The following is a 288,358-nucleotide window of genomic DNA, read 5'->3' on the forward strand; positions in this document are numbered from 1 at the left end:
AGTCAAGTTGACACAAACCCTTAACCGTCACGCATGTGGTATATATGGCTTTTAAGCCATCAGCACTGATGTTTGCTGACTGCCCACCCTGTGCTCAGCTCCCTGTGAGGCACTGGAAAAGATTTCAACAAAGCAAAGCATATTGTATCTGCCCTGGAGGGATTAGAGAAGACAGGGCTGATCTTACCATCAAGAGGAAATGTCCTTTGGGCCTCTAGAGCACTACTGTCTGTTAGAAATAGAGGGTAAGCCACGAATATGAACCACATGTGTAGTTTTAGACTTTCTAGTAGCCCCATTTAAAAAAGCAAAGTTGCCCACCTGGGCGTGTCTCAGCCGTTGCACATCGACCTAGGGCCCAGGAGATCGGGGTTCGATTCCTGGTCAGGGCACATGCCTGGGTTGCGGGCTCGATCCCCAGTCAGGGGCGTGTAGGAGGCAGCCGATCAATGACTCATCATTGATGTTTCTGTCCCTCTCTCTTCCTCTCTCTTCCTCTCTCTCAAATCAATAAAGATATATTAAAAAAGAAAAAAGCAAAGTTTAATAACATATTTTACCCTGTATTCCAAAATGTTATAATATGTAAGCGACATAAAAATTATTATTGAGCTACTTTCCACTCTGTTTTTGTCCCTCTGTCCCTGAACAGTGTGTGCTCTGCAGCTGCAGCACATCTCGGTTCAGACCAGCCCCTGTGCGCACGCTCCCCGGCCCGCCTGCCGGTGGCTGCCGATGGCAGTGCAGCAGCCACAGGGCCCGCTGTGGGCACCCCGTCTGACGTGTCCTTGTGTGATGGCTCTTAGACCAAGTGACCAAGGGTTTAGGGGAAAAAGCATGTGTCTTTATATGGCTTTTGCATGTCTTTTCTATAGTTTATTCATGTGTATTTTTTAAATTCTGTTGCTGCTATAAAGGAAAGCTGTTAATATTTGTATTTTTGTATTACATTCAGTTTCCCTACTGGTAGTTTTATCCTTTGAATTTTCTAGGTAGATATTATATCAGAGTATAAAATATAATTATGCCTTTTCCTTTCCAATATTTATAGTTTTCTTGTTTTTTCCTTATTGCCTTGGCCAAAACTTCCACTATAATGGCAAATAATTATAAATGCCATCTTCCTCGTTATGTTCTTGACTTTAATAGGATTGCTGCATTCTTTTAAACACTAAGTTTGTTTGCTGAAACCTTGGAGTCATTCTCGGTTCCTTTCTTTCTTACGCACCAAGCATCCTTCTGTCTCCAGTCCCTTAGACTTGATATTTCCTTCTTCGTGGGCTGTTCTACACCCAAATATTCCTGTGCCTCTTCCTCACTTTATATAGATCTGTGCTCAGATGCCTCCTTAGAGAAGTATTTTCTGACCTTATCTGCAATAGCATCTCATTCATTGATCTTTGTGATCTTCTATTCACGTTTTGCCTTCCTAACAATTAAAAGTACTTGACATTACATTATAATTTGTTTGTTTATCATTTCTACCATAAGGATATAAGCTCTTTGAAAGTCTGTCTTTATTATGCTTGTTGCTTCATCCTCAATGATTATGAGAGTGCCTGGGACATTCATTTTAGGATGAATGAATGAATGACTTCAATACTTGCCCAGTGCCCCTCATGAAAAGTCACACTTACATTGGCATTTTAAGCACTCTGAGAACTCTGGTAATTCTGTTAAACCTGTCTCAGGCTTTCATGTTTCCCATAATCAACTGAGCATGATAAACTCTTTCCCCCAAGACATCACTATTAAGAGTTTATACAATATTGCTCTGTTAAACCTGGGCTTGGGAACCACACTCCTTCTCTTTCTCTGTTTTTGTGATGTCCTTGTCAGATTTTAGGAGGAGGGTCTATATAGTTTTAAATTTAAGTGGATTTTAAAGCTTATACTTATGATCTAATAGTAATTAAATTTAAGTATTTTTTCTGGAAAATCACTCACATGAATTATCTAGTTTAGGTGGTATAATTTTTATATATTTATTCTCATATTTTTTAGAAAAGCCTTTGTATTCATGCTTTTTTGGTACTTTTCACATTCACAAACATGTACCTATATTTTTTATTATGTATCTATGTTTTGGTCCTTTGGCAAACATGCCAGAGTTTGTTTATAGTATCAGTTTCTATTATTTGATTTCATTTGTTAATTCAACTATTTATTTCTTTTGGTGGTAAGGAGATTTGTTCTAATTCATTTTATTCTAATTTATTTGAATTATAGCAAAAACTAAGAGGCTCTCAGAGTCTGTTTCAGAATATATTAAGATTCCCACACAATAGAGCAGACTCTATTTTGTAAATGTTCATTTTGTTAATGTCCCAGAGAGTTTATAGAACACAAGTTTTATTTATATTTGTAATCAAGCCAGGTAATTGTATTATCAATGTCCTCTTCAATTTTAAGGGCATTTTAAATTATTAAAACAACCAACTGCATTGATTGTTCCTGTATTTCTACTAATTTTTTATTTATAGATCCTTATGCTATGTTAACTGAAGTGTAAAGCTTTATTGCTATTACCACAACTTTGTGAGTTATATTTGCATCTGTGGTCGTGACTGAAGCTGTCCTGTATTTGTATTCTTTTTGTCTGCCTTTATTAAATTTTGGTAACAGGTTATGCCAGTCTCATAAAAGAAGGAGGAGTGAGAGAGAGGTTTATCATCTTTTCTTTATTCTATGTAAGACTTTGTGTAGAATTAGATTTTAAAAAATATCTTTGACAGCTTTCTGGGGAAGGCATCTGCACCTGTATTTTTTTATTTTTTATTTTTGTGGGGAGGTTTTATTGGATTCAATAAGTGGGTTCCATTTAATTTCTAATTATGCTATCTTGAAGAAATATTTATACTTATTTCTAACTTACAATACTGCTATTGAGAAGTCAGTCTGTGTTGCTCCTATGAATTAAATCTATTTCTCTCTCAGCTGTATTTAAGATTTGCTTGTTACCTTTTATTTTCTGGAGCTTTGCTATGATGTAGCCAGGCATGGATTTGTTTTCACTCATTTTGTAAGAGCTGTATTAGGCCTATTGGGTAGGTTCTGTTTTCTATCATTAATCTAAATTCAAATGTCAGTTTCTGGAAACATTACTTCTGCCTCATTTGTCTTTTTTCATTGCCTGGAACTCACACTGATGTATGGTAGATGCCTTTTAATGTCTCTTGTTCTGTTCAATGTATGTCCCATATTTTTGTCTCTCCACCCTTTATTCCAGCTGGGTTCTTCTGTTCTATCTTCTAGTTTATTAATTTTCTCTTTCATGGTATTAAACCTATCTATTGAGGTCTTAATATCATTATTGTATTTTTCAGTTTTATAACTAGGTATTTTTCAGTCTTCAGTGCCACATTTTATTTTTTATTTATTTATTTTTAAATATATTTTTATTGATTTCAGAGGGAGGAAAGGAGAGAGAGAGAGAGAGAGAGAGAAACATCAATGATGAGAGAGTCACTGACCGAGCCTTAGTCGATGCTCAACCGCTGAGCCACGCCTGGCGGGGCGTTGTGTCACATTTTATTTTTTTCATTTGCTTATTGAGCCTATATCTCATTGATGAGAGTACCTATAACTACATTACTTTCTATATCTGAAAATTCATGAATATGGATTTTGTTTCTGTTGTCTATGGTTTATATTAATTTTGACTATTGTCTTTTATGTCATATAGTCTCCTATTATTTGCTGTAACATTTATTTGGAAAACTAGTTTTGAGAAATAGTTTGAGATTTAGACTATATCTTCTACCAGAGAGGAATTTTGTTTCCTAATAACAGGTACCTAAGAGTGAAAGAAGTCCAGGATCAAGAGTTGATGTTTTTCTGAGATACCTAGATGACCTGCCAAAGTACCTCAGATTAAGAGTGCCGCCCCTAAGTGTCCCTAGCACAGGTAGAGCTGAGCCGTATTCGACTTCGACCATTCTGGGCATTAAAGTCAGACCCATCCTTTCAGCTCCTGAAATGCCCATGAAAGATCTGCTTGGCTTTAAACCCTTTTCCCAAGAACAGACAGATCTGTGTGAAAGAGACGCCAGGAAAGGGGGAATATTCTTCAGCATGTTTACCTGGTGTCTTCAGTGTCCTAAACCTGCCCCTTCTCAGTTTAAGAAACTGTACCTCTCAGGCGCTTCACCTCTACAGGCAAGTATCCCTGAAAAGGGGGGCTCTGTGTGTTTGTCCGCTCAGCAAGAAGTTCCCTAATATCTTGCTGGGTCTTTGATGCTAAGTACGATGTTTCCTGGCTCTTTCGCCACGGGTTGCAGCGGTCTTCCACAAAGAGTTGGTGCAGATCGCCCAGGATGCCTCGCTGCCCGTGAAAGCCGTGTGTGCGCGCGTGTGTACAATAACCAGGTTTCTTTTCAAAACTCGTTTCTAGTACAATTCTATTTCAGTACAAGCTGTTTCTTCTGGTTATGCAACTTACTAATCTTCTTTTAAATTGTGTATTTTCATCATATGTCTGATGATTCTTTTTCGTTGCCCACTCATTGAAAAAAGACTAGATAGTTCGGTGCTCATAACTGATGAATCTCTATGTGTAGTCCTGTTGACCTTCATCACTATAAGGATGGAAATCTTTCTGGTGTATTGGATGAAAATAGACAAGCAGGTGTGCCCCGTCACGAGAGAGGGTATTCACCACGTGGATTTATGGATGAGATTCACCTCCAGGCTCCGGGCAGTTGCACTAGCAATGGGCAAAGAGATGGACGTTTTTATGTTTAGCACTAACTGGCATTACAAGAGATGAGTTGGTGTTTCCTTAGATATCACTTTCAAATTTATGGTTTCCAAAGACATTTGAAGAATGTTATGAGTGTGGACAATGAAGCCACACTACCTTAGTTGAAATTACTGTTCTGCACTTATTCGTTGTGTAATCTGGGGCAAGTAATTTATTCTCTCTATATTTCAGTCTCCTAATCTAGTAAGTGGGGATAAAAGTACTGACCTAGTTGAGTTATTATGAGGAGTAAATGAATTAATATATTAAAACATTTAGAGTAATATGTAGCACATAATTCTTAATAAATGTTAGCTATTATGTCCACATATATTTAAACACATATATTTAAAACTTCTCTTTATCAGTGTCTAAAATAAAACAAAATATTTTTACCTCCTCAGAGTATTAGAATAACCTGAGAACCACAATTCTAGTTCTTTCTATATAACAAAAAAATTTCCATTTTTATCTATATTTTTATGTCACATTATTATACTCTAAAATACTCTCTTCAAATTAAAAAAAAAAAAGAAAAGATTTTTACAGAGAGAGAAAGGGGGAGGGAGAGAGAAACACTGATGCAAGAACAAAACATCAATCAGCTGCCTCCTACACGCCCTTTACCAGGGATCTAGCCTGAAACAGGGGCATGTACCCTGACTGGACTCGAACCAGTAACCTTTTGGTGCTCCGGGTGACAACCAACCAACTGAGCCACAGCAGCCAGGGCTCTCTTCAAATTTTTTATTGTTGGCTTTTGTTAATAAAGTTACATTTAATAAATTTAGATAGCTGGCACTTGAAACTTTTTCTGTTCCACAGAAATGATCTCATTTTGGCATCTAAAACAAAGAGCAATCTTTTTCTTTTGGTGGTGAGCATGTTGAAGCTTGGGACATTTTTAATCACTGATTCAGTTATATGAAGATTAATATGTTAAAAGCTCTAGTCAAAAAGATAGACACCACCCATTATTAGATGGGTAATTTCAGCAGAGAAGGAAATTATAAGAATAGTCAAACGGAAATGCTAGAAATTACATAAAGATGTAATTAAAGTTAAATGAGGTCATAAGGGTAGGGACCTGGATTCAATAGGATTAGTGTCTTTATAAGAGATACCAGAGAGCTTGCTCTCTCTATCTCCACATGCCTGCACCAAGGCGAGGGCACAGTGAGAGGCAATTGTCCACCAGCCAGGGGAGAGCAGCACCAGGAGCTGAATTGGCCGACACATGATCTGGGACTTCTAACCTCCAGAACGGTGAGAAAATAATTTTCTGTTGTTTAAGCCACCCAGTCATGTTGTCCGTTATTTCTTTGTTTGTTTTTTGGCTAAGGCAGCTGGAGCAGACTCAGACACTTGGATGAGAGATACAGGCAATCCCAATTTAGGGGAGAAACCTAAACAAACACGTGAAAGAAAGAATGTGTGGCCTCTTAGGGTGTATCCAAGTGGATTAATATTGCTGGCATATGAAAAACAGGACTGTGATAAATGAGGGAAAGTGGCAATAAAAATAATGATAAATGAGGCCCTTTCATAGAGGTCCTTAAATGTCATACTAAGGAACCTGTATTTGATCCTTAAAAAAGTAGGTGAGAATTAAGTAGTGAATTCACAAAGTGATGTCTGTGAGGGTTTCTTAACTATTAATTTATTGGACGATTACAGGCTATGTGAATGATGAACTTGTGGGCATGAACTGAGGTTGCGGAGGTCAGTAGGAAGCTGCTTCAGTCTCTCAGTAAAGACAAAAAGAGATGAAATGGATCGAAACGCTATTGTGTAGTTAAAATAGCAACTCGGTGTCCTCTTTGAAATGAAATTTCAGAGAAATCTCCTTGCAGGTGGAGATGGATCCCAATTTTTAAGAGCCTGAAGCATACAATATGGAAAATAATACAAAACTATAAAATAAAAATTTGCTAGGCCACACCCAACTTGGCTTTATGATAAATGCACCTCCGCTGGCATGTTTCATGTTTGAATGTGAGGGGAGATCGTGTGCCCCCAACCCAGCTAACAGCGACAGAGAAAGGGCAAAACTAGGGAGAAAGATTGTGGGCTTAGTTTTGGATGTCCTCATGCAGGCATCGGAGAAGCAGGCAGAGACCTTTGAAAGGGCGCTTAGTATAATAGTCTGAAGTCTTTGAGATCTGAATTTCAAAAATAAATATATTGATTTAGGGGTCATAGGAGAATAAGTAGAAGTTGAAACCAAGAAAAATGATTAGATCATCCAGAGAAGATGTGAAGACTGATAAAAGGAGAAGAGTGAGAATGCAACACTGAAGGAAACTAACATTTTAGTGTAAGCACACTCAGTGCAGGAACAGGTCACATCGTAGTCCAGTGACCTCAGTATCAATGGCCTGAGCAACAGTCGTAGCAAAGGGAATTGAGAGGAGTGTTGCTTCAGAAATTTTAGGTGACCAGTAAGACTAGAAGAACAATTTAATGATGGAGGATTAAAATTTAAAAAGTGAAATAAAAATGATAAGTTTCTAGTGCTTGGGCAAGTCGAGTTGGAGAAATTGTCATTTACTAATATGGAAAGTCAGACAGGACAGGCTTAGGAAGAAAATGTTAATTTGAAGTGCTTCTAGAATATCATCATAGAAATGTCTATTAGTAGCTGGAAATAAAGCCAGCAATTGTTGAATCTGAGCTAGATATTATCTTTGTCTTCATTTTTCAATGTAAAGAAAAGAAGTTCCAAAATGTTATATCACTTGTCTAGTGTTGCATAGTTACTGGTGCTCCTACAGATGGTGAGCTCGGAATCATCAGCCAATTAGTGGTATTCTAAGCTTTAAGAGTGGGGGCAGTTGCTGGAAAAATATTCAGAAGATACCACAGGCAGAATCCTGGAGAATATTAAACACCAGGAGAGTAGAGGGTGAAGAGCCAACCTATAAGCAATTGCTCTTCATTTCCCCTTCCCTCACTCCTTAACAGTCACCAATTTGCTTTCTGTCTCTCTGGATTTACCTATTCTGAAGAGTTCATACAAATGACATTATATGTTTTAGGGCCTTTTGAGTATAGCTTCTTTTTCTTAGCAAAATGGTGTTTTTTTTAGGTTTATCTAAATTTTACTATGTTTCAGTACTTCATTCCTTTTTATGGCTGAATAATATTTTGTTCTGTGTATATACTATAATTTACCTGTTCATCCATTGATGAACATTTGGGTTGTTTCCACCTTATTTATTTATTTATTTATTTATTTATTTATTTATTTATTTATTTATTTATTTATTTATTTATTTTATTGACTTCAGGAAGAGAAAAGGAGAGGGAGAGAGAGAGATACATCAATAATGAGAGAGTCATTGATTGGCCGCCTCCTACACAACCCCTACTGGGGATCAAGCCTGCAACCCCGGGCATGTGCCCTGACCAGGAATCGAACCTCTATCTCCTGGATCATAGGCTGGTGCTCAACCACTGAAACACGCCAGCCCAGGCTGTTTCCACCTTTTTAGCTATTACAAATAGTGCTGCTGTGAACATGTACATATATTTTTTTGAATACCTCTTTTTGATTATTTTGAGTTTATACCTAGGAGAATTGTTGGTTCATATGGTAATTCTATGTTTGACTGTTTGAAGATTCACCAAACTGTTTTCCACAGCAAGTGAAATAATTTTATATTCCCACCAGTCATGTATAAGGCTTCTAATTTATTCACATCCTTGCCAACATTATTTTTGTGTGTGTGTGATAGCAACCCTTGTGGGTATAAAGTGGTATCTCATTGTGGTTTTGATTTGCATTTCCCTAATGATTAATGGTGCCAAGCATCTTTTCATGTGCTTGTCAGCCATTTGTATATCTTCTTTGAAGAAATTTCTATTTAAGACCTTTGTTCAATTTTTATTGGGTTGTCTTTTTGCTATTTAGTGTACATGTTCTTTATATTCTGGAAACTAAACCCTTGTCTGATATGCTATTTGGAAATATTTTAAGCCAATCTGTAGGTTGCCTTTTCGGTTTCTTGTTAATGACCTTTGATGCACAAAAATTTTAAATTGATGAAGTCCAAATTATCTATCTTTTTAAAATTTTCTTGCCCGGCTGGGCATGGCTCAGCAGTTGAGTGTTGACCTAGGATCCAGGCGATCAGGGTTTGATTCCTGGTCAGGGCACATGCCCAGGTTGCGGGCTGCAGCTGATCAATGACTCTCTCATCATTGGTGGTGTTTCTATCTCTCTCTCTCCCTCTCCCTTCCTCTCTCTGAAATCAATAAAGATATAATAAATAAATAAATAAATAAATAAATAAATAAATAAATAAATAAATAAATTAAATAAAAATAAAATTTTCTTGCATGTGCTTTTGGTGTCATATCTAAGAATCTATTGACAAATCTAGATTGTGAAGATTTACTCCTATATTTTTTTCTACAAATTCTATGGTTTTAGCTCTTTATTTAGGTCACTGATCTACTTTTAGTTAATTTTTAATATGGTATAGAGTAGAGGTCAAACTTCATTCTTTTGTATGTGGATATGCAGTTATCCCAGTACCATTTGTTAAAAAGATTAATCTTTCCCACTGAATGGTCTTGGCACCCTTGTTGAAAATCAATTGGTCATGGAGGTATGGGTTTATTTGTAGGCTCTCAATTTTGTTTCATTGGTCTGTATGTCTATCCTTATAACAGTACCACACTTTTGATTACTGTATCTTTGTCATAAGTTTTGAAATCAGAAGTGAGCCCCTCAACTTTGTTCTTCTTTTTCAAGATTATTTTGACTACTTAATCAGTTTCAAGATTTTTGGCTTGCAATTGCATATGACTTTAAGAATCAGTTTTTCCCACTCAAGCTCATCAACAGACTGAATTCTATTCCCAAATCCTCTGGAGGCATAAGGATCCCAGGTTAAAATCCCTTGTTTAAAAAACACTGCTCAAAGCCATTGGGTGAATTTTTTCTTGATATTAAAGGAAGGAGAATGGGCAATCTTATATAGCCCTACAACAAGTCATCTCCAGCCTGGAGAGGAGACGTTTCCTCTTGTGGCATGGCCCAAACTGGAATCAATGCGAGCTCATCCTGGTGTCCTGGCGGAAGGGAAAGACTGAATCTCTTGCCTGTGCTACTGATGTCATTGCTTATGCTTAGCATATAGCTTTGGGGACAAAGCCTTAGACATTTCATAAGACTAGAAAAGAAAGTCTCATTTCTGAGGCTTAATTAGTATTTGTGAAGTCCCAAGAGGTTTCAGTAGAAATAGCCTTGGGTAAGAGCAAATTAGTGTTTTTAATTATTATCATTAAAAATGAATATTTACAGGAAATTGGGCTGAAGGCCATCTGGTCCAAGCACATTCTTAAGGGAGGCCATAAAGCACTAAAAAGGTGTAGGGGGGTGAGCATGGTGCAGAATGAATGGAACTGTTTATAGCTTCTCAAGGTTCTAGTATAGATCATCAACTAGAAAGAGCATTTAAAAGTTAAAGTCAGCCTAGAGTGACTCAATAGGAAGAAGTAGTGAGTATTTTTTGTTTTCTTAATTTTAAAAACATTTCATACTTTGACATTAAAATGTGGTGATATATATTTCTTTCTTTCCCCCTTTGCATACGATCTTTATTATATTTTTAATTGACAGATATAAAACATTTTACATTTTAAACATTATACCATTTACATGTGGCCTTGGTGCAGGTCATTTTAGTTCAGTGGCTCTCTGTGAATAGTATTTCTCCTTAGCTACATTCTTGGTGTTATGTTGATATAAGAGTTACTATTGGTGGAGTTGTATAGTATTTGGATTCTTTTTAAACATAAATAATTCATTTTTTCAGTAATACAAAACAATGTTATAAATACAGGGTTGAATTTTAAGGTGTTAACTTTATTAGTCAGGTCATTTCTTTTATCTACATTTCTTAATTATTACAAAATATTATTTACTGATGAAAGCAAATCAGAAAAAGAACAATCATATGTTATTATTTACCACTCATAAAAGATTGACAAAAGAATACTGTTAAGACATAGTGATAGTGAGAGTTTGGTGGGAGGACTCTCCTACTTTGCTCTTGGGGAAGTAAAGTGATATAACACTTTCAGGAAGTAACTTACAATTTATCTCATGAACCTTGAAATAGTCATACTATTAGACTTCATAATTCCTCTTGAGCATGTTTCCAAAAAAAAAAAAAAAAATACAGAAAAATCTTTCTGTGCAAATATATCACAGGACTACTTATGAAATTAAAAAGTGAAATAATCTTTATATTACATAGTAGAGGTTGGGTATATAAGGATGTAATGTTTATTTGGTCATTAAAATAATATGTATTAAGTGTTCGTAATAATATGGAAAATGTTCAAGTAATTGTGCAGCATGTAACAAATAAGGCTTGTTTGCATAGTGGTGACACCATCAGCTCTTAACTATGTACTTGGCCGAGTTGCTTAAACTCCCTGTGCCTCAGTTTCCTTATACATATGTAAAATGGGAGTTATAAACTGTAAAATGACAGTAACTCCTTTGTATAGTGACCATGAAGATTAGGAGTTAGTATTGCTTCACAGGACCTGGCAAAGAATAAGTGCCAGCTGCCAGCTGCTGTTCATATCATCATGACTGTAGGCTCGACACTGTAGACTCAGGGAAAGAAGCCAGTAGACACCAGCAAAGAATACAAGTTCTTTAATGTCAGCAAAGGATCCATCTTATTGCGCAGAGATAGTTCAAGACAGGGAAGTATTCACAGTCAAAGGATCAAGCTTCCCTTGCCGCCGCCTCCACAGAGGCCAGCGCCCGGCCCGCCGGCTCACCGGCTGCAGGCCGTGATAGCGATCCTGGGCACTCCTAAGTGATCGCCAGGGGATCAAAAGTTGAATTTGGGGCAGTTTCTTAGGCATATCTTGCCTCTAGCAGGCCCAGGCTTTAGGATTATGAAACTTATATTTGAACTTATATATTAAGTGAATAAACCAGGATGAAAAAAAATGATGATATAAAAAAAAAATCATCAAAAATATTCTATAAGAAATAATCCTGAACACAAACCAAGAATCAAATTAAAGAAACTGAAATGTACCCAGAAGTTGTTCTTAAGTAGTAAGACCATGGGTCGATTATTTTGTCTTTTTCAAATGTTCTGTTTTCCAAAATTCTGTAATTTGAATGTGCCCTGTATAAACTAAAATGTGCCATATAAAAATTAAAGGAATGGCAGTGGCTAAGTTCTTTATAGTGTGTAATACCTCTCTTTGGTGGACTCACTTGAAGTATAGACTGTTTCTCATGAGGAATTTCTAGAATAGGTTGGCAAGAATATAGCCAGGCCACATTTGATCAGTATCAGTATAAATTAGAATGCTTTCATTTGAAAGTGTCAAATATTGATCAAAACTGAATAACAAATAGAGGGGATTTATTAGTAATCAATCCAGAGGGTAAAGGTTAATTTAATGGCTTAATAATATCATCAAGAATCCCATTCCTCTCCCCCACCCCCTTGGAGGGACACAGACATCCAACCTATAGCAGCATTTCACGTAATTCTCACCAACTTCAGAAAATATTTATCTAGCACGTATTTGCTCACTTAACTCTCTTAAATTTCATGGTGCCGTTCGTTGTCCAGCACTGTTTACATGACTGCTTTGGACGGCAGCAGTGCCCCTCCCAATGGGGTCACAAGAGATCTTTGTTCAGTTTCCTTTACCTGGTAATGTGAAAAAAGAAAATACAACTAAAAGGTAAATTTCTCATTTTTAGTGATGATTCACAATGGTAAAAACTTTTCAAAAGGCAAAATTTTAGTTTCTTTGATTTGTGTTTTTGTTTGTTTTTATTTACTTTGTTTTCAAACTGGAATCAAAGGACTATTCTTGAGAGTTCTTATATGATCATGTAACTAAATTCTCTAATAAGCATCTTCTACCAGAAACTATTCTTACTGATTCCTAGAGTTTGAATCACAGCTTCATTGTTTTTTCACTCTATAATCTTGGATATTTATTTAACCTCTCAGTTTCCTCTTCTGTAAAGTGGACATGATAAATCCTGTCTCCATGTAAGGAGAAAATTATGTAAAACCTCCTTTCTGCCCTTTGGCAGTGTGCCCTCCTGTGTTTACACACTAACATAAAAGGGAAAGAGAAGGAGGGAGGGCGAGACAGAGTAGCCACCATAATGCACAGAAGCCACAGTGCTCCTGTGACAGCACCGCAGGTGACAAATGAAGAGCCTGAGCTAACACAGGCCGAGTTTCAGTGATGATTCTGTGGGAGAGCAGCTGGGCGGTGCAGAAGTGAGTTTCATTTCTTTCCTCTATTGAAAAAAAAAGTTTTAAAACACAGTAGAATGAGGACCAGAAAAAAACTAAAAGTGCTACTTTAATAATCAACATTTGCACAATATGCCATTTTCTTAGAAACTCATTTTCCAGGGGGACTGTACAGTTCTTCCCACTAAAACTACTCCAAAGGTTAGTTTTTTTTCAAATGACCATTTGCTAAACTGTATTCAGAGAAAACTGGGAAATTATGAACAGAGAGATATGCAGCTGTGACTATATTATACATGGATATTTCACAAATTAATAAGTTACGAAAGGGTTGGCATATGCAAATGGGCAGGTAAAATGACACTTACCTGTTTAATAGTGTGCAGGGGGAAGTAGAGGGCTAATGACATACGTGAGACAAGAGTCTATGCTCATTGCCTGTGGCCTGGGTCAACCAAGATGCTCTGATTTTAAAGCAAAACTCATTTCCCTTCCCCTGATGGTAAACATGTGCCAGGAAATGAGGGACGGCACTATATAAGCTCCAATATATTGTAATATTTGATTTGCTCATCCATCAAAGTCTATTCTCCTTTGCAGTCATGTGCAGCTCCCTGCCTCACACAAGTTTGGGAACAGGGGAACTTTCTGACTGGAGAATCTGCTTTTCTTATAAATTTGGGAAATCACTGGCTGAAAAAAGGTCACATTGACATTAAGCCTAAGTGGACTTTATTTAAAGTGACCTTTTTGTCTCTGAATCAGTGCATTTTTCAAAATGTTAAGCACTGGTAAATTTCCTCCTAAAAAGATATTGGCACTGACTAGAAATGACTTTGCCCAGACGTATTTGTGGTTATTGAAGTAAGAGGTAAACATGTAAATAAAGTGCCCTTTTATTTACTGCATCATTTATGGTAGAGAAAGATACTCTTTGGATTCCAAAAATTAAAGTGACTCTATTAGCAATGACTGATTTATAAAATAAGCACCTCAACAGTTTAATAGCCATTGACCATGAATGTGGAATCTATACAACGGGAGGCGGCTTTTGGCCAGCACCCCTTGGCACCTCTCCTTCATTTATAGTTGGATGAAAATTTTTTTTCTCTTAAAAAGCCTACTTTCACTCTTTTTTTGGCAGACTCTCTCTCTCCTGGAAAATCATTCTCACATCATCTCTATCTTCTTTGTGCCTTGCATTGATGTGAAGATTTTTTTCTTTTACTGTTTTGTTTTATCAAGATTCAGAGTCACACATTCAGAATACCTAGCCAGGGCCAAATATTTACTAGGTGCTTAGTTTATTACTGCTGTAACTAATGGGGTATTTCCTCATGGATTAGGAATGAACCTTCGGTTTCATTTTCAATGCATTTGACTTGGATTTCCAAGTTTTTGCTCTGCAATTTATTAGGTTGATACGTTGAGCCAGTTACAATTTCCCTGAGCCTCAGTTCCTGGTCTATAAATGAGAAAAGTCGTACCCCTCACAGTGCTCTGATGTTTAATGAGATGAAGGCAGTGATGCATTGGATTCTGTGAACACAATACACATGGCATTAGCATTGAGAGGCAGAGAGATCCAAACCTCACAATGAATTATTCCCTGTGTTATCTATTCCTATTTATATCAGTGAATCCAGGATATTCCTCTAGAGAGTGGAGAGAATGAATGGAAAGAAAGATCTTAGGAGCCCACTGTGGAAATAGAAGTAGCTGAGAAGTCTCCCTGGCTTTCTCAGGCCCTTGGTGAGTAGGACATTGAAATGCTAATGAATGGGGGGGGGGGGGGCTGCCCCAGCTCTCTCCTTGCTTCTTGGCTGGAGTCTCTGGCAGAGTCTTTCCCCTCTTCCTGCTTCTGGCTCTTTGAACAGGCTGTCCAGGCATTTTTAAGTTTGGCAACCAATGCGATGAATTGCTCCTTCTTAAAATAACTCAAATAGTTTGATTTGGCTGGCCACTAAGCCTTTCCTGCCTTGATTCATTCTGTAGCAATAGACGAGGAAAGTGAGAATGTCCACATGGACCCTGCCTAATTCCATCTTCTGTTCAGTATAAACCCCCATATGGTCAAGAACCCAAGTGTTGCCCTTTTCCAGAACAGCTGACCCTGTCCACAACTCTTAGCACTAATGCCCGAGGCCTTCTAAGGATCGCATGGAACCCCTGGAAAATTTATATTTGCAGAGGTATGTAAGCTATCCTCTATGCTCATGTAAATTCTTGTAAGGGTTAAGCCCTAATGATTGAGGAAGTTATAAAATGGAAAAATTAGATATAACTGGAGAGGATTGCACTTGACATAATATCCTAGCAACCTCCTAGTTTTCAAGGCAATGTTGATTTCATGTGGTGCTATTCAAAGCAATGCCTTTAACATTATTGCCACTTAACATGACTAATTTTCTCAGTAATGTATGTAGCTCAAGGAAAATTTCAGATAAGACTGAAGAACCCAAGTTATCAGTAATGCAAAGTGCCTGGTTAATTATATTTTTGAGTTAGAAACATGTCTTTTTCTGATTTGCTATATGGCTATTATGTTTCTAAGCTCCCCTGCCTCTCTGGAATCTTGTTTTGGTCTCTGTAGAAAAGAAGATACTTGCCTGGGTTGTTGTTATATATCTCCTTTGTTTTTGTTCATTTGGCTTCCGCTTACATGGCTCCTGTAGTTAGCTCCATCATTCAAACATTTATTCTGAAATAAATAGAACTTCAGTTTTCCTTTTGCTGGGACACTGAATGTTGTCAATTCCTTTAAATTAAAGTAGACCTTCTCATTCCCAAGGGGACCTTCCCAAGGCCTGCAACAATCCTCAACTGATTAATTCCCAGGAACATTTCATTTCCCCTCTCCACAAAACAGTCAGCAATAGCTGAAAATTTTAACTGAACTCAGACCCTTAACAATTCTAGATATATGAGCTTAAGTCATTTTTATGTATATAGCTCTTGAAGACACACACTAAAATAAGCCCAATCCAATATTATTTATAACCTTTTTCTAGTAGCCTAAATCAGCAAAACTGCAACAGTGATGGTAAAATGTGCTGACGTGTACACAAGGGTGAAGATGAAGATGAAACGTACTACACAGGAGCGTGAAGTAGGTCACAGCAGCTCGGGAAGGTGACCTTGAGTTTTGGGCTGTATCTGCAAGATATTAGAGTTGATCTGTCCTCAGACTCTTTGTCCTCCAGATTTCTTCTTCCTTCTTGGATACGCACATTTGCAAAAGGCATCTTTATTTAATATATGTCCATTTTCTCTCTTCAACTCTGAAGGCATGTTTTTGCAGCTCAGTGGCCCTCTCCTATTAATTTTACAACATGGAACATTTCCAAAAACACTTCCTAAGATTTACTCATGGAAAAGCTCAGTCCAGTAGTCTTACTAGTTGTTTCACAGAAATATTTGCACAGGCTTTTGGCTTCTTGCAACATCACCGTTCAGTTAAAAGGCTTGGGATTTTTTTTAACATAAGCAGATAACTACTCATTCAATTTTGTTGGAAATTTTATCTCCTTTGATAAACAGCTTTTGCACAGGGTGTAAGCGCTTGCTGAAATGGTCTCATGGATCACTTTTTCTACAGTATTTACATAGTTGTGCCTGTTGTATAGATATGAGCCACCTTCTAATAAATCTGTTAAATTAGTATACTTTATTTTTAGGGCAGCTTTATGTTTATGGAAAAACTGAGCAGAAGGTAGAGTTCCTACGTACCCCCTCCTCTCTTCCCCTGCACACATTGGTGAGGTACATTTGTTACAATTGAGGAATTTGTATAAATGCATTATTATTAATTAAAGTCCATACTTTACATTATTCACTTTTTGTGTAATACAGTTCTATAGCTTTTGACAAACAGGTAATGTCATATATCCACCATTACAGTATCATATAGAATATCTTCAGTGCTCTAAAAATGCCCCGTTCTCTACCTGTTCATCTCTTGCCCTTCTGCCCCACCTACCACCCCCAGCAATTCCTGGAAACCACTGATGTTTTCACTATTTCAATGGTGTTGCCTTGTTTAATACAATAACCCCTCGATTTTTCAGACCTTGATTTAATGGACTTAGGATTTAACAGACAAAATTTCCTGTCCGTTTGTCATATGTGAAAATTAACACCCAGTTAATTTTAAAATGCTTTTAATCAAGATTTACTTGTAATTAAATTAACAGGTTATTTTTTGTTATTAATTCACTGTTATTTTTAACAAATTTTAGTGAATAGGCCATAAGTTGGAAAAAACACTGTAGTAATTTTGCTGACATAAATTAATATTATGTATCTACAAGTATAGTCCACATATTTAAATCCAAGAGTCACTGTCATTGTTGTGCTCAAACCTGTTTCGATTTGAAATAACCTGTTTCTGACTTTGATTCTTCCTGGAATTTTACGTTCATATCTGACACCACCCCTCCCCATCTTCGGCCTTACCCGTGCTATGGTGGCGGTGGCCGGTCTGAAGGGCCCTGCCCCTCCACAGTGCGCCACAGCAAGCCTTAGAGGGAGCGGGGATTTTGGAGATTGGTCTCCTTGTTAAAGCCATTTTTCAGTGCTTAATAGGGGCGCAGGGAGATAAAGCACCTCGCAGAGTCGAGGCGAGTGGTGGTATCAGTGTGGAGCTGAAGTATTGAGAGAAGCGGGCCCAGTGTCAGAGAGCTGAAGGGATGGCCAAGAACAGGGAGAAACGCCACTAGGAATGAAAGTGGCTTCCACATAGTTATTACACTCATTTCCACAACACTCACGCATTCTTTCCCGTGTACCCCACCATGTCCAGACCTCCGTGTACAATACTGAGGCTTCGGGGTTGTGTTCAGAAATCCCTGTTCCCTCCCATAGGTGACCTGCCAAGGACAGGGAAATAAATATACCAAGGGCCACCTTCACGCGCAAGGCTGCGATCTGGGTGGGAAGACAGCCAAGTGCGCCGGCCCCTTCCACATCAGCTTCCTGCCACACTGTCCCCAGGGGGTGGGCGCCCTGGCCCTTCATCGCGTGGGCACCCTGGGCTCCTGGCAGGCAGCTTTCCGAGGGAGGCGCAGGCACTGCTCGGGGCATCTCCACCCGCCTCAGACCCGGCCTTCGGCGCCGCCCTTCTAGCAGCATTTTGCTACTTGCCTCAAAGTCGAGGAAATTCATAGTTGAAATGAACTCTCATATATAGCAATTTACAGTACACTCCGAAGCTCAGAGAGAGAAAGGGGAATCTTTTTATACCCAAAAATACATTTAAAGCTGAGGTGGGTTGCGGGGTGGAAAGGCATTGTTTTATAAGAAAATCTCTACTCTTTTGCCATGATTATTATAGCTCTTGTTCATTATAAATAAATATTTATACATTCAGGGAAAAGCCTGAGTTAAGTTGCAGTCAGCTGAAACAAAATGTATATTTTGCTTTTATTTCGTGCTTCTAAAGCAAACCCTATAAAATCTAATGTTTTCTCTTTTACTCAGTGTTCCATCGTCAAACCAAAGGGCCATTATTTTTTCTCTGTTTTAAAAGAAATTTAAGCCACAGATGCTTTGCACCGTCCCATCTGCTGTCTCCCTCTGGAATAGTTTTACATGCTAATTGTGACACATGTCTTCTCATAGGAACTGTCCGTCTTTTTCCTGGTTATTAGTCAAAGGAAGGGGTCAAGCGTTCCCACGGACGCAGGCCTGAGGGAGCCCCCCGTTTCCACCGCAGCCTGTTTTCCTCCATGGAGCTCACGGAGATGGTGGAGAAAAGGTTCAACAATGATACTCCATTGTCTTCTTAAATGGAAATTTTTAATACAAAAGTAGAGACAGATTCCCAATTTCTGTGCACCCCAAAGATGAAGGAGTAAGCATTAAAGAGAAAAAGGTTCAAGGGCAGTATTGTCATTTCCTTCATCTTTATTTCTCTATCATGTCGACAAGATGCCATAGGAACTTAACTCCTGTTTGTATCAGTTACCCTGTGGAAAAATCAGTTTTGTTATATGTTGTTTTGCTTAAAGTCATAGAACCTATTGGTGCCATTAAACGGGGACTTACTGTATGGAATGGGAGAACTTCCTAGTGTGAAATGAGATCAGGGCTTTATTTTCCCACCACTTCTTTTCAACTATCCCTGTCCTTCCTTGGACCTGAATGATATCTCAGACAGACCCCAGAACTTTTCTAAGTACTATAAAGTATTAGATCAGTGAGGGTCAAAATAAAACAAAACATAACAACTCAGTCCAATTTAAATAGTAAGTTATAAAGTATTCATCCAGTTCCAAGCCCCCCCCCCCCCCCCCCGAGATCTGGCCCAGCCAGTGATTCCATAGCTAGGTTTGGAAGCCAGGAACACAGTTTCTTCCTTTCTATGCTGGATGCATCTCCTTTCCTGCTCTAGAGAAGGTGTAAGGTGGAGATAGTGACAGATAAAGGAACAGAGGTTTTGGGGGGTTTTAGCTTACGCTCTCTCAGTTATCTTAGCTGTCAAATATCCTCTGCCATGTCAAGCATTGAAATGCTGGCTTTTTCATGAGGTTCACTAGAGGGCACAACCCTCCACAGGGTCCCCCCACATACACAAGTCCCTGATGAGGTGAGAGAGTCTCCAGCGGAACCTTCAGGATCCTTCCCCAGCTCCGTTCCCAGGTGGCGCATCTTTATAGTCCCCACACCTTTACATGGAGTAGTCCTTCCCACACACCTTGAGCCTAGTTACCTTCTGTACCCTTGAACTGATTGCTGGGAAACTATAGAAGTGCAGTCTTCCCCCATGGTTGTCCTTTCTTCACGTTATATATTGAGGGTTGTCTCAAATATTTTTCCTGGTGAGGAGTCTTATTTTCATGTGCTCCCAAACTCCAAGACCACTGAGCTCTGCCAAGAATTCTGTTATGCAGTATGGGGCAGGCACAACTGTTTCTACAGCTAAAGAATTATGGTGCAGGATGGATGATGAAGGAGATGAAAGTCTCCTCTGCTGAAAAACCAGTCCTTTTTATGAGTAGCTCTCTTGGCCTCCCCTCACTTAATCTGTGGCAGGGAATTGAAAGCACGGGAGAGAAAGGTAAATGCCACAACCTTGTCAACTATGAAAGATCCTTTTTGAAGTTTCTTCTCCGTAACAGATGTCCGACCTCCTCTTACATCAGCTCTTAGGAGTGATTGTCATTAGATATTTTACAAAGGTTTGTAGAGAAGTATCTAGCTTCTCTTTTCATAATATGATAGAATTTATTACCCAGTTTGCTCAGCTTAAAAGCTTTAAGTGAAATTCTAAAACAATGGGAAGTCACATTCCAAATCCTGCTACAATAAAACCCACAATTAAGCTGCAAATAACAGGAAGACTTAACAGTTTGAATTTCCCATGTTGGGGCTATATTTTGAAATTAGTTTATTTGTGGAACCCACTGTAGTAAGAAGAGTTACTTAACCAAAGAATGACAGAATGTTGGTGCTTGAAGGGACTTTAAAATGTTCTTATTCTACTCACTCACTTTGCAGTTGACATGACTGAAATTCAGAGATGTTAAGTAGCTTAATTGAAGACAAATAACATTATTAGGATTTTTTTAAATGTCAAAGTCTTGGAATTGTTTTTTAATGAAACTTCAGTTATAAACCAGGATTTTAAAAAAAAGAAAAAGTAATCTCTAAGTTCTAATTGGAGACTAAATTTTCAGAACTTGATGGAGACTTAAATTGCATGTAGTCATATCCACTTTTTTATACTAATTAGTATCTTTACTAATTAGGGTTATAAATCAGATATGTTGATTCCCAGTCCTCTTTTCATTGGACTTCAGGATTTATTGTATATGGGTGTGAGTGCAAGTGCACATGGACACACACATACACACACACACAAATTTGATTTCAGGACCTCAGAGTAGCAGAATACTTTTATAGACACCAGAAGCTGCAGTTAAGCATGTGAGAGAGCCTGAGAGTGAGAGAGATTGGTCTAAAGAGAACCTTTGTGATCTTATGCAATCCTCCTGTGTTATTTCTTTGAGAGATTGAGTCTACTTGACATTTGGATGGTAATGTGCTTACACACATTAAAAGAATAAAATTATTATGGTTTTTTAAGTGAGTCCATGCTCCGACTGGACAATGAAGAGCCCAGCTTACATTATGGTTACCTAATTATAACACTACCATCATCAGTAAGTCTCCTCATTAGAAAGCTGCAAAGCTTAGTGGTTGAGAGCATTGACTCTGGACTCACACTTCCTGGGTTTAACCCTGAATTTGCTTCTAACCAGCTATAAAATGTCAGCAGACTTGCCAGAGTTGTTTGTTTTTTACCTATCAATTAGAAATAGTAGGAGTACCTATCTCATTTTGATACCATCATAAACATAAATACTGCATCCGCCTTGAATTGGTATTAAAGTTCAACAACTTAAGTTTAAAATTTTAAAGTTAACAAAACTAAAAGTTAGCTTGGTAAGCAAAATGTTTATTTTATTTATTTTGTCATAGACAGTAACAAAAATAATGTAAATAATTGCATTAATTTCATAGACATTTTTTCACATTCACTGTACAATATTTTGTAATTAGTTTTTTCTGTCTAAATACAACAGAAAACACATTGAGCTTAGAGAATAAGTATCATGAAAAAAACATATCTATAGATGTGATGAGTTAATCAGTGTGACTTGAAAGCACTGTGTTCTATAAAGCCATATAAAATATAGATGATAATAATTATTATATATTATATTATATTATTATATATTATAAACCCAATCTTGCTAGAATTCAAATTAACAGGTTAAGTAACAGGTATGAGTATGAGCTAAAATGCAATGTATGAAAATGATTGCTAATTTGATAACCTTTTTGTCAACTTCATTAAAGAATAACTTTTGTTAATGATGTATGTTTCACATCCTATACCAAGTTCTATACAATCCAAAGTAAGTAATATTGTCATAGGCAGAATAATGTTCCCCCAAGGTGTTCATGTCCTAATCCTTGGAACACGTGACTTTATATGGAAAAGAAGGGTCTTTGCAAATGTGATTGAAGTTAAACATCTTGAGATATGGAGGATATTCTGGATTATCCAGGTAGGCCTAAACCTAACCACCTGAGTCCTTACAAGTGAAGAATCTTTATTGCTGTGGTCAGAGTGAGTGCAGATGGGATTATGGGGGAAGGGCCAGAAAGATGCAGTGCTGCTGGCTTTGAAGTTGGAGGAAGAGAGCCAGGGCTCAGCAATATAGGTGGCCTCTAGAAGCTGGAAAAGGGAAAGAAACAGATTCTCCCCTAAAACATCCAGAGAGGAACATAGCCTTGTTTTAGCCCAGAGAAAGCCATGTTGGGCTTCTATAGTTTCTCAACTACAGAACTATACTATAATAGATTTGTTTTAAGCCACTAAATTTATGATAATTTGTTACAGAAATAGATGAGTACAGATTTCAGTACCTGGAAGTGGGATGCTCCTGAAATGTGGAAGTGGCTTTGGAGTCGGGCAGTAGGCAGAGGCTGGAAGAATTTTGAGAAGCATGATAGAAAAACCCTAGATTGTCTTGAACAGGCTCTTAGTAAGAATATGGATGTTGATCACTGGGCTAGTGAGGACTCAGAAGTGAGGAACATGATAGAGAAAACATATATTGTCTTAGAGAATACTTGTGAACATACTATTGTAGAATTATGGGCATGGAAGGCACTACTGGTGAAAGCTCTGAAGGAAATGAACTTTTATAAGAAACTGAAGAATGGGGGATCCTTGCTAAATGGCAGTAGAAAACCTTAGCAGAATTGTCCTACAGTAAAGTAGATTTTGTCATAATAACTTGGCTATTTCAGAAGTTTCCAAATAAAGTCTTAAAGATGTAGCCTGTTTTTTGTTTTTTTGTTTTTTCTTCTTGCTAATGGTAGCAAAATGGAAGGAGAAAGAAATTGAAGGGATAAAAAGAACCAAGATGTGATGATTTGGGAAATTTTCAGCCTATACAGTTATCAAAAGGTGCTAAAATGAAGAGATTCCCTGTCAGGAAAGCATACTGTAACATATAAGCCAACGGTATTGCTTAAAAGAAAAAAGCCTTTTTGCTAATACCTCATAAAATATTCAGATTAAGAGATACCCCCAATCAAACCAGGAGCATCTAGAAAGCTCAAGGGCATTTGATGCTCAGCCATCTCAGCAAAATCCAAGAACAGAGATGGGATTATCTGGGGAGACCCACACACAGCCTCTGGTCTAATGGGTGACATAACTGTGACATACATGGGCATCCTTGGGCCACCTGAACGCCACAGTGCCCCAAAGCAGAAAAAAGAGAAGCAGAACTCATGTGGGTATGCGTCTGCGCCTGGGTCCAGGTGTCCCTTTCCTCACTAGAATTGCCACCCCAGCTGGTCCTGTGCATCCAAGGGAAGGAGGCGTGTGGAAAATTCCCAGGACCACTGCTGGTTTCTGGAGTCCACATGAGTCTTAAGCAGTACTTAAGTGGGGTGTGGAATAAACACTATTATTTTTTTCAGAAAATGCATGAATTCTCAGTAACAGTGGGGCTAAAACAAGATTATAAGTAACTTCAATTCTGGCTTAGCCATGAAAAACACTTTCAGCTTTCAGGATTTTGAAGATTTCAGAATTTCAGAGAGAGAGAGAATAGAAAGAAAGAGATGAATATCAAGACAGACTGAGAAGATGAGGGAATACTTTGGGGGGAAGAGTTAATGCCTGGAGAGTCTGAACTAGACCCGAAATGGTGGGTAGAGTTTTACAGAGAGACATGGGAGGTGAGGGAACATTCCAGGTAAACGAAGCAACATGGACAAAGTGGCTAACAACCGAAAGTGAAAGGGAGGTACAGTCTGAGGGCAGGGAGAGGATGATGTGACTGCACCATGAGTTCTCAGGGAAGAATGACAGGAGAGGGACCTTCTGCCAAATAGGAAGGCAAAACTGTGAGCTTTTTGTTCTACATGACCCTCCAGAGGCTTCCAGGCAGGGAGTGCTGTGGCCGTATCTGCCTGTGGCCATGTGTGAGAGCGGGCGCATCTAGACAACTGTGCTTCTCAACAGTTGCTCTGAAAGCTCATGAGAGGCCGAATCTTGCCACACGGTGGTTAGAATTCCCTTGATGCCTTCATGGCCAGGTTCAGCTCTCCTCCTGCATCTGGTTGCCTTCACAGCCTTCTGACCACACTAGGCATTCAATAAAGGATTTTTATGAAGGTTTCCTTTTAAAATAAGTTACATTTTTCTCAATCTATGGTGTATTCCAAGCCCTTGGCCCTGTCCTTGCCTTTCTGTTTGGCAAGTTTCCTGGCAGCTTAGAGGTCATTTCTTCCTGAGACATACCAGATTCAGCAACAGTCGACTCTGGCTGGGAACATAGAGAAGATGCTGCTTTCAACTAAAGGAAAATACTACAGAAGGGGGCGCTCCTCCTCTTTCATCTCTTTCACCAAATGTTGTTAAAAGCAGACATTAAAAGGGACAAGAGCAAATAAAACATACACACACAGGAGAGGGACGAAAGCAGGGAAAAAATGAAATCAATGTGTTTGCTGTCAATAAAAAGCCACATTTGCACAAATGAAAACAATTCTTGGTTTTGATACTGTGAGACTTAGACAAAGGATCCCAGCACTCACCATACAAGACAAATTGTGACCAGTCAATTGAAACAAAGTTGTGGTGGTTATTGAAGCATCATTGGTTTTAATTTTCTCATCTTGCTCACTTGAAACAGATGTTTGAAAGCTGGTCTAGCTTCAGGTTGGTGTATGTGGGAGCCGAGTCCCACAGATCCCAGAATCAAGCTGTCCTTCTGGAATGTCCTTCACTTCACAATGGGATTCGAGTAAACGTGTTTGGTGCGGTGCTTTTTGATCTTTTAACACAGCTGCCATAATTACATTGCTTCAAAGCACAGACTAAAGTCACAAGTCTATCCTGAAAAAAAATTAATTCTCTCTGATTTGATTTCAACCAGGTATATTGTAAGAACTTAGGAATAACTGGCCAAAACACAAACAAACAAAATTGTATGGGGCACAGGGGCTTGGAATTAGATAAGTTATTGAAATCCAGATCAAACTAAATTTGTAGAATCAAAGGGGCAATTTTCCATACTGGCAGTGAGTTGGTCATCATTGTCATTTGAATTGTCTCAATACGTTCTATCTCTTTCTGTGCTGCGACTTCTTTTGGACCAAAATTGAGGCAGAATTTGGGCAAAGATGTCTGTGTTATTTATTTCCAAAGGGAAAGTTTAGCTTGTTTAATTTTATAAGTCAAAGAGGTAGATAAAAATATAAGGACATTGATCATTGCACGTCACACTGCCAGCCCTAGGATAGCAAATGCTACAGGACAATCACCAGCAGTCCTTTGAGGTGGCTAAAAACGTGTGTATTTCTGTCTCATACAGACCTTAATTACATTCCCACAGCCCTATCCTCAGCTCATGTCTGCCCTCACCATTCCTTTCTTAGGATGTTCCAATAGCTTCTTTCTGTCTATATTTGTGTCTCTATATATTTTTTACCTGTAAAAATATTACCAGCTAAATGTTCTTGCTGTAGACTAAATATCCCTTCTGACTTTCTTCCTCATGGGTACTGATAATATCTACCCATCCTCGAATGTCCTTAGCACATTACACCCATCTGCTAATGCAGAATGCCCAGGCCCCACCAAGTCCAGCTCCCTCAAGAACCTGGAATGCCCAGAAGGTTTCTTTCCCATATCTTCTGTTTGCTCAGCCCCCACCCGCTGCCACTTCTCTGCCGGGGGTGGTGTGGCCCTGCTGCTGCTCTGTCTTGCTCATTAGGGTGCCATCGTTTCTCCTGCTGCTCTGCTGGGCATAGTCTTTCTCTGTAGGCAGCAACCCCGAACCCCTCTGTGAGCACCGCCCTCTGCAGGCGTTTGCAGCAGAGAAGGGAAAACTGTGTCTGTCCCACGTGGATACTGTTCTCTTAGATGGATCCCAAGGCCCCAGTGTGTTACAAAGTGTGTTCAAATAACCATTCAATTACTAGTACATCTCAGCCTCCTATTAGGAACCTGGCATTTACCTAGTTGCCTACAGTAGAAGTGAATTCTATATGAGCTATAAAGCTGATCCTGTACTCAGAATCCTCTGCCCTCTCGACTAAGGAGTGGTCATTGTGTCAGGCTTATCGTGCCAGGTCAGCCAGTTCATGGGGTGAGTTCTGTCCCAAGGTACGCCTTATCCACACCGCCCCCGTCAGACGCGCGCGCGCGCGCGCACACACACACACACTTCTAATGGCGTGCTCCACACGTTTTCCATTTTTGCACCCAGACCATTTTTGAACTCCCAGCAATTCCCAGGCTTAAGCTAGGTATTCATTATATTTTGAAGTTGGATTATGTCATCCACATATTTTAAAGTCTTTCCATTATATACAACATGACAGAGCTCCTAGAATGGCCCCAATGGCCCTACAGATAATTCTCTCTTTTTTTGCCTCATTTCCTGTCACCTTTAAGCATCCCATCCTCTAGATAACAGTCTACTTGGATCTTTGTCAACACATATGATTCTCACACCTCCAAACACCTACATGGGTTGTCCCCTTTCCGGGAGCAAACTCTCCTCAGTCTATGTGACACATGCCATCAAGGTGAAGTTCAGAAGTCAGGCCATCAAGGCGAAGTTCAGAAGTCACTTCTTTGGGAAGCATCCTTTAATGGCTGTAGTTACTTCCTCTTCTGATTCTGCGGGCACTCGTCCTAACTAGAGGAATTGGTTCTTGTGTGGTAATCACTCATGAGCAGGATCTCTCTCACCTTAAACCATACTTCCCTGTCTGACAGGAGGACCTTGACTTACTCAATTTTATATCTCATTTGACTGCAGAGAACATTAGCAGCTGCTCAATGTTTATACACGATGGCAAAGTGTGAAAATAACTAATGATTCTACATACATCCTATTTACAAAACAGACCTACCTTATCACCATGAATTAACACCCACCCCATTCCCTGCTTCTCTAGTGGGTTATTTGCTCTCCTCAGTCACTGGCTGAAGAGCTGCAGAGCCAGCAGGTAGCTAGCTCAATGGCTGTGCCCTAGTGGTTGAAAGGACCGTCCAGTTCCTGAGTGTAAGCTGATAATAAACATGACAGAATTCCGAGGCATGGAAGAAAAGCTAAAGGTTGGCTTAGAAGGAAGAAAATGGAAATGAAAAATGAATGACAGAGGGTTTGAGAGGGAAAAGGGCTAGAGAAATTCAGTTTGGAAATGTGGCTGAGCTGGAAGTGGAAGACCTGGGGGCCACAGGATAGGGGTGCTGAGTGATGGAGGTTGAGCTGCTCTGTGAAAGTCCCGTTTACTCCTTCCAGCCTGAAGAAGGCAGTGCGGCGTGGGATCAGGCCCATTCAGCAATGAATCGGCCACGTGAAGGCCAAGAAGACATGCTGGTATTTTATCAATATTAAGAAAACATAGAGTCACAGAAGCCTCATTAATTTGAATTCTATTAATGTACAATTTGTGGTATTTTAAGGGGATGTGACAAAATGTAGCTTTATGCTCTATGCAGAGTTTACTATGCAAATTTATAGTAAAAATAATTAATCTACTTAAGAAAATCAACTGCTTTCAAGCACCCTCAAGTACCTCAGATGCGCTGATTACATCAAAACAATGATGAATTTTCTTCTTCAAGTGACCAAGTATCTTCTCTGTAAACATCTATTAGGCTATGCTCGGTTAACATATTTTAAATTATAAATGTCGGTAAAAACAGAACTGCATTTCTTTTTTCTCTTTTTTTAAAAATCCTCACCAGAGGATATTTTTTCCATTGCTTTTCAGAGAGTGGAAGGAGAGAGAGAAACATTGATGTGAGAGAGAAACATTGACTGGTTGCCTCCCACATGCACCTCTGCAATCGAGGTACATGCCCTTGACCGGAATCAAACCCCAAACCCTCCAGTCCCTGGGCCAGTGCTCTAACCACTGAGAAAACCAGCTAGGGCCAGAACTGCATTTCTTGAGAAGTATTCCCTTTTTTTCCAGTGCAGGATGATCCGCTTAGATAATACCCATTGGTAGGTTTCGCCCCTTCCTTGTTTGAATGTATATTGAACATCTCAATTCCAGAGTTTGTGCTCCCCAGCTGGGACTACACTGGAAAACCAAGCTCAAATCTATTCACAAGTTGCTAAGAGTTTAGTTGGGAGTTTTAATGTATGCAAAAATGTCTGCAATACGAAAACTGAAAACCTAAAATTTCCACAAGCAAGAGGTATGCATTAGTTCTTTGGGAGCTCAGAGGAGATAAAGACTGTATTAATTATTCCATTTGTTTATCTTTTTAATTCCAGGATTTTGAATTTCAGGGGCTATGCAGATTAAAAGTACAAATATTCTCTACCCTCAGGAGTTTATAGTCTGGAGCAGGGTTGAGTAGAAGAGACTGAGAGCATGTGACAGAGACAGACTGATAGTGAATTAGTGGGACAAGTGGATGGCCTACTGTATGAGCTTGGTGTCTCCCCAGCAGCAGCAAGCTGTGACTTGCGGGACAGATGGCTTATTAGACAATGGAGAAAAATTCTCCTCTGCTTTCTTCAGCCCCTGCAAGGAACAAGAACCAAGTGACAGGAAATAGCGTAGAAGACTCCAGAATAATTTAGGAGTTAGTACAGGGCAAATGAAGAGAGTGGTGATTTGACAGGCAAAGCTGAAAGGGGACTATGAAATGGCTTAATTGTCGTGATGAGGACGGTGTAGTTTGTTTTGGTTGTTATTCAACATGGTCTGAGGAGAGTGAGATCGAGGTGGTCCTGGGCTCCTGACCAGCTACCCCAGAGTGACGGGACTATCTGTACCCAGCCAGCCGTGAGGGTGTAAGTAGCATTGGTATAATGTCTTGTTCAATAATTTATCCCTGCTACCTAGTACAGGGGATGCACATAAATTTTGGAATGAATGAATGAATATCTAGAGTTGGTGACAAGATGAGAATGTGGAGAAGAGGAAACCCTTGTGCACTATTGGTGGGGATGTAAACTGGTGTAGCCACTACCGAAAGCAGTGGAAAGTTTCCTCAGAAACTAAAAGTAGAACTACCATATGATCCAGCAAGCCAATTCTGTTTTTTTGGTGGTGTTGTGTGTTTTTTTTAAAGATATCTTTATTGCCTGGCCAAACATGGCTCAGCAGTTGAGTGTTGAACTAAGATCCAGGAGATCGGGGTTCGATTCCCGGTCAGGGCACATGTCCGGGTTGCGGGCTCGATCCCCAGTTGGGGGCGTGCAGGAGGCAGCCGATCAATGACTCTTTCATCACTGATGTTTCTATCTCTCTCTCTCCCTCTCCTTTCCTCTCTCTGAAATCAATCAAGATATATTTAAAAAAAAAAGATATCTTGATTGATTTCAGAGAGAAGAAGGGGGGAGAGAGAGAGAGAGAAACAGCAATGATGAGAGTCATTGATCAGCTGCCTCCTGCACGCCCCCTACTGTGGATCAAGCCCTCAACCCGGGCATGAGCCCTGTGCGGGAATCCAACCGAGATCTCCTGGATCCTAGGTCGACGCTCAACCGCTGAGCCACACCAGCCGGGCCCAATTCTGGTTATTTATCTGAAGAAAACAAAAACTGTAATTAGAAAAGATATGCACACCCCCATGTTCATTGCAGCATTATTTACGATAGCCAAGATATGGAAACCACCTAAGTATTCACTGATAAATGATGGATAAAGAAATTATATATATACACAATGGAATATTATTCAGCCATAAAAAGAATGAAATCTTGCCATTTGCAACAGCACAGATGGACCTTGAGGGCATTATGCTAAGTGAAATAAGAGAAAGACACATACTGTGTGATCTCTCTTATACATGTAATTTAAAAATCAAACAATCAAACAAAACCCAAGCTCATAGATAAAGAGAACAGATTGGTGGTTGTAAGAGTTGACGAGTGGGAGAAATGGATGAAGTGGTTTTTAGTTTAAATAAATTGAATAACTTAAAATAAATAAAACATATAAAGTAATAATTAACTTGTCATTAGGAATGGTGAGAAGATTGAACCAGAATTAGCAGATTACTTCCTAATTAAGGTGTGAGGTATTGTACTAAGAGCTTTAATATAGTAGGAGATTTGTGAATGGAGAGAGGATTGCATATATGAACCATTTATTCATAATTGACTGCACTGGTTGACAGCCCTATATAAGAGGCTAAAAAGGATCATATCGATTAAAAATCTAAGTTCTCTGTCCCAAATGACTAGGATAAAATTAGGATCATTCAAGGAAACTGGGAAGGGGAGCCAGCCTGTAGAGAAAAAATAATAGGTTCAATTTCACTTGTGTATAGTTGGTGCAATTATAAATAGAAGATTGAAGTCAAGCTGGTCACAATAACATTTTTATGTGCAAGGGGACTTTTTATGTACAGCAAGTAGTACCTGAATTTAAAATTAATATTAAACTTATTAAATTAAAAAAAATTTTAATGGAGTTTTCCTTAATCTTTAATATAAACTTATACATATCATTTTTATTTATAAACCTAGAAGATCATATAAAATAAGAAGAATTATTTTCAAGGGATCCTTTGAATAATTTTTAATAAATTCAAATTTATAAAATTAGAGAGTGTGAACCTTATTAAATAATTTGTTGTATTTTATACCTTAATTAAATCCCCTTACACATTATATTGCATTTATACATTTAATAGAATTAATTTATATTTTAAATACTTCCCGTGCCTGATCTGGAGCATTTAGAATCCTCACATGCAAATTTTTCCAAATATGAATGTGTAATTTCTGATAAATCTAATAAAATTTATAGATATAAAATATTACACTATACTATATTACATTATAATTTTTATGCATTTGTATAAATATATATTTTATTAAATATATATGATGTAATTTATAATTATATATAATTTCAAGTCCTTTATACATATCAATAATTTTAATGGACTTAAATTTTATTATAACGTCCAACTTAAAATCACAAGTCTAAAATTATTTTTATATTTGAAACAGAATTTCAAGTTTAACCTCAGATATTTTAACATTTCTAAATTTTCTTACGCTTTACAAGCATTTAAAAAAGGGAAATACACAAATTATCTTGCTGTTCACACTAAAGCACTTATATAATGAACTTATTTCATTTCTATATTTAATTATGAACTTTCCCAAAGGTAAACATTACCTACTCATTAGGAGAGTAATATGATCCATGTGAATGATAGAAGGTTGATTATTCACCAGTGATGTCTGAACAGGACACAGGTTCTGAGAGCCAAGTGTTTTCATTACAATTTCGTTGTGTGGCTGATAGATACATTGTGTACTTTTCATGGTCAATATGACCACTGGGACTCAGAGTCGTCCTCCAGCTAAATCAGCTTTCTCCTGGATTAAAATCCCCCTTCTGTACATCTGCTTTGCCACAGAGGTTGCAACAAACATCCTTCACTACTAGGTTGGATTCTGCCTGGTTTTAGCTTTCAGAACACTTGAAGGCCACTTAATGTTTCTTCTTTGTATAAGGAAGCCTGCACGTCTCGCATAGCAGTGAAGTGCCTCACAAACCTCCTCAGATACCTTGTGAACTCTCTGTTCTTTCCTTATTTTCCACACCAGTTTGTCTGGCCCGACTCTAAGCGTCGGAGCGTCACCCACTCAGTTGTGCATACCTCATGTGCCATATCTGACTCAGCAGGCACCTGAAGAGCCAGGCCGCTAACAAACCTAGAGAGAGATTTGGGGTGGTCTTCATAAAATGTGGGTGAAATTAGTGTGTGCACTCTTGGTGGTGATGTAAATTGGCACAGCCACTATGGAAAACAATATGGAGGTTTCTCAAAAAATAAAAAATAAGCCCGGCCAGGCGTGGCTCAGAGGTTGAGCATCGACCTAGGATCCAGGAGATCACGGTTGGATTGCCGGTCAGGGCACAGGCCCGGGTTGCAGGCTCAGTCCCCAGTAGGGGGCCTGCAGGAGGCAGCTGGTCAATGACTCATCATTGGTGTTTCTATCTCTCTCTCCCTCTCTTTTCCTCTCTCTGAAATCAATAAAGACATATTTAATAAAAATAAAATAATATAAAAATCTTCATTTAAAAAAAACAGAACTACCATGTGACCTAGCACTTCTACTTCTGAGTACATACCTGAAGGAAATAAAATCATTATGCTGAAGAGATATCTGTGCTCCCATGTTCATTACATCATTGCTTACAATAGTCAAAGAGCCAAGATACGGAAACAACCTAAATTTCCACCCACAAATGAATGGATAAAGAAAATGTGACCATATATTCAGATAGATAAAGACGAGTACTGTATGATCTCACTTATACATGAAGTCTAAAAAAAATGAACTCATAAAAACAGAGATTAGATTTGTGGTTGGCAGAAGCAGGGGATAGCCGGGAGGAAAATAGGTGGAAGAGTCAAAAGGTACCAACTTCCAGTTATAAAATAACTAAGTTCTGGGATGTAACATACAATGTGGGGACCATAGTTATCAATACTGTACTGCATATTTGAGTTGCTAAGAGAGTAGATTTTAAAAGTTCTCATCAAGGAAAAATGTAACTATATAACGTAATGGATGCTGATGGAACTTATGGTGGCAATTGTTTTGCAATATATGTACATGTATCAAATGTCATTAGATTGTACACCTTAAACTTATACAATGTTATATGCCAATTATATTTTAATAAAACTAGAAAAAAAGAAAGAAATGAATGCATGTAGAAATGAGTGGATGAAATGATAGAACCTTAAGTGCGGCTCAAATTCAAGAATCAAGAGAAGGAAAAAGCCAAAGAAACAGAGTGTAGTTAGAAATATGGGAGAAGATCCAGGATCCTGTGGAGTCATGAAAACTAAGAAGGGAAAGAGCTTCAAGAAATGGAGGCTGATGGGTAGTTTCAAAGAACCAAGAGGTTGTGTGGAATTAGGGATGAGAAAAACTTCTCAGATTTGACTGGAAAGAATCTAGTTGAAAAGGTCTTGATTCAAGTCGTGTTCCTGATGTTACTGCCAAGTTACTCTCTCAAAAACTAAATGATGAGAATGATTGTAAGTTGATCCCTTGAAGACAGTCTAAAGTAACTGATTGATACTGTTCAAGGCTGAAACAGGGCCATAATTGCATTTAAGTAAATGAATAAGAATAGGTTGTTCACCATGCTTTGCAAAGTGCTTAATGACAGCAAATATGTTTAAAGCACGCACATACAGGAAATAATCATTAAATACAGAGAAGAACATCTTGAGAGCTACTGGATTATCTGACCTTAGATATCTTCAAGAAGACCACAGGAAATCATTACAAATGTATGTATGTATCATCTTTTAGGAAAGCAGAAAAGTGAGCTCTCTAGGTCCTTTTTAAAGCCTTGTTATGAATTCTTACTTGTAAAGGAATTGAATAATGTATCTGAAATGCCAACCAGAATTCCTAGAACATAAAGAGTATTCAAATAACATTTATTAGACATCTTGTCACCAACTCTAGATATTCATTCATTCATTCCAAAATTTATGTGCATCCCCTGTACTAGGTAGTAGGGATAAGTTATTGAACAAGACATTATACCAATGCTACTTACACCCTCGTGGGGGAGACATATTAAAAAGTAAACAAACATATGAATAATATAATTTATTTGTTGTTATGAAGAACCTAAATAAAGGACAGAAGTGCACAACACCTAGGGGCCCTGGAGAAGGCTACTTCACAAAGATCTTTACGAATGCCTTTAAGAGTGTTATGACCTACCTTTGGATGTTTTGCAAAAACACTTTGTCTTCTGCATGGTGAATAGATTGGGGAAGGGCAAGAGTAAAAGCAAGGGGTCTAATTAACAGGTTGCTTTTGTGATCAAGAGGAGAGGATGGCTACCAGAACAAAGATACAGAGACGAGATAGAGTTTGGAGACACTATTGATAGGACCTGCTGAAATATTGGATACGATGAAGGAGGGAGTTGAGGAAAAGAGAATTATGCCATGGGCAACTGGGTACCACAAACTGGGATGGGAAATCAAGTGGTAGAAAATGTCTAAGAGAGGTGTGGGGTGAGTAACTGAGTCAGTATTTGAACTCACTGAGATAGAGGTGCCTAGAATACATTCAAGTTGTGATACCGAAGTAGAAGGGTGCCCTGTGGAGTTAGAGAAAAGAACACACAGTAATGAATATAGTCATGAAACAATTGCCCTTATTTATAGAATAATGTGTCGACATATGAAAAAGTAGGTATAGCTTATCTAAGTTCCAAGGGGACACAGTTAACCTTTCCTGGAACGAAGCAGGAAAGGTTCCTTATCTTACATGCTCTATGGCAGTATAGCTAGTGGCTCCTTTGAACAAATATACAGAATTTGGGAATGTAGCCAGACCTCCCCTTATTGCCATAACAAGGTTTGCTGATGTGTGATATTTTCAAGTTGCTCTTGGTGAATGACCACAGTCAATAACAGTATTTTCATCCAGGAAAAAAAGTAGGCACATTTGGCTAGTGCTGAATTTTAACAGGCAGAGCCCAGCATGAATTCCTAGCTTCAGTTCAACTGGATTTTTCTTTCTGGGATAAATGAGCTTACATGTTAAAATTTTTGTTTAACATTTGGCATGCCTTCAGTCATTAGACAGAAAAATTAAGGCTGCAAGTCTGATTTGCACCTTTGATAAAGCCAGTCACTGGGAATAAAACATTTGCTGTATTGAATTTGTACCAGGTAGAGAATCTGGTTATGTTTTCATTTTTCTCAAAGGCTTTCAAGTCATTTCCTTGAAAAAAGAAAATCAACCAGCTATGCACTTTGAGTACCTTGGCAGGATTTTTTATGAGTAGATTTTTTTTAAGGTCCATTAAGCCAACATTGTACTTTTCCTTCTGTATTTTAAGTTGCGCGTTCCTTTTATTTTTCATCCACATTTTAGCAGGTGAACACAAATACTCAAGTTCTGTTTCCACCAGAAATCCTAATACTGAAAACTAGTTGAAGCTAAAAATGACTTCTGTGAATTAGTAATAAGCACAGGGAAATGATGGCAAAGTCAACCTAAGCTGTCACTGATCACTTCTAAGTAAGCATCCATATCTAGGGACAAGGAAAGGTCCTTCGGTACCTTAAGTGATACCAAACATGGGCCATTCTCACGACATTCCAGAAAGGTAGGCCCTGTCATCACTTCACAGACTAAAGTATTGAAATTTAGAAGTATTAAGTAATCTGACAAGAAAATGGGTGGAGCAGGAATTAAATCCAGATCTTCCTTCCTCTATGGCTTTTTCAGCTACTCTACATCGCCACACAGAGAGGTTAGGCACCAGCCCCAGCCCATAGAATTAGATATAGCCCACGGGGAGAATGAAGAATAGTAAAAACTACAGTTACAGCTTTGGAAAATCCAGCATTATTTCTGGGTTTGGGATTTTCTTGTGGGAGAGGTGAAATGTTCTTGTCCCCAGCCCTTGTTGGTGACCCCAGTAGCCTCGAATAGTAATTCCACTGGAGGTGAAGGTGAGGAGGAGAGATGGCTAATGAGTTAAGAGACATCTGTTGATTTCCAGTGAACCTTTTCTTAAAAGTTACTGAAAAAGGTATTCCAGCAATATGAGGGAGAAAACCCAGAAAGAGGAAAAGAATGAGTTTCAGGAAATAAGGAGAGTCTCGTTGGCCCTGGGCTGGCCATTCAAGGACCTGGGGACTTATGGAGTCAGTCTTTGGTGACAGCCTGTGCTGTTCTTTTGTGCACAGGCCCCTTGGCCTTTTCAGACATGGTAACCGCACTGGTGATTCTTCTTTTCTGCCCAACCCAGGTAAGGATGGTCATCACAAGGCTCCCTAAGCAACAGTACTTGGTGTGGTTTCTCATAGCCACCTACCCCACCCACTCTTGCTGAGGTCTTGCTGCCCCCAGCACCATTTTGGAGAAGGCCAATCAGAAAACCTGTGACTCAGGCCTTCCTCCCAGTTGTTGTTTTGGGTTAGTCCCAACCTCTGCATCCTTGCCAAATAATACAGTTTCATGGTCCTGGCCCCAAGTTGCAAACTTGTGGTGTTAAACAAACTCTGACTTCTGCCTTTGTGTTTGAAAAATTTTTAAAGCTACAAATACTTAAAAATTAGAAGAGTTAACAGAAAATGTTGGATTTCATGCTTCTCTTAAAAACACAGGAAATCTGGCAACATTGGCCCCACAGACCTCGGTGGCAACAGCTAGCTCAAGATGAACTGGGTAACTTTCCTTCAGGTGGGGCAGATACTTGCCAGTTACCACAACTCCTACCACTCCCTATTGTCTTATACCCTAAGTACTTTACTAATTTATTTCAGACAAGTGCCCTGGAGGCAGTTGAGTCTGCAACCTCTCCCTAGACCATCACACCACAAAGCCCAATTTATTAGTCTCTCCCTGCAGAGTAAAGAGAGTCCCAGTTTGGGATGCAAAGTTGTAGATTCCTCTTGAAAAGAGTGAGAAAGGAAGGAAAACAAAACAAGTTAATTTTTTACCCATTCTGCCACCTACAACAAAAGAAACTTTGCTTAGAAAAGATGAAACACTTGCCTATGGATACATAATTCTAACCAGCATTTGAATTGAGAACTTTCTGCCTTCAAAGTCCAAATGTTTTCCAATTCATAATGAAGAAAAAAAAAAGCATTATGAAATAGAACAAAAGTTTAATATTTTTCCCAAAAAGGAGAGTTTATTGATTCCATCCCCAAATATTTAACTTCACCTATGAAAAGAGAAATTCAAGTGATCACTTGTCAAAAGTGAGCAGATTGTCATTACTTAATTGTGCTCTATGTATGTTTTCCCAACCTCCCACTTGACGACCAAATTACAATATATTGTACAAATATTTTCATTATTTGTAGCCAATTGATTATATGCCAAACAACTATGATTTGAGGATTGCTAATGTGTGTGTGTATATATATGCACACATATATATATATAATATAATATGTATCACACACATACATTGACACACAAACACATATTTCCCATAGTTGATGTTGCTTTCCCAAGCAGGTGTCTTTCATTAAAATGATCAATAATGAAAGTATTATATAAATTTCTATAAAAATATGTCATTACTCATAAAAAAACTAATGACAAAGGTTTATAGGCTTTTCTATTCTTAGGTTTACTTTTATGGTCAAATTATAGAAGTTTTAAGAACACTTAGTGTTTTCAGTCTTACTTGATAATGCCACAAACCTGCTATTGGTTTAAAATAAGATATAAAACAGAAACTAACAAGTTTACATAATATGTATTTTTTAGGTTCTATCCCCAGAATGGTGCTTTTCCAATCCTTCTAATCACTTAATCAAATAGCATATTAAAATGTCTCCTTAGACAAGGTACTGTGGGGAGGGTCATAAAAAGCAAGTTAAATTGACATATCCCTTAGAGCATACATTTTAAACGCATCAGTGAATTAAAACAGATATACAGAATATCAAGAATTACAGAATTTGCCCGGCTGGCATGGCTCAGTGGTTGAGCATCCATCCTTGAACCAGAAGGTCACGGTTTGATTTCAGGTCTGGGCACTTGGGTTTCGGGCTTGATCTCCAGTAGGGGGCGTGCAGTAGGCAGCCGATCAATGACTCTCTCTCGTCTTTGATGTTTCTATCTCCCTCTCCTTTCCTCTTTCTGAAATCAATAAAAGAATGACAGAACTTGTTTAATCTCATACAAACCATGTAGTGTATGTGGGGGGGGCATTGAATATTATTATTTAGGGAATGTAGATGAAAGATTCCCTCCAGAAAGATTTCTTCACAGTTAATAGTCAAACCGATACATGTAACCTATGAGTAGGCATTCCACAGTAAAGCTTTGACAAACCCAACTACACTGATTTCTTGGAAAGCTAGAATTATTTGTGGAAAATCAATATTCTAAGATAAAGGTTACATAGCTAGAATATTTATTTTAATAATTTTTGAGACAATTCTTTTAAAATGAGATATATTTCTCTGTTTTATTAAAATAGACTCTGGTGTATATAATTTAAAGTTTTCTTGGTCACTCAGGATTACCATCGGTGACAGGAAATTTTGCATGTCAACTCTCAAAATATTTGGTCAAACATTATTCTGGATGTGTCTGTGAGAGTGTTTGTTGATTAAATTCACATTTGAATTGGAAGACTGAGTAAAGCAGATCACCCTCCCAGCCTAATGTGGGTGGGCCCATCAGTGAAAGACTGGAGTAGAACTAGAAGCCTGAGGCAGAAGGAACTCGAGCCTGACTGCCTTCAGCTGGTACATACATTCGTCTTTTCCTGCCTTCAGGCTTGAATTGAAATATTGTCCCTTCCTGGGTCTCCAATCTGCTGATCGTGGAAACTTACCCAGTTGGCTCCCCTGGTTCTCAAGCCTTAGGACTCAGACTGGAATTATACCATTTGATCTCCTGGATCTCCAGCTTGCCAATTGCTGATCTTAGGACTTCTTAGCCTTCCCAATTGTGTGAGCCAATTACTTATAATAAATCATGTGAACATGAATGGGAGCTGAGTGAAGACTAAATAGAACTCTATATCATTTTTCATTAATCTAAGATTATTTCAAAATATAAAGTTTAAAAAACATAATGAGAACTCTTCAGGAGAGAGTTTCAAACTTAAGGAATGATTTTCAAATTTTAATAATTTAATAAAGTGACTTAAAATAATGTGTAGAGTAACACATTAGCATTCTAGAAGATTAAATGGAAGTTGTATCTCAAAACACAGGCAAAAATACAAAGAAATGGAAATCCTGAGTGAAAAAAAAAAAGATTTAGAAGACATATCTAGGACAAAAAATATACAAATTATTTATATTCTAGAAAAAGGAAAAATGCATAACCCATGGACACAAACAATAGTGTGATGAAGGCCTGGGGCGGGGAGTTAGTGTGGGTTGGAAGGGTCAATGGGGAAAAAAGGGGACATCTGTAATATTTTCAACAATAAAGATACATTTTTTTAAAAATGAAAAAAAAAAAGAATCTGGATGGAAATACATCAAAATATATATTTTTAAATACAAAAAAGAGTTGAAGAATAAATAATAAAAAATATAGAAGAAAAATACCCTGAGCTGAACGAAGAAAAGAGCTGTTAGACTGACTCATCAAGTCTGTAGAATTTATGGGAAAAAATCCCAAACACCCAGATACTGAAATATACCCTAACAAAAGTTTCTGAACTCCAAGAATATAGAGAAAATATTACAAGCTTCATCTTAGAGACCAAAGTTTATTTTCATTTGAAAGGAAATCAAACCATCATCTGAATTACCAATAGCAACACTACAAGATAAAATATAATGGAATAACATATGTAGGGTACTCAGAGGAAATGAATCCATTCTAAGAACCCTATAACCAGATATACTAAGATATTATTCATCTGACAATACAAGGACATCTAAGACATAAGGATTCTCAGACTATATTCCACTAAATTGAAAGTGAATTAAAACATTGTTGAGATAGGGAATCATGAAGAATATAAGAAATTGTGGTAAGCAATGAGTCATATTCATATATGATATATATACACACATACATCAAAATTTATTAGAGTGGTGATAAGAACATGAATGGGAATTGTATTATGAATGTTTCAAACTTCTCTAAGTCCTATGATGTGGGAAGGTATCAATGAGCAAATAAAGTTAGAGGAGAAAAATACTTTAATATATATTAAATTAAGAATTACAAAATTCCTCACAAATATTATTTAGAAACATTTAATTGGCAATGATTATAATCTTGAAAAGTCTATTTATTTATTTGCTACAGGAGATATTGCATGTGGCCTTATTATTTTTAGCTCCCTGAACTATCAGTTTTACCTGCTTTATTTTCTTTAAAACTTTCTTTAAATTGGGTATTTTTTCGTTTGTTTTATTAAAAGCAAGTGGGGTGTGTTTTTTGCCCATAGTTCTTTAGCATGGATTATTACAAAAATATTTATCTTTTATACTTGCTGTCCACATAAAATAAATGCATAAGGTTTTTAACGCTATAGAAAAACTGTTGCCACATAAGCATGACCACCTCCATCTCCCTCTCAACCAGTGATAGATGAAATAGTTCCAGAGAGTTAACTGGAATTTACTATTTATAGCAAAGTTCAGGAAATTGTTACTTTATTTCACCTAATGCCCAAAAGGTCATTTACCTCCTAAAGTTAAATAGGTACTTTATTGGTAACACTGGGCCCAACTTGTGGTTCATCTCTAGATTTGCTCTTACCTGTGTAAAAATCCGATACATAGAATCTGATTCTCATAGCTCTTGCCCATATGATTCCAATCATTTCCATTTTGAAAAAAAACACACAAAACTTCATTGGAGGCCTAATTAATTCTGGGATGGCAATTAGCATCTGGACTTCAAGGGCAAGAAACAGAGAATATTTAATAATCTTGACAAAAGACCACAGTACGGTTCCATTTCCATAAAGCAAAAAAAAAAAGTAAGTTCATATCTATGAGTTCAGTAATTTACTCAATACATCGTAAAGAAAGAAATAGACTTTGATTCTCAGAAGTTTGTATAGCCTCTAGATTTTTCATTTTGCCTAAAGCAACTTCTTATTTATGAATTTAACTTTAATTCAACATTAATTCAGCGAACACCTATTGCACGCCTCCCTCATATCTGATGCCAGTGGGGATGAGGCAGCATTGGTTACAATGCTGGGAAATACAGAACTGGGCACGTAAGAAACCAGGAAAGGGCTCAGCGTACGTTCACAGGCCTGAGTTTTAGGGTTTTTTCTTTCTCCCTTTTATTGTATTTTTAAAATGTGTTTATTGTATAAGTCTCACCCCACCAGCAACACCTAAAGGCTATCCTTCATGCCCACAGCCACAGCCACTCCTCAGTACTTACCATTGTCATCCTGATCGTTTCCTTCCTATGAATTTATACATAGAAGCACATAATTTTTATATGTGGAATCATGCTGTATGAATAGTTCTGTCACTTGGTTTAACAATGATAAATGTTGGTCATTCCAATTCTTTGTATAGTAGTCCTAATCATCCTTTTAAAGATTATTGTAGGATGCTTTTTAATGGGCATTTATTTTATTCTGGTGTGTGGGGGGTTTTTTTGTGTGTTTTTTCTGTAATGTATCATGCTACAGTGAACATCATTATAAATATATCTGTGCATATGTGCAAATATTTTTAAAGAGTAGATTTCTATTAGTGGACTCGTTAAATGAAAAGTTGTACATTTAACGTTTTGATGGGTGTTGCCAAATTGGTTTTCAAATAGGCTTTACCGATTGATACTCCTGTGGGTGGTGACTGAGAAAGCTGGTCTCTTGCACCCTCACCAGTGCATTATGTAGTATTATCACTCAATGTACTAGAAAAAACATTGTTTCAGTTTGCATTTCCTTGATCATTCCAGGTCTTCTTTGACCATTTGCATTTCATCTTTTTGAATTGCTTGTTTGTAGCCTTTTATTATTTCTCCCTCCTGTTTTTTTTCAATTTTACTCTAATTTCTTAAACTTAAAAAAAAAAAATCATGTTCTTGATATTAATCCTTTGTCTGTTAACTATAACACTCATCTTTTTGTTTTTGGTCCCTGTGGATGTTTTGCCATACTATTAGATTAAATCAGCTGTCTTTTCCTTGATGTCCATTGGATTTGGTCAATTACTTAGAAAAACCTCCATTTTAAGATCATACAACTATATCTCTTTTACATTCTTCTATACTCCTGTAGTTTTGCTTCTTACATTTAGTGAATTGTATTTTTAAGGATCAGTCAGAGCAGCTACATGAAGAAGGCTTAGAAAGGTTTCTAAACATTTATTTGAGGCAATTTTCCAAGTTTTTAGAAACTGAATGAGAAAGAAACAAAGTGCCTTGTCCTTTGAACCTGTGTTATAATCGTCGATATATTCAAGTGTGAACCCGTGTTTCTTCTGCTTGTCTATTCCTTCCTCCAGTCTGCGGACAGGTGGGCTCTCTCCAGGTAGTTCTCCAGAAGACTTCAGCCTTCCTTCATCCCCTGCCCTGCCCTGAAGACTGTGTCACCAAGACCCTCCTTAAACCTGGGAGAATGAAGGAGGCTGCTTCCTAGGACAGTCCAGAGAGTCCCCTCAAGGAAAAAAAAAAAAGTAAATAGATCATAAGGGTCTCCTAAGGACTATAAACCTGAGACATATCAACATAAGGTACTTTCTGTGCTACTTGTTAAAGAGAGGGACACAAGAAAAGTGAAAGGTCCCTTCGGCCCTTGTCTTGTGTGAACCCACGCGGGGCCAACTTCTCTCTGTGTGTGGAGCTCCGACACACGAGGTCAGCACGCAGGCCTGCAAGGGGACAGCAGTCCTCCATCAGTTAAGTCCATTTCTACCAGTTGTAGCGACAGCCCAGCTTCAAGATTGTTCTCCAAAGCCCTGATCTAGGGATAAGCAAAATACAAACACCTAGAACAGGAAACCTAAGAGTCCTTTATCTTGGAATGCAGCTTAATAACTGAGAAAAGACCTTTTGATTAATCTTATTTCAGTGGCTTGGTATATGTCACATAATTTATCTTCCAGAACAAATTGTTCTATTTCTGTGTCTTTCTTCCATTGTTTATAGGACCGCTAAAATATTGTAAAAACAAAAAAGGGTTTTTTTTGTTGGTTTTTTTTTTTACTCTTAGCAAAGTACTTAATACATTTAAACAAAAACATGGCCTTTATCTTGGCTAAAAACAAACAAAAATCTCCATGAGCAACTTAGTTCATTGTGTAAGAATGGGAAACGGTCAGGAATTCTGCTTTCCCCTGATATAGTACCTTCCCTCCTCCACGCCTTCTTAGACAAACATCCGCCAGAGGGCTTGGAGCTGTAGGCTCGGCTTTCTTAAGAGGACCTCTGACTCCCCTGGTCTCTCTTTTGAAGTGAGCACTGGCATGAGTGTGCTCCTGGTGCTACAGTCACTTGTCAATATCAGATAAGTCCCCTGACACCTACCGGGGCCTGCCTTGTGCTGAATCCTTTCAGATGCCTGCTGCAGGCTGGGTGTGGGGTGCACTCCGGCTGCCAGCCCTCGAGAATGAGAGCATACACGCACCTCTCAAATTGCCTCCAGGAACCTCTTTAAAAAGGTTCAGTCTCACTGGTGAGAGAGCTAAGATATTCAGAGAAAATTAATGGCCATGAGTGACCATTCCCAGTCATCTTCAGAGAATGATTTGCTAATATTTTCTCCCACTCTAGAGATTGTCTTTTCACTCTCCTGCTGGTGTCTTTTGATACATAAAAGTTTTAATTTTGATGAAGTCCAATGTAGCTATTTTCTTTTCTTTTGTAACTTAACGTTTTTAGTGTTATATCTAAGAAAGTATTGCCTAATCCAAAGTCACCACTCACATAGAAGCTTTTTAAGAAAGTTTTACAGTGTTTTTGTTTTGTTTGTTTGTTTTTACATTTTGTTTGTTAATCCATTTTGAATTAATTTTTGTGCTTGGTGTAGGTAAGGGGTCCAAGTTAGTTTTTTACATGTGGATATCCAGTTTTTCTAGCACCATTGTTGAAAAGGCTAGCCTATCTTCATTGAAATATCTTGGCACCAGTGTCAAAAATCAATTGACTATAAATGTAAAAACTTACTTCTAGACTCTCAATTCTGTTCCATTGATTTATATATCTACTTTTTCCCCCATTACATACTTTTTTAAAATGTAGAAATATGCTTTTATTGTAACGCCTGTAGCATAGACATGGGTAAAATTGACACTTATCAAGTAATCTGCCACAATGCAAGGGTTTTAGACAACCTCACCTTTCATTTTAAAGCATCTGACAAACATGCTGAGATCAAGCAGCTTGTATATTCAAGAGCTAGGATGGCTTTCAGAAAAAAATCAATAAATATTGATTATGAGTATACTATTCATGAGGCATGTATTCATTTCTTTCAATTATTAAGCACCCGCTATGTACCTGGCATTCTTCTAATTGCTGGGGTTACATTGCCCTGAAAGCATTATGCCCTCTAAGACATCTCACAATCCAGGCTCTTATGAGCTCTGCCATTACTCACTATCTTGATTACTGTAGCTTTGTAGTAAGCTTTTATTCAACAAATGTGAGTCCTTCAACTTTGTTTCTCTTTTTCAAGGTCGTTTTTGCTATTCTGGGCTGCTTCCATGTGAATTTTAGGATCAGTTTGTTAATTTCTTAAAAAAACCTCTAGGATTTTGATAAGGATTTGACTAAATCGGTAGATCAATTTGGGGAATATTGATATCTTAATCATTAAATCTTCTAATTCATGAACATAGGATGTCTTTCCACTTATTTAGGACTTCTTTAGTTTCTTTCAACAATATTTTTTAGTTTATGCAAAAGTTTCATATTTTTGTTGATACATTTCTAAATATTTTTATTGTATTGCACATTAAATTGTTTTTCTATTTCATTTTTAAGTTACTCATTGCTAGTGTAGAGAAATAGAGTTGATTTTTTAATATTAATCTTATATCCAGAAATCTGAACTTATTAGTTCTAATATTTTAGTGGGTTACTTAGGCTTTTTCTATGTACAAAATCATGTCATCTGTGAAAAGAGATAGTTTTACTTCTTTCTATCCATCTGGATGCCTTTTATTTATTTTGCTTGCCCAGTGAAAGAACAGGTATTGTCTTATTTCTGATCTTAGGAGGGAAGCATTTAGCCTTTCACCAGTAACTATGATATTAGCAGTGAATTTTTCATAGTTTGTTGACTGTTTATCATAAAAGGGTTTTGAATTTTGTCAGAGGTATTTTTTGTGGCTTTCAAGATGATTATATGGTTTTGTGTTTTGTTCTGTTGACATGTTGTATTACACGAATTGATTTTTTAGATGTTAAATTAACCTTACATTCCTTTGATAAACCCCGCTTGGTCATAGTGTGTGTGTGTGTGTGTGTGTGTGTGTGTGTGTGTGTGTGTGTGTGTATATATATATATATATATAAATAATACTTTTTATATGTTGATGTATTTAGTTTGATTATATTTTCTTGAGGATTTTTGCATCTACATTCACAAATTGTATCAGCCTGTGGTTTTCTTGTGATGTCCTCAAGGTCAATGATTTGTTTTCCTGCCAGCTCAAATCAATTAAGCCCTTCTAGTGAATTCTTCTTTTGGTTATTGTACTTTTCAACTGCAGAATTTCCATTTGATTCTTTTAAATAATTTCTATCTCTTTATCAACATTCTTCGTTTGATGAGCCATTCCCATTAGACCTCCCTTCAACCATTCTTTAAGTCTGGTTCAGGACTGAATATGTTAACCTCTCTAGTTCAATAGATGTGTCCAGAGAGTTGTTTGGCATGTTGGGACCAGATGATCTGCTCCTCTCTGAATGATGGGGGGGGGAGGTTGTGCCTATGAAACCTAGAACTGCCTCAGCCATTTTTCTTACCTTAAGGTAAAATTTCGTGAGGATTAAGCCAGTATATATGAAGGAGTGCAATGACAGGACAAGATCTGAGGAAAGTGCTGGAACGCTGATGGCGTCTTAATGTCTGAATCAATCAGCATCGAAGTCTTCCCTAATTATATTTTCAGTCATATGAGCCTAGAAATACCCTTTGTTAAGAGAACTTGACTTGTGAATGAAAGTACCTAATAGTTTAAACTAATTTAAAACATTTTAGTACTCATGGCATGCAGCAAGTGTGAAACCCATGTCAAATAGTGAGCTTTGTCATGATATTTGTCTAATATATATCTTTTGTGGGGGGTTTTCCTGATATGCTATATCATTAGTATCATTTTGTATCTTATAATTATTGAATATTAGTAATATTAGTCATTAAAACAGTACAGAAAAAGTGCTACTGAAAAAAAGTGCTATTTTACAGTCGTAAAATACAACAGCAACAACACTGAATAAAAGTCCTTTTTAAGAAAAACCTGGTATAGTAGGTGTAAAATATGCAAACATTGTTAGCATTTAGAGGGTTTTGTTGTTGATGACATTGTTATGTTTAAACTTAGAAAATTGTGGGGTTTTTCTTGTTATATGAGTGGACACCAACTTTCCTCACCCTAAGGCAATTACTTGAGGATGGGAATTTAAAAATAGTTTCAAATAGGGAGAAAATAATATAAAGATAAACAAAGAGAGGCAGGTTTCTGGAGCCTGTTTGGCAAGAGGTGGAAAAGGAAAACAGAGAATTGAAGAATAACACATAGGAACAGAATTAACAGGGAAAGAGAAAAAAAAAGAATGAATGTTGTGCCCTAATCCTAAGAGAGGAGAAAGCAATGCTGGGAAAATACATTGGATTTCAGGGGGAAATAAAGCTTCGGGAACGCTTGTAGCATCATTATATTTCAGTACTGAGCCACCATGGGACTTTGGGGATCACCAAGTGGTAGATTTGACCTCATTGTTTAGGGGGGTTTGGCATATCTTTGGCCCCACTCTGGTCACCACGTCGCCCCGTGGTGAGCCGCGGGGCCTCTCTCCCTGTGTGGCTCACAGCCCGGCTTCCTTCCCGGGCCCGTGCGGAGACACAGCGAGGACAGCGCGGCCCAGCACAGAGAGGCCGGGAGGCAGGCTGGACCCCCGCAGGACCCCCGCAGGACCCCCGCAGGACTGCAGGCGAGCTCCTCTCAGCCCCAGGGCAGGGAGCTGAGTCTGTCCCTTCCCGTTATATAAAAAGGCAAAACGGACATTGCGAGTGTCAGTAAGTACACTTCATTGGCCTTCAGCTTGTACTATGGATCTGGGCGAAAATAGGAACGTCTAAGCTGCCAGCAAAGTAGACAGAAAACTGTGTGAATAGACCAGGGTATGTTGGGTTTTTTTTTTTTAATTCTTTTTAATTAAGCACCTTGACCTGCATGATTACATTCCTGCCATTCCATCCACACTTATACTAGATCTTTATAAATTAGTCTACTGACCAAATGAAGTCCACAAGAGGACAATAGTCACTGATCGCAGAGCAGAATCCCAACCAAGCCAGTGAGAAAATGTCAGCGAGGCAATTCAAACACCGTGCATGGTAATTATAAGTTACTGTGGTCCATTCCCGGCCATCAGTGAAGTACAAGCCCGTGTGAGTCGACAGAGTCAACAGGCCGCTCTTCTAGGGAGGAAAGGCTGGGAGACCGGCAGGCGGGCTCAGCGGCAGAATCAGGGGCCGTGTGTGAAGCCGGCTGTGCCCTGCTGCTCGCTGGCTGTGAGGGGGGGCAGCCCCGCCCTGCGTCTCAAGCATCGCCCTCACCTGTGAAACCTTTCCTACCTTCCAGCAGGCTTCTTAATGAGATTCAAATAAAAGAACACATGAGAAACTGCCTCATAAACTACAATGTGCTGTCCACCTAGGTGTTTTTATGACTTTCTAGATTGGATGTGTGTTTCTAAGTGCCAAGGGATATTTGTTTGTGAAATCCACAGACTATTTTTAAAAGACATCATAGTCAATAATTCGAACCTATTCACCTATTTAATTACATAACAGTTCAATTCTACTATTGCAAAACTAGTACGGTTTTTTTTCTTTTTTTTCCTGGCACTGCTGAGACTTTTCTGGATACTCTAGTTAGTTGAGAAATGATAGGAGACAAGAATGAGAGTCGTAGATAAATTTTGGAAAGTTAATTAAAGTAGTGAATAGGCCCCTACATGATCATTAGTCCCTGAATAATAGTGGCGTTGCTAAAAATTAACAAGACTATCATCAGTAATCTTACTCGGGTCTTGATACTTTCTAATCATAATGCAGAAGTATAAAGAATACATATAATAACTATTCTAATGTTTTCTTTAAATGTCGTAAATTTTGTATGAAGCTAGGACAATAAGTGGTTTAAGGATAACTGGTTTTGTGACCTTTGAATTGCTGTTTCAGGGAACTGAGCTAAGAAAACAGCTGTTAGTACCCTGGTTCTCATTGGCATTTACTGCTAAGCCAACCAAGTCCAGAGAGGCTGGATCTTATCACAACCTCTGTGTTTGGCACCACCAAATAATTCACTCACCAGGGCAAAGAAAAATCTCAGAAAAACATTTATTTGTAGGTAAAAGTTTTCCTCACCACACGGTGTGGGAAACAGATGCCCTAGACCCCTGCCCTTGGCTGGGTCTGGCTGCTCTGGCTGCCCTTGGATATACTGTAGGTCGGAAACATCCAAATTCAAGAGTCCTGCTTTTTAAGGAACAACAAAGAGAGACAACACAAACAAATAACCTATGAAAAGGAGAATTATAAATTATGGCATAATATTAATCTGAATAAAATAAGGAACTGGAGTGCAAACAACCAGAAGCTTTTCCGCCAAGTCCCTGTGATCTGGGGAAATTCTTCTTCTAAGACTGCTAAGTGTGTGTGTATGTGTGTGTGTGTGTGTGGGGGGGTGTTGTTATTTGTATTTGAATATTCACAAGCTTCAAATATAACAAATATGGGAAAGCAGTTAATTATTCTAGTATATAAGGAAAAGAACAGGCCATTTTTACAAAAGAATTATACTGGTGGAAATAAAGGTATTTAATTGATTAGTTTGGAAATGCATTTCATGGATGAGTAGGACCTCTGCTGTTAAACTAGAGAAAGTCAAGCACTTATATATCTCACTGGCAGAAAGTGAAGCAAAGGTAATTTTGCAAAAGCTTATCTTTGGAGGTTGTAGGCTGTTGTATTGTGACTTTTCTTTCAACCTTTCTTCATTACCTCCCTCTCTCCTTCCCTCCACACTCTCACAAATATAAATGAGTATGCACTATGTGCAAGGCACTTTCCACATGGAAGAAGATTGTCTTTGTTGCTCTGATTGCTTAACTTTACATGTCACATATATCTCTAGAATCCTACATAGGGAAAATCCCCCCAAATTACCATATGCATATTTTAAATGTTTATGTATTAGCTTAAAATTCATTTGTTAGTTTTATAAAGAAAATAATTATGAAAATAAGAACCTCTCAAATGTGCCCATGTCATAACCCAGTAATAAGTACTGTATAAGGTGCCCCAAACAATAAAGTCAGGAGTATTCAGACAAAAAAATGAAACATAAAACTGTTGGGGCATCTTGTGATTTTTCATCATCATACTAATTAGAAGGTTTCATACTCTCCAAAGGCAGACATTTATTAGCAAGATTATTTTTTGAGTGTGTGTGATCAGATGATTCCTTAAAACAGAAAGATGATAAATATCTGATGAACTTTTCTCTCCCTCCAATCTCAGCAGGTTTCACTTATTATATTGCTTCATGAACTTTTTCAAAATATTGACTAGGTGGAAGCATTGTCAATCTGAGTTTTGATGTTCTGACAGTTCCTCAAACTGAGGTGCAAATTTCTTTCTTTCTTCTCTTGTGCGTTGCATCATTCCCCCGAGGCCCCTTTGTGAGCACTGGGAACTCCACACATCACTGCCATAAATCTCAGTAGACACTTTGTTTCTCCACGATTAACAGCATTGCACCTAATCCCACCCTAAGGCACAGATACATGGAAAACAATACAATATTTTCCCCTGTTATTTTGTTTGTGGAAACTCTATTGAAAACCTTGGCTTTGCTAATTGAGAAAGTCAGTTTGACACAGAGGTGCCACCATTACTTTTCTTAAGATATTTTGTTAACTCTAGAACCTTATATCTAAATTAATACTGGTAACAATTATTGTATACTTGGAGGTGGTGGTCTATGTGATTTTTCATCTACATTTATGAAAAGCTAATTAATTTTCATGATAACACTTCTTTGAAGTATTTTGATTTGTAAGGATGAATCAAACTTCCTCACTCAATCAGCCTCATAGAGCAACCAGAAGGCAATTGTATAATTTGTGATAAAGAGAAAATAAAGGTGATGAATTTTGTGTTTGAGCTGGGTTTTTGTCTCACACCAGGTGAATAACTTTTAATTTGGAAGTGTTCATTGTAATTCCAAATTACTCATTAGAATTTTTAATAGTCATTCTCACCACACAATTCATGCCATGTCTACTCAGCCACCCCAAAGATTCAGTAAGTTTGATCATTTCAAACATGTTTTATTAAACTGCCAAAAAATCCTAGTAGATTATAAAACAATAAAGCGCTGTCTCCAATTTGTAGCCATTCAAATTTTATTCTTGACCAAGACTATTGAGAAATGCAAGTTCTGACGGTAGTCATTATGTCCAGTTGAGGACTATGGAACAGAAAGCAACCCTCTCCCTTTTTTCTTCTGGATGCGTTTACTTGCACTTACAAAAAAATTAAAATTGTTTAAGCCATGCCCAAAAGGATATCCTAAAATGAATTATTCGCTTCATGGCCTTGAAAACACATACTTGGAGCTGGTACCTGGTAAGCAACTTTAAGGCAGCTGCCGAGTAGAATATCAGGAAATTGGATCCAGCTGAGAATTCCAGTTACCTAATGAGGGAGATCTTCTTTCTTTTTTCTTGGTGTATCTAATTCATTATCATCTCTATCATAAAAATCGTGCTTTAAAATCACAATTAAAAACGGAAACAAATATTCAAGTGGCCGATTTCTTTCATTTTGTGGGGAGACTGAAATTTCAATTTACAAACAAATACAAACGATTAAGGCTTAAGATGGAGAAGCAACAAAGAATCCTCGAGAGGGTCCGCCGCTGCCTGGCGCTGGTCCATTGTTTAAGGGCAGGGCACAGCTCAGGAAATCTGTGAAGCACAAAATGCATTTTTTTATTGGTTTATTGGGGAGTCGAATTATTATTACACCCGATTAGCACAAATCCAGCGGTGTCCTCGGCAGCTCTATTCGGCCCGAGTTATTGTTAGAAATTTCTCGGCCAGGCTATGCCCACGGGTGCAGCAGCCGGCAGGCCCCGCGCCCGCCGCAGTCGGGGCGCGCAGAGCCGCTCGGTTCGCGCGTCCGCGAGCCGCTTCGCTTTGTGTCTGTGCTGCAGGTGGGGAGGCAGAGGAACCGAGGCGGAGCCGGCGGCGGGCGGCCGCGGAGCGACCCCCAGACCCTCGAGCAAGCCCGAGGAGCCCGCGGACCTACCCACCGGGGCGGCCAGAGGGCCTGAGCGCCGGAGCCCGAGACCCGGCGGCCGGGGCGCCGGCCCCTCATGTTCCGCAGGAGGCGCAAATGTGAGCAGCCAGCAGCGGGGAAAGCCCTCCGCCCCCGCCAGGGGGACCCGGGAAGCCCGCGCGGGCTCCCCCTGCGGACTGCGGGGATCCCCCTCTCCGGCCCCGCCCCCACCCTCCCCCGGTCCGGCTGGCCCAGGCGGTTAACCCTACCCGCGCCGCAGCGCACTAGGCGGGAGTTCCGCGCAGCCAATCCCGACTCCGCGAGGCTGGAGCGGAGCGGCGGGGAAGATCCGGGCTGCAGCCCGCTCTGATTTTAAGGCCAAACCTAGGCTCAGGCCCCAGGGTTCCCCCCGAGCCCTGTTGCACTCGTGTAGCCAATTGCCAAACTTTTTCTCTCCAAAGCTGCCCCCCCGCCCCCGGTTATTTGGCTGGACAGACGGCTGCCCACACTCCGCGGGACGATTAGGGAGAGGTGGGCGTGGGGTGATGGGCGGCTGCTCTGCAGCCCTTTGAGCGTGCACGGCGGCGGAGTGGCGGGGTTCCGCACTGTCCCTGCGCCTGGCCCGCTGCTGGGTGACCCAGCGCGCTGCAGTACCCGGCACAGGTGATGCTGACTGCAGGTCCGGCAGGAGTTAGGTGGGGGCGGCGCGGCAGGGAGGAACACCTCTTTCTTTTCTCCTACCCCCGCAGCCTGCTGCGCTGCCTGGGGGCTCCGCATGCTGAGTGGTGCTCACAGGCGCTCCCAATAGGCAGGTGGAACCCTCGCCCTCACCTTGTCCTGCGCACCCTTGGGTTTTCAACCTGCAGGTCCCCGCCCTAGCTTTCCCTCTCTCACACCCTCTCCCCTAAGCCGCGCGCCCCGCAAACTCGGTCTCGGTCCCCGCAGGTGATGTCATGCCCATTGTTTTGGTGCGCCCAACCAATCGGACTCGCCGCCTGGATTCTACCGGAGCCGGCATGGGCCCTTCCTCGCACCAGCAGCAGGAGTCCCCGCTCCCGACCATAACGCATTGCGCAGGGTGCACCACCGCCTGGTCTCCCTGCAGCTTTAACAGCCCCGACATGGAAACCCCATTGCAGTTTCAGCGCGGCTTCTTCTCGGAGCCGCCGCCGCCGCCGCGCTCCTCACACCTGCATTGCCAGCAGCAGCAGCAGAGCCAGGACAAGCCGTGCCCGCCCTTCGCGCCCCTCCCGCACGCACACCACCCCCCGCACCTCGCGCACCAGCAGCCGGGCAGCGGCGGCAGCAGCCCATGCCTCCGGTGCAACAGCTGCGCCTCCTCCGGCGCCCCCGGGGCGGGGGCGGGGGATAACCTGTCCCTGCTGCTCCGCACCTCCTCGCCCGGCGGCGCCTTCCGGACCCGCACCTCCTCGCCGCTGTCCGGCTCGTCCTGCTGCTGCTGCTGCTGCTCGTCGCGCCGGGGCAGCCAGCTCAATGTGAGCGAGCTGACTCCGTCCAGCCATGCCAGTGCGCTCCGGCAGCAGTCCGCGCAGCAGCCCGCGTCCGCCTCCCAGTACCACCAGTGCCACAGCCTGCAGCCCGCCGCCAGCCCCACGGGCAGCCTCGGCAGCCTGGGCTCGGGGCCCCCGCTCTCGCACCACCACCACCACCACCACCCCCACCCGGCGCACCACCAGCACCACCAGCCCCAGGCGCGCCGCGAGAGCAACCCCTTCACCGAAATAGCCATGAGCAGCTGCAGGTACAACGGGGGCGTCATGCGGCCGCTGAGCAACTTGAGCGCGTCCCGCCGGAACCTGCACGAGATGGACTCAGAGGCACAGCCGCTCCAGCCCGCGGCGCCCGTCGGAGGAGGTGGCGGCGCGTCCTCGCCGTCCGCAGCCGCCGCGGGCGCTTCGCCCTCGGCCCCCGAAATCGTGGTGTCGAAGCCCGAGCACAACAACTCCAACAACCTGGCGCTCTATGGAACCGGCGGCGGAGGCAGCACGGGAGGCGGCGGCAGCGGCAGCGGGCACGGCAGCAGCAGTGGCACCAAGTCCAGCAAAAAGAAGAACCAGAATATCGGCTACAAGCTGGGCCACCGGCGTGCCCTGTTCGAGAAGCGCAAGCGTCTCAGCGACTACGCGCTCATCTTCGGCATGTTCGGCATCGTGGTGATGGTCATCGAGACCGAGCTGTCGTGGGGCGCCTACGACAAGGTAGGCGCTCGAACCCTGCCCGCCCCTCTGGGGCCGCAGAGCGGGAGGCCAGGTGGTTGGGATTGGCACCGGTGGGAACTCCCTGCCTGACGGTTGCGAGCTTTCCCGGGACACTTGGAGGTGCCCGCTGGGACAGCGAGCGTGTCCCAGAAGCGCACGCATCGTCCGAAAGGCAACTCCGGAGCGGAAGCCTTTCCGTGCGCAAAGTTCTGGAGGCAGTGAGCGCCCAGCGCTTTTGTGTAGATTAAATAAGCGGTTTCGGGAGTGTGTGGGGAAGGCATGCGCTATTCCATTCCTGGTGCTCGGGATTTAGGAGGCGCCTTTCAACCCGGAGAGCTGAAACTCAGGAATAACTTCATCTCCGGTTTCCAGAGCTGGGAGCTGCGCTTGGGTCTGCGACGGCGAGAACGCGCTGCCTGGCCGCCTGGTCACCCGCCTTCCGGGCTCTCCCCTCCTCTCGCTTCCCCTTGAGGAGAAGCGATATGAAAGATCACCCGGCCAAGACAGCCACCTCCAAACCCCTCTGGGGGTTCAGGCCCACTTGCTGGGGGGCTAACTGACCCTCCCAGCCACCCACCACTCAGAGGCCTAGGTGGTTAAAAGTGCTTCTTTCTTAAAAGTGCTTCTGTCTGACTTTGTTGCAGGCGTCGCTGTATTCCTTAGCTCTGAAATGCCTTATCAGTCTCTCCACGATCATTCTGCTCGGTCTGATCATCGTGTACCACGCCAGGGAAATACAGGTAACGTAGGCTCTGCTGTTTATGAATGACCCAGAGTCATGCCACCAGCCTGGAGAAGCTCAAGGCAGCAGAGCTTTTTTTCAAATCCTCATGTCCTTGCTTGAGGTTACAAAAGACACATGCTGTGTTCTTACATTAGCACCTGAGCTGTTCTTTCAAGAAGTTAAAAACATAACAGCGCAGCATGTAAACATGCAGTCATTTCTGGGATGTATTTATTAAGCCCTTCAGATTTCCCCCTAGCGTCTCTCAGGTGATCCACTTAGGCACTTATTTTCCTTAAGGCCAGTTATGCACTCGCCTTACTCTGTAGGGTAAACGTGTATTCTTGTTGATACCACCTCTTCCTAGTGGGTGCCTCATTATGGAAGATTGTATCCATCTGTATCATCTTCTATAATGTAGCTTAGGGAAGAAAATAGGCTGGTGATATTCCTAGCTGATGCATATAAATAAGACATGAGAAATCTCTAACCCTTTCTCTATCCCCCCATCATTAAAAAAATAATTGTTGTAAGTTTTGAATATAAGTTTTGTATATATTGTATTTGGTAGATTCTTAGCTACAATCATTTCATCATTTTTAAAAAATGTCAGTCAAGAGCAAAGGCTACTGCCCTTGTGAGAGGTCTTGTTAGGAAAATGTTTTAAATGCAGCCAGGAGCTCTATTGTTAGATTTGGCTGTTACTGACAATTTCAGAATCCTCTGTACAAAATTCATGGGTCGTATTTTGAGTTGTTTACTTTGCTGTAGCCTCAGTCAAAGGTATATTAAGATTTGTGAATTAAAATTGCTAGAGTTTTCAAAAATTAAGAGTGATTGGAATTTTCCAGTGTAGAATTTACACTAATAGGTTTTTTCTGATATTTTTGGAGCAGTTGTGAGACATTTGGTGGAACCATTAAACTCAAATTTAACCTACTTTCCTTCAGGGGTGGCCTTCGGATTTAAGAAACTTTGCATTAATTAGAAATTAAATTAGTTTTAAGTTAGTAATTAGCAAATACATACTAAATATGGAAGAAACCAATTCTAACTATTGCCCAAACAAAATAAAAATGCACATGACCCCACATGAGGGAGGGAGAAATTACTTCATCTTGCTTTCAAATTTGCAAAAACTTTGGAAAGTGTGATTTTGAAGGAATGAGATTGGAGAATGAGAATTAGAAAGAGAGGGAATATTTCGAGGTAAGTAATAAAACTGCACTGGCAAAACCAGACAAACACACATTTGAACCCTTTAAAATTTAATAATTTATATAAGTCTGTCTTTAATTAGGTACTAATGATCATGCGCTTTTGAGATTCAAACATTTTAAAGTGATACTAAAATGTAACTTAAGCATTATAAGTGTATCTTTTCATTTTGACTTGAAGAGTAGGCAGAGCTGGAAGGAACAAAGTAGGCCTAAGGATTCTTTGGCTCAATTTGCAGATGAGGAACCTAAAGTCAGAAGAGGTGAGTAGCTTGTATCATGTAGCTAGACAGCCTTCGTATTATTGCCTGTTCCTTCTGAAAAACACACAGCTACACAAACATTCATGAGGGAGGACATTTGATGGTATTAATATAAAAAACAAAGTGTCTCCCTAAAAATACTGACTTTTTAAGAATTATTGAGATATTTTTAAAATAACTTATAGAAGTCTGAGAGGAGCTGCCAAATGTTAATTACGTGTTGTAAACAATATTTGATACCACGTTAGAACTCTTCAAACTTACAGAAACTAATAAAATATAGAAAATCATATTTTTATAGATTGTCACACTTGAAAGAATTTCATTCATTGGCTAATTTTGAGGACAATTTCTGTTACAAAGATGCATAGATATATTGGTTATGTGTAACATGGGTGAGAAAAATGAAGATATGGATTGCCTCTCTAAAGCCAAGAAGCACAGTGAACTTCTCTGCTGTTGGGGTAATATAAATGTTACAAAATGTTAGATTTTTAAAAATTGGGTTTATTTTATATGATACATGGTTTCGGTTCAACTAATCACACTTAATATAATTTTGGAATACATGCTTGGTTAATATCATTTAGTTGTTTTGGCTGTAGATTTTACACTTAGTATTTTATCTAAAGCAGCAATTTTCAACATTTTTCACCTCATGGCACACATAAGCTAATTACTAAAAGTCTGTGGCACACCAAATATATATTTTTGCCAATCTGACAAAAAATAGGTATAAGTTTGATTAATTCACACCAGATGGCTGCAGTTGTGTTGGCTGTTCTTATTTTTTAATTTGGCAATCTAAGGGAAAAGAGACCAGTGCCCCTGACTAAACAGTTAGGTATTGCAATTTCAAAAATTCTTGCAGCACATGGGTTGAATATCTCTGATCTAGAGGGATTTCTTCCTCAAGCTGAAGCTCTAAATTCTTACCTGAAATGCTCTTTAAAGAAATATAAAATGGGAAAAGGCCAAATGAATGTGGAGACTGTGAGCTAGAAGGCAAGAACCAGAAAAAGATAGGAATGTTCTAATTGATCCAGAGAATAGTCAGTGGTATTGCCGAAATACTTCACTCTGAAGCTCAATGAGAAGCCAAGTGCACAGACTTTTTTACTTATGGATGTCACTGCTATAACTTTTATAAGTCTTAAGCAAATAGGCAATCTCAGTTTACTAGTAAGAATTCCAAATATATTACCTTTTAATTAAGGAACTAACTGCAGGGGTTATGTTGCCATTCAGAGCATGTCCTTGGAGGTAGCATGTAGTTTAAAACGACACTTTTTTCTTTTTAGCATATCAGTATGATGATTGTTAGTGAGAGCTAGCTAGTGTAGGTTTCTGGTGCATGGTATCATTTCCTACTGCACTCAGGAAAAGTAAGTGTTCTAGCCAACATTCTGGCTCTGTATACCAGAATTGATTAAGCATGGGGAGACCCTGACATTTTCAAGGAGAACCTTGGAAAGCAAGTCACTGTGACCTTTTGTAAAATGTTTATACACACACTGGCAAAATAAGATGGTTCAGGTGAGTCACGGATGGAAGTGCATGAATTAATATACTGTAATGAAGAACGGAGCTCAGTACACTTCAGTTTGGTGTCATTTTTCAGTACCACAGACAGCTCAGTGAACCAGGCTGTAGCTTGTTCATTTAACTCACTAGTTAGTTGTATGCCCTTCCAGTAAAAAATGAAATCACTATTTTTATTTTTTTTGTCAGAATGCTTATATAAAATCAGATTTAGTGGGCAAAGTTTTTCAGCTAAGAAGATATTAGACTTTTCCAAATAGACATTTGGCCTTACTTTGTATATTCACCAGTAAAGCAAAACAAACAAACAAAAAGGTGTATAAATAAAACAATCTAGGTAAATGCCTGTGTATCACAACCTTCCGACAAAGAAAAAGTACTATAAAAGGGATTTCTTTTATACAGTTTGGAAAATTAGTTACTATCACTTGACACTAACTAATTAATCCCCCTTAAGTCTTGGGTCAAATAATAGGGAAAAAAAACACAAACGACCAGAGGCATGATTTCCCATGACTTTTCTTTTTGTTTCCTGCCCCCCTCCCTTTCTGTGGGGTTGGACGTGTTTCTTTGGTGGAATAAGTATAAAAGAAAGTTCACATAGCCTTTAAGATTTTCAGCATGAAGAAATTTGTAGATTTCACTTCATCTTTTCAACTTTAACATGCCCTAATTTAGGGAAGCAGTTTTAGTTGAAAGAGTTGTTTAGTATGCTGAGCGAGGCAAACACAAAATTCTAGATTGGGAGAGAAAGCCCCTTGGAGCCTGATCTTTCTTGTTCTCATGGGATTTGGGGAAACCGAGGGCACTACACTTTAAAGTTGGAAACATTTTTGTTTGATTTTGGTTTTGTAATAATGCAATTACATAATAGCATTAGAGGAAACACCGATTTTTCTTTGGTATCTTTTGCAGTGGAATAACTCTATTTATTCTCTTTTCAGAGATGGACAATATAGGTCTTAAACTGGAAGATCAGAAATTCGTATTTCTCTTTGCTCATGCATCTAGGCCACACAAAGGGGGAGAGAGTGAGTGAGAGCATGGGCCTTAGCAGCCTCTGAAGGTGCTAGCCTGGCTCCGGAAGCTTGGCCAAGCACCCACTTAATAGGTACCGTGGCTTGCCGTGTGGGGGCTGGCAAAGGGTGCTTTCTTTCCCAGCCCTACAGAGAGCAAGTAGATGCTTCCAGGCAATGCAGAGTATACTGTATATAGTCATTATCCTTATTAGTGAAATAATAATAAATACACATGGTAAAAATAACTTAAACAGTACAGAAGAGTTTAAAGTAAATGTGGTAGTTACATTCTCTATATTCTCAGTCCTGTTTCTCAGAGACAACCCCTTTACATTTTTCATATATGCTTCCAGAATTCTCAAGAATGAACACTTAGGTGTGTTGAGATAGGCACATGCTTTTATTTTCGTAGTATATCTTGGAGGTTTTCCTCGTCAGCACATAGAAATCTGCCTAACTCTTTTGTAGCAGCATCATATTATCCTATTATGGATGTACTGTGGTTTACTGATGGGCGCTTTGAGTTTTCTAGGTGTTTGCTATTATAAGCAATGCTAAAAATGAACACTGTGGTATCCTTATTTTACTCTACTGATTAGAGTCTATACATATGGTAAGTATCCAGTAGTCAGGTTGCAGAATCAAAGGGAGTTGCATTTTAAATGGAAAGGTGTTGCCCACCAGCCCTTTAGAAAAGGTTCTCAGGGTTGATATTCCCTGCTTCTTACACATATTCCTCCATAGCATGGTTAACACTGGATATTATAAAACAGAATTTTAAGTGTCTTTGGCTTTTAAAGTATAAAATGTTTACTACCTTCCTGAAAAAATTTTTGGAGAAAAATTATTTAGGGACAAAGTTCCTAGCCTCTTAGGCTTATTTGCAACATTTTGTAATATCTAGTGGTGCATTGTCTAATCTGATTAACTGGATAATCCTTGTAAAGCTGCCATCAGAATAAAATATTTGCCAAATTTTATTTTATCTTTTACTTAAAACAATTTGGAGGAGGTCAGTGAAGATGAAGGAGGCTAAAAAAGTAGAAGAAATGATCTTAGATTGGTCCTTAGGTCTCTGCTATGTCTGTGAGGTAGAGGAGAATTACTGGGGGACTGTTAGATTCCAGCAGATAGAGAGGTGGAAAACTTGCCTGCATTGCTTTTTGTGTGGTGGTCAGCTCCACCACTGATGTCTGCATCGCCAGCAGCTTCTACATCAGTTGTAATGAGACTCAGTCCCTTTGACTTCGTGTAGACACTGTCGTAACGAAATCACTCAGGACTAATTTTCTCCGCCTGCCTGTGTAAAGATCTCTGCATTATTAATGGGTGTGCCGCTAAATAAAACGATCCTGGTGTGTTTACAGAGCAGCATCACAAATGAATGAAGAGTGGAACGTTAGGTTTACCGCAAGTGGGTTTGCTTGATCTGCCAGCTTGTTTTTGGGCCACACTTCGTGCAGCTTGGAAAGAAGGGCACCGTGGGCTGCGGTATTCCCAAACCACACCTGGCAGGGCTCGCAGAGGGAGCCTGCACTGGTTCGACTGCGGGCGAGTTGCGTTTCATCAGGGTAGAAGGTTGTTTAATGGGGCCATTTTAGAGAGAATTTTTGCTCATGAGGAAATAATATGATGTTTGCTACTTTAAAAGTATATTCTTAATCTGAAATTCCCTAAGCATTCTATTTATAACACTGGAAAGTGCGTGGAGGGGCCCTGAATTGTTATCTGGCCCACTCTGCCACCCAGCACGGGGGCTCCCTTTATATCAACTTTGGTAAAAGCGGTCGCCCACTTTCTGCTTGAGCTCTCTTCCCATGATTGTCCATTCACATGTACAGGGCTGTCCCATTGCCAGACAGCTCTTATTTTTAGGAAGATTTGTCTTGTGTTGGGGCAGAGTCTTAAAAGTTGTTGATCCTCAAGTACAATGGGGTTAAGGTGGTAAAATCCTTTCCCTCTTGCAACGGACATTCCAAGCAGGTGGAGTTAAGGAGAGAGACAAAAATTAAGTAAGGAAACAAACTCCTTGGAAGTTGTGATGGGTGCCATGAAGGAGGTATAAGGGCTGAGACAGAAAATAATGGGGGCGCAAGGCTGAGGATCAGAGGCGCACTCTTAAGGAAGTGACTTTTAAACTGGGACATAAAGGAAAAGAAGTAGCCAATTTGGCAGAATCTGTGGGAACAACCTGTGCAAAGGCCTGGTGTCTGAAATTACTGCACCCAAGCACAAGAGAGCAAGCCAGGGGGGTCCACACTGGGAGAATGGTACTGGATGGGGTGGGGGGGTCCAGGCTTCTGATAGTGAAGGGTCTTAGGGCACGGTAAGGATTTTTGGATTTGTTTTCAACATACATTTGGGAAGTCGTCCAAACATGGGAAGCGTGGGAGAGTCATGATCCAACATGTTTAAGCAGACCTTTTGTTGGTGTTCTGAGGAGGCTGGTCTGGAGACCATTAGGAGGCCCTTGGCAAGTCATGTCATTGTGAAAGATGATGATCCCCTGGCTCAGGTAGCAGCAGTGGAGGTGAGGAGAAGTGGTCTGATTTGAGATCTATATTGGAGTTAGAATGAAGTTCCTAGTGGATTGGATGTGACAGGCGAGGGCAAGGGGCTATGTAAAGATGATTCCCAGGGTTCTGGCTGGAGCAACCTAGTGCATAGTGCTGGGAGGGGAAGACTTGAATTGAAGGGTAGGACATAGAATAAGAAATATATTTTGGCATAGTACATTTGAAATGCTTCTAACTATACAAGAGAATCTAGAGTTCAGAGGAAAGCCAATAGTGGAAATTTAAATTTGGGAGTAATCAGCACAGAGACTGTTTAAACCCACAGGACTGAATAGAATCCTTGAGAGAGAATAGAAAGATGAGAAGGTTGACAGTCAATCAGCCTCTGACATCTAGCGGGTGAGTAAAGGAAGAACTAGGAAAGAGAGATAAGAGCGAGTTGTCCCCGAGGTGGAGGCGGGAGTGCTGTGGGGAGGCCCGGGGCTGTGTATAGAATGCAGTGGCATCTGTTCTATGGGGCAGAGAAGTGCTTTTTGAAGTTGGCAAGTTGAAGGTCATTGCTGACCTTGATGAGATGTTTCAGCCGAGCGGTAGAGACAGAAGACAGACTGTAATTTCCAGTATAAAAGAAAAAATTGGTTTCCCTTTCACAGAATCACAGAGCAAACATTTACACATTGGGTCAGTCCTTTTAAATGTCCTCCTAATGAAATAGTCCCAGTTCCTTTGAATATTCCCGATCAGACTTAGAATGCCCCTGATCACATTTTTCTGGGCTTACTCTGTTTTGTTGAATTCCCTCTTTAAAGAAGGTCAGAAATGTACCCAGTACTTTCAGATGCCAGTGGGGTTCTTACCTCCTTTCATCAGAAATGCTACCTGATATTGACTGTTATTAGTCTAGAATGGTCATTGCTTCCCAGGAACTGTTGCCAAGTAACGCTTGTAAAATTATAATTGAACTGAATGTTTGTTTTACAATTATTAACCTTGTTAAATAGCACCTTGGTTTCAGACTGGCGTTTCATCCTGTCAGAATTATTCAAATCCTAATTTTGATGTTTATCGGACAAACACTTTTTGGTTTTGGAAAGTGCTATGTATGGACTGGCCAGGGAATTGGCAAGACCCAAGGTTTCAAATCAGTGTTAAATTCTGTTCCAGAAATATAGGCAACATTAGTGTCTGTTACCTGCTTTGCACACCTGCCATCGACACATTTAACTCTTCTTCCTAGCTTTACATTAGCTATGAGGTTGGAAAGTGCACCTTGGGGCCCATGCTGATGGGGTGCGTGAGCCACGTGCAGAGCTCAGAAGCAGGGCTTCGTTGTTGCCGTCTGCTCATCCATGATACTTGGTGCAGCCTTTTCAGTAATAACAACTCAGTGAGCCCTGACTATCAGCCAGCCCACATTTCTCAGGAGAGCTTCGTGAGGACTGTCAGATCCTTTGCTGAAATCCACATATTCTCCAGGAAAGGCAATCTCATGATCTATTAATGCTATCCAAGAAGGAAACGAGACGGATAAACGTAGGCTTCATGACCAAATGCCTTTCCTCTTAAAAATTTTGTCTTTCTCTCCAGATTATCAATTTCATAACTATTGAAGTTAGAAAATTTATAAAACATAGAAAACATGAAAAAGAATGTTAATCGCACCACCTAGAGATAATGATTATTTATGTTATAATGTTTTATATAAAGTAGATGGTCATAGTATTTGCTGTATATCTGTATAATAAATTTGGTATTCTTTTCACAATACTTTCTATTAATTTCCCCATGGCATTAAAAATTCTCAGTAGCCCCCATATTTCCGCATCATTTAGATGTAATCAGATTAATCCTTTCTCTTATTTTTGGACCCTTAACAAAAATTAGAATCTATTTAAAATTACTTTTATAATGAATACTATTCCAGATGAACCTTTGTGAGCATTTCTGATAATCCTAAGGATAAGTTGCCAAGCAAGAATTTACTGAGTTAAAGAGTATTACTTGAGACAAATTGATAGTTTATCAAATCGTCCTCCCAAAAGTTTATGTTACTCCTTTCATTTTTAAAGTACTTACAGACTAGTTTGTTAAATAACTGATGTGGTCATTTTCTGGAGTGTCTAGGTCCAGTTTACAGGTTAGTATTTTGAGTACTTTGTAAATCTGAGGATTTGCTGCTCCATAGTCTTCCCTGCCTTTCTGTTTCTATATGATCCTGGTTTCTCAGTATTGGCTGACTGGGATGGTAAAAGAATATCTATTCCTTTTTAATAGTTACAGTTTATGTAGAAACAGTGCAAAAGCAGTTTTGGAAGATAACTTTGTCCCCAAATGTTCCCAATCCTTTTTATTATGGAGACTGTAAAAACTATAATTTCTGACATGTTTCTCTGAAACTTTCCTGCTGAGCAGAGCAATCAGACTCTCCTTTGAGTTGTTTAAGGGTTTTTTGCAGCATAGCCTCATGGCTTTGTGCATTGCCTCTGGAGCCAGTCTGGGCACATTCCCAGTTCTGCCATTAATTAGCTGTGTGACCTTGGGCAAGTTACTTAATCTCTCTGTACTTCAGTTTCCTTGCCTATAAAATGGGGAATATAGAAAACCTCTCTTGTTGGGTTGCTATGAGGAATGTGTGTGTGTGTGTATACACATATATATACATATATACACTCTCAATACATGTATGTACATATATAGATGAAAGTGTATATATACACTAATATATGTATACACATTATACACACACATACATATGTGTGTGTGTGTGTGTGTGTAATGTACCTAGAATGGCCCCTGGCCTGTGGTGTGTTTTAGCTATTTTGGGGTTTGTTGGGGTGGAAGGGGAGGAATTGGAGCCCATCCTCTCTGGGCTTTGGGAAACAGCGATGATTTTTTCTTTTTACAAGCCTTATGAGAGGGGATAGGAAAAAAAGGTGGGCATTTGAACAATGTTCATTAGTTTATTAACACTTAATCTAGACTGTGTTCGTGTGTGTGTTCACAAAAATAAACGCTTTGGTCTTTATTAAGGGCAGCCCAGTTTTTTAAGTGGGTTCAGATTCCCCCTTAGGCACGTTGGCTATCTGAGGACATAGATGTTCACTCTGGGTGTTGGAGGTCTGTAAACGAGTGTTAAAGCACTCGAATGTTACGGCTAACAGTTATTACCGAAATAGCCATTTCCCCTGTAAACCTGCCCTGGGTGTGGCTTCCCGCTGGCAGTGAGGCTTCAGGCGTCCAGGGCACAGCTGACAGCATCTCCTCGTCACTAATGAGGACCCTGGTGACTTACAGGAGCTGCGTGAGGCACTCTGAGATGTAAGCAGCGGGGACGCTATGGATCATTAATGGAAACTTCTGGTATTCAACCTCTGCTGAAAGGCTAAGAGGTAGTAAACAGCCAAAGACATATATGGAAAGGCGTTACTGACAGCATTTCTGTTGGTCTTCATTATAGGTCTGTAGGATAGTTAAATACAAATCGTTATTTTTTTTTCTTGTTCTGACTGGGTTTATGTCTGGTGGGAGTTTTGTTTCATGTGCCACCCCACCCTCACCCCCAACCACAGTGCTTGAAGTACAAGGTCTGAAAGAATTGAGAAGAATTTTTTGTGTAAACATGACAAGTAGCATCTCAAAGTATTCTTGGATGAGTGGATATTTTATAGAGAGCTTGCATCTTCTCTTTTGTTTCATTTCAAATGATCACTAGTTGAGTCTGCATTATGCCAGTCTCTCTTTTTGAACAATGTGTTACTGCTGTGTGAGGTTTGGACTTGGCTTTTTGAATTTATAAAATGCATTGGGATTCGGACATTACAAACTTTGAGCTGAACCATGGAGACTAGTTTTAATAGCCAGTAGTCTACATCAATAATTTGTCCTTTGCACCCTTGAATATTCTGAGCGTTTTTACCCAATTATGTACTTATCTATAATGGTTATCCAACAGGTGTTATGATGGGGTTGTTTCCAAGTAATCCGACTTTTGAAATTTGGATATATAACCGTTATTGTTTGGTCACTGAGGTGGTCTTCTTTCTACCAGAAAGTTTTGGTCTTCCAAGGAAATTCTGTGCAGTATTTAGAGATTAGTTTTGACAGAAACATGCTGAATTTGGGGGAGCAAGCGTTAAGCACTCTTATGCTTACCTTCACTGTGACCTTGGATAGTGCTTTTCTGAGAATAGTGTCTACTCTCATGAGGGTTAAAAAAATATGGTACTAACTTTTAAACTGCTTAATTTTCTGCTGAGTTGCTAAAGGAAATGATCTCTTAGTATTAGATTTAATTTTAAGGTCATGGATTATTTAAAATGTTAAAAATAAGAATTAGGTTGAATATTTATTGAAGTTGCATGCATATAATGTGACATAAAAGTGATGGCTGTGCAATTTATAATAGTCATGTCATGCTTTTTCAAAGGTATATCTAGTATTTCTAGACATATATGCAGTCAAAGCTATTGACAATAGCAATTCAATATATGTGGGTTTATTTTACACTGAGTATTGACTTTAGAAACTTGCCATAGGTCAGTATTCATATTGGTGAGTCCTTCCATATGTGGAAAATGTTCTTATATCTGTCCTTGGGAGTAAGAATAGCTTAAGATATATTTATTTAGTTAAATATGCTATTAGTTTACTTTGGTTTGCTGCCTAAACCTGTGGGTAATATTGCAAATTTTAATGCTGTTTTTGAAAAGAATTATTTTGAATAGGATTGTACTTTTTCCATTAGTATTTTAGTCAAGAACCTCACTATTTGTTCCTATTTGTCAATGTCAGAGGGGAAACTTAATGAAAATGCATTGGTCAGATTTTCAAAAATTAAGCAGTAGTGATATAAAAAGAAATATCCAATATGCTTGTTTGGAGGGGAAAAAGCAGCAGCACTGTATTTAGGGATGAAAACTATTTTTTAAATTTCCTTGATTTGGAATTCATTGGCACGTATAGATTTTTTTATATCATTTAAAAAAAATCACCCCTCAATCTGTGTTCTTTTCTTCCTTCAGTATATTTATCTTACTGAATTTTTTATCCTTTTGGACAACTATTCCTAATTTTTAGTTTGCGTTTTGACCGTGTTGTGTTCACACCTTGGAACATGTCCCTGGGGTGTTCCTTCCACTGGGGGATGGAGATCCAGCCCACGCATTGTCATGTTCGCTTTCTCGCTTACCCTGATACTGTGTACACAGGTTGCTTCAGTGGCAGCTGTTTTGAAATAAGTTATCCATGAAGTGCATCTCATTGCATTTCTATACAACTGGCCACAGAAGGAAGGCAGACGTGTTAAGGACTTAGTTCTACAAGCCCCTGTCAGAACTAAGGGGCCCGCGTGGAGCCCACACAGCAAAATCAGTGGGTGAGCATTTGCTCTGACCATTTGCCCGGCGACAAGAGGTCTCTGCACCATTGCGCAGGAACGCACGTGGCAAGGTGATCTGTGGGATGGAGGGTGGGATGAAGGCTCATCTTCAAGCCCTGAATCATGACACGCTGCCACATGGGAACCTATTCACCAAATGCAAGTGAATAGGATGGGAGGCTGGAGGGTTAAGGTGATGAGCTCAGATGCCAAGGTGATATGTGTTCTAGCTGCATTCCCAGGCCCAATACGAATTTTCATTAACTTGCTCTCATTTCTCCTCTATTGGTATAAAGATAACCTGTACCTTTACAGTGGGATCAAAACAGTTGATTTTTACCATTTTTTCTTAAACACATGGGGGAGATTACAGTGAAGTGCTACAAATCTGGTCCTCTTTATCAGGAAGATAAGAGCAGGATTTCAAAATCATCTCATTGACTTTGTTTTAAAATTTCCTATTGGATCCTTTCTTCTAAGGAGGCCCCTCTCTACCCAGCAATCTCTGAGGCCCCTCCAGGGTGTATTTACACAGCCCATCGCTCTCAGTGCCCTCAGCCTTGTTTTCATTTGGGAATATCCTGGGGAAGCACATGCTGTGTTCTGAGGATTTCCAGCCATGTCAGGATTCCCTAGCTGACTCTGATCCTAAGGGACAAGCTGACGGTACATGCAGCTCTCTAATACCCTCGGGTGCTTCACCGTTGGAGGGAAGACAAAGGCATAAACATAACATTTTCTGGTCGTGGTGGCTGGTATTTGGCACTTGTATTTGTGTTGAATGTTAAAACTTTGTGAAAAGTGGAAGAGCCACAGCCAGGAGGCAGTGGATGCCATCTGGAGGGGCCTGTCACCATCCAGCAGGGTAGGACGAGTGGTTGGACAGACACACCTTCTGTCTGGACAGCCACATGTGCTTCTGGGAAGCAGCCAGGGGACAGTTAAGAACTCTCGCTCTGGATCCAGACCGATTGGGGTTAGAACCGAGCTTCACCCAGGGGACTCTAAGAAGAAAATTGTATCCCTCTCAGCCTCATTTTCTTTATCAGTACAATAGAGATGAAAATTATACCTATCTCATTAGATTGTTTTGAGGATTCTGTGCGACAATGTTTATGAAGATTTTAGCATGAAATCTGGCACATTAGAAAAGGCGCATCCAGTAAATGTTAACTCCTATTATTATTCTTTCATCACCATTATTAATACGTAAATACTGTAGCCCTAGCAGGGAAGCAGAGCCTAGAGTCTAGGAGCATCTCATGGTAGGGAGGTAAAGGGTAGCAAAGCACTGTATTTCAAGGTAGCTGAGCCAAATTCTGGAGAGAGGGAAATTGGCCAGAAAAGGCTAATACTTGATTTATTAGAGCAAAGGGGTGGCACACTGGTGCCCATGGGCTATATTTGGTGTCCTGGGCAAATCTAACCTGCCTGTTTGATACAAATAAAGTTTTACTGGAACCCTGCCATGCTGTTTGTTTATATATTGTCTATTACTGCTTTTCGCATTACTATAGCAGAGCTGAGTAGTTGCATCAGAGACCATGTGGCCTGCAGTCTAAAGTGTCTACTCTGTTCCTTTACCAAAAAGTTTGCTGACCCTTGAGTTAGGGATGTGGATCGCCCAGAAATGCAGGGAAAAACATGCACAAAAGTGTTTCTTCTGCCCTTGCCTGAAGAGTTATTTCATTCTGTGCTCCGATTTTAATCTTATTAAGGTATGTGGTGTGTGGAGGGTCAGGCAGACGTGCTCGCCACCTGGGAAATGCAGATTTCTGTAGGTGCAAGCTCTCTGCTATGACCCAGATCCTCAGTCTCCCTGTAGGAGCTTGCACTTCTGGGTCTGAGGTGAAATGGCCTATTGGAATTAGACTGACATCATCACAAGGGAGTAGAATGGCTGTTGTAGGAACTACTTTCATTGGGAGTCTAAGCAGGAACCTCGGGACTCAGAGTCTTGTCTGGTAAAGGCCAGTGATGAGAGCCCGAGCCCGTCTGACCCTCGGTGTTCTGTAACAGTCTCGGGAAGATTAATCTGGGGGTGGCTTACAGTCTCACGACACTGTTGATGTGGCTGCCCTCAGTCAGGAAAGGAGGCTCACTTGTTTCATATTTTGAAGAAAATGTTTTATCGCTGACTGTTCTCTAATTCTATAACTTATCATAAAAAATCACAAATTAAGTTGGGAAGTAGTAAAGAGTGCTGGTTTCATTCTTTAGGTCTGGAATTCTGGCTGCATATATAATTTATTAATTTGCTTATTTCTGTTCCCTAGTGGTTAAAGTTACATCTTCTCCACTCACTCTCAGCTGCCTTCTGGACAGCTCCCCCTGGAAGTCCCCCAGGCCCTCACCTACCCCAGGCCTCCTCCTCGCCCTCTGTCACGTGCTCTCTTAGCCCAGGGCTCCTGCTCCACTCCACCCAGGGCCCCACTGAGGAAGCTCGTTCCTTTCTCCTCACCCTCTCCTCTCCCCTCCTCACTCCTCAACCCTCATCTGCAGCAGAGTCACCGGGTCCACAGGTGATCCCTGTCTTATGCATTGCTTCTGCTTCCTGGTCACATTCTCAAATGCCTTAGTTCTATGTTTCTGAACTTTGACATTTCCCAGGTCCTTCTACAATCTATACTATTTTTACATTTAATTAATATTTTATATTTATAATATATCATATGATATACTATATTGTATATTGTGATAATATAATATGTAATTTGTAATGTCATTACGTATACATATATTGTATATTTTATATATTGATACTTGTATAATATATACTTATGTATTATATTTTAACAATATATTGCATATACACTATTATAGTACATTATAATATGTATTATGTAATATAACTATATATTATATTATACAATATATTTGATATATTATATAAAATATATATTTATATATAATTTATTTTAAATATGTTAAAATGTTAGTATCATATGTTATAACATGTTACATTTTATTTATAGTTTAATATTTATATTATTTTATTTTTATACTATATTTAGTATTTTTTCTTTAAATCAACTCTCTTTTTTAACCTCATTTTAAATAATAATACCTATGATATATTATGGATTTTAGTATAATTGCTTATCTTTTCTAATACACAATAAATTTAAACCGTAAGTGATCAACATTCCTTCTAGAATGACCTGAGGAACAGGCAAAGCCCCCTTTGGGAATTTCTGCCTTGGTTTTTACCCTGGTCATTTTTAATGTGTTATGAATGTGTTCTCCCTGCTTCCAGTTTGACAACTCGCCTTTGCCCCTACTTCTCTCTGGTGATCCAGCCTCCCACTCTGCAAGAATGTCTGCCCCAAACATAAATCTGACCCTGTGACATCATGTCTGAAGTGACTCCATGGCCCTCTGTTGTTGTCAGCGTGCCCTTCTTTAATGTAGGTGCTTCCCAACACACCTCTCATGATCTGGCCCCTGTCTACCTGTGTGCCCCTCTCAGACCTGTTCTTATCCCCCCAATATGCCACTTCTGCTCCAGCAATACTGAAATACTTGCAGTTCCCCAAGGATATCACACTGTTCCTTGTATCTGTGCCTAGAATACCTTTCCTCCTTTATTTGCCCAAACCCTGCTGCTGCATGAGAATTCAACCCCAGCATCATCTATGCCAGACGGCCTTCCCTGCCTGCCCACCTCACTCAGTTTGACTTAACTGCCCTCCTTTTTTTTCCTGGCTGCCCAGCAGTTTCCCATAGTGATAAAGAGCCCTGACATGAAGTGGAATTTGACTCAAACCTACATTTTCCTAACTTCCTACCAATGACTTCTGACAACCTATTCACAGCTCAGAACTTCAGTTTCTCATCTGTAAAATGGGGAGAATTGGGCCTATCTCATGCGGTGATTGTGAGTATTATACTGAGATTATATGCTTAGCCCAGTGCTGGGTGCAAGCAGTCACACAAATGGTGGCATTAGTATTGTTTTTATTGCATCGATCATTATTAATTGTGACCTCTGTGATCCTCAGCTTCTAACATGTAACTCGGGATAAGACATCCTGGGGTTTTGTTAGGATTGCATGATGGGTTTGGGGAGCAGTCATGGTGGGAGAGGATGGTGATGTGCCCGGTACAGCATGTGGCCTTTGGGGTCCATTATGACAATAACATTGCTTAGGCTCTGACTCCCACCTCAGTTTTCAGCTCCCTGAGGGCAGGTAACGTGTCCAGTCCTACTGTCCACCCCCAGGGCTGAGCAGTCAGTGAACAAACCTGAAGTGATGCATCTGGGGTTCATACATCTTGCTGCCATTCATCTCAGTGACAGTAAACTGGAGTAGTCACCTTAACAGTCCCCACGTCTTCATCTGTGAAGTGGGGACAGCCATTGCTATTCTGCTTCTCAGTTTACTGAAAGGTAACTGACCGTGTGTGTAAAATAACCTGTCTTAGGGCAGGTGGTATGGCAATCTAATACTGATGATAGTTTAATTAATGTGCCTTATCTTAGCATGAGCTCTTTCCACTGTTGTATTTTTCTATTATAATCCTATAGCACTGAAGACATGTAGCTTTCACTATTTATAATTCAGCCTGACTTTGAATTATTAAAACTAGATGTTAAAACGAGTGAAAATACAGTTAAATATCTTCTGTTGTAGTTGTAGTGGTGCATTTGTTTCTGTTCTCATTAGCTCTTTCAAAAGAGACAAATTTTGTAGATTTAGCTGAAAATAATGTGAAAATCAATCTATCCAGATACAACAGTGGTATTTAATGTGGCACTGATCACTGTAGGAGGGATCGTTATAGGAGGGGTTGTGATGCAGGGGCCTCTGACAGGTGATAGGTTGGCTTCCGACACTTCTGCTTGACGGCAGAGCCTCTGCTTTGAGCCCCCCTTTGTTTCCTGCAAGGCGATGGAAATGGCATCTCCCCTTCGATTGTCCTCATCTACTTCTTGGTCCCTAGAAGGTCCTCTCTGACTTTTTCAGCTAATCTCAACCACCAGCTTCTCCTTGAAGCTCATCCGATTACTTCAGACACTTAATCTCTGCCTTTCCCGATTCATGCTCGTGTTTTTATTGCCGTCCTGTATGATGAGGCGAGCCTCCGTGAGCTCCTCCCTGTGGGCGCGCTCTGCCCTCTCAGGGCAGTTTCGCATCTTTTTGCCCCCGGGCCGCTGTATGCTGCCCTCCGTGGCTCCCACGGAATTAAACCAGGCGAGGGGCCGAGGCAGGGGCTGGGCCTCTTCTGTCCGTATTCCCTTTCAGCTCGTGCCAGGCACTGGGGTTGGGGTGGGCGCCTTACCTGTTGATTGTACAGATTCCTCCTTAACCTGGAAGAATATGATAATATTCACGGATCTGGGTAACTGCGCCTGTAGAGAATGATGGATTAGCATCCTATTAATAGGTGAGCCAGGAGTTTAGTGTCCGCTCATGTACGTAACTTTTCCCATGTTTTAATCATGGTTCAGAAATAGGCTGAAAATGGTTGCACAGTTGGTAGCAACTTAGAAGGCCATGGCGCAGGTTTCTCTTTGTTTTACGTTTCTTATAACCTGCAGCCCTTGCCTTCCGTGGCTGTTGAAGCGGGTTTCCTAGCTTTTCAGTTAGTCCTAACAGGCGACGGTCCCTGGCCCCCGTGATATCTCCAGGCCGGCTGGCGCCGCCGACCCTGCCTCTGATGCGCGGCCATCCCCGAGGTTCAGCAGCGAAGTGAGTTGTTGCTGGCGGTGCTATTCGCCAGCCTGAACCCGAGTCACGGGGGCTCGGCGCGCAGGCGTCTGCGTGAGATTATTGCTGCCTCCGGGGGAAATAGTAAACCTCTATCTGTGTTTATTCACATGTTGGCGTTTATGTTCTCTGTGTCCAGGTGATAACATTAGGAGACTTGAGTTGGTCTATTTTGGGACACTTGACTTAGACACCTCTTTCTCTGCGTGTTAGAGACAGAAAAAGAAAGCGGAGAAGAGCCACCTGGGAGAGAATTCCCCTCCCTCCAGGACTCAGGTGTTCCCTTGTCTGATGAGAGATGTTTATTCCCCTTGCCCATTTGTGCAGCTTTCAGTCATAAACAAACAGATCAAATCTGCTCTCACAGCTCTGGTCATATGTCCATCCCTGGACTTTAGCCACTCCCAGGATTAGCAGCTCACTTCTGTTAAACCCATGTGGTGGGACCTAGTCATGTTCAGAACTTCTCTCTGGACTGTTTGTACTTAATGTCATGTCCTCGGCTTACAGACTGTTTGAGTGAACTTTTTGAGAATGTGTGAACCTTCTTGAGTATAGACGATGAAGTTAATAGGAACGAATGAGCCTCTTACAAAAGTGTTTTCTAATTTGCCCAGGTGTTCAGCTGTAATAACCAGTCTGTGACCATTATGGGAGCAACTGTTTAGTTAGGCTTTGTGCAAGTTTCAGGAGACTTTGGACAGGTTTTTATTAGTCTAAATCTCCTGTTCCTGAATTCCAGTCTCTGGGCTACAATGGGGTCTGTATGTGTCTACCCTGTATTTTCTTATCACTCTCCCACTCATATGCTATTTAGTGATTACCTAAAAATTAGTTGTGGTGACAAAGGTAATGATGAGATGAAAGTGATAGTTCTTAGGGAATATGCTAAAACATTGGCTGCCTGGGGATAATTGTGGTCTTAAAAGGAAAGATGAGGCAAAGAGGACATATTGGAAGACCTAATAAGCACCACTTAATGCTTTTCAGTGGGTGTGGGAAAGGAATGGAAGACCAGCAACATGACTGATGTGGAAAATTGTTGAGCAGTGTAAAAGGGAAGTCAGGGTTTGTTAGCCACCTGCTTTATTCTTTGGAAAGGTAAAATAACTAATATGTACCAAAATAACCAATATGCATCATGTATCTACTGTGAGCAGGCAGTGTGCTAAGTATATTTACACACATTGTCTCATTTATTCTAGATTATAATTCTTATTCCACTAGTGAATAGCAAAGCTGAGAGTCATATTCAGATCTGTGACCTCAGGGTTCTTTTCTTTTTGCAACATGGCTCTTACTGTTAGGTATAATTTTATCTGGAATAGCCCAGAAAAGTACCATTTTCCATGTCAGTTATAACTATAAAATAAAAGAACTTCTTGAAAACTTATGATGTTCAAACATTTGGTTTACTTTAATATAAATGAAGGAGATGGTTTTCTCTGAATTTTACATTATATTACCTTTAATTCACCACCATTGATTCAAGGTGACTGTGGTAGAACAATCTTTATCCATAGTTAATCTTTCTGTAAAATATGTCTTTAGTTTTCCTTGTGTCTCTAGAGGTTGTTCAGAAAAAGCCACAGTGAAGGCATAGAAGCCAATACTCAGTTATCCATGAGAGGGAAGTACAGGATGGGAAAGAACTCTAATGGCTATAATAAAGTCTGGATGGTGTCTGAGCCTGTGCCATAACTGTGCTCCACTCTGGAGTTCCCATCTTAATACCCTCATTCATGTTTGACAATTTTTTCTTTCACGTATTTCCCTAGTGTAGCAACATACTCAACCAAAACAGGTGGCATGGTAGTCCAAGGAAAGATTTCTTATGAAGGAGACTTGTATTATTCTGGTTGGATATGGCGAAGAGGTCTCCTCTCACACATCAAGCTTATGAGTTGATTGTAACTGACTGTAGCATAGCATTGAGAATGATGCCTTAAACCACAGAAGGGCTGTACTGGTGAGGACCTTGATTCATTAATCATATCTACCGTGAGTGTAGGAGGGAGAAATGAGTGACAGCCTGTGTGACACATGTTTGCCATCCCTTTTCTGTTACCTTAAATATATAATTTATGTTTACTTCTCTATGCAGATAAATTATGAATCCTTGAGTAAAAAAGCTACTCAATTTCAAAAATAATCATTTTTTGTTATGTTATTTTTGTTATCTACATGTAGAGATTTGTCCCTTTCTTAGGAAGTTTATTTTAATTAACATGGAATGAATTGGGTGTGGTGAAATGCTTTACCTTCTAACAGTAAAGGTTTGCAGAGATGTGGACCCCTTCCTTGTTGAAGTTGGTAAGTCTGAGGATTTCATGAGCTGTCAGGCCATCAGTCTCCTCTCTCTCCTGCCTGCCTGCCTCTGTTTGTTTCCTTCCTCTTGTTTTTCTTTGCTACATTCCTTCCCTCTCCTTTTTCTCTCTCTCCCTTTCTTCATAACGTTGACTATAAGTTAGACCCTGGGCACTAAAACCTTAAATTGTTTTCTTATACTGTTTCATATTTAAAATTTCAAAATTCCTATTTGTTTTAATGTATATAACTGATGTCATCCATTAGGATCACCATCAATGCACATAGTGAATATTGTTGAAGAAAAGCCAGATCCGTCCTTGGGACTTACAAGGTTGTTTGGGATCTGATCTTTCCCATCCCTTTAACCTCATTAATCATAAATAGCACCCCCTCCCCGGACACACACGCACACACACATCATTGGAACCACCCTAAACCATTTGGAGAGCCAAAGCTGTCATTCTCTCAGCTCTCTGCGCCTCTGTATGTGCTGCACCTGTTACCTGGAATATATACACTTTCATCCATCTGCCTTTGGACCCTGCTCAGGTTTCCCTCTCTGGCATGCTTTTCCTGATCCCACAGGCTGACTTATTTGGCTTCCTCCTTTATTAGCATCTTGTACTAATATGATACTGTCATAAGTGATGATGGTGGTGCACGTGGGTAATATTTGTTCAGCCCTCTCTGTGTGCCAGGGATTGTGCCAAGGGCCATGCTTGGATTATCTTGTAATCATAAATAACTTAGTGTAGTAGGTGTTTTCATGTTATTGAGGAAGGTGAAGTAGGGAGAAGTTAAGTGACTTGCCCAAGATCACAATGCTTGATGGTAGTGGAGCCTTTTCAGTGGAATTCCAACTATTGATTTGTACAGATTTTTCTCCCCTGAGTTGTGAGGTCCATGACATCTTTGATTGTTTCTCCACTAAAGGCTGGCCTGTGGTGTAGGCTCAAAATGTTTGTTCCATTAAATTTGATTGAAATCTTATTTGTAATAGACTATCCAGTCTTTCTATCACCTCTCCAAATTTTGGAATGCAACAACATAGACTCGACTGATTTTATTTACTTTCCCTCAGATTTTTGTGTATTTTCTACCAATTTTACAATCATGTATCTTCAGTATCACGTTTTGGCAGCAGTCTGAGTTTTTAATTTAATATGTTCAAAAGAAATATGGCACTTTAAAATTACTGCCGTCCGAAAGTTAGAGGGAGATTTCTTTCTCTCCTTCTAAATCTCCGTGTTGCTGACATACCTAACATAACATAAATAAAAGGGACAGGTGATGCTGTGTATAAAGTAAAGAACTCGGTGGCTAAAATGACAGCAAATACATTCTTTCTGCCTCTCAGAATTCCTTTGCCACAGAAAGGTTCCACTCCTCATTTACCACCACAAGGTTGGTGGTTCTTTTTGATGGAGAACCTTCTTTAAGAAGTACGTGGAGTTTTACTTTCTACTTTCCTATTTTTAAATTTCTTTTTTATTTTGAAATTACAGTGACATACAGCATTATATTAGTTTCACATGTACAGCATAGTGGTTAGACGTTTATATAGCTTACAAAGTGATCCCCCGAGTAAGTCTAGTACCCATTTGACACCATACACAGTTATTACAATATTATCGACTATATTCCCTATGCTGTACTTTACATCCCGTGACTGTTTTTAACATGGGCAATTTGTACTTCTTAATCCCTTCACCTTTTTCACCCAGCCTTCAGTCCCCCGCCCCCCCAAATCTGGCAAATAAATGAACATACTGTACTTTCTACCTTCCTTATTCCCGCGTCCTACCTTTAGGATACGGTGGTTTTATGTTAAGCCATTGTCGATCATGGAATACTTCCTGGATATGTCATTTCCCATAACATTAGGGTAGAAAAACAGACCTAACATGGGTTCTAGAGAAAAACAAACTTGATTGTGGCCCCTCTGATTATTTCTTCTTTAGTGGAACAGTGAGAAAGGCTATTTGTCTAATTTTAATTCAAAGAATGTAAATTGATAAGTTTCATTAAAAGTCACCAATACCACCTCTCCAAAGACCAGCTCTGGCTGACTGGTCTCACCATGTGGGTGTTCAGAGCTAGTCCTTATGATTAGGACTTCACTACAGTTAATTCAGGCATGGCTAGTTGTGACAGACATGCACCTTATGTCTATTACGTCATGTTGTTCTTTCAATCAGAAAAGTAACTATTAATATAGCAACTCATGGCAACCATGACATAGTCAGGTAAAATGTTTTGTTTTTTAAATTTATCTTTATTGTTGAAAGTATTACAGATGTCTCCCTTTCTTCCCCCATTGATTCCCTCCATCTAGCATCCGCCCCCCCCCCCCAGGCCTTCACCACACTATTGTCCGTGTCCACAGTTTATGCATTTATGCGTAAAAGTTCTTTAATTTCTCCCCACTCCACTCCCCCACCCCCACCTTCCCTCTGAGACCCCTCAGTCCATTCCATGCTTCTGTGTCTCTGGATCTGTTTTGTTCTTTGTTTATTTTGTTCATTAGATTCTATATATGAGTGAGATCATGTGGTACTTGTCTTTCTCTGACTGGCTTATTTCACTTAGCATAAAATGTTTTTAAAAGGAAGTTAGTGCGTTTTTGCTTAACCTTGACTGTCATCAGACTGGGTTTAGCATGTTTGATAATGCTCTATTCTCACTAACGTTGAAGGCTTAGCTTAGAAAAATAAAAAATTTAAAAAAACATTAAAAGAACTCAATTTTCTTCCTGTGGTTTGTACTTAGACTTCAGGATCTTGTATCACATGCTTCTGGGACGTGTTCCCAGTTGCCAGGACTCTGAGCAGTTGAGCTTAAGGAGTCATTCTGGTGACTTTCTTCTTTCACAGCTTCCTCATTGGGTTCAGCTCCAACAGAGCTTTTTGTTTCCCATGAGAAAGGAAAGAAGAAAGTCCCCCAGCCCAGCCCTGCGAGGGAGACTCTGAGACAAGATTCCATGACATTTCACAAGTATTTGTTCCCAAGGCTCTCCAGCTTCTTGCCTGTCAGTGGTAGAGGTTTTTTGTTTCTTCCCTCCCCAGATTTTATTTATCGTAGGTGGAAAAGCACATTACAGCCAAAGTTGAAATACTCTTCATTTTCCTCCAAGTCTCATTTTCTCCTTCTGTCTGCAGAGGCCCCTGCCGTTCAGAAATGTGTGTACGTCCTTCCAGTTCATGCTTCTATGTGCTCACTAAATGTAAATGCATTTATAAACAATCTATAGTATGGGCACTTCTTTAAATTTCTCATAGATGCTCTGCTATATCTGTTATTTTTACAGCTTGCGTTTTTTTTACTCTATGTTATATTTTGGATGTATGGTCTAGCTCATTTGCATTAATTACAGCAACAGTTCTTTTTATACCTGTTTCTGACATTTATTATGAGTTTATAGTGTTTTTTCACTGCTTCTATCTTTCTCTTTTCTTTCCTTATGTTGGATGATGCGAGGATTTTTTAAAAGTTACTTTTTTTCCCCCCTCTAACACCTTAGAAGCTATACAATTTGTTTTCATTTTTTAGTGGTTACTCTTAAATTTTTACCGAATTTGTATATTTGACGGTGTCTGAAGTTAATTAGAAATTCTGTCATTCTTCCAAACACTGTAACACCCTCGGAGGCCTTCATTTAATCTCCTCCCTCCCTTCATCTATGCTGGTGTGTCTGGCGTTTTATCACATCTTGCTTTGCTCATCCAAGTGAGCTGTTGTGACGAGGTTGACAATTATAATTACTGACAGCCACTTTTTTCTTAGACTTTCTAGCATGCTTACTTGTTCCTTTGTTCCTCCCACTCCCTCCTTCTGGGTTCTGTTTCTTTCTAGCTTGTAGCATGTCCTTAAACAGCCACTTCCACATAGCCGTGACCAGGTAGCTCAGTTGGTTAGAGTGTCCCGATATGACAAGGCTGTGGGTTCGATCTCCAGTCAGGGCACATACAAGAAGCAACCAGTGAACCCACAACTAAGTGGAACAACAAATTGACAAGTCAATGTTTCTCTCTATCTCTCTTTCTCTTTCTCTCCCTCTCTTCTCCCCTCCCCTCTTCCTTCCTTTCTCTCTCTAAAAAAATAAAATAAAATTTTTTAAAGAGCCACTTCCACGCTTCACTTTGTGTCTGAAAATGTCTTGTACCTTTTTGCCCCTGAAAGATATTATATCTGTGTATAGACTTCTAGACTGACCCTTAGAACTTTGAAGATTATAGTCCATCATTCTACATCAGTTTTTATTTTAACAATCTAGATAGAAATATTTCTAAAATCTAGACATAGACATAATGAAGGCTATCTACCATTGCCTTCAAAAGGAGAGTTAGTTAAACCTCACAGAGCCTTTGTTAAAGTCAGCACCATTGCTGGGAAATGGAGATTTTCCCTTGTGCTGTAATACCGCGATGTCCTTTTAGTGATTGACGTGTATAGATTGTTCAGCCTTTCATTAAATGAGTTAAGACTGTTGGGCCTTTTCAGACCTGTCTGCTTTATAGAGAGTGTATGTGGTTATGTGTTGTGTGTCTTTCCTCGTGCCAGTGGTAGGAAGTACAACTGATTTACTGGATGCACTGTTCTCTTCCTTCAGTTTGCTGTTTTCTTTCCCACTGCTGAATGCTAGGGCTCTAGACAGCCAAACTCGTCAGTAATTCATAGGTTCATTTGCTATTGTTGCTAGCATTGTCTCTGTTTTCTTCCTAAGATTGTTTTATATCTGGCTAAGTATTGATGGGCAGAAGTAAACTTATTAGAGTCACAGGTTCTAAAGCTGGATTGCTTGGGTTTATATCTAACTAACCCCATACTTTAGTACCATATAGCACTGGATCATTTCTTAACCCCTAAGCCTCAGCATCCTGGTTCCTAAGACAGGGGAGAAAATAGTATCTACCTTCCTGAGTGGCTGTGTGTTTTACCTGAAATCATACACAGAGCCGGTTAGAGCAGTGGCTGGCCCTATTAACATGTGGTGAGTTAAACACACTTTAAAACGCCATTCAGTTTTTATCTCAAGTACCATATGAAACTCTATACAACCAAAGTTTTACAAACAGTATTCAGGATGAAGAATATCTAACTTGGAGAAAGCCTAAACTAGGAACTAGTCTATTTCTGTTACCAAAGGACGTTAATGCAAATGTACAAATTTATTTAAGTATTTGCTTCTGCCAGAGAAGCAGGAGGTCCAAGGTGCTACTGTCATCTACGATCATCAAGATGTGACATTTTGGACATAATAATGTAAGTGACTGGATAAGTGGTTATTTGCTTTATAAATATTTGATTTACATCCAACATTTCACTTCAACCTGATGCCCCCATCAAACATTGTGAATGCTAGAAGACCTGAACTTTAGCTTCAGGCCTTTCAGTAACTCACAGTGTGACCATAACAAAACTCTTTCAATTGCCTCTGCTTTCACTGGAATGTTAGAAGGGCAAATGAGATAAAAATTTGCACTGCCTTTTAGCTAGCTTTTTAAAAATTATATTTTTCAATTACAGTTGACATTGAATATTATTTTATATTAGTTTCAGTTGTATAGCACAGTCGTTAGTTATACAATTTACAAAGTAATCCCCCCAATAATTCAAGTACCTACCTGACACCCTACATAGTTATTACAATATTATTGTCTATATTCCTTATATTATATTTTATATCCCAGTGACTGTTTTGTAACTACCAATTTGTACTTCTTAGTCCCTTCACCTTTTCAGTCATCTTTCCATGCCCCCTCCCATCTGACAACCATTAGTTTATTTTCTGCATCTATGAGCCTGTCCATTTTGTTTTTATTTTGTTCTTTAGATTCCACATATAAGTGAAATCATATGGCATTCGTCTTTGTCTGACTTATTTCACTTAGCATAGTACCCTCTAGGTCCATCCGTATTGTCTCAAATGGTAAGATTTCATTTGTTTCTATGGCTCAGTAATAGTCCATTGCATATATGTATCACAGCATCTTTATCCACTCATCTATTGGTGCACACTTGGGTTGCTTCCATATCTTGGCTATTATAATAATGTTGCAGTAAACACAGGGGTACATATATCTTTTTGAATTCATGTTTTGGGTTTCTTTGGATATATACCCAGAAGTGAGATTGCTGGGTCATAAGGCAGTTCTATTTTTAATTTTTTGAGGAACTTCCATACTGTTTTAAATAGTGTCTGCACCAATTTGCATTTCCACCAACAGTGCATCTCAAGGGAAATGCTTTTAGCTTTTCCCTATTGAGTATAATGTTAACTGTGGGTTTTTCATATATGGATGGTTTTTATATACAAGAGTTCCCTTTTCTCTACATCCTTACCAACACTTGTTGCTTTTTGATTTATTGATGATGGTCATTCTGACAGGTGTGAGGTGATATCTCATTATAGTTTTAATTTGCATTTCTCTGATGCTTAGTGATGTTGAGCTTTTTTCATATGTCTGTTGGCCATCTGTATTCCTCTTTGGAGAAGTGTCCATTCAGGTCCTCTGCCCATTTTTAAATTGGATTGTTTATTAGATGTTGGGTTGTATGAGTTCTTTATAAATTTTGGATACTGACCCCTTATTGGATGTATCATTGGCAAATATATTCTTTCATTTAGTAGGTTTTCTTTTCATTTTGTTGACGTTTTCCTTTGCTGTGCAAAAACCTTTTAAGTGTGATGTAGTACTATTTGTTTTTCTTTTGTTTCCCTTTCCTGAGGAGATATATCAGAAAAAAATATTATTAAGAGAAATATCTTAATATGTTTTCTTCTAGGAATTTTATGGCTTCAAGCCTTATATTTTTAAGTATTTAATGCATTTTTAGTTTCTTTTTGTATATGGTATAAAAAGATGGTCTAATTTCATTTTTTTCATGCATCTGTTCAGTTTTCCCAACACCATTTACTGAATAGACTGTCTTTACTCCATTGTATGTTCTTGCAACCTTTGTCATATTAATCGATCATATAGATCTGGGTCTAATTTTGGGCTTTCTGTTCTGTTGATCTGTGTGTCTGTTTTTATGCTAGCATGGTGTGGTTTTGATTACTGTAGCCTTGTAGTATCAGATAGTGTGATACCTCCAACCTTGATCTTCTTGCTCAAGATTGCTGTTGCTGTTCAGGATCTTTTGTGGTTCTATATAAATTTTCGGATTATTTGCTTTAGTTTTGTGAAAATGCCATTACTCTTTTGATAGGGATTGCATTGAATGTATGGATTGCTTTAGGTAGTATGGACATTTTAAGGATGTTAATTCTTCCTAGCCATGAGCACAGTACATGCTTCCACTTATTTGTATCTGCTTCAATTTTTTTCTTCAGTGTCTTATAATTTTTTTAGTATAGGTCTTTTACCTCCTTGATTAAATTTATTCCTAAGTATTTTATTTTTTTGATGCAGTTGTAAATGGGATTGCTTTCCCATTTCTCTTTCTGATAGTTTATTCTTGTATAAAAATGCAACCAACTTCTAACTAATTATTTTGTATCCTGCCACTTTACTGAATTCACTTATTACTTCTAGTAGTTTTTCTGTAGATTCTTTAGGGTTCTCTATATACAGTATCATGTCATCTGCAAATAATGACAGTATTACATTATTCATTTCCAATTTTGATGCCTTTTATTTCTTTTTCTTGTCTCATTGTTGTCGCTAGGCCTTTCAACAATATGTTGAAAAAGAGTGGTGAAAGAAGACATGGCCTTTTAGTTTTCCCCCATTGAGTATAATGTTAAGTGAGGTTTTGTCATATGTGGTCTTTATTATGTTGAGATATGTTCTTTCTATTCCTATCATGCTGAGAGTTTTTTAAATCATAAATGGGTGCTAGATTTTGTCAAAAGCTTTTTCTGTATCTATTGATATGCTCATGTGATTTTTACCCTTCATTTTGCTTATGTGTTATATCATGTTAATTGATTTGTGGATATTGATCCAACCTTGCATCCAAGGGATAAATCCCACTTGATCATGGTGTATGATCTTTTTAATGTATTGCTGAATTCAGTTTGCTAGTATTTCATTGAGGGTTTTTGTATGTATGTTCATCAGGGATATTGGCCTATAATTTTAAATTTTATTTTGTAATGTCTTTATCTGGTTTTTGAATCAGGATAATGCTGGCCTCAAAAAATGAGCTTGGGAGCCTTCCCTCCTCTTGAAATTTTTTTGGAATATCTTGAGAAGGATAGGTGTTCTTCATATGTTTGGTAAAATCCACCTGTGAATTCATCTGGCCCAGGACTTTTGTTTGTGGGAGGTTTTTTTGTATTACTGATTCAGTTCTGTTGGTTGTTACCTGTCTGTTCAGATTTTCTGTTTCTTCTTGATTTAGTCTTGGAAGATTGTATATTTCTAGGAATTTATCCAATTCTTCCCCAAAATTATTTGAGGATGCTTACCAAAAAATCATTAAAATCAGCGTGTCAGTGAAAAGTTGGTAAAAAACTGACCATGGAGGAATTTTGTTTTTTTCTCATTTCTTTTGGTCTTGATTTTTGTCCTTTCTAGTAGCTACAGTCGGTGATGTTAGAATCTTCATCCATCTCTATTCTGCCTTCAGTTCATTAAGAGTACATTCATTGGAAGCCCACTGTTGACACAGTACTATATTATTACAAAAGAAACTAGCATTTGTTGAGCACTATCTCATTCAGTTGTCTTTCAGCCCTGTGAGAGAAATGCTCTAATCAGACCTTAACAAATGATTAAACTGAGACTTAGAAAGGTTAATCTTTCTGAAGTCACAGAATTAGTCTGTGGTAGATGTCAGAGTGGAATCTAGACCTGCCTGATCTCGATTCTAAAGCACAAGCTCTTAAGCCACGCACCATATTGCTTTAGATGATATCACTTCTGTTGAGAGAACCTAAAGGGGAAAAAAATTATTCTGTCCTTCTGGAGAAGTTCAAAAGTAATTTTTAAAGACAATTTATATAAATTCCAATGCAATGTGAGAATAATTAACTGATAACACATTAGTATGTATAAAGTGCCTGAGTGGGACAGCAAGAATGTGTGGGCCCACTTGTGACAAGCCACATGAAAGGGAGTTAAGATTCTAAGTAAATTTTAGGATAGCAGGGCATGCATTTATGATAACCTTACCTAGAATTCGACAACTCTAGGATTTTTATCTATAGATAAAGCTCTTGTGTAAGTCTCAAGAAGAGTATTCCAGAAAAATCATAGTTTTCAGCAAATGATTAGAATTCTTTCAAAAATAGGTACAGTCAAAGTTTCTAGAACTTTTTAAAATTCTGACTTTGCTCTAATTTGTCTTTCCTTACCAATTTCCCTTCCTCCTCTTCTATGACTAATTTTCCCATTTTCACATCACAAGTTGATATTTAATTCATGGACTTGCCCCTCCTGAGGATCCATGAAATATTATTACTTATTCATGGAGTCATTTTTACTAGGGTCAACAGAGTGAGTGGTTGCCTTATAATAATCATACAAGGTTGACGTTATTTTAATGTCTTTGTAGATGACAAACTGATGCTTAGAGGGATTAAGTATATGGCCCCAAACCACTTAGCTAGTAAGTGGTCAAGCCAAAAATTAAATCCAAGCTTCTCTGGCTCCAAAGCGCGTATGTGTTTCCTATGAGTCATACTGCATTATATTCTGAGCAGGTGGTTGATATTTAAAAGGGATGAACAAACACCACCCACCCAGAAATAACTCCACCACTCAATAGTTATTGTGCTTTAAATTATTTGAGATGCATCCCTTTTGGATTGTTCCCTTGTTGGCTATTCTTTCCTTGACGTGTTTAAGTTAATAATTAGTCTTTATTTTTTATAGACCTTGACACAGCACTTTAATGTATATTAAATTAAATATAGGAATACTTTTAGCTGCTCAAATAACAGAAAACCCAACTGACAGGGGCTTAAAAATAGGGTAAGTGGTTGTTGCTGGCTCAGTGACTTAAGATATCATGCTGGAATTACTGTGATTCTTTTGGACTTTTTCTCATGGTCACAAGATAGCTAGCTGCTGCCGACTCAGGCATCGCCTCTGTTTAGGCTTGGAGCAAGGGGGGGAAGAGGGCTATGCTAGCCAGATGTCATTTTTTTAATCCAAAAAAGCAAAGATATTCTAATTAGTTCTCCAACAACCTTTTGCTTGTTACTTCCAGTCTGAAGTGAAGTACATGGCTGCATATACCTGCAAAAGAGTCTTGGAAAGTGGATATTTCTGTAATGGAGATGGGCAAGAGAGATGAGGGATGGGAATGGCATTGGGTTAGCTAGTTAACAGTGTTGTCCACAACATCTGGTATGTGTTCATCATTATAATTACTTTCAGAGACAGCAAAAATCGTCTCCATTTTCTAAATGATGGAAATAAGGTCCATGAAGTTTAAATGACCTCCCAAGGTCACATAACAAGCTAGACTATCTGGAATCTGATCCTCGGTTTTCTGCATTCCAGGCCAGGGAAAGGGGTCGGGGAGGCTACATCACGGAGTAGTACATGGTGCCTTCCCTTTATTTTCCCTTTTATTTATTAACAGTTTTATTTATTCACATGGTTCTAAAATTAAAAAGCATTAGAGGTTATATAATTAAAATTCCCCTTTTCATTTCTGATCCCTAGCCACAGTTCCCCTCCCTTAAGCAGCACTTATCATCAATTTATAGAATATTCTTCCAGAGATATTTTATGCACATTCAAATACAAATGTATGTCTCCCTCTTATTAAAACTACACAAGTAGTGGCATACAGTTTTTTGTGTGTGTTTTCTTTTTAATTTTAACTTACTAGCCCACTTTCTTTAATAGTACCTAATAATTTTCCTCATCTCTTTCTAATGGTCATTTTGTGATGCCCCTGATTTGTTTAACCCCTTTCCCTGTTCGTGGGTGTTTAGATTCCTTCGCCCAGGGGACAGCTAGCTGCCCAGTGACGAGTCCTTTACTGCATCGGTTTTGAAATCCTCCTCGGGCACAGAAAACTCTCAGGACAGCCTGCGCGCACAGGGCTGCTGGGACGGGCAGGAGGCTCCAAGAGCCAGGAGGCCTCCAGGATGTGTGGTGAGGGGGTGACAACCGGCCGGCTTTGCTTTTGCCACTCCCAGTTTTGCTCAGAACTGGACAGTCAATATGAATTCTGAACATAACCTTCCTGTGTCCCCTTATAGTTCTGGGGTGATGGTCTTGGAGGAAATCTGTGAGACCACTGAAAAGCCTTCTCTCTTCCCCTGGTTGTCCTTTCCCCTAGTCTGTGACAGGCCTCTCGGTCTAACTTCTTTGTTCATTGAGTCTTGGCAATGCCTTGATTAAAAAAAAACAAAACACCTCATTATTTTGCTGGCCTCTTTAGTGGCTTTTTCACTCTGTTTCATCCAAAAGCTGATTTCTAATTCTAAGGAAAGGGCCTCTGTTTTGGATGAACACATTTCTGCGCATTTTCTTTGAGACCATTATTCTCCAAATATCCTGGAACTCAACTTGGAAGTTTGTATTCCTGAGTTATATGGGGAGTCCAGGCAACCACGGTGGAAGGAAGGGGTGGGCACCACGTACCGTCCTATGGTGTCGCCTTCCCCACCCTTTCTCTGTATTTCCTCAGCATCTTCACTTCTCTGTTACAGCAGTTTCCACAGGCACTGGAATCATGCATTTATATTTATCTTCTTCATCAAACACCGAGAGGTTTTTTTTAATGTTTGTATCCACAGAACCTTACAAATTGAAACATTCAACCACTAAATGAAAAAAAGAGCTCTATTTTATTGAATATTGGGTTTAAAGGTTAACCAAGAAATTATATTTATTTTTGTTCATTGTGTTGAAACAGTTATATAATATAATGGTTCAAGGTTTTGCTTTTTAGTAAGCAGAATATTTTAGGTATAATTTGGATTCAGTGTGTTTGGTCCTATAGGTTGTCTTTATGAATGTCAGTTATTACTTTCTAGTTTTGCAGTTTTGTGAATCACATATGTTCACTATTACACATGCAGTTATATCAATAAGACAATTTCATGTAAGGGAGTGGAACTGCATGGTCAAAGAAGATACGCATTTATAACCTGATAATTTGCCCTACTCCTGATAAATTGTGCCGATTTACACTTCTACATACAATATACGAGAGTGCATGTTTCCCCATATCTTCACTAGTATAGTGTGTTATAAAACTTTAAGGTCTTGTTCAATACGACAGGTCAAAAACATGGATCTCATTTTTTTCATGGTTGAGGAAGAGCTTTATTTAAGAGCCATTTTTAGTTCCTTTTTCATTAACTGCTGTTTGTGTCCTTTGTTCATTTTTCTGGTAGACTGCTCATCTTCTTCTTAAGGATTTGTAGGAACTTTGATCTATTTGGGAAATTAGTCCTCTGTGATAATAGTCGTGAACACTTCCTCCAAGGTTTGGTGTTTGTCTTTTTTACTCTCTTTACTATAGTTTTGCCCAGCTACAGAAAACAAAAGTTTGATATAGTCAAATGTATCACTGATTTCTTTTAAGACCCTGGGGTTGTATGTGTGTTTTTTTCAGAGTTAAAAGGCCTTCCTTTTTTGTAAACTTACAAAATAATTCTTACACGATTTCTCCTAATATGTTGGTTGCTTCATTTTCAGATCTAAATCTTTTGTTCACCTAAGATTTTTCTTGATATATTGGTATGAGACATCACTTCAACTTGATATTTTTTCCAGATGGCTTAGTTGTTTCCAAGTTATTTTTCAATAAATTATATTTTTCCCACTGATTTGATTGTCTACCTTTAAAACACTATGAAATTCCCAGCGTATTTGATCTATTTTGGACTTTCTACTCTGGCCTCTCTATTATTTTATGTGCCAGTACACATGGTTTTAATTATTAATTTGTCAGGGCTGTTTCTTCCTTACCACTCTTCCTTTTTGGAGTTTTCCTAGCTATTCTACCTATGCTTGCTTTCTTAATCAATTATTTTATTTAGTATGTATTTTTTCAACTACAGTTTACATTGAATATTATTTTATATTGCTTTCAGGTGTACAGTATAATGGTTAGACGTGTATATAATTTAGGAACTGATCCCCCAATAAGTCTTAGTACCCTCCTGGCACCAGACATAGTTATTACAATATTATTAACTATATTTCCTATGCTGCACTTTACATTCTGTGACTATTTTGTAACTACTAATTCGTACTTCTTAACCCCCGCATCTTTTTCACCTAGCACCTCCAAACCCTCCCATCTGAAAAGCATCAGATTGCTGTCTGCCTCTATGGGTTTCTTTATGTTTTGTTTGTTTATTTTATTCTTTAGATTCCGCATATAAGTGAAATCACACAGTATTTGTCTTTCTCTGTCTGACATTACACTTAACACAATATCCTCTAGGTCCATCCATGCTATCACAAATGGAAGATTTCATTATTATTTTTTTATGGCTGAATTATATTCCATTATCTACATGCGCCACATCTTCTTTAACCTTGATGGGCACTTCGGTTGCTTCCATATCTTAACTATTATAAATAATGCTGCAATGAACATAGGGGTGCATATATCTGTTCAAATTACTGTTTTGGGTTTCTTCAGATAAATACCCCAAAGTGGAATTGCTGGGTCATAAATTAGTTTTATTTTTAATCTTTTGCGGAACCTCCATACTGTTTCCCATAGTGGCTGCAATTTGCAATCCCACCAACAGTGCACGAGGGCTCCCTTTTCTGCACATCCTCACTAACACTTACTGTTGCTGATTTATTGATGATAGCCATTCTGACAGGTGTGAGGACATATTTCATTGTGGTTTCAATTTTTATTTCTCTGATGATTAGTGACATTGAGCGTCTTTTCTATTGGCCATATATATGCTGTTCCATATGTATTTTTTAAGCACCACTTTTGTGCTGAGCCTGCCCTAGATTCTACTAGAAAGGAAAACCAGTATGTATAAGACATTGTTTCAGATCAGACCACAGAGCTTGCAGCCTCACTGAGGAGGAAAAGCACATGCGGAAGGCGGCTGGGGGCTTCTGCAGCTGAGCTCCTCGCTCTCCCAAGCTGGCTGAGCAGAGGTCTCCACGCCAGCAGGTGACCTGACCATGTGGCTGTGCTCTCCCACTAAACTCCAGACCCTCTCCTGCTGATCTCTTTCACTGACCATTCATCTTGGACAGTGAGCTTGAAGCCCGTTTTGGGTATCTGAGCAAATATCAAACAGCTGCGATGAAAAGTTCAAGTTGTGATGGGATATATTCTGAGGGCACAGTACGTGTCAGGCCTGCAAGTTACTTTAGTCCTTTGGCAAAGACCATTAACCATAGCTCTAGAATTAAAGTAACTTAAACACACTGTCATGCTTTCATTCTAAAATCTCTCTTCTCTTAGCCACATCAAAGTGAGAAGTGAATATAGAGATGAGTTAATATCTGTCATTCTGATTATTCTACCCCCCCAAGTGAGCTTAAAACAGATCATATATATTATATTGATCATGTAGAATATAATGGGAATGTTTTTATAGTTAGGTTTTAATACCTGACTTGGAGTCAGTTTTGAATAACTGTGATGGTCAAAATGTTTCCATTTTCTATATAGAATATCAAGTGTGTTAACATATCTCTAAATCTAGTAAATATTATTTTATAGTTTGAGTTGACAGCCCTCACTCTTGACTCTTAGGACATTTTGTTTTTTTCTTCCTTCACAGACTGGCTTGACCTTCCCTCTGCCCTCCACGTTTGGGGTTCCTCAAGACTTGGCCATTTGTTTTTTGGATTTCATAAAACTACCTAAAAACTGATGCCTTCCAAATTTATTTCAATAGTTGAGACTTCTCCTCTGAATACTGGCATATAGTGCTGCCTACTTGGCATCTGTACTCAGATGACAGAAGCCAAAATGGGACCTTCCCCCCCCCCCCCAACTCATTGTATTCAGGAAATGGCACAGCCATCCACTGTGTTTTTCAGAGTAGAAACTCAGCTTTATATGGTTCTTTTCTTTTTGTTTTTTAATCACTTCCACATTCAGCCCATCAGAAGGTTCTAGCAAGATCTCCAAACTGTATCTCTAGTACACCCACTATTTCTTTTTCTGTGGCAACCCCCACCCCCTGGTCCAGGTCAGGTGGATGCTAAGGGCAATTGATCAGATGCCATAGAACTTCCTAATTTATATTATTCCCTGTGCACTCTTGTTTTCCCATAGCAGTAAGGATAAGCCCTGTAGGCTATAAGTCAGATGATGTGATTTCTCTGCCTGATAACCAGTGGGCTCCTTCTGCATGTGGAATGAAATCCAGTCTTGATCCCATTGCCAACAAGGCCCTGAACGTCTTGACCCTATTTGTCTCTTCAGGCTCATCTCCTTTCACTTTGCCCCTTGATGATTAAGTTTCTGGTGTTTCTTCATTTTCTTAGCACGTAAGCTTTTATAATGCCCATGGCCTTTACACGTGCTAACTCTTCTACCTAAAATGTTCTCCTGGTTCTTTATCTGACTGGCTTTTCTCATGAGACCACATCTACTGTCACCTCTAATTTATTCTTCTCCATTTCATCTTTTGTTTGTTTCCTTCATAGCAGTGTCCACAGACATAAGCTCTTTATTAAGTTGCTTGAAGTCTGTTCTCCTGACTTTGTCTTCTCTCCTGGTGAAACTCAGTGTCATGAGGTCAACCCTTCATTGGCTGTAAATCCTGTTGTATGCCTAGTACAAAGCGCAGTGCTTGGCACAGTGACTATTCAGGATGTTTAGTAAATAAATGAATAAACAAAGGAATAGCAGCAGTTAAGAGTGGAGAGCAGAAGAAAATATCTCTTCCTTAACTTTAGCATTGAAATATGTATATGCTGTGGTAAAACAAACCCAAAAGTTAAATTATTTTAGGTGTTGATTAAATCCCTGATAGTATAAAGCAATTATGTAATAGAAAATATTCTTCGGGGGGGGTATTGAGGAAGAATGCTATCTGGACTTCCTGTGGAATTGCAAAATTATGCTGCTGCAGTGACTTAGCATTTAGTAGGATGTGTTCCCTACAGATTTGAAAAATGTCATAGATTTATTTCACTTGTGTTATGCTTTAGTATTCTTTTCTTCCATGAGCATTTTTATTGCTTGCTTGATCTGACAGAGAGAGAAAGAGAAACATCGATTTGTTGTTCCACTTATTAATGCATTTATTGGTTGGTTCTTATCTGTGCCCTGACCAGGGATGGACTCCTCAACCTTGGTCTATCAAGACAACCAACTGAGCTACCCAGCCAGAGCTTTCCATTAGCATATTTAATTAACATCAGGACCTATGCAGTGGTTAGGATAGTCAATATTAAATGAGAAAAACAAGGGCAGTTTGTTTAACAAACATTTACCTCTACTAGGTAGGCATGTTTCCTGTCCTCAAGGAGCCTCACAGTCAAGTAGGGGTGACAGATTACAAAGAAATCCTTACTGTCCTCTGTGCCAGAATCTATGAGAGGTACATATGGGGATCTTGGGAGAACAAAGGAGGGAGTTTTCAGACTTGACTGTGGCATGGACAGTGTCCTAAAGGAGGCGACTGTGGAGTTTTGTTTTAAAGAAGTAAGAATTCGTTAGGTAGAAAGAGGTTCCAGTCCATAGGACCGGATGTACAAAGACATAGAAGCATCATTAGGTGGTGTGTTCCAGAATCTGCAACCAGAGGGAACTGCCAGAGGAGTAATAAGCAATGAGACAAAAGAGGCAGCACAACTGGATTGTGGAATGGGAGCCTTCGAATGGTGTTCATCTCGACAGCAATGGGATTATGTAATCCCCATTTGAAAAGGTCACTATGGGCTGAGTACAGCTTCCAGGAGGAGGAGTATGGTAGAGGGTAGGAGGCAGGGAGGGATCACGCAGGAAAGTACAGAGAGAACAGTCAGAGATGGACCTCAGCAGAGCAGGGGCCCTTAGTTGGGGATGAGGAACATGGTTTTTAGAGAAAGTGAGATGGATCCTTCAGAGTGGCAGCAAATAAAAAAAGCAATATGTCACACGAGCCAAGAGAAGAGATCTTTTTAGGAAGGAAGGAGTGATTAATGTCAGGTCAACTAAGATAAAAATTAAGTGGGAAAGAGTGATTTTATAATTAAGGCATCTTTAACAACCTCTACAAGAGTAGTCTTGGTGGATTGATGGGGCGAAAGCTACACGAGGGTGCTGGGGGATAAAGGGGAAGTGAGGCCCTGGCTGGCGTGGCTCGGTTAGTGGGGCCTCGCCCTGTGCACCAAAGGGCTGCCATTCGATTCCCGGTCAGGGCACAGGCCCAGGGTGCGGGCTCCATCCCTGGGTGAGGGGCATGCAGGAGGCAGCCGATTAATGTTTGTCTCTCTGTCTCCCTTCTTCTCTCTCTAGAAATCAATGAAAAATCCTAAAAAAAAGAATTCAGAAAATGAATACCACCTAGAACAGACATAGAGCCAGTGGGGGTTCTTGTTTGTTTAAGATCCTCTGATTCCAGTTAACAGTAGATTTGAACTTGCTCATTTAGTCTGCCGAGAGGGAGAGGAAGACACAAGCTAAACAAAATAGAAATAGCTCAAAGATTCAGAGAACAGACTGGCGGTGGCCAGAGGGGAGGGGCATTGTGGGGCTGGGTGAAAAAGGTGAAGGGACTGAGAAGTACAGATTGGTAGCTCCAGAGTAGTCACAGGGGTGTAAAGTACAGCACAGGGAATATAGTCAGTAATATTGTAATAACCATGTATGGTGGGTAGTTAAAATATTGGGGGACCACTCTGTAAAATACACAATTGTCTAACCACTGTGTTGTACATCTGAAACTAATACAGAACAATACTGAATGTCAAGTGTAATTGAAAGAAAAGAAAAAAAGAAAATAATCTTTCATTACAGGAGAATTAGATTTTGGTGTAACGTTGCTTTAGGTAGAAAAAAAGAGAAGGGAAATACTGAGAAAAGGGCGAGATGTAGGTGAGTTTGTAGCTGAAGAATGAGACAGATGATATTTCTGATATTGGGAAGAAAGTGCACTGAGAGAACAAGGGGCAAAGGTGGCCCTTGAGAAGAAAGCTGATTGGAGCAGGTGCTATGGAGGACAAGGGAAAGATCACGGTGAAGACGAGCATTCAGATGAGCTTGAAGGCCTGGGCATGTGGTGGCCCCAGGCCACCCGAAGCAGCCTGGGCATGAGGTCCCAGATTGGAGGTTACCTGGGCAGGCCCGCCAGAGGGTTTAGGGAGCGGGGGCTGCCGAGAATGCCAGTGAGATAATGGCTGAAGTGATGGGAATGGATAGAGAACCAGCCTAGTTCGGGAAGTGAGCAGAGGGGACAATGAAAGGGGCCCTGACATGAGGGAATAGAGTGAGGTCCGAGCAGCCAGTGCACTGTGAGCGATGGAAGGAGGCCAGCCGGGGAAAGATAGGAGACTATTTTTAAGCCACATACCAGAATTGTACACCTAAGTTGGCATTTCTTTCCCAGTTACCTGGGAAAGTACTTGTTCTGCATTTATGCTGCCATGGCACAAAATGGGGCTGGGAAACTCTTGGAATCGAGCTCAGAGTCTGTGGCACAGCTTTTGATTATCTAGACTGTTGGTGATTCTTAGCCCCTTTGGGGGTGGATTTGATTTTTGCCAACTCATTCAGAGCTAAGTTCAGTGAAGAAAGTAGACAATCAAACTGGGTAATACCATTTTCAGTAGAAATGGAAATGTATATTTAAATAACAATATTGGTTTTTTTATGGGACTTGTAACAGGCCCTGAGAGCAGTTCCCAAAGAGAACAGGGACCATATTTTTCGAACCTACCTATATAGCCTCTCAAAGGAACTAGTTTGCAGCACACATTCTTTTGGGTATAAATGTCTTAAGAGATTTGGGGGTCACATTTCTTCAGAGTTGTGCAGTACTCAGTAAAAACTCACCAATAGAAAATTTAGAAGGCTTCTGTCATTACATCTATACAACCTTTTGTATGTATTATTGAAATCATTTATGCCAGCATGATATTCAAAGTGGTGAGACCAGAAAAGAATATTTCTATAGCCAGCTTGGGCTGTTTTACTTATGATCTATTTCTTTCCTGGAAACTGGGAAAAATATAATTTCTATTGTCTATTATCATCTATCAAACACTTTAAGGTCCCTAGGTGAAAAGTTATGATAAAGGCATACCTAAAGCCATTATGTTGTCATAACTTAATTTGTTAAAACTTTGATATGTTTCTGAGAGATTCTGCTAGTTTTCCATTTCCTTGAGATACCAGAAAGGAGTAGTAATTTTGTCCTCAAACTCCTGTCCTTGCAAAGTAACACTGATGACAGTGTTTGAATAATAGCATGAGAAGTAACTATGAACTGCAGGAAACTGCACCTAGAATGGGAATTTGCAATCATCTGAAGAAGAGCAGAGCATATAGGATCCACCAAAGGGGAAACCTGCTCTGCCAACCTTTACCATTTAATTCCCTGAGAATGCTCGGTTCTTATTTGGGTTGCTTTCATCTCATGCTTTCTATTTAAGCTGGCTACTTACCAGAAGGCAAAAAAAATATGTCATCTTTCTTAGTGGGGGAGCACGATTGGCATTCTGGGCAAACAGGTCTTTCTGGTGCGTGGGACTCCCAGAATTGCAGCATGGTTGGCACCCTTGGCTTCCTGGCTCTAAATGCCAGTAGCTCCCACAAGTCATTGTGGCAGTTAGAAATGTCACCACACATTTGCAGATGCTTCTGGTTGTTGATGGACTCCCAGAGCGTGGCAGACTTGTTTACTGAAAAGCCAAGGAAGACAGGAAACATTCTTTTCTGTTTCTATTACTTTCTTCTTCCCTGTCCCTGTCCCTCTCCCCCTTCTATCTATCATCTATCGTCTATCTATCATCTATCTATCTATCTATCTATCTATCTATCTGTCTGTCTGTCTGTCTGTCTGTCTGTCTGTCTGTCTATCTATCTATCCATCCAACTATCATCATCTATCATCTTTCAATCTCTATATCTATCATCTATCTATCTATCTATCTATCTATCTATCTATCTATCTATCTATCTATCATCTATCTATCTATCTCTATCTATCTATCTATCATCATCATCTATCTATCATCTATCTATCTATCTATCTATCATCTATCTATCTATCTATCTATCTATCTATCTATCTATCTATCTATCTATCTATCTATCATCTATCATCTATCTATCTATCTATCTATCTATCTATCTATCTATCTATCATCTATCATCTATCTATCTATCTATCTATCTATCTATCTATCAATCTATCTATCTATCTATCATCTATCTATCATCTATCTATATCTATCTATCATCTATCATCTTTCTATCTATCTATCATCTATCGTCTCTATCATCTATCTACCTACCTATCTAATCTATCCATCCATCTGTTTCCTTTTTCTGTCTTCTTTTTGTTTTCTTTCATTGTGGTGTGAGGAATGACAGAAATAGGAAAAGGGAATCTTTATTAAAGAAAGAAAGATTGAAACCAAGCCATCCAAGGAAGGCTAAGGGGGAACAGAAGAAGAGAGCTGGAAAGTATAGCAGTGTGAGGATACTGAAGAAATGCTGCCACGTGCAACTGTGGCCTCTTGTGATTTTCTCTGAAGCCAACAGTAAGATTTCCTGTAAGACGCTCATGTGTAGTTGCATTATAGGGTATAACTGATTGCAGAGACGCCAAAAATAGACCTCACTGAAAATGTAGTTAGATGTGTAAGGGTTTAGATCCAAACCCTTAAAGGGAGATGAACAGTTTGTCCATAAGGCAGGTTCACCTGACTCATCTAAGGAGGGTGCTTTACTGACAGGCCCAAGCCCCCTTATTTTAAAGCGATGGTACTTACATGATTGTCCAGGAGCATGGACTCCAAAATAACTTCAGCTCCTGTGCAGCAAGTTTTGAATTTTAATTTTTACAAAATGAAATTCTCCTTTTGTGCCAATACCATTTTCTAAAAATAGCGTACCTGGCTAGCATTTAAAGTCATAACCTCTAGCTTGCCATGATTGCTGAAAGTCATCTGTTATGTATTTTTAAAATCTGCGCTAACACTTGTGGACCATTCATGCCTTACTGAAGCTGATTTTCTACTTTATTTTTTCAGTTGTTCATGGTGGACAATGGAGCAGATGACTGGAGAATAGCCATGACTTATGAGCGTATTTTCTTCATCTGCTTGGAAATACTGGTGTGTGCTATTCACCCCATACCTGGGAATTATACGTTCACATGGACGGCCCGGCTTGCCTTCTCCTATGCCCCATCCACAACCACCGCTGATGTGGATATTATTTTATCTATACCAATGTTCTTAAGACTCTATCTGATTGCCAGAGTCATGCTCTTACATAGCAAACTTTTCACTGATGCCTCCTCTAGAAGCATTGGAGCACTTAATAAGATAAACTTCAATACGCGTTTTGTTATGAAGACTTTAATGACTATATGCCCAGGAACTGTACTCTTGGTTTTTAGTATCTCATTATGGATAATTGCCGCATGGACTGTCCGAGCTTGTGAAAGGTAAGTTTGTTTCTTTTCCTGAGAACATAATTTGCCATATGGTGTCCTTGAAAGTGGGAGAAAGAACACATTTTAGATTATAGGCCCTTAGTGACTCACTTTTGAAAATTTTGGATTCTTTGATGGGCTTCTTTTAAATGAATGTGACAAAACTTTTCTTAAGATTTCTGCATATAGCAATGCCTTGATAATTATGTATTTTTCTTTTTAATTTGATCAGTTTTCAATAGAGGGCTCCTTTGTAATCTGTGAAAAAATTTGGAGATCTACAAATTGAATAGGAGACTTCTATTAGAAATATTTGTTGAATGGTTATACTGAATTATTTTGGTGCCTCGTTGGTTATAGCTTTAATTACTGTTGAGACAGAAATCCTAGGGAAAAGGGGTGATGCAAGATGTCTGAACTTTAGGCAATATCTCAAAGTGGTTTATTGATTGTAACGCCTATTTATAATAATGTTCATGTGGTTACAAATAAGGAGCTTGTAGGTATAATGTTCAGTTTTATTGAACTCTCAACAGTTAGTGATAAGTAGCAGTGTGTATTTGTTTTATGTCTGAAGAGCTATGGTGTTCTAGAACTAGACACATATTCTCAAAATACTGGAGCTGCTCAGTGAGTCTGAATTAATCAGTTATAGCATCAGTGCTGTTAACCTTGCTGCTTACTTCACAAACAAACAAAAATAGATTTGTTATATAAATGGGAGGAACTCTGTCATGAGGGGGGAAACCTTATGTGACCTTGGTTTAGAAAAGTCAAGTTGTAATTAGCAATAGACAGGAACTATTTAAAAATTTATAGCACTCAAATATTAGGATGTTGGTCTTTGTAGTAACAAGGTTTCTGAAATTTAGTTTTTGAAAATCCAAGTTTTATATCCACATACACACACAGTTTAATGAAGAAAAATACCTTTATGGGAATTGTTGCAAAAAATGCAAGCCCACACCACCTCTCTCCCATTTCTCCTTTCCAGAAGTAATCACTTTAAATTCTTTTAGCCATTTCTTAGGTGATGGCTTTTCATATTTCTAAATGATGTTGCTACATATCGATTTTTCATCTACATTTTTATGGAAGTTGGGGTTTTAGTTTTCTTTCACTTACATGAACACACCCTTTTATGACTCTACTCCCCCAAAAAAGTAATTTCTGTCTTCCCAATAAGTTATATAAACACCAAGAACCTATATTCCATGTTTATGTTATCATGACTGCAAACTGCATTTGTAGTGGAATATATAGTATACTATAACCATTTTGCCTTTCCTGCGTATCTTTTTATTTTCTCTGGAATTAGTAATTGCCTCATTTTATTTGCTAAGTTTACTTATTTTTTATTCACTTAGTTTTCTATCAACTTTCCACTAAATCATCTCTAAATTCTCCCACATCATATAAATATTCTTATACTAGATTCATGTATATCAGGCAGCCTATCAATTTAACCTTGAATGAATGGTTCTTGGGACTTTTTAACCTGCTTCTCCATGATGTTGGTGATTTCTTTTGTCTTTTATGTTGAGAACCCTTTTTCTTGAATCCTGTTTCTCCCTTTTTCTTCATTTCTTCTTTTGTTTTGGCAGAATCCATCTTCCAATAGCGCCTAAGAAAAGGTAGTGGGTGAGAGATGTAGTTTTTGAGACCTTTCTGGCAAGTCTTTATTCTTCTCTCATGACTAATTGAAGACCAGGTTGGATATAAAATTCTAGATTGGAAATCACTTTCCCACAGAATATTGAAGACTTCATTTTCCTCTGCCATCCAGGGTCCAACAGTCTTATGCTATTCTCATTTTTGACCTATTCTATCCTGAAATCTTTTAGGATCAATGCTCTAAAATTACACAAGGATGTATCTTTGTGTGAATCCATTTTAATCTAGTGTATTGGGAATTTACTGGGCCTGTTCAATGTTGCAATTAATGCCCTTCAGTTCTTGGAAATTTTCTTGAATTATTTAATGATTTTTGTTTTTGTAGTTTGGTGTGTGGATATAGGCCCTCCTGTATTAGTTCTTTAATTTTCTTAATTTCTTTCTGCATTGCTTTTCATCTCTATTTTTGCTCTATAGATGGGAGATAACCTTAATTTTATCTTTAAATTTTCTATTGGGATTTTATTTCTTTTTTACTGTATGTTATTTTCCAATGTCTCATTTTTTATCTCTGAATGCCTGTTTTTTAAAAGTCGCATCATGCTTTCCTTTGAGAAATGTACTGTATTATTGCTCTGGAGATGTTAATGATTGTTTTTCTTTGTATATTTTTGTTTTGCCCAAGATTCACTTTTTTCTGTTTGGTTTGGCTTCTATTTTAGAAGCTTTTCTTAAGTGTTTAACTTTGACTATCTGCTCATACTTACAAGTGAGGTACTAAAGAGCTGTCTGGATACTTTCTATACAAATCTGGAACTTGTTACTGTGGGCTTCACTAAAGGGTGGTTTGAGTGTGGTGCATAGAACACTGATTTCAGTATCTTTACATATTTTCTGGGGTTTTTTTCTGAATAACCTGACTGGTCCTTGGGAAACCCTTTTTACTGTCCTGCCTTGATAGTAGAAGCCTGGATGACAGCATTCTGTGAATTGAAAGGGCAAAAGCGGCTTCAACAATTAATATGTGAACATTTATTTACTGTCCTATTTGCAGCACAGTGTGCCTGCTCTCTACAGTGTTTGATGCCTGTAATCAGCTCGCAGACCTTGTGTTTCATTCCTTCCGGACAATAAACTTCCAGACTTCTGCCTGTTGGCAAAAGGCATTACCAGTGGGAAACTAGGTGTCTGGCTGCTTTTATGCAGTATTTGAACCTGTCCTCACACTTAAAGCTCTGTCATTGTCTCCACTTTACAGAGGGACTCATGCGTAGAACTCATGAGCCTTTGGGGGGTGGGAGGTGTAAGTTCTCAGTGGAAATATGGTCGCTTCTTGATTTTTTTTCACCACTGCTGGTCTAGAATTCTCCTTTCTCAAGTCAGGTAAAGTCAATTATTAGTTGTCAGTGGCTTTCTAGCTTGTTTGCTGTTGTCTTCTCACTCATTCTTCTTGTGCTTATGGTGCCGGAGGGCACATAGGGAGGCCAAGTGGTTGTGTCCAGGTTCTTGTCACCACACAGGAAAGGATTCGAGAGCAAGACAGAGAGATTCAGCAAAGCACAGAGGATTGATTAAAGGACAGTACACACTCCAGGAGGGGGGAGTGCTGGCGAACTCAGGAAGTGAGAGATTTTACCAGCTGTGGGAAAGGGGAGGGACGGGGTGGTTCATGTCTCTGAAGCTGAGGCGCTGAGGTGGGGGCTTGGTTGTCTGGGCAGCTCATCTCAGCCCCTCCTGTCTGGATGGTTACATGGTGATCTGGAAGGCGGAGTGGAGGTCCACATGACTGCCAACTCTGGCTGACACTGGTTTTTGTCTCAACTATCTTTTTACCCCAGGAAACTGGGAGGGGGGCAGCGAGGGGATAGTTGTATAGGCGCAGGTCACATCCTAAGTGTTCTAACCTAGAAGGGAAGGGGAAGAATAGAACTGGGGGGTAGGGATGGGGCGGGGGGCTCTTCCCTGTGCCAACCTTCCTGCCTCACTTAGGGGTTATACTTTTGCATTTGTTTCTTGTTTTTGTTTGGGGGCCTAAAGAGGGAGCTGAGATCAGTGTGTTCATTGACTCCGCAGGCTTTTATCAGGAACTCTGTAGTGACTAGTTGTTAATTTTATGTATCTGACCCTTTTGTAGGGCTTCTCTACCTAACTATTGTATTTGAAGGATTAAAGGTTTCCTTTTAAAGAACACTGGGCTCCTTATGGTAATGCTTTGTTTCCTAGCAGTCATGGTATTTAGAGGTTTATGATATTTTCTCCAGCAGATGTACCTATGAAGTTTGAAGAATAAATGTGGAAAACCTTAGTTGATATACCTGTTTAGTTTATGAAGGTTATCTTAATGAAAAGTTATGCATACCGATGTAACAATGGGAGTAAAGCATCACTTAACAATATGTATATCTATATGGGTGCTCCTAGTGTGTCTGCTTCCCAAGGGCCAATTAAATAAAATAGCCTCAATATTGTGCACATGCCTTTCGTTTTCTTTTCAGAAACTGTTCATCTTAGCTGTCATAGCCCATTGTCACTAAATACAGAAAGCCTGAGGCAAGCTATACCAAATCTTCTTAGCAGCCTAAAGTATGTAAGTTTTTAACATGCTCAAATTGTTAGGCCATGGATCATTCCTGTTTCTTTATAGAAGGCACTAGAAAGTGAAAACTGCCCATCTCATATCAAGAATGAACGTGTAGCCAGCAGTTACACAAAAGGGAACAAATCAGTGAGGTGGTGGGGGAGGGAGGAAGGCCAGACTTTGGACCAGAACACTGGGTGTTAGTCCCATTCGTACAATGTAAGGGCTGAGTGACCTCAGGCCAAGCAGCTAACTTCTTTTTACCTTTGTGTCTTCATTGCAAACTAAATGGATTGGTAAGCTTTCCACTTCCAAAGATAACATTTTGTAATTGTACACGTGTGTAAAAGAAAAGAAAATCATAAACCAGCATTGTGATAGTAGATTTTCCACGTTTTGTTTTTCATTAAACTTCCCACATTGCTGCACATCGTTTTCATACTCTGACTTGTAAGATACAAAGATATGAAAAATTTGTTGTTTTTCACAAAGTTGATTTTGATTATGATGTTGCCTGCATCTTATACTTCTTTACATGGTTCCTTCCCTCCCTCCCTTTTGTAAAGTTTGTAATACTTAATACTTCACACAACTCTCTTATTTTTTGGTTTGGAATTTGGATTTGGATGAACCCCACCAGGCCCATCTTTGTCTATGCAAGCATTCTCTCCATATTAAAGGGGAATTCACACTTGATAGAAATTCTCCTTAGTTAATTAGAATGTCTAAGAATATTTTTTTAAGGAGAGAGCTTTTGTGGGGCAGAAGGGGGGAGGGTGGCTTTCTAGAGAAGTTTATTTTGTAACCCTGTCCCTTGCCTTCTACTGAGCACAGCACATCTAGAGGTTTCTGGGAAAGGTTCTGCCCTGAGAAGGGCATCCTGTAGGAGGCATCTATTCCTGGTGGTATTACTTTGCCTGGCAGATTATACACCTCTGATTTACCCATAAGTAATACAGAGTGTGTGTGTGTGTGTGTGTGTGTGTGTGTGTGTGTGTGTGTGTGTGTGTGAGAGAGAGAGAGAGAGAACGATAGGAGGAAGCAGAGTAGCTAGTATTTGGCACTATTTCTGTGGCCCACATTTGTCAGGAGGAGGCTGCCCCAGGGCAGACCACAGTATTCCTTCTCTCTGGTTCTAGTGCGGTGGATTTGGGGCCTGGAAAGAGCACCCTCTTCTGAAGCAGCCTGGGGAGTGTGGCCTGATGCTGTTAAGGGCTCTCATGGTCATGGGGACCTAGGCCAGCGCATTTAACCAGATGTGCCAGGAGAAACCTCAGGAACGTTTATGTCTTAAAAGAAGTCTGAATTTGAGAGCTTGGGGTCCTGACAATTGGGAATTATCCCTCCTGGACTTGTACCTTTTGAGCTTTCATTGCTTCCATAAAGATAGCATGTTCAACCCACAGTGTGTTTCATTGGACACTATTTCTGGAGCAGATTAGTAGCTGTTTTGCAAGGGGCAGGACTAGATGCCATGGGTCAGTGGTGCGTCACACAAGGAAAGCGTTATGTTTTGTTTCTTTTTTACTATAAAGTTCTCAGAGTATTTAATATGTGAATGTGGATGGAGAATATCTAGGAGGGAAAAAGAACTTTTATTTGGTGCGTCTTCTGGAAAACGCAGTTGTCATATGTCAGTACTGAAGGCTCAGAGGTAGAAAAGGGTGGTAGCTTTCTACACAGTTTGGGAATTTAAAAGGAAGAGTTCTTTGTTCAATATATTCTTTTTTCCCCCTGCAAGATCCATAATGTGGGTGAGGGGGCGAGTTTGGGATGGAGAAAGGGGAAAGAAAGGGAGCTGGGAACTACAGTGACAGTGTTACCAAGCACAAAAGCAGGTGCTACAATAATCTCTAATAACCTGGAGGCGCTCGGTACTATTTCTGTCATTTAGTTCAGACATTACTGGCTAAATAAACTTATATCTAAGAGCATTTAAGTATGCATTAACTACTATGCATTAGTGAAGAGAAAAATTTTCTAAAAATGAATTAAGAAATGTTTGCTTTTTTTCAAAGTGGAAAAATTGGAGGAACAAACAGATAGAACTTGTTTTGAATAGACTCTAATAATGTAAACTGCATTTTAGATGTCTTAAAATAAATTGTTTTTTTATCACTAAAAACTGATAGATGAAAATGAACTTGATATTCACCTTTTTAATTATCAAAGACAATCTGAGGAATGGTGTTTCAGTTGTGTTTAGCATCTACTATTCAGATTCTTAAAAGTTTAATTTCTTTCATTAATCAAGTTATGCTTTTCTCTATTTCTTTGAACTTTCTCACTAGTAGTCTCCTACACTGCATTTTTTAAAATTGCCTGGAAGATAATTTCTGAAATGCACTTGAAATTTACTCTTTTATAACATAGAATATTGTGAATTATAACAGTCAAATCATGGCCCAAAATAAAACCTTATACAACTTACATTTCATATAAAATAACTGCTTTTAACACAAGGATTGGTTGTATCTTCTGACACCAGTACTGTATTATAAAGAAGTTGGCAAGGAGAGCCCTTGAGGGGTGAGAATTATCCTATTTTGTAACTGCACAGGTTTCTATGCTTGTAGCACCCGTTTTTAGAGGATATGTGATTTGGGGTTCCACTTTCTATTGAATATGGGCGTTGAATGTCATCTCAGTTTTACGTACTTCAATACCCTTATTCCTGAGAACCAATTAAACCAAATACAGAACAGTAGTTGTTTACATAGGAAATTAATTCAGCATTGTCCTGGTCACCTTTTTGTGACTAGGCATAGATCTGTTACTCTAAGATCATGCGTGATGATTTCCTCTACATAGAGCATGATTTTATGTAAAACTGAACTGCAGGTTTCACTATGTGATAAACTGTTTTGAATGCTTGAATAATCTAGGTTCTAATTTTCAAGTTTCTCAGTTCCAAAGTTTAAGTTTGTTTTTGTTTTTTATATGATAGAGACCATTTTTGCAAGGAGGGAAAGACCAGTGGAATCTGAAAGTCTCATTTGTTCCTGTTTTTTAATTTATTTTATTTATATAGGGTCAAATGTAGGAGACTATGAAACGCAGAGCTATATTTTCAGATACTAGCTTGTTTTCTTGATTTACCATCCATGGTTTTATTTTGTATTTTTAGGAGGCTCACTCAGAGGCCTATTCTTTCTCAAGCCCTGACCATCAGAGCTGCTTGATTTCCTTTTGATTTACTTTCATTTGAAACATGTGACTTGTGATTGAGTTTCTTCAATAGTTGTGAAAGTGGTCATAACACTTGCATTGCAGTGCTAGGGAAACATCCTGCCCGCACCTCGTCTTCCTACAGTGCACTGAATATTTCCATTCTTTCTCACCACTTCAGGTTTCAGCTGCTGCTAAGTAAACTCGAAGCATTTCATCAATGGATTTGTAACTTGTGGTTGATGGTAATGTAATACTTTGTAAACTGAGTACTTCCAGGGTCTGATTCATACATACAGATATAGCACATTCAGTTTCATAAATGAGTCACAACTTTAAAATGGCCTCTTTCAAGGTATAAAAGTCGGCAGTTTGAAAGCATTCAGGATGCATCTGTGACTTGCGAAGCATCAATGCTCAGTATAATGTTTTCCAAGTAAATTGGTCATTGAAGTCTTTACAGAAAGAAAAGACAGTGCTCTCTCAAGCTCAATTTTCTCTTCATTCCTACATAGATATGATTCGGTTTTTGTCTACTCCTGAGAGAACAATGAGGATTAGTATTTGTTGGCAAGATGCTTTGAGATCCCGGTTTGAAGAGCGCAGTTTGGAACCGCCTGCGGTGATTATATTTGAGGTGGAAGCCGGACAGCTCAGAAATTCAACCTCATGATCTCGTAGGTCACTCGCCCTCCCCATTCTGGCCCCCGTGCTGGTGTATGGACTTGATGGAATATGGGCTGGGAGTGCCTTCTGACTTGGGAAAATCCCTTGGATCATCCATGTAGTACATTAAACAGGATGCATGCATGCAATCCTGAGCACCACTCTCATACAGTTTAGCTTTAGAACTACTGCTTCAGATAAAAACAAAGAACTTAAAGTCTAATGTCAATGTCCTAACATTTTGTCTTTAAGAAAATAAATACATTTCTTAGACATACAGGGGGCTTGGTTAAAGAAAACTTACTTGCCTGCAAGATTTTTTATTTTAAAAAAATATATTGATTTCAGAGAGAGGAAGGGAGAGGGAGAGAGATGGAAACATCAATGATGAGAGTCATTGATCGGCTGCCTCCTGCACGCCCCCTGCTGGGGATCGAGCCCGCAGCCTGGGCATGTGCCCTGACCGGGAATCGAACTGCAGTCTCCTGGATCCTAGGTCGATGCTCAACCATTGAGCCATGACGGCCAGCATATTTTTTTAAAAGTTTATATCCATTATTTTTAATGATACCTTATTGTAAAAGAACATTGAAATAACAAGATAAATTTAATACAAGAAAAGCACCTCTACATGCAACAAAATGTACACATTTGGAACATGCATAGAACTTGGACAAGTCTGCATTCTATTATAATATTAAATTATATGCCCTTAGTACGTATTAATGGGCATGCTTAATGCTATGGGAATTCATTAGGGAATGAGGTGGGTTTTAGAATTGTATCCCAGAGCTGGTGTTGGGGTATGAAGCACCTGTTTGTCAGGCAGGCTGTTTGGCTTGACTCTCCTGGGGAGGGCGAGATGAGCTGTTTCTCTGCCGCTAGCTGGCCTGGTAGAGCAGTATCTGGTTTATTGATGCTTTTTGAGGCCCTGAGGAGGGCAGTGTCAGTCCTTGAACTTTCCCACTCTGCCAGGTCCAGCCCTTTGTGTCCCTGATTCAAAAGCCCATGGATTAATAATAGTCTGATCACCGCCAAGTTCCTAGGGATATTGGAAAAGGCCCATCCATCAGATATTTAAACCTAGCATGAGTGGCAAAGTCAAAACCATTTTGAGAACACGGTCATTTTTCAATAAATGCTTGATGAGTAAATAAAGGAATAAAAAACTTGACGTGCAGTTTCAGCATAATTTTTGGCTCAAGTATAAAAAAGAAAAGAGGGTTCTTGTCATTCTTGTGGGGTTTTTGAAACAACTTTATTGAGGCATAAGTTATGTACATATGTTAAGTGTATATTTCAGTAGTTTTTAGTGAATGTTTACAACTGTGCAACCATTACCTCTATTGAATTTTAAACAGTTCCATCACCCCCAAAAGATCCCTTGTTCCCATTTGTGTTAAGTCCCTACTCCCTCCAGTTGCAGGCGACCACTAATATACTATCTGTCTCCATAGATTTGCTTTTCTGAGCCTTTCATAGAAATGGAATTAGATACTATATAGCTTTTGCAACTGGCTTCTTTTACTTAGCTTAAACTTTTGGTGTACATCCATGTTGTAATATGTGTCATAGTTTGTTCCTTTTCATTGAAAATAGTGTTCTGTTGTAAGGATATGCCACATTTTGTTCATCCATTCACTAGTTGATATACACTTAGAAGTTTTCCTGTTTGGGGCTGCTTTGAATAGAACTGCTGTGAATTTTTGCACAGAAGTCTCTGTATGAACATGCGTTCTTGTTTTTAGATAGACATTTAGGAGTGGCTGCCCCATTTTACATTCCCACCAGAAATCAGCAATACATAAGGGTTCCAGTTTTACCACAACCTTGACAACATTGTCATCATATATATATATGGATGTATCACATTGTCAGTCACATATATTTATTTATATAATCTAATAACCATTCTAGTAAGTGTAAACGGGCACCTATTATGGTTGTAATTTGTAATTCTCTAATGAGTAATGAGCACTTTTAATATGATCATTAGCCATTTGTATATCTTCTTAAGCAAAATGTCCATTTAAATTCTTTGCCCATTTTTAAATGAGGTAATTTGTCTTATCAAATTGTAAGAGGTCTTTATTCTTGTTGCCCATCCTTTATATTTTGTGGCTTGTCTTTTCATTTTCATTCTTGTCTTTTTTGTCCATTTTCATACTTGCTTCCCCTTTCTAAATCATTCTTGCCTCGCCTCCCAAAGCCACATGGGGAAAAGCCAGCTACTCATCCCCAGGAACTGTGAACTCTTTGAAGAGACTTGATTTTCTTATTAAGTTCTTGGCTTTCTGTGCTTCTCCTTGCTGCCCTTCTACTTGGAAGTCCTGCTTTTCCAGTACCTCCTATTTTCTAGCAACAGGAAAAAGAGGAAGGAACAAGGGAGAAATCTCTTTCTAGTTCTTTCAGTGCTTTGTAATTGTAGTAGCTATGAAAAATGAAGAGCAGAGAACATGTCATTTTCACACTTAGGGTGAAGATGGCCCTGACTTGCCTCCAATGGGGATATTTAAGATTCTTGTGTTTTTGTTTTTGTTTTCCCCAATTGAGACAATAATTTGTTTTCATGGATCCACAGCTTCCTTCATGACCAAGGGCAAACATTTGTAACATGTCTGACCCCACTTTAGGTATGTAGATAAAGATTGTTAAAAACCAAGCTCCCTCCTCACCAGATTTCATGATGGTCCACACCCATGACTTTGGAAGAGTAATGGGCTGGCTGGCCAGATGACCATTGTTGGACTGTTCTTCGCAGCGTGCTTTGTATCACAATGACAGGATATCATAGGACAACTCACAGGCTGTGGCAATTGATAGTTGATATTCAGTATTCCACAGTGGCTCAGGGGCAAACAATTTTTGAATAACTATTGCCTAATATCATTGCTTTCAGGTCTCCTTTCATAGATTTAGTATTCTCAAAGCTTTCTGTGTTACATAACATATACTATTTTTGTTTATGGAATTGTGTTTAATATTCTAACAGGAGAAGATGTAATTTAAAAATAAATTTTGCAGACTTTGTGGCATCTAATGTTGCAGCTATAGAACCTCTTTGAAACCTCATGTAAGAATCCTGGTCTGTAAATATTAAAGCCACAAAGTAAGGTGCAGTGTATTCAGATCGACTAGTCTGGCAGGAAATCTCTTGTCAGTGATCATAGTGAAAAGTTAAACTTAGTAGCTTTCTTGATGTAAAGAAATGGTTCCTAATAGTTCATGTGATTAGTCTTATTAGTGATCATAAGTTCTCTGTTTTTGAACAAAACTGGGGCTTTGCTGGGTGTCTGTGGAGAATTATCCTGAAACTGCATTTACTACTTTGGGAGTAGTTTTATGGCATTACAAAATGAAGCATCTAGTGCTGAAAGATCAGCTTTGGTCAGTAATTTAGGCTGGTTTCATGGTTCCCAGCCCTTAGAATTTCTTTTCCGTATGTTTAGAAAGGGATGAGTGTTCTTAGATTCACTAGTCATTGTGGTAGTCTGCCTACTGTGCTGTCTACTGGTTAGTAAAGTGTTTTGTTTGGTTTTTAAAGAGGTTCTAAGAAGCTCGGGGGTGTCATTTTGAAGTGAGAGGCCACTCTGTCAGGCCTTGTATTCCTGTTTAGAGATTCTCCATTTTTGATATCCTGATAGCTTCTGTTCCTCTTCTCATCTGCCATTCATCTCCTGTATCAACTGGACCCCGTTCTTTCAGCCCTACGAAGGTCATGGGCATTTATTGTGGTGGGGCATATGTTTTTAGGTGTGTGATGATGGATGGTTGGGTAGTAAAAGAGATTAAGGTTGTGAAGAGGAACCAGGGAGACTATTGTAGCCATTAATCACTGGCATAGTGTGCTCAAACTTATATCTGATCCCGGTTAGGTTAGGGGATGAGTTCCCCAGTTTGAAAGTATTCTTTAAGTGCCTATGGTATTCCACACGCTGTGCAAATGGGGGTACAGAAGCCCTGCCTGAACCAGCTTCTCAAGGATAAAGGCCGTATCTGATACATCTCAATCCCCACAGCCCCGAGCCCTTTAATATCTGGGTCGGGCAAGACCTTCCAAGTCATCTGATCCTGTCAGGTCAAGAGTAACACCAGCTACCATCGCTCCATGCGGACCTGTGCGGTAAATGTTTTGCACAGATATATATCCATCGGTCAGAACAATAGAGGTGGATTAGTAGCAGTTCATGAGTTACTTCATATGTTAAAGTTCACCCCGATAAAAGTCATTATAAGGAACACTTAATGGCAATAATGTAGGATAAATGTGGAAAAAATTCTTACATCTTTCTTTCTAAGAACTGGTTCATTTGCAGGCCATTCGAGTTTTGCTATTTAGTAAGTTAACAAAGGTTAACGAGGAGCTCCGTGTTCATTTAACATTTCTTTGAAGCCGGGGTGCAATAGCCCTGGCTCTTCTTGAAGACTGCAGGCCTGCGGGCCTGGGAACCTGAACCCTTCCCCCTGCCTGGCCCCACGGGCGGGCCGCTCAGAAGCGTGGCAGGCGGCAGCGTGCGTGGCGGCCTGTGTGCTGCCTGGAGGACTTTCACGGACTCGGCGGGGGCGCCCGGGCTCCTGACATTCCCGCTCGGCCTTTCATCCTGGGTGCTGCTCTGCGGGCTCTCAGCGTCCCTGCGGCTCCAGGCGCTGGCTGGCATTAGCGGAGGGGGAGCAGAGGGGACCCCGCCCTGCAGTGGCGTGAGTGGCGGGCCCCCCGGTGCAGAGACACGTGCGGACGGGCGGCTGCGAGCGCCCCCCAGCAGCGCTGCACCCTTCTTTCAGGGGCCTCCCCCATCCCAAGATCGCCGCTGCGGGCCCTCCGCCACCAGCCTAGGCCTGCGGCGTGTTTGATGGCGGGTCTCGGGAAGCCCCCGAGGAATGTGCGGCCCAGCCTCGCTCCGTCAGAAACGCGCGGGGCGAGCGCCGCCCCCGGCTCTGCAGGCGCGGGAAAGGGCTCCAGGGCCTTTGAACCACCAGCTCCCACTTTCTCGTGCAGTCCTGTCTTTAACCACAGCTTTGAGGGGGTCCAAGTAGACTGTTTGAAAGATAGCATAAGACTTTTTTTCATGGTCCTTTCTTTTACCTGGTTTAATCTTTGTCTTAATCTGTGCATCTTATTGACCTTTTTTTTTTTATTATTTTTTTTTAGAGACAGATACCACAGAGAACTGCGGGAACAGAAATATTCTTTCCAGTGTACTGAGCTCTCTAAAGCCGGGGTTCTCAAACTATGGCCCATGAGCCACATTTGGCCCACTGTTTGTTTTTGGACAGCCCATAACCTAAGAATAGTTTTTACCTTTTAAAATTACTGGTAATTTAGAGACTGTATGTGGTCTGCAAAGCCTAAGATATTTAGCATCTATCATATTATGGAACAAGTTTATTGATATTAAAGTAACATCTTTTTTTTTTCAAATTTGTTTCAAGCACAATGTGATACCATAAATTATTTTTAAAATTCTAATTTTATTTTGAGTTTCAGACAATGAGTTGATATTTGTCACAGCTTAAATAAGGAGTATTTTCTTTTCTTTTTCAAATAATCATTGTTATATATCTAGGACTAAATATAAACTACTTTTGGTGACTAAGGATCAATCATTAACATTGACATAATTGACGGTACAAGTGTCATTCAGATATTAATCAGTGACCCAAGCTATACCGACTAGTACTAGCTAGATGCTAGTATAATTTATTTTGAATATATGCTAAATGAAAACTATCTCTTGTGCCTCCTAAAGATAATGCAGCAAGATATGAAAGAAGTGTTCTGATCTCTTGAGGGATCCAGTCTCTGGGTTTTTCACCCCATTAACCTTGAGTAACATCAGTGGAAACACTGAATCGTTAAGATTAGCCAAAGAATATGTATGCATATATGTGTAATCCATGGACACAGACAACAGCGTGATCAAGGCGGGGGGTGGAGTGGGGACTGGAGGGGGGGGAGCAAAGTGGGGGGATGGGGACAACAGTAATAGTGTCAACAGTAGAGAGTAAAAAAGCAATCTAATCTGGAAGTCATGGAGGGGCAGATCTTGGCATGGATTTAGAATCGAAGCCTCCACAATGTAGTCATTGAACACTGGCAGAATGACTTGACTTTGACTAGGAAAATAATCTAAAGTCTTCTTGCTGTACTGTTCTCCACAATATGTAACTGAGCTACGGGTAAAGCAGTGGCTCCATGCTGCTTATTGTTGGCACTTTTAAGGCTAAAACAATCTTCATTACTGTTATGTAACAAAGTATTGTCATAAAATACCACGATTGTCTTTGTCCTATGGTTTCTGCTTCTGAATGCAGGACTATTTCTAGCAAGTCAGTTTATGTCACTTTACATGGGAGAAATTGACCAGCAAGAGATTAAAATAATTCCAGTTTGATTTTCTTAGATGAATCTCTAGTAAGTCCTTTGTGAGGTTTTTTGGCTATTTCTCTTAAGCATTACTGCCTTTTCCATAATCACAGTGTTTCTCAGAAGAGTGTAAAGGGAGAAACTATAATTTGGATAATATACCAGATATCTAGGATAATATCATGGTTGTTAGTAACATTATTTGTATTACTTTAAGAAAGCATTCATAGAACATGTTTTCGGGAGATCCAGAGCTTTAGTGGCATTTTTCTTGATAAGAACATATTGTCACATCACAGCTTCCTCCCTCTTCACTTACTCATTCCAGCCGATCCTTCAGACTGGCTGTAGCTCTATCTCATCTTGGCTGAGCCTGCTCTGACCCCAAAGGATTATTATTTCATAGCAGGTTTCAACCTCGGTAAAAGCAATGTTCCCCTTCCTTCCCCAATGTTTTCGATGGCCACATTTTCCATACTTAAGACAGATAGCTAGGATGTGACTAAAAATTGCAATTCACTTCTTTCTCAATATGAGTTTATTTTTTGAATGCTGCAGATTTTTGTACCTTTCCAATACAGCCTTAAGTTGTCTTAACCACTTTCCAGTCTATTTTGCATGTAGCCTTGGATGTTCTTGTTTAAGCATATATTTACATTTGCTTTTTATAGATTGTCTTTGTTGGAAAGGAAGAAATCCTGAGTGATGGTTACTAGTGAACCAACATATTTAGGTGAATTTGTGAAAAAAGAAAAAGAAATGAAAAAGAGCCAACATGTGGGTTAAGCTTTGTTATGGCAGCTTAAATTTTAAAAGAATGTATCTGTAATTTGCTTGCTTTTATTTAAATTGAAATTAATCTTCTTGGTATGTTTTGAAAGGAGACATCGTGTTTGAGCCACTTATGTTTCTCAGTTTTCATTATCAGTATTTAGTCACTGGTATTCTACTAAAACCATGTTGCTAATTAGTCTTTTCTAAAATCACCAGTAGGCACAAAGGAAAAATATGACTCAGAAAAAGAGCTCATACTGATCAAGGTGGCATCTCCACATTAAGGAGATTATTTAGATGTGTCTTAATCTACAAAAACAGAAAAGGGCTGTGTGTACAAGTCTCTTCAGGACTAGGAATGACTGGACAGCCCATATATGTGCATGTAGATAACTTGAAGGCCATCATTTCAGTACCCTTTGCATCAGGGGGAGGGCATTCCCTATCATTATGGACACTGTGGTGATGAGGCCAAGCGGGTAAGTCTGGCTGTACTGTCCCCTGGAATTTGCTTTGGGCAGAACTACAAGCTGCTCTCTCTGAGCAAACATGGACCTCACAGAACAGACCATCATCAGAGACGTAGACAACCGACACAAGTCCGACTGGAATTGCTCAGAAAGGAAGTTCTACTTAGGTCAATTGGCATTTCACCTGGCAAATGATTAGCACTTTAGAGCCCATAGTTTCACGAGCCTTGGGGCTTGTTACTATTGATTAGCCATATTCTGTCTTAGGAGGTAAAAGTCACAAATCATATACTGTGGCAAATAAAGTTAAAACAGAGAAATATACTCAACCCCAGGACCCAGCACACGAGCTGGCTCAAAGCCAGCGTTCACTAAGGTCATTAATTGCCAGTTGAGAGTCACCTGAAGCAAAGTAAGAAGGCTCACAACTCCATTTTCAAGGAGCACTATGAAACTGATTCACCGCTCGGCTCCTCCAGGGCAGGGTGGTGGCTTTGACTTTCCTATGATCCTAGCATATAATCCTGAAGAAAGCCAGTAGTCAATAAATAGTTCTTACATTAGAGAATTAGTGGTTAATTCTGGATGTTTGGCTAATTTTTAACGTCCTGTCCTCAAGTCCTCAGACCTAATTAGATTGGAACACAGCTTCCCACCCACTCATCTCCCACCCCCACCCCCAAAAGAGAGGCAGAAATACTGAATCACGTGAGTTTAAATATGAGTTTAAATGAGGAGATGAATAAAAATCTAACCTCTTCACAGACTTAGAAAGTGTTTCATAAGTTGTTTTTTACTCTGTAAGTTAGAGTTGTTGTTATTTATATTAAGACCTATTTCTAAATATACTTATTTGTTAAGAGAAAAATAAATGCTACCAATGGGTCCTAGAGCAGGCAATGAGATGAGATAGAAAATTCTACCCATTATCTCCTTTACAAATATAAATATGCATTGCTCCTTGGTTGTGGGGGCATAAGTATAAAAATGGCGTAGTCTTTCCCCTCTAGGAATTTGCAATAGAGTGGGGTAAATGTGTAATTAAACTATGTATGAGTGAGCATAGCATAAGCACCAGAGCTGAGGGACAAGCACACTGATCAATGAATCATAATTTAAAAACTTAGAGGTTGACTTCCTAGAGAAAAATACATTTGATCTGGGACTTAGACTGTCAAAAGGCCAAACAGTGAGGAAGTCTAACCCAGACTGAGGAACAGCCTAAATAAGCAGTGTGGAGAAGGGAAAGCACAGGGAATGGCCAAGGACCATCTGTGCCCACAGCAAAGAATTTATGAAGAAGGATCGTAGTTGGAGATTAGCTGAATTGGAGCCGATGTACGGGACACTAAGGAATGTGGATTTTAGGGTATGGGTCTGTTTCTAAATACCTCCTTCGTGATGTTTGTGTCTCCTGCATTATTATTTTTTATTAGAACTTCTATTAAATTGACATTTATTTTTCTTGAGTACATTCACTTTAAAAGGAGCTTACTACCATATGGTAAATAATAAACCTGTTATCTGCTCTAAATAAATCCAGAAACCCAGCACTGTTATTAAATTCTAATTTCACCTTGTTTCTTTCTACTGCTCTGAGCTGAGCCTATATATAGGCTTGTTATAGTGGAGATCAACAAGTATTTAAGGGTTGATCCTGACCTGCTAGCAGCACTAAACTAATGCTTTTTCTTAGACCTATCAGAAGGATCAAAAGGGGATCAAAATGAAAATAACTAAATTACTAAAAAATATGATATTTTTAAGCTCTAAAGCTCTGTGCTAGTAAAATTCATGTCAAATACCCCCTAAAATCTTGGCCTGTGTCACTAGCCAATCCTATACTTTCAGAAACTCTGCTTGGGACACTGGAGAGGGCCTGAAGGGTTTCAGGCATATGCGTAATATAAAGGCTGCCAGTACTTTAGAAGGAAAACACTGGCAGCGTTGTTGTAAAAGGCATCTGGGAACAGGAATTCAGCTGAGAGGCTATCACAGGATCTAGACCAGAGGAGAAGAGCCTGGACTAAGGGATGGATCCTTCCACACACCAGGTACTGAGAGAGTAGTACCCAGGGACATATGGGGGTCAGAGACAAAGCTTCGAAGAGGAATCTGAGATTCTAACTTGTATGAAATGGTGAAGGTTGTAGAGACTTAAAGATATACTGAACACAGGAGGAGAGAGTTGAAGAGGGAGCAATGAGGGATTTACCTTGTAGATGCCAAAAAGATGTTGAAAGAAGAGAGTAAGGTCCTTAAGACAAGCCAGGGCACCACGTTTATCTAAAGAGATGGCAGGAGAGGAAGACAGGAAAATGGCTTAAGGCTCCAAGAAAGGGAAGTTAAGGGAATTCCCATCAGATGACCTCTGGTCTCTGTGAAATGGAAGATAAAGCTTCCTATGCAAAGCAGGCTTGGTGAAGACATGACAATCTGAATTCAGTAAAGGAAAGATACTGTAATCTGTTCTACCTGAAGCCTTCGTGTGAATAAGGAACTTAACTGTCATGTTTTTAAATATTAAAAACTGCATAAATCTCAAAATATTGCAACCTCGTATTCACATGACAACTACTAAGGAAATTTAACTGGAAACTAATATACTCTGATTCTTGCACATGCGAGATTCCCAATTCTGTGTGACCTACACCCACAATCCTACAATACACGTCAATGTATCAAAGGGTTTTCAAGTTTATTGATTGGGAGGGATTTTCAAGGTGACCTGTCCAACTATTAATTTAGTTCTTGAATCCTGTCAACCTCACAAAGTGTCATACAAGCCATTCTTGGAACTTCAGGGGATGCCCTTACCTACTCCTGCAAAAGCCCACTCTTTCCTTGGACCAACTTACTCTATTTTTAAATACACTGAAATTCCCTCAGAGTAGTACAAGCAATAAAAACAATTTTAGTGCCTTACTGGCTGGCTGAGCCCTAGTTTCCGTGTGACACCTCCTCACCACCCTGCCCTACTGAATCCCATTGGAACAAGAAAAATCATGCTGACACTTTGGTTCGGCCACAGAGTCTTACTTAATACAAATATGGGGTTGCTTCTGTTGGATCATGTTTCCAGTAATTTAATTAAATATTTACAGAGAAAGACCATTTGAATACAGATTTAAAAATGTGTTTCTCTCTTCAGAGCTTCTAAAGTACTTTCTAACCTGCTTAAGCATCTCTCCTCACTTCTGCCTGGGATTGCATATGCTACTTTGGCTATTTGCGTTGCCCCCAGCAGAGCACAAGCTATCTAAAGCAGTCATTTCTCTTTCCTGCATTGCTTCATTTACCCATCTATCCACTGCACCCGGCCAGGCTCCACTCCGGGTCTGGGTTGAGAATGGTGACGGGTTGCCTGCATTCTCTGTTGATGAGTCAGCAGCCTAGCCCAGTGCTGGGCACATTGTAACTGTTCCATAAATAGCTGACAAATTAGTGGAATGTGTTGGATAGTGGCTTAGAGGGTGCTAAGCTCTTTTGCAGCTTGGTAGATGCCTCATAGAATTTAAAGTTTTGAAATACACTCAAAAACAAATAAAAAATGTGCCTGTACCTAGCCCCCAGGACGTTTGAGTGCCACAGAGGTGAGGGGTGGGCAAGAAAGCAGCTGAAGGGGCAAGTGCTGACTGCCTCCCTCTCCTCTGGCCTCCCCGAGTCGGGGGTGGGGGCGCCCTGTCAGCATCGCCTGTTATCTGCCTGGTGAGCACATGGTTTATGCCTGAGGTCGCCTTGGCTGCCAGCACAGCTGGTGTTACAAAGAAGAAAAGCTAGTGGTAAAACATTTATTCTCAAAAATGTTGGGAAGGACAGCTGAACGGGGGTGGCATGTCTGTGAATAAGTACAGGGCTGAACCGTCCTTCAGTGCTGTGGGAAGTTGGGGAAAACGGGCACACCTGGGTCATTAGGCAGCCTGTGACAGATCAGGAGCACTTGTCATTCTCTTTCTTCCCCTGCTGCTCACACAGGTTGGCAGCTCGAAGAGACACATTGGGAGCGGGGGGGGGGGGGGGGGGGGGGTACTTTCTAACAGTGGCACCTGCTTCCACCCTGTCACAGGGTCTCTTCCCAGCTCTGTACCTTCACTATTCATTGTCCTGGTATCAATAGATTCTGCCTGTTGGCTCCTCAGGGCATAGTTTTGCTTTTATTTTACATGAGGAGGGAAAAACTTGCAATGCTTTGAGAATAAATCTTCAGTGTCCTCATTTAGCCTTTACAGCAATTAGCAAATAGTGTTTTTTCCTAAAATAATTGGAAAACAAGGATTTTCTCAGTATTGTCAGTCCAGAAGAACTGACCCTGAAGTTTGATTTGCAGAGAAGAATGGGGAGGGTGACATTCCCTACAGTTATGCCCATGACATAATTGTATATGGCTCTATGTGAGCTTTGTTCTCTTTAGCTTCTGTGATTCCAAAACTTCGTTGAAAAGTTCATAAATTAGGAGAAATGGAAAGATTAAGAAAGCTTGTTTCATAGATATTGCCTAATGTTTACCAGTCTCTTTTGCATTAAATAATTAACATAAAGGAGTTTTTAAAACTCTGGAATTATGTTTGGCAGTAAGTATGTTTTGCCTTTCCTTTATTAAAGTTTTACAAATTATAAAGGACATAAACATTTTTATAAGGATTTTAGCTGTACTGCCTCTCAGTATCCAAATATGCTTGTAGATCTATTGAGAGCCCCCTCCCTGAGAACTGAGGTTAAAAAAATACACATCAAAAATGGATCTGAGTTACTCATTTGCAAAATGAAGGAGTTGGACTAACCAGTTCAGTCCCTCCCAGCTCAAATTCTGTGCTTTGTGATCTGGGATGATTTGGAGGCTGTCAGTAGGCCCTCTGGAGATGTATCTTCAATTCAGTGATTAAGTTTTGTTGATCCAGTGACATTATTTAGTCCAATCTAGCAATCTGTGATATGGTGATGTATTATGATAAAGAATAACAGTTTCCCTATTCCCAGGTAGGCATGCATATACTTAGGTAAACTACTGAGATGTGAGCTTCATGAGAGAAAGATCTGGACTGTGCCTGCTGACCAGTCATGCCCATTATCTCTTTGCCGAACTACCCTGGAAAATAGACTTCAGTATCCCATACATTCTAAATAGGGGAAGTATCACCTTCAAGGGGATGAACTTTGGTTCTTGGGGAAATGAACAAATTTTACTTTATCACCTTCAAGGGTGTGAACTTTGGTTCTTGGGGAAATGAACAAATTTTACTTTTTATGTGCAAAATTTAAATATACATAAAGTATAAAATTTGATCTATAGTATCCTGTGGTTTTAAAATATTACATGGAGTGATTAAAAAAGGCTCCGTGGGTGTGTGTGAAAAAAAAGGTTGAGAAATATAGATTATGCTCAAGTTGTAGCTGGAAGGTCTGAGACTAAGGAAGTTAAGGTGTCCTGGCTTGGTTACTTGGCCAGCAAGAGGCATAGATGGCCCTTGGACCCACCCTGACTGACCGCAAAGACCATATGTATTGCACACTTTCTAGCTGACTCTGTTAGTTGACTGGTAGGGGTCAGCAGTACAGTCTTTAGGGACTTTGGTTTAGGTTTTATGTTCATAAATTTAGCCAAATGTTAATGGAGGCACTGGGGAAGCAGAGAGGGCTAAGCTCCTGTTTCTAAACAGGCTGTTGGATTGTGCAGGTAAGCATCCTGTACAGGTGCATGTACTAAATTCATTTTACTGATTTCTATGATAGCCTAAGTGGATTCAAAAATATATATATTTTAAAAGGAATTTCAGGGATTATGAAAGATATGACATTGTAAATTTAAGGCCTATGTCATTGGCATAGGTTAAGTCTACATAGGCAGATCATTGCACGTATTTGCCTTCTTCTGGTAATTCATTAGTTCTCAGCACTTGAGACACTGAATGCACCCAAACATAGGAGCCACTGAATTTTTATCATTGGATTCTTATGATAACCCCAGATATTCTTGTTGTTGCTAATGAATGACACAGGTTGAGGTGATTTGTAGGAAAATATTGCAGTTTTAGGTCCTGTATATGTATGTAGCCAAGCCTCTGGGCTATGTTTACCGAGAGTGAGACCCAAGTACAGCACCTCTCCTTGGTGACACGTGCTTATTCTCAAAGCCTCACCACAGAGGTATTTTCCATTCAAGTCACATAAGGACACTCTTCCAAACACCTTTGATGCTCCTGACGTCTAATGCTCCAAGTTAAGAAAAGATTAGCAAGGGAATCACAGTTAGTGCATTTTGGACTTAGTCTGATCAATGTAATGATTCAGCATGGAAATTTCTAGGATGTGAAAAGGAAAACAGGAGGGGGATATCCCTGAAATGGAAAGGATTTAAATTTTCAGAGTCTAGCAGGCTGGTTTGCAGAGAACTGCAAAGGGAAAATGTGTTTAAATTGCAGCAACAATGTTTCAGGGTAAGTGTAAGGAGAGTAAGTACCTTGGCAGTGAGAGTCATTCAATACCAGAATCAGTTATCAAGGGAAGTAATGGCATGGCCTTTTCTAAGACTCTTTAAATAGGAGATTGATTTCTTACCTGCCTGGGATGAAGTTGGGATAAGTCTATTTTGAAAGTAAACACAATTTGCCTTGGTTTCTTATGTCCAATAGGTCTCTGATTTTCCTTTATTTCAAAGCAACTTTATATATTGAATTGAAGAGAAGCAGTACAGTGGTTGGATCCATAGACCCAAAAGTTTGATGACTTGTCTTCAAATTCTAGCTCTGCTCCCTACCAGCTGTGAGATCTTGTGGATCTTACCTAAATTTTCTTCCTCTGTTTACTCATCTGTAAAGTGGGGTAAAATTGTACTTACCTGATACAGGTGTTAGTTTTAAGGATTCAGTAAGTTGATCTTCTCTAAATGCCATATAAAGGTTTATTAAAATAAGATATTTTAAAGACTTATTATGTAACTACTTTATGTCATCTTTATTTAACAACTTAAAAAGACTCTTATCATTGGCTTTGAAGTTGTATGCATATATTATGATCTCATATCCAGAAGCACATTATTTAAATAAACTTTTGCATGCTCTTAATACATTTCATGTTTAGGGATTGAGGTATTTGCATAGTATGTTTGAATTGTCAAGAGAACTCAAAGAAATAAAACCTTCCCCCGCTTTGATGCTTTTGGCCCCTTGACAGCCATGGGTCAGGTGGTGTGTTAGTGTTACAGTTGGTAACCTAAACAGGCTGCCTCTGAGGACACTGCTTTTCTGTACGCTTTCTCAGGTGGTGGCTGTTTCACTTGCACACCTCAGTTACCTCCTTGCTGGAGGTGCTGCTGGTGTCCTTAATGCTCCTGGTTTCTGCTTGCAGACTGGCGTTCTCTCTCCCTACTCCTTAGAGACCCCAGCACTTTTGCAACACCTGCCATAGATGCTTCTTGTTGCAATTCCCCACTTTCCTCTTGGCCACTCCTCCTGGTACATTGCAGATTTACTGACTTTCCCACCACTTCCGTCTCTCCTAATGCCTTCAGTACCCACATGGACGGTGCAACCATCATCCTGAACTCCAAAGCCCTTAAGCTTCTGGTCCCTGTCCTCTATCTCACCTCACCCACCCACCCCCTGGTGCTACCCTAGGCTAGTGCTTCTCCACCTTTACTGTGCAGAGAAGTCACTTAGGATCTTGTTAAAGTGCAGTTTAGATTCAGTAGGTTGGGCATGGGGCCTGAAATTCTGCATTTCTTACAGGCTCTCAGGTGATACCGAGGCTGCTCATCCAAGGACCACCTTTTGAAAAATAAAGGCTCTCTTGACTGTCAAAAACATCCTACCTACAGATCCTGTTGGCTCTCCCTTAAAAATTGTATCCTGCGTCCATCCGCTTCCCAGCACCTCCTCACTCCCACTCTAGTCCAAGCCACCCCTCATTTCTCATTCTTAATGGAAAGTAGGCCGTAAAGAATTACTCCTGTAATTGCCTTGTACCTGGGCTCAGCCCTGCCCCTATGGTCAGATCCCAGCCCAGCAGCCAGAGATCCTTTAAAAATGTAAACAAGATCATATAACTTTCCTAACAAAACCCTCCAGTGATTTTTATCACACTGCGAACAAATCCAAGGGCCTTCCCATGATGTGCCTCTGGCTACTTCACACTGGCGCTCCTGCTCTTCCTCTCATTGATCCTGCTCCTCAGGGCCTTGGCCTCCCCGGATCCCTTGCAGTTTTGCACAGGCTCTTCCTTGCCACACCCAGCCCCTGGATCTGATCTCCCCTCTTTTGGGAGATGGGTTGTGACAACACAATTTAAAACCGTTCCCTCTTCCTTCCCAGATGCTTCCCTGTCTGTCCACTTACTCTGCTCTAGTTTCCTTCATAACACTTATTACCTGACATTTTCTATAACAAAATCTGTGGTACTTTCTGCGTATCTGGTGATGTTCTAAGTGTTTTACAAATGTTAATTCATTCAACGTCTTAATACCCCTATGGGGTAGTTCTGTTATTATCCCCATTTTATATATGAAGGAACTGAGGCACCAAGAGGTTAAGTCTGTTATTGAGATCACGTAGCTATTACATATTGGAGCCAGAATTGGAGCTCAGCTGTCTGGCTTCAGAATCCATGTTCTAAGTCACTAAGCTATTCTGCCCTCTACTCTTTGTGTGATATAAATATATATTTTAGAAATATTATCTAATATATAAATGTGCATTTGTTATTGCCTATCTCTCCTAGTAAAATGTAAATTCCATGTGGGCAGGGACTTGATTTCTTCTAGCTATGGCTGTTTTCCCAATAATCCAGAGCCCTGCTTGGCACACAGTAGGCACCCCAGGATACTTATTGAATGAATGAATTTCTGCTGGTGTTACTCTGTATTTTAAAGCATCATTTGGTTGTTTAAAGAAATTTATGTAAGTATTAGTATTTTCATGAAAGTCTAAATGGGGCCTTTTTTTATATTAGAAGGATATATGTTACTTAGGTTAATAAATCTATTTAACATTACATATTTAAAACCTAGCTTCCCTTAAGAATTTAAGCCCAATTTATAAACCTCAATATACTGTTGATATAGTAAAATAAAAAACAAGCAGCTTTACCGTTTCTTTTATTAATGGTTGATTAATTCAAGTTGATCAGACTAAATTCTTAAACAGTCTCATTTACAAACTTGGTTAATTAAATTGCCTTCACTTTAAGTTCTGTTCTATTTTAATGTATTCATTTTTCTTTTTATGCATTTCAAATGCCTGACAAGAAACATTTACAACATAAGCCAAACTTCTCAAACACTTAAATTGCTCTTATTAATCTAATAAACTAAGCTTATAGCAAGTCAAATTCACTTAAACATTCTAACACCGTTTTTTACAAACTTAATCAAATTATTTAACATCTTAGCATAAAATCATAGCTCTAGTAGAAAAAAGTAGATTATTCCTAAACTTAACCTAAAAATAACATACAAAAAGATTGACATAAAGCATTATTTCTACTAAATTTTAAGCCTAGTTAGTATTCAAATCTTTAACCAGCCTTTCAGAGAGTTCTTGCTTCCCAGGCAGGCTGAAGCACTGACCCCGCTGCTCACTGAGGTTGGGCACAGGGCATAGAGGCTGTGCTCATTTGATCAAAAGATTCACCTGACCTGTGAATGAACATGCAGGCCTTCTGTTCTAGCTGCTCTGAAAAGAAGGGACTCAGGCTACCTTCCTCAGATTAAATTGATTCTCATTTCCAAGTCTTACCTTTATGTCCGTTTTTCACCTGATTCTTTTGCAATTTTCCCCCCCAGCTTTTAGCCTTCATTGCAGCTACTTCCCTGTGGGATTGAATTCTGCATCCTTTCCCATTGCTCTGACTCACACCCTTGAGTCATGGTAATGACAATCTCCATTTGTTGAACTGGGTGCATTTCAGTTAATTGATTTTTTTAAATAATAGCTTTATTGAGGCATAATTCATATGTATCAGTACTCATAGCATATAGCAGTACTTCATTCTTTTTTATGGACCAATAATATTCCATTATTATATATATATATACACACACATACCACATTTTGTTTATCCGTTTGTCAGTTGATAGACATTGGGGTTGTTTCCAACTTTTGTCTGTTACGAATAATAGTGCTATTAACACAAATTTTTATGTAAACATGTATTTTCAATTCTTTTGGGTATATCTCTAGGAGTAGAATTGCTGGATTATGTAGTAACTCTATATGTTTAACCATTTGAGAAGCTTCCAGACAGTTTTCCAAAGTGGTTGTACCCTTTTACATTGCCACCAGGAGTGTATAAGGGTTTGAATTTTTTCAATTTCTTGTGAAGTAGTATCTAATTGTGGTCTTTATTTGTATTTCCCTAGCAGCCAATGATATCAGATATATGATATGCAAATATTTTCTCTCATTGTATGGGTTGTCTTTTCACGTTCTTGATAGTATTTTGAAGCATGGAAGTTTTTAATAAAGCCCAATTTATGTATTTTTTGTTGTTGCTTATGTTTTTGATGTCATATCTAAGGAACTGTTACTAAATTTGAGGTCATACACCTACATTTTCTTCTAAGCACTGTATGGTATTCTCACATTTTGATTTTTCATCCAGTTTGCATTAATTTTCATATCTAGTATGATATGAGTCAAATTCATTCTTATACATGCGGCTATCCAGTTGTCCCAGGACCATTTGTTGAAAAACTCTTCTTTTCTGCATTGAATACTTTTGGCACCCTTGTTGAAAATAGTTGACCATAGGTGTATGTATCAGTTTATTTCTGGACTCTCAATTTCTATTTCATTGATCTCTATGTCTGTTCTTATTCCAGTATCACTTTGTCTTGATTACAGTTGCTTTGGGGTAAGTTTTGAAATTGGGGGGTGAATTTGAAATTGGGAACAATGCTGTTCCTCTTTTACTTTTTTTTTCTTTTTTAATTACTGGTGACATTCAATATTTTATTAGTTTCAGACGTACAGCATAGAGGTTAGGTATCTATATAACTTAAGAAGCGGTCACCCAATAAGTCTAGTACCCACCTAGCAAATACTTAGTTATTACAATATTATTGACTGTATTCCCTTATGCTGTATTTTACATTCCTGTGACTATTTCGTAACTGCAAATTTGTACTTCTTAATCCCTTCACCTATTTCTCCCAGTCCTCCAACCACCCTGCCATGTGGCAACCCATCAGTTTGTTCTCTGTATCTATGAGTTTGTTTTGTTCGCTTATGTTGTTTTTTAGATTCCACATATAAGTGAAGTAGTATGGTATTTGTCTTTCCCTGTCTCACTTATTTCACTGAGCATAATACCCTCTAGGTTCATCTATGTTGTCCCAAATGGTAAGACTTCATTCTCTTTTATGACCAAGTGATATTCCATTGTGTATAAGTACCACATCTTTCTTATTCATTCTTCTGTTGATGGACACTCAGATGCTTCCATTTCTTGGCTATTGTAAATAATACTGCAGTGAACATAGAGATGCATCTGTCTTTTAGAATTAGTGTTTTGGATCTCTTTGGATAAATACCCAGAAGTAGAATTGTTGGGTCATTTGGCAGTTCTGTTTTTAATTTGTTTAGGAATCGCCATACTGTTCTCATAGTGGCTGCACCAATTTACAGTGCTAGCAACAGTGCACGGGGTCCCCTTTTCTCCACACCCTCGCCAGCACTTGTTTGTTGATACATTGATGGAAGTCATTCTGACAGGTGTGAGGAGATAGCTCACTGTGGTTTTAATTTGCATCTCTCTGATGATAAGTGGTGTTGAGCATCTTTTCATATGTCTATTGTCCATCTGCCTGTCCTCCTTGGCGAAATGTCTATTCAGTCCTCTGACCGTTTTTTAACTGGATTGTTTGGGTTTTTTGGTGTTGAATTGTATTAGTTCTTTATAAATTCCGGATATTAACCCCTTTCTGGATGTATCATTGGGAGATATCTACCTCCATTTAGTAAGCTGTCTTTTTTATTTTGTTGATGATTTTCTGTGCTATGCAAAATCCTTTGAGTTTGCTGTAGTTCTATTTGTTTATTTTTTCTTTGTTTCCCTTGCTTAAGGAGACATATCAAAAATCTGTATATATTACTAAGGGCAATGTTAAAGAGTTTACTGCCTATGTTTTCGTGTAGGGGTTTTATGGCTGTTCCTCTTTTTCAAGATACCTTTGGCTATTTTGAGTCCTGTGCATCTCCTGTGAATTTGAGGATCAGATCATCAGTCTACAGAGAATGCCAGCTGGCATTCTGACAGGGATCACATTGGATCTGTAGATTGATTTAGGAAGCATTTCCTGTCCTAATGAGATTAAGACTTCTGATCCATGGACATGTATATCTTTCCATTTATTTAAATCTTCCTTAATTTATTTGAATTATGTTTAGTATTTTTCAGTGCCATATGTTTTACACATCTTTTCCTAAATTTACTCCTAAATATTTTGTTCTACTTTATGCTATTCTTAAAATTTAGATTTTATTTTACTTATTTAATTTTAGGCAAATACTTTTTTTCACTGTGACTTGTCACACTGATAGTAAGTTGACCAACGAGTAGCATAAGATTTGTCAGTCTTTTTCTCACCCGTCCACTCATTTCTCCTGGTCCTCAAACCCCATCCTCCTCTAACAACTATTAATATCTATGAGCCTTGTTGGCTGGGGGGTGGGGGGGGAGGCTTTTTCCTGTTTGTTTTTATTTGATTTTAGGCTCCACATATAGGAGAGTTTATGCAATATTTGTCTCTCCCTGTTAGACTTGTTTAACTTAGCATAATGCCTGAATGTTCATCCATGTTGTCATAAATGGCAAGATTTTGTTCTGTTTAATGGCTGAATAATATTGCATTGTATATATATATTATTTATATATTATATGTATTATAATTTCTTTATCCATTCATCCAACGATAGACACTTAGGTTGTTTCCATGTCTTGGCTATTGTGAATAATACCACAGTGAACATGAGGGTGCAGATATCATTTCAAATTAGTCTTTGGATTTTGTCAGGTAAATACCCAGAGTGTAACTGTTGAGTCATATGGTAGTTCTATCTTTAATTTTTTGAGGAACTTCCACACTGTTTTCCATAGTGGGTGTACCAATTTACATTCCCACCAATAGCACACAGGGTTCCCCTTTCTTCACATCCTTTATTTGTTTCAGAGAGAAGAAAGGAGAGGGAGAGAGAGAGAGAGAAACATCAATGATGAGAGAGTCATTGATCAGCTGCCTCCTGCACGCCCCCTACTGGGGATGGAACCCACAACCTGGGAATGTGCCCCGACCAGGAATTGAACCGGGATCTCCTGGGTCATAGGTCAACGCTCAACTGCTGAGCCACACTGGCTGGGCAGAGTTATATGATTTTAAAAAATACATATTTTGGATATTAGCCCCTTGTCATATATATGTGATTTTCAAATATCTTCTCCCATTCAGTAGGTTGGCTTCTTGTTTGGTTGATGGTTTTGCTTGCTGTGCAGATTTTTATTTTTACATAGACCCACTTGTTGATTTTTCATTTTGTTGCTTTTTTTTTTGGTGTCAGATACAAAAATTATCACCAAAACCTATGTCAAGAAGCTTACTGCCACAGTTTCCTTTAGGAGTTTATGGTTTCGGGTTTTTAATTCATTTCGAGTTAAGTTTTGTGGATGGTATAAGATAGTGGTCGAGTTTCAGTCTTTTGTGTGTTGCTGTCCAGTTTTCCCAACACGTCTATTGAAGAGATTGTCTTTTCACTATTGTAGATTTTTATCTCCTTTGTTATAAAGAAATTGACCATATATGCATGGGTTTATGTCTGGGTTCTCAATTTTGTTCCATTCATCTATGTGTCTGTTTTTATGCCAGCACCATACTGTTTTGATTACTATACCTTTGTGATATAATTTTAAATCAGGGATCCTGATGCCTCCAGCTTTGTTCCTTTCAAGATCGCATTGGCTGTTTGGGTTTTTTGGGGGGTTCCATACAAATTTCAGGATTTTTTTTTCTGTTTCTGTGAAAATGCCATTGGAATTTTGACAGGAATTGCATTAAATATGTAAATTTACTTGAGTGGTATGAACATTTTAATAATATTGATTATCCCAATCCTTGAGCATGGAATATCTTTCTATTAATTTGTATCTTGTTCAATTTCTTTCATTAATATCTTATAGTTTTCAATATATAGGTTTTTCATTTCCTTGGTTAAATTTATACCTAGTATTTTATTATTTTTGATGAAATTATAAAGGGGATTGTTTTCCTAAGTTCTCTTTCTAATAATTCATTATTAGTGTTTACAAATGCAAAAGATTTTTGTGTGTTGATTTTTGTATCTTGCAAATTTATTGAACTTATTTATTAGTTTTAACAATTATTTAATGGTGTCTTTAGGGCTATCTATATAGAATATCATGTCATCTGCAAAAAGTGACAGTTTTACTTCTTCCTTTTCAATTTGGATATCTTTCATTTCTCTTTTTTGAGTAATTGCTCTGGCTAGGACTTCCAATACTATGTTGAATAAAAGTGGCAAGCGAGGGCATCCTTGTATTGTTCTTGATTATAGAGGAAAAGTTTTCAGCTTTTAACCATTGAGTGTGATGTTATCTGAGGGCTTGTCATATATGAATCTTATTATGCTGAGGTGTGTTGCCTCTGTACCTGCTTTGTTGAGAGTTTTCATCATAATTGAATGTTGAATTTTGTCGAATGCTTCTATTGCATCTATTGAGGTGATAATATGATTTTTAGCCTTCATTTTGTTAATGGGGTGTATCACATAAACTGATTTACAGATGTTGGCCCAGTCTTGTATCCCTGGAATAAATCCCACTTGATCATGTTGTGCGGTCCTTTTACTGTGTTGTGGAATTCAGTTTGCTAGTATTTTGACGAGGAGTATTGAGGGTTATGTCCGTCAGGGATGTTGGCCTGTGATTTTCTCTTTTGCTGTGCCCTTGTCTGGTTTCGGTATCAGGGTAACACTGGCCTCATAAGTTAATTTGGAAGAGTTCCTTTTGTTCCTCTCTACTTTTTTGGATGAGTTTGAGAGGATTGGTGTTTATTCACCAGTGAAGCCGTAGCCTCCTGGACTTTTTGTTCGTTGGGAGGTTTTTGATGACTGATTTAACCTCACTACTAATAATTGGTCTGTCCAGATTTTCTATTTCTTCACGTTTCAGTCTTCAAAGCTGTTTTAAGTGGATTTTTTCTAATTTTATTTTCAGATTGTCCATTACAAGTATGCAATTGATTTGTGCATATTGACCATCAGTCCTGTCACCTTGCTGAATTTATTAGTTCTAATATTTCTTAGTGGGTGTTTTAGGATTTTTTTATATGCAAGATCATGTCATCTGTGAATATAGATAGTTCACTTCTTCCTTTCCAATATGAATGCCTTTTTAAAATTTTTTCAGTTAGAGTTTGCATTCAACACTGTTTGTATTAGTTTTAAGTGTACAGCACAGCAGAATTGGTAGTTAGAAATTAGGCATGTAAGGTAAAGCATAGGGAATAGTTAACAATATTGTAATAACTACCTATGGTTCCGGGTGGGCACTTGAATTATCAGAGGAAATAATTATTTTGTAACTAATATAAATGCCTCATTCTTTTCCCCTCCCTCCCTCCCTCCCTCCCCTCCCCTCCCCTCCCCTCCCCTCCCCTCCCCTCCCCTCCCCTCCCCTCCCCTCCCCTCCCCTCCCCTCCTTCCTTCCTTCCTTCCTTCCTTCCTTCCTTCCTTCCTTCCTTCCTTCCTTCCTTCCTTCCTTCCTTCCTTCCTTCCTTCCTTCCTTCCTTCCTTCCTTTTTTTCTTTCTGCCTGTTAAGGTACTAGAACGTCTGGTACCATGTTGAATAGAAGTGGTGAGAATGGATGTCCTTGTCTTGTTCCTGATCTTAGAGAGGAAGAGTCCAGTCTTTTTCCAGTAAGCATGATGTTAGCTGTGGGGCTTTCATAGATAGCCCTTTCCAGATTGAGGAAGTTCCCTTACGTTCGTAACTTAAGTGTTTTTACCATGAAAGGTGTTGAATACTTTCTCTGTGTCTATTGAAATGATCAGGTGATTTTGGTTTTTATGTGGTATATTTTACATTAACTGGTTTTCAGATGTTAAATCACAGTTGTGCTCCTGGGATAAATCCCACCTGCTCATGCTGTGTAATTCTTTTTTGCATATCTGAATTTCACTTGCTGGTATCTTTTTACAGTTTTTGCCTCCGTATTCATGTAAGGTATTGGTCTGTAGTTCTCTGTGTGTGATGTCTCTGGTTTTGGTATCGGTTAAATACAGTTAATACAATGAGATAGGAAATGTTCCCTCTTCTCTATTTTGGAAGTGTTCATGAAGAATTGGTATTAATTCTTCTTTAAATTGTTGGTAGAATTCATTGCTATCTTTTTAGGACCCTCCTTTGGCTTTCTGTTCCATCTTGCTGCTGCTTAAAGTTTATGGCAAATGTGAGTATCTGGAGCACCAGTGAGTACTTGAACTGTTTTTAAAACAGTAGCACTTTTATTGCTGTTGTGGAATGAAGAGCACTCAATTGAGAACTTTTTTAGAATTGTGTATTCGGTGGGGCAAGGGACAGAATCACCTGGACTATTCATATCACATCACGTCTAGCAGGGTGCTTTTTAAGGTTATTGTTTTACCTTTTTAATATTTTCCGTCGGTTTTTAGGCGTATTCTGTAGTGGAATGGACACAATTAGTTTCTGAATCTTTCTGTGTTGAAGTACTGTAAGACTCTTAGAGGGAAAGGTAAGTTTCACATTTCATAAACTATAAGAAAAGTTTGCTTATTGTGGGGTAGGAAACTTTTAATGGTTCCCTCTAGATGAACCAGTGGGAACATATGTGTTGCCTGTCGCCCCCCCAGATCCTGAAGCCACCTCTCTTTTGCCTCTGCACATACCACGCTTCCCTTACTTGTTTCTTTCTTACGTTTTATCTTTTCCCAGAGCACACATGGCCTGGATCTTCCCTGAATTCTAGGTCATTGAGATTTCTTCTTTTCTGCTCACCCAGTACTTTCATAATCTTGCTACTTCTTTGAAATGTTTTCTAATTAATAATAACAAAAAAATGGACACATGGATGCAGTGGGAGCGCTCAGACTGCAGGGAGGAAGCAGAAAAGGGAGAAGCATTAAATAGGGCTGGATGGAGCGAGTGTGATTAGCCAGTGCGGACTGTCCAAGAGGTGGGGATGGTGGATCACAGGTGACAAGGACCATCCAAGTGGCTATTCAGGTATTTTTCTGGCTTGCAAATTCCCATCAAACCCATCCCACTCTCATTAATTAAAGTCTAAATATTAGTCTCAGGGATTATAGAATCTATTCTCTAAAGCTGTTTTACTTCAGTTGGTGATAAAAGCACTATAGAAGAATGTTTCTTGTATATGCTGATTTCTCCTGGATTATTTCCTCAGCTTTCAGTAAATGGGGTTTTCCCTGATAAGTCTCTTTCTTGCAAATCTTTGAAGATTGGCTTGAAACACTGAGAAATAGCCTTACTAATAAGGTGGGGAATGGCCTAAATGACCTATAGGCTTTTGGATACTTAAGTGTTTTATTCTGTTTAATCTTTTAATGATGCCTTTTGGCCTACTTAGCATTGCACCATAACAGAGTGAATCCATCATAGACATGTCTAGATAAGTTAGTAGCATTAATTTAAAAGTGCTATTTCAGACCTAAATTTCATGTGCCTCTATTTTGTGAAATTGAAACACATCATAACAGGCCTTTGCTGTTATGAAAGGGCAATATATGCATGAGAAGATTAAAGAAGAGCTAATGTAATGCCTCGGGCCCAGTTCTGTCACAAGTTAGGAATAAGCCATATTCATTTCAGTACACTTAAGGGCTGCTCAATGATTCTTTCTTCCTCTGTTTCTTTACGTCTTTCATATTTATTCAATGAGAAGATGATAGCTCTTTTATCTGTATTGTCTCAATTTTACAAAGTAATTTTGTTAGAATGTGGTTTTTCATTTCACTGTCTCAGTTTTATGGGGATTTTCTCATTAGAATAGTGAAAGAATGTTTTAATAACAAATATAAAGTAATAAGTGTTTTAAAGAGATAAGCATTAATTGAATCCATTATATCCTTTAAAGGGAAATATTAGTTCTTTCAGGCTTATTTTTTTAAATTTATCTTTATTGTTGAAAGAATTACAGTTGTTCCCTTTTTTCCCTATTGACCCCTTCCACCCCACCCCCACCACCCCACGCCTTCACCACACTATTTTCTGTGTCCATGGATTATGCATATTTGCATATAAGTTCTTATACCCTTTGGGACAGTACCCTTTGGGACAGTAAGGAGGGACCTGGAGAATATTATGCTAAGTGAAATAAGCCAGGCAGAGAAAGACAAGTATCACATGATCTCACTTATATGTGGAATCTTTCAGGCTTATTTGCAATAAGTTATACTCATGGAATAGTTGATATCTCCTAAAGTATAATTCTAGTTCTATTCCTTGAACCTACAGAATACTAGTTTTGAACACTCAGAACACTTTAGAAAAATATTTCTTCAATATAAAAGTATTTTAAAAATACAGAGTTTTTATAAGATTGCCTAAAAAAATTACCCAGATATAATCAACATCAATACTTCTGTCTTTCCTAATATACATTTTTAAAATTTCATTTGTTTGTCAGCTTTTCCTTTCTGAAGACTGGAACTAGGGTAGAATCTAAAGCCGTCCGTGAAGTGTCTTGAGGATACACTGTGCTTCCTTCACCAACTTCATCTTTAGCCACTCTTTCCTCCCCTCCACAACTTTGTTGGCCCAAATACCACATAAGTCTTTTGGTTGTTTGGGCTCCTCAAAAAGCCAAGACTTTTCTTATCTCAGTGCCTTGGAATATGATATTCCTTTGCCAGAATATTCCCCTTCCAATGTCTTCTGTTCCTTTTCTGCACCTCAGTTGCAGAGCTGAGTTTGTCATTCTCTGCAGTTCATATAATCTTTATTAGTCTTTACTAGTTTTATTAGTTTTCCTCTTCAAACCCCATGCCTACTCTTCCCTTCTTCTTCCCCATAAAGGTAGCCATTCAGTTTTGCCAAATACAGTTGACCTTGAACAACATGTCTTTGAACTACATGGTGAACTTATATGCAGATTTTTTCAATAAATGTATAGTTGGAACTTTATATCCCCAGGTTTCACATCTGTGGATTCAACCCACTGCAGATCAAAAACAGTATTCTCTCTCTGTAGTTGGTAATCCAAGAATGTGGAGGGCCAACTGTATGCATTGTTTACGCCATATTACATGTGAGAGTGTCAAGCATCTGCAGATTTTTATATCCCCGGGGCCCTGGAACCAGTCCCCCACAGATACTGAGGGGTGACTTGTAGTTAACTTTTGGAGGAGTCAGAAGTTATACATGGATTTTTAACTGTGCAGGGGGTGGATGTTTGGCACTCCTAACCCTGTTGTTGAAGGGTCAACTGTGACTGTTTTGAGATACTGTATGTCTATCTTTAAAAGCTTTACAGTGTTTTCTGTGGGTGCAGGTGTTTTTAATTTTTATTAATGGTATTGCGTTAATAGACCTTATCCAGTTTATTTTTCCTTCCCAACACTATGTTCGGATTCATTTGTTGCTGTTTGTAAATCTAGCTTATTTAATTCTAGTTCTGGGTAGTGCTCCACTGCAAGTATTTACCATGCTTAACTTTTCTCCCAGTGATGGGCACCAAAGCCATGCTGTGACGAACATTCTCAGATAAGTTCTTTCATCCATCTCTTCACAAGATTAATCCCAAAACCTCATTAGATCTTGATGTAACTTCCTCAGAGTCACGTTGCTTGGCCTTATTAACACCCTACTCCCATTTCTCACCTAAATTAGGCCCCATGGTGGGCTCCTGGGACATTTCTTGAAAATATTCATTATAGTTTGCAACTACAGTGGACCCTTGAACAACACAGGAGTTAGAGGTGCTGATTCCCACACAGTCAAAAATCTGCATGTAAATTTTGAATCCCCCAAAACTTAACTAGTGTTATCTTTATCTGCAGATTAGTTGCAGGACTCCCTTACAGATACCAAAATCTGTGGATGCTCAAGTCCCTCATATAAAATGGCATAAAATAATACATACAGTCAGCCCCCCACATCCCCAAGTTCCTCAACACGGATTGAAAATACTGTTTTCAACCTGCAGTTGTTTGAATCTGCAGATAGGGAACCCAGGGATACAAAGGGCCAACTCTATATTTATTGAAAAGAATCTGCATGTAAGTGGACCCACGCAGTTCAAGCCTGTATTGGTCAAGGGTCAGTTGCATATATTTATCTGTATGACCTTTGGTTTTGATGACTGTCTTTCCCACCGGACTGCGAGCTCTTGACTGCAGGCACTGTATCTTTTTGGTTCATCAGTTCATCGCTTTGCCCGCTGCTTAGCTCAGCACGCCTTCACTCCAAATCCCTGCATATCTGAGGCCGGATGATACTTGTGCTTCAGCTCTTCACATTTTGTTTTTTGCCTTTTAGTATGTATGTATTATTGTTATTATTTTGAAAGCCAGACATGGGATACTAGGTAAAAGTAACTGAGGTAAACTGCATACTTGTAATCCTCTGTCATTACACAGGAGCCCTATTAATGTGTGGGAGCCTTCTGTGTCCTTTGCTTAGGTCTCAGTCTTTTAGTGAACTCCTGCCCCTGGGCTGTGATCTTCACAAGGGCTTCTCAGGTTTTTCCTCCTATTAGGTGAGCCAGGAAGGCTAGAGGGGCTGGAGTTAGGTTAATTTGTCAGACTTCGGGAGGCGGGAGTTGGTTAGCTTCTGTTAAAATAGTTTCCTATGAGAGCAGGCTTATGTTAAAGAGAATGAAATGCTCTGGGCTTATTGTAAAATGGCTATTTTCCCCTTCACCTTTCTGGAAGCAGAATGGAATATTTCTTTGGTTTTCTCCCCAAGGTCCTAATGGGGCTCCTGGAGGCAAAACTCACAAAAGGTAATAGCACCTCTACCCCAGGCTCAGGCCCAGGAGTTTTTCTTTCTCCAGCTAATTTATGCTCAGCCTGCAGCAATGAGTCAATTACCCTTTAAATATTTCTGCCTGGTGGCTGGCGTCAGAGGCGGTTCCGAGCTGTTTCTGTGCCAGGTAAGTTTCGCTGCTTTTTCGCTTTTTCGCGTCTGCCTCTGTCTCTGGTTTTCAGGGTGCTTATTTGTCCTGTGGTTTCAGTCCTCTGCCGGATCTCGGAGTTGTTGATATTTAGTTTTTCTTATTGTGAGAATGGGAATAACAACATCCATGATCCTTGTATGTCAGACTAGAACCCAGAATTCTAAAAGCTTTATTTATTTTTTAAAAAATAGAAGTTTCACTTTTAATTACTGCATAGTATTCCATCATGTGGATGTATGTCTAACTTTTGACAAAATTTTCTTGTGAAAGAAGAAAAAATCTTTTCATGTTATCAAAGAACCAAGCATAAGCTTCACAGAATGTTATGCCTTTTTACCCCACAATTCATTTTATTTTAGGTGTTTGTAATTTTATTTATTGACAGGCTTTTTACATTGTTCCCTTCCACTTAAGCCTTGCTTTCCACACCTTTAGTAATGAATATGGAATGTTAGATGATAATTGTTTACATTCTATAATTTTTAATTTGTACATGAATATAAAGGCAAAGTTTAGTCATTCCTTCTATAAGGAAACTGTCTTTATTTGGGGTTATTTTCAAGAAAGCACAGTTCATTTACTAGATAAACGAATGAGCATTTGAACTTTTATTTTGCTTTTATTATTAAGCTTCCTGTAGGGATTGACTTACATTCTGCTGGTCACTGTTTTCCCCCAGATGTGGGTTTTTAATCTCTGAAAACCTGGAACTGGTTACCAGTGTAGCTTGTTGGCTTTAATCTGCTTGCAGGAGCTTGAAAATCTGCATTTCTCAGATCTTGTTTCTAAAGGAATAGTCAAGGTCATCTCATCGTAGGTGAAATATAAAATGACACCCTGCAATTCGTCATCTTCCAGCTTAAAAATAAGGAAATACACTTAAGAAAAGGATCTATGAGCTTAGGTTATAAATATCAAAGTGGTGGTAATATTTGCATTGGCTTTGGTAGCATTTTTTAGGTTTTAGGTATTTCATAGGTATAATACATTTAGGAATGGTTTTCTAGCAACTTGAGAGAACACTATTTTGGAGCTGAGTGTGTGGATGTGGTAATAAACGTTCAGGTGATTTTCATCTTTCCCTTATGGAATCATTAAACTATCTTAAAATTAGGAGGGCAGAGAATGCCTTCAATTGGACAGTCTTGGTTTTACTTGTATGCGATATGATTAGTTGGATAAGACCTTAGAAATCACCCCCATGAAGTCAGCATAGAAAGCCCTGGCTTTTGGCCTCGATGTTGACTCTGGACCCCCAGCTGGGCACGCACACACCTGAGAGCTGTCCTTCATTCTCATGATACTTTGGTTCTCCATCTTTTGGACTGCATCTCACACTGACATTTACTAAAAGACCTGGCTATAGATTTCTCATTTGGTTAAATGAAGCATGTACCCATGAAAGGAAAAAAAGATACAGTGAATCATGTATTTCAGCTTTCCAGTGTTATTTTTATGTCACAGATATTCTTAAACAATGCTGTCTAATAGAACTTTCCACAGCGATGGCACTGCTTGCTTGTGTTTGGTTTTTGTTTTGTTTTTCACTGTTCAATATTAACCACCAGCCATATGTGGTTACTGAGCCTTTGCTATGTGACTAGCATTATTGAGGAAAAGATTTTTAAATTTAATTTTAATTAAATTTAAGCAAGCACTCTTGGCTAGTGGTTACCATATTGGACAGCACAGATTTTGGTTATTTGCTTGTTAACTGGTTAGCTTTTTAATGTCTGTAAAACTGTGTGTGTTTCTGTGCATGTGTTGTAAGAAAAGTTGAGCTTTAAGTTTTTCATCCAGAGAAAGCTATCAGGAAGAAAAATTGGCACAAAAACTATAGAATTGGTGTTATATATAGAATCTGTAAGAATTGTCCAAGAGATCATTTAAAACATAATAAATTTGGTACACAGAATTAAATGGACTCCTTCCCAGAACAATGGAAGAGCAGTCTAGGAATTGAAAACACTGTCTGCTAGAAAGAGGGAGGAAAGGGGACAATGGGAGAGAGGAGGGGAAGCGGGGATATGGATGAATGTCAGAGTTATTAAAGTTTTAGAAACTCTAATTGAGGTAATGCTACTGCACTGGCTCTAATACAGTAGAGGGAAAGCTAATTTCATCTAACTGCTTTCTGTAGTGAAGACTCAGGAGTCACAGTAAAATAAACAGTGTTCTGCACAGTCTGTTAATTCCTTCACAACAGATAACCTTCTTTCAGATGAAAGATAGAAAAAGCTTAAAGTAGAAAATACAAAAGTGTTACATTTACAGACTTGGAGACTACAGAAAGTGTTACATAATTCAGATCCTTGATGATGAACCTGAAGGTTTTTCCACTATCTATGGTCCTATAGTCTAACTCGAAATTAAAGAACCAACATCCTTGTAGGACTACCTGGTGTTAAGAGGGTTTCTGTTCTCCTAGGAAGGTGTCAAATTGTGAGTCGGGGTGGGAGTGGAGCAGCAGGGTGCCTGGTAATGTTTAAGGAGTAAGACTGTCTGGTTGGGCAGTAAAACATTTTTTCCTCTCTGAAGCTTTATTTCTCCATTATTTTTCTTTATTAAACGTTTCTTTTTCTCTAGTTACATTTCTCTTGCTTTTATTTTTTATCTCTCCCAAAAGATTCTCATCCAGTTTTGTGGGCATAGTGACATATTTTGACGAGTTAAACCAAAACAAAGCACAAAGCCCCACCTTACCTCAGTCAATCTGTTAATATATTTCATTTCACCTCTATCTCCTTCTTAGTGTTTCTAAAGCAACCGTGCAGCTGCTTCCTGCCTTAGAGAAAGAAAACAGATTGCCAGCAATCTGCCCGGTTCCAGTGCTGTGGTCTGGGTGTGACAGTGCTGAGCGTAACGATTGCAGGAGAGCACATTACTGTGCTTCGGATTAAAATGCAGGAGTGCCACAGTGTAACATAGCGAGATGCTAGCACCAGCCTGCCCTGTAGACTAATTCCCATTACTCCAGGGGGCTGGATGAATTTTGACCAGGTCGATGGCATTTGAGAGGATTAAGATAGGAGAAAGTTGAATTCCAGAAATGGGACATGGCATTATTAGAAAAATATTTCTGTTAAATCTTTTGATGCGTTGGGGACAGGATAGAAAAGGGGCTTAACAGCTAGAATCCCTAATCTCACGCCTCACTCTAAAAAAAAAAAAAATGATCCAGAAGGGCTTTGGGAAGGTGCCTGAGTGTCCCCAGTGGCTGGTTTAGCCACACCAACAACAGCAACAACAACAAACATGGTCTCCATGATGCCTCCTCCTGTCCCGGTGTATTGGGAGAAGTTGGAAATGTTTCCATGCTTCGGACATGTCCTGAGCATGTGGCCACTTGGCTCACGGTCATCTTATCTTAGCAAATGGTCAAAAAGAAATTCTGCCCTGGTTCCTCCCCTTGAGTTCTGACTGTTTTCTCTTATTTTCCTGTCTGAAAACTATTGTTCTTTCAAAGCCCCAATCTTAAAGAGTGTGTGTGTGTGTGTGTGTACACACAGCCTTGATGCTTTGGTGGGCTTGCTGGAAAGGCATGCTTAATACCTTTCTGTGCTGTCTTTGTAGAATATATTAGTATCAACAGAGTATAACTACAACACATTTAAGTGTAAAATTAACTTAGACATTATAGTGCATGTTTTTTAATAAACTTCAAAAGACAACAGAAGTGTATAAAGAAATCTGGAATTTCATCTTCAGCAATATGGAAAATTAGATATCCTGGTTATCTTTTACAAAACACCTAAAGGAGCTGGAGAAAATGAAAACGCACAGCTGAACTTGCAAGAAAGTCAGGGAAATCTCCGCATACAAAACCTATTGATGTCAGTAGGAATGCAGATATAAACTGGCTCTTGGGCTTCAGTTACTCTGATCATGGTAACCAAGATTTTTAGGTTTTTTTAAAAGGGAAAACCGCAATAAGGGAAATAATTTACACTGGAATGTGACACATAGGCGCACTGTACCAGGCAGTAGATTTTGTAGCAACATGCAGCTCTGAGGGTCAGAGTTAAAGTACTGACTGCTATAGTGTATTCCATTCTGTTTTATTATAAAATGCTGGTCCTGATGGTGGTTCTCAGTCTTGCCTGTTCACTCAGGTCACCTGGGAGCTTTAAAAATATACATTGCTGATCCCATCCTCTCTGATTCTGATTTAATTGGTCTTGGGTTGTAGCCTGGGACTCAGGGTTTTAAGAGCTCCCTGGGAGATTCTAATGGATAGCCAAGGTTGAGAACCACAGCACTAAATTGATTTCACTACTAATGGGACTTGACAGTAGTTTGAAAAACACTGCTCTAAGGGGACACACCTTTAATGAAAGAGCAGACTAAATATAAAATCCCCCACCACAGAAGGAAACCAGCCAAACAAAAAATATAGCTATCTCCCAGCTGGAGTGGTGTGTGGGCTTGGTGGGGCTGGTACACATGTTGAGACGTCAATATTTGAATCCCTGGTAGGTAACACCCTGAGTCACCTGGCAGAGTCAAACACAAAGCTCTGCAGAGGAGCACACCTCAGCCCAGGTCCAGCAGGATGCCTTTCCTGACATAAGTCTCTCTCCAACCAGCCAAGGTGACTAAATGCATGAGGATGCAAACCACCAAGACAGAGAGCAGAAATAACATGCAGAAAAACTGGACACCGTGCCCCCAGAACTTCAAATGAGAAGGACAGAAAAAATATATTTGAAGTAATTGAAGAAAGATCAAAATGGAAAGCATAAGCAGAAGTACACTATCAAAAGATCAGGAAAAAACTTGAAACGTGCCAAACAGGCATCTCAGTGGTCAGTGCCTGGACAGACACAGCTGGTTCACAGGAAGACAGAGCCCAAGAAACGCTTCTTAATGTTGCATATTCTTTGTCTCTAGAAGTAGATGGGAAATATGAGTGAAATGACAAGACAAGGGGACAGTGAAAAGGTTTAAATACCTCAAATGAGACTTCCAGATGAAGAAAATAAATACATGGCTCAGCGGTTGAGCATCGACCTAGGATCCAGGCTCTCGGGGTTCGATTCCCGGTCAGGGCGCATGCCCGGGTTGCGGGCTCCATCCCCAGTCGGGGGCGTGCAGGAGGCAGCTGATCAATGACTCTCATCATTGATGTTTCTCTCTCTCTCTCTCTACTTCTCCCTTCCTCTTTCTGAAATCAATAAAGATATATTTTAAAAAAAAAAAGACTGGGATCAGGGGCCTGCCTCTAGACTTCACAGGCTAGCAGGGTAGATGGAAGATGTACACAAGTAACAACAGTGTAAGTTAGAGATAAATTCCCAAGAGAGGGGCAGAAAATGCTATGGTAGGATGAAATATGTGTGATTTGGACAAGACCTTAAGAAGATGAAATGGTTGGGAACCGAGAGAGAGATGTGGGGCAAGTTGAAAAGAGAACACCCAAGTTGGTGATTCTGTGTGAGAACGTAGTGTGTAAAGGTAAAGTCGGGACAGATTGGAACCTCATTTAGAGGACCCCAAATGCCAGCATAAGAGTTTTTAAGTGTTTTCTACAAGAGAATGCCTGATTAAATTCTTGAGAACATGGGGGTCTTGAATACAGTACTAACATTTGATTTAAATTTTTCTGCTTAGTGGAAGTCCTGTAGGTTATTTTCGGCATTTGTCACATAATGTCCATTGTTCTCTTGTCGAAAGAACTTTGCAACCATTAGGAGCAGCTTCGCTGGAATTATGTAAGGAAAGTCTTGCTTCCCAAGTCTAAATTGGATTGAAGAGTTAAAAAAGAACAAGAACACAGATCTCAAATTATCCATTGCATAAAATATTTAATTTCTTATGAATAAGTGGATTTCACTAAAATTATTTTTCTGTCTTCAGGGGCTCTCAGGAAAGCAGTTAATGAAGGATACTGATTTTAGAAGCTTTTAAAATTTTTATAGTAGAAATAATCTGTGGAGGCACATGAAATAGATCCATGAGTAGCAAGTATTGAAACCCAGATGCACTTGGCAAGCCTCAGATTTACTAAGAAGGGGAAGCCTGAGCATGTGGTTGGAAGTAGAGAGACTTGGGTTCTCATTCTTGTCTGCAACTGATTACTTCTCTCACCTTGGACATTCTGTTCACATTTCCAGCCCTTAATTCCTTTAGCTATTAAATGAGAAGGTTAAAATGGATGGCTTCTAAGATCCTATTATCAGTTCATAAGTATAGGGAAATAAGACTGAATATGCAGAGAGAAAACTTTGGGGAGAAGAAATGTACATGTTAGTGACTAGTGTATTCCAGTTTCCTTTTTCTAAACTAAAAGTGTGAGAGGAGGGTATTTTTTTCCTAATCTTTCTAAGCTATGTCTCCATCTTATGGGTACATCTTGTTTTATGAGTTCTTTTGTTGACTGACATTAAAATTGGCTAGTGCGTTATTTCCCAGCTTTATCAACCCCTTCACTCTCTGCAGAGCCTGGGTTACCTTTCGCCTTGTGGATTTTCTAATCATTGGACCCTTTGAAACTGAGGCTCATTGCTGTTTATATGTGACACACATACATGGTGATAACTTGGGGTATTTAATACAGTTGTTTTATAATGTGTCTGCTGTTTCACTGTGTGTCATAGGCTCTCTCATTGTCACATAATCTTCATTGTTCACACATGGAAAGAGTTTCGAATCATTAGGTGCTGTTTTCATTGGTATTATATATGGAATACCTTTCTTTTAGAGTCAAAATCAAACTAAAGAGTAAAAAGAAAGAACAAAAACAGAAGAATTACAAATTAGCAAATGCCTAAAATGTATAGTATCCTACACATTGAGGAGCCTGTCCTTTTATCTTGGGGAAAGGAGTTAATAATAATTGTAATTAATTTGATAGCTTTAGAATTGAACTAAAACTAATATAAAATCCAGGTTTTCACAGAATTCATTAAATTTTGTTAATTTGTTAAAGTTGAGACACATTAGCAATCAACAAATTACAACATATCACAACAGAAAACAGTAAAAACCTGTAAGAGCATGAATATTAATATTCTAAGTAATATATTTATCTTACTGTTTGGCTACATGACAAAAATACAGTGTGTCAGGTTTTGTTCATCCTGCTTTCATGTCCCTATTTGAGGCAAGAAGCAAGTAACTTTCAAAATTAGAATTTCTATAATAATTGTGTAGGATTTGGACTTCTTGTAATTCATTATACATTTATTGGGCTCCAACTAGGAACCAAGTCAGTGGGGTTTCAGAGGGAGTCCTCCCTTGGGTGCTCAATGACCAGTGAAAGAGACAACTGAAAACAAAACAAAATTGCAATTTAACACAAATGCCACGGTATACATCTGGACTTGGGCCTAAGGAAAGTATGAATGCTTCTCAGATGGGTGGGTGTTGAAGACGGGAAAGAGGTAGGGACAATTCGAAGCCTAGGGAAAAAGCAGTAGAGCCTGGCTTGGAGCTGGTGGTAGGAAGAAGTAGCAGAAAGGGTGGGTTGGGACTCAATTGGAAAAGGCCTTGGATATTCTGCTAAGGAGATAGGACTTTTTTTTTCTAAGCAAAGTTGAAGGTTTTGAGAGAATAGGAGCCTTTGCAGATTATGAGCAAAGTAACATTGTTAGTTTTATGTTTTAGAAAGACAACTCGGAGAACAGTGAGAAGGGTGCAGAGTGCTAGGCCTGAGGCCAGGAGCCTGGGCGGCTGATCGAATGTTTGTTGCAGTTGACTAAACTTCCATCATCTCTCTCCTGGAATAGGATGGAAATAGGAATTCTTTTACTTATTTATTCACTAAAAATCTATTTTTGAGCATCTACCATGTAACAGTCACAGCACTAACTAGCAGTGGTATAGCTTTGAACAAAACACAGTGTGCAGCCCCGTGGTAAGAATGCAGTAGGGCTGATTACTGGTCCCAAGAGAACATGGGAAAGGGGGTGCCTGAGTGCTCTCAGGAGGAGAGGGGAAAGTGTTAAGGTCTGATTTGAAGGTGGGTTGTATAGAACTAGAGGCCAGGTTAAAAGGGGAACTAAGGTATAAGAAGAAAGGACATTGTGTGCAGAGGTCTGGTGGGGTAAGAACAACAGCTTACCCCATGAACTGAAAGTGCTGCAGCTGGAGCTTAGAATGGAAGTTTGCGACAAGCAAGAACTAAGGCTGGAAAGGCTAGCAGAGCCCAGGCCAAGAAGAAATGGCGCAGTTTGGAAACATTTAAAGGTGAATGCCCAGAAAGCCATGGCTCCTTGATTTTAGGAACAAGGCATAGTTAAAGGTGATGCCAACTTGTGTGAGTTGGGGCAGCTTAGTGTCTGGAGGTGCCCTTAGCAGAGCAGAGGAATGTGGAGGACAGCCATGGGGTGCATGAATGGCACTGGTTGGAGGCAGAGCACCATTGGTGTGTCTGGGTGCTGCGCTGACCTGAGTACCCAGAGCCCTGTCTGCACCCAGCTGTTGTGAACACTGTACTCCCAGTTTCTCCATCCAGTGAGCAGATTAGGACACAGACCTGCTGGAATCCCATTTCTCTTTTTAGCTAACCCCCAAATTGCCCCAAAGTAGTTTTCCTCCTTGTACCCCACATGGTACCAAGCACAGTGACTTGTACAGTGTGAGTCTTCATTGTCTATGAATTATGTTCTGTTTCTAAGCCACCATTTCAAGGCCACCAGGTGTCCTTGCTGGTCCTGGTCTTTCTCAGAAAACAAGGTGGAGATGGTTTCTAAGTTGTATCTGATGGAGATCACAATTCTGAATGCACTAGTAACATAGCATTTATATATAATGGGTTTGCTGGTTTGAAACATATGCCCTGGACAATATATGAAATGAACACCTGCCAAGTGATTGCTGGGTAAGCACCCTTTCTATTAATAATGTGTGTATAAAGTGAGAATCAAACAAATCCTTAATAGAATAAAAACAAAAATGCCCAGCAACATACTTTATCTCCATTTAGTGACTAAGAAAAAAATGTGTAGCAGTTATTATTGAGCCCCTTCTTTAATTTCAGAAGCCAACACTTAGATAAAGTGTTCTGTTGCCTTTACTTCAATCAGAGACTTTATCAAAATATTAATTTTTAAAAATGTTTATTATTGACACTATTACAGATGGCCCCCATTTCCTCCCTTTTGCCCACCCAGCCCCCCCCCCCCGGCCTTCGCCACACTGTTCAGTCTGTGCCCATGGGCTATGCATATATGTTCTTTGGCTAATCCCTTCCCTTTCCTTTATCCAGTCCCCCCCAGGCCCCTCCCCTCTGAGATCTGTCAGTCTGTTCCATGTGTCCATGCCTCTGGTTCTATTTTGTTTGTCAATATTTTGTTCATTAGATTCCTCATGTAAGGGAGATCACATGGTATTTGTCTTTCTCTGACTCGCTTATTTTGCTTAGCATAATGAAGTTCCATACTGTTTCCCACAGTGGCTGCACCAATTTGCATTCCCACCAGCGGTACACCAGGGTTCCCTTTTCTCCATACCCTTGCCAGCATTTGTTGTTTGTTGATTTACTGTTGGTAGTCATTCTGGCAGGTGTAAGGTGATTGAAAAATGTTAGTTTTAAATAAAGGATACAAGCTAAGAAATAAACATGTTAATTAAATCAAATGGAGCAAAAAGAAACAACCCATTATGGGCTGTATATCTCTTCACACTGCTTCAAAACTATTGCTGTGTATAAGCTAAGTGGCTAAACAAGTAAAATATTCATTTATACCATGAAAACATCTGTTTTGAAATAATTTTGACATATATCAAAAGACAGAGTATAAGAGATCTTCTATGCACCCATTCCCATGGCTTTTTTCCTAGTTTGCTATCAATATACATATCACTAAACAATACACAAAATTATCTTATAAATATATGAGTTGCTGATTCTGTCATTTTTTTTAAATAGGATGCCAAGTGAGCAGAGTTTGAATACTGATAATGAGAGAAGCACTCTGGTGCTCAGGTTGATTTGGAAAGCTGTCCACCCAAAAGGCACCTGCCCCACAATAGTGTTTGTGGCTCCCTCCTTGAACACCCGCTGTGCCCCCAGTATGGGCAGGGCTGACAGGAGCAGCGGGGTGCTTAGCCTGCCTGTGGAGAGTAGGGTACCCTTCGCTCATTGTTCTGCAGAACCGTTGGGTAGGGGTATTTGGCCTTCCCTGGTGGTCCCAGCACCTGGTGCAGCCTGCCCATGAACTAAGGAAGCATTTGTGTTTGAATGAATTAATATACACAAATTTATCAAAATTCAATTTTTTAAAGTTTTTTTAAGTTTTTTAAAATACTTTTTTTTCCCCTTTACCCAAGAAGCATAACAACAAAATAAGCTACCAAATAATAAAGGAGCATCGAATATCATGCTAAATGTATGTTTAGTTTAAGGTCCTGGAAGTCAGGATGTGTATAATATTTCTTTAGCCCATTTCACTTCAATGGAGAAAAAGTTGAGAGTGAACATTATGGCCGAATTAAAACAGCCGTGTTATTCAGGCATGATTATGTGGGTTCCGTGGCTCTCCTGCCTCTGGTTTTCATGCTGGACAGTTTCCTCGCTGTCCAACATGACAGCCAGTTATCCACATGGTTATTTAATTTTAACTTTAAGTTGGACAAAATGAAATGAAATGTAAAACTCCACATTTGTACTAGCCACATTTCAGGTGCTCAATAGGCATTCTACTTCCCATTCTAATTTGTATGTTTTCAGTATATTTCCTATAAGCTCCCTCAAAGCCTATGTAGAGCACAGACAGATACTTTAGCCCCTGGAGTACCCCTGTGTTTACCAGCTATGCCCATGCTAATTGCTAACCTGGTTTGGTAGATGGAAGAGAAAGCTAGTGTTGATCCTATTGACCTTCACCTGCATAACTAGTTAGCCCTTCATCTAAGCTCACTACACAGAGGACGCTGGGCTTTTAGATCCAGCTGTTGCACTTGGCTAAGGGTTCGACTACTGTGATCCTAATTTTGACATTTTAATAGAAGGAAATGTTTCTGGGCTTGGAAAGCTCCCATTTGGTTAGTACAGTTGAACAGGACTAGAATTTAAGAGATCATATCATTGCCATGTGGTTGTACTGAAGAGATGATTGACAGGCATTGCACAACTAAGCTTAAGTTCTTGGGTTGGTTTGATTTTTGTAATTCTGATCCTGGGTGGCTTTGGGTTGCCTGCAAACAGCTGAAGTGCAGAGGTCATTTTCCAGGCAGGCTTCCTTTTGCGGTAATCTTTTTTATTGACCCCTGAGTCCTCTGTGTAACAAAGTTAATCTCACCAAATTGGCAAGCTGACATCATGATTCTTGGGGGGAAATGTCGCTGTATTTGGCACCAGCGATCATTGTACCGGTGTATTTGGCTGAGCTGAGTGTGCAGCCCACTGTGCTAAGGATACACACTGTCCGCCTTGCTTCTCCAGGCGACGCACATTCAGCCAGGAAGTGTTTTTGATTACCACTTTATATTCCTAAAATACTAAAATATGAAAGATAATGAAGGAATTTTGAGTGGTTTTCCTCTTCTCATTTTTCTGTTCCTGGAGTGGCTGCAAATTTTAGCCTGCACTAGTGAAAGCCGTGCGATCTATTTGCACATGGTGCTCAGCAGTGAGGTTGAATTTTCATTTTCTTCCGTTGTTAGCAGGCTGGCTAGAGTCAAAGCTTTTTTGACTGTTCATGATTTTTCTCCCACCATTGTTTACATTTTTTCAAACTTTTACTTTCAGGAGTTTCAACTGTTTATTTACTCACTTCCATTACTTGCAGCCTCTCTGTTTCTTTCTTGTTACTCCACTCTCTTTTCTTCACTCTTTCCTATCTTCTGTTTGCATAACAATTTTTTCTATGTTTCACAAAACATACTCTTTCAATTGCAGTTCAGTTAGACTGTTTCTGTTCTGAGGACTGGACAGTGGGGGATTGATAGGTCCTGGGTGGTGGCTGGGCTGGAGGAAGCTCTGGCCTCTCCGGTTCCTCCTCGCGAGCCGAGGAGCCAAGGCCTGCGCTTTAATTCCCTGCGGGCCTGTGGCATTGCAGTCCATATTTTAGCTGCCCGGCTAATCGGTATGCAACCTAAAACTAATTTTTAGAATTGACGTGGGAAATTTAACTGCTAAACCTTGAAAATGACCTTCTCAGAAAATCTGCGGTTCTTCTGCTTCGTCTTGCTGGAGTCACCTTCAGCTCAGTGTCCCTGACAGCTCTCTCTGCGCTCTTGGTTTGGTGGCACAGTTTTCTTTCTTTTTTAAAAATTTGTCTTTATTGTTGAAAGTATTACAGATGTTCTCCTTTTATCCCCATTACCCCCTTCCACCCTGCACCCACGCCCGCCCCGGGCCTTCCCCACGTCATTGTCCGTGTCCATGGGTTATGCGTATACGCATGTACATTCTTTGGTTAATCTCTCCCCACCCACCCACCTACCCACCCGGTACTCAGTTTTCTGACTCTGCTTCTTTCTCTGAGGAATCAAATGATGACATTCAGGAATGTTTTGCTTCCCTGGAGGCGTAGCCTGGGACTGGGAAGTGCTGGAGGCTAGGACTTCTAAGTAGGAATTTTCATTTGCTACATTTGGAAAATTAAAAATTTAGAAAGCATTTATGATAATTGCCTACTGTCTGTGTGGCACCTTGGAGCTGGGTCGATTTGGACCACTGGGGCATATTCTCTCTCAGTTGACTAAGAGCTCTGTCAAAAGTTTCTCTGAAATACATGATGGATACTAGACACAGAAATGCACCTTCCTCCCCTCGCCTGCCCCTGAGGATGGAAGTACTGGTGGTGGTGGGAGGAAGGGCACTGAGGAGGCAGGAGGTCAGAATGGCACAGAAAGGTTGAAAGCTTTTTCTTTTCTTTTTCACTTGGTCTCCTTGATGCTGAACGCCCCTTTTTCTTCTACTCACCTTGCTTTGTGGACTGAGGCACCCTCACTCGATGGCGCTTTTGCTCTGCCAAGCAGCTCCTGACACCGCCTCCTTGCCTGCCTTCCTCCCTGCGGCCCTCTTTGCTCTTACATCTCAGTGGTACTAGTCACTGTGTTCATCGGCAGTGAGTGACAATGCGGGGCGGGTAGAAAGGAGCAAAAAAACCTAAAACCTGCCTATTGCTCAGAAAAGGCCTAACGTTTGCAAGAAGGTATACTCGCAAAAGGAATGACTTTTCTTTGTCTACTTTTGCACAAATAGAGAAGGATTTGGTCCACGGAGAACACAAGAATGAGAACTGATGAAGCAGCGTTGGGCTGGTGCTTTCTGAGCTCGGCGCTCACAGCCATCCCTTGTGTGTCTGGTATGATTCTCCAGTTAGAGGAGAGGAGGGCTCAGACATTAGGACTCACTGCTCTGAATAATGAGAGAATTAAGAGGTGGGTCAGGACCTCCAAATCCAGAGGAATCCTTCTCTGACCCCATCTCAGAGTAAGTAAAAAAGACCCTGACTTTTGTATCTTCAAACGCTGGTTCAGTTCCAACATGGCCTAGTTAGAAAAATCCACAGGATTTTATTTTTTTTCTTACAGATTTAGGAAATAAAGCCTGGTCTTTGGTCTAGAGAATCTCAGGGGGGTGAAATATGGAGATACGCTGCCACCTCCGATTATGTCGGATTGGCTCTAGAACGGAGCCAGCATCCAGATGTGCACACACCAGCGCGCACGCATGCCTCAGGGGATGTCCCTAAGAGGGCTGCTGGGTGTAGGAGTGGCCCCAGCTTGTGTGTCTCAACAGTGACTCCTGTTTCCCACATGGAGCAATTCCTGTCTCCAGGTGACCGGGAGGGAGGCTTTCACTTGAAGGTATTCCCAGCAATGTCCCCTCACAACCCTGACTGACTCTGGCACCGGTCAAGCCAAACTCAGCAGCGCAGCCTTGGAGATAAACTGGTGTGGCACTGCCACCTAGTGACTGCCTGCCCCGCTGTTCTTGTTGGCCTCCAGAAGGGAAGTGAATCTGCTTACTGCCACCCGTGTGGAAAATCATAGTGGATAAGTTTTAGTAGGAAGCTTCTAAGACCGTATCCTGCCAGGCCAGGGCACACACGCCCTCTCTGCGGTCAGCTGAGCCTGCGCGCATCACCATGAACTCTGTTAAGTGTGTTTGAAGAATCGACTTCTTGGTAAGGGAAGCTGAAATTCTGGCTGAGCAGGCTCCATCTTCGGCTCCTGCCCCCCCCCCCCCCCCCCCCCCCCCCCCCCCCGGTGGAGGAGCTCACAGTATGTGCAAGATGCTGGCACACGCAGGAGCTGGAGGAATGGAGGCTGTCCCAGAAAATTAAAATAACCACTGGTTAGGAAGTTAGTAAAGGAACAGAAGGGAAGAGAAACTTGGTCAGAAATGTTAGCCCTGGTTATAACATTGCTCTCAGAGTTGACATTTCTTTTCCCTGGGGAGTAGCAAGGGCTTAAGAATATAATTTGTGGCGAATTCCAAGTTTTCCAGTTTTAGTGCTCTCCAGGTTTTCGGATGGCCGTGACAGTCCAGCAGCCCTGAGACTAAACCAGTGGTTCTCAGTGGCGATAGTACTGGCCACATGGGCCACTTTGTAAATCTGTGGAGAGGGTTTTTTGCTTGTCACTGGGTAGGGCCAGGGATACTGTGTATTCTGTCCTGCATGGGACATTATCACTCAACAAAGAACTATTCTGCATCCCACTTGACCTTTCTTTGTACAAAAATCCTGTCTATGATTTCCTTAGTTAAGACAAATCCATTTTAAATATAAATAAAATATTTTTGCTCAGTTGTAATATACACTTAATTTTAATGCTATAATACATAGTGTGTAAATTGAAGGAAAACTGTCATTTGTTTTATTTGTAATTTGACCAAAAGTTTTTATCATCTCAGAAAATCCTGTCAGTTATGGCAGTGTCCCTGTGACATTGGAAATGCCAGACAACACACAGACTAAATTGCATTCCAGTGTTTTTACATGTAGGTGCAAGCAACTGACTGCTTCATGTCTGCCAGGTTAGCCTTGCCTGAGAATTTAGATATTGAAATACATGATTTATTGTAAATCCTGCCTATCTCTGCTGATTTTCTTTGGATACTTATTGGTGTTGAAGAAAGTCTATATTGGGATCCCCAAGATCCTAAAGCCATGTTTGTGTTTTCATGATTCAGTGATAGATAGTAAATTATGAGTACAAGGGAAAGAGTAGGTGAATGTTACATAGATTGGAGCAGTTCAGATTCTCTGGCCTGAAGGAACTTTCTGTAAATTATTTACAGAGTAGTTTTATACATAAAATTATAATGTTTTTATTTTAGAGCACCCTAACTCAGAGATTTTTAGTAAAATGTTTAGACCTACTGAATTTTACATTTTATTTGAATTTAAAATTATAATTTTAGGTCCCAGTGTTATTATACATTCATGTCATTACTTTCATCTGTTATATATATTTTTCTTAATATATGTCTTTAGCTCTTGTATTCACATTTATTACAACTTGGATATTACCTTATTATTTCCTGCAATCAGTTTTCCCTGACTACATTTTAAACTTCTCATGAATGCTTATTAATTTTTATTCATGTGTATAGTCCCAGTGCCTCCAAAACTTCCTTCATATGTAGATGTTCAACATGTTATTGAATGAGAAGGAACTCCTGAAATAAATCTACAGATGTTTCTCAACCTTGACAACACATTAAAATTGTCTAGGGAGCTTTAAAATAAAATCCCTGCTGTGGCCGCACCCCCAGTGATCTTGGCTTACTTGATTGAGGATGGAGCTTTTGCAAAGGTATTTTTTAATGCTTCCCATGTGATTCTAATATGTAACCATAGGTGAGCACCTTGATATGGATCAGTGGCAAATAAGAGATATATCAGCCATCCTCTGAGCCACTAACACTCAGCACTTTTCTCCTTTGAACCTAAATATGTGCCTTCATTGGATTTCTTTTTATGTTTATATGTTTCAATTAATTGAATTACTTATTTTCTTATACTTTTAAAAAAAATTTTTTTTTAAATATATCTTTATTGATTTCAGAGAGAGGAGAGGAGAGGGACAGAGAGATAGAAACATCAATGATGAGAGAGTCATTGATCGGCTGCAGCCCGCAACCCGGGCATGTGCCCTGACCGGGAATCGAACCCTGATCACCTGGATCCTAGGTCGACGCTTAACCATTGAGCCACGCCCGGCTGGGCAGTTTCTTATACTTTAAATCAAAAGTACCTGCACATAATTGGGGTTTGGAAGGAGATAATTTATACTTCTCTCACTTCTCTGGGTCTTCAGTTGTTGTACTTATCCGCTTCATTACTGAAATAAAGCAGATCTGAACGCCACCACTTGACCCCTGGCCCAGCGGGCTGCCTCGTGTTCCGATAATTCATCGCTGAATTAGATGGATCACAGGCGCATCCTCACACCTGCCCAGTCAGCTTGTCACACAGAGAACCCAGAGCCTGCTCTCGGGAAGCAGAGCAGACAGAGGCCCGGGCTCCAGCTGTCCACTTCCCATCCCAGATTCCCCATCCCTCCCCTCCCTAAATCCAGAAGAAATGGATCATCCCCACCACCAGTTAACACACACATTAAATCAAATAGTGTTAGAGGCAACAATTTTTCCTTTGATTTGATTTGATTTTTTAAAATAAATTCACAGAAATGTCTAACAAAGAACATTTTCATAATCTGAAAGTAATTTTGAAATTGTGTACATATAACTGGCTCATGAGAAAATGTCAAAGATGATTTGAAAAAGAGATAAACTAAGAAAAATATATTAAACTATTATTCAGTTAGCTTCTTTAAAGGCAGGAAGGAAAGTTAAAGGGTAATAAATTATTTTGAGTATGAATAAAAATTAAATTAAAATAATGCTGTGATACTGAATATATTCTATATTTCTCAATATTTGTCAGTTACTTAAAACTTGCAGAAAAGTATGGATGAGTAAAGGTTATATGGGCGTGCCAACGTTTTGCTTTGCTTTGGGCTAGGATTTGATTCCATGGGAGACAACTTTATCATATATTATATATATATATATATATCTATATATATATAGATATAGATATAGATATAGATATAGATATATATACACGCACACACACACACATATACGTACACACACACACATATATATATATGATTTGTTTCAGGTACAGCATAGCTGGGATCTACTTTTCCCTTCATCAAAACTTTTTAAGATCTTGTTTTTATTCCTAGCATTTTAAAATTTATAGTAATCCCGCTTGGCATAGATCTTTTCTTATGCTGTATGCAGCTACTCAGTAGAACCTCTTTTAGAGATACCTGCCTTCCATTTATCCTACACAAAGAAATAAAAGAACGTTTTCATTTCTTCCAATTCTGTATTCTTGTGGCAAGTCAATTGTTAGGCCTCTGTGTGTTGATTCTGTGAGATTGTATCTTGTTCTCCTTTGCCCTTCTCTTTTTGTCTTTCTGTTCTGCTTTCTGGGAGATTTCTGCCAATTTGTATTCTAATCATATTATGATTTTTTGCTATAATTCTAACTATTAAAAAAGTTTCTCCTTTTTATTCTTTAAATGTACTTCTTTGTAGCATCCTGCTCCTGTTTCATGGATGCCATGTTTTTGAGATATTTCCTGATAGAACCTAGAGTGTTTAGGTATCCATCACCCTGGGCCATCGCAAGGCTCTTCTGTTTCCTCCTTCCTTCTTTTCTTTTGTCTTTCTTTCTTTTGTCTTTCTTTCCTTTCTTTCCTTTCTTTTCTTTCTTTCTTTCTTTCTTTCTTTCTTTCTTTCTTTCTTTCTTTCTTTCTTTCTTTCTTTCTTTCCTTCCTTCTTTCCTTCCTTCTTTCCTTCCTTCCTTCTTTCCTTCCTTCTTTCCTTCCTTCCTTCTTTCCTTCCTTCCTTCCTTCCTTCCTTCCTTCCTTCCTTCCTTCCTTCCTTCCTTCCTTCCTTCCTTCCTTCTTTCCTTCCTTCCTTCCTTCCTTCTTTCCTTCCTTCTTTCCTTCCTTCCTTCCTTCCTTCTTTCCTTCCTTCTTTCCTTCCTTCTTTCCTTCCTTCCTTCCTTCCTTCTTTCCTTCCTTCTTTCCTTCCTTCTTTCCTTCCTTCTTTCCTTCCTTCTTTCCTTCCTTCTTTCCTTCCTTCTTTCCTTCCTTCTTTCCTTCCTTCTTTCCTTCCTTCTTTCCTTCCTTCTTTCTTTCTTTCTTTCCTTCCTTTCTTTCCTTCTTTCTTTCCTTCTTTCTTTCTTTCTTTCTTTCTTTCTTTCTTTCTTTCTTTCTTTCTTTCTTTCTTTCTTTCTTTCCTTTCTTTCTTTCTTTCTCTCTATTGTATCTTTTCTATAGAAAGTATACTTCAAGTGTGTGCCAGTCATTAATTCTTCTTTAGGTAAGAACTTATTATTGTCTGATGAATTTGCTGTAAGGTAGCTAGGTGGAAAGCTGCATTTTTTTGTTGTTTAAATCCTTGATATTAGTATGTGATTGTCTTTTCACTGAAGCTGTCTGTTTCTCCAGAGAAAAAGTATTTTTTCTCTATATTAGCTAATTCTAATATAGGGTTAGAGATAGGGAGAGAAGAAAGGAAACTAGGAATGCTATTGTTCAGTTTGGAAACTTGAATTTAAAGCCCATGTTTTCAGCCCCAGACATTTTCCCTGACTATAGCTGTGCCAAGGTCAGAATCTCCAGTCTATCCCCAAAGGAAAAAAAACCTCTGTCTCCTATCAGTTATCTGGCAGTACCAGGTAGGGACAGGAACCTGGGCATCTATCATCCCACATATTTAAATATCAATTCTCCCGATTTCAGCACGGAACCTCCAAGTTGTGAACCTTCCATGTGATGCATACTATGACTATCAATGCCTTTTAACGGGGGGTGTTTAGGCCATTTGTATTTAATGTGATTACAGATATGCTTGGTAAATCTGTCCTCTTTCTGCTTGCTATTTGTCTCATCTGTTCTTTGTTCATATTTTTCTATTTCAGCCTCCTTTGGGTTACTTTATTATTCCATCATATATTCTTTATTGGGTTATCAGTTATTACTCCAATATATTTTTCTAGTGGTTCCTTTAGGTTTTATATCATACCGATAACGCTTAGGTATATTATAACTAAATTATCAGTCTTATCTCCCCCAAACTTATACCACTTACTACAACCTATCTTCAAGTGATGCTGTACTACTTTAGATATAATACTTCCACTTCTCCAGTGGAATGCAACTGAATAATTAAGACCCCTTGGCAGATTTCTGGATCTCTCTCTCTGCAGATCTGTCCTCTGTTTTTTGTCCCTGTGAACTCTTGGCCTCCCTGCATTCCCAGCTCTGTCCTTCAACTGGGGGAGTCCTCTGGGATCTACCTGGTTTCCCCCCTGAGCTACATCCAGAGATTCTCTTCACTTCGGTTGTTTGCCATCTTTCAGGGATCACTGTTATTTGTTACTAGATTATCTATGTCTTGTTAACCATTGTTTCAAATATTTTTTCTGGTTTTATAGCTGTTTTAAGAGCATGTGTAAATTCAGTTCCAGTTTTCCATCATAGCTGGAAGCAGAATTCCCCATGCACTTTTATTGTATAAAAATGTATTATCTATCATTCTCTGATTTATCCTTTCTTTTCTTTTTATTCTTGTGCGTTTATACCTCTTTTTTATAGCCTTCCTCTCCTTTTCGTGGTATTTCAGGAAAGAAATGTGGATTCAGGAGAGAGAACTGATGATTGATTGATTGCATGCATTTAAATCCTCATAATACTTTTTACTATATAACTAAGGCTAGCATTTGAAATCAGAGCTGACAATTAAAAGGAGATAATTTTGCCATTTATAGTGCTAATAGTAAGTTTAATAGAAAAGTATTAATGAACATAGTTTGTCAGCTGTTAACCTCCATTGTTGAATTATTTTTTTCAAGCATAAAAATGCCATATAAGTTGCATACAGATCTTGGAAAATAACATGACAAATTCAATTCATGTCAAACAATGAATCGAATTCATGTCAAACAAAGACTCATTTCTTTCCACTTCTTGTACCTGTATATGTGATCCTGAAGGCCTAGCATGTGGCCAAGGGCAAGTCAGTTTGAGAACAATTGTTTTACATTGTCACACTGATTAATTCAATAAACACTGGTTCCCTGCTATATTCTTCTAAGCACTGTGTGTAGATATAGCAATGAAAGAGTCATAGTCTTTTTCCTCAAATTCTATACATTTTAGATCCTAGGGGCATGTTAGATGAGTAAATTATATATTATGAGTCTTATGTCCCAAGTCAGCATTGATTGATGGTTAGGAATATCTACAAGAAGCTCCTGGGATAGAAAGAGAGGACTAGTGGTCATGCTGACCAAAAGCTATGTAGAGTTTCGAGAAGGGGAGCCATGAGAAGATTCTTAAAGTTCAAATCAGGGCTAGGAAGACGGTGGAAGGTGGTTTCAGGTAGAGGGAAATACACCTGCAGAGAAAGAGCTGTGAAAAAGGGTGACATAACTGCCAGCCATTAGTGGGGTGAAAGGTCCTGTTACTTATGGAAGGGTGCTGAGGATGAGGCAGGAGTGCTGGGCAGAGGCTCCCACATTCAGAGGGAAGAATTCAGTATTTTCCTTGAAAAGATAATCTCTGTGAATTCAAACAACTATTACAGAAAGCTGTCATATTTCTAATCTAAGAAAAGAAGCAGTGGTAGACCCACAGTGAGCAATAAGTGAAGAAATGAATGGAGACTAAGAAAAGGAATGTTTTGCTTCTTTTAAAACCTAAAAGCTGATCTCACATTCTTTAAGTCTGTGAAGCATGTAGTCGCATAAAACAGTTTACCAAGTCCTCTCAAATCCCCAAGTCCTTGTTCTGAAAACCTGAGATCATCAGGCATTTCTTTCACTAATTTTAATCTTTTTTAAAAAATTGATTTCAGAGAGAGGAAGGGAGAGAGAAGGATAGATAGAAACATCAATGATGAGAGAGTCACTGATGGGCTGCCTCCTGCACGACCCTGACTAGGTATCGAACCCCGATCGCCTGACTCCTAGGTCAACGCTCAGCCGCTGAGCCACACCCAGCTGGGCTCACTAATTTTACTCTTATTTCATGTATTTCATTTTATTTTATTTATTGATGTGTGTGAGAGAGAGAGGAAGGGAGAGAGAGAGAGAGAAACACCGATTTGTTTCTTCACTTATTTATGCATTCATTGTTTGATTCTTGTATGTGCCCTGACCAGGGATCTAATCTGCAACCTTGGTGTACAGTGACGACACTCTAACCAATTTAGCTACCTGGCCGTGGCTTATTTAATGTATTTTTAGTTAAATAAGCATTCATATTGATCAGCATTTGAAATTTGCCATCTGAGTCATTTCTTTGTCTTTCGCAGAACAGTTGTCCTTGTGGAGAGGGTTGGGATTGTCTGAATAAGTTTGTGAAATGAACTTCTATAAGAAATGTTTTGAAATTTTTTAACCATTGAAGTTATACATATTAATCATTGACAACGATGTGAATCTGGCATAAATTCAAAGCCTGGCAGTGTTATAAGTGATAATCTCATCCTGTTAAAGTATAATTATATATAAGGATTCTATATATAACATGCATGATATCATGTTGTTAAATATACTATTTGTGTCTGAATTGCCAAGAAAGAAATCTTGATTATTCTAATAGTATCTAATGTGGTCCCTAATTACCTACCTCTTCTTGAATATTCACAACTAAGTATGTCTAAATGTAACATAAACATTAGCATGAGGTGCTATTTTTCCATTGTAAGCTATTTTCCAGGCAGGTTTATTTCATAGGCGAAAATTATAATTTAACATTGAAGCCCAAACTCTAAAATACCAGCTCCTAGAAAGATGTTTATTTCTAATTAGGCCGTTCAATATGGAATTACAATCTCTGACCCAGTGTAATGGGCATAGCATATAATAAATATTAACTGAATGATAATTATGACATAATACTTCACAGTGTTTGGCAAAGAGTCAAATGAGGATGGGAGAAATTTTTATATTTAAAACTTGTGTATTAATTAAAGTGAGCAACTAAAGAGGAGTCAGCTTTCTTAAATGTTCCAGTGAGTGCTTTCATTTTTCAAAGTTATTTACTGCTTCAAACTTTGAAATCAAAAGTGCTACAGGAAGAACAGTCTTCCAAACCTGTGCCAAAGCTGAGATTTCCCTGTGCAGCCGTAAAGGCGCCCCCAGGGCCTGTGTTTATAGTAGGAGCTCTCGAACTCCTTTTTGTAGTTGCTCTACCAAAAGAAAACCATGTGCCCGGCAGATTTGTTCAGGTCACTCGCAGTGTAGAAATAACTTGGAGTTTTCATTCAGATATGGTCACGTTCTCTAAGAGTCTAATGATTGAGGACACTGTTGATATAGAGAGGGTGGAAGAATATAACTTTTTCAGCCATGTTTCAGATTCGCCATGTCTTAAGACATTAATGTAAAGTGAGAGTGAATACAAGTCAACAACTGAGCACATAGTGAGCACTCAACAAATATTTCATATGCACCAAGGAATTAGGGCCGCCACCTCCTAAATGTATCAGATCTTTATGTAGGTCACACTTTGTTAAGAAGAAACTTTGTCTCACAATTAAACATTGAATAGGGCAGTGATTTTCAACCCATGTGGCATGAAACTCTGGTGTGCTACAAGAATTTTTTAAAACATGCAATACCTGACTAGTCAGGGACACTGATCTTTTTTCTCTTAGATTGTCAAATAAAAAAATGACAACAGCCAACACAACAATAGTTGTCTGGTGTGAATGAATCAGAATTATGCTTATTTTTTTGTCAGATTGGCAAAAAATATTTTTTGCTGTGCCATAGAATTTTAGTAATTAGTTTATGTGTGCCATGAGATGAAAAGCTTGAAAATCGCTGGAATAGGGTATGAACTCTTTTGCCTCCCTTCTTTTGTAGAGCCCACACCCACAGCAGGGAAATGTATTCCCTGTTTTAGGCAACTGCTTGATGAGGAATACTCTAGAGAGAGCCCCAAGATCATGAAAGGGTTAGAATCCAAAGCTTAAATCTAAGAGTCTTGTTTGAAATGAAAACCACACTGAAGCCCCCTTACCCAGGCCGAGCAGGCTCCCAGAGCAGATCAGAGTCTGTGAGCTCGTACTGTAGGTGAAGTAGGCCACTTCATCCCACTCCTGTGTTATTCAACTGAGTTTCTCTGGGGAAACGCACTCACCTGTCTTCCTGGAAAGCTAGGGATCCTGCCCGGCCGCCCTACTGACACTGAAAGCCCCTCTACCCAGCCACTCTGGGGGGAGACCCCGCTGCTAGGCCATGATGGCAGCCCCCGGCGCAGAATAGTGGAAGAGCCTGCCCTTCTGCAGCCAGAAGCTCCCCGGCCAGGGCTGGCTGCCTGTGCACACGCCCTTCTCTTTTCTTTAGGAAAATACAGCGATTGCCCTCACTCTTCCTTACCCTGGCGATCCACCACTCTGGACAGGTTTTCTTTTTCCCTAGACCAGAGTAACTGGAAATACTATTTCTTAGTTTCTCTTGCTTATTTAAATAAAACAATGCATGGGTCTTTCTGTATCCAAAGACAGTCAGATCCACTGATACTACAGAGGAAAGTTCACATTCTGTGAACCTTCTAAACTTTTGGTTATAGTGGCAGGAGCCTTGCCATGAAACGAAGGACAGGGAGAAAAAGGCACCCAGAATCCGTTGGCCCAGGGTCGGTTATATATGGGATCTATCCTGGGGCTCAGGCCACAGGGGCAGCCTCCTTGCCACCCTAGCTCTGGCGGCACAGCGAGTCGGATTGGGAGACAGACTGCATGCATGTAAGCAGGAGATTGTCAGCATAATGCTCTAAGAGCAAGAAAGGAAAGGAAAGTTGGGCAGGGAGGCTGATCCTGACGAGAAGATAAGTTGGGTGATGAGCATTAAATGACTTTAGTACCGGAGTCTGAGGTCTGACTGTCATGAGAAAAGAGAAGGGCCGCTCTGCCCCATGACTACACAGAACATGTGTCCAGAGCAAGCGCCTCCAGGGTAACAGCTCACACATCACTGCTGTACGTGTGTGTGGAGAGCAGGGTGTCCAGGGTGGACCAGGTTACTGTTTAGTATTGCTGACTCAAGCAGAACGTTATAGGATATGTTTCTGACAAACACCTTCCACCTCACTAAGGAAAACTTGACACTTTAAAGAATGATCAGGATAAACTGTGTTCTTTCCCCCGTTTTTGACTCCAACTCTTTGTGTGCAACTACTGAGGCGCCAGCTTTTATCAAGCTCTGGCTCCCGGCAGGGACTGCATGAGCAAAGGTACAGCTTTTGTCTTCAAGGAGACCACTAGTGCAGACCTCCAGGGCGACAGTTCAGCGCAGTCCCGTGATGGAGAAATACACAGGATGCCAGTGGAGTCCGGAGGGGGGCTGGGACAAGAGTAGACAGAAAGGGCCCCACTTGAATTTCTATTGAAAGATGATTAAAAGTTGCCTATTAGGGAAATGAAGCTTGCAAAGGACAATCTAAACAAAGGGAACAGCATGCATGGCTCCTGCTACAAAGGTGTAGAGCAAGATTGGGCGGCTGCATATTGTCCTGTAAGTGAGACACATCTGTGGGCATCAAGGAACGATGGGACATGACCAGGGGCCAGGGCAGGGCTCAAGGATAAATGTGTATTTATCAACTTATACCAGTGAGAAAAGAGTTTTTATATTTTAGTTTGTTTCAGATTATTTTTAAAGTTGGGGAACTTCCTCATGTCTCTCAGATTGCATAGGTTGAAATTCAATTTTATTTATAATTGTGAGCTTTGAAAACCTCTAAATAAAGCAGTTTATAGAAGATACTGAGTGAATTCATTGAGTTAAATCAAACTGGCCTTAACAACCACACTGTAGATTAAGTATAAAGGCCTGGCTTTGTTTGCTATTTTTCAGGTACCATGATCAACAGGATGTTACTAGCAACTTCCTTGGAGCAATGTGGTTGATATCAATAACTTTTCTCTCCATTGGTTATGGTGACATGGTGCCTAACACATACTGTGGGAAAGGAGTCTGTTTGCTTACTGGAATTATGGTAAGTGTTTTTTTTACTTTCAATCTCTTATTTATACTCAAGAAGACACTTAAACTGTTGGGCCCACATGCAGAAATCACTGTAAGCTACTCGGGTTCCCAACAGCAGGAAATCAGTATAAGAAATCAGTTCTGTGTTGGGAGAGAACATCAGCAGATTTCATCTTCTTTTCATCATGAAGCTCCATTGAGGACATAGAGTTCCTAGATTCCTCTTTGTGAGAGGTGCGCTAATTTGATGAACAAATGTCTTAGAGCTTCGGCTTCAGAGTCAGAAAGTTCCTTGTGTAAGTCTGGGTTCTGCTCTTTCTTGCTAGCTGTGTGATCTTGAGTAAATTTCTCTGAGTCTTACTTCCCTCGTTTATAAAATGTGGGTCATAATAAGTATCCTGAAATGTGTCAAAAGGATTGAAGAATTACATGACATTTTATCGATCAGATTAGATTAGATTTATTATTTTAACAAATATTTGTTGAGTGGCAGGCACTGGCCCAGATACTGGAAATACAACAAAAGAAGACAGAAACTGTTCTTGCAAGCTGATAGGGGAGGAACCCACGTTTCAAACAATTAACAAATAATTGTTAATCACATTTGTGACAAATATATGAGGAAGTGAAGCTTCTGATCTAATTTGGGGTCTGAGGGATGAGATCTCCTCAGAGAAATAGATCTCTCTGAAGTTGATGTTTACCTTTTCACTGAGGTGGGAAGGGTGGGTAGCCGGGCAAAGCAGGAAGACGGAAGAGCATTCTGGAAAAGGAAAGGGTTTATTTCAAGGGAATGGGGCAAGGAGCGTGGTACATATGAGCAGGGCCACTAGACCAGGAGTGTGCAAAGTGCCATGGCATGAGGCTGGGGACAGAGGGCACCTGAGGAAGGTGTGCTGCCTGGGGTGACTGCCACTGTTCCTCGGGGACGCCTAGCAGGCTCGGACACCTTCCTTCCCCCTCACATACTATGACCCGGCCAGGACTGTGCGTGCCGTTTGTTTAGATATATGAAAATTGAAGGCCAACACACCATCTAAAATTTGTTAATGTGGTATGAACTTTTAAGTGTTTGAGTCAGAGGTCGTTTCAATCTGTTGCACCATTTTCAGCGGCTTAGATTCTTCTTATCTCCTTTTTATAGTTTGGCTGTAGCGAAGACTGTTGATCTGATGCTGTTGGTCTCTGCGACACTGGGAGCTCCTAGGGCAGGGCAGGGCATCCCCAGGGTTTCCGAGGTTGCGCAGCCCCGCCCGGTGAGGCGGGCTTCCCACGGAGGGCGTCTGCGTGGCGGCCCCGCAGCCTGCGCCCTCACCAGCTGCGCACGAGGACTGTCCCGAAAGTCAGAGCTGGCTGGAAGGACCGAGCTCAGAGAGGGTGGGAACAGCCTTCTCCCACTTGGGGGTAGTGAGCTGGGATAAGGCAGCTCGCTGTGAAAATAACATCCGGGGCCAGTGTAAGGTCACTAGTAGTAACAAGATGACCATTCCAAGTCCCAGTTTTGGAAAATATAACTTGGGGGTATAATTTAACATTATTTGCCTATAAAAAAATTAGTTTTGTGACCTTTAGAGAACTTTTTTATTATTATAATTGGTATGGTCTATTATATTTACTATTGGATCATTTCCTGAGAAGATAGTATTTTATTATATAATATAATGCTTTGGAAAATAAAATTTGTATGGATGTATTTTTGGAGGGCCCCATAACAAGCCCACAAGGGACCAGAATGATGCTACTTATAAAGAGAGAATAATTGCAGTATTTCCCCCCATGCTTCTTAGAAACAACTTTCTTGGTGTTCCTTTTTGGCAACATGTGCCTCACTTTATTTTTGAATTAGGTATGACTCAGGGTTTGTGCAAACAGCCTCATTTGCCATGGGATCAGGGCCAAATTTAAAGTTAACCTTGCCAGGATTTTGTGGTACTTTTATCTTTCCTCAATTTTTTTGTCTTTAATGTCTCTAGAACAGTCCCTTCAAAGTTTTATCTGACAGCATAAATCTTTATTTAGTTGCTTGAACTTCTTCCTTGCTTAGGTTTCACTAGTTATCTTACTTTGTTTTTGAAATGTAGAAGTTTTAAACAAAAGCAACTTTTAATTGATACAGACACAAAAATGTTATATGCAGTTAAATTTACAGTGATGCGTTCCTGTCCTCTGGGCTCATGGTGAAACAGTCCTTCAGTTCTTGGGCTAAGCAGCTCCAGTCCATCTCCCTCTTAAAGAATAGGCTTATTTCTTCATTGACCCCATTAAAGATCATTTGCTTGCATTTAGAGAAATTCAGTAATCTTTGACTAGCCTATTTGAACTACTATGTGGAGTTGGATTGTCTCTGTCCCTAAGCCAAGACATGGAATCGGGCCACAGCAGTCTTCTGGGGGTGAGCTTCTGGGAGTTGATTACATCCCATGTGAGTTCATGGGGACCAAGGGCTTATGGATGGAGGTTACCTAGAAACTAGCATGGAGAGTGTTGACTGACAATATAGATTTCTACAAAAAAAATATAATTTTTTTTATAGTTCATATAAAAGGTTAGTTTCTTTAAGATAAAATGTGTCTGTTCAGTCAGACAAGTGTTGTTTGCTTTTGTTTTCCAGAAGTTTAAATACCAGTTTGTCACTTTTGAATTATCTGAGCCAGATAGCACTTGTTTTTATTTTAAGCATTCATTTGCCTATTCCCCCTTGGACTTTTGTGATGCATGTTTAGGTAAAATGCTTATTGTCACATTTCCCATGAGTCATCTCTCTGTCTCTGTCTCTCTTCCCCCTGTGGCCTTTAGTAAACTGTGAAAAAGAAATAAAATTTACAACACTCCTGAGAGAGCACAGGGTCATCCCTGAATCATCTTGAATATTATTTCTGAGGTGCTGTGTATCTTTGTGCTTTTATGTTTAGATTTTCTTGTCCTCACGTTTATGAAATTTTGATAGAATTTATACCTTTGTGTATGAGTTTTTTACTTTGGAGTAAAAAAAAGAAGTTGCTCTAAATGCTAATACCTCCAGAGCTTTCCCATTTCAAAAATGTACATGTAAAGAAATTAGTGCTGCTGTTTTTTTTCATATAGCTAATGAAACTAAAGAATTACTTCTTAGCATCATCTTAGATGTTCATATTTTATTGGTAAAACTCAAAATTAAATTGTAATTTAGTAGTTTTAAAGCTGAATTTGTGCCATGAGTTATATTTTGTGAATCCAAGGACATTAAAATTAACCTGCAGTGCTCTGGGCAGAAGTATATTGTTAAACCATGAGGAGAGAGAGTTTCCAGAATATTTCTAAGAAACAAACAAATGGCCTTATCAAAAAAAACCTCTTCTCACCTGAAATGTAAATTGAGAATCCAAGGTAATCACACACAGCTTTTCTTATCATTGTTTAGGTTGTGTTTACAATTTTAGACACACATGATAATGAAATACTAAAATAAGTGGATCTCAGATACTGAAATACTTTAACAGAAATTCCACTGTGATAGATCAAACAAATCAAGAAGAAACTTTCCTTTTACCAAGACCTACCTAATATAGGAACTTAAGAGACAAAGATCTCTTCCTCTCTTGGATATCCTGGATTTAAAGACAGGATCACCTAATAGACCAAGTCACTCGTTGCCCTTCAAGAGAAAGTCACGAACGTTGTATCTTACCTACTTTCTACTTATTTTATTCATCTATTTAAGGAGGCACCAAGGACATGAAGATTTATTATTGTGAATGTCACAATAACCTATGGGATGAATTCTAAATGGCTTTTATTCTTTTTGTCTAAGGTGGTAGGTAGATAACATTGTTCCATTGGGTGTCTTAGCTTTTTGTGAGCACCAGCTAGTTTCTCAGTATCTCCAACTTTATAATAAAATAATTGTTTTGCTTAGCACTTTAAAAAGTTATCCTATCCACCATTTAATATTTGTACATAGATACAACACAAGCTGAAAGTTTTAATTTTTTACCGGTGAATATACAGGGTGGGGCAAAAGTAGGTTTATAGTTGTGAATACGCAAAGCAGAGTTATTCTTGTATTATTTTCCATACAACCAACTGTAAACCTACTTTTTGCCCACCCTATGTATGATGTTTCAAGAGTAGAATAAGCCTCATTGGTAAGAGTAATTTTTTTTCTTTTCTGTAAAATAATAGCAGCTCTTGCCATTTAGTTTCTGGATGATAGAATTTGTTGGCATAATTACCTTTTTACAGAAAGTAGTATCTGCTCATTCCTGGGGACACAGATTATCTGATAAGTGGACCTCTAATAGTGATCTGTAAACCCCTAGACATGTGTGATTTTGACTTTCTGCCTTTGCACTTAAGAATTTTTCCCCCTGCCAGTGGGCATAAAGAGACTAGAGCCATTCCTAGGTGTTGCATGTGTAAATAAGTGAAGAACCCCAGGGTCCTTTTTATATGTGTTACACTATTTGACATGAGATGTTTAATATTAAGTGATAATTTGGAAGAGGTTTTTATTTTACTTTTTTGTTTTTGGCTCTTTCTGGTGTGCTCATTGATCTCATCAGATCAAGTCCCAGTGAAGAGAGAGTATCTTTAAATTCTTAATAGTTCGGTTTGGGGTGGGGCGCAGGGCCGAGCTGCAGGAGGGAATGGTGGGCCTTTGCAGTCTTAAGGCTCAATTCCCCACCAGGCCCCTAAGCAGACCTTCGCTTCTCCCCATGAAAATTTCTTAGGGAATGGATATGACAGCTGTTTTCTCCCAGGTACAGGCGAGCATAGCTGGGAGTTGTGACCTTCTAGCATTCAACTGTTGTTTCTACAACGCCATCTAGTTTTTCTAAACTATCAGCACTTTTAGTTGGCAGAGGTGCCCTTCCCGTCTCTCAGATCGTACACTCACATTGGCACCGTTGCTAATGAGATATAAACCCAGGGATGACTCCTTACTGATGACCGGCTTTACTGAGTACTTCCTTCTTTCCAGCCCAGAGACACAAATGAGCTGAACAGGCAAATCACTCTAAAGGAGATTTGGGTTTCCCAAGCCCAGGTTTTTTCACAACTAAAAAAACCACACATATCTTCTCCCCTCTTATCAGCAAATTTCAACTAGTATTTGAAGATCTTCAGAGGTAAGGCATTTTTATAGGGACAATTTGTCTTCAGAATACCCTTGAATGTTGTTTATTTTTATGGCCTGCAGAGCTCTTGCAAAACTAATGGGATATAATATCAAAGCTGAGTGTTTTATAGAATTTTATTTGCCACAATTGATTGCTTTACATAGTTTTATGAAATAATTATGTATGGCAAGCAAATGCAGTAAAAATGTATTTATTGCTCTAGGATATTGTGCCCGTCAACCCCAGGGACAGAAAAATGGGCAAAGGTTGCAAATGCTCATTTTACCTTTTGTTTGGAGGACAAGTTGATATTTTAAGATGAAATTTAATCTTAAAGTTGTCTAATTAATTTGGTGTATTTTAGATAAAAAGCATAATTTTTTCAAATTAACTATATTTTGAGAAATTTTAATTACTGATACTCTAATAAATTGGCTATCAGTCAAGTTGACCTTTTAAGAGCCACTATACACAGGAGGGATAATTAATGCTAGAAATATTTTGAACATTATAATTTGTTAACAGAGCCATTCTCTGTAGTGAGTATTCTGGAATTTCCCCCAAAATTATAAATTTGGTTACGTTGAATCTTTTTCAAATACCTTCTTTGTGTGCTTTTAAATTTTTTTTCTATTTTTCAATTGCAGTGTACATAAAATATATTAAAGTGTACAATATAGTGCTTAGACATTTATATAACTCAAAAAGTGATCACTCCGATAAGTCTAGTACCCATCGGACACCATAAATAGTTATTGCAATATTATTGACTGTACTCCTTGTGCTGTACTTTACATCCCTGTAACTTTTTATAGCTGGCAGTTTGTACTTCTTAATCCCTTTATCTTTTTTACCCTTCCCCCCAGCTCTGGCAACCATTAGTTTGTTCTCCGAATCTATGAGTTTGTTTCTCTTTTGTTCCTTTATTTTGTTTTTTAGATTCCACATCTAAGTGAAATTATATGGTATTTGTCTTTCTCTGAATTATTTCACTTGGATAAACCTAGAGGGTATTATACTATGAAATTTTACCATTTGTGACATTCTTTTTTATGACCAAGTAATATTCTATTGTATAAACGTACCACTCCTTTATCTATTGATGGACACTTAGGTTGCTTCCATATCTTGGGTATTGTAAATAATGCTGTAGTCAACATAGAGGTTCATATATCTTTTCAAATTAGTGTTTTTAACTTCTTCAGATAAATACCCAGCAATGGAATTGCTGGTTCATATGGTAACTCTATTTTTACTTTTTTTTAAGAAACTTCCATACTCTTTTCCATGGTGCTTGTACCAATGTGCAGTCCCTCCAACACTTGATTTATTGGTAACCATTCTGGGGGGTATAAGACAATATATCTCCTTGTGATTTTAATTTGCAGTTTTCCTGATAATTAGTGATGTTGAGTATATTTTCATATGTCTATTGGCCTTCTGTAGGTCATCTTTGGAGAAATGCCTATTCAGGCCCTCTGACCACTTTTTAATCACGTTATCTGTAGGGGGTTTGGGTGTTAAGTTGTATGAGTTCCTTATGTATTTTGGCTATTAACCCTTTATCAGATGTATCATTGATATCTTCACCCATTCCACCAGTTGTCTTTTCATTTTGTTGATGGTTTTCCTCCCTGTGCAAAACTTTTTAAAAAAATATATCTTCAATTTCAAAGAGGGGAAGGGAGAGAGATAGAAACATCAGTGATGAGAGACTCATTGATCGGCTGCCTCCTGCACGCCCCTCACCGGGGACCGGCCCGCAACCCTGGTGTGTGCCCCGACCGGGAATTGAACCGCGATCTCCTGGATTATAGGTCAGTGGTCAACAGCTGAGCCACACTGGCCGAACTATGCTAAACTTTTTAGTTTGATGTAGTCCCATTTGTTTCCCTTGCCCAAGGAGACATATCCAAAAAAAATATTACTAAGAGCAATGTTAAAAAGTTTACTGCCAATGTTGTTTTCTAAGAGTTCTATGGGTTGGGGTCTTACATAAGCCTTTAACTCATTTTAAGTTTATTCTTGTATATGGTGTAAGAAAGGGATCCAGTTTTCCCAACAGCATTTATTAAAGAGACTGTTTTTACCCCATTGTAGATTCTTGCCTCCTTTATCATAGATGAATTGACCATATATAGGCTAGGGTTTAAATCTGGGCTCTATCTTCTGTTCCATTGATCTATGTTTCTGTTTTTATGGTAATACTGTGCCGTTTTGATTACTGTAACCTTGTACTAGAGTTTGATATGTCAGTGTGCTATTAAAGAAATTTACTTTTCCATAGGTTTGTAGTCCTAAGTTAGTAAAGCTTGATCCCAATGTGGTTTTCAAATGATTCTTGAAAGTATTTGTAGGATCCACATAACCAAGTTACCTAAGTAAAAATATCACTTTTTGAATTTTTCAAATATTACGTGATAAATGATGTTAGGGAAATGAGCAACCTGAACTTCCTTCACCTTCTAGGGGCCAACATGACTTACATTATCACTGCTTTTATGGAGAGGACTATAGCAGAGAAAAGCACTACATTTTAATAATACTCTCCAGGTGATGGGATCAAATATAGCTTATGCTGTCTGATTGCCAGTTCACTGGTCTGGCATAGGGCAATGAGCATTAATAATTACTTATCTTTCCTAAGGACAGGTCTTCTCCCCTCCCCGCCTCTTGGTTGGAACATCTAATTTGTTAGATGACTTTAAAAAAGGTATAGGGTTTCCTTCGCTAATTTAATATATTGTCTTCATATCACAGCTTTCTTCATTTAGTTTTTGGTTGCCTGAGCATCTTGAAGTGGCAGGTTAGCGATTTGCTTAGCTCTTCCTAATAACAAATGAAATGGGAGAAAAGTAATCTGGATACATTTTCTGACTTTGCTGAAAGGAATATGACTCATCTTGTTAAAGCATACAGGGATCTTCATTTCAGAGAGTAACATATGTTAGTCCCAACTGTTTCTGTACCCATTGTGATGATGACAAGCTTTGGAAAAAATGTTGTGAGAGCATATTTACTTTCATCCTTATGAAATGGACACTGAGTGGACATTAACATCATACCATTGCTTAAATTACTATAATCATTAATGTATTGGCAGGAATTTACCCTGAACCTAGAAAGCTTTTGGAGGTGAGCCAGCTTCGTTTTGCATAACTAAAAAAAAAAAAAAAGTTATTTTGAAACCTAATTCCATCTATATCAAACCCTCTTGTGATTTATTAAGAACTTGGGGACTTTATGATTTCTCTAATGAAAATAAGACAGATAAAGAGTAAAGGACTTCGTATTTGAATAATCATGAGGTTAAATTCCTTATGTGGCTCTTGAGGCACAATTTAAAGAGCACAGTTGGAATAATGGAAGGAGGGGCACAGCGAATAGTTTTAATAATTACTAAATTGTCAGACTGACTCGCTTCTCCAGTTTGCAATGAAGGTGCTCATTTTAATGCATAAGACTTTTGGTGAGCTGGGGGACACTCAGCAAGAAATGGGCGAGCAGGAAAAATAGAGCCTAGGAATAAACACAGGTAGAAACCGACTTCCAAAGCACTTAATACCAGTGATTTTCCACTCCTGCTGGGGTTTTGATTTCTTTCCAGAAGGATCGCAGCAGTGGCCGCCCGCCAGGAGAGAACAATACTCAAGTTAGAGTGCCAGCTGCCGCTCAGAGCTCTCCATAACGAGAGCAGGCCCCCAGCTTTCCAGGGCTCTGCTTATTCCCAAGTGAGGCTGCCCCTGAACCTCCGTGACTCACTCACTGAGGAGTCCCCGGCGCACATGCGACAGGTGATCCTGCACAGGAGGCCCTCGCTTAGCGCCACCTCTCAGTGAAACAGCATAGGGCAGTCTTACCATAGGCTAAGTGGTCTAAAGAGTTCATTTCCTCTGGCATCTCAACATGGTAAGGAAATGACTGAACAAAGTGACGCTATTCAAGGACCTGCTGTACTTGTCAAGCAACTGATACACCACATAGTGGGTAGGTCCAGGTGGCTAACCCTCATAGTGTAACATAACTGTTTAGATTCCGTGGCAGTTGTTTTAAAGTCAACAAAATAAGTGTAGCTGCTTCCAAAGGCCATTCTTTTCCTTCACTGGTATCCAGCTCTAAAGTCACCTTGCTTCCATTGTCTACACACCACACAAAATATCAGGGTAACCATCACTCCGGCCCAGACATTTCTGACCCTGTGCTTTCTGTCCTCTGCCTGGACTTGCCTTGTTTATAATTTCCTAAAGGTCTTTGTAAGGAAATGAAATGGCTCTGAGAAAAACCTTTAACTTGCTTGTTCAAAATAGAAAGTAGTAGAAGTTCACCATAATCCCTTCATATCCTTCATCTAAAGCAGTGGCTCTGTTGGAATCACCTGGAAAGCTTTAAAAAATTCTGATACTTGTGTCTTATCTCTGAAGATTAAGGCTTAATTGGTTGGGGGCACAGTCCCTCTGCATTGGAATTTTTATAAACTCTCCAAGTGATTCTAGTCAACGTTGTACCAGTTTAAAATAGGAATAACATTGATTTATTTTGGTAATGAACCATGTTGCTCAATTTTTAAACATTCATACTGTAAGAGTTTATCATATAAAATAAGGTGAACTTTACATTCTTGTTTTGCTTTGAAATATAGGTAAAAGTATTTGGTGGGGGTATATGCCAGTGCTAATTACAGTTCATAACTAAATAATCACTCAGTTGTCTCATTTCTAAAATCGGAGGTTAAACCACATAATGTCTAAATACCTTCTAGCCTCTTTCTCTGATCATATGATCAGTATCACTTCATTTCTGATGATACTGGAGCAAGATGGAAGGAGATATGTATTCAGACAATATCAGCTCATTAATAAGGCCATGTCTTTATGGTCATAATTATTAGGTTAAAGCAAGACAGGGCAAGTGTATTTATTTTCCTTTATTCTCACTCTTGTCCCTCCTGCCAGATTTGTTGTAGCAACTCATTCCTCCTTTGGCCTGTAACTGACTAAATTACATTTATTAATTCAAATAAAATGATTCTATTATTATATAATAAAAGTATGATTCATAAAGAGTACTTTCTAAAACCACAAATTGTCACTTTTTAAATGTATGTTTTTGTATAAGTATTATGTATTTTTTTTAAAGAAAATATAGACTGTACAGAAAAGAACAAAATAAGTTACTGATATTTCAACCACAGAAAGAAACTCTTTCCACAGTTGGGCTTAATTCTTTTTAATTGGGAGCAAATTATAAATACAGTTTTCTAACTTCTTTATTTAAACATTATATTATCTTTAAATATTCTAGAAATAAAATTTTAGTACAGTAATATATTGTGGATATGATATAAGTAATAACCATTCCTCAGTATTAGATGTTTAAGATGCAGACCATCATGTTTTTAAGGTACAGAGTTGCTATTATACATAATGATTTTTTAGGCCTACTGCATGGGAGTTTAAAGCTCTTGCATGGCTATCCAGTGAGTACTCTGCCATTTTGACTAACATAAAGGGGTTGCTATTAAAAACTAGTTTAAAAAGACCCACAAGTACTGTAACATCTCATTGTTTGTGCCCCTTTTCAGTGGGCTCTTGCCCGAACCCTCCTGTTCAGTGTTACCTGCCCACTGAGACAGCTTGGTAATCACTGCTCTGTGGTCCTTTCGGGGATGAGATTCTGTGTGGTGCTCCGGGCTTCCCTTTCACAGCACCCGAGGCAGAGCCTCACCCAGGGGGCCCTTCCCTACCTACCAACCGGTTGCCTGTGTGCAGGTGCAGTGAAGTGGCTGAAGCAGCAGGCCCTTGCCTAGGCTCTCCCGTAGGTGGCCAGCCTTGCTTCCTGACCCTCTATGGAGTCAGCCAAGATGACCCCCGCTTCATGATTTGGAATGGGTGCACCTTGATCATGAAGCAGGAGGACTGTCATCTCTGGTAAACCCCTAGAAGAGTAGGATGGTTCTCTCTTACCTTCAGCACTTCATATACCTGTTGTCCAGGTTCAGATCTTTCTGTTGTGTGTGTAGAACAGTTTGAAGTTGTACAATGCATCTCTTTATTCCCAGTATACCACAGTTGATGGGCCTGGAGACCTGCTGAACTTACTTTGAGAAAGGATTATGAAATATTACTTTTAGACAATTCTTATTTTTATTTAATTTATTCATTGATTATTTGTCTCTGTTATATGTAGAGGTATATAACTGATTTACTATTTTTAAGAAGTCTGAAAATTCAGCAAGTTGCTTTTTATCACCTATATTTTATGATTAAAATATGTTTGATTCACATATTATGCTTCAGTTATTAACATATATGAACTAAGATTTTTTTGATCTCACTATAAAGGCACACTGCTTGTTGATTATGTATTTTCTGTAGTACTTATTGAAGACACTAAATACTATAGTTCATTTATCTCCAGATACTTATGTACTTGGTGCTAAACATGTTCTAAAGTAATAACTCTTTGGGTTTCTCTTTTCTCCTGGTTTACAGGGTGCTGGTTGCACAGCCCTGGTGGTAGCTGTGGTGGCAAGGAAGCTAGAACTTACCAAAGCAGAAAAGCACGTGCACAACTTCATGATGGATACTCAGCTGACAAAAAGAGTAAGTCACCACCCAGTATCTACAAAAGGAATATTATTGTGGGTTTTATCAGTGTTGGGTAATATGCTTTTTATTTTGATCTCTGAAGCTAAAATGACATGATTTAAAAAATTAAGGTAGTCTTGGAACCAATTTCATGCTTTCACATTTTGAGAAGAAACTCTTCCTAACTTTAGGTCAGTTAGGAAATAATTGAACAACCTTGGTATTTACTCAGGATAAAAATAGGCCCCATAAATCTTTAAAAATAGGCATTCTTAACATTTCAGTTTTCAGTACACAAGAAGAGACCAATATTGGATTGAACAGGAAGGAACACAGTGTCAGTGTAATTCAGAAATTTTATGGGAAGGTGATTCAGCAAATATTTTACTGAGCTTCTATAAGCCAATCATTTTTCCAAAGCCTGGGGTTGCAAAGACAAAGAAGAAGCAACCCCTGATATTTAGAGCTCTAAGGTGTGGGGGCAGACACAGACTCTTTCCATGACTTAAAGGCTATCACAGAGATATTAAAAATAGCATAGCATGCAGAGGGGAAATCAATGTCCAATTATAAAGACTATAGGAAAGTAGTAATCACGTTTGTAGACCACTCACCCTGTGCCAGCCGTATGCATAAACCTGTTTCATCTTCAAAGCAGCTTCATGAGGGCAGTGCTGGTATTAGGCCTGTTTTTAAATGTGGAAGCCAAGTTGCAGATTAGGTAACTTGCTCAGAGTCATTATATCGAGGAGGAAAGCCATATAAAAGGAAAAATACTTTTAGCCTCTCTTTATAGTCACTTGAGATACCAAAATACCCAAAACTTATTTTATAGCAGTGCCATCTTGCTACATAACCACTTCCCAAAGTAGAATGTAATCAAGCTGTCATTAAAATAACAAAATACATTGTCATTTTGTACCTTCACTCATAAAAGAATCAAGAGAGATTTCAGGTAGAGTTGCAAATTTCAGTGCTTTTACTCACTTTTGAGTTTGGTTCTGTGTTTAAAAGTAATCATGTTTAATTTGGTAAAAGACTTCCTAATAGATCAGTCACTTTAATGCACATTTCATTTATTTGGATAATATTTCTGAAATGGAAAGATGAATTCCAGTTGCCTTGCAAAATTGTCTTAAATTATGTCTCACCTATCAGACACTATTGTGAGACTTCATTGCAGTTAGTAAGTCTACATATATCCTAGATCAGGGGTGGGAAACCTTTTTTCTGCCAAGGGCCATTTGGATATTTGTAATATCATTCGAGGGCCATGCAGCCTAAAAATTAGCTATGAGAAAAGCTCATAGGTTTATTGAATTTCGAGTCCTACCTGTGGTTGCCTTGGCAGAGCCAGACCTTCCCCACTCGTGTTCTAGATGATCAAAGCCATGCAGATGCCAAGCTTTTGTACTGGATTCACCACTTTACACATTTTCATTCATTCATTCTTCAAACTCATTTCTAAATGTCACAGAAAATCATGTGGAGAGTAGAGGGAGAGAGGTAAATGAGTCGAATGAAGATTAGGGTTCTTGTCATTTCCAAAGATATACTAGGAAATGAGAATACACTCAGATTATTAGTCCACTCCTAATCCAAATTGTAGTAGATGTTTTGTATATCTCATCCTGTGCTTGTTTGGATGAGGTCTGTACTGTGCAATTTATGTTTGTGACAAATTGTACAATATCTAAAAAATCCTTCTAAATAATTTTACCATGAAATTATACATTATATTCTGTCACAGGAATTAAGTTAATGCCACACTTAAGATATTAGGCAGAAAAATACCTTAAAACACCATATATATGTGCATATAAATCTTTCTAACAATAAACACAAAATGCGACAGAATCACAAATGAGAAAAACAGTTATGTTTAGGCAGATTTTCCCCTGGTTCACAAGCAGGTATTTAGTTTTAGCTTTTAGTTTAAGAAAGTATTTAATTTCTTTACATTTACTTTGGGATATTGATAGACCATATTATTGAAGCATTTTAGAAAAGACAAAGGCTTTCATTTTGAAATCTACAGTATAACATTGCTATACTGCCTTTGAAGATTTTTGTGCAATTCCAAGATCTTCCCATTCCTTGTTGGTTTTTAGTTTAGTTATTACTTCGGCACCATTGGCCTTTTGGACTAGATATTTCTTTGTTGTGCAGGACTTTCTTGTGCGTTGTTGGATGTTTAGCAGCATTTTGGCCTCTACACACTAGATGCCAGTAGAAATTCCCCACACACACACTGTGACAACCCAAACTGCCTCTAAACATTGCCAGATGTCCCCTACAAGTACAAAATCCCCCCAGTGAGAACCACTGCTTTAGCTTGTTAGTCCCCACGGATTCAGAGTCTGAGGTAGTTCCTTTTTACAGGTAATCTTGGAGTGTACTGAATTTATTGTAATCTCTTTCCTGGGAACAATAAGATATTCATTTAACAAAAATATACTGGGTACCTAATGTAGTCAGGGTCTGTGTTAGCTGCTGGGGATAAAGAGCTGAAACATCATATTCCAGGACTCAGAGAAAGTTACGCTTTTATAGTACTGTTCTTTTAAGGAAATCCGATGAAGGCTCTTGTTTTTTTCTGTGCTTCGCAGAAAAAAATGCACTTGTGTCCTTTCTCATGAGAGCCTTACAGTCCAGTCCAGCTCCCTTTAGAGGACTGTGAATCCTGGATCTAGATGACCTTCCTTTGATTTTTACCCATTTCCCCAAACTGACCAAGTTTTCTGTTAGGTTCTTATATACTTTAGATAAACTCCATATAGATAATCTTTTGTTATGAGTCAGACTGTTTGAAAAAAGCTTTTCTAGTAAGAAATACTGTTCTAGTTTCACATTCTCCATGAGGCTTCAGTAATTCTATTTACCTCATTACTACTTAAAAGGGTAGCTACTTTGCAGTATTTCTTGGGACCAGAGTCTTACAGGTCTGAGAAGACTCTCCGGCAGGCTTGCTGACAGATCGGTTTTTATAGGCAAGATGTCACTAAGTACAGGTACAAATGTTTAAATAGGCATAGAATCAAAGGTAAATTTCTAGCTTAGGATACTCATTATAGCCAATACAATATTTGAAAAGAATAGTTTTTTTCAAAACTGCATTTATTTTATACAAAGTCGTCAACTTAATGAGTGTCGTTTACTTGAAACTCGATTCCATTTGGTTGTTTGTGGAATGTCTAAATGAGCCCATTTATAATTTTTAACTTTTTAAATAAGTCTAAAATACTGAGTGATTTCTGGGGAATAACCAAGAGTAAACGAGGAACTAAAAACCATATATATTTACTAAGATGAAAGATTAAAACTACAAATTCAAGGCTGCTATTTTTTGTTAGAGAAAAATTCAGCTATCCCCTGAAAACAATACATAGAACAAATCCTGTTTTCTGATCGTCAACAGAGGTAATGGGCACAGACATTCTGAAATCTGAATATGACTGTAAAATAAAAGCAATCTGGATGTTAAGAGATTACTCTTCTAAGCACAAATGTCCCGTTCCAAAGCTTGCATTGTAATTGTGTATCTTAACTGAACTGAACAATTAAATTTCCATGAAAAAATTATCCATCACATGTAAATTTTCAGAGGAACAATCTTATAAATTGTTTTTCTCTGTGACTACCTTGACCACATAAAATACTATGTTTGAAAGTAGAGCACACTATTCATGGTGCACCAGTGTGAAGGAAGATTGTTTTATACAATTCCAAAAGTTTACATGACACTCTAATTTAGAGTGGCCAATAGGTACATGTACACAGAATAATCTGATGCTTTCCAAATGAAAGCATCATAGCAATAACTTATCACTGGGCTCAGTGAGACAGGACCAGCTATCTAAAAGATTTGCAGTTTATCACCTCACAGAGGTAGTGTTTATCATGCTATATCTTTTGGAAATACATTATTACTATTCATTTATGTCTGAACCAAGAAGAAATCTTGGAGTTCAGCTCTCTGAATTCTTTCATTTTGGAAAAACATGATTTTTAAAGTAGCTAAATGTACCACAAAGGATAATTATACATATTAATGTCCACTGTGGGTGTTTCCAATCCTGTTAAGAATTCTCATAAGATCCATAATAAGAACACTATTATGTGGTTATATAATTTTATTTCTTGTGTGTCTTTTAACAAGTGAACAGGAATTCTAAAGAGGATTGATTCTATGCAGCTCTTACATTGTCCTTGGCTACACAGCCCAGTGGGTTAAAACATAAAATGAATGGATTCCTTGGCCTTACCCTGTTCCATAGTCACAACATTCACCGTGCCCCGGGAACCTGATCTGAAGGAGAACTGGGTGGGCCAGGTTGGAGCCCCGAGGACATCCATGGCAGCTGCTGTAGGGGCCCTGAGAGCACATGACATCCTGGGGCATAGGCTCAGTGGCATTGTCTGCATTTGTCCAGGCATCACCCTCAGCATGTGCGGCAACATTTTACTGTAGTTTTCAGGATGAGAGGCAAGAAACTCTCCTGCTGGGGTGGGAGTGGGGGGTTGTGGAAAAGATGAAAGGGACAAAAAGTACGAATTGACAGTTGTACAAATAGTCATGGGGATATGAAGTGCAGCATAGGAAATATAGTCAGTAATATTGTAATGACTATTTGGTGTCAGATGGGAACTAGACTTACCGGGTTGATCACTTCAGAGGGTATAGAAATGTCTAATCACTATGTTGTACGCCTGAAACTAATATAATATTGTACAACTGTAATTTAAAAATAAATTTTAATGAAACGGTTCTCTTTAAAAAACAAAACACAAAACTGTCCTGCTTCTTAAATCAGAGGTGATGTTCCTTTCTCTCACTTTTGGGAAGAGTGGAAGTGCTGCACTTAAGCCTCTGAAGGGAGGGGCACGAGGAAGAAAAAGCAATATAAGTTGAAAAAGCTTCACAGTAATATAAAGCAAAGAAAGCTATAAACAAAGTGCCTTTTAAACAGCGCTCGCATTACATGTGTCATTTACGGTTGAACAAAGCAAATTGTCAGTTAAAAGTCTATCAGCTTTAAGTGCTTTCTGTGGTTTGTAAAGTATTGTTACACTTTATGGCTTTAATATTTATAATTACCCATGAGTCAGCAATATAACATTTCATATCCTTTATACCCATGAAAGTGGGTTTAAGGCATCGTGGTAAGTAGTATTACTTTTAAGAGTATGAATTATTTTTAGGGTTTTGTTTTCTCAAATTATTATTAAAACATCTGATTATTAATATGCTTTTCACAATTTTTCTGATAAAAGATTTGAATTGGAGTTGAGCATGAGTGAGGCAGAACAGATGTTCTTCCTATTTTCCATTTCTCCTGTGTGTATGGAGTGGGGGGGCAGAGTCCTTTCCTGTTAAACACCTCCTCTCACTCTCATTTTTTGAAGTATAGGAAATAAGTGAGATTTCATAGTTGTGTTGCCCATTAACTGGCACTAGAATCATTACAGCTACTAAATTTTTGAGGTATATCTGTGAATCCCTTGTACAAACCATCATGGTATCTAGCACATAGTGGAGACTCAATAAATATATTGAATTAATGAATGGAAATGCAGTGACCCATTTAGATCCTAGATCTCTTCTCTAACCTGTACAATCTTCTTATTAGAGGATCCTTTAGCTGATAAATATGCATTTGTGGTTCATGATTAAAAGTGTTGATGATGCAAATTATATGTACCCTTGTGCCAAATTTAACCCTGGAGACATTTATTTCATGTCAGCTAGGCCCAAAGCACTGAGCTAGGGAGACAGGTTTCTGACATGGCCCCTGCCCTCTAAGAATTTGTGAACATCCTGGGGAAGGGAGTAGAGGCTCCAGGGTTGTATTGTTAAATGACTGACCTGACTATAGTGTTCTTAATGTGCAAACAAAGGACACTTTCCTTCCAGATTCACTTCTCTTTCTTGCTCATGATCAGAAATGCATAGACCTGCTTCTCTCCCAGCTTTTCCTGTAAGTTTGCAGATCACTTTCATGTAACAACTCCCCACAGTTCAAACCTGTAAAACACTGAAGTCTTCTCTGCCTGTCAGCTGTTCCCATTCAACCCAGGAGGGACTGGAAACACACCTGAGCATTAGGCAGAAGATAAGTTTTTCTATTCTTGGATGTATTGTTTTGTGGCTCCTATTTTGAAAAGTGGAAGTTAAATTTGAAGCTTTAAGAGTTTAATTCCTATGTTTTAAAACCTATTAGGGAATTGGAAAAGGGAATGTTTCAACATAAATGCATACATATGAATACTTGACTTTCAAATGAGGAGTCGGCGTCAGTGTCAGCTAACACTAGTAAATACAAATACTATAACATAAGGCCTCTGGCATCACCTGCCCCGCTGAACTCTGAAATTGAGGTTCTCTATTCCCCTTCAGCTGTCCCCCCACCATCCGCAAGGGAATCACTGAAAATACATGAAGGACAAGCATTGACTCACCTTTGTAAAAGTTTACAACTTTAGTAATTTGGCATTTGCTATTTGTACTGGGTGGTGCAAAAGTAGGTTTATAGTTGTTCTTCATGGAAAAATAATATAATAATAGATAATAATACCAGAATAAACTCTGTTTCACGTACTCACAACTGTAAAACTACTTTTGCCCCTGTAGGGAATCCAAACTAAAATCAGTTGCTATGTTCTATTCCAAACATTGCTATGTCCAGCTGCTGTGTTCCCGTTCATCAGTTTTCACCCCATTTCCTAGCTTCCCCATCAGCCTGGGTTCTAGGTTCCTCCTCCGTCCCAGACTGATTAAATCATCGAGGGGCGATCCACCAGGGTCCTTACTGGTCTTCCAGGCAGCAACAGCTGGTGGAGACAGCTAATGGAGAATTGAGACCTCCCTTAGCTGGCCCCTCACCTTCCACACAGGCAAGGGCCTATCCCAGCCCCAGGCAGTGCTGGCCAGTCACTCCCACTGTCTTCCTAAAAGCCAAATCCTCAACCCTTGACAATGTATGCTATGCCCAGTTCCTTACCTTTGAAAAGGGCGTAAAAGGGTCTGATGGAAAAGCCTTCTGAAAGGTGACTCCTGCATCTGTGAGGGAGGGAAATACGTTTCCATGAGAATGAAGAGCCAAGGATTACCTGGAACACCTTTGAACTTCACTGTGGATGACGTTCCTCATTCACACCGCTGGTGCTCAGCATCTGAACACTCCGGTCTTTTCTCTGTGGGTTTAGAATGCTGTCCATGCAGAGGCTAATGAAGGTTCCGAGGATGGGACCCAAGTCACTCCTAAAAGCAGTTATAGGAAACCAGTCATTTTCTTAAAATGGGTCCTAGTGAAACAGTTTTACTCAAAAATAAAACTTTTCAGCGCTATGAAAAAGGATGTTTTCTTTGCTAATGTGAAAAATATACATATATACATTGGCCCATAATTTTAGTGTAATTCTAAGGTTCTTCCTTATTGTAAATCTGAGAGCTTAAGAGGACTTTAATAATAATTTTCTCTAACCTCACATAATGGAGAGGAAATTAAAGTTCTACAAAGTTAGCTAGTCTCCTTGACAGCACTTGGTGAGTACAAAGTCAAGAACTTACTCCAGCCCAGCTCATTCATTGTTGTCTTCCCCGCCACACTGACTGCAGCTGTCCATGTGAAACATCTTTATGCATCACTCAAATGAATTAAGTGGAACAGCTTCTTAGAATATGTAATTAACAACAAGAAACAGAGGTGAAAGCCCTGCATCTTCAGGTCCTGTAGCGTGAGCAAGGAAGAGAACAAATCTGTCCTTGGCTGGCACCTTTATCAGGTTCCAGGGTGTTTTTTTTTAAGACGTTAATCAAGAAAGCAAGTGACTGAATATCTCTAGGAAGTAGTCACGCCTTCCATCAGCTGCAGGAGGTCTTGGCAGTGTTACGGTAATGCTTTCATTCTCAGGTTTGTCCTATTCATTTGAAATGCAGTATGTTTAAATTACCAACAAAATCATAACATAGACACTCTGTCAATTAATTAAATGTGCTAACAAGCATGCAGTCTGCTAAGAGACTCTGGGAGGCTAGAGGACTGGGTCCCCTGTACATTCAGCAGTGGAAACAACGCAGTTCTTCTGTAGTGTGCAGCCAGAAATGGCAGTGAGCTCACAAAGGACAAGATTAACCTTGGCCTCTGGCATGCTGCCTTTTCCAGGGAAATGAAGAATGCAGAGAGCACAATTGCAGTACAAGGTGGAGAAATAAGCACCTCTTCATTAAAAAAAAAAAAAAAAAAAAGTGGTTGAATGAAAATAAAGTCCCTAACAGAGTTTAGCCCAGGAAGAGATCAGTAGCTCCCTAATATTTCAATTTAAATGCTGTTCCCACACAGGTACAGGTACTTTTTAAAGCTCTTAGATTCATGCAAAATAGTTTTTTTGAGACGTTAGTTACTAAACAGAGCTAGAGCTTGTCATGATCATGGGGATGAAGAATGTGCCCACCAGCAAAGTTGCAAAGGATTCTGCTTTGGAATTCATCAACTGCTTTTCTGTTTGTTTTCTCAACAGGTGAAAAACGCAGCTGCCAATGTACTCAGGGAAACATGGCTAATTTACAAAAATACAAAGCTAGTAAAAAAGATAGATCATGCAAAAGTAAGAAAACATCAACGGAAATTCTTGCAAGCTATTCATCAGTAAGTACCGTTTTTCATTTCCATCCTGCTCTTGTGTCTCTAGGTTTTAATTCTAGCACTTTGCTATTTTCTCATAAGGGAGGAAAAAAGAAAATGCCATCAGGCTTATTCCCAGAAGACGGTATTTGGCAATTTAATAATTTTCATAAATGAAATCCTCAGGAAAGTTGTCAGTTCTTGTATGATTAAAAATCATTTATTATTGGGAGAATAGTCATTTAATATATGTAGTAATTTAATGTCTTCTCAGTTTCTTTAGAAGCAATAATTTCAGTAGAAGCAATAATTTCAGTTAAAATTGTATTGCTTAATTTAACTTATTTATTCATATAGTTTGCTCTAAGATGTTCAGTTTGTAACTACTGCAAAATCTTGAAAAGAATTTAACATTTGATAATCTATTTGGATTTTTTTAATATACTGCCTAGCATCTTTATATGAAGGTAGTACTACAATTGATTTAATACTTGAATTTTTAAATGAATTTTTAATCAGGACTTAGGGGATTTCCTATATGCTACTTGTTCATTATAGATTTTCTAGTTCCTATAGGCCCTGTACTCTTATCATTACTCTGACTGTATCCAGGCCACCAGAGTTCGTCTTTCATGACATTCCATTGCTATACCATATAACTATCACACACACATCTAGTGGGTTTCAGTGAATCTGAAAGCACCAGTTCTTTCTCCCCCGGGCTGGCAGCATCCTCATCGCAAGTACATTCCCGTGGGTGTCCATTATGCCATGAAGACTTGCTCTCATGCCATTTCCAAATGGGGAGGAGCAGACATGGTCACATTTGTGGGTCAGGAAAGTGGCTTTCCTCATGCAGCCTCCCGGGGTACTTGTGGAAAGATGGGGAAATACCAGGTCTTGGCTGTACAGTGAACTGGGTCTTCACGGTGCTAACATAGCAGCTAAAAAGTCTCAGAGGCTCAAGTTTTTATCTTATATATTTAGGTAATTTGTGGGTCATATTACACTAACATTCTGTGGGGAATCACTAAGCATTCATATTACCCTTTTACCTGTACAGCCAACTTTCCTTTTTAACTAAGTATCATTGAAAATGTGGAATGTCTATAACTGTGGCCGTATATGTACTATGTAGAAATTGCAGCTTTTTAATGAACAGAAATGTCACGTACTGAGATCTAAACTAGAGGGAGACTGTACACGTGGTGGAGTAGCTGACCAACAGTGCCAGTCACTCACGCTCATTTCCTTGCTGCCACCAACACCAAAGTGACATAATTTCTCCTTTAGCTCTGTAACTCGACTAGATGCACAGCTATGCTGCTTACCCCATAAGGCTAGGATTTCGTAAGTCTAGGATTTTAAGATAATATTCCTTTAAAGTCTGGGAAAGAGTAAAAGCGAAGAGCACAGAGAGTAACGTTGTATTCGATGTGGCTCACGAGAGTTGCTATCTGGGGCTCACAGCTACCTTTGTGACTGAGTCCCACCACCTAGGAGCACTTGCCTAGACATCTCGATTCCCTGACACTTAGAGCTAAGAGAGTGAGACCCCTGAGTGATGCTGAACCATCACTTCTGCTCTTATCAGGCCTGTTCCCCAAGGGTCACCTGGCACAGCTCTCCTACCCCCCTAAACACAGTAACCCCAACATTCACACAGAGGTACTCATGGTATGCTGTGGAGAAATCATTATCTGCACTTTTAATGTTCCAAGACTAATCTATGTTAAAATATATTAAATACATTAAAGAGAAAACTCACCTGTGTGGGTGTGAGACGATGTGGGAGTGGGAGAGGTCAGTCCGTCTCCGTGTCCAGCAGCCACACATCCCGTCTCCTCCAGGATAGTACTTGTGTCCCTTTCTATCGATATAACCTATTAAATATATAATTAAATGTAATTTGCCTTTGATGCTTTGGATAAATTTTTGTCTCACGAAAAACTTTTTAAAAATGCTTTCAGTTTTTTGTAATATAATTCTGTAGCCACATGTAAATGGTGGGTATTTATATATTGTCACAGCTCTTAAGTTCTGAATACATTCACAGTCAAAAACTTGGGGGACAATTTAGGGGTGTTCACTGTACAGTCTTTTCAACTTTGCTATAGGTTTGAAAATTTTCCTAATAAAATGTTAGTTCACCAAAAGATTTCTTTTCCTAAGTTTAAAAGCTGCCCCTAAGCTGTCAGCGCACTGACCCGATCCTAAGGGCTGGGGCTCCTTCCGCATGCTTCCTTTGGATAGAGTAACAGGAAACCACGTGTGATTCCTCTGCTTCTTTCGGGCATTTCTCATTGTTTCTTCTGCAGCAACGTATTCAAGCAACTCAAAAATGTTCTGAATTGTTTTATAAATTAGTCTTGGGGTTATTAGGTTTCCTTTGAGGTGGGAGGGACCTTATACTTTGTGGAAAAGTACATCTGAGAATTTCTGTGGGCTGGGTTTGGCTAGTTTATTCTAATCATGCGTAACTATCTTTCATTTTAAGTTAGCCACGTCCTAAGGGAAAGCACACAGGGCTCGATTCCCAAGGGCAAGGTCTTCGTTGCCCTGTTCCACCCAGTGAGACTGTCAGCCTCGCGTGTCAGCGCCGGGTGAAGGCAGATCGTGCGAGTGGAGGGAAAATCGACAAATTCATTTGCTAGCGCTCTCCTGGCCTCTCCTATTCCGATTTGCCCTGGGAGCTTTTTCAGTAGCTCTCTGTCCCCTTCTGCCAGCCCCCTCTGTCAGGTCTTCTCTTTGCCCAGCGTCGCAGCCTTTGTCCCCAGCGGGCTGCATCCACTTCTCAGGAACGTGCGGGTCTTTGTGGTCACTCGGTGCCACGAAGCGCTCTGCTTCTACAGCCTTTCACCCTTTTTCTGGTAGCAGCTTTAACTTTAACGTTTATCGTTCTTCTATTTTAACTCTAGACCCATCAGTCAGCATAACTTGTCTGAGAGCCAAGAGATTCAGTAAACATAATTCCTATAACAGAGTGTTGCATTACCTACCTTTCAGAATGCCAGGCTTCTAAACAGCCCCAACTCAGAAAGGACGTACACCTTCAAAAAGCCCCACAAACCATTATAATCCTACTGTTCAGAATATTGGCCTTTTAACCAGATCACATCACATTAGGCAAAAATGTTTCCTATCCTGTCTCAGAGAGGCCAAGATGACAATCATGTAAGTTCTTCCTTCTGAACTCTAGTTCTGGAGGAAACCGTGGGCTTTCAGGTGGGGGAAGAATAGTAGCAATGAAGAGGGGTGATAATCTATTGAACAGTGTTTCTCTTTGATCAATATGCCAAAATCCTGCAGAATCTTAACAGGATCTCCAGCCAATGAATCGAGCCCCCTGTGCACCACTGAACACCACACTGTGTTATTTTGTTCCAGAATATTTTACAGTTTCTTTTCTTTTGTTTTGTCTTTTTATTTCAACAAAATGAAAATAGAGCTCGGAAGTAAGTTGTGTGAGCCGCTCCTTTCAACATTTGCAGAATTTTCTACTGGCTGCATGCACCCAAGTGGATCCTTTATTTGTGAATTTTAGTAGTCTGATTGCTGCTATGGAAATGTGATCCAAAAATCATGATATTTTCCTGTGATAAGTGAAGTTCACAAGGAAGAAATCAACATATGTTTCTTATTCTTTTGGGGGGAGAAAAAAGTAAAATACACATCTGCGTGGTACCTTTTATTCTGGCAGCTGCAGCTTAAGTAGGCTTTTTCTACTAGTTCTCCTACATCACAGGCAGTCTAAAAGGCAACAAGGAGAGATGGTTTAAATTCAGGGAGCTAAAGGGATGCCAATCCAATAGGGCTCCTCTAGGTCAGCTTTCCAGATTAGTAGAAAATAAAATGGGCAAAATTCTACTGTCAGAAACATAACATAGTAACCCAGGGGAAGAAAATTAGGCTCCATTGATTGGAATATGATGGACTCACCTCAGCCAGGGGACCAGCTCCAGCCCTTCCATCCGACTTGCTGAGTCCAGGACTTTCTCTGCACTTATAAGTTGCTGGAGGCCTCTGGTCTGATGACCCCAAGCTTCAGGTATTCATGTGCCGACTACACTATTACTTACTTAAATGTGAAAAGAAAGCTTGATATAAATTGCTGTCATACATGGATAAAAAAATATATCATTCCCAGCAAAGAGAGGTAAAAGTAATACCAATTGACAGTTGAAACACTGGTATTGAATTCTAGTCACAGGTTATCTATAGAAAGCTCTGAGCTGAAAGCTTGCTCTCCTTTTTTAAAAAGGAGAAGATATAATAAAAAGTCCTTTTATCTGCTAAGACTTTTTTCTTAGAATGACCAGGAATGAGAAGATAATTAAAGGGAATTACTTTTCATCTGTTTTAGTATTGTTTAATGTCTTGTTTGGGTATCAGTCATCTAGAACACCTCCTGGCATAAATCCAGCACCTCAAAAACTGTCCTAACCTAACCCACTTCACGTCATACATGAGGAAATTATCAAATTAGGGCCAGGAAGAGGGTGGAGCCCATGCCTGACATTGTTCTCTCTGGTACATTTCTCTGTAACGAGTGACTCACACATATTTAAAGTTTGTGTGTGTGCATTTGTGTTTTGTTTTTTTGGGGGGGTGGTTCTTGTTTTGGGCTTGTTTTTAGAAGCCATATATCAAGACTTATAACCCTTGTAAGTACTTAGGGAAACATTTCTCAAAAACATTAAATTTAAATCTGTGTTTGCAAATCTCTTTTAGACTAGAACATATTCCATCTCTATAATAGCATGGAAAGGAGCTGTTCTAATAAACATATAGTCTCAATGACAAGTTATAACCTTAAACAGTTTTAGGTTGTTAAAGAGCATGATGTAGGCAGCTGTCATTTAAACTCTTACTGGCAGAAGAAAATATGTCTTCACTGTAGAGCAGATTTGGTGACATATTGGATATCCTAGTTTCAGAACAGAATCACTGAGCATCGTGAACATTTGTTACGAAAATCTCCCTGGCAGTAAAATCTTGCCCTGTGAATTTTTTTCCTTCTATGTAATTACCTTTCATTTAAATCGGGAAATAATAAAAAGTATTCTCTCCAGCATTGCCACCACACTTTGTAAAATGATTCATCATCAAGGTAATAAGGTTAGCATAGATATTTTTCCATTAGGTGGCTCAGAGAGACCTGCTTCTCTTTTGGAGCAAGGCTTTGAATTGTTGGCTTAAAGAAAAATAAAGCACTTTTTTTATTGGAAAATCTTAATTTCTTGGTACCACATTAAGCATTAAATTAAGTATTTGTTAAAATATTACGGTAAATAAATTAAGGAATAGTTAAGAGTTCTCATTCAGGAAGATTTTATTTAAACGATATTTTTTTGACTGTCAATCAGATATATGCAATGGTATTTAAAAGTATCTAAAAGTAACTTTACAAGGAACGATCCCATCTGTCAGACACTTTAATTGTCCTCTGACTTATGCACAATAAAAAGGAAGGAAAATTCTCCCAAAGAAATGGTCTGGCTTCTCTTCAAAGTCAATGGCAGTTTAAGATAAAAGTCAAGTGAAGAATAAGAGAATTATGTGTTTTGAGTTATCTTGCTGCTGGTTGAATAAAAGTTGTATTTTTGCTAATAAGAATCTCACTTATCACTGTGTTTCATCAGGTTCAAATACCTAACCCAATCCATTTCAGACTAAACAGGGCTAACACCTGTATCTAGTCACGTAGGCATAGGAAGGTGCTCACTGCTCCAACATTGATGCAATTCCAGTTGCTTTGCATATTTCTTCCTATGTCTATTTGTCGTGATACTGGGGCTTTAAGGAATGTTTTGGCTTTTCTCATATGGTTCAATCCTTATGAGACTTTCTTAATTCAACTTTAACTACCTGGTGAATAGTTGTCCTATGGACACCTCATCTCTGACTCTCTCCTTTCCTTTTTGCGGTGTTGGGGAAGCATGCTTCTCATTGTAGCAGATACATAACCAGTTTGGACTTTACCCCAAGTAGTCAAGGCATTACCCATGCAGTTATTGCTGTTGTCAATTTTGTGCATGCTCTTTGGAAGGCGTGTGATAGCCGTAGAAAGAAAGAAACCTTTCTGACTTCAGATTCTGTCTTTTAGATTAAGGAGCGTAAAAATGGAGCAGAGGAAACTGAATGACCAAGCGAATACCTTGGTGGACCTGGCAAAGGTAAGCTTGGGCTCTCACCCTTGTGATTGCCTCTGTTGGAATTAACCACGGCACCATAACTGACAGTGCTGATGGAGGAGCCACCCCAAATTTATTTAACAAATCAGCCAACCAAGTACCCCAAAATGATGGTCCCAATTAGAAGAATTTTTTTAAAAAACTCTTACTTAATATGTCCTTCTCCTGCCTGTGTACATTATTCTACCTCATCCTAAAAGCTTTTCTACTTGCGGGGATTTGGATGTACAGTAAGAAACATAAGTGGGATATGAGGCAGTACCTTTGAGATTCTTATTTGTAGTTCAGTCTCATCCCTTTAAGGACAGAACTACAGCCTATGTTTGACTATGAGGCTAAATGGGACTCAACAATTAAAAAATTTTAATGTATTTTAAGCAAACTCAGAACACTGTAAAGCTGAATTTATATATACATATAAATACACACATATACATATATCAGATTTACATATATATATCAGAAAGTACACCTTAAAATAAAAATTGTCTTTCAAAAAAAAGTAATCATTTTTTTTATACCTTGCCCAGTCGGGCGTGGCTCAGCGGTTGAGTGTCGACCTGGGATCCAGGCGACCGGGGTTCGATTCCCAGTCAGGGCACATGCCCGGGTTGCAGGCTCGATTCCCCAGTTGGGGGTGTGCATGAGGCAGCTGATCAGTGACTCTCTCATCATTGATGTTTCTATCTCTCTCTCCTTCTCCTTTCCTCTCTCTGAAATCAATAAAGATATATTTTTTAAAAATTATACCTCTTTTGTAAAGTACATTAATAGTCCCCAAATTCTTCTGTCACATGTATAAGCTGTATCTGGTTGATTTTTGGTGGTTCTCCCAAGTGAACACTTTCTATATATGAATATTTGTCAACAATCACAACATTGCATTTTCTTGAACTAATTCTAAAGATGGGATTAGAATTGTATTTATGTTAAGGGCTCAGGCTTTTAGCACAAATGCCTCAAAAGAGGAAACTCTAGATTGGACCTGTACTTTCAGTTGTTTGATAAATCAGCTATGTCATTTGTAAAGTCTCAAGTATAATCTATAAAATCCACACATACTATTTCTAGTCTCATGAAATAACATCTAAATTATATTCACTTTAATGTATATAGCAATAACACATACCATGTAAATGTTGAAGATGAATATTTGATAGCTCATAAACAGAAGATAAGTGAAGTATTTAATTACTTACCTCGGGGAGAGTATATGACACGCATTTAAGCTGGAAAGCACACACATGAGGCTCAAAGACAACCTTGAGTGATATTTACACATGACTCTTGCTTGGACACACCATGAACAAAGATGGGGCAGGCTCTTTCATCACTCCTTTGTCAAATGATAAAAGAACTTAGGTATTTTTATGAAAAATATAACAGACCACTTGGAAATAACATATATAATTTTACTATATATAACATATTTATTATATATAATAGCTATATAATTTTACTTTATATACTTTAAGAGTATATCTATGAGGCAAGATACTGTTTGTCATTAATTCTTTAGTGCCATGATTATTATGACTGCAGCACTGTCCATACCACAAGGGTTCAATATTTTCTGAATGAGTGGATATTGCTCAAAGAGTCTCAAGACTACATAGTAAAAATACAGTTAATGTGTTTTGTCTCCATGGCCAAACTCAGACTAGCTGCCTGTGTTCTGAATAGTAACTTCCTTGTATAATCAGTTCATTTATCATCATTAGGAGAATTTTACACAGGAGATGGTTAAGCAGGAGAAGAGCACATATTGCCAAGGGAAACGAGGTAAAGGAAGGAAGGCTGAGAAAGGGTGCTGAGACTTGGGAAGGCTGCGTGGACCTACGGTTCACACCCCCCTTCTTCCCTTCTTGGCCACCCTCTTCCCTCTCTACCTCCATGCCACTCGAGGTCCTCTTTTCTTGCCTCTAGGATACTTCTGGAAATATAATTGGGAGTCAGAGTTATGAACACCTTCTGATCAAGACAATCAATTTCAAAATTCACTAGGACACCAAAAATATCTTCCTATTTCAAACCACTTAGCATCTGGTTAAACCATAGCCAACAAGGGAGCCTGGTAACTTGAGTATCGCCAACTTTTATTCTCTTAATGATTATCTGTAAAAATGCTCTTTGACCTATGGAGAGCCATAATTTGGAACTTGGGACAGCAAAAGATATTCAGAAGTTTTTCACAACTTTTAGTTTCTAAATGACATAATCAAATCAGTTTGTTCTAAACTTCATATTTCCACCCTTAGAATTTCTGCTACATCTCAATACCATCCATATTATTTTTTCTTTAAATCCTGTTTTTAAAAACTAGCCTTGTCCTAATTAGTATTACATGTTACAAAATTAATTCAATATGATAACATTTGTAACAATCATTAAAATATATACATCAATAGCAATATTAAATCAAAACTTGTTTATCTGTTACACAACCAGAAATCATTGGGCATACCACCTACAGTACCTGCTCAGTCCTTTCTGCAACTGGATCTAATTAATGCCTAAGATCTAACAACTGTGAGTCCTGGCATTGAACACACACACTGAATTTTCTTTGCAAGATAAAGTGTTCAGTTACCTGATTCCCCCTCCCAGCCCCGCCGTTGCACTGGATGTCACCAAAAGGAGACCAGCCCTCAAGCTCTGAGAGGTGACAGTTTACTTCCAGGGCCAGTATAATTAAACCTTAATTCTTTGTTTCTCTATTCCTCTCAATCCTGTTTTCCAGACCCAGAATATCATGTATGACATGATTTCCGACTTAAATGAAAGGAGTGAAGACTTTGAGAAGAGGATTGTTACCCTGGAAACGAAATTAGAGACTTTGATTGGGAGCATCCACGCCCTCCCTGGGCTCATCAGCCAGACCATCAGGCAGCAGCAGAGAGATTTCATTGAGACTCAGATGGAGAACTATGACAAGCATGTCACCTACAATGCTGAGCGGTCCCGGTCCTCGTCCAGGAGGCGGCGGTCCTCCTCTACAGCACCACCAACTTCATCAGAGAGTAGCTAGAAGAGAATCAGTTAACCACAAAATAAGACTTTTTGCCATCATATGGTCAATATTTTAGCTTTTATTGTAAAGCCCCTATGGTTCTAATCAGCGTTATCCGGGTTCTGATGTCAGAATCCTGGGAACCTGAACACTAAGTTTTAGGCCAAAATGAGTGAAAACTCTTTTTTTTTTTTTCTTTCAGATGCACAGGGAATGCACCTATTATTGCTATATAGATTGTTCCTCCTGTAATTTCACTAACTTTTTATTCATGCTCTTCAAACAAACTTTACTACTACATTATATGATATATAATAAAAAAGTTAATTTCTGCACATACTCGTTTGGTCAATTGACTTTTCTAAAGATTCACTTCTCTCCTTCTCTTTGGGTAAAATGACTGATTATCACCTGATACATGTTGATAATTTTGATTTCCAAAGTTTGCCTGGTTGGAAAAAAACTTTCAATTATTCTATACCCTGTTCACTAACATGTTCCCTCAGTGTGAAATACTATAGTCGCAATCATTTGACCCAGCCTAGTTTACTATTCGAGTTTATAGTGTCTCGTTTCTAATTCTGTTTCCAATTATATGGAAAGTGAGGTGGTTCTATGAAAACATATAAAAACAAGAGGCACCAATGCTTTCAGGAATTTTTTTCATTCCAAGTTCACCAAAAAATTAATGAAGAAATTTTCAGAGTACAGCATTGCCTGTGAACTGATGTTGCAGAACTTTAGGTCTAAACTAGTTATGTCATTTCTTTCCATATGTTCATTTATTATTTGGGCCCATGGTGCACTGTAAGTGTTGGGATTATACACATGCATTTGTATACTTCCTAACAACTTAATGAACATTAATGAGCATAACTCTTTAACATGTCACATATCACTTAACAGACGATCCCCTCTTAGTTAGTACTTGCATATTGGATACAAGGAAGCAAATGGCATTTAGTAAATTTCATGAGCTTCATTACACTTGTTTCATGGGTGGTTAAGGTCAGTTTCTGTAAAAGGGAACTGGGTAGTTACTGCTGCAAACACCTCTCTTTTCCACTGGTTTTAGAAGAACCATCCTTGAAGTGATAGCAATGTGGAATTCCCTCCCAGGGTGGTATTCGCCAGAGTCTGCAGGAGGAACTGACCTGAGATGGAAGGGGAAACACATCATAAAAATAAGGCTTCACTTAAACAGCTCTAAACCACCAGCTTGGGTTGCACTCAACCTAAAAAGGACTCCTTTATTTTCAGAGAAATCTGCTTTGCCCTCCCCCCGCTTTATTTTACATCACACTCTTTGGGGTCTAACATTGCAACATTGCAAGTCACTAGCATACCAAGTATTTTTCTTCTTTAACACAAAACTAGAGTGATATATTTCATCATCTTGCATAGTCCAATGAATAAAATCATCTTCATAGCTAGTCTCCATAATTGATGCAAAATCGAACATTTCCATTCAAGATCAAGGACATAAAACTATGATTCCTTTAGATTGCCTGAGAATAACTTACCATTATGGCCCATCCAAAGCGGCTGAAGATAAAGCCCATTTACACATCTTCTCTGTCTGTGTAGGTCGAGGACAAGGCCTAGAATGTCCTTTAATAAGTGAAAGAAAAACGATTAGAGCACTGCTTTATAGGAACATACGGCTGAGTTAAATGAACTTCAAAATCCTGAGTTATCAGGATTTCAACTTCATGGGTGAAATTAAAATTTTCTTTATGTCTTCTGGGTTGCACACAAGAATATATCAAGTATTTGGTGTAAACATTGGATGTAAGAAAGATTTGGAAAAGATGGTTAATTTGTTCTTGCAATTGATGCAGTTAATTCTGGTATCTATTCTACCTCTATTGTGACTAAAAGGCAAAGTAGCAGATAATTAAGTCTAATTGTCATCTTACTGATCAATTAGCACTACATCCCCAAATACTAGAAGACTAGGGAAAAAATGTTTCCTTCTATTGAAGGAAAGAGCAGAAAGAGAGTTTTAATTTAGATTTCATTACCTTGTATTTATTCTCCAAATTAGCAGTTCATGTAAGATGTCATTCTTTTGTCTTCTAAATTGATTTTACTTTTCCTGTCCCTCTATGCAAAGTACATGAAGACTGGTAATGATTCAACTAAAGTGTAGGATCTTTTGTCTCTGTATTTTTTTTTAATAAAAAAAATTTTTTTTTTTTAATCACAATTTAAAAGAGGAAGAGAGGACCCATCTGTTGCATAGACATCATGGTTGGCAATATGCTGAATGAACGCTACCTCACCCAACGTTACCAAGACTCCTCCATGAACATTATGCTCCTTAGATGACTGCTTTTTGTGGTGATATATGCGTTGCTCTAATTTACTGTTTTGTTTTTTTTCAAAATTTCTAATAATGACCTAGTCTGCAGTTATACCTCAGCCTGCCACACCCTGGCCTCCCGATTTCTCCACAGCCAGTACAAGAGCATATGACTACCACAAATCATTTTGAATTACAGTGACACCACCTTCCTCAGTAGTTTCTTCACTTCCCATACTCGTACACAGTGTCACAGGTTAGTCACCAGAAAGAAGATTCCAATAAGGATGAGCCAAATTCATATTATGACATGTTATGACCTGTAGCAGATCAAGTACATTTCACATGCTTTCTCCTGGTTTTCCTTCCTTTGGTGATTGTTTTCCTGAGACTTTCCATCAAGGCATCTGGGGTAATCTGCCTGCTGTTTACACTGGTGCTTCCACTGTATTGCTTTCCTCCTTGGCCTTGGCAATTATCATCGATCTCCTTTCTCAACTCTTGCTGATTGTTTTATAACAGCTCCATGATTCCTCACAGAAGGTATTTTCTTTGTGTCAAATAGAAAATAAAAACCTCTCATCTCTATTATTTTCTTTTAAAAGAATTATACAGTCGGGTCTCTTGGGTCCCAAGCTATAAACATTTGACAATCTCCTCTCTTGCACAAGAACACAGCTTTGCTCTCTTCGGGTCTCCTCTCTGACACCCCAGAACATTACACTGAGTCTAACTCACCATGCTTAACTTTCCAGAGGTTTCTTTTCCAGACACTGCAGTTTCTTTCTACAATTTAGTTTCCTATGGCTTCTCCTGCCACTTTGCTATGCATGTTTATATAGGTCAGCCCTAACCAGTGACATGACTCAAGTTCCTTCCCCAGGAAACTCCTATGTCCCTAAGCAAATTAGAATATTCTGAGGTGGATATTGACCCACACATACCCTAGATTGAATCCCCCTTCCAGTCCAGATAGGACAGCACTTATATATTAGTTAAGACCTTCCATGATTTTTCCCTAATGTTGCACTTTTGCAACAGCGTGAAATGCTTGGCCTCTCTATCTTGATCAAGTCTGCTTTGTTCCCATGGCCTTTAGGTCAATAGCTTCTTGCATACAGACATATTAATCATTAGATGAATCCTGCTTGTGGCTTCAGTTTTACAAAAACAGACACTTATCAGAAAGTGCCTTTCCGGAGGAGATAAGGGAAGACTGTATTGTTTACCGAAGATTTGCAGGAACCTGGTGACTCAACTCACATCAACTAAGGTCAACAGACTAAACACAATCTTCCTCGGACCCCGGCTGGAGGCAGTCACCCATCAGCTCTTGCCCTCCTATTTCCCCCTTCCCTTGACATAAGAGAAGCCTGGACTCTGCTTTCTGAAGATGGATTTGAGGCACCACTATGTCTCCCATCTTCTCAGTTGGTGCCTTCTTGATCAATAAATTTCTCCTTACTCCAAATTCTGACATTTTGAGTTTTGGCCTTTTGAAGCTTTGAGCACACGGAATTTGGACCAGTAACACTTCCACTTTCTTGACCTTGTTTTCATTTAATGTGTCCTTGGAATTCAATTTTCTTCCCTTAATCCTGCAATTATAATTCTACCTCTTGTCTGGGACTCAGTTCAAATGCTACTTCCTCTGTAGCCTTCCCTGCTAATTCCAGATGAAAAAAAGGGCTCCTTCCTCAGTCTCTCAGACAACTTCCACAACATTCTCCTAGTGTTCTTATCATACCCTGCCTCCTGCAGAAGCGGAGACATTCAAGACCTCTCACCCATGGACAGAGAACAGAGTTGTGTTTATCTGGGCTTTCCTCAGAGAATCAAAGCACAATGAATTGTACATGCTACATGCCCATGAATATTTATTAATTGAACAGAAGTGCATTGGCCTTGCAGCCAGTATCCTAGCAAGGATTCTTGGTTCTTATTAGAAGAAAAATACTCATCGTCTCCTATCAGCCTGTTTTGAGTTCTCTGTGTTTTCCGGATGGCATCTTGAGAGTAGTCAGTGATCTTCAGCTTTTGCTGCTTGGAGCCAGGCAGCAGGCTGGATGTGGCTGAACCACACCATGGCCAAGTGCCAGAGATATTTGCTTTCAAACACTTAACATTTGCTTTGTGTTACCCTTTTTTCCCGAAGATTAAAATCGAAAGGGAAGCAAGGGAGGCAAGGCTTTCTTCTTCTCTTTGTGCAAGAGCAGCTTGTTTCCATGACATTTATACAGGGAGCTTTTTCTAAATGACAAGCAGATTGTTAGAAGATGTTATTTTCTGTCTCTTTGCTTTGGATCTTCACTTAGTGGGTGTGATCTAAGAGAGACAGCCTCACTAGGAGGGTGACTGTCAGGTATACAGATTCAGGAGGGGAGCGGGTGGGGGTTCGTTGAGGCCTCTCTGTTGGGGTTGCTATAGCAGCAGCCTAGCAGGTTCTGGCTAGAAGTTGTAGGATGTATTAATGTTATTCTTTTACATGGAGTAACATTCCTGCAGATATGTGTCTGCTCTTTTTAGCTTTTTCTCTTAGTAAAGAAAATTGAATGCTCATAGAAGAAGCCATCCATGGGGGCAGCAGGAAGTCCTGAGCACCCAGGCCCAGATGAAGTGGCTAAGTTCAGGCTGGCATTAGGGTGTGTCTTCTGCAGAAAACTGGTCAGCCTCCGAGGGATCCAATCCCAGGTCTCCTCCCCCAGAGCTCTGAGTTCCCGGTGAGACCACAACAATGGAATAAGGGAGCACCAGGCTCTACAACCCTGACCCCAGCCACTCTCCATCTAGGAAGGTAGCATCACCTTCCACCTGCACCACACTGTGCTGGTTACAAATTGTTTTCACTAACATTATCTCCTTCAAAGAACTCCAAGGAGATTGGCTTCATTCTACATCAGAAGTCTCTATTTTACGAAGCCCCCTCTTCATTCTTACTCTTACTGCCGCGGCTCAGGCCTCGTCACTGCTCACATGGATTTGTGCAATGTGTCTGTGATCACTGGGCATTTAATCCACTCTTTTTACTTTCTCAGGGGCAATGAATTACCCTGTAAAACAAACCGTATTATGTCACTCCACCTAACTGAGGAACTCTACTGCCTTCCTGCAGTCTACAACATAAAATCCAAACTCCTTAGACAAACAGAGAAGGCCCTTCACACCTCGTTCTAAATGCCCTTTCCTCTGTGCTCTTTCCCCTGACAGTGCTAGCTGCCATACCTCCTTACTTGCAAGCATGCTACAGTGTGTTCTTCAAACACTATGCATGGAATTACAATTATCTGCCCACAGATTTTATTTGGTTAGAAGAGATTTTTAAAAATTATTTTGAGCTTGAATAGCTTTAAACAGGCATCCACTGTCCAGTTTGACACTGGCTCATTTAGTATTCTGCTTATGTCCCTCCACTTTGCATATTTATATCACTTGCCTGGCCCCGAAGGCATTTAATTTATGTCTCTTGAACGGGAACAACATTTCCTTCCTGCTAATTAAATCCCCACCTTTCATAATCTAGAGCAAATATTACTACCAATTCAAAACGTGGATGGCTGCCCAGGAAGGTGGCTGCTGCATTTGCCCGTCTCCCTCCCACCCTTCTCTTTCCGCCACAACAGCACGTATGCAACTGTGATAATTCTGTGTATATCCCTCTATTCAACCATATTGTCAGTCTCCTCAGAAAAAGTCAGGCTTAAAAACTTTTATATACACCCCGACTAGCAGAGTGCTTGACTGAATAAACATTTGTTAGATCAATGATCACCATTTTACGGGTGAAAAATCAGGTTCTCGAGTTGGTTCAAGCATATTCCATGGCATAGGCCTTGTAAGGGGCACCAGCTCGAGCTGAGTCCTTGCCTTCTAACTCTAACGCCAGGTTTCTCCAAGGATCCCACTCTTCCAGAGCCTCAGAAGCAAACGGCCACCCTCCCTATGTTCTAGTCAACCTTCTTCACTGCGTATGGCTAGGTCCTTACATCATGGGAGGTATCGCCACTAAAACATTGATTAGTTCCATGTGACACTTGTGGTGCAGACCATGGCAATAAAATACAAATAGTCCCAAACTCTTCCCTTCCCTTCCCTCGCCTTCTAAGGAGGAGGTTAGCTGTGGGTCCATTGTTGTACTTCCAAGAGCGATGGAAGGAAGCAGAAATGAATAAATGAGCCCAAAGAAGGGGCTTGATGGCTCTGAGATAATAACTAGAGGCATCTGGAGAAGAAAAGATTCAGGTATAAAAAAGTGAAAAGAAGGGAGGGGGTAGGAGAAAAGCTAGTGGGTCGTATCGGATTTCGTGTACAACATGCCTCAAAAGAATTTTTAGGAAAAGAAAAAAAACTTGTTTTACAAGCTGAGCAAGGGCCATCTAAAGGTAAAATGGAAGAGCTAGGGTCCTCCAGGGTGCTGAGAAATAAATTATAAGCATGGTGAATTAAAGGGAAAAAAATTCCTTTGAGTGAAAACTGAAATTTTCATCCACGAAGAAGGAAGACTATTGCTCTCCTGTACGATGGGATTCGTAATCCATATTTCATCAAGCACCTGCATCCCTGCCCTGTGACCTCAAAGAGGAGCAAATGAAGCAATGCCTGAAAATCCTACGTGCACGATAAAGCTCTTCACCCGCGCTTAGAACCATTACTGTTTGTTCCGCAAGCTATCTCCAAGCCATCAGTTTTTGGATCAAGTTAAGATCATAGCAGAGACATTCTGATATCAGTATTTTCAGAAACCTTTCATGTGATAACTATGTTTTCCTTTCTTTAGATATCAGGCAGCAGAGTGCAGCCGATAATGAGAATGCTTTCCCATAGTCCTTGAAATACTGATTCAGAAGTGGCTCAAAGCAGCGAGGAGAAATACCCTGAGTGAGAGCAGTGTTCTCTGAAAGGCAGGATGTCCAGCTGAAAGATTCAGCAGGGTTTTGGTTGTCTAGTACTCTTGACTTCCTCCATCTGTGCCATCAACTGATGTGAAAACTGCCAGGGCAGTCACTCTTCCTGGTTCCCTGATTTTTCAAGTAAACTATGTTCATGCATTGGAGTACTCGGTATCGGGTTAGGGCATTAATTCTCCCTAAATTAATCTATAGAATTCAGTGGTATCCCACTAAAACCTCAGCAGGTAATTCTATAGAAATTGACAAGCTGATTTAAAAATGTATATGAAATGCAAAGAACCTAGGAGAGTTAAGACAACATTGAAAATTTAAGAAGAGAGTCAGAAGAATCAAACCACCTGATTCCGGGGTTTATTTAAAATCAGTGTGATATTTGGTTTGATCATACATTCAGACTATAAAACTGCTAAAATAAAATGTAGCAGAAAGTATTTCTGACCTTGGGATTAGCAAAGATTACACAGATAGGGCACAAAAGCATGAACCATAAAATAAAAAATGGATAAACTAGAATTTGTCAAAATTTTATGGTAGTCAAAAGACACTATTGTCACAGTTTACACACATATAATGCATTTCTAATCACTTTGGAAAACATCTTGACGTTTTCTTCTAAAACTGAATACATACTTATCAAATAATTCAGAAGTTGCACTGCTAAGTCTTTAACCCCCCCCCACCCCCAAAATGAAAGCATATGTCTAGGAAACTCTTTTATATGGATGTTCACAGAAGCCAAAAACTGGGGGAAAAAATCCATCAACAGGCAAGCTGGTAAACAAATTGCTACATATTCATAAATGAAATACTACTCAGCAAGAAAAAGACATGAACTATATATACAGTATCATGGATGACTCTCATATTAGGCTGAGCAACAAAAGACAGACACAAAAAGAGTTCATATTCTGGCTCTACTTACGGAAGACAAAATTAATCCACTGTGACGGAATTAGATCTGTGGTTGCCTGGGGCAGGGAGAAAGGAGAGGAATTGACTATTGACTACCGGGGGTGTGAAGAAACCTTCCTGGGCGATGGAAATTTTCTCTATCTTGATTTGGATGGTGGTTACATGAGTGCATACATATGTCAGCATACATATGCACACTTAAAATGGATACATGTTACTGTATACAAATTACATTTTATTTCATTAGATTTTTAAAAGTGAAATCACTTTGCAGCTCAATTTAATGATGGAGCTGAAGAAATCATTTTATCTCTACTAGACTTTCAGTCCTCAAAGTAGGTGGCATATGTTTTTTCCATCCTTGAGTTTATAGTTAGCACTAGTCAATGGATGCTTGTTACATGAGCCAGACTCATGCTGAACTTAAAATAAAGGTAGATCAGAGCAGCTGCTCTTTACTTCCATGATGTTAAATGACATCAACAAAACTAGGGCACTGGTTTTCAGTTTTCCAAAATGCCATGGGGTTTGGTAGGAAAAGAATATTTTTCTCACCATAAGGTTATGCGCATTCTCTAATGGGTCTCCAGACAATTCTGTTCAAAGTAAACAAATACTACCATAAGTCCAATGCCATTCTTGGAGAAACTATTTTCTCTAAAAGCGTCAGTGCAAATCTACTTTTTATGCTACCTACTTTTTACGCTTAAGGACAAAGGAAACTTTTATTCAGAGAAAATACTTTGCAATTTCACGAACTCTCATTATTAAACCCACATTCGCTATATATTCCTTTATTATGTTCTCAAGTGACAGTGAAAAGCCTTAGAAGTGTTTGGGTTTTAATGTTGCCTGTGTTACCTTCATAAAACTAGCAACTTAGGATACTTTGGCATCCAAATAAGCAGATAGCCACTGGCATTGTGGATTTAAGAAATGTACTCAGCGTAATTAAACATTGTCCAAGCATGTTAATTTTGCTGAATGAGCATTCTGATGTTGTGATTAACTCTTCAAGTCATTAGTTTCTTTACTGCTACAGTCTATCCAGAAAAAAAATACGAATTCTCCAATTATATCTAAGGAAAAATCAACTAATTTGCTAACTTCCGTGTATGGCAGTAAGATGGACTCCATGGGTCAATGATTAAAGAAAATATTGAAAAAAGTTAACAACCATGTATTAGAAATCTCTTGTATGCCTGATATTCTATTGGATGTGAGATCCAGAAATAGATAAGGTATGATCTCTTATGTAGGAATCTAGACCAGTGTCCCTGAAGAGTTCAGGTAAAATGTATCTGGAGAATGTCAAATACATCCACATGACTCGAAGGCTGTATAGAAATCTTAGAATTATAGTAGTTCTGTAAGTGCTGCGGTTTTCTATTCAGGCTCACACACTGTGATCTTGATCTGATAGATAAAGCACGGAGGTGGGAATCAGATCATCTAACCAGTATTTTGTATCACTTACTTGTCACATCTTATCTATCTTCCTGACTATAGCATGAGGCCCTTCAGAGAAGAAAGTGCATCATTTATCTTTGTACCTCCCACCCCTAACAAAGCCTCTTGCACTGAGTAGATATTAAACTAACACTGTAGAATGAATAAAAGCTACATTTAACTCCAACTATCTAAAGAGTTATAAGTTGTGGTTCTTGATCTTTTTTGATACATAAATTCATTTGAGAACTGGAAAAAAATGTATATTTACCAGAGACAAATGCATATAATACAGTAATGTGCATGTTATTTTAGGGATACTCAGAAGCTCATCTGTGGACTATGTATTAATTTTATATAGAAAGTGTTAAAATTAATATGTATTTTCTTGTCTGTAAATTAATAATCTGATATTTAATCTGTCAGGTCTCTTAAAATTTGCTTTGGAATGAAAAATGTTCTAGAAGGCTACTATCCAAATTATATTGGTTATATTCCTAGCTCTATCATTAATCAGTTGTGTGACTTTGGATAAGTTCCATACACAATCTGGGCTCCAGTTCCAGACTTGTAAATTAAGGAGGTTGAACTAAGATAGTTTGTGAAGTTCCTATGGCTCTGAAATTCTCATTCCCAAAGCACTGTAATTTCTCTGATGAAGGAAGGAATATGTAAAATGTAAGTAATGACTTTATTTACATAGAAGGGAAGCACTAAGCATGGTAAAGAATAATTTTTTTAAAGTATTAAACACTTTGCTGATATCAGCAGGAGTCTAAAAATCAGATTTATAGTTTATACATATCTCAGTTTTCAGGACTTGAGATTTCCAATGTGGAAGAAAGCAAACAGCCTTTCTCTCCTATGGCTATTTGACTTTTAAAATAATTTAAATACGTAGAATAGCCCATTAGCCAAAATACTTCTGATTCGAAAGTCTATAATAAGTGATGCCTATAGAAAATAAGTTTTTGGCAAGATGATGGTATTCAAAATATAAAGTACTTCGTGTGAGACTAAGGTCCTTTCTTGGGATCAGGTATTATATGCTGTGACATCAGTACACACAGGGCAGCATTGGTTAGATTCATTTTTCTAAAATGCCACTTACATAATTTCTTTTTCCTGTTTCAAAATCCTGAGTGTCTCACCACCACTCACCAACGAGATAAAGTCCATGCTCTGTCTGTGTACATGAAACCCACCCACCACCTGAACCCAGTGGGCACTGGCTTTTCCTTTTATCCCCAAACAGTATTCTATTTTAGGCAAGTTAATCAGTCAAGTTCTTCCAACATCTCCAGACTTGTCTCCCTCCATGTCACGCTCAGGCTATAATTCTTTCTTGAAATCAAAATCCTACTAAATGTAGAATTCTGTTTCCTATAATGGTAGACAAGGAAATTAAACCAATCTCCTTGATGAAACTAAATCTAGAAAAAGTATTTTAAAATATTCATTTGAAGTTATCACATATCTAAGAAAAGTAAATAATTACAGATCAACACCTGGAAAAGAAAAGAAAAGCAGGTAGTTGACTTGGCCATTTGGGACTACTTTTGCCAAGGCGTTTGCCAATTTTGTAAGAAACTCCTGAGAAGTTCAGCAGAACTTTTGACAATCAGAATAAAAGAGTAACATCAATTAGAGTTCAGAGCATAGAAAGGAAGAGGGGAAGACTAACACCTTAGCAGTAGGTATGGACTAGAAAACAGTCTCTTTTCAGAGCCTAAACCCCAGTTTGATATTGTTTCCAGTCCTAACTAGATTAAGATGATCCAGATTGCTAGTGCCCATAACTTTCTGTGAGAATAAAGTAAATCTTTTTTAAAGGATGATAAAACAGAAAACAATTTTAGGCCCCATGTTATCTCTAAATAATTTCACATGCCATTTCTGAACACAGTTTTAAAAATAACCAGCTATAGAGAAGAGAGAACATTTTATAAAGCCAAGAAACATAGCAGATAATAGAAATAAACCCATAGAGATCTTAATAATGAAGTTATTGGACATGGATTTAATATTAACTATATATGTTCAAAAAATAAAAGATGATGTTTAAATTGTTCATAAAAATGGAAAGAAAAAAGAATTAATTAAAAATCCTAAAACTAGAAAATAACTGATACAAATTAAAAGATAAAATTAAAAGCAAATTAGATATCACAAAAAAGAGAATTAATGAACTGAAAGAAATATCAGGGAAAATATTCACTATGGAGGACCAACAACATTTTTAAAGGCTCAAAACACAGAGAAGAATATAAGAGACAAAAAGGATATGACACAAAAGTAAGAGAAATGCAGTGAAAACAAAATCTAATACACATTATCTAGAATCCCAGAAAAGAGATGATAGAAAATGAAACAGAAATAATATTTAACAATATAATGCTTGAGAATTCCTCAAAACTGAGATACATGTTGTCACAAATTTAAGAAGCCTATAAACCCTAAGCATGATAAATGCAAATTTTAAAAAAACACTAAAGTAAGTTGCAGGAAGCTGTAAAAGAAGAGATTTTTCTAAAATTCAGAAAATAAAAGACAAATTATTTTGAAAAAAGCAAAAGTGGAATTTATAGCTAAATTTAAATTCAAAGAAACTATAGCAACCAATCCAATACTTCAGAACAAGGATATTTTCACTCAAAAATAAATACAAAATAGAGTATTTTATCAGGAAGATTTTGTGCCAATACATATAAAAATACAGATGAAATAAAAAGTCCTAGAAAATAAATTTTACCAAAATTAACATGATAAAATGTAGAAAACAATGACCCTATTATTATTAGGAAATTGAATCTATAATTAAAAACATATCCATGAGGAAAAATCCAAACCATGATGGCTTTATCAATGAATTAACTTAATATTTAAAGAAAAATTACCACTAATCTTAACTGGAACTTTTCCAGGGAATAGAAAAAGAGGAAAACTTTCCAGATCATTTTATGAAATTGATGTAACCTTAATATCAAAACCTGTCATGCATATTTAAAGGAAAAAATTATAGCAATGAAAATATTAATAATAGGTGAAAATATTTTTAATATCAAATTCAGTAACATATAAAAAGAATACTAAGTCATAAAGAGATTATGCTTATTCAAATGGTTCAACATTTGAAAAAAATCAATGTAATCCACCAGCCTTAAGGTATAAGGAGTTCTAAGCCATGCTCCTGCGGGGTTTCGAATTTCTACATGCAATGAATATGGCTGCCTGGACAAGTCACAGCACCGATTATAAAATCCACAAATGCCAATAGTCTGGGCAATTACGGCGTTTCCCATTTCTTATCTTCCCTAAACAAGTGAAGGCCACTCGAGATCAGCTTTGCTCCTAGCAAGCATTGAATAATTTTAACAAAACAAGAAATACGAATGAAAATGGAGTATGCCTATTTATTTTTAAGTTATTTAATTCTGACACATCAAGAATTCTCCCAGGACTAACCAAAGCTTAGACATCTTAGGTTTAGGGTGGTCACATATCCTGGGTTACACAGGACAGCCTCAGTTTACAGGTTTTGTCCCATGTAAGTATTAATAGTTTCTATAACACTTGAAAAATTCACAGTTTGCACAGAAGTTTAAATGGTTATTCTACTTAAGAAAGGTTTCTGTATCAGCTAACTGTAGCCATAATAATATTGTGTGACGACCGCACAATGTCAGTAGCATACAACAATAAGTGTGTGTTTAGTTCACAAGCATGGGCCCTGGCTGCTGGTTAGCTAAGCTGAGCCAGGGTAGCCTTTCTCGCCTCTCTCTCTCCTCCTCCTCAGACTCGGTGGCTAACAGAGGCATCTTCTCCTCGTGGTGATGGTGGAGAGCAAGACCAATGCATGGTATTTCCCAAGATTTTGATCATGTCATGCCCACTAGCATTCCACCGACTAATGCAAATCACCTAGGAATTTCAAGTTAAGGGGTAGAAAAACATATTTTGTGGAAGGAGCTGCAATGTCGAATAGCAAAGGACCTGAACACAGGGAGGGTGCAATCTACTCCAGCTCTTCAAAAGGCAAATAATTACCACCATGTTTGAGAAATCTATGAATGAGACCTCCCCGTACTCTATGTTCCAATGTTTAAGGATCTGGATTCATATAATCTCCCTAAACCCACCTGCCGTATGAGTCTTACTTGGTCCTTCAAGTAGGATATTGTCCAACAGGGAGGAGTCTTTCTAGCAATAGCTACCATCTCTTGTTCCTCTTATTTCCTATTCACGAGGAAGGTGAAAGAATGTGTGTACATCCAAAATGCTATCAAATTTCAAGGCTCTGAAAAATTAGATAAAGTACATACTGGCTCTCATAGCTGATCATTCAAGCTCAACAGACAAGCTAGCAAGATGGTTTTACTTTTCATATCACACTCCAGTGCTTTTCATAGACCTACGTGAGAGGAACTTTATCACAAGCTGAAGCAATCTGGCTTTTACAAAGCATTTAAGGCCAATAGATAGGAGTGAAGACAGTGGTGGACGGGTAATGTTTTCCTCTGAAAATCCTGACTCTGACTCTGTACTCTGATTGCACAAGAGTGGTGCTAAGAAGTTTCCAAACTATGTGCAAGCCCAAATTTTCTTCTGATTGTCTGTTATAGAACCTTCACTTTCCCCTCAGCCTTTCAGTGGGCACGCAACAGGGACAGAGACAGAAGCCACTGAGCACAACCTGAGCTACAGAAACACATTTCGTTAGAAGCAAAACAGAACTGGACAGAGTTAATGAACTAAGCTGGATAAACAGTGTTTTATTGATAATTGAGGAAAATCCCATGTTCATCTCACTGAAATATTTCATCAGGACCCTGTACTCTATGTTCCATGTTTAAGGATCTGGATTCATATAATCTCCCTAAACCCACCTGCTGTATGAGTCTTACTTGGTCCTTCAAGTGGGATATTGTCCAACAGGGAGGAGTCTTTCTAGCAATAGCTACTATCTCTTGTTCCTTCTATTTCTTATTCACAAGGAAGGTGAAAGAATGTGTGTACATCCAAAATGCTATCAAATTTCAAGGCTCTGAAAAATTAGATAAAGTACATACTGGCTCTCATAGCTGATAATTCTAGCTCAACAGACAAAAGCAATTATCCAGAAACCATCAGGTCAAATTAGATGGGATGGCTGGAGCACAGCCCCGGAACTGGCCGATGAGTAATCAAGTTAGTTTCTACCATTAAAGTTGATGTGAGATGTGAGGTCACTGGGCTTCCATTTTCTGATCTGTACCAGATTGTACTGAACAGTTTTCATGATTCTTTCCAATCATCTCTGAATTTATGGAGTCAATGATAAATGCAGGACACAGTGCCAAATGTGGATGCTCTAATTGCATTGGGAAATAAATACTCAGCCATTACAGGATCCTGGACAAGGAGAGAGGTACTAATATTTCTTAAAAGGAACATTTTCTTCCTTACCATCCTCTTTCCATAAATTAATTTCCTAAACAAATCCTACAGCTCTCCAATTACGAACTTGTTGTTTCCTGTTATCAAGGTCAAAATACTAGCTCACACTCACTTACACAATTCCTTTTGGGAGTTGGAGAATGTAAAACAATGAATGGATAAATGGTCAATGACAGAAACAAGAATGGTGTAAGCATAAATCCTTTACCCTGTACTTTAACATTATTAATTTACTCAAACATTTATGGAACTGGGAATCAAATTAAGGTTGAGAATGCAAAGATGAATAAAGAAAGAGAGGAAATTATTTCTTTCAAAGAGTACAGAATTCAATCAGCAGATAAATTCACAAATAAAGACTATTCTGCAATAGCAGTGTCAAATATGTTTTAAAGATTCATGCAAAGGTCATGGAGGTCCAAAGAATCGAAGACCTAACTGAAAATAACTTTTCAAGTAATGATTAACTCTCCTATATTGAGTTATGCTTTACAAACTTAACTCAATTTGTTATGCTTAACAAATCTTTGACACTGATTATTTTATTCCCCAATGTCCCATGATAAAGATATGGTGCTCTTATTACCAGCCTCCTCCTTTCGCAGAAAAAGAAACTAAGTCTGAGATTTAATACCTTGCTTTTAGACATTATTGGAATTATACAGGTCTACACTGTAAAATATATATATATAAAGTCACTCATAAACTTTAAACTAATAATCCCACACCTAAGAATTTAGCTAATTTAACCCTCTTGCATAGACAATAAAATATCCTGAGTTAAATTTATTTTTAGCCGAAATTCCTATACCTTAGAGTGAAATTTGTAATGATAATCAGACTGATAACTCATAAGTATGGAAATACTTTTGATTGCTTAAAAAAGACAATTCTCAATTATGTTAATTATACTCTCCTTAGACCATACAATAGACCATTAAAAAGATTTTCCAACAAAGATAAACATAGAGGATCCCCTATGACAAATGAAATAAATGAATAAAATAAAATAAATGAATATTGTTCTAATAAAAATAACAAACATAAACATGTATTAAACAAAAATCTGTATTTCCTGCTCTAGTCAGGTGCCTCAGTTGAAACATACACCAAAAGGTCTCAGGTCCGATTCTTGGCCAGGGCAGATACCTAGATTGCTGGTTTGATCCATGGTCAGGGCACCTAAGGGAGGCAGCCAATCAATGTTTCTCTCTCATATCGATATCTCTGTGTGTCTGCCTGTCTGTCTCTCTCCCTCTAAACATATCCTCCGGTGAAAATTAAAAAAAAAAACACTTGTATTTCTTAAGCTGCCATTTTATCATTTACATTCATTTTAGAACAAAAAAAAAAAAAAAGAATATTTTAGATAAAACTGCTTTCCAAACTGTATATATATTTTCCCCAACTTTTTAAATATATTTTATTTTTTACAAATCTCTAAAAATCTATCTTCTTGATATATTATATGGGGAGCAAACAAAACAGTTTGATTACTGACCTTTTCCCATATACTTAATTTCTTCCAATATATACTCCACCTCCCTACTCCAGATTTTAAAAATAACTTGTAAAATCTTTGAGAGAAAAACCACATCTTAAGAGAAAAAGCAAAACATTATGTTCCTTACATAAATGATACCATCCTAAGAAAAACTGCCAGAAATACATTAAATATATTCATGTTTGATGTCACAGCTTTAAGCATACCCCAGAGTAAAGGAAGAAATTCTTTGTAATATACACTTGTGTGCCCTGCTTTAAGTAAATCTGTGGATATAAAGCCAAGGTTTGCATTACATTTATCTTCTCTAAAACGGAACTTCCTGACTTCACAGAAGTGTTGCTATACAGTAGATAGACACTAGACAAAAAGGGGAAGTCAGAAATTGGGATGAGGTAAGATAAAAGCCATATATTAATTAATCAGTAAAAGAGCTAAATATTCTCTAAAATTAAGTGTAAGTCCATAAGAAAATGTTATCTAATTTACAAACACATACATATGCCCATAGAAAGAAATTGCTTTACCCCAAATTTTCAGGCCCTCGTCTGTTACATAAAGTGAATCATAACTTTGTATTACTGAGTATTTTTCAGAAATTTCACAAGATCACTATTATTCATTTCAATATATTAACTGCTTATTTATGCCATGTATAGTACCAAGTACTTTATGTATCATTGGATTTTAATGTTCACAATTCTCAAAATGAAAGAGAAAATAATCACAGGTTAATTGATGTGTCCAAAATGACAGTCAATAAGAAGCAGAGTTGGGATTTGAATTCAAGCATAACTAATTCTGAATAGTTTGTCATTTTCACCACACTATATAAATCCTATGTATGTATGTATATGTGCACTTGTATGTTTTTCTTTATTTCTCTCATCACAGACTAAAATTTTAGATGTCTGAGATATTTCATTAATATCTGTTATCTTTCAATTGGAAAGGAAAGATTAAAAGTGTCATTATTTGCAGACAACATGATACCACACAGAGAGAAGACTCCATCAAAAAACTATTAGAACTAATAAGTGAATTCAGCAAAGTAGCAGGATACAAAATTAATATTCAGAAATCAGTTGCATTTTTATACACCAATAACAAACTATCAGAAAGAACAATTTAAAACAATCCCATTTGGAATTGCATCAAAAAGAATAAAATACCTACGAGTAAATTTAACCAAGGACATAAAATACCTGTTCTCAGAAAACTATAAGACACTGAAAAAATATATTGAAGAGATACAAATAAATGGAAGCATATATCATGCTCATGGATAGAAAAAATTAAAATACTTAAAAATGTCCATGCTACTCAAAGCAATCTACAAATTCAATGCAATCCCTATCAAAATACCAATGGCATTTTTCACAGAACTAAAACAAATAATCCTAAAGTTTACATGGAACAACAACAACAACAAAATCCAGAATAGCCAAAGCAACCTTGAGAAAGAACAAAGTAGGAGGTATCACACTACCTCATATCAAACTATACCACAAGGCTATAGTATTCAAAACAGCATGGTACTGGCATAAAAAACAGACAGATCAATGGAACAGTATAGAGAACTCAGAAAAAAATCCATGTATACACAGACAAATAATTCATGACAAAGGATTCAAGAATATACAATGGGGTACAGACATTCTCTTCAATAAATGGTGTTGGGAAAACTAGACAGATACACACAAAGAAAGGAATGAAACTAGATCATTTTCTCACACCATAAACAAGAATAAACTCAAAATGAATTAAAGATTTAAATGTAAGACTGAAAACCATAAAACTCCTAGAAGAAAATATAGGCAGTAAACTCTCTTATGTCACTCTTAGCAGCATATTTTGGATGTTTCCTCAGGCAAGAAAAACAAAAGAAAAAACAAACAAATGGGACTATATCACACTAAAAAGTTTTTGCACTGCAAAGGAAACCATCAACAAAATGGAAAGACAACCTATGGAATGGGAGAAGATATTTGCAAACGATACATCTAAGAATGATTGATATCCAAAATATATAAGAAACTCATACAACACCAAAAAGCATGCAAACCAATTTAAAACTGGGCAAAGGGCCTGAATAGACATTTCTCTAAAGAGTATACATCGAAGGTCAATAAACATGGAAAGGTGGTGAACATCACTAATCATTAGGGAAATGCCAATTAAAACCACAGTGAGATATCACCTCACACCTGTCAGAATAACTTATCAATAAATCAACAAACAAGTGTTGGTGAGGATGCAGAAGAAAGGGAACACTTATGGTGTCGCCACTATAGAAAACAGTATATAGGTTCCTCAAAACATTAAAATAGAACTACCATATGACCCAGAAATTTCACTTTTGGGTAATTACCTGAAGAAATACAAAACACTAATTCAAAAAGACATATGCAGCCCTATGTTCACTGCAGCATTATTTACAATAGCCAAGATATAGAAACAACCTAAGTGTCCATCAGTAGATGAGTGGATAAAGAAGAAGTGGTACATATATAATGAAATATTATGCGGCCATAAAAAAGAATAAAATATTACCATTTGCAACAATATGGATGGACCTAGAGGGTATTATGCTAAGTGAAATAAGTCAGACAGAGAAAGAAAAATACTGTATCATTTCACTTATATGTGAAATCTAAAAATAAATAAATGGAACAGAAACAAACTTATAAATACAGAGATCAAACTGACAGTTGCCAGGTGGGAGTGGAGTTGGGGGACTGAATAAAAAAGGTGAAGGAATTAAGAAGTACAGTTTGCCAGTAATAAAAGTAGTCTCAGCGATGTAAAGTACAGGATAGGGAAATATTCAGCAATACTGTAATAACTATATATGATGTCATATGGGTATTAGACTTATTGGGGTGGTCACTCCATAAGTTATATAAACATCTAATCATGATGTTGTACACCTGAAACTAATGATAAATTGTATGTCAACTGTAATTGAAAAATAAAATTAAAAAAAAATTCAAGCAGTAGAAAAACATGTACAGCAAAATGTCCTTTTTATAACATCCCTATATCTGAATCTATATTTGAATGAGGGTAAGTAAAAATAATAATAAAGGTACACACTAGGTTATCTTAGAGAGGTAAAAGAGGAGATTATTTAATTATTTATACATTTCTATATTATTTTACTTGTTATATTAACCATATATTTCTTTTTTAATTAAAAAATTTGACATTAAAAATGATTTTCATTCCAATAGCAAGAAATAGCATAGGTATTTTTAGGGTCTGCCAAATTACTTTTATTACTTGCTATTAAAAAATCATCTTTTGTAATTAGGAAAGTTTGTTTTCTGGTAATCATAGATGCATGCCTATTTAATATTTAGTATGTACTTTTTATACATGTATTGTTTTTATTAAATGCCATAATTTACAGGTTTACAATAAAGGGTGAAAAAACTTGTGAACAAATGTAGGTTTATACTCATTAAATTCATAACACAACTCAGACAAAATGTACTGCCCATGAGTTCACTTCACCAAAGTTGCTCTTGTTGATTTCCAATCAATCCTGTTGACTGAACCTAATTAAATCAGCACTAGCTTTAATGGGCCTAAGGAGACCTTAATTGATGTTCTCCTAACAAACCTGGATCAGTTTTTAGCAATGCCAGAAGTCAGCTCAAGTTATGGCCTTTTGTTGTAGATGGGTGTTTGTCTGGGAATGTGATAAATTAATATGATGACAAGAGCCAAATCTTGAGAAGATCTGACTCCATTTAGGCACACTCAGAAGTACAGGAAATGATAAATGTAGATGTATACATATAGCCACTGGGAGAAATTTTTGGAAAGAGAACATAAATTTGGAATGAAACAAAAAACTGGACATCTTAATTCGGTTTGAAAAGTGCTTATTGAGAGCATAATATGTTCATTCATCTATTTATCCTACAGAAATTTTATTTAAATTTCAGATTGCATTGTCAAGTTCTGTGCTGTAAGCATAAAGCAATGAAAAGACCAGCCCTGTCACCAATCCAAATGCTGCCAGTTTAAGAAGAGAAAGTGCCACTCCTTTCTCAAGATGCTTCACTGCCATCCACCTAAAAAGTGTTGTGACAAATATATGAATCGAAGATTACTACAGATATGAGCAGTTGCTCTGGAGTTGTTCAGTGCCTAAAGTACACAACAACCTAGCAACTGATACAGAAGATAAACAAATTGTCAGACCATTTCAATCCAACGGTGAGTGCCTAAGTGAGAGATACATACCAGGGCTGGGAGGGCCCAGTGTAAAAGTTTGAAATATGTTTTTCTGAAGAGATGATGACTAGCTGGGTTTAGGACAACTTTATCAATTTTAATATGCTTTCATCTGAATGTGAAGAAAAGGTGAGTCTCTGAGAGATGCGGGTTAGAGCAGTGAAGGGTCCTTGAAGGTAGAGGTCCTATTGGTAAAAGGCAAATAAATGTGGCAGGAAGGTATCACTCCATTACTAGAAAGCTATTTTCTTCAGAATAAAGGAGCCCCAGCCACTCTCTTCCTCTACCTTCTTATGTGTAACAAGCCTCAAATTTTTGGTAGCTACACCATGAAACTCCCTCAGATCTACAATATTAATATGATCCTCTTTGGGAATGATTGGACGTCATGGAGGAGAGAAAAGGAAGCAGAGCTTCACAGAATGGGGATTCTTGGCACTTTCACAGAAAAGAAATTGCAGCCACTCTTCCGTATCACGTGTATGAGCTCTATTCTTAAAAGTTGGCTGAGAATGCGGAAATCCATGGTGTTTGCAGAGATATTTGCCGAAAACCAGAAGGGAATGAACAAAAGTATTACTTTAAAAAAAATGTACAATATAATTTTCCCTTGGCATTATCCAAATCAAACATTTTTAGGCCTTTAAGCCTCTATCCACAGCTCAGAATAAAAAAAGTTTTTCACATTTTTCTTAAGCTTTCCCACTTAAAATACTTTTTAAAAATATGGTTTCAATCCTAATACATAATTCATTTCTTTCTTTTATGCAGCAGTACATATACCATCAAGAAAGAAAAAGGGGAGCAATTGCCTCAGGTGAGCTCAACCATATGTGAATGATCAGTGGCAAACACACTGGAGCAGAATGTGCATGGGTGTTTCCCCGGGTTTAGTCACTGTGGGCAAGAATCTTACCAGGAACCAAGAAGAAAATACTGAGGTTTGGGGAAAGAGATAGGGCTATGTATCTACATCACTTTTCTTCAAGGCACTCAAAGTGCTTGATTAAAAGTGCTAGAGAATGATTTGGTGAAATAGTTAAAAGATATTATTTGTATTCTTCAGGTGATGGAAATGAAATACTAAAAAAAAAAACCAAAAAACCCCACATGGTTTATTCAGAGTGAAGTACTAATAGAAATGTGTCTTCTAGTAAAAACTCTCAAATCACACCACCCCGTCTGCTCACTGGATAATACTATTTTAATATTTTTAGTATTTTATTAAAATACTAATATTTTTATTATTTTAACAAGAGTTGTCAACAGTGGTGAAGAACTGAATTGCCAGGAAAATGTGTGGCATGATGTGTTTTATAACTAGTAAATGTTTAGCCACCTTTTTCTTTCATGAGCTAGGTGAACATTTCCATTTTTCTAAGCTCTCGTCCATTCCACTGGTGATCGCCAGCAATTGTATGTATCAAGTCATAGATGTACAGACACCCAACATATTAAGGAAGTCATAGCTCCAAGATTCTGTAGAGTTATTTTAATAAGCAGATGCCAACCATAATTTTTAATTTTTAAATCTTGTATTATTCCAGGGATTATGCTACAAAACTCTTCTGAGAGTGACAGTATCTGAACGGTGACTACTGTGGACTTGTGCTCTTAAATCTTCACTGAAAGTGGAGAGACACTGCCCCACTGGAGGGACTAATGCAACCAAGGCCTCAATTCTGACCTAACAGAAAGGCTTACCTAAAGACAAAGCAAATCCTTATCCAGAGTGTAAGTCCTATAACATTTTACTTTGAATCATCCAAAAGTGATCCAGTCTTGAGCCATCTAGAAAATAATCAGAGGATTCTCCTTTCCCATTCTGGTTCCAGTCTGCAAAGGACTAGTGGCTAGAACTTTCTCAAGCCTGTTTTACCCCCTTTATGGTGGAGAAGAAAATACATCGAGGAACCTAAATCCTTTCCTGGGTATCTTGATGCCAGAATTAATCAAATCTTTTGGGACAGTCTGGCTAACTCTGAATGTACCAAGAATATACCTCCCAGATGCCAGGCCTTAAGTGTAACTTAGAGGGACAAGTAGAGCAAGAGACATTTCATCTTGGGGTTAGAAGAGAGCATACTGGGATAGTTCTAACTTCAGATACATTCAGTTCAAGGGGTCTTAAGAACACCTTGCAATGGTTCTGCCTCTGAGCTGTTGGAAAAAAAAAAAAAGATTTATACAAGATTTATTACCAGGCTTCTGATCAACTAAAGGAGTAAAATAAAGTGTTCACAGAGGAGGTTTTTATGTCATCATCTAGAATTGTTATCCCCAATCATAATGGCACCAAATTATAACCAGAAGCTAGAGATGTTGGGTTTTTGTTTTTGCTATTTTTTTTAATGGGCAGATTCAGGCCGTGGAAACTCCAGTGAAATAAAGAGCCCATCATTGAGTGTGGGGTTTGGGGACATTGATCCTAACTTAAAAGCTTTAATTAATTGTCCTGCATCGGGCTACCAATAGATCCACGCTTTTGTTCTTGGCACCACCACCTTTATAAAAAATACATGGGTAGGCAATGTGAAGAAATAAGAGAGAGTGATGAATGTACTCACATTTAAATACTGAAAGGAGAGAAGAGGAACCTTTTCAAATACCACAGGGGAAAAGAACTTAGTATTCTCCATTCAAAGTTGCTTATCATTTTTCCTGCCCATTTGCTAGACTCTGTTTATTCTTTCAGTTTTCTCTGAGCCTTAACACAAACCAATTTGGGATAAAGTCAAAAACAAGCTTTTGGAGGATTGGTTCAACCCTGATCATTGCTTTTCCAATTTTTTGAAATGAGTATAACAACACGGCTCCCACACATTGAAGTTTTTAAAAAAATATACTTTAGATTTTTTTGAGTAGTTTTAGGTTCACATCAAAATAGTGTGGTGGGTACAGAGATTTCCCATATACCCCTACGCTCATATATGCACAGCTTCCCCCGTTATTAATATAACCACATAGGAATGGTACATTTGTTATAAACAATGAACCGATATTGAGACACCATAATCACCCATGGTCCAGAGTTTAACTTAGGGTCATTCTTGGTGTTGTACATTCTATGGGTTTGGACAAAAGTATAGCAACATGTATCCACAATAATATCACACAGAATTATTTCATTGCCCTAAAAGTTTTCTGTGTTCCATCTGTTCATCTCCTCTCTCGCCCTGGCTCCAGGACAACCATTGGTCTTTTTACTGTCTTCATAGTTTTGCCATTTCCAGAATGTCATATAGTTGGAACCATAGCGCACGTGGCCTTTTCAGATTGGCTTCTTTCCCTTAATAATACACATTTAAAGTTCTTCCAAATCTTTCCACAGTTTGAGTTTACATTTCTTCTGAGTAACAGTCCATCATCTAGATGTACCACATCTAGTTTGTCTGCCCATTCACCTACTGCAAAACATCTTGGGCATGTCCAAGTTTGCGTAATTATGAATAAAGCTTCTATAAACATCCACATGCAGAATTTTGTATGGATTAAGTTTTCAAGTCTATTGAGTAAATATCAAGGAGGGCAACTTCTGGATAATGTGGTGAGAATATCTTTAATTTTTTTTAAGAAACAGCCAAACTGTCTTCTAAAATGACTGTACTATTCTGCTTCCCCACCAGCAATCTATGAAAGTTCCTGTTGCTCCACATCCTCACCAGCATTTGGTATTGTCAGTGTTTTGAATTTTGGCCATAATAAATAAGTGTGCAGGGGTATATCATTGTTGCTTTAATTTGCAATTCCCTGATAAACATGAAAATATGCTCAACATCCTATGTTATTTGTCAACTATACATCTTTTTTGGTGAGGTGTCCGTCCAGGATTTTGCCTATTTTTTAACTGGGTTTGTTTCTCAAGTTTTAAGAATTCTTTGTCTATTTTGGACAACAGTCCTTATCAGATATGTCTTTTGCAAATATTTTCTCCCAGGCCAAGGCTTGTCGTATTCTCTTGACACACTGAGCTTTATTTCTCATAGTGAAAGGTGCTAATTTGGGAGAATAGGATATTTCTTTGACAGTCTGTCTCTTCAGATATGATGCAGATATCCAATTTACAATTCTAGAAGAAATATTTTCTGGCTCCTCCCACATTCAGAAAGGCAGGTATTTTATCCAACCAACAATTAGCCCATTCACAAATTAATTTGACTAGACTTCTGCTTCTCAAACTCTTTTATTCTTAACTACTTTATTTTTTCTTTTTCTACCCATTTCAAAATTGACAGGTTTTAAACATCCAACTGATTTTTGCCAGAAATCAGCAATAAATTGTTCTTTGCCTATAATGACTAGGAGAGTTGGAAAGGAAATTTCTGTTTATTCTTGCAGGAGGGTACATCTTACCCCAACATGTTCAGCTATATTTGACTTTATGGCAAAATACTTTTTAAGGGTTTATTAGTGAAACAGTCACAAAGAGATATTACTTTAGCATTAAAGCTATGCATTCTAGAGAGAAAAGCATAAACTTATGATGGGGAAGAGAACTGAGATTCATTCCCATTTTATAACACCTCATTTGAGAATTATAGAAAGTTTGACAAGGAGCAATGACACTGACCACAAGAAGGAATAACATAATTAATAAATATTAACACAAAGGGAATCCCTAGCGTGAGCAAGGTAGGATGGAAGAGAACCTCACGTTAGTTTGTCTAGAATGAAAATCAACTCCTTGTCTTTACTGAATACTCACAAGGTTTGGGGCAAATTGGCACACTTGACAGGTAAACAAAGCTCAATGTTTATCATTCCCTAGAATGAGTGATTGAGCTAAACCCAGAAAACATCTATTAGGTCTGAGATGATTTAATGAGGTCTTGACTGAATACAAAGAGAGCAGAACCTCCCTGCCAATCCTATGTTTCTTTTCAAGAGGTGTGGTCCTTGGCTGCGGCTACAGTTGAACACTGAGTATTTCAAGAGGAAGAGCTTTGGCTGCAAATGGCGGAGAATGACCAGCAGCTCACATGCAAGATCCCATCAGAATCACATCGTCATCATCTTTCCTTTGCTGACCGCTTCCAGACTCATGTCATGGGACTAAGTACTCCTTTGCTAAAGACACAGAGAATCTTGCCCAGCTCTACAAATTCAGATCATATTAAGAGAGAGTCCTGGAGGTAGCAGTGATGGATAGGAAGTCATCTATAAGCAATTCATGCCTCCCGTCAGGAAACTCCAAAAAGATAGACCTCTCCTTATTTAAAATGAGTTAGAAACAAAACCTGTACTATGGGGCTTACAAAAAAATTCTCCCACATAAAAAGAAGACAGTTACTCTAAAGAAAAGTATGTAACTTAATATCTTCTATAAGAAAAAAATCAATGTGGCCTGGACAGAGTGGCTCAGTTGGCTGGAACATCATCATGTGCACTGAAAGGTTGCCGGTCAGGGCACATGCCTGGGTTGCAGGTTTGATCTCTGGTCAGGGTACATGTGGGAGGCCACCAATGGCTGTTTCTCCCTCACATCAATGTCTCTCTCTCTCTCTCTCTTTCTCTAAGTATATCCTCAGGTGAGAATTAAAGAAAAAAGAAATATGAAGATAATGCCTAGTGCATACCATCACTAATATTTAATAAGGGATACAAGTCAGGGACCTACCAGTGAGATCTAGTCCACAGGACTGTGCTATTTGGCTTCACTGAATAATGTGTGTAATATATGTAAATTATAGGCATTTCCTGTTTTTAAAAATGTGAATGTCTTACTTTTTTTGATAAATTGAGTTGTCTGACAATATTTAGTCCCTGTTTCCAAATGTAGACCAATGGCTTGGACCCAAGAAATCAACCAGTCCCTGAGATGGGCTCATGATACCCCACATCACTCCCTAAAATCTTATCACAGCTCATTCTGTCATTTATATCACCCACCAGGTCCCTATAGAAATTTGGATCCATAGTCCCTGATATATAGGAAACCTGGATTCACTGAAGCCAAAGAAGTCTTAAGAAGTGAGTTACAGTTAAGATAAAAATGTAAAAGCTGGGACTTTTGCAATGGTAGAATGCAGACCTTCATAAACCTGTTCTTTCATAAAATCAATGAAAATACATGCAAACCTATCAAAATCAATGTTTTTGAAACTCTGGAAATTAACCAAAAGCTTGGGATAATGTGAGGAGAGATATTTTCAGAAAAAAATTGCAAAGCCTCACTAAGAATGGCAGGTTTTGTAGTATTTTAACTAGGTCTCCTCCTATCCCTCTCATTTCAGTTTCATATAACCTTGAAAACCAGCAGCCCCACAATTGCAGTAGCTGTGAAAATTGTCGGTGTGGCTGTCACACCATAGGGGGTGAAGTGGGGATGACACTCAACAAGTCTCGTGGCCAGAGCATCATCACTATTTTGTTTTGTCTCAGGAATCCCTGAAAAAATTCCCTTTGTGGGTCATTGTTATTACTTGACCTGACTTGAAGCTTACTCTATAGGAAAAAACCCATCCCAGGGGTGCTTATCCAAAACAATAAGTAGCAATTGCTTAATATAGCTGCCTAAAGCTGTGACACCAGTTGGGGCAAACAAAAGCCTAACCAAAATGTAAAAGGAAGATCTAGAGAACAAGATGTTCACAGATGACTTTGAGAAGCTCAGACATATTCCTGGGGATCCAGAAGCCCAGGCAAATGTTCAGGGCTATGCATATGACCAAGAAGGACTTGAGAGGCCCTGAGCTCTCCTTCTGGCTCACCTTGAAGTCCTATACAAGCAGGAAGCAAAGGCTAAGGTAGATTTGCAAGCTTCCTTACTGTTAAATGTATGTTCCAACACACACCCCTTTGACAAAGGCTAAAAGACTTACTGTTTTGAAGCATTTAAAAAATTTATATTTAACTATTAATTGATCTCACTAAGCTAACAGAGCAGAGACTTCAATGGCCACACACTATAGAAATACAGGCTTTAAAAAATTAAATTTATTAGAGTGACAATGGTTAATATGAACATATAGTTTTCAGGTGCAGGTTTCTATGTTACAAGATCTATATATTGCTCTGTGTGCCCACCCCCCAAAATCATATCTTCTCCCGTCATCATATATTAAGACCCCCTTCACTCACAACCCCCTTCCCTCTGGCAACCACCACACTGTTGTTTTTGTCCATGAGGTTCAGTTTTATATCCCACATATGAGTGAACTCATATGGTTCTTAGCTTTTTCTGACTGACTTATTTTACTTAGCATGATATTCTCAAGGTCGATCCATGTTGTTGCAAATGACAGTATTTCATCTTTTCTTATGGCTGAGTATATTCCAGTGTATATATGTACCATATATTCTTTACCCCACATCTAAAAAAGATGTACCATATCTTCTTTATCCAGTCCTCTACTGCAGGACACTTTGGTTGTTTCCATATCTTGGCCACAGTGACTAACGCTGCATTGAACATAGGGGTGCATATATCTTCCTGTTTATCATGATTCTTAATAACTACTATGACTTAGTTAATTAACTAATTGCTTTGCAAATAACTCACTCCCCTCCACCTTTCCACACAAATGAAATCTTTGAAATGTTAAATCTTTACCTACCCATTTTACCATAGCAAATACATAAAAATGTAGAGAAACAGCTATTGTGACAATCAGCTATGAAGATAATTAATTAAATGAAGCTTTCATTTTATATTATGGGCATATATCATGTGCTCAGGAGCAAACAGAAGAAGTGTGTGAAAAAAGAAAAAAACAAAGTACAGCCTAGTGAATATAGTCGATAATATTTAATAACTATGTATAGTGTCAGATGGGTACTAGACTTACCAGGATGGTTACTTCATCTGGTATAGAAAATGTCTAATCACTATGCTATACACCTGAAACTAGTATAATATTGCATGCCAACTGTAATTTAAAAATAAATTTAAAAAAACTCTGTGGAGGAAGTGGCTTTATAAAAACTCAAATAAAGGCAGAGACAGGACTTGGTCAGTGAGGTGTGTTCGTGTTCTAATTCAAGGGCACATTAGAAATGTCTCTGGAATAGTATAAGTTGAGTAAATTAAGATGGGGGTTAACAGAGTAAGCTACAAATAGCATACAGGCTAAAATGGAGACTAGGAGGGGTAAAAATGCTCAATTTAATAGAAAAACTTAGCCTCAAGCAGTCACCATAGACAAAAGGGTCAGGATCTGAGAATATTCAGAAATGAATGGAGTAGACAATTTGTGCTGAAGCCCAGATTGTTGACTATAAGTAATAAAAGACCAAACCATCCAGCAAAGAGTAGCTTAAAACAATAAACAAAAGAACTTGCTAAGTGCTGAGCACAACTGCATCTTACTTATGTTTTTCCAAAAGTCAGAGCTTGGTTTGCTATTTTCTCACCACTATATATAGACATTTGTAGCCTTGAGGAAGTCTTCATTTCTCTGTAGTTGGCAAAATTGCCATAATGCCTACTAACAGTGCCATGCATTCATTATACTCAGTATGGTTTGAGTTCCAGAACAAATTTACCACATTTTACTAAATTTTGTGAGCTAAATACTAAACACTTTCCCCAGTATTTAGTATTTAGCTAAATACTAAACACTTTCTCTAAGTATCATAAGAGTGGACCCAATTACTCTAAGCATTCTCAAATCAAAGAAACTTCAGGCCAGCAAATAAAAGATTATTTCTCACACAAAAATATTTATTCCAAGTTTCCTGTTTATGTCATCCCCATTCTTTGTTGTGCCTGGATTTTTTTTACAGCTGCATCACCAAGCTACAGCATGACCCTTAATTTAATTTGTACTGGCGAATACAAATATATTTATGAATAATATATTTCTGAAAATAACTGCTCAATAAATTTGGTGTGGGATGAGGGAACTATGCCCTTTGAGCTTCTAATTAAAAGCATATATACACATAAACACATACGTATTGATATTTGAGGAGGGGTTTCATTGTACCTGTTCTGGGTCTAAGTATTATGTACTTAGTGAAGTAAACCATAAAGAAGAAACTTTGAAAATCCATTCTTAATACTTCCAACTTCTGGTTCTCGAAGTAATGATCTTGGAGTTGCCATTTTGTCCTAACAAGTAAAAAGCTGAACACACTGAAAAAAGTCAACAACTCCTCTTGGATCCATAAGAGAAGAGAGGACACAGGGCAATGGCAAGATTGGAGAAACAGGTTGACAAATACTATAGGGAGCTTTGGCTTACCACAGCAGAGACTCATGAGGGAAACCACCATGGGAACCAGCACTAAGAAAGGAAAGCCTGAGCTGCAATTGATGACTTGTCAGAGGCTCAGTGTGGACAACTCTCAGAGTTAAAAACTTCAGGGGAACCCAGTCACAAGTGGGCCTTCACAATATTGTGCGATTTACTTCCAGAAGCTCAGCCATGTTCCCTTAGTAGATATCAATGAATATAATCTTCTCAGGCTTCAGGAAGAAGCAGGGGGAAAGGAACCATTCTGAAATGTACCAGAGCACTCTATTCTTTTTTTTTTTTTTTTTTTAATCCTCACCAGAGGATATTTTTTCCATTGCTTTTCAGAGAGAGTGGAAAAGAGAGAGAGAGAGAAACATCGATGTGAGAGAGACACATCAATTAGTTGCCTCTGCATGTGCCCCCCAGGGCAAGGGATTGAGCCTGCAACCAAGGTGCCCTTGGCCGGAATCAAACCCTGGACCCTTTAGTCCATGGGCCGATGCTCTGACCACTGGGCAAAACTGGCTAGGGCCACTCTATTCTCCTTAACAAGGCCTGGCCTCAAGGGAAACTACTTAACCAGAGCCTAACCTGCTGGAGTATTATTAGAGCTTAACCAAGTGGGAAGGGAAATAGCCAAATCCAGGCCCCTCTAGCTATCTTGTCCCAACAAAAGGGGAGGAGGAAAAAACTGAGAAAACACTTGTGAAGTTCACAGACAGAATGGCTAAAAGACCGAGAAATTACAGGACTTTAGAACGCTTCCCCATTACCCACACCTCACCACCACATTACTGATGGCATATTTACAGAAATTCCTTTTACCAGGTACATCATGCCTGGCTACCAAACCAAACCAAACCAAACCAAACAAAACAATTACAAGGCATACCAAAAGGCAAAAAACAAAAACAAAAACCCCCCAGAGTTTGAAAAGACAAAGCAAGTATCAGAACCAGACATAGCGGGGATGTTGAAATTATCAGACAGGGAATTTAAAACAGCTATGATTAATATGTAAGGGCTCTAATGGGTAAAGTAGACAGCACCCAAGAGCAGATGGGCAATGTAAGCAGAGATGAAAACTAAGAAAGAACTAAAAAGAAATGCTGGAGATCAAAAGCACTGTACCGGAAAAGAAGAATGCCTTTGATAGGCTTATTAGTAGGCTGAATACAGCTGAGGAAAGAATCTCTGAGGTAAAGAATAGATCATACGAATTTTCAAAAACTGAAAAACAGAAAGAACAAAGACTGGAAGAAAAACTAGAACATAACATACAAGGGTAATGGGACAATTGCAAAAGGTGTAACAAATGTGTAATGGGAATACTACAAGGAGAAGAGAGAAAGAAACAGAAGAAATATTTCAAACAATAATGATAGAGGATTTTCCCCAAATTAATGTCAGATGCCAAAACACAAATCCAGGAAGATCAGGGGACACCAAGCATGATAATGCTCCCCAAATGACACTGAGGCGTATCATTTTCAAATTACAGAAAATCAAAGATAAAAATTCCTGAAAGAATCTAGAGGAAAAAATACCTTACCTTTAGAGAAACAAAGATAATAATTATATCCAACTTCTCTTCAGAAATCATGCAAGCAAGAAGAGAGTGACGTGAAATATTTAAATTTTTGAAAGGAAAATACCAAGCTAGAATTCTGTACCCTGTGATATTATCCTTCAAAAGTGAAGGAGGAATAAAGACTTTCCAAAAAAATAAAAGCTGAGGAAATTTGTTGCCAGTAGACCTGTCTTTACCTCCAGAGAGAAGGTAAATGATACTGCTCATAACCTGGGACCTACATGAAGAAAGAGCATCAGAGAAGGAATAAGCGAAGGTGAAACCAGACCCACACTGGACCCTGAGAAAATAAGTATGAGTGTGGGAAACACCCTAGGATACTGAGAAACAGCTTTATCTAGCTGGGTATCATCTTGATGACCGGAGTGGCCTTTTTCCCAAGTTGTGACAACTGTGTGAAAGAATGGCATAAGCAAAGGAAAAAAGAAACTGTCTACCCTTTATGCAGTCAGACATTCTAAATGATCTTCCTGCTGCTACCTTTTTCCCCCAGTTCTCCTTCATATATTACTCATGCTGATTTATCCAAATTACATAAGCTGAAAACAGGAAATGTGGTCAACTGGAAAGGGTAGACAGAGAACCTTGGTTCTGATCTATGCTCTGCTTCTAACTAGGTCATTTATAAGAAACCCAGGTCACTTTGCCTCTGTGGGCCTGAGTTGCTCCATCTATGAAGTAGAGGCAGTTAATTAACCTAGATGATAATTTCTGAAGACCCCTGTGGCTCAAAAATTTATTGTTCTAGTTAGAAGAAATTCCGATGGTTATAAGGAAACTCTTAAAAAGTATTTCTCTACTAGAATTCCTAGAATTCATTTTACAGATGTCATGCAAATATTTATGGCAGAGAAGAGGGTGGTAAAACAAATCTTTATTTATATAGATTAATTAAAATTGGGATAGTTTGGTCTGAATACGAGAATAAAAAGTAAAAAATTCCTTTATGAATTCAAGCAGAAAGAGGGGGACAAGCTATCTCAGGCCATCAGGATACCAAAGTCCAGCTCTGGATGTGTCTCTCATTCAAATCAATTACCTTTTCTTTGCCACAAAATCTTTCGACTTCTAAGGAAAAATATGAAGCCTCCCCTGATTTCCTTTCCTGGAAGAGGCCTCTCCATCCTCTCAGTTCCTGCTGGCCCTCCCACCTCTTGTGTGGCCTATATCACTTTCCACACTGTACTGTAATTATATGAATACAAACGTTACCTTCCTTAGTAGACCATAGGCTTCTTTAGGGTCTTATTTATCCCTGATGACACATTGCCTAATACTTTGCAAATAGAAAACACTCTGAATGAATGAATGAATGAATGAATGAATGAATGAATGAATGAGAGGGAAAGGAGGAAAAGGAAAAAGTGAGAGAACAATAAACACATGGGTACATATGTAGCAATGCATGAGATGGCATGTAGTTCATTAAGAGAACTAAAACTCCTAAGTATTGGAATCATGTACACAGTGAGATATGCACCTGATAGGATCTTTGGCTGACTAAGAAAATAGGGCCTGATTTTCTCTGAGGGGAAGAAATGACCTGCCGCACTGTGAGAGGACAATAAAAATAATTATTTGAGCCTGGCTTGGCTCATTGAAGGTGCTAATGCCTTGACATCATTTTCTCTCCTCTTCCTTAAAGATGGTGTTTAACTGGAACAGGACAAGACTTGGATCTGACAAAAGCTAACCACTCTCCACCATCAAATCCCTAGGTATCATGGTATCAGAATTTGCATAAGAAAAACCTACATAAACTAAAAACAAAGCAAAACACCTTAAAATTTTAGTCTATATTTCTCTAAACAAGTATTAGCATAACTGTAGAGCTCAGCAGTGGGTTATTATGCACAGGAAAACAAGAAGAAAAAATGTCTTAAGATGTAATTCTCGAAGACAAACCATTCACTGCCATTTATAGCCACACACAAAATGACAGCAACTTTCATCTTAGGGAACAGAAAAATCTAAAATGTGACACCTTCTTGCCTACTTCAGTCCTACAAATGTCTTTGTCATGTGACTGAGAAAGGAAATATTATTAGCAATAAAAATTAAAGAAATTTTTACCTTACATCAAAATAAACTCACATTATCAAGGTCTGCTTACACCCAATAACACATGATGATATGTTTAATTATAAACTATTGAATGATTATTGGGGGGGATGCTATTCTAGGCTATAAATACTCCAAAGGCAGCAACATCTCAGGAAACAGAACTACTACTTTGAACCCCAATTCCCGCTCCAATCTACCACGCATCAGTTTTGGTCATCAAGCTGTCACAACAGTTGACAGGCTGGAATTCAACACAGATATCTAGACAAGGAAATTGTACCTCCAGTGAAATTCAAAGTACATCTTGAAACTTAATGAACACCTTATCCATTTGAACAAATGAAAGCTTAAATTAGATTGCTCCAGGACCTCAATGTTAAATATGTGTACAATTCTATTACTCACACCAACACTGTCCCCATAACTTTTTTTCATTCCACTCCCTTCTCAAATAAAACGAGCCCTAGGCAAATGAGGTAATGATGGAATGTTATGTGAGTATTTAGATGGAGCATTTAGTCAGTGCTTCAGAGGCAAAGTGTGGAGGTCAGAAACAAGACCTCTTTTCCTTCTGAGTGCAGCAGCTGCTTATAAAGGCCGGCTGGGACCTCCATGAAACTTGAACCAGTGGAGAATCACACTGAAACTGAATGGCCCAAACTCCATAGCTGTGCCTGAAGATCAGGGACCACACTGTCGGAGCCTGCTTCCTTTGCCGTACACTCACCCCAACCTGGCTTCATGTCACACTTTTGTTTCATCTATTTAATTTTTTTTAAGAATAGTTTATTGGATCTTTTTAGAGAGAGGGGAAGAGACAAGAAACAAATCTTGATGTGAGAGTGTAACATGGATCAGCTGCCTCCTGCATGCCCCCTACTGGGGACTGAGCCTGGACCCGGACATGTGCCCTGATCCGGAATTGAGCCAGCAACCTCTTGGTGCATGGGTTGATGCCCAACCAACTGAGCCGCATCAGCCAGTGTTCCATCTATTTTAGAAAGACATTAACAAGAGATCTGTCAGGGAGATTCAAGCATGGATCCAGGGCTACACTAGCATATGATACTGGAGACAAAAATAAGCAAACAAAAGCCCCAGTCTCTAACATCAAAAACGTGAAAGCCAAGTGCCTTTTCTTGACTTAAATGTTTTGGACAATTGCCTGGATTTGCTAGTTTACTTACCTGTATAGACTAATCAAAAGTAAATCTAGCAAGCTCCTTGAATTCTGAGGTGTCAATGCCTGACCTTCACTCCGAGTGATTCAGATGTCACTTTTCAAAAAAATCTAAAAGGCTTTGTGTGGGGGTGAAATCCATTTGAAAGTAAGGAAGGATGAGGAAGGTTGGCTTAATTCAATTGTAGGTTCAGGTTCTGGTCCTGGAAATGTGGCTGGCTCCACCCTGGAGCTATGGCTGTGTGGGAAATGGGTGCCATTAGGAAAGAGGTGGGGGAATAACTTTTGAAGGGGAACCGAATTGCTACACAGGAAAGGTCTCTGGACCATACAGAACCATATGATAATACATTATTTTATAGGAATTAGCTAGATCAATGATCCATTATTATAAAATTGGATCCTGCTCAAATTTGCCATTATCTTAGAAGGGTATACTTAGCAAATTAAGAATAATACCAAGGAGGATTGCTGCCTCTTCACAGCTCCTGACAGATGAGTAGAACAATTTTTAAATAATAATATAGTAGGTATCAACCTGACCTTTCCTATCTTACCCTCTTGCATCTTATTGGAGTGGAGGCATGAGAACAGAAGAGAGGGTGACCTGTCAGGAAATTAACTAAATAATACGGACTAGAGGCAAAGAGTTTCTGAATCAAGATAAATACAAAGTGGATCCTATTGGAGGACAATTCAAGACACAAGTGACAGGCAGATACATGGGTATCGGGCAGCTGCTAGCGATGGATTGGATGCAGGTGGTAAAGGAGAAAAGGAAGTTTAATGTGGTGACGACAGGGAAAGAGAAGGTAAAAAGAGGACAACACTTCCAGAAGAGACATGAGAGAAGGTTATAAACTCACGTGTGTGGACAGCTGAGCTTGAGGTTCGGTTCCCGTGTGAACCTGTGTTTGGTGCTCAGGCCAGATGCTTCCCTAGACTGATTCTCTTTCTCTAGGAGGAGAATGGGAGAGATGGGAAGGGGAAGGAAGGGCAAGACTCAGAGAAAGGCCAACAGCAAGGAGTGAACAGGGGAAGAAACCCACTCAGAGAGAGAGGCTGGAACTAGAAGAGAAATGTGTCATGAAAGTTAAGGAAATATTTATTTAAAGTAAAAAAATAACATATACCAAAAAATTTTTAAAAATGAGGCTCCAAAGTCATCCACTGGTTTTAGCAATAAAAAGTAGTCTATTTAGTGAGACCTGGCATTATAGGGGTGGAGGAAAGACTGCAGGTGCTTCAGGTGGGATTATAAATTCAGGGAGTGAACGAGAGACACTGGCGTAGCCGGAGGAGGCAAGAATTAAAAGAGGACATTGGGTTTAGAGGCTGAGCAGCCCCAAGCCTATGTATAGACTGAACAGGCAGAGCCTCTAGAGAGAAAGTTGTTTAAAAACACCAGGAGAGGAGATAATCATCCCATTTAGTAATATAGTACACTTTTTTTTAAAGGTCACTTCTAACAGATATTAATTAATTTAACAAATATGTTTGAGTGCCTATCATTCCAATATTGGGGACATAGCAGGGAGTAAACAGATAAACAATATTTTTCTAGTAAAACATTACAGCGACTCTAATTCAAATAAGAAACTGATGATACCTATCTTTTATTTACAGTTCTAGAAATTGTGGATCTTGCTAGGAAAATGTGGAAAAGCTTAGGCATTTTCTCACTGGAGAAGCCCCAGAAGGAAAATACATATATTCACGTGGCTGTTTTGAATGCCTGTTCCCGGGGCAGTCCCCTGAGGCACTAGTGGCCTCTTTTCTGGGGGCAGTGGATTTCTGGCCCTCTTAGAACAAGCAGAGGAACCACTTTAAGATTAGGATATCAGAATAGGACTAGACACAGAAGCTTCTATAAACCTGACCCTCTGAAGTTTTCCGTTTCAGAAAGGTAGAGTCATCTTTACAACAGTAGCTACAAAGGCCATGGCACCCGCTAAGCACTGAGGTCAGGCCCCCAACACCTCCTAGGGCTGTCACCCACATGACTAACAACTTCAGACCCAGAAATCTTAGGGAACCTCACAACCACACTCTCTCATTCCTAAGTGCAGGTCCATCCTAAATGCAGCAACACAAGCCCCTCTTATGATCTGTACTCATTACTCTTAGCCCCTACTACACACACACACACCCCCCACTGTACTGCACTTTGCTTTATTGCACTCCGCAGTTACTGCATTTTTTTTACAAATTGAAGGTTTGTGGCAAGGCTGCCTCGAGCACGTCTGTCAGCGCCATTTCTCCAGGAGGCTCAGATGATGGTTAGTATTTTTTAGCAATAAAGTGTTTTGAAATGAAGGCATGCACATTGTTTTTATAGGCATCGTGCTATTGCACACTTAATAGACTACAGTACAGTGCGAACATCATTTTTATATGTACCGGGAAACCAAAAAATCTGTGTGACTCACTTTTATTGTGACACCCACTGTATTGCCGTGCTCTGGAGCCATGGCACGATGTCTCTGCGGTATGCCTGCATGGCGATCGTCCTCCTCTCTCCTCTCCCCAAGAGTTCACAGCCTCAGCTTCTTTTAGCAAGGATTTCTCTCCTTCCCCAAATCCTCAATCCCTTAATGTGCCAGTTCTCTAAAACCAGGATTATTCACCCTTCTGTTTCCACCCCAGGCCTTTGCACTCTCCATTGCTTATGCTCAGAAAAGTCTGCCCCAGAAAACCATGGGGCCCACTTCCTTCAGGTCTCTGCTCAAATGTCTTATCAGAAAGGAATTACCTTATCTTTCTGTGAAAATAGCACCCCAGGCAGTATGCATCAACTGCCAGATGATTTTCTACATACCACATTTCCTTCCCTGTCACATTTGTTTGCTTTCTGTCCCCTACCCTAACCCAGCACCAGAATATAAATTCCATTAAAGTAGGAATGTTTTGTTCACAGCTGTATCCTTAGGGCCTATGACAGAGCCTGGCACACAGCAGCTGCTCAATCATTACGGCCTGAATGATACTGCAATACCCCAGTACATCACTAACACTTCCACAGGGCTCACTCCTCCTCTTCTTCAACATCATTTCCTCCTGGATGCCTTGCCTGACCTTTTCTCTTTTACCGCCCTCCAAACCCAGGATCAGTGCATTACCTGTACATCAAAGCACCTGGTTGCTGGGAAAGAAATAGACCACAACTTTCAAAATGTACTGTGACTTGCAAAACAGATGATCTGCACCAAAACAGAATGTCATGGCAAACTAAGATGAAAATGTTTTAACATCAACTCATTCAGATCCATATATTATGAGATAAGACCCCAGATCCACTGATTTGAAAGTCCTAGAGAAACACTTCCAAAATGGAAATCCACTCTAAAAATCTGCTCCTATATAAAAGCAGTGGGAATACTGGCAAAAATGACCAAAGTCAACTTCTTTACAACTCTAGAAATTAACCAAAGACCTACAATAAATCCAAGAAGCATTTATCTAAGAAAATCGGCTCAATCCCAGTAAAATCAGCAAGGTCCATGGCTCCCTACTCCCTTCACAGCTCTGTGGTAGCTTTGAAAATCAGAAGCTTCACAGCCATGCTAGCTACGAAAGCCATCAGCTGGCTGATCACCTGCACTACGTGAATTCTAAAAAATACGACCACTCAATGGCCCAGCAACTCACCTAGTTTACAAATTTTGGCTAATCTTTATCCAGATCTCACTTTCAATTTCTGCCCTAAAGCCACCTCATGACAAAGCCAAGTCCTTGTCCCCCCCTCCCACCACCACCATTTCTGTAAGAACATTTCTGTAACTTCGGCTTTTGGATACATGGTTGAGGCTGTCAGGGTGATGCTCTCCCTCGCAGCAAGTCTAATAAACCCAGCTTTGTGTCATCAATGGGCCTCCCTGCTGGTCTTTGGCAGGGCCTAGGGCGTATATAACTGGGAATTTTTTTCCTACCTCTCACTCTCACTAGCCTATGAGTCAGGGGGTACTTCAATTTTTCTCTATATCACCAAGGGGAGCACAGATCCTAGAATATAGTGGACACTCAATGCCGACTGAGTGACTGAATGTATTCAAGACTGAAAGTTGGGAGTCTTAAAACGTAGCATCTGGAGTTTAGTTTGCAGTTTGTTTTAAGGAGAAATTAAACACCTGAGCCCATATGCCTTTGCCTACTCAGTGGAAGAATAGAAGCAAAGGCAAAGAACACAGGAACAGAACAAGACGCTGGAACGTTCGCTTGAGAGAAGACAGAGCAGCAAGCCAGCGGGAAAGAACCTGAGCCACACTGCGTGGTCGTGCGCGGGGATCACATCAAACGCTCTCACAGATGTGGAGTCGCAGGACTCATCTCATTCATTAAAGTGATACTGCACCTATCTAAGGTCCTCTAAACTAAAATGGCAAATTAGACATAACATTTGTTTCTTTTGAGGAAAACACAGATGTGATCAAGTTAATGGAGAAGAGAGAAAACTGAATACCCTCTCTCTCCACTTTTTTTTTTTAAATGCAGACTTTATGGTCTCTCTTTCATTTTCGCCCCTTTTTAGAGACATGGGTACAGAATAGTATTTCTCTATGCAGGACAAACAACAATGTAGTGATGAGTAGAAGCTGATGCCAGGTGTTGATTTTGGGAGGAAGTAGGGAGTGATGGAGACGTCATAGAACTGGATATGCCATTCCAATGGGAGGCAGGTGCCATAAGGAAAACAGATCCGGTGCCACCATCCCTCTCTATTTCCTAAGAGAATCTAAACATCACATATTGTTAGGTTCTCCAATATTTAGATTTTGTTTTAAATTTGACAGAGACAGAAAAAAGAAATTTAAAAGGACAGAGGAGAGTGGAACAAAGGGAGGAAAGAAACAAATGTGAAACAAATGTGTCTGTGGGTTACCTGTTTCCACCCTTGCTCTAGCCCACCTACTACTTTCACAGATTAGAAAAACATACCGTGAGAAGAAACATGACTGGTCAGTTTCAGGAGCAAGGACCCAGGTCACTTTCTTCCTGGGTCTCTCCTTTTAATACATCTTCCTAGTGTTGTTTGTCACATAACCGTAATCTCAATCACATAAACATTTTCTTTTGGCTCTTTGTAGCCTTTCTCCTGGAAATGCAGGGTGCTGGCAAAGTCATGCCACCCTGCTCCTCACGGAAAGAAGAGCAGAGGTGAGCACACACTTCTCTTCGCTTGAAAGTACTCAACGAATCTTCAGCTCCTAAGGGGTGTGCTTCCTGGATCTTTCACAATGTGGCCCAAGGGGCTGGAGAGGAGTGCTCAAAGGAAACAGTCTTTATTATTCCATCTTCCCATCAAGCTCAGCCTGGCACAGAAATTTTCTCCTGAGCCTCTCCCAGCATTTTAGAAGATTCCATCTCATATGCTCACTAAGCAAGGTTGCCCAGGAAATTATTTTATGCTGATGAAGATGGGATGTAGGTAACAGAAAACTGTAGACCTGGCAGACAGGAGTGAGAGCTCAGAAGGGGGTAAAAACAAAGAACAAAAACACAATGCAATGGAACTCCTCTCCTCTTTCTGAAATTTCTTAATTTTGTTGCTCTTTCTGGTTATGATCATATGCCTGACAGAAAAACATAATAATTAGCACTCAGAAGGTACCAAGCTAGAGCCAAAATGTTCTGACCAGGGCTTATATCAAGAGAGAGGTGAATCTCTTTTCCCAATGCATTTTATTTTTTATTTCTCTCATGGGATCAGAAAACCACCCCCGTGTCTTGATTAGCTACTACCTCTCAATATTAGTAAGAGTCATCTGGGAAAGTGTTAAGAATATAGATGCCTGTGTCTTACTCCAGACACCGCGGCTTGGCATTCTCCCTGGGTGATCCCGATGCACACAAAGTTTGGGAACAAGGAAGCTAGGGGAAGAGTGTCACATTCTAAGACAAAGATAGTGCAGGGTTTTCATAGGGTGACTCAGTGTAATAGAGCAGAAAACACTGCTCTTGGAGGGAACAATGAGGAAAATGCATTAACTAGACCAATTTGATCACCAAGAGTGGAGCTGGGAACACTCCATCAATTTTGAGTGAAATTATTCTAAGGAGGTGGCTGCCATAGATCTGCCCTCCATTTGCACACAAATGCTCATAACAGCCTTACTCATTAGCCCCAAACTGGGGACAACCCAGATGTCCTTGAACAGGGGAATGGTTAACAAGTGCATACCATGGAGTACACCTCAGTAAAAGGAAATGAACCAGTGACACTCACAACTAGTTGGATGCATCACCAAGGGAAGCTGCTGAGTGGGTAAGAAAAGCCAGTCTCAGAAAGTTACATGCTGTATGACTCCACTTGTATAACACTCTTGCCATAACAAAATAACAGAAATGGGGGGCAGACTGGTGGTTACCAGCAGTTAAAAAACAAAACAAAACAAAAACAAAAGCTTCTAGCATAGGGAGAAAAGTCTCTTTTTAAAAAGAACTTTGAAATAGGTTAATAAAATTTCTATCATTTACCACAGAAGCAAGAATTTGCCTTGTTCTGAAGGAATAATAAATAGTGTTGATCCTAGAATTTCATGCCAAGTAACAAATTATTTAGTTGTGAGGACAAAATAAAGACCTTCACATAAACAAAGAAGAAAAGAAACAAATTATTAGCAGGGAACTTCTCCAAGATCTAGGACAAAAAAATTTTGCTTCAACTACCTGAGAAAGATTTTACCTGCACAACTGATATTTAAGTAATTGTCTAGTCACTGGTACAATCACTACAAGAGAAACATATAATGGATTTAAAAAGATGAGTTAGTTGTAAAAAGCTAAAGTTATTATTGTTTAACCTAAAGAGTTTGTGAGCAAGAATAACCTTACCCTGAAGCAAATATTCCAAAGTATATTATCATCATAGGTGAACTGGAGGTGAGGGGATAGGATGAAGAAGGAGTGGAGAGAAAGACAAGAATGCTAAAGTCTCAACTTCATTGGAGGACAGAGATGTTCTGGATGCAGACAGAAAATAGAAGTTTATGTGTGCTTTAATATCCCTCAAAAGTACATTTCATGGAGTCCAGTCCCTTCTCTCTTATTTGCTATAAAATATCATGGCCCTTAGAACAGTAGCTGGTACTTTAAGATTTGTTGGCTAAATGATGAGTGAATGAGTGAGTGAATGAATGAATGAATAAATAAATTTCAGGGTAACTCTTAATAGGCTGAAATTATTCCGAACATCAGAAATCAAAATAAATGCCATTGGGTTTAAATCTCCAGCTATACTTAACATTGAAATTAATTCTATGTACCAGTCATTTTCTTAGCAATTTATAAGTGCACTAATTTCATTCTAGCATCATCTTTATGGAGTAATCCATAAGTATATTATATAGAAGTACCCTATGTTAGTCTTCACACATGAAGAAACTAAGGCTCAAAAAGTTAAAAAAATATATGCACAGTATCTTATAGCTATGAAGAAAAAGAGTGAATTCTAACTTCAGAACACACCTTCTATAAAAGGAGAGATTTGGTTATTGAGATTGAGTCTAAAATATTAAAAGATTTAGCAATCATGAATCTTTTTCTGCTTAACAACAGATTTAAAATAGAGAGAGGAAAAACTAAAAAAATACCAGAAAATGTAACAAATCCATACATACTGCTCAGAAATCCATACAGCAAGAAAAAAAGACAATAGAGAACTTTAATAAGAATTTAAAAGCCTGATATCTTAAGGACTTGGTATTGTGTCTTGAAACTACCTGAACCTGGTATGTTTGGTGGCAGGAGGGCAGGGGAGCCGGGGTGAGCGCTAGAAATTTGACTGTCCTTTCCATTTATTTTAGGGTTGTTAGTGTGTGGTTCACTAAAAGGTCCACTAGTAGGAATCACAGGGCTCAGCATGTAGCTGTTCTTACAGCTAAGGCTTATTACAGTAAAAGGATATCAACAAGGTAGAGACACGGGTGGGTCAGGGGAGATCCATGCACAGGCTTCCTCATGCTGGCTCCTTTCATGGGGGGTGGGGGGGGGGTGCTCTCAGACACTCAAATATCTTTATTATATTTATTTTAAGCTCTGTTCCAATAATTCTGCTTCAGTTTAAATCTTCTTTTCAGTTTATTTTCTTGGTCTTAGAGCTGAGGTCAGCAAACCAATTTTTTAGTAAAGGGCCGAATAGTAAGTATTTTTGGTTTTGTGAGCCAGATGGTCTCTGTCACAACTACTCAGTTGTACCACTGCAGTGTGAAAGTAGCCATAGACAACACATAAATGAAGGAACATGGCTGTGTCTAGTAAAACTTCGCTTATGGGCATTGAAATGTGAATTTTGTATAATTTTAATGTCACAAAATTTTAATGTATTCTTCTATTTTGTTTTCAGACATTTAAAATATAAAAACCATTCTTAGTTTGGGGATTATATATAAACAGTGGAGGGCAGGATTTGGTCCACACACTGCAATTTGTTGACCACTATATGTACTAAGTGGTTGTACTGGTTTCTGAGATTACATTTCCCTGGGTGTTTTAGCTGCTCTAAATCCTGGTATTTCCTGTTTAATGCTAATACAGATTTAAATAAATACTAATTTGCTTAGGCATTAACAATGATTTTACATTATTTCTATTTGTAAGTCTTAGATAGTCTAACTTTTTATTAATTTCACTATAAAGATCCTAAAAGGACCAGAAGCACCAAGATAGTGGCTATTTTCCCATTGTCCCTCCAACTATTATGGCAAATCCCAAGGACTTGGTATTTTCAGTTGAACCCACATCTCTATTAATTTTATTTGTAATGAGTGTGAGAAGACTGAATTTCTTTGCTTTTTTTTTTTAATTGTGAGGAAACTCTAAGTGAGGGCCAATATCAATCAGGCATCTCCCTGTCTAAATCTTTTCTTTAGAAGAAAAATCAGGAAGAAACACGAAGCTATCAGTTTAACACCCTGTTGAGCTATAGCATACCTGGAACAGCCGGATACTTTTCAAGTTTTGAACCACATGACTGTGCTGTTCTCCACAAAAGCTATCTACCCCTGAGCCTACTGAAACCAGAGAAATAACACACTAGAAGCATCAAGGTGTGGAAAGTTCACAACTCTGAAGCTGGGAGACTAATTTTCTTTTGATAAAACTGTAATAATCATTACTCTGACTCCCTGTATTATTCTACATCAACTACCCACTCTGGTCTGCCCTAATCCTCTCACTGTATAAAAGGCAAGAATGGCAATCCCTGAAGCAGGCTACACAGTCATCAAGCCAGGCGAGAGAACTCCCAACATTCCCATCCCAAGTTCCACCAGGCAATGAGGATGACAAGTAGAAAAGGTGCGACAATGTGGATATGTATCCAAATGGTGTGTGATTTACATAGGCTTTGATTTTTAAGGGGAACAAAAAGCATATATCCCACACAGAAAGTCTTAGCTCAAATGGTTACTTCATAGACAGGGTCCTCCTAAAATCCTCCATAGAATTTCCACAAAGTAGAGCCTCTGCCTCTAATTATAATTTAGTTCACTTACATGTGGTTTTTCTTGTTATGTCATTGTCATGAGAGGAGAGCCCCATTTCATGGGCAACTAGGAATGGTTTGGTCTTCAGTTGGTCGAACTTCAATTTTATTCTTGGCTCACATTGTCTTAGTCCTTGTGAGGATGCACAGCTCTCCAACTTGCTTTTTTCCTACTTCTCCATGAAGATTTGGTTGTCAGTGTTGATTCCTTTACAATCCAATTTCATACATTTTACTTCAGCTTCTTCTGATCTATACTGCTCATCACAGTGAAAGCTTTTTATCATATGCATCTGTTATCTGCAGTAAGTACTCACACTAAGTATTAAAAATATTTTTTTGACAGTACTCAGAACCTCCTCTCATATACTCCTCTAATACATACATAAAATCATTGATGAAAGCACAGAAGTTTATCTCACTCATTACATCACTTTCTACAACTTTAAAATTCCTATCACACACCATAGCTTCACACTCCAGATTATCTCAATTTAAATTAGGTAAATAATTAAAATCTAAATCTTAAGAAACCCTTGCAAAGTTAGGTTATTTCCCTCTCTACATACTGATGCTCAAAAGAAGTTCATTTATTATATTTGAAAGCATTTAGGGCAAAATTAATTTTCTGAAATGAAACTTGAAGGGTCAGTTTTTACTTGAGGCATGATCACCAAAATCCTAGTTTTAAGGCATTGTCAATAACCTTGCTAACTGGCTCTACAGGATTGGATAAATTACAAGTCCTCTTTTCCAAAATCAAGCTCCAATTTATCCAGGAAGTTTTTCCTAGCGCTTCAGCCTGTAGTCACTGTGTCTTCCCTAAACTCTCAAGGGCTTATTGTCTGTGGCGTTTGTTTGGCTGCTGAACATAGGATTTAAATTGCCCTATTTCTAAGTTATCTTTTCAGGTATGGGCCCGGCTACACACATTCGCTTTTAAACTCTGCGAGCAGTGGCTTTTGCTTATCAGAAATAGAGACCTGATATATTTGAATTCCCGAAGTTAAGGGGTATATGTGGAGACAGGAAGGAATGAGAATGAGCGCTGTGTTAAGAGGCCTCATGGAAATTTAGAACAGGCCAATTAAACTGGTCTCAAAAGTAAAGGAACAGCAGCATGTCCTACAGGCATCTTAATCTTATTACGTCACACAGAACTCCCGATTCCCTCCCCAAACTTGACCTTCCCCCCTCCTCCCTACCTCAGCCCGGGGTAATACCAAACGCTGAGTTGAGTTTGATTCCCTCTTTCCCTGTCTCCTCACATTCAATCTTCAGCGAGTCCCTTTTAAGTATTTCCATTATCCTTTTACGATCCACTCTCCGTAGCAGCCAGAGTGACTTTTTAACCCATAGATCAAATGCCCCATCCGCAGGTTTCCATTTAAGGTAATATAGATGGACATCAAGCTTTCCTAGTTCTGAAACCAAATTCTGCATCAGCAAAGCAAAACTCACTTGCAAGGGGGAAAGTAGGGTCAACACCCAGGTGTCCCTGAGGAGCCCAAATGCCCATTTCCCAGAACCCTGCTGACAGATTTCTCACTGCCTTAGAATAAAGTTTAAAATCCTAACCATGGCCTACAAAGCCAGTGCGACCTGCCTGCCCCTGCCTCTTGCCTCCTCTCATACCACACTCCCCTGTGCTCAGCGGCTCTTAATAACGAGGACTTAGGCAGGACTTGCCACCCAGGGGTCTCTGTACTTGCGTCTGCTTGGCCCCAAGCCCTCTTTCCCCAAATTTGTTCCAGCAAGCTCCCCCTTTTCATTCCTGTCTCAGTGTCAATGTCATCTCCTCACAGAGGTCACTCTTTTACCCTTGTAACTACCTAAAATGATCTTGTTTATCTATTTACTGCTTATTTATCATGAGTTACATCTCATTAAAATGTGAGCTCCCCGGCGGTGGGAATCATGCTCGTCTCTCTTCCCTGCTGCACTCCCCTGGCACAGAACCCACTCTTTCTGGAAGTTATGAGGGTGGGGCAGAGAAGGTTGAGGAGCAGCAGAAGCAGCGTAGGCTCCCCATAAATGTTTGATAAATAAATCAATAAAGGTGGATGAGGAGGGGACTCAGAGGTTGGTACTTAGAAGACTCCACAGAAATATCTCCAGGCAAAACCCTAAGAAAGGAAATGTTGTTCGTGAAAAAGCACATTGATGCCTTAGGCTATGTCAGGATTAGGCAGGATTGTATCATAGAGAAAGAAAAAGCTAAGAATGAAAAGATATTTCTAGTTTGCAGCTCAGATACTATAGCATTTCAATGCTGTTAAATTTTACAAGGGACAAATATCTTCAATGTAGACAAAAGCTTATGTTTTAAAAGAGAAATATTAATGTATTCTGAAGATTAACATAATTACTTCCTCCATAACTATATTTGATTTAGGATAAAAGGATAAAAAATAGTGTTCTTCTTGTTTTATTGTCTTAAATGTTATCTATGAAAAGGAAGCGCCTCCAAAATTACTTTCTAGAAAAGCCCCTTATGAGGCACATTGCATAAAAGCAGGGGGAGGTGCTACTTCTGGACATATAATCACAAGATCATGATGTTGCTGGTAATATTCCCTTGGATAAAGCTCTTCAAAAACAAAATCATTCGCTATTAGATAACTGTTCTTGTTTGTCAGATAATAATATAATCAATCAGCAACATACCATTTCTGAGCTGCCTTGCCTCTCCAATCCTGTATCATTCTTTAAATCAACAACAAAGTGCCTTCTTGTTCTAAAGCAATTTCAGATCACAAGTGAAAAGTGGTACCAGAGAGTTTAAGATTTAACATACAGGACAAAATAGCAAAAACAATCTACAAAGCTCTAGCCCATCACCAATTCTACCACTTATATAAATTAGGGTAATCATTTTCCCATGCCCAGGTCTCAAATTTCTCATCTTCACAAACAGGGAAACATCAAAAATTATCCCTAGGTTATGTTCAGCTCTTGGATTTGGTGGAGATTTATTTATATCCAGCATCCAAGACAACACTGTGATAAATAATGGAGCACTGAAGCAGAATCTGTGAAACAGGACCTCGGGCTTCATCACCATCTGAGAAAGGCTCATCTACTGACCTAGGAAGAAATTTGGGTGAGAGAGGGTTGCCAGGAAGCACTTGGTTTTTTCCCAGTGAAAGACTTGAAATCAAGAAAGAGTTGATCACTCAGTCCTACCTGCCTTGTTACACTTGGTTATGTTGAACACTGGCACCCCAGTTTCAACTTGGGTCAATGATACACAGGTTGGGTGGCCTTATATGTAGCTATTTGTTCATATGATAAATGTATAACTAGAATGCATTCCAACTCCTTACAGTGTTTTTGCACAACTATTGAGAAGCAGAGGACGGGAAATTCTGATATGACTGTTCACAGGACCACTGGAATGAACCACAGCCCACATAGATTGAATTGTTCACCATGTATGCAGAATGTCCTCGAATAACCATCACTATGAGTGAATGGCAGTATATACTTTTTTATCAAAAACATCCCTGCTTTTGGTTGCAAAACTCCTAATGGTACCCACTATCCTCATATACTTATTTTAAAATCAACCACTTTCTGTTTCTTTAAAACTCATTCCATTTGGGGAGAGGCTTGGTTCTTGTTTCTTGGAAGGGCTCTATAAAATGTTCATGCCTGTATCTTTAAGTACCAACCCCTTCTCTTTTTCAAAGAAATGTTTCCACTGAGCATAATGCAGCCTTTATGAATTTTTTAACTGACATTCTTTGTACCTTTTTCTCTCACTAAAATGGAAAACCATCTTCTCAGAAGCTTTTCTGAGTCTTAAAAAATTTTAAAGATTAAAAAAAATTTAATTTTCCACTTCTAAGTTTAGCACCACAAGAATGAATCTAATCATTTCATGCCCTAATCACTACAAGATGAGCATTTCTAAAACCATCACTAAAATACTGGTTACCCTTTGCAGACTTCCTAAAAGAAATTTAAGCCTTTGGTGGCTCCCAGCTCTTCGGGGATAAGGAGAGAAAAGCATCCTGCACAGGACTGGTTCTCTACGGAGAGAGAGCCTTTGGGCCTTCCTAACACCACACTCTCCACATCAACAGATGCTTGGGATCCTCGTACTAACACCAACCATATGCTTCAAATTCTAAAAATCTCTCTTCGCTTTGAGCCCTAACCCATGATGCTCGGTTCTCAGACAGCTGTGAAGGACATCAACCCAATAAACAAGTTTACAGTGAAAGGCAATGGTGGTCATAGCGCCCATGTCTACCTCCCAGGTAGGGTTGTGTCCTTAGAGGCCTCTAGGTAGCCTGAGGACAGTAAGACAGGAGCCAGGTAGGTTTCCTTCCTAGAGCACTGAGGCACCCTGCCAGGGCCTATGTTTACCACTGGTCCTGCATATATGTGTATGAATAAAAATAAAATACTTCTGAGACTGAATATAATTTGGAACAAGGTAGGAGTTCATTTATAACTTTTAGTAGAACGCAATGTCCTGAGCAGAATAACAGCATAAAGATATCAGAATTCTCTCCATTGCAACCTTGGCCAGGCATTATTCATCCTTACCACCTTCCTATCATGGAAAGAATGCACAGGTAAGAAATGCATCCCCAACTAAACTAGCCCTACTTGCTCCCTCCATCAGGTTCACTCCAGTATGGAAACACTTTCAGAAGGAGAGTTTGGAAGGCAACAGAGAGGAGAGCTATTGTGGGATAGAAGCACTTCTACTACCCCTTAAAATAGACAGAGGAACCTCACTCCAACTCTAGGTAAGCTGATCTTAAATTGTGTGTATGTGTTTCCACTACACCTCAAGTTCTAGTAATATCCCTGTACATAATGCAGTTTCTGACTATTCAGTATTACCACTAAAGGAAGGATCTCAGAGCCTTTACATTGATTTACCAAACAAAAACAAAACAAAACAAAACTGTTCTCATGTGGGAACTAAGACTGTACAGCAGTATTGGTTCATTAGCTGGCCCATAATATATTACTCTCAAGTTACTAGTAAGAAAAACACATTCAATTCCAATAGCAGCACTGATGTCAAATGCTCAGTTTCAGTTCTCACATTTGTATTTGAGTTCACTTCAGGGTGGCTCAAATGAAGGACAAGTGACCTCACAGCAAGCAGGACTAAAGAGGGGCCATGGCAGTTCTGAAAGGAAAAGAATGGCAAAGAAATTGAGTCCTCATCAGAGAAGCAAGGGCATGCAGAACTGGAAAGAAATTCACTTCTGACAGGCCACATGACACTCCTTCTTCTAGGGGGATGCATTACTTGGCTCTCATGTTTGCTCAACAACTTGCCACAATTCATTATTAGAAAATACAGTGGTGTGTATGTAACTGAAAATATTCAGCAAATGGTATTTTTTGGAATGTATTCTGCAATTGGTTACCATCTCAAAATAATATATCCGTTGCTAAAGATATGTTTAACAATTTAGAAGAAAAACAATAACACAACATATTCAAAATAATAAAAGGCCCGATTGACCATAAATAAAGCATAAGATCAGGAAAAAAAAACACACACACACACACAAAAACACTCTTCTACTATTACTCCCAGCACTGACAACTGTGTCTCAAACAATATCATCTATAGCATTAAACTAATACATTCATTTCAATTGTATTGGTTTTGGATTTGTTTTTAAATTTTATTTTTACTTCAGTTTTATAATTATAAAAATAGTATAAGCTAGAATTCATTCCTAGTTTTATGTTTGTACATGTTTAAGTAATAGTATTCTAAAAATAATTTAAGTCTACCTTGGGAGTTTAGGGGAATTTTTTTATTTTACTTTAAAAGGTTCATAAATAACTTAAGGTGGAGAAACACTACATTTTGCCAGAGGGGAGCAATAAAGCACGCTTGCTAAGGTCTAGGTCAGTGGAGTCAGGCTAAGTTTAAAACCCTGACTCCACTTTTTCCTGGCTGTTATCTTCAGCAAATGCCCTCATCTTCTTTAGCCTCAGTTTTTAATCTGTCAAGAGAGTATAATTATAGTATCTCCCTCATAGACTGTGGTGAATTAAGAAAAAATGTATAAAGTACTTACCAAATAATGCCTGGTTCATGGCAATTGGTCAAATAATGCTAGCAATTAAAGTAACAATTACTTCTAACAGCTCAAAACTAACATATCAAGAAAAGGCAGGGCCCTGGCCAGGTGGCTCAGTTGGTTGGTTGGAGTGTTGTCCCATACACTAAAAGGGTTGTGTGTTCAATTCCCAGTCAAGGCATATACCTAGGTTTCAGGTTCCATCCCCGTTCGGGGGTATACTAGAGGCAAATGATGGATGTTTCTCTTCCTCTCTCTCTCTCTCTCTCTCTCTCTCCCCCCTTCTCTCTTTCTCCCTCCCTTCCTCTAAAATCAATAAAAACATATCCTGAGGTGGGATAAAAAAATAAAAATAAAAATAAAAAACAAAGGCAGGAATGCCTAAGGGTTTCTGAAAGAGGCTGTTCACAAGGAACTTTGGTGTTCTAAATGGCCTTTGACATATGACAAACTATATGGGAGTGACATTATGGTCTGTGAACCACTGGACCATGAGCCCTAGACAGATCCCATTGCCTATAAATAACACAGGAGATCACAGAAGAGCAAAGGCATAATAGAACTGTGTTTACCAACATTCAAGCCCCATATCCTCTCCAGTGTAATACAAGACCCTTTTAGATCAACACCCATTTGCCAAAGGAAGAAAGTTAGGTGATATGGTCAATTTCAAGGCTGGCCAAATAATTCTGCAGACTGTAAGTCAACTTTCTAAGAATTTTTCATGATGTTAAGGTGTTCTAAAGTTATACAGGGTCCGAATTGTTTTGTTTTGTTTTGAATCTTGCAGATGCATTTCTGTGGCACTATGGATCATCTTTTTCATGACCTTCGATTCAGCATTGACTTAGAATGCTACTCCTATATTCTCCATACCATCTTAAGACAGATAAATGATTTCTTTTACTGTGGTGATTCTCAAAGTATGGTCTACTCTCCTTCTGATGGGCTAGAAATATGTCCAAAAATTCAGTCTGTAATTTTGTGTTTTTTTCCTTGATAGAGGGAATAGGCATAACAACTGGGAATAGTAGGAATTCTGAATCATCCAAAGGGGTGAGAATAACTGCTTTGCTTTGATCCTACTAGTGACCAAATCCAGAAAGACCACTCTGTTTTAGCTATTCCTTAACCTCAGTGGCACTCCATCCCAGTGATCACATATATGGATGTGTGCCCTTTAACTCTGTTTGAGGGAAACACCAGTGTCAAAACAATGTCTTTTTAAAAAAAGATTTCTCTGGAACTTCATAGAGCTCATTGAGGGACTGTACTATACAACACATTCTTTGAATAAAAAGAAAGTGTCATGGCAAGAGTCAGGCTAAGATTGGAAGCTTGGGTCTGCCAATTTCTGCCTATGTAATCTAACAATACAGGATAAATCTTATAGCATGGTATAAATTTAACAATTAAATTTTTTCAAGTTTAGAGTTGCCTAATTTTAGTCAAAATTAAGGATATATGTTGTCCAAAAGCATTCTAGATAATTCTGGCAGCAAAGAATTAGTCCTTGCTGAAATGTGATTCATTCATTCACATGGTGTATAAAATGAGGTGGAGGACTGGAAGCCAGGTAGAAAGTATATAAAAAAAATACACTGGCATCTTAAAGATTTTATCTTTTTTTAAATCCTCACCCAAGGATATGTTTACTGATTTTAGGGAGGGAGAGAGAGAGAGAAATATCAATGTGAGAGAGAAACATTAATGAGTTGCCACCTGTATGCGCCCTGACTGAAGATCGAACCCACAACCATTTTGGTGCACAGGACAATGCCTCAACCAACTGAGCCACCCAGCCCAGGCAAGATTTCTATCTTAAATTCAGAGTGATAGTTTGTAAAATAGGAGCTCTTAAGCCTGGTGTGACCACTTTATCTAAAGACCAAAATCAGTATCAAGATAACATGTTTACCTTAAGCATTGTATACACTGTGTACACTACACAATCCTGGAACTAATTACTACCTTTGTTAGAAACACTGAACTTGGTTAGCCAGCCTGCGATTGTAAACTGTTCTTTCACAGACTGAACTACAGATAGAACAGGCATACATCAAGTTGTTTAACTTAGTTTTCTCCAATCCCTACACAGCCCCATTTCTTCTTTACTCCTGCCTGCTCTGAGCTGACCATCACTGCATTCCATCCTGTAGGTACGTCCTGCTCTGCCAAAGCGTAAGTCTACCCACAGAAGCCCTGTCTTCACTCAGCATTTTACACCCCATCTGAGGACTCTCAAATTGCAAAACAGAAGTTCCTAAGATCCCACCCCATATGGACATAATTCAAATATAGAATAAGATGCTTGGCATTTAAGTGCCATATTAGTTTTCTATTGCTGTGTAAGAATTACCACAAACTTATTTAAGGTTCAAAACAATACCCATGTGTTATCCCACAGATTCTGTAGGTCAGAAGTCCAAGCATTGGTTAGCTGGGTCTGCTGGCTCAAGGTCTCACTGGGCTGAAATCAAGGTATTGACCAAAGCTGTAATTTCATCTGAGGCTTGGGGTTCCCTTCCAAGTTCATTCAGATTATTGGTAGAATTCAGATCTTTGCACTTGTAAACTACTTTATTGCATAAATATTTAATAGAAATGCTGAGTGGGGGCCATGAAAAGCAAAATTAAAACTAATGTGTGAGAAGTCACTGTCAATTAAAGATCAATCAGTTAAAATGTATTACGAAATTACAATGAAAATAAGATTCAATGTAAAATTTCTAATATACATGTACATTTTCTAGGGTAATAATAAGGGGCTTTCATTAGAGCTCTTTACAGTCAATCGAGAAAAGTATCTAAACTGCAATTTACATCAGCTAACATCTAGCAATACAAATACTTACATATTAGATTAATACATCTCAAAATATACAAATTATAATGACTCTAAACCAAAGTACCTTGCAAACATTTGTTTTCTTCAAGATTTCTGACCATCCCTAAAACTCACCTCACATTTAGACGATCCAGCCACACAGCTCACTGAGAAAATGGAGATTATTAGCCCTGAGCTCCACCTTCTCACTACCAGTCCCCCCATTATTTGCTTTTCACACAAACACACTCACTTCCTCAACACAAGCCTCTCCATTCCTGTACCACACTGCACCCCATCTCGCCTCTTCCTGACTAGACTCCATTATTATCTGCCCTTCTCCCTCCCACCCTTTATAACTGGAAGCACATACTAAAACGGCTAGCCTGGCAGATATAAAAGCAGATGGAATCTGAGAAAGCACTTTTCTACAACCATTATGGCATTTGTAACATTTCAAACATCCAAGCAAAAACAAACAATAATGACAACAAAAAGCAAAAAGCAGGAAAGCCATTAAGAAGATGCCGACTCTGCTGGCTGCTGGCTAGGAGTCCCCTCTGAGGCTGAAAGAGAAGGGCGGCATCCCCCGCACACTGCTGTCTTATGCAGACTGGGCCACTGGTTTCACCTTTCCTCGTTCAAGGCCTCTTCCTAGCAACCTGAGAGGCACCGAGAGTAAGAATACAAAGTATTGGAGTACTTCAAAGGAAGTGCATCCACATGGGTATTGATAACGCTGCTGGGCCCAACATTCAAGCCTTTTCCAATTGGTCCACTGGTCTCTAACCAACCAGGCTGGCCTAAACAAACAGATGAAGCTGGAGTCAGTCTCTTTCCCAGTGGAAAGTTTTAATCTATTTGCTATTCTAAACAATGGTAATTTTTTATAATAAGGAGCAGAGCTTAATTGGCTGGGTTGAAACAAAGACTTCTCTGTATGAGAACCACTTAAAAATGGTGTTAGGTGTGAGTCTCAGAAAAAATAAGTGCCCAGAAGCCCATTCTGAAAAGGCTTTTCATCTCTGCACACTTGAGGTGAATACTTCATCATGCCAAGAAGCATGTTAGAAATGTGCCGGGTTTCTTTCTCATTGAACGTTTATCTCAAGACAAAGCCATTACCAACCAAAGGTATCAACCCCTAACTCATTTACCTGAGGTCTCCCATCTCAACCCCAGCAAAAAGTAACCTTAAAAGTTAACAGCACTGCCCAGCTGGGCATGGCTCAGTGGTTGAGCATCGACCTAGGATCCAGGAGATCACAGTTCGATTCCCGGTCAGGGCACATGCCTGGGTTGTGAGCTCGATCCCCAGTCGGGGGCGTGCAGGAGGCAGCTGATCAATGACTCATCATTAATGTTTCTATCTCTCTCTCCTTTTCCTTTCCTTTGTCTGAAATCAATAAAGATATATATATATTTTAAAAAGTTAACAAGCACTAACACACATGACTTAGATAAAATGCTTAACTAGAACATTTAAAAAATATTTAATGAAGCAAAGCACAGATAGTTTAGATAACTTAGTTTCAATGACTATATCAAACACTCCTCCCCCTTCCTGTTCAGCCAGCGCCAGAATGTCTCAGTTGGCTATTATTAACACTGATAATGCTGTATCTAATGGTTTGGACATAAATGGACCCTGAACATTCTCCCCAAATCATATAGTACCTCCCTTTCCTTTACTGCACCATATAAGGGACTCTTACCTTTCAGTTTCCTTAATGTATCAAGCCCATTTCTACTCATTTCCATTCTATGGCCTCCCCTCATGCTATTTTGACCTAAAACACTCCTGTCATCTCCTCAGACTCACATGAAGTGTTCTTCAGCTACTGGGTAATATTTTTTCCCCAAACTGGACAGAAGAATCTACTTAATGCTTGCAAAGTTTCCCTATGCTCTTTTAAAGCCATATACAAATTATAATTAAATATATAATTATTTGTGTAATGTCTCTGTTCCCTGCACACTGAAAATTTCATGTACTCCATGATTATTATAGTCTTTTTCACATTCTATTCCCAGCACTTGACATATTGCTCAGCACATAGTAGTAATTACTGATATGACCAGATTGACTATTGCTGAGAATTTCCTGAGCAGAAAGTCTCAGCAAATCTCTTATTGGATAAAAATTTTAGGTCTTTGAGGCACTTGTTAATTCTCTGAAAGCCAGTCTCCTTTGGCATAGTAGACACAGTCTTAATGATAGTAAATAATTCATTTTTCATTTTTAGCTGTTATTGCTCAAAAACTCACCCCTGCCCAAATCAATGACGTCTATGAACTTGAAAAGAGTCTTTGTTGGCTAGCAAGTTTGTCTGAGCAATTCCAAGAAGTCTACAGCTCCCTGTGAAAGCTGTGGCATTCTCTTCTGCTGGAAGATTAATAGATGTAATTAGCAACAACTCTTGGATTACTCAGGGGGCTTAGTCATGGATCTTACTGACCAGTCCCTAAAAAAATACCATGAAAAGAAATACTAGGAAAAGGTTAATAGTGGATACAAACTTGGGATTTATGTTGACTTTAAGTCATTAAAGGAGAAACTCAAGGATCCCTGAGCTAATTGGAAGGCCAGTACATTTAGAAGGATGAAGGAGGAATACCTCATCTTTAGCAATGCAAAGGAACTTTTGACAGAACTTTACTGCCATGAAAAATCACCTGAGAGAGAGCTATGACTTCATTGCTACTGGGTCCACAAGTGAGGAATAGCTGTGTAACTATTACCTGCATAATGCTCATATCAAGACCACAAAGGACAGTAAGAAAAGCGTTTTAGTATCCCTCATGAACATAGACTCAATAATAATTAATGGTATTATCAAATAAAATGTAGAAATGTGTAGAAAAGGATAAGATGAACCGTAGGGTTTTATCTCAAGAATAAAGATTGACTTAATTTATGAAACTTAAACAATATAATTCCTCAGAGTAATATATTACAGAACAATTATATTATCATTTAAATAGGTACAGAAAAAAGTATTTGACCCAATTTACCACCCATTCATGATAAAAATACTTAAAAATTTTAGAAGCAAATTTCTCAACAAAGTAAAGGGCATCTAAGGAAAACCGACAGCTAACAAGATACCTAACTTTGAAATATTGAACACTTTCTTCCTAAGATCACAGTAATGAAAAGATGCTCATTCTTACCACTTCTATTCAACACTGTATTGGAGGGCCTAGCTGTTGCAATCAGGCAAGAGAAAAAGAAATAAGGCATAAAAATTGGACAGAAAAAAGTCAAATTTCCTTTAATTGGTGCAAATATAAACAAATAGACCAATTAGACTAAATATAATGTCTACAAACATCCTAATTTATGACAAAGTTACCACAGGTTAAGCTCTTCAATAAATAATGCTAAATGAATTGGCTAACATGAAAAAAATTAGCTTTGATCCCTTCAGCACATCGTACAGAAAAGTTAACTTCATGTAGATTCTAGAATAAAGGTTTCAGAAGGTAAAATAGGAGAATATTCTCATGATCTTGAATTACACAAAGATCTCCTACAAAGAAAAACAACAACAACACTAACCACAAATGAAAGATTGATGAATTAGAATTTATTAAATATACACAATTTCTGTTCATCAAAATGAGCCATTAAGGCATGAAAAGCCAAGCTACAGAGACAATGAAGACATTAAAATGTATATAGAGCAAAAGGAAAAAAGAAAGACTAGTGTCCAAAATATATAAAGAATTTCTACAAGTGTACAAGAAAAAAAGAATAACAGATAACTCAAATAATCTGTTATTAATTGAGGAAAGACTTAGACACCTCAAAAAAGAGAATATCCAAATGACCAGTTAATAGCAACCAAAATCTATGACAATATCAAGTGTTGTAAAGTTGTGGAACATGGAACTCTCATGCACTCTGGAATGTAGAATTGGTTTAAACACTATGAAAAACTGACAGTACCTTTAAAAGCTGAACATTCACAGGTCTATGATCTATCAGTTCCATTCTGATATTTACTAAGAGCAATGCAGGCCTACAGAGACACAGTCAATGGTGCTTCTGGCCAGTGACAGGAGTAGGATGAAGAGAGATGGGGAGTGCCCAAAATTTAAGGAGGTGCTTACTGTCAGGGTGATAAAAATGCCAGTGTGATCCTGAGAGTGAGTGCTTCTTTACATATTGCACCCCAGGAACCATTTTGCCACACCCTAGTCTCTGCTCTGGTCCTGGCAGCAGTATTTATAATAACCAAAACATCCAATAGATAAGTAAACTGTGTTTTATTTATCAAATTCACCATATAGCAGTGAAAAGAATGAACTAGTAATGGACAACAGCATGTATTACAAACACAATGTGAAGCATAAGAAGCCTGTCACAAAACAGTACATGATTCTAGTCACAGAATTTTCAATAACAGGAAAAGCTAATCAGTTTAACAGTGGTCAGAGTAATGATTAGTTTTAGAGGGGATACTAATTATGAGGGTACAAGGGAGGCTTCTGGAGTCCTGGCAAAATTCTGCATCTTGATCAGTGTGCAAGTTCCACAGGTATGGTCACTTAGTAAACATCAATTGTGATGGATATGACCATTAGGTGTACATTACATATCATTATGTGCCATGATCTGTGCACTTCTCTATGTGTGATTCAATCAAAAAGCTTACCCCCAAAAAATTCAACCAGCACTGGGAAATGAACATTTGCTTCTGGATACTGACATGTTGAAGAAAAGGAGCTTGGGGGCTGTAGTCGGGGAGGGGTGCTGGTGGGCTTCACTTATTTTAAATTATACTGAAACAAAGATGGCAAAACGGTAGACTCTGATAATGGTGAATATACAGCTCATTGTTTTACTCTGTACTTTTCTCTTTCAAATGTTTTATACTTAAAAAAAAAAAAAAAAAAGTGTGTTATCTGTAATTGGGATCTGATCCACCGAGAGGACAATTTAACCCACATAATTATCAACACCTTTTACAAAATGCTATAAAGCTTTTCCTTCCCCAGTAGACTTCTCAGTCTGCTCCCTGCCAAGGCAAAATATGATATTTGCAACAAGCTCTTCAATTTTGTTTGAGAAAATCATAAAATGAGGAGAGCTTGTTTTAGTTTTCCTTTAACATTACAGGTATGGAAACTGAAGCTTCAAAAAGAACATACTGTCTTTGGTGTCTCCTCTAAGTCTGATATTTTTTGAAAAAAGTATTACAGGTGGTTCTGTTCACCTCATTGATCCCAAATCATAGAAAAGGAAATAAGATTAACTTTGCACTTGCCAGACCTTACACTGTGCAACAGACCCTCAACTGTGGACGTAAAGCTGGAGGAGTTTATTTTCACTCTTCCTTTCGCCCTTTAAGGTCAGTTTTATAAGAAACTACCAGGAATGCTGGGACTTTTCATTTTGCTTCTGTTAGCCTTCTGCTCACCTCCATTCAAGAAATGGCTTCCTCTCTGGTATTAGAGGTAGACTAGCTAGAAATACCCCACCTTCCCTCCGTATCATCTGTGGGAACTGACTCCCATGGTACAGGATAGAAGCAACTGAACAGCTTTCAACAGATATAAACCAGCCCAAGATTCTGCATCCAACCTATGACAGACAGGCTTTATGAATAAGCTCTCTGTGAACCTGTCCCTGACCTCTTTTGATTCCATTCTCTCCTAGTCCCTGGGTCTGAAAGACCTGTGATTCAGTTCAGGCAAATCCCTGGGATGAAGTGGAAGAAAAGTGCAGGGAGCTGGGAAAGATCAAACCCTGTTTAGTTAGCTATTACTTCATTAAAAACCACCTCAGCACTTAAGAGGTATAAATCAATGATTTATTACTGCTCACAATTTTGTGACTTGGCTGGTCTCAGCTGTGCAATTCTTTTGCTCCATGCTATATAACTGAGGCCACTCATGTGGCTGTATTCAACTGATGACTCATCTGGAACTGGAATATTCAAGGTACCCCCTAATCCTCCAGATCTCTCATACCATTGCTCAGTCTAGTCTGGACATCCATACAGCAGGGCAAGTAGGCTCTAAGAGAAGGTGAGTAAGAGCTTCCAGTTATCTTATGGCCTCAGCTCTGAAACTGCAGAAAACCACTTGTGATACATTCTGTTGGTCAAGGCAAGTTGCAAGGCCAGCCCAGATTCAATGGTCTAGACTTCACCTCTTGTTGTGAGGGAAGCATTCCCTCACATAGAGAGAGAGGAGGGTTGCAGACAGTTACTCTTGGAGACCATCTACCAAGACATCCAACACTTCCCATTCCACAGCTTCAGTTGGTAGTAAACAGAAAAAAGTCAACGTCATTCTGACAAAGGGGGCCTTATTAAAGCAAATTCAGACCTTGGTCATTTTTTTTTAATCCTCATCAGAGGATATTTTTTCCATTGCTTTTCAGAGAGAGTGGGAGGGAGGGAGGGAGGGAGAGGCAGAGAGAAACACAGATGTGAGAGAGACACATCCATTGGTTGCCTCTAGCATGGGCCCCCTGGTGGGGGGATTGAGCCTACAACTCAGGTACCTACCCTTCAGTCCCTAAGCCAATGCTCTAACCACTGCGAAAACTGGCTAGGAGGTGACTGGAATAATTTATCTTGGATTAACAGTAAATTCCTTTATGGACAAATTATATTCCCTGGCTACTCAGTAAATTATAAACTTCTAACTCGGTTCATGTTTTCTTTTTTTTCTTTTCTTTAATATATTTTAATTGATTTCAAAGAGAGAAATGGAGAGGGAGAGAGAGACAGAAACATCAATGATGAGAGAGTCATTGATCGAGCCCACAACCTGGGCATGTGCCCTGACCGGGAATCGAACCCTGATCACCTGGATCCTAGGTTGACGCTCAACCCCTGAGCCACGCCCTGCTGGGCTCGGTTCATGTTTTCATTCCTCACTTACAATCCTCCCCAAGGAATAAGTATCCTTCTTATCAACAGTCCAACTGACCTCTGAGGCTGGATTTAGTCATATCTAAGGGAGAAAAGCTAAATATTTAACAGTATTATCACCTTCCCTTAAAGGAACCAGCTCTTCTTTTTGCCTCATTCACCATCTGAAGCAGAAGGGCATGAGTGGGCTGAGGGGCTGCCTGTGTAGTATATTCTGCGGGACACAAAGAGAGGGCCCTGCCCAAAAATAGTCCTCACTGCTGCCATGATATGATGCCTGAAATTCCACCAGAGAGTCATTTCATTCGCTTATGGTATTGACTGTCCTGGGATTCAAGGACAGAATGCAAAGACCTTAGGATATAGGAACACATGAGGTCATTATCATGCATCAGCCAACGACTAAACCAGGGCCTCTGAACAGTGAGGAAAACCAAGAAGAGCTGGGGGTCTGTGAGAGCCAGAAAGGTAGGTGTGTCTCCTGTAGACAGGCTCTAGGCGCCTGGAGTCAGGGGCACCCCACAGGTAGGGAAGGGTGAAGAAACAGGGCGCGCCTCCCTAATTCCATAACGTTCTGAAGGTTGTTTATGGAGGGTGGGGTAAGGGGCAGAGAGGCACAATTGAGAGAGGGAGTGAGAGAAAAGCAAAAGGATACATTGCAAGTACCTCCTCCAAAAGTTACCTTTTCGACAATTTTATATTAACATTTTTTCATCACTATTAATACCATGATGAAAAGACATTAAGAAATCAATTTTCATAGCAAAGAGTTAAAAGAGGAATTTTTGACTTGAGCTTTACCCACTCAGGAAAGGTACAGAAAAGATTGTGAACCAAAAGTAGCTACAACTTATATTGTATGTTCTATGAGTCAGATTATATTCTGAGAACTTTACACATATTAGTTTACTTGGTCATTGCAAAAGCACCTGAGATGTAGGTGCTTTTATTCCATTTTTGAGATGGGGGAACTGAGGCCAGGAAAGCAAATAGACTTTTAGGGTGTCACAGCTAGTAAAGGGTAAAGTCAGAATTTGAACCCAGGGAGTCGGACAGCTAGACCTCAGGACCTCCCTTTATCACTACACTGTGTGCTTCCAGGGACTGTTACATACCCAAGTGCTTACATATGCAGGGAACATGCTAAAGGGATACGGATCTGTTTTCAGTTCTTCCCTTTGAGAAAGAAAATTTTGAATCTTGGTTGGTGTTAGTTATTTCTTACCGAATTACTAGTAGTATTGTTAGAATTTTTATTGTGTGTGCTTTACACTTATAAAATAAAAAAGGAGTATTAAAATAATGTTTTCTTCAAAAATAACATAGAAATTATTTGTTTAATATTTATTTAAAGTAACCCAAAATTCATGCTCAATAATGAAAACATGCTAGAAAAACAAATCTCTGCCTCTAAGAAGCATCATCTCTTCCCTTATTTTTTTTTCACCCTCACCCCAGGATATGTTTTTATTGATTTGAGAGAGAGAGGAAGGGAGGGGGGGGGGAGAGAGAGAGAAACATCAACCATTTACCTCCCATACCCAACAGGGATAGAACCACAACCTGGGTATGTGCCTTGACTGGGAATCCAACCCATGACCTTTCAGTATGCAGGATGAGACTCCAACCAACTGAGCCTCATGAGCCAAGGCCTCTTTTATTTCCTTAAACCAAAGGTTGTGTCACAAAGTCAAGCTGCCTGGCCCCTGGGCATACTTCATACCCCAGTGCACCTCAAGGGGTGGGACTCTGACCAGTCTGACCCTGAGGTTGTGTCTGGAGGCCTCTCTTCAAGGGGCAGAGCAATGCACACTGTAGAATCCGAGGCCAGTTCTGAAAATATACCTCTATTTCTTGTTGGCTAGGTATTTGGTCAACTATAAATGCCAGAGATGAGGTTTAATCTTCATCTATCATGTTCTCTACCACTTCTCCCCCTTTCTTCCCCTGACCAACCAATCACACATGCTCTCCTCGAATGGTGAAAGGAATGAGAATCATTTTGCTCAGGTGAGAGATGAGCTCAAAACTGCAAGTAAAATTACTTTCATCGATTGCTACCATTAGATCTAGCCACTTAGACTAATTTAATAGAAATTAAAGTTAGATTACAGCCAGAGAAGACAGAATAAATGTACCATCATTAATCTCTTTTCGTAAATTGTTAATGCTTGAAAGCACTAGCTTTGCTTATAGGTTTGCTTATTGGGATGGAACTGTAGTATTCAGCATTTAAAATCCAATGAGAGAACTGCCTGCTCTACCATATAGCTTTGAGTTAATTGAAGCAAATCATACATTAGGAATAAGAAATGTAGTTTCCAAAAGGTAACACTAAATTCCTCTGCAACTCATCCAGAGGAAACAAAATCATCTTCATCTCCTGTAGAGTCGTCTCCTAGTGGTTCCCAATTCAGCTCAGCACTATGCTCCTCCCACTAAAAGGAGGCAGGAAATACATGAGGAATTTCCATGAGTGCTCACAATGATTGAGGGGCACTGCTGTCATCTAATGACTGTCAGCCAGTGTTGCTAAATGTCCTGCAATGAGCCACTGAAGGGTGCTGCATAGTGGAGAATTTCCTAACTGGAATAGCACTGAGAGCATCCTTAAGGAATGATACTACATTAGACAGCTGTCTACTTAACTGGATAAACAAATTAAATCACCATGTTGGAAAGTCATGGTCTCCTACTCATTTTTAATTAAGTGAAAGCCTGTAATTCAACTCTACCCTGTCCCATTAAACAGGATCAAAGAAATCACTTGAGTGATGTGTATACCTGGTAAATAGAGAATAATAGGAGAAAATCCTTCTTTAAGTACAAGTAATACCTGTGGAATTCTGTGACATAGGAGGACAGCAAGTGGTTGGATTTGGAAAAGAGGCAGTGGATAAAAACAAAGATTTGAGCCAAAGTAGGCTATTATATGTCTTTGTTCCCTCCTCTTTCTCCCCAGATAGTTATTGAGTGACTGCTATCTTGTAGGCATTGTGTGAAACATTGCAAAACAACAGTGAGCAAAAAGTGACATGGTTTTTATTCTTATAGAGTATACATGCTAGTGTGGGAGGCTAACATTAATAAAATAATCACACAAATAAGCTAATGAATGAGAACCAAAGTGATCATCCATGATTGCCAGTTGCATTATCTCCATATGCAAAGAGCACCAGGTGAGTATTACCTGTGTCATATAATTCCTGGGTTCCATATCAGCAAGTTAGTTAGATCAGCCACAAAACTTGGATAAACCCATTTTTTTCCTAGGCATGCAAATGCACATTGGCTTGGATTGCAATGTAGGCTCTAAGTGACTGGAAGGAAATCTTGTAGGTTTTTCAGAACAGAGCACTTAGCTATGACTCATTTCAGCTCAGAATGTGTCATCAGATATAAGTGACTCCACTTCCAGATACAGTCTTAATGACTCCCTCCCACAGAGTCCAAGGCGCTATCAACAACATTGGTGGTCTTGAGGTCCCTCGTGGGACTTTGAAGAACAGACAGCACCATTAAACTAATACCACAAATGCTTGCAGAATGCAAACTCTAGGCCTTGCTCCGTGTGCGTACACAAAGATGACTAAGCAACAGCCCAAGGGGCTCTAGCTGGAGGAGATATGATCATACAGTGTGATAAGTGTCACATGAACCCAGTGGCCAAGAATCATGGGACCACAGAGGAAGAGACAGTTTACTCCTGCACTGTGTTCTCAGATAACTGCCTGGTACCAAAGGAGAATGGCAAGATGGAGAACTTGACTCAGCCTTTCCTGACAGAAATAGAGACATGGAATGTTGTTTGCTTTGGATAGACTATCCCATGACAAAAAGGTCTTTTTACTGAGTGTAGACTCTCCATGATGTTCTCATCTAAATCTGTGAATGAAATGCTACTTTACTAGTAGGGTGATTTAACTCAGATTAGTTGAATGAGGAGTTGGGATCCTTCCCTGGAGCATGCATGGATGTGGCTGTGATTTTCTCTTTCATACCTGTGAGCACTGCCTGCCTTCACTCCCAGAACCCTCCTCTCAGCTGACAAACTCATCAGTGTAGCTGCTGCTGCTACAGAGAAAGCATGGGCCTTTCTGTTCCTCTATCCTTGACTTTTCCCAGGCAGGAGTGAGAGCCCATGGCAAAGACACCAGGATGCAACCTGCCGCCTCTCTTCCTTGAGGTCAAACTAAGGAGAGTTCTGCTGTCTCCTAAGGCTAGAGAAACTGCTTGATTTACTTTTCAGGGTAGGTCTCTATCTGGAAGCTGTGAGACATCAAAGCAAAAGCCTCATTTAGCTGCTAGAAAGATCTGAAAATGAACTAAAGGATCCAATGGGACAACAGCAGGAAGAATCCCAGAGTGTAAGCTCCTCCCAGGCAACAGAAATCCATGTAGTGAAAATAAGAAAGTTAGAGACCCTACTTATCCATCAGGACTCTTAGGCTTTCTCCCTCACTTTCCCCACCTTCACCTCATTATCTTAATATCTGGCAGTTCCCTTTTAGGGAGACAAACTCAGGTCTGGTTCTACCAGGACACAGTGGTAAGGAGGCAGTAAGCACCACTTAGGCAAGGCACAGTAAATGTTTCCCTGCTGCACCAAACTGAACAAGTTCATCTGTTTCTGTCAATTTTTTTCCACAACAATTTCCTTTGAGGCTGAAAATGTCTCTGTCTTAGCTTTAGTCCATTTCTTCTAGCTCCCATGAAAGGTATCAAATGTGGGAGTTAAAATAATACCAGTTCTTTAAAAAAACAGTACATCATATTATGTCAAGATGTAGTTATTTATACACAATGTCCATGAAGATTAAGATGGTGAAGATATTTATGCATAAAGTACTCCCCCCAAAACATTTGAAGAGAGTATAAGGCAACTTTTAATAAAAGGTAACGTTCAATATAATAAGGCAGCTGAAATAGGAAATCAAAAGGTGGTGATACCATCTGGAAATGTGGGCTGAGGCAGGCATTATTAACCACATGTGAGAGCTCAAGGATGCAGCACACAGAGGTTAGTGATTCCCTCTCCACCCTGGCTTTCTCTAGTCTGCCTTTCTAGGTGGTATCCTGGCTCTGTCCTGGGGACCCATGGCTGGTGAAAGTCACCACCACCTCTCCTGGAGCAGCACAGATGACTGACCAAGCTGAGATGAGATCTGGGGGCATATGAGACAACTTCACCTGAATCTGGGAGATACAATATTATACCTCTGATGTTGACACTTTAGAGGCTGTGAAACCATAGATGGTATAAAGCTATCTGATTATCAACCAGGCATAAGAGACTACTTTTGCCATTGGCTATTGTTATTTAGAGGAAATGATCTTTGATAAAGAGGTGGGTCACATCCAGAGGATGAAACATAACTATTTTTATCATTATTTCCAGGTGGTGAATCATGCTACTATAACTGGGGGCTTAAGAAAAGTGTACTCCAAGAACTTACTCACTTCTACACTCTGGCAAGGTGAAGAGTACTATGGGCAGGAACTGGAACAATAAAGCAGAAACTCACAATGCTGCCATCCCAGGGAACACACACACACACACACACACACACACACACACACGGAGCATCTCCTCCTCATCTTCAGGTCCCCAAGACTTTGGGAGCCACATCCTGGAGCTGACAAGTTCTAAATACTTCTCCAGTCCACCTCCTTCTTTCCATCCCCCTGGCCACTCAGGTCCTCATGAAGTAAACTGTTGCAAGAACCTCCCACCTCGACCCTTTCAATCTCACCTCCACATCATCACCAATTCTCTTTGACAAAATCAAACTTAATAATGCATTCTACTGCTATAAATGATTTAATGACTTTCTATTACTAGATAGAATAACTTTCAGCCTAGAGATGGTAAAAACTAAACTCCTTAGCGTGGCATCCGAGAGCTTTAACAACTCACAGTCTATCATCTCATCTTTATCCCCACACTCCAAAATCACATGAAGTGTGCCCCCTCCCCCATTCAGCACACTTCATTCTCTAAGCACCTCAGAATACTCACCAGACAAGCTCCATGCTTTTGTACATCTGTGCTTTTACATACACCAATACCTTCACTTAAAATGTTCTTTCCCAACATCTGCACCTAGAACCTGTATTAAAATGTCAGGTTGCCTGAAATCTTTGGGCAGAATCATCTATCGTCTCTGCATTCACCTAACTCTTTGCACATGCCTGTCCTCTATTACACAATGAACAGGTAATTCTGAGCACCCACTACGTGTCAAGAGTACAACAGTGAGTAGAGAAAGAAGAGACCCAGTTCCTGCCACCATGTAGCTTACGTGGGAGATACAAAGGCTATGAATATAAGCATTACTAAAAGTACAGGGAGAGGCACATGGGCTTTAAGAATAATAGGTGTAAGTGACCTATGGACATAGGGAAGGCCTTCCTGAGGGAGGGACTTTTAAGTTGAAATCTGATGGGTACACCAGGCAGAGGGGAACAAGAGCGCTACCCAAGCCGAGGTCTTCAGACCCACCCCAGTCCTGGGACTATCATTGTGCAACAACATGAGGGCAATAATTAAGGGTAAGCATTTACAAGATTTTGGAGTAATTTGACAGTCATTTTACATCTCTCAAATCTAATAAAAAGTGAAGCTTGTATTTTGTGTACTTTTTAATCATTTTATTTTTCTAGTATTTCATTTTTATTTTCCTTATAAAAGTATCAGACTGTAAAAATTAAGCAATTGGTCTTTCATCACAAATAGTTGAGGAGCACTGACACAGCCTGGGGGAAAGTGTGTGCAAAGGGCCTGTGCTGGGACAAACCATGGCTCTGGAAGAAAGCATGTGAATTATCGCCAAGTGGGGTGCACGGTGCAAAATGGGGTAGGGCTGGCGATGTAGATTCTGAGAATATCAGCTTAGACTTGACGACCGAAGTGGTGATTATGGCTGCAGGGAGAAAGGATGGAATCCCAGCAGAAGAGAAGGCCTATGACCCAGCCGTGAAGAGCTTCACTGTGCAATGGTTCTATGGGCCCATGAGACAGATAAAGGAGAAGCCCAAAAGGCTGAGTAACAAGACATGCAGAGCCTTAGAAACCAAGAGAAGAGAGGGTTTCATTGGTTGGAGTGGTCAGCAGTGTTGAATGCAACTGAGAGGACAAGTTGACTGAAAAATATCATCTGGATAGAGTGGCATAGGGGTCATTGCTGGCTTAGCACTTTGGTGGAGAGGCGAGGTAACCTGGAGAGTTAAGCAGCAAGGAGGTCGAGGGAAAGGAGAGAGCAAACTGTGTAGCAGTAAAAAAGGGAAGATATTTGGTAGCTAGAGATGGGTGTGGACACAAGTAGTTTTTTTGGTTGGGGTCATTATATTTTTGTCTTAATGAGAAAAATTGAGCATTTAAAAGGTGATCAATTCCTGTTGAGAGGGAGAGGTTGAGTACTGAATACAGTAAATAGAGAAAATATAGTTTATGTTTCCTGAGAAAATGGGTGAGGTTGGTATACCCAAAGCATAAGTAAGGAAAGTAAACTTAATCCCAGAAAAAGAGAGTGTTATTGAAACAGCGGCCTGTGAAATCTAAGCTGACTGAGGAGGAAGGAAAAGGAGAGGCGAATGGGAAGAAAGTAGACACATCAGTGGAAGGAGGCATTTGTGAGTCCAAAGATCAGTCACTGTGGGAAACGGCGAACAAGGTGGCTGGAAGGCAAGAGCATTCAAGTCAGAGAAGTGAATCCTTCAGTCATTTTTCAAGAGGATACTTAGCCCCATAACTTTCCTGTGTTATTATATTCTTCTTTGATGTTTTATAGTTCCTCAACCTGTGTTTTGAAGAGTATTTGTTGTCCTTAATTTCTTTGAAACTACAGAAAAGCATCTGTCTGAATTATTTCTTCTTATCCGGGAGGATTCTCAGTCTAAGTTATGTGGTCCCTCTCTTTGCTTCTGTTTATGGTGGGCACAGTTGTGTGCCGGTTTACATTGTACTCTGTGTTGATGCGTAGATGCTGTGCTGCTTCCTTCTGGTTATCAATCATCTCTGCAGCAGCCCCATCCAGGCCAACTATTGCGAAAGAGCATGCAGGGAGGGGTGAGGCGAAGGAGCTCAAGCAGTGCCAGTTTTTATTTGGGTTTGTTACAATCAACTAAATTGGATGTGCTCTACCATGAGCCGTATCTCCCTGCAGTGTTCACACTTTGGGGAGTCAGGGAAGCTCACACTGAAGCCCTGAAAGTTCCAGGAACTTTATTGATGCTATGGCTCCCTCTCACCCTTCTCATCCAATGCAATCCCCTTGCCTAGAAGCCAGACATAAGCAACCCTGTCTCCCCACCTTGTTATAATCTAGAATTAGTTATCTCTGGGGACACTTCTCCTAGATGTCATCCAGCTAATCAAAGAATCATTAGATGGGCCTTGGAGAATTAGGCCACTTACTTTTTTAGCAGGGATCACAGACTGGCAGCCCACAGACAGAATCCAGCTGGCAGATAATTTTGTTTGGCCCACACAGTTTTTGAAAGATAGGAACATTTCATATAAAAATCCATCTTTCCAGCTTCTCTTCAAAAAAATCAGATGATCTGGCAATTCTCAATGGCACTTCTTCTGCATAGCAAAAAGTGGCTAGACCTGAGCTCCTGCTATGTTCTTTAGGTGGGCATGCCATTGACTTCTCCCTCATTCCTATGACTTATTTTCTATTGCCTTAAATTCAGAGTTTCTATTGCCAGAGTTTGCTGCTCACCTGGCCCCTGGTTTTAGAGGAGTTATGTGGTGTCGCTCTAATCATCTTTCCCAGAGTCCACATTGCACTCTGTTTGACAGGTCATTTTTATACCTTATGTTTGGGATTTCTGCTTTTTAATTCTGTTTTTTAATTTAAATTTTTGGAGTCACCTTTTCTATTTGTCATTTCTTTCATTGTATAGTGTGTTTAAAGAGGGGAAATATAGTAAAAATGCTTTTGTTTCTTCATAAAACTACTTGAGGTCTTCTTTACCTGACTTTTTGATATCTTCTACTTCTAAAACAGGCAGTTAGCAAAATAGATTGCAAAATGTGTATCAGAAATGAAGTTGTTTTAAAAAAATGCTTTAAAACTAAAGAAATGATATTACTATGATATTGCACACACACAAATTAGTAATGGTCTATGTACTAATAGAGGAATCAAGCAACAGAACAGAGAGAGCTTTAAACCAACCTACTTTCCTTTATGCTTCATTTTTCTTTGGTTTTCATGGTAATCTGGATGTGCCCAAAAAATGTAAATAGCTTCTTTTTAAAAAACACTTAAACATAGTCTCAGGGGTGAAGGAAACTTATAAAGATGATCCATTCCTAGCAAGACACAACCTATGGCTAGTCTTCAAGATGTACGATAATCCCTTAAGAATTTATGATGCTATGCAAGTGTATTGGAACATTGTTGTTGTTGTTTTTTTAAGAAAAGATCTGTACCCTCAAAGATAAAGGCATGCTGGTCAGAGTTTGACCCCATCCCTTCCCAGCAGTCTCCCTGCCTTCATTCTTGCCACTCCTGCAGTCCCTTCTCCCATAGGGCAGGCAGATGCTGCTTTAAAAACATAATCCACTGACATTCACCTGTTCAAAACTTTCCAATGGTTTCTCGCACACTTAGAATAAAATCCTTAGCACAGCCTTTGAGGCCCTACGTGGCCGACCACTGCCCTACTCCGACCTCTGTGAACTCTCCCCTTTTTGTCCTTCCTCACTGTGCACACTGACCTCCTTCCTGTTGTTCCTGAGCAAACCGCATGTGCTCTGGCCATGGGCCCTTCTTGCTTGCTGTTCCACATGCCTCTCCCCTAGCTCTTTCAGAGCTTGGCTCCTCCCTGTCCTTTGGGCCTCTGTTTAAATGTCACTGTGCCACAGAAGTCTTCCCTGACCATTCTATCTTAAAATATATTTTAGTCACTATCTGATACATTACTCTGTTTTTATGATCTTCACAGCACTCGTTACCATCTGAAATCATCTAGCTCACTTACTTGTCTATCTCACCCTCAAGCAATAGTCTCCTTGAGAACAAGGACCATGCCTTCCTTCTTCACCTGAAACAATCCAGGAACTTCATAATCCCATTATTTTCTTTATTATCTTCATTAGTTTGTCAACTGTAATGAGATATTTTGTAAGACTGTATCACATTTAATATATATTCATATTCGCTAAAGAAGTCTTTTCAAAGAAAATGCACAATGTGAGATAGTAAAGGCTGCCCACTGATTTCATTAAATTTAAAAAGAATTCTTTAAGAGCAGTGTAATCAACAGATAGTCATTCAATTTCAGTTCATTTACCATTATAACTGAATGCTATACTTATTAGCTGTGTTTGTGTTAATATTTATTTTCAAAGAATGACATGCTATGCTATTATTTATCATTCCACATGGTTCTTCAACCACATATAGTAGTAAGATTCATAATACAGCAATAATAAAGCTATTAAAGTTAAATGTATATAATTTCTTTGTGCTACTAAGAAGCCAAATTGCTAGTGAGTTTAAATTTTCTTTCTCAGACTTCAACACATAAGCAATTAACTGCCAGTGTTGCCAATGAGTATATTACTCCTGAATGACTCCCTGTGAGCTGATGGTATGAATCCCTCCTGTTGACAAAAACTCAGAGCTGTATTCAAAGCTGAGAACTATGGCATGGTAGCTCACTATTGTACCAAGAAAACCACCACCAAATAATGTTTTTTAAAAATTGGGTTGTCTCACCCTGGCCAAGTGACTCATTTGGTTGGAGCATTATGTACCAAAAAGGTTGCAGGTTTGATTCCTGGTCAAGGCACATACCTAGGTTGCAGTTCAATCCCCCCATCAGAGTGCATATGGGAGACAACCGATCAATGTTTCACTTTCACATTGATGTTTCTCTCTTCTTTCCCTCTCCATTCCTCTCTCTAAAATCAATAAAAATATAGCCTTGAAGATTTTTTAAAAATTGGGTTGTCTCAGTGAAGGAAACATGAAAATTTCTTCTCACCAGAGCTACAGAAAATCTTGCTAAAAAGAAAACTGTTCCCCCTTCCAAGGACATTCATCTTTAAAAAAATAATCATGGGGGTTGCATCCAGTTTTGAACAATTCACTCCCTAGAACAAAGCAGCAGCCTGACTAAAGACTGAAAAGGGTTTGCAATATCAAACTCTTGCAGAAAAAGAGGGGTCTCTTTGACTCATGACACAAATAAGTCTCCTGGGGACAGAACCATCAGCCTCTTCAGTGCCTGTCATGCTTCCAGCACAGAAGGCACTTGGAAGGGAGGTTGGCTAACCAAGAATCTTTACAATACAGTCGTCCTCTTCGCCTACATGAAATTTCAACACTGTTAAACTAAACCCAAGTGCACATTTTCTGTTTTCAGTTCAGGTGGAGAATGGAGAAGGGGATAGATATTGGGGGAAGATCATGTCCACTCAGAAGACTCTGGGTCAGACGCTCCTCCTGAAGCCTTGACTCCCAATGAAGCTACTCCAGAGGGTCAACAGCACAGAGGCAGTGGCTGTGAAGTCAAGGCAACTTGAGAAGTAAACATTCAGGAACATGACTCTGTGTTCCTGGTTTGGAATCAGGGAATAACACAATCTTTAGGACTTAAAAATATTCTCTCTTTTTCAACTCCAAACCAATAAGGTCAATGAGGCCATTAGAGAAATCAGCTTTGATATTTCTAATTCTAAATATTTTATTTAAGAAGAGGGAAAGTCTAAATATTTTATTTAGTTCCAGCTGCAGACAAAATGTACACAAAGCATCCTGGACTCAGCCTGTTGACCACTCTATGCCAGGTCCTTGCTCAGCAAACTGAAACTTACTTCTTGTTATGTGATAATTCCACTTGGACATGGGGAAATATCCTGGCAGAGCTGGAGCGAGGTTGATAGTACATGAGAGAGAGTGAGTTTTGGGTAAGGGATTACATAAACCCAGATGTCCTGACTCCTCCAAAGTGCAAATATTTTAAGTAACAGCAGAGGCCAGGTTAGTTGAATGTGTGATACCTAACATCAGAACTATTAAATATCACTAGAGTTCATTGAGTGTGTGGAAGGGAAAGCAGGACTTCCCCATCAATTTGATTAAGCTATTTTCCTGTTCAAAATCCTTCAGTGACACCAACATCCTGCAACAGTCAAATCTATCTTTTAAGGCCCATCTGAACCTGATGCTCCCACCATCCAACCCATCACTCTCTGCTCCTGCAGACATGCCTTCCATTCCAGGGTGCCTGGCCACCTTGGTTCTACAAACTCACCAATATTACTTCCTCATTCCATACTCTTTTCATCCAGAACATACTTCTTCCAAAACCAGATCAGCTCAAATCCCCTCTTTCCCTCATAATCCCACTCTTCACTGATTCTTCTGAAAGGGATTCCTCTCAGATAGGCACCACACTGTTTGGTTTACATTTCACATTCTTCTCCATAGCCAAGAGTAAAATTTTGTGACTATATGATCCAATATTCCCCACTTCTTTATAAAGTGAAAAATCTTGGCATAATAGAAAGTACTTGATCTATTGTTAATGAATTTTTTTATTTGTTGTCCTGATTTCTGACTATGATTATACGTCCCAAATCCCATGATGATAAATACAATTTCATTGGGAATGCTTCTGACAAACTTGTCAAAGCTTCATTAATACTTATGATATTAAAGTAATACAGTAAAAAAGTAAGCTACTTCATAAACTGTACTTGTACCAACTGTCATCCTTATAATGATGATTCTGTACTTTTTTACTCCCTTGGAATTTTAATTTAAACCCTTCTACTTGCCACCATGTAAGTTAACATGTCATACATAAGTACAAGAAAACCTGGGAAACCCCACAAGAAAAGCCTCAAAGAAACCTCTTGTCCAAATTATAAGTCAGCCAGCAGGATTCCCCAGGCAGAAGGCAAAAATAGAAGTGTATTTTTATATCTCTCAGGACCTACAGTTTCAGCTCTTTCTTCTTTCACTCTCTAGTTTCAAAGTTCATCATTTGAAAGTAGTGGGTATAACACACAGAATACAAAAGGACTGTCTATTGTTTCCTTACCTCTTTCTCCGGTGAGAGGGGAGGGGGAGGGGTGTGTGTGTGTGTGTGTGTGTGTGTGTGTGTGTGTTGGAGGGGGGGTGTATATGAAGTGAGAATTTCTTCATTCTTGAAGAAATAGCCTTTTCAGAGCTCCTAGCAAGCACAGTTAACTGGTTTATCACTTTCCCCTGCAGGAGAGAGGGAGCAGAGCAGGGAATACCTGATAGGGTAGTTTTCATCTGACTTGTGAAGTATCTGTCCTGGGGAGGCAAAGGTTCAGGGTCACACCATTTGAACAACACAGGAAAAGGAAAGGGCTGTCTTTACTAGGTTTCTTGCAGAGTATAGAGATAACACAAAGTCCCCAGAAGCAAAGTTAACCTGAGGGTCCGGTTCAGGTATTTGCTTTAGGTTTGTCTTAATGAGTGGGAAATACCTGTTCTGTCTGTTGAGCCAAGTTTTGAACAGAGGAGTTTTAAAAGGCTGGCTTGACCCCCAACACATCTCCTTAGAGAGGATAGCCTGAAATTCTCAACTTTATAATGATTCTTTTGTTTGATATATTATTTCCAGGAAGCAATGTTTAAAATGCAGCCCTGACCAGAGTGGCTCAGTTGGTTGGAGCATCACCCCCAGCACCAAAAAAGTTGTAAGTTTGATTCCTGGTCAGGGCACATACCTAGGCTGAGGGTTTGATCCCCAGTCTAGGGCATATGAGAGGCAACCGATCAATATTCCTCTTACATCGATGTTTCATTTTTCCTTCCTGTCTCTCTAAAAATCAATATAAAAACATATCCTCAGGTGAAATTTTTTTTTAAATGCAACTGCAATTCAGATGCAAGATGAGACTCCTGTCCATCCCCAATCCCCTTAAACCTGAGTGGGATTGGCTTTGATGCAGCCAGAAGAAAGGGAATGTTCTCCTAGATATTTTTACTAATACTCAAAGGGCTGGGTTCCTTCTGGACTTATCTGCCTCATGGCCACTAACTAAACATTCCCTCCCCTTCCAACATCAGTTTTCATATGACCCTTGGACTTCTCAATGATTTACAAACTGGTCCATACAGTCCATTCACAGAACACTTTAGGAATTAAGTCAACTTTCATTTGAAGATTTGGGAGACATCTTGAAGCATAGACTAGCCTCCTCTCCATCTCCACTCTTCCTTCCCACCACCTCCACTTTTCTCTCCCTCTCTCACAATCTCTCTCCCTCTCTTAATCAACATTTTCTCTGGATCAAAACAAATGGCTCCTCTTTTTTTAATAACATTTTATTGATTTTAGAGAGAGGCAGGGAGACAGAGAGAGAGAAGCAACAATGTGAGAGAAATATGGATGGATGGCCTCCTGCATGTGCCCTAACCAGGGATCGAACCTCAGCCTGGGTATGTGCCCTGACTAGGAACTGAACATGCCACCTTTTGGTGTATGGGACTATGTTCCAACCAAGTGAGCCACTTAGCCAGGGTGGCTCCTCTTTTCTTAGCCATAGCTGCTTTCTGAGCACCCTGTTGTTGCATGAGCATGCACTTGTGGTTATACCCTATTTCTAAGCAGGATATCCAAGTATTTCTTCCAAAGTCAGGTCTTTCTCTAGCAGTAGTTCTGGTCAATATGTTGCTAATGTGATAAAGCAAACCACTCCTGACACCTAGGTTGATACAATCAATAAAGAGGAGAATTGAAGAGAATGGGAACCTGAGCTTTCATAAAAGAGACTACTAAGTAAAATTACTCACCCAGAAGCTGTAATAGGGTCCTGAAAATACTGATGGCAAGCCACCTGAAGCCAAATTTCACTTGCTTCTGTTTTATCATTGGATAGTCCCAATTGGAATCCTTAACTTTCTTAAATAACTTTTTGTCAATTTTGCTTTTTAGAAGGGAATGATCTACCAGTCAATAGAAAGCTAGTATATCTAACAACATCCTCAGCATATAAGTGAAATAACAGAAATTTTTCTGGTTGTGTTCATTAGTGGAGCCTCAAAGCCATGTACCACCTGGCCCCTTCCTACCCAACTTCCAGCCACAAATGCTATGGTGCTTCATGACCCAGCAACCCTGCACTAACATTGGTTCCTCCCACACCACATACTATCTTGTGACTCCCTGCCTTCATCATGCTGGCCCTCTACCTGGACTATCCTTTCCTCCTGAGCAGTTTCCAAAACTAAAATTAAGTGTCTCTGATCCTTAGAAGTCTTCTCTAATCCAATCTCTGCTATGGTGACTTAGACTTCTCTAACTATATACGTGTATTTTTTCCTAGACATGTATATTTCTCTTCTGTTAGAGGGTGTCCTTGAAAGCATGGCTAGAATGTTACCCATCTCCACATCTCCAATGTCTAATGTGACCTCCTCCATAGAACGCATATTTTTCCCATTACCATAAGGTGTTTGAAAAAGAACAGCATTTTCAATCTTTGAAGCCCCAACTCACCCAGTTATGATATTTGTAAATCACTTTTAAATTATTTTTAGGGTTATATAAGGTGTATGAGAGTTAAAACAACACTCCAAGGACACACAGCTGCCATAATCACAAATGCACACTCTAGCAGAGGACAGCTACATTTAATCTAAGAGGCCATATCCCAAAGGTAGCTTTCCATACCTCTCTCAGTCAACACCAGAGGCTATTCTCATTAGCATAAGCAATTTAAATATTACATTTATACTGGTGTGAAGAGTGATATTAAGACTTGTGAGGTAATGTCATCAAAATGGAAGAATAGGAGTTTTCTATCACCTTCCCCCTTATTCCACCCCCACTGCCAAAGAACATTAATTTTGACAATCCCCCTGGATGAGAGTGCCCCTGTGGAAGTTAGGGAGTCCAACAGAGATGTTCCAGCCACCACTGGAACAAAATAATTAATAGGTTTGGATACACTGAAAAGGGTAAGAAGAATGGTTTCACTTTACTCAGGTCATTCCTCCCCCAAAGTGGCACAGTTCCATGCCAAAAGAGACCTTCTCAACCCATAATGTCTCCTATAGGGAAAATGAGAGCATGTGAGTGAATACTCAGCTTCCCCAGCTGTGCAGAATGGTGCCAAAGAGTCCCATTTTTTCTCACCCCATCTAGAATACTGAGGTATGCTGTGTGACAGTGGGGAAGAGGCAGAAAATGACTGGGAGAGCAGCAACCAGGGCTCTTGGAGGACATCAAAGGGATGCAGACGCTACTAACCGCTTTTCAGACTCCATTAGAAAGCCCATCCATAAACCACAGGGGATGGCTCATGTTCAGATCCCACCAATGGGTCGACAGGCATACCCAACAGTCTACACAACTTACCCACAAACACACACCCCTCCCTGGTACACACTCCCAAGGGCAATGAGAGTGAGTCTTTGCAAATGGCTAGTGAACATATGCAGAATGCTGGCCCACCTCTCTGGGTTTGGGAGAAAGCACACAAACTTGAGCATTCAGCACTACTCTAGGGAAAGCAAACGGGTGACTCAGCAATTGGACTGTTTTTGAAGGATCAAGAGAAGGCATACAATCTTAATAGTTTTCTGCCTAAAGGGAACAAGAAGTGTGGAGCAGGAGTATCTATGGAAAGAGTTTGAGAAAGCCTCAGAATTCATAAAGGTGCTGATGGAAGATATTTTTCTCTCACATCCTATCAGTAAACCCTAGAGGAGGTGACTGCTTCTTCAAATGCAAAAACAACAAAGCAAAACTTCAAGGAACATGAAAAATCAAGGAAACATAATGCCAGCAAAGGCACACAATTTTCCAGTAACTGATCCCAAAATAATGGAGATCTGTGATTTGCCTGATAAACAATTCCAAATAGGTGTTTTGAGGAAACTCAGTGAGCCACACGTAATCACAGAAAGACAATTCAACAAAATCAGGGGAGAAAAAATAGCCAAACAGAAAGAAGTTTAATAGAGAAGTAGAAATCATTAAAAAAAATTCTGGAGCTGAAGAATACAATGAATGAAATGAAAAATGCAATAGAGAACATCAATGACATACTGGATCAAGCAGACTAAAGAATTAGTGAAGCAGAAGACAGTTTATTTGAAATTATGCAGAGGATAACATACAAAAAGAATGAAAAGCAGTCAAGACTACATGAAATATGGAATACCATTAAGAAAAACAACCTATGCATTATTGGAGCCCCAGGAGGAGAAGAGAAGTGAAAAGGGGCAGAAAAGTTATTTTAAAAAATAATAGCTGAGAACTTCCCAACCCTGAGGAGAGATTTGGACATCCACGTTCATGAAGCTCCTAAGATCCCCCAAAATTTCAACCCAAAAAGATCTTTTCCAGGGTATGTTACAAGCAAACCATCTTAAATTAAAATAGAGAACTTTAAAAGCAGCAAAGGAAGTAAAATTATTCACAAACAAGAAAAACTCCATAAGGCAAAAATATTACCAGCAAGTAGAGAATGAGATATTTTCAAAGTGATCAAAGAAAAAAATATCCAAGTAAGAATACTTTACTGAATAAATTCTTTTAGAAGTGAAGGAGAAGTAGACTTTTAAAATGGGAAAATACTAACAAGAAAAAAGAGATACAACTGGTTAATATTCATACAAAGACATTCAATCTTACTAGTAATAAAGGAATATAAATTTAAATGATAGGTTTTTATTCTGACTAAGGACAGTAAAAAAATAAAAAATGATGTTGGAATTTCTTCAGTTTCTATTGCTACATAAAAAATTATCCCAAAATTTGGCAGCTAAAACAACCATTTAATTCTGTGTACAGATTCTGTGGGTCATGATCTCAGAAAAGCCACCATGGTGCAGCTTGTTTTTGCTCCATATCTGCAGCCTCAGCTGGCAAGACTCAAAAGCTGGGGGTGACTAGACAGCTGGGGGCAGGAGTCGTTTAGAGGTATCTTCACTCACATGGCTGGTGGTTGATGCTGGCTGTCAGCTAGGAAATCACCTGGGGCTGGGGGCCAGAACACTTACCTGTGTCCTCTCCATGTGGCTCCACATGAAGCTTCACCCTTCTTCCTTGGTGGCCCAGGCCTCCAAAGACAAGGGTCACAAGGCAAGCAGGTGGAAGCCTATCACCTCTTCTGACCTAGCCTTGGGAGTCAGAGTTTTAAATCCACTGAAGTCACAAACCTGCCCTGATTCAAGAGAAGGGAACAGACCTTGTCTCTCAATGGGAGGAGTGTCAAAATCATACTGTATGAAGACCATGCGAGAGGGAGGATTTTGTTGTGGCCATCCTTAGAAGACACAATCTGCCACAGAAAGCAGTAGGAAAATGTGTCTGTCAGAGAATGCCAAATGTAAACTGATACCTTTCTAGGGCTAAATTGGCCCTGTAAACTAGGGGTATTATAAATGTTCTAACCTTACTTGCTAAGGTTTCCTCCTAAATCATATTTGAACTGGGTAATGGACAGATCCATTTCACTTCTCAAATACATCAATTACAATCTTCTGCATGTAAAGAGCTGAGGCTTCACAGCACCTCATTGAATGTAGATTTTTCTCCTGGTGTATGATTTACTGAGTGAACTCCTATACATTCATTCCACAAAGTATTGAGTTCCTACTAAGTGCCAGGGGCTGTACTAGGTGTAGATCACACTGGACACCATCCTTAATCTTGGTATTAGATTCTATTGGAGAGGTGAATATTCAATAGTTATATAATTATAATTAGACCCTGTGAGAAATGCTTTTAAAATAATGTAAAGGAAACTATTAGATAATTTACAGGTCGAATTATATTAGGGATAAAGGAATTGGTACTTAAATTGAGAATTTTAAGGATTACTAGAAATTTACTCATTTGGGGGTAGGGAAATATTCTAGGCAGTGGGGAGAATTTACCTAAAAGCCATGAGACAGGGAACAGGTAGGGGTGTTAGACAAACATAAAGATGCCTAATGTCTGCCTGCTGTGCTTTCTGGGCAAGGAGGGCAAAAGCGGGAGGACGCTCGAGTGTCAGAGAGCACCCAGACCACCCCTGGCCTTATCCCATGGTCTTATACCCGTACTAAGGATTTTACATTTTATTACCTATGAGTCAAACTCTCTTGAAAGGTCTTAAAGAACTGAAGCATTTTCCTCTTGGTTTGGTAAGAATTATTTGTGTATCAAGCACTCTTGGAAGGTTTTTTAATGCAAGAGCACAGCATGGTTTCATTCATTTGTATTTTCAAAATATTGTTCTGATTTTTCTCTAAAGTATGGAGATGGTGGAGTAGAGGAGGAAACTAGTTACAGGTCCATGGAGGAAATCCAGACAAGAGGTATGTGTGGCTTATGCTAGGGTGTTCACAGTGTAGATGAGTTAAGATATATTTGGTAGGAAAATGAGATTTATTGGCTATTCAAAACCCAAAACTACAAATCTCCATACCATTTGTAACCATATAAGTGGATAAAATCTTTCTAGAAGACAACCTGGCAACACACTGAAAGCCTTAAAACTCCCTCTAACTCAGCAATTCCACCTTTAGGCATTTATCATAAGGAATAATCATGGATATGTGCAAAGAGTTAGCTCAAGGAATATTTAGAGCAATGTTATAAATAAGATTGAAAGCTGTCAAAAAATGGTTGCCCAGATCTTAGTTTCTAAATATGATTTTTCCATAAAAAGAACCAGGGCTGCTTGGAGAAATGGCTGATCCTGGGTCTTGGGCATAGAAAATACAGGATGAGCATGGAGCAGAAAGTAAGAAAATACTCCAAGAACAACAGGATAAAGGGAATATCAAAGGGCCACAGGAACCAACCTAAAAGATCTCCTGAGGGCCAAAGCTAGAACATTTTTATTATAAATGTTAAAATAATAAAATTAATAATGTAGTAATAGATTATAGGCCAAAGTATAAAATAAATATGCATGAGTCCCCACTGATATAAATATATGCTTGAACAAATCTTTCTTACAGAAGAATTCCAAATAATTTATGCAAATAACCCACCCCAGGAGATGGGCCCCACTGTTTCTAACCCCTCTACCCTACCTCTCATTGAGTGTGTGTTGGACTTAGTGGCTTCCTACTAATAAGTAGAGAATGGAAATAGGGAGGAAAGGTAACCTGACAGTGGAGAACCTGCTAAATCCCACCTTGGCTGGACTATCAAGGTTAACATTGCCAGGGACAAGGCAGGTTGATATCATGCATACTCGATAGGATATGAGAAGAAGGGCACTTCACTTCTGGTTTATTCTTCTACGAACCCATTTATCCAGTCTAATCATAAAAAAAGACAGACCCAAATTAAAAACATTCTATAAAATATCTGACCAGTGCTTCCCAAAATTGTCAAGATCATGAAAAACAAGAAGAGACTAGGGAAGTGATTCAATACAATGTGGTCTCCTGGACTGGATCCTAGACTAGAAAAAGGATATTACTGAAAACACTAGTGAAATCTTAATGAAGTCCAGAGTTTAATTAATAGTAATACACAAATGTTAATTTCTGAATTCTGACGACCATACCATGGTTATGTTAACAGTAGGGAAACTGGGTGAGGGTAGTTTGGAACTCTCTGTACTATCTTTGTAACTTTTTTGTATATCTAAAATTACTCCAAAATAAAAAGTTTATTTTAAAAATAAACTTATAGCATGGTTAGAGCAGCAGGAATAACACCCCTGAAACAATTACAGAATTACTAGAGGAGGAGCAGAGTTTCCCTGGCTGGTGATTTCCCACCCACATTGGTTTGCTGCCAGCATTTTATGTTGCTTTCTTCTATGTGCTTGCCTGGTGGTTATAATTTTCTTTTGAGACACTGGGAATTCCTGTAATTAAAAAAATGATTCTGTGGAATTTTTTTAAAAGACTATTGGCAAAACATACTAGGGTATAATCATAAAATGGAATAAAGTTGTAAACTTAAAAATAATGTTGTAGACATGATACTATATAGAGAGAACCCTCAAGATGTCACCAAAAAAACTACTAGAACTAATAAATGGATTCAGTAAAGTAGCAGGATACAAAATTAATATTCAGAAGGTGGTTGCATTTTTAAACACCAATAATGATCAGAAAGAGAAATTTAAAAAAATAATCCCATTTACAATTGCATAAAAAATAAAATACATAAGAATAAATTTAACCAACGAAATAAAAGGCCTATACTTGGAAAATTATAAGACATTGAAAAAATTGAAAAAGATATGAATAAATGGAAGCATACACTTGCTCTGGATAGGAAGAATTAACGTTGTTAAAATGTCTATAGTACCCAAAGCAATCTATAGATTCATTGTAATCTCTATCAAAATACCAAGTGTATTTTTCACAGAACTAGAACAAATGATCCTAAAATTTATATAGAACCACAAAAATTCCGTAATAGCCAAAGCAATCTTGAGAAAGAAGAACTCAGTTGTAGGTATCACACTACCTGATGTCAAATTATATTACAAGGCTGTAGTAAACAAAACAGCATAGTACTGGCATGAAAAGAGACACATAGATTAATAGAACAAATAAAGAACCCAGAAATAAACCCAGACCTGTATGGTCAACTAATCTATAATGAAGGGGGTAAAGATATACAATGAAGTAAAGACAGTTTATTCAATAAATGGTGTTGGAAAACTTGGACAGATACATTTGAAAAATGAAATAGACCACTTTCTTACACTATATACAACAATAAATTCAAAATGAAATGTGAGACTCCAAACCAAAAATTCTAGAAGAAAACATAGGCAATAATCTCTCTAACATTTCTCTTAGCAATATTTTCTGATATTTCTCCTTGTGCAGGGGAAACAAAAGAAAAAGTAAATAAATGGGACCACATCAAACTAAAATGTTTTTATACAGCAAAGGAAAACATCAACAAAACAAAAAGGCAACCTAATGAATGAGGGAACATACTCACCAATAATACATCTGATAAGAGGTCAATAACCAAAATTTATGTAGAACTTAGAAAACTCAACATGAAAACAAGCAATCCAATTAAAAACAGGCGGAGGACTTGAATAGACACTTCTCCAAAGAGGATATACAGATGGCCAACAGACATATGAAAAGATGCTCAACATCACTAATCATCAGTGAAATGCAAACTAAAACCACAGTGAGATATCACCTCACACCTGTCAGAATGGCTACATCAATAAATCAACAAACATCAAGTGATGAGGAGGTGGAGAAAAGGGAGCCCTTGTGCACTTCTGGTGGGACTGCTAACTGGTACAGCCACTATTGAAAAGAGTATAGAAGATTCCTCAAAAAATTAAAAACAGAGCTACCTTACGACCCAGCAATTCCACTTCTGGGTATATATTCAAAGAAATCCAAAACACTAATCCAAAAAAATATAGGCAACCCTATGTTCATTGCAGCATTATTTACAATAACCAAAATATGGAAGCAACCCAAGTGCCTATCACTAGCTGAGAGGATAAAGAAGTGGTACATATATGAAAAGGAATATTACTTAGCCATTAAAAAGAATGAAATCATTGGCAACAACATGGAAGGACCAATGTATTATTAATGTGAGGTTCACCTGTTTGATCTCACAGCATTCCATACTTCTTTGTCACGGGAATTACTATTATTTGGAATTAAATATTTTTGTTCTTAACTCTATAACGGAGCTCCTTCTCATTCTTTGAACATGCGAAGGCCTTATTCATTTAGGACCTCTGCACTTGCCCTGTTTTCATTTGTCTAAATGTGTGACTCCAAGATTTTCCCATGGCCAGTCTCTTCTTGTTATAAGTCTCAGGTCAAATGTCACCTTTTGAGAGAGTTTTTCATGACCACCTTATAACATAGTACTTGCTCCCCCCATCATTCCCTCAAATCACCCTGCTTTATTAGTTTTCACAAACACTTGCCACCATCTTATAGTATTATTTGTTCACTTGACTCTTATCTGCCTACTCCTTCTAGAATAAAAGCTCCATGAGAGAAGGGACTTTGCTTCCCTTCTGGCCACTCCACACCCAGGGTCTGGTCCTGGGCGTCATACAGGGGGTGCCTGGAAAGTGCCTGTGGCAAAGCTGTGTAAGTGGGTCTTGGCTGGATACATAAATTTGGAACCCAGCACATGGAAGCGATAGAGAAGGGACAGCACCGTCTAGGTGAAGAATGCAGGAAGAGGCTGAATGCTGAGCCTGGGAAGCAAAGTGGAGGAAGAGACAGTGGGGAGAACAGGTAAGTGGGGATGGAGTGGAGAGAGGGGCCCAGGACAGTGTCCTTTGGGCCAAGAGAGGAGAGAACTTGAGGAAGGAGGTGCAAGTAACCTCTGGTATCCCTAAATATGGGTCAAGAAAGGTGAATGATTTTAGCAACTCAAATACGACCTCTGAGCACAGTTTGCTTGTTTCTAGAGCAAAGCCCATAGGCCTTCACTCTGAAACCTGCCTCCTTCTCCTGTAAATAAAGCCTCGGCCGTTTCTGATGCTTCTAGACATCAGCAGGGACAGTATTGCTGCCATATCCTTCCACCCTCACTGTAGTACGTGGCTAAATAAATGCATGAAGAAATACAAAACAGGGGTACAAAACTGGTGATGTATTTTGTATGCTTTACATTGAACAAATTAATGTTCCCTCTGAGTTGTGGGGTCATGAGTTCTTTTTCTACTTTTAAAAAACATTCTGCATGTTTCAAGCTTTCATAAATATACATGTATGTTTATAAAATATTTGTGTTTGGCATGCTTGTCCAATTAGTGAAAATATAGATAGATAACTAAAAGTCAAATTATATTGTGCCAGACGTCACCTTTTATTTCTAAATATTAAACAAACCAAAAACCAAATGACACTAACATTATCAATAGAAGTTTTGTGACAGAATAAAACATCCTGCTCTCTCTAAACACAACACCATAATCTAAATTTTCTTCCAAAAGAATTTGCATGAATAGACCAGAGCATTATTTAAGATGAAAATTCAAAATGTTGATTTCCATAGGATTGCCAGGTAGTTGATAGGCAGCTTTCACTATAATTCCCTTAGATACACAGTAGCTTAAACCAGGGCAACTAAAGCTTTTAGAAGATGCCATGAAATGAGACAAGTTCTTACAAATTAAGAAATGTTAATTACCAAAAAAGTAGGACAGAAAACTTTTTAATTTAGAAGTAAAACAGCAGCAGGGTTTTGATGAGAGGTCCTAGAAGGAAGGTCAAAGTGTCAACCACTCTCCACCCCCCACCACCCCCCACCTCCAGCTGTGTGGGATCATCCCAGTTACTTATTCTATTTTATTATATGCTCCTACTTTCCTATACTCTTGAGAGGTGGCTACTGCCAAGCCCTCCTGTCTCATCTTTTTATGTTTTAAAATATAAAATAAATTTAGGAAATGTGAAGGATTTTCCCATGTTCTAGGATTTTTTTTAGGTTTATAAAACCTCCCCCAGAGAAATTCTTCCATATAGGGAACTCCACCAAGAGGAAGGAAGAAAGGAAAGAGGATTCAAGGCATATATGCTGGGAGGCACGTATCAGAAACCCGTGGCATTGTGTCCCTATAAACTAGGCAACAATCACACTCCATATTTTGTTCCTTTGTTTCTCACTGTTGTTCCTTGCACATGAGGCATCGTCTATGGTAACTCTCACTGTTCCTCATGACAAACCCATAGCTCTCAGCTCACTTCTCAGAATATTCTGAGCAGACACTGGCCACCTCTTCCCTCAGCTATGCCTCTGGAAGGTTTCACCTGAATCTTTGGGATTCCTTTCTTTGAAGGGGTATCTCCTCAATAAGAGAACCAGTAACATTTCAGGTTGACATACTGAAGTATTTAAATATGTATGAGCCTTGACACCAACAATCAGATTCCATCACACCTGGTCCATTTAGTCACACAACAAAAGTAAAATTTCATTAGAACACGGATTCAGCTTTTAATCCTGCTGGACATAGCTACAAAAAGACCAAATTCCTTACTGTACTTTTCCCACACATTAACTCCTAATCTGGAAAAACACTGTAGTCACTTGTTAATTAGAGCTGCATGTGCACTGAGAGATGTATTTTTCCCATTTGGTAGAAATCCAAAAGATTGAAAGTGTAGAGTTGGGTTCCGAACACACTGGAACCTCTCTATCCGTTGGTTCCAAGATAGTTCACAATGTGGGCAATTTAGACTTTAAATTTTTCTAATTCCCCAACAAAGAATTTCAGGAGTAACCAATTGTTAAGAATAAGGGTTAGGATTGGGTCCACCTGCAGGTACAACGATGGCCAACTTTGATAGAAAAGAAATAACCCTTTGATTGCCTCAGTTCATTCCCAACTAATTCTCATCATGGCTCATGCTCCTTCCCATCTCCTAGGTCTGGGAACCTCCAATTGAAGTTGATTATTTCAGTTAGGTCTTAAGAAGTTATGAAAAATAACAGCATAGATTTTTAGAAATAGCAGATATGATAGAGAGCATCTAGACCATCCTTTATGTTATCAGGTGCAGAAACTGATGTCCGGAGAGGCAGTGTGACCTGCGCAAGGTTACTCAGGTAAGCAGAGGTAAAGACTGTCCTTATACCCTCATCTAAGGCTTCTGTACTCTTCTTGATGTATGCACAGGGGCATAAGAGTTCCTGCCACAAATGGGCCCCAACTAAGAGAGATTGTTTTCCATTATAAACATGTGTATGTGTGTATTTCTCAAAGAGTGGTTCCTAGACCAGCAGGATCAGAATCACCTGGGAACTTGTTAGAAATGTACTATTTCAGGCTCCCCCAAGACCTACTAAATTAGAAATTCTGAGGGTAGGGCCCAGAAATCCAGGTTTTGATAAGCCTTGCAGGTGATTCTTACCCATACTACATTTTGAGAGCCATTTCTCCATATGAAGCTTTTCATACCCTTACATAGGTTAGGGGCCTTCTGTTTTCATCTGAAGCCTGACAAAATAAAGCATTACTTTTCTTTTTTTCCTTTTTTTTTTTTTTTTTAGCATAAAAGGACTTCATGAAGCCAAAAAAAAAATTTTATTGGATTCTGTTTCAAAAATAGAGTCCCTGGGTTCAGCCTTTATTATGACAATATGGGGCAAAACCATTTAGTTTTACATGCATACAGTCTACTGATTTTTTTGTTTATTTTTGTTTAAAATACTACAGATGTCCCTTTTTCTCCTCAATTACCCATTCTACCCTGTCCCAGCTCCTCCCCAGACCCTCTCCCCACCATTGTCCATGTCCTTGGGTGGTGCATATATGCACGTAAATTCTTTGGTTACTGTCTCCCCCTCCACCCACCCGCCCTCCTCCTCCCTCTGACATTCGTCAGTCTGATCTATGCTTCCATGTCATTGAATCTATCCTGTTCATCAGTTTATTAAGTTCTTTAGATTCCACATATGAGATCATGTGATATTTGTCTTTCTCTGCCTGGCTTATTTCACTTAGCATAATATTCTTTTCACTGAAACTTGGTATGAAATATATTAATGTGAGAGAGAGTAATCTAAGTAATAACTACTTGAGGATCTTGTTAAAAAGCAGATTCTGATTCAGTAGCCCTGGAGCAGGACCTGAGATTCACCATTTCTAATAAGCTCCCAGATTATACCAAAGATACTGGTCAGTGAACCACACTTTGAGGAGCAAGGGAGTCTAGTTAATTAGATTCAACTGGCATCAAAATTTGGGGCTAAATGTCTTGAATTGAGGAGGGTTGAAAATTGCGATTACTCACCAATTTATGTGCCCTCTCATAGTGTCAATACCTTTGACATCCTGGGGTTCTCTGTAAAGAGGAACATTAATCAATAAAACTTTATCCCTAACACCTTAGCAGTTATTAGGTAGCTAGTGGTACAGGCGCAGTTGTGCTTTTAGAACAAGGCATAGTATTGAGGAGGGGCTGGGGGAGGTAATGCCTGCAGTTAAAGTAGCCACCCAGTGAGCAAGCAACACTGAGCAGCACTGAGGTGGGAGGGCTTTGAGTACCCCTGATAGGGGTCCCAGACAGACATGGTGCTAAAAAAGGCAAGTTGAGAAGCACTGAAAACAAGGTAGACTGACTTCACAGTTTTGAGGAGGGTCAGTTCGGGGTGGTGATGTGAAGGAGTGCCAGTTAACTCTACACAGTGCAGTCCTAATCACGACCAATGGGATACCTTCATCTCAAGTCAGTGTTTGGGCTTTTATCATAGAACCACCCCCTGTGCCTTGACACACAGTAATCTTAGACTTGCCTTTCTTATTTTCCTTTTCTTTTTTGCCTTTTTTCTTATTCATATTGGGAACTTTCATCAGAAAAATATTTCTTTTTTCACAGTTGTCATTAAAGAAGACACCTGAACACCCAATGTAAAAATGCTGTTGGACTTCGTGCAAGGCACATCTGACTGCCATGAATTATTCTGACTGATGTCCCCGTGATGGATCAGTGTGCACTGTGGCAGGATGCTCAGCACCAGCATGGCAACGGTACAAGACAAGGTTCTACTGTCTCTGGGCTCCTGGCAGTTAGGGACTTTTCTCCTTTGATTTACAAGCCTGCATTCTGTAATCAGTTTCCACACTCCTCCTCGCTTCTGACATGGATGCCTGGATAGTTCCTGGCAGTCACACAGTCCAAAGGTCAAACAGACACAATAACTAGAACCATATTCATAGAGGAAAATGGAAGGGCAGGTCCCTGACTCATATTCACAGTACAAACTGAAGGCCAGACACCATGGTTCACTAAGAGAAGACTAGCCAAATTACCACTGCTGCCCTGGCTGACCCATAAAATGGGTCTTAAAACAATGATGTCCCAGGGCACGTTAAAGAGCACAGACTCACCACCCAACAGAATAAGAATTCTAGTGCCAGGTCTCTCTGATATGAGTCAGGAAGGAAGGTGAAAAAGAAACCTCCTGTCTTATCCTCTAAGTGACTTTGATAACAAACAATCTGCTGGCATGTTAAACATAGTTGAACTATACTATTCCAATTATTGCTACAGAATAAAGAAATGAGATGGTAAAGACCAGAATATTCCCCTTCTTGGTGGTTCTATAATATAGTTAGCTGGTGAATTGAAATTTATTTCTAACAAGACTTGAACCCTGAAGTATTCTCCCCAGTGATGGCTCAGAAGCTGACATTTATGTCTACTCTCTCCCAGGCCAAAAGAACCTCTTTACCTTTCCAAATATCCTGCCAGGCTCCACCAGGGAATTCTGGATGGCGTAGAAGATTCAGGAAGTGAACTGAGGCTGCCAGGAAATCTTCATCCAGGTTTATCATCTCCGTAGACTCTAGGAGAAAAAAGCAGGCTGGCTGGCTGAGTGATGCAGATAAGCAGATGGCTTGGGCACAAGTTAAATGAACTGCATATTGGCTTCCAAATTCTCCTGCATCTACAGCCATCAAAACAACGTGATGTTGCTACAGATTTCATTATCAACTTGATGAACATTTCCCATGACAGAAGAGCAAGAACAATAAATTCAGCACTTTCTTACCTTTTAAATGTGAAGTTCCTTTTGATAACACATATTAAATAGTTCAGAAAATAAAATGTTAAATATAATTCCAAATTTATATTTTTACAGTGATGGTGAGGAATGCAAATAAAATTTAAAAACTGAAAACATTTTTCAAGGCAAGCAGAACCCAAACTTTATATGAAATGTTTTATGGCACATTTACTAATAGAAGTAAAAAACATTCCATTCAGTTGCATAAAGGTTTCGTTAGCTTAGAAATGAAAGAAAAACATTATACATTTCTGCCATTGACAGCAAGCACTGTTTCTTCCCAGAGAGTGCCATGATTTTAAGTTACCTAAATTACACATGAAGAATACATTTAGGGTCCTAATTTCTTATTAGATAAACTTACGTCAAGTCTGTAGCATTGAGTAGCAGGAAGTTATAACCATCAGTTTACATTAAGTTATATACAAGGTCAGAAAACAATGATGAAAAGTTTGTGTAGTGGTCTTTTATTGCCACCCCCCTAAAAAAGAAATAACTTTCTATTTGTTGGAATAAAAAAATCACTGGGTGAACAAAGTTGAAAAGGAAAAAGTTTTATTTGGCTTAGTCTGTGTGTGTGCTCTCTCATGTTGAAGCTCAGACAAGTGGCCAGGTACGATAACCAACAGAAAGGATTAAGCTCTTAAATACACATTGAGATATGTTGAGATCTGTGGGTCCTGATGACTCACTGGTTTTAGTACTAGAGAAATTATTTATGTCATTATAAAAGCTTAACTATTATCTTTGAGAATCTGTGAAGATGGGAACAGAGTGCTTTTTAAATAAAAATAAAAACACAGCAATTATAAGATGTTTTGAGGACTAGAGAAGCCATATAGCAAGTAAAAATCAACATGACTTTATATAGTATGTTGCTTCAAATAGGTTCTTTCTACAAACCTAATGCATTTTGTGAAAGCAATCAGCACACCTTGATTCTTCTACAAAATTGCCTTAAGCATTTGCTATATGCGAATACTTCTTTGGGTAGAGAAGATACAAATGTACAGTAGACATCTATTGTTTTGCCTATGCAGCAAGCGTTTTCCCTTCTTTGGGTAACGGCTCTCCCTGTTTCTATGGGGAACTGCCTCACACCTATTCTAATTATCTAGAGTGGTGGGGCCCATCACCTTTCTCACTCCTCATATATACACAGAGATGGACACTTGACTCAAAGTAGGCCAACCAGAGCACCCACCTCTCCTGGAGAGGTCTAAGGACGAGCACATGTCTCAGGAAGGGCCAATCAGAATCTTAATGTTAAAAGGACACAACTCCTTGTGTAGCTGTCTGTCATGGCCACCACCACATGGAAGTATTGAGAGGACAAAGCTGCCAGTCAGAAGTAAGAAGAAAGAGAGACGGTGTTGATGACATTAAAGTCCAACTGAAGTCTTTGAAATCCCTGCGGCAGCTGAACTTTCTGTAACTTTTCTTTCATTCCTGCTAACTATCCCCACAGCCTTTCAAACAATTTCTCTTTGTGTTCATATAGTTTAAGTCGAGTTTCTATCTCTTAAAACCAGAAGAGTCCTGGGTACTTACACTAGGAGGCCAAATTGACCCAGTCTATCTCCTGACATTACAGTACACGGGGAAAGAACATCAATCAAATGACAAGCAAACCTGTGACTTCAAACTGTGGAAGCAGCGTGAAGAGCTGTGGCCCAGACTTTAACACTTCACACAGCATAGTCACCGGAAACCTTGAAAACAAACCTTAAATCAGTGGCTGAACAACCTGTGAACCCTTTCGGTTTTGCAATCTGAGCTTGAGTATAATTTCAGAGAGGGCTGGTCTTAATCTGTTAGGCTCAGGAACCCGTGCAATGTTCTAATCGCGTGCTCAGTGGCGGGGCCTGGGAGGAAAGGGGAGACTGGCCAGTTACCCGGCCTGACAAAAACTGTGGGTTCTGCAGCAAAAGTGTTAGAAGTAAACTGGCCTTCAAGTTGAAGGAGCAATTGTTGGCAATTAAAGAATAAACGTTTACTCCACATTTCCTGGTAGAAATATACATTTGGGTAATCATATAGTCTGTTTAACAAGAGAACAGTTATTCTTTACTGAAGAATTTAAGCTAATTGATGTGAAAGAAATAAAACATTACCATTTTGCAAGTCAATGTGACAGTCACCAATGGATAAAGGCATTTGGTAAGAGGATGAGGGGCATTCCAATGGAGGGACCCACTGTTGCCACATGAGCCAATGATTGATGTGAGCATTTTTAGAAGAAAACCAGACACTGTGTGACTCACAGTGGGACTCAAGACGGAGCACATAGCCCTGCCGACAAAGTGTTCTTGCCAAAATGGGTGAACCAGAAGCAACTCGATCCTGTAAACATCTCTCATTTATTGGAAAGAGGAATCGAAGAGCAAATTAAATATCGCCCCCCAAAAAGCAAACAGACAAATCCAAAGGGAAAACATTCTAAAGAATGAACCCAGTTTCTGTAAAAAGTCACCTGCAGAAAGTAAAAAGTGAGGAGAAAGAGGACTACTCCAGATTGAAGAGATTTAAGAAAAGAACCAAATTATTATGTGGATCTTGTTTGGGTCCTGATTCAACCAAACTGTTAAAACAACCTTCAGTGGTCATTTCTCCAAACTGGAGAAATCTGATTGTGGAATAGATATCATATGATATCAAAGAATTATGACAGGTATGAAAACAAGATTGTAGTTATATTGTGGTCCATATTATTTAGAGAAGGATACTGATGTATGTAAGAGAGAAACAACAATGTGTGAGGTTTGCTTTTAAATATTTCAGCAAAGGAATAACAAAGGATGGGTAAATACTGCAAGTGGGGCAAAATTGATGTGATGAAACTGAGCAATAGGCAAATGGAGATTTGTTCCCCTATTCTTTATATTTAATGTCCGTTTGAAAACGTCCAAATAATTTTTTTTAAGTTTTGCTCTTTGCAAAAAAAATATCTTTTTTAAAGAGCACACTATTGACAATCACTGTGAGACAGAACACATATTGCTATTAAGCAACTTAAAAGTCAGTCAGAGAAAACAAGAGAAAAGCCAACTTTCAAAAATATCTCACTCAAAAACAAAATGTGTTTAATAGCAGAACATTACATGATATTACACTGGATGACAGTTGTTAGTCTTCAAACTTTTAGCCAAGAAAAATGAAACTCTTTAGTAACAGGTAAATAATTTTTTTAGAAGTACTTAGAACAGTTGGAGATATTTTTTTGAATGGGAGAAAATATTTGCAAACCTTATATCTGATAAGAGGCTAATATCCAAAGTATATAAGAAACTCATATAACTTGTTCATGAATATTTATAACAATTTTATTTGTAAGGGGGAAAAAAAATCAGACAATGCCAATGTCCATCAACAAGTGAATGGATAAGCAAATTGTGATATATCCATACAATGGAAAAGTTTATAGCAATAGAAAAGAACTAGCATGACACACAACAACACAGTTGAAACTCAAGATAATCATGCTGGGTATTGATAAAAGAAGCCAGAGAAAAGAATTCTTACAGTATGATTTCATTTTGCAAAATATTCTAGAATATGCAAGTTAATCTAAAGAAACAGAAAGCAGGTCAGGTTTACTCGGGGATGGAAATAGGTTTGGAATTAAAAGGTTATGTGGCAACTGTGTAACTATGGCATTTTCATTATCTTGATTACAGTGGTAGTTTCATGGGTGTAATACATATGCCTAAACTTATCAAACTGCATACTTAAAATATAAGCAGTTTAGTGCATATGAAGCCCCACAAAAGAATGATGGAGTTAGGCTTCAAAGGACAGACGTTGAGATGACATACTAAAGGAAATTCAGGCAAGGTAACTTTAGTGTTGTGTTAGATTTGGAAGGAAAACTTTCTGGTACTCTCAGCCAAGTATAAGTGGGCAAAATGTGTTTGAACAATGGATCACCTAAACCCAAAACTCAACAGGAAACTGAATTAGTGGGCACGGGATGTCCTAGGACAACAAATGCCACTCTCTGCATAGATGGAAGAAGAATCCCTTCATTTTACCTTTCCAGGGATTGGTCTAAATACAGTCATTAGGACCCCATCTCGGTGATTAACACAGCCTTAACGCTTCCTTCAGCTTCACTGGATCCAGGTTCCTACTCGGCCACATTCCAGCTGAGCTACCTTGAAGGTAGGTTACAATGACTATGTGTGCCTTAGTTTCCTCATCTGTGACATAGAGATAATGATACTAATAGTACCCACATCATAGGTTTGTGAGGATTAAGCAGATTAATACACATAAGGTGCTAAGACCATCTATTATCATTACTATTATTTTAAAGATGAGAAACTAAGCCTCAACAAGATTAAATAACTCATGTGCATATGTCAGAACAGAGGGCAAAATTCAGGCCCCTGACTCCTAGTTCAGTGTTCTTTCTCATGCAATGCAGTGATTTCCTAAAGACAAAATATATTTGTAATCTGCAGTTCACACTGGGAAGCAAATAAGAGCAGGCAAAACTCCTCACCATTTAGCAAGGTGGAAAAACAAAACCTGGCAAATTTAATCTCTGTAATTACGTGGGAAGATCTTGCATCCCCTGACAGAGACCTTGGCTAAGAATAATGGGAAACACTACCTAGATTGAAAGTCCGAGGAAGAAAAGAAAGAGTGGTGACCACATACTATCGAAATGAGCCCTGAGCCAGGCGAAGCTGCTCCTTGACAGCTGATAAAAAGGGAGAAAGAGGTCACCAGTTAAATTAAGAGTATTGTCTTTCCTGGAAAGCAGAGTATCTTCAATTTAGTTCTTGCTTTGGTTAATAAAATTCACAGGCGGCTCCCTCCATGCTGAGTTTTCCCAGAATGCTATGTCACCCAAACCAAAGATGTGATCTTTTATAGTCATCACTGGAAAAAACAAACTAAACCACAACTGTACCCCTCAACTTTTGTCTCCAGACATTAAGAACTCAAAACTGAAATAACCTGAGTCTCTGACTTGAATTTTAACTTCCTGTGTGTCTATCAGCCTTTCCAAAGATACTCAACCTGCTGTTTATAGGTCTAATGCTCTTCCAGGTGCAAGAGGAGAGGCTGCAGATGCATAAAACATGTAACTCAGTCTTCCCTTTCGAGGGGATTAGGGGCCTCACGTCATCTCATCTGGCTTTCATGGGTCAAGTACACAGAAAATGAAAGAGTCTTGAAACATATAGCTTTGGAAAAATACCTGCTAGCCTCCCCCACACATAAAAGCCAAAAGTCACTTTTGGGGTGCTGTTTTTCCAGAGCACACCTGCTTCTTTCCTCCCTCTTCCATCTCTCAAGGAGAGTGTCTTTCTCTCTCTCTTTCCTAAGCCCCAAGGGCCTTCTTTTGCCTCCATAACTTGTTTCCTGAGCCCATTTCTTCTACAGCTCACTTATTTTATCTCTGTGACTTTCTAAATAAACTTTCTCTTATAAAAAAAAAAAAAAGCCTAAAGTCACTTCTTTTATTCTTGCCTTGGGTAACCACTGTGTGCTCTCCCTGCCAAGTTTCTCACTTGGCATTCAAGAGCCCTCTTCTCCCTGTGTCCCCTATCTGTGCCTCAATCTTCCACTCTTCCACTCCTCCTGAGAAAAGAGGTTACCCCCATCTACCAAAGTTGCCCTACACCCACCTCCCACCACCCCTCTTACAATAATGCTCATTAAAGGATTCTCACACCAGTCAGGCAAGTAGAGCATACTTCTGAGAATTCATGAAAAACCTCTGGAATCCAGAAAGTGATCATTGGCTAGGAGTCTGTGTGTAATCTGATTAAGGGCAACAATTCATGGGAAATATTCAAGCCTTCATGGGAATATTCAGTCTTCCATTTGAAAATACAATCATCAATGTTCTTTTCCCTCCAAATGGTGAGGCATTCTGAGAATTTGTGCAAATTAATGAATAGCAATACCTTGCAAAGCCTTTTTATTTTTTTAAATACTTTCACAAATACCTCATTTTCCTAATGAAGAAGGTAGAACAACACTGTTAACTCATTTGTCAGATTAAAAAAACACAGCAGCAGAGAGGTTCATTAATTTTCCAGAGTTCACACAGAAACAGTACTGGAACCAAGGGTCTCTTGGCTCACAGGAAGTAACCTAAACTAAGACACCTTTCCCCTTTCAATTAAATTCTCTTTAGGTAACTAAAGCCCAACAGATTGGAATTCTGCCAATCTTGGACTTGAATTTCATCTCAATGTGACTTTCAAACCTGTGCTCTTCCCAAGAGACTGGCATTTAGTCCATGTGCTGGAGGCTCAGCCTCCAGAGTCCTTCTTGGAGAGAAGAAAGGCCTTGGGCAGGACCATCATCATTCAGAATTCTCAAAGTGTCTGCTCCTTTGAATTACACAAGTGCTGGCTTCAAAAACATATCAGCTGGCCAAGAGGAGGTAAGGTCCCTTTCTCCTTCCTTAAGCAGTTAGAACAAATATTTTTCTTTTTCATCAAATAAACTAAGACAGAAGCTTTCTCCACATAAGCTGCTTTTTTAAATTAGGAAAATAATAATTTATTTCTATCAAATTTAGAGGCTTTATCATCTACCTTGATGAAACCAACAGTTTATGGGAATATTTCAGATCTAAAACAATGATCTTTGCGCGTATTTTTGTTTAAAATATTACAGATGTCCCTTTTTCTCCCCAATGATCCATTCCACCCCTCTCCCCAGTCCCTCTCCACACCATTGTCCGTGTCCTTGGGTTGTGCATATATGCATATAAATTCTTTGGTTACTCTCTCCCCCTCCACCCACCCGCCCTCCTCTGTCCCTCTGACATTCGTCAGTCTCATCTATGCTTCCATGTCATTGAATCTATTCTGTTTATCAGTTTATTAAGTTCTTCAGATTCCACATATAAGCAAGGTCACGTGGTGTTTGTCTTTCTCTACCTGGCTTATTTCACTTAGCATAATATTCTCCAGGTCCATCCATACTGTCCCAAAGGGTACAAGATCCTTCTTTACAGCTGTGTAGTATTCCATGGTGTAAATGCCCCACAGCTTTTTTATCCACTCATCTCCTGATGGGCATTTGGGTTGTTTCCAGATCTTTGCTATTGTAAACTGCGCTGCTGTGAACACAGGGGTGCATATATTCTTTCTGATTAGTGTTTCAGGATTCTTAGGGTATATTCCTAGAAGTAGGATCACTGGGTCAAAGGCAGCTCCATTTTTAATTTTTTGAGGAAACTCTTGTACTGTTTTCCATAGTGGCTGCCCCAGTCTGCATTCCCACCAGCAGTGTACTAGGGTTCCCCTTTCTCCACACCCTCGCCAGCACTTGTTGTTTGTTGATTTGTTGATGGCAGCCATTCTGGCAGGTGTGAAGTGACACCTCATTGTGGTTTTAATTTGCATCTCTCTGATGATTAGCGACATTGAGCATTTTCTCAGGTGTCTTTTGGCCATCTGTATGTCCTCTTTAGAGAAGTGTCTATTCAGGTCCTTTGCCCATTTTTTAATTGGGTTGTTTGTCTTTCTCTTGCTGAGTGCTATGAGTTCTTTGTACACTTTGGAAATTAGCCCCTTATCAGATGCATCCTTGGCAAATATGTTTTCCCAGACGATGGGGTTCCTTTGTATTTTGAGGCTGTTTTCTTTTGCTGTGCAGAAGCTTTTTAGTTTGATGTAGTCCCGTATGTTTATTTTTTTGTTTCTCTTGCCCTAGGAGATGTATCAGTGAAAATTCCACTACGTGGGATGTCTGTGACTTTACTGCCTATGTTTTCTTCCAGGAAATTTATAGTTTTGCAACTTACATTTAAGTCTTTTATCCATTTTGAGTTTATTTTTGTGTATGGTGCAAGTTGGTGGTCTACTTTCATTTTTTTGCATGTATCTGTCCAGTTTTCCCAGCACCACTTATTGCAGAGACTGTCTTTACTCCATTGGATACTCTTGCCTTCTTTGTCAAATATTAACTGACCATAATGGCGTGGGTCTATTTCTGGAGTGTCTGTTCTTGTACCAATACCAGGCTGTTTTTATTACAATGGCTTTGTAATACAGTTTGATGTCCTGTAAAGTGATCCCTCCCACCCTGTTCTTTTTTCCTCGAGATGGCTGCAGCTATTCGGGGTCTTTTTATGGTTCCATATAAATTTTTGAAATGTTTATTTCCCTTAACTTTCTGCTTACTTTCCCAAATAATGTGTCACCCTTTAATATTCAAAATAATTTTTTATTGCCTTTTTTAACAAGGGCTTTTCCTGGCAGAAGGAAAGTGCAGTGAAATGGAAAAGCCTGTGCTAGAACACAGCTGGCTTGGGTTTAGACCAAGAATATGTTCTTAAACTCACATTTGATCTGGGAGAAGTCATTTTCTACCCTCAATTTGAATTTCCTCATTTGTAAAATAAAGAGAACCAGATGAACTGTCCGATCCTTTTCAGCACCAACATTCTTTATTTGGTAAAGCAAATTTCTGCCACTGTTATTTTCTAGAAAGCCAAAGCAAGTGTTGGTCTGCTAAGTGTGGTCATGAAAAACATTGGTATCTAACTTTGCTTAAGTGACTGCACCATTTTACAGTTTAAACTCTGATTCTAACAAACAGAGTTCTCTGTATTGCTCATTTCACTACAAAACTTGTTTCACTGGTTTACTTTGCAAAATCCAAGATAAACTGAATGAAGCTCTGGCCCCTGCCTTGTAACCCTCTGCTCCTTTTGCTGACCATATCTTATGGCTCCATCTGTCCTCCATATCTGGTGACACCATCTGCTGACCATGAGTCAGTCAAAACTACCCATTGTTCTTATCTCACAACCCCTCTTGCTGACCACTGAGACAGCAGACACCTGAAATTCAGTTGCCCCTGCCAATCAGAAAATGAATGATGAAACCTATGGTCTTTTTCCCTAGCAACTGCATCCTGCGATCAGCAACTCCTCAAAGCTCTCACCTTTAAAACTCTTGCCTTCCTCTCCCCACCATAGAGCTTGTCTTCTGTTTATGCCAAAGGCTGTATTCTGATTTGTAAATCATATCAGAATAAAACTCTCTTATCCCTCAGAAGAGTCCTGTGGAACTTTTGTTTACACCTATGTGTTTTAACAATAGACCTCAGCATTTATTTCTTCAAATCATACTGGTCATGACAAATGTTCATACTTTGTATACCATTAAGGTCCATTTCTGACCTCTTAAGACAATTTTCACACCCATACTTCTTTTCACCCAAATTCTCCCTTTAACGGCCCTATTTCTCTGCACAATGAACAATCCAAACTTAATTGCTTTGAACCACTGTCTGTTGCAGAGTTTTATAGATTTTTGTGTTATCCCAAATTTGACATGTGTAATGGTATGTGTCACGGAACCAAGTCCTGAGTAAGATGTCTGCTGCCTTCATATGTCTGAGGGCTTCTCTCAGCTCTGATTCAATGTACAGATGACCCCAGTTATTGGTGAACCCGCGACTTCCTCACACCATGAACACACTGTTAAAATGAAGGAAATTTGAGACTTCTTGATTTAAAAGACAGATAATAAGAGGAACCTATTTTTCCTTTCTTCATCCATTTATTAAAATATTCACAGAAGCCTGGGAGATGCAAAGTAGAGCAGCAAGGTAATATTAAACAGCTGCTTGAAATTCACCTGGAGGAATTTTGACTGTGAAAAGGAAGGAAATGTATCGGAAATACAGGAGCCAGAAAAAGAACACGGGAAATTTCCACCCAACAGCATTGCAGACCCCGATTTCAGAGACAGACGATTTCTCTGATCTAAAACAAGGAGTTACCTAACGACCACTCAGATCCGCCTGAGTGGAAGACAATTCGGGCCCCTACTATCCTCATCAGGGCCTCTTTTACCGCAGCTACCTGATGAATGTAACTCCTAGAAACGTGACATAGTTGGCCGTGGAAGCGAGCAGGCCCAACAACACAGCTTGAGTCAGAACTTGGAAATAAGAAGGGCAGAAGCGAGAGAGCCCTGGAAGCGCTGCTTTCTGGGCAGCTGACTGTGTGCTAATACTGCCAAGGAGAAAATGCTAGACCGTGTCCTCTTATGAACAGTCTAATGGTGATGGGCGATTAGGAAGCAGGAGGAGAGACCTGCTGAGCCCAGCAAAATCCTCCGGGACAGTTGCGGAGAACTTGGCGTGGAGGCAAACACCTCTCCCTTTCCTTCAGGCTAACAGCTTAGGGGGACGTTGTCAATTCACAGATGAAAAGACAGAAGAGATAGGGTAGAGCTAACCCTTTGGTCTGTTAAACACTGCCGCAAATCCACAGGCCTATGGTTTTTCAGAGACAAACAGTTATGTAGAGAATCTACAACATAAACAAGGACACAATACTTAATAAAGTGAAAAGCTTTCTTCTGAAAATACACACTAGGGAAGACAAAAAAAAAGTAAGCAGAATGTACATTACAGAAAAGCCAACTTTTCTGTTAGAACTGACTGTAAAATTGAAATGCAACATTAGAATTAAGACCAGCAGGGGAAGCAATAAGAAGTGCATCTTACATAGCTAAAAATACAATCAGTTATATGAAAGGCAAACTTCAAATCTCCCAGAATGCAGACAAAGTGGCAACTAAAATTGAGAAAAATAAAAGATATAAATGAGGAGAGATAATGAACAGTCAACCTAGAAATTACTGGTATTTTTTTAAATGTGTAGCTGCACGGTATTACATGCCTCATGTTCCATTTGTTAATAATCTAATTTGACCTATTTTATCTAATGTTAGTTTTTAGTTACTCATATATGTCTTTTTTTTACTATTATGGGAATTCCAGCACTTACTCTTTAAAACCATACGTTCTTCTACTATTGAACAAGGTGTCTGCATTATAGATGATAGATGATGATAGATGATGATAGATAGATAGATAGATAGATAGATAGATAGATAGATAGATAGATAGATATAGGTATATATCGCCTCTACCTTTGCTATTGCAGAAAAAAATTTATACTACATCATAAACTGTCCTTGCAAAAAAAATAACAATCTTGTAGCAAGAAGTAATTTTTTTACTAGGAGCTGGTTTTTAGTTGTTTTTTGAGGGGGGTGGGTGCTGGGGTCAGAGGAAGGTCTGTTATGTTCCATTTGATTCTCCTCTGTCCATACTTCATCTTGTTTCTTTCCCTTCACTGGACACTCTGAGGGATGGCTCTCCATTGCTTTAATGCTCTTCTTTGCCTGAGGTGTTACCTCTCAATGACCTTCCTTCATGTCCCACACACACATCCTTTCAAGTCCCTTCCCTGTACTCAGTGCTCTGGCCCACCACTAGACTTTTCCTGTATTTCCTTATAATATTTTTCTTTCTGTTGGTGGCTCCTGTTAGATTTATTTCCCCTTACTGCTATCTCCCCATTTTCTCTCTTTTCTGCAGTTTCTTACCCAACTGGCTATGCAGTCCCCAAAGGCTTGCAGTGGGGAGCAAGGGAGGCATCATGCTGGGATTTTTCCACTTACTAATAAGTCAAGGTTTGAAGAGTCTGACTTCTAGTTATGCTGAGAGAATGGAGTTTTATTGTTCTTTTTTTTCCTTTCTTTCTTTTTTTGCTGAGTAGTTGGGAGAGTCAAATTTACATATCCACCCTTGGCTCAGCTATCTTGCCGTTTTTTGAGATACTGACACAAAAATAAGAAACCAATATGATGATGGACATCATCATCCAAAAGAGCTGACTAGAGAATCCAGCCTTTGGGTAGAAAAGTAAGGACAAAGAAGAGGCCCTCCAGGGAGCCCAGCTTCTATGGAATTTACCGCTCTCACATTTTCGTAACCTTCCCATGACTTTCAGGACATAGGAAGTGAGCAGAGTAAGGGAATAGCAAGTGACAAGTTTAAGGAAACATTAGTCTTAAAGGATACCATTTATAACATTATCAGATATTTAAAGGCACTACCTGCCTATAGCACTGTATCAACACAATGTGGATAATAAATGTAGGCCAGGAGTGTTTAGGATCTTCTTTAGTTTCCACTGCAGACAGAAACATTAAAATTATCAGCACTCTTCACAGATGCCAACTGCCACCTTCAAGATGGATGGCTTCTTTTACTTTCATGGTAAATTATGCCATTACATCACGTTAGGTTACAATGGAATCTCCTGAACTACCTCCTCCGTGTGAAAAATTGAACATCTGCTCATGTCAGACACTGTTTAATGATGTGTGCCTAACTTAATGTAACTGCCACCTGACACTTCATCACTGACGCTTAGAGGACCATCCTATGCCGCCAGCATTCCTGAGCATTCCAACATTGTTTTCATCCACTGAACACTGTAAAAAATTAACTCACTCATTAAATATTATCATATGTTCTACATTCTGCGCTATATATAAAAAAGTGAATTAGAAACACTTCATTTCCATTTTTTGTGTGGATCGAGATAACAAGGTATTTTTCTCATAATATTACCACTGCTTTCATCTTTGCTTTTTCCCTTCAGGGATCAAATACTGCTTTAAAAAAAAGAAATAAAAGAAATAAAAAAGCGCTTCCTTCTCCCGATTGCTTTATGATGATTTAGGAATGTGTTTCAGAGTAGATAGGTAGAAAACAATTTCATTATCAAATCCGTAAGTAGACCAAGGATTTTCTGGAAAAAAAAATATGCTCCTTTTTCATTTTCTTTTTCTCAAGAATTTCTAGCAAAACCACAGGGGGAAAAAGCACTTTTCCTTCTGCTTTCATAGCACTCATTATGCTTGTAATTACTTGATAAATATTAGTCTTCCTTCGTATTTTTTAATCCATTGACACAAATATTTTTGGAAGGTTTTGTTTTTTACTGCATTTTTACTTTTATGCTTATTGCTCTATTCAGATAAATTGCTTTTTGAGTCAACTTTAGCTTTTGGGGATTTTTTATTTTTATTTTTAGAAATCTATTTCTTGTAGATTTTCAAGTTTATTAATAAAATGTTATACTTCTTTTACTTAAATTTTCTAAAATTTTTAATTCTACCTTTTTAATTCTTGTAAAGGTTTGGTTCCTTTGTATCTCTAATCAGATTTGTCCAGAGGTTATCTATATTCTAGTTAAACAAACAAAACAATTTAATTGATGAAGTCTACATTTCATTTTTACTAATTTATGCTT

General features: G+C 39.1%; 1 protein-coding gene across 1 annotated transcript; it reads left to right on the plus strand.

The window, feature by feature from the left end:
• The first annotated feature begins 51,099 nt into the window (after nt 1-51,099).
• KCNN2 (potassium calcium-activated channel subfamily N member 2) lies at nt 51,100-187,062 on the plus strand. Its single transcript, XM_087815497.1, has 9 exons — nt 51,100-51,146; nt 51,973-53,246; nt 53,891-53,986; nt 95,024-95,442; nt 157,082-157,223; nt 168,804-168,914; nt 177,420-177,547; nt 183,630-183,699; nt 186,458-187,062. Exons 1-9 carry the CDS (start codon nt 51,125-51,127, stop codon nt 186,743-186,745), a joined length of 2,550 nt encoding a protein of 849 aa, XP_087671623.1. The 5' UTR covers nt 51,100-51,124; the 3' UTR covers nt 186,746-187,062.
• The last annotated feature ends 101,296 nt before the right edge of the window (nt 187,063-288,358 follow it).

The sequence above is a fragment of the Miniopterus natalensis genome, chromosome 3, assembly GCF_054644295.1.
Source record: "Miniopterus natalensis isolate mMinNat1 chromosome 3, mMinNat1.hap1, whole genome shotgun sequence".
NCBI classification, from domain to species: Eukaryota; Metazoa; Chordata; class Mammalia; order Chiroptera; family Miniopteridae; genus Miniopterus; species Miniopterus natalensis.

Coding starts and splice junctions, on each gene's coding strand:
- KCNN2 (XM_087815497.1), top strand. CDS start 51,125: ATGTTCCGCAGGAGGCGCAAAT. Junction 157,224..168,803: donor GTTTGCTTACTGGAATTATG/GTAAGTGTTTTT, acceptor CCTGGTTTACAG/GGTGCTGGTTGCACAGCCCT. Junction 177,548..183,629: donor TTCTTGCAAGCTATTCATCA/GTAAGTACCGTT, acceptor TCTGTCTTTTAG/ATTAAGGAGCGTAAAAATGG.